The 288,358-nt window shown below is 42.1% G+C and overlaps 1 protein-coding gene across 1 annotated transcript; it reads right to left on the bottom strand.

Moving 5' to 3' along the window:
* Positions 1 to 102,863: 102,863 nt before the first annotated feature.
* On the bottom strand, positions 102,864 to 210,679 carry SLC5A7 (solute carrier family 5 member 7). Its single transcript, XM_073614797.1, has 9 exons — positions 210,262 to 210,679; positions 209,292 to 209,548; positions 206,918 to 207,031; positions 186,193 to 186,348; positions 163,220 to 163,368; positions 133,019 to 133,162; positions 128,839 to 128,992; positions 120,874 to 121,091; positions 102,864 to 112,132 (listed from the first exon to the last, which is right to left on the bottom strand). Exons 2-9 carry the CDS (start codon positions 209,467 to 209,469, stop codon positions 111,503 to 111,505), a joined length of 1,743 nt encoding a protein of 580 aa, XP_073470898.1. The 5' UTR covers positions 209,470 to 209,548; positions 210,262 to 210,679; the 3' UTR covers positions 102,864 to 111,502.
* Between the last annotated feature and the right edge of the window lie 77,679 nt (positions 210,680 to 288,358).

Raw genomic sequence — 288,358 nt, 5'->3', positions numbered from 1 at the left:
ACAGTTGGGAGCTATGCAGTAGTAAAGGAATCACCTTTATTTTAACTCTGACTCATGTAACTGGCTGCAACCTCTGTAAACAAGCTGGGTGACGTTTTTCAAAGTCTGTTGGTGGATACTGTTTGCAGCTTAGAGCTCCTGACTATGATTAACAATCTAGTTGTGAAAATAAAGTGTGTTGATCAAGGTTATTCATCAACGCTCATTTGTAGAGACATGGAATAAATTATGTGAATAAGGTTATTTGGAGCACTTAAAAACCAGTATTTATAAGGGAGTTCCCATTTCCAAAAACAAAATACATTTACCAATAAATATTGCTTGTAGCATGTGACCATGACCTGTTACTGAACATATATTCATATGTGATATTAAAGTGATATTAAAATTACAACTAATAAATCCCATTGATTGCTACAAATATGTATATACATAAAGCTTCTGCTTTTGGTTTAAAAAAAAAAAAACTCCCAAACAGCTTATATGCACTCTGTTGTGCTGTGGTAGTCATGTGATGCTTTTCTGCTTGTTCCCGTCTGCAGGGAAACATCTTAGGAGGAACATCTGGGCATCAAATGCCATATGCTATATACAGTACATCATATAAGGAAGTCTGAACTCACTTTCTATGGCCACACATTGCTGATTGGCGCTGCAGTGGTCACATGACACGGAGGAGGAGAGAGGGAGGGGCTTGGAACTGAACACTGAATATCCACCCATAGATATGATTTTATAAGTACATGGGCTGTCGAGACTGTAGCAAAGGAGAAATGGCTTCCTCCTGACTAATGCCTAAGTATGTGCCATACAGGTGGCAACATGTGATCAACAAGATCTGATGCTGTAGCAGGGACACAGAGAAGAAGGTAGTGCCAACAAATGGCAGAATAAACCTGCTTTTTAATACTCTACACACAACAGATGTAAATATGATTAATATGGTTCTAAAGTTAAAACGTTTTTTATTTTAATGCATTCCCTGCTTAAAGGTAAAAAATATTTTACTACTTGCTGTGACTCCCCCAAACACTTACCTAAGTCCTGTCTTGATCCAGCACTGTGCCTGTCTGCATCTCTTTTTTCCACTCATAGGAGACTCAGGCAGCAGTGAGAGCCATTGGCCCCTGCTGCTGTCAGTAAAATCCTGTTAGGAAGGAGCGGGGGGGCGGGACTAAGCTGTGCTGTATGTCTACAGCTCAGCTGGGGAGCGCACCTGCACATTTGGCCTACGGCTAAGCTGCACTGTGTGTGTCTACAGCTCGGCTGCGCACCCGCACATTTGCCCTATGGCACACAGCTTGCAATGGTGGCACATGCAGGAGAGCAGGAGCAAAGAATGCCAGTGGGGAATTCCAGAAGAGAGGGTAAGGGATCACTCTGTGCAATACAATTGCACAGAACAGGTAAGCATTACATGTTTATCATTTTAATTAAAAAATAGCTTTTACAACTGCTTTAGGGATCATGTTTATAATAAAATATTACATCCCACACCCACCTAACAACCCCATCAAATCATTCCCCGCATCTATTACCTTTTGTACCACCACCCCCTCCCTTTACGAGCAGGGCCCTCCTGTACCTTTTGTATTGTACTGTAATTGTGCTGTCGCCCCTCTACATTGTAAAGCGCTGCGTAAACTGTTGGCGCTATATAAATCGTGAATAATAATAATAATAATAATGTAAAGACATTTATAAAACTTTTGGGTTTAATGACACATAACCAATTTACTGTTCATTTTATGTTACTTACTTTAAAGCGGAACTGAACTCAAAAGAGAAGATTTGCTATGTTGTCAGGAAAATTTTAAAATATAAATCTTGCCTAAGCAGGATCCTGAAAATGTACATTTTGTCTGTTTTTTCTCCTGAATATAACAGTGCACTTCCTGCTATAGTATGTGCCAGGGGCAGCTGGTGGTATATTTTTTTTGGGGGGCGGCAAATCGTCGGGTCTCCTGCACCCCCCCTGGCTGTCTAGGTCGTGGGTTTCCTCCGGGCGGTGGCTTCACTCTGCATTTCCTCCTTTCTCGGCTTCATGGTGGTGCGGCTTCCCCTGCATCTCCTCCTCCTCGGCAGCCAATAGGATCACTTCTCCTGTCGGACAATTGGGTCTCAAGATCCGCTTCCTGAGCCGGGAGGAGAATTAGGAAGACAATAGCGAATATGAATTTGTTATTGTCAAAGTGGCTGGGCTCTGCGCCCCGGGCCCACCCTTTTTTGAAGCCTGTTAGAGCCGCTGGCTCTAATCACGTGCTTCTAAAGTAAAAACCTATTGAAATCCATGTGTCCGGTGCCCTGCATTTAAATTAGGGCCAGGCACATAGATTAGGGGGGCGGTGCTCCGTATGGATGGGCCACCGCTGATATGTGTCTAGGCACTCCTGTTCTGTAGCCTCTTAGTAGCATATCTGCTCAGTGAGATTTAAGATTGAGATTCTTGTTATAGGAGATTTGGAGTGAGATTTGGTGGTGTCAGTACTGTGCTGCTCACTGTTATTGATGGAGGATCTGATATGAGATGGCAAAAGCTTTGACCGCTGCGCAAATACGGTGCAAAAAAAAGTATTGCATTGACTGCCATTTTATTCTCTAGGGTGTTAGAAAAAAAATATATAATGTTTGGGGGTTCTAAGTAATTTTCTAGCAAAAAACCTGTTTTAAACATGTAAACACCTAAAATCCAAAACGAGGCTGACCTTAAGTGGTTAGCTGCTTTGACTAATGACAATTTTTATAGGATCTTTGTGTATTTCCACTTTTGCAGCCAAATTGGGATAATACCTACTTTATATTTGTTACATGTCCCCATTACATAGGATAATTTAGGAAAATAAAAATGCAGCTTAACTTTTTTTTTTAAATGCTCTATTCTAGACCTTCTAGCAAGAATAAAAATCCTACTAGTTCACTTTGTTTATGAGGGGGCTGGGCAGCTGTGTTTGCCATATTTAACCACTTCCCTACCCGGCTATTGTAATATGACGTCCACAGATGGGATCTCCCATCCTGGGTGGACGTCATATGATGGCCTGGGCTTCCCGGCCGCCTAGGGGGCACGCGCGCGCCCGCCGCTTTGCTCGGGACCCAGTGCGTGTGCCCGGCGGCCGCGATGTCCGCCGGGCACCCGCGATTGCCCGTTAACAGGGCCAGACCGTGGATCTGTGTGTGTAAAGTTGAGAGGAGACCGATCTGTGTTCCCAGTACAGCGGAACACTGATCGGTCTCCTCCCCTTGTACGTCCCCTCCCCCTACAGTTAGAATAATTCCCTAGGAAACATATTTAACCCCTTATGTCCCCCTAGTGGTTAACCCCTTCACTACCTGTCACATTTACACAGTAATCAATGCAATTTTATAGCATTGATCGCTGTATAAATGTGAATGGTCCCAAAAATGTGTCAAAAGTGTCCGATGTGTCCGCCATAATGTCGCAGTCATGAAAAAAATCGCGATCGCCGCTATTACTAGTAAAAAAAAAAAAAAAAAAATATTTTTTTTAAAAAATGCCATAAATCTATCCTGTATTTTGTAGATGCTATAACTTTTGTGCAAACCAATCAATATACGCTTATTGCGATTTTTTTTACCAAAAATATGTAGAAGAATACGTATCGGCCGAAACTGAGGAAAAAATCAGTTTTTAAAAAAAAAAAAATTGGGATATTTATTATAGTAAAAAGTAAAAAATATTGTGTTTTTTTTCAAAATTGTCACTCTTCTTTTGTTTATAGCGCAAAAAATAAAAAACGCAGAGGTGATCAAATACCACCAAAAGAAAGCTCTATTTGTGGGGAAAAAAGGACGTCAATTTTTTTTGGGTACAATGTCACACGACCGCACAATTGTCGTTTAAAGTGCGACAGCGCTGAAAACTAAAAATTGGCCTGGGATGGAAGGGGGTGAAAATGCCTTGTATTGAACCGGTTAATCCTGACTGGCAGATCTTCATTATCAATTGTAACTAGATTTGAACACTATCCCAACAAATGGTTAAAAGTTTAGAGGCTGGGCTTCTTGCATTGAATGTTAATGAGGACAGACTTGGGACAGACTCACTCTGACATTGTTCAAAAAAACCTCGCAGTCAGCCATGACACCTTCTCTTGAGAAATATCTAAAAGGTGGGAAATATTGAAAACAAATATTTGTAGCGGTGCTGTGTGAATGGTAACACAGAACAAACATATAGTGGGGTTTTCTCAAATTTGACTGAAAAAGTGGAAATATGCTCTAATTTGAATGGCTTGTGTCATGCAAATGAGAAGGTTGCTTAGATACTATATGATGTTAAATACTAAATTAATAAACAGTATCCAACCATTTCCCTAATCACTTTTGTTGTTACAACTTTCTGAAGGTGCTACATCTCACATGTTGCTTAGTTCCTTTTGTTATCTTAACCACTTGCCGACCGCTGCACTCCGTTATACATCGGCACAATGGCAGCGGTGGGCAAATGGGCATACCTTTACGGCCCCTTTAAGAGCCAGGGGATAGCCGTGTACAGCGTAACTGTGCCCGCGGGACCGGCGGACTCGATGTCTGCCGGTCTCCCGGAGCCTCAGAATGGGGAAGTGCCTATGTAAACAAGGTATTTCCCCGTTCTGGCTTGTTTCATAACAGAGATCACCGCTCCCTGTCATCGGGAGCGAAGATCGCTGTCATGTGACTTAAAGCCCTTCCCCCCACAGTTAGAATCAATCCCTAGTACACACTTAACCCCTTCATCGCCCCCTAGTGGTTAACTCCTTCACTACCAGTGTCATTTACACAGTAATCAGTGCATTTTTATAGCACTAATCACTGTATAAATGACAATGGTCTCAAAATAGTGTCAAAAGTGTCCGATGTGTCTGCCATAATGTCGCAGTCCCGATAAAAAAAAAAAAAATCGCTGATCACCGCCATTACTAATAAAAAAAAAATGCCATAAAACTATCCCCTATTTTGTAGACGCTATAACTTTTGCGCAAAACAATCAATATACGCTTATTGCAATTTTCTTAACAAAAATATGTAGAAGAATACATATCGGCCAAAACTGAGGAAAAAAAATGTTTTTTTTATATATTTTTGGGGGATATTTATTATAGCAAAAAGTAAAAAAATAATGTTTTTTTCAAAATTGTCACTCTTTTTTTGTTTATAGCGCAAAAAATAAAAAACGCAGAGGTGATCAAACACCACCAAAAGAAAGCTCTATTTGTGGGAAAAAAGGACGTCAATTTTGTTTGGGTGCAACGTCACACAACCGCGCAATTGTCAGTTAAAGCGACGCAGTGTCGAATCGCAAAAAGTGCTCTGGTCAGGAAGGGGGTAAAATCTTTTGGGGCTGAAGCAGTTAATTGAGGTCTATTGAGGCACTGCATTACATTAACTGACAATTGCGTGGTCGTGCAACGCTGTACCCCCAAAAAATTGATGTAGTTTTTTCCCACAAATAGAGCTTTCCTTTGGTGGTATTTGATCACTTCTGCTGTTTAAATTTTTTGCACTATAAACAAAAACATTACTGACAATTTTGAAAAAAAACAATATTCTTTTACTTTCTGCTATAAAACATATTAAATAAAAAAAAAAAAAAAATCAAATTTCCTCATCAATTTAGGCCAATATGTATTCTACATATTTTTGGTAAAACAAAATCACAATAAGCGTATATTGACTGGTTTGCACAAAATTTATACTGTCTACAAACTATGGGATAGATTTATCGACTTTTAATTTTTTTTATTGTTTTTACTGGTAATAGCAGCAATCAGTGATTTTTTGTGGAACTGCGACATTGTGGCGGACAAATCTGACACTAAGTGACACTTTCTGGGGACCAGTGACACCAATACAGTGATCAGTGCTAAAAAAAAATGCATTGTTACTGTATAAATAAAACTGGCAGGGAAGGGGTTAACATCAGGGTTAAGTGTGTTCCCTGGGAGGGTTTTCTAACTGTGTGGGGGATGGACTGACAGGAAGAACAGAGAGATTGATGTTCCTGCTTACAAGGGACAGAAGATCTCTGTGTACATCGCTGTCAGAACGGGGATCTGCCTTGTTTACATAGGCAGATCCCCGTTCTGCCTCTCTGTGGAGCGATCGCGGGTGGCCGGCAGGCATTGGGTCCGCTCGACCCCGCCTACAGTATCTATTGCAGGAAATGACATACAGGTAAGTTGTTTCGCTCTATATATCCTCCCTGCCGCAGTATATATGCGGTGGGTGGTCTTTAAGTGGTTGATGTAAACATTTTGTAGTTGTAAGTTAAGAATAGTTATTGCATACATTCTTGTAAATGTATGTTACCTTTTGTTTTTTAGCCATATTTTATTTCATTCATTTGCCATCTTGCAGAGGCTGTTCCATTATCCTCTGCATTATTACGAGCTGAAAAAGGCAGTGCTGCTGTCTGAGGGAAGTAATGTAATAAGCTCCTCTCAATAAGTCCTCTGTATTTTTGCCAGGAACTAGGCACTTAATAGGGCGATTCTATGGCTACCCTAATTTTCCCTCTTTACTGCTTTTATCAACCTCTTCTTACTTGTTTTACCTAATGGTCCAGCGGCTGAAGGGGTTTGAGATGTTTTAATAATCAATTTTCCAAATGTTATGGAGTTTATAACAGCAGTCCCCTTATGCTCTTATGAAGGGGGTAAAATGTGACCCATTAAAAGTATTGGCTTTCATGTTTGGAATAAAACCTCTTTTTTTGGATTTCAACTTTTCGGCATTGTTTCAACTACTGCAACTATTGTATATGCAATTTCTAATTTGCAATTTCAACATATTTGCATTAAAAAATATAAACTTTAGTTCTGTTTTTAGAAAAGTGTCATTTGGTGATTGATATAGTTTGTCTTTTGCACCCAATGGCCCGTACACACAGTCTGAAATTCGTACGAAAAATACCGCTTTCGAAGCGATTGTATGATATTCTGATCTTTGGTACACAGCTACCAAAAGCCGATCACAACAGTCGATCGGACAAGCACAAAAATTTTTCTTGTACGATACTAGATTGTACGGCTTTCATTTAATCAGTACAGCTGTCCTCCAAAAATACATTACAAATATACTACAACACATCACTTCCGAATTTTTATTTTGTCATACGAGAATTTTCAGAACTTTTGTAACCTATTCAATTTCTGCTTGCTACTAGCAAGCTAAAAAAGTCAGATGATCTGTTGTCTGATTTTTGGATCGTGTGTACGGGGCATAGGTGACTAATTCTTTGTCACTACACTCACAGTACATACTGCACTACATTCGCCAGCCACTTTATTAGGTACAACTGTTCAATTGCTTGGTAACACAAATTGCTAATCATCCAATCACATGGTAGCAACTCAATGCATTTAGGCATCTAGACGTGGTGAATACAGCTTGCTAAAGTTAAAACCAAGTATCAGAATGGGGAAGAAAGGGGATTTAGGTGACTTTGAATGTGGCATGGTTGTGGGTGCCAGATGGGCTGGTCTGAGTATTTCAAAAACTGCTGATCTACTGGAATTTTCACGCACAACCATCTCTAGAGTTTACAGAGAATGGCCTGAAAAAGAGAAAATATCCAGTGAGCGGCAGTTGTGTGGACGAAAATGTCTTATAGTCAGAGGTCAGAGGAAAATGGGCAGACTGGTTTGAGATGATAGAAAGGCAAAAGTAATTCCAATAACCACTCGTTACAACCAAGGTATGTGGAATACCATCTCTGAATGTACAACACATCGAACCTTGAAGCAGATAGGCTAAAGCAACAGAATGTATACATTGAAGGTAAATAAAATTTTATTTTTTTTGTTGTTAACCGCTTGCTTACCAGCCGCTGCCATTATACTGCAGCAGGTTGGCACAGCTGCACGAATCGCCGTAGGTGTACGTGGGCCGCCTTAAGAGCAATAGCACCCGCGGCGCGACGCTGGATCCGATGAACTTGGCCGGCGGCCGTGATGTCAATCGGCCATCCGCGATCGCTCCACAAAGAGCCAGAACAGGGATCTGTCAAATGTAAACAAACAGATCCCCGTTCTAACAGGGGAATAGAGTGAGATTTTCTGTTCCTAGTGATCAGGAACAGCGATCTCTCTCTACCCCCAGTCAGTTCACTTCCCCCACAGTTAGAAACACCTCCCTAGGGAACAATTAACACCTTGATCGCCCCCTAGTGTTAACCCCTTCCCTGTCAGTGTCATTTATACAATACTCAGTGGCTATTTTAGCACTGATCGCTGTATAAATGTCCCAAAAAAGCATCAAACGTGTCCGATCTGTCTGCCGCAATGTCGCAGTCCCGCTAAAAATGGCTGATCACCGCCACTACTAGTAAAAAAATAAAGTTAGAATAAAAATGCCATAAATATATCCCCTATTTTGTAGACGCTATAACTTTTGCGCAAACCAATCAATATACGCAATTTTTTTTACCAAAAACATGTAGAAGGATTTTGGCCTAAACTGTTGAAGAAATGTGTTCTTTTAAATTTTTATGGGGGGATTTATTATAGCAAAAATTAAAAAATATTGTTTTTTTTTTTAATTGACAGTCTTTTTTTGTTTTATAGCGCAAAAAAAAAAAAACGCAGGGGTGATCAAATACCTCCAAAAGAAAGCTCTATTTGTGTGAACACAACCGTGCACTTGTCAGTTAAAGCGAGGCAGTGCTGTATCGCAAAAGATGGCCTGGTCATTAAGGGGGTAAATCTTACCGGGGCTGAGGTGGTTAACAATGATACTGTTTATGCACTTGCATTAGTTTGGTTTTGGTTATGCCCATTTTCTTGTACTTGTTTTTCAGGAGCTATTCTTTTATGCAGGACCATCATATGATCAAATAGATGACAAATAAGTACGGTAGGACAAAAAGATGGAAACCTATTTTTCATCACATTACTTTAAACAATTTTCTCACCCCTTCATCTGTTCATATTGTAACCTAAAAGGATGTTTAATAATATGATAACAGATCTACTTGTCTATGACCAGCTTGCGGCATATCAGCCACTCTGTCATCAATCAAGGAGATGAGTGATTTTCCTTCTTTTCCAAAATTGGCATGTTACCGGACCCGCCATTACTCTTTTTTCCTGACTCTAGTGATTTGTTGATATGCTGAATCTTAAGTGAAAGAATCATTCTAGTTTTAACACGAAAAAGGATAATCATCTTATTAAACCTGAACCATGGAAAAAGTTAATATTATCCAAATACAAAAACCATGTGTATTTCTAATTGAGTCTTAAGCCTCATACACAGCGTACAAGGCCGTGTGTATACAAGGCGTGTGCCTGGATTTTGTCTTGCATACAAACGGCAAGGAATTGTCGGCCAACAGACATGAACGTAGTGGTGTACTACTTGGTTTTTCAGCTCTTTAGCGCCACCCTTTGGGCTCCTTCTGCTAATTTCGTGTTAGTAAAAGTTTGGTGAGTGTTGATTCGCGCTTTTCATTTTGCGCTTTTCATTTTGTGCTTTTCATTTTGTTTATGAATGGCCGTTCGCCAACCAGACATGTTGCGGAATCTGAAGAGATAACGTGTTATTTATTATTGGCCTTGGAGTTATTGCTTTGACCCAAGACCAGTCCAGGAACAGGAGGAGGAGGATTTCTTGGACCAAAAATTGTTTGCTTTATTAATTGTGACCAATTATGTCATATGCCTTTTCTGCGGGAGCTCCAGGAGAATAATCCAGATGATTTTCGGTATTATCTCCGGATGACGGACCTCTGCTTTCACCAACTCTTGGCATTGTTGACCCCCTATATTAAGAAGCAGGACATATGCATGAGGCTTTTATTTTATTTTTGGTTGAATAATAATGATTTGATTTGGCATATTTTCTATATTTTTGGATGCATAGAATGCACTTTTTGGTTAAGTTCTATTGGCATGTCTAATTTTATTTGTTTTCTTTTTTTAATGCACAATAAAAAAATTGTGTAGAATAATACTTGGCTAAGTGTTTTACTTCAAATGACAGTTTGGGAGTAGTTAAAAAAAAATACAATGTAAAATTGACAAGGGACACCAACATAATTGTACCTTTGATCTTAAAAACTACGGGTAATGGTTTTTGTGGTAACTTGCCCAATAAAAAAAAAAAAAACAACAACATAATATTATTCTTGATATCACTAGAAAATAAAAGCCTTTTAAAATACGTTTGCACTCCATCAGTATCACCAGCAAAGCAGCTTCATTTTTATCCCATTAAATAAAGAAGAAGAGAATGTGCGCTGCATTTCGAGATTTCATAATTTGCCACGTCACGAATGTTAATTCTCCATTATGAACGCTAGTTTACAAGACCGACCGCTTCTGGCTCGTCCTTGCTTCCGAGCATGCGTGTTTGTACTTTGGACTTTTGTCTGTCCAACTTGTGTACACACGATCGGAAAATCCGACAACAGATATTTGTCTGCTGAAAATCCGACAGCAATTGTCTGATGGAGCATACACACGGTTGGATTCTGCGCCAACAGCCTGTTATCACACATTTCCCGTTGGAAAATCCGATCGTGTGTACAAGGCTTTAGTATGTTTTGTGTATTTTTTCCAGATTTGTGCAGTGTTCTACTATGAAACTTGCCCTCTTTGCAGCAGCTTCCTGTAATAAAAACTGATCACTGCTGCTATCTCTCCTTCTGCAGGGTAACGGATGTTGTCTCCACCCCGTCCTGTCATTTTCTGAAGGAAGTCTATAGTGGGTGGGCTTTCTAGGCCCCTCCCACTGCTCTGCACAGACTATGCACAGCAGAGTGATGATGTCACTACCAATACTTTTACAAGGTAATAACTGGTTTTACAAAGGCTTTTAATGCACACAAAATGAGTTTTTTTAATCATTTGCTGCTATCAAAGAATATGTTTAAATAAGATTTTTTGTGCCCTGAGTTTAGCTTTAAATGTATCATGAATACTTTTTATATTTTACAGGAGAGATGTTGATTAGCATCCATTGAGTATCTCTAGTGATGCAGTGATTAGATGTAAAGAAAGCAAACAACAGAACTTTTGGGTAAGGCAAATGACCAAGATCATGATTAAATGTCTTCTAAATTTGAGATTTTGCTTTGTTATTGCACGATTGCTAATCCATTCAAAGACTTTTTTCATAATCGCAAATGTTCCCACACAAATGCAGTTTGTCACTTTAGCAACACTTCCACATTATCAAGATTGGCATTTGATAGAAGGACTTGCCTATCTGAAAATGTTGTGGGCTATTGAGTCAGAGCTAGTCATTCGAGCAGTAAAGTTTACTGTATATAGCTATGCACACCCCTTGAAAATGTATAAGCCTGAGTACTGCATCGCTATGATAGTGAGATGTGTAAACGAGTATACTCTCTAAGGCTCAACGCACAATGGCTTAAAAAAAACATTCCTTCTATAGGAGTTTTGTGTTCTGCCTGTAGAAGAAACTCAATGTTATCCTATGTGACCATGTACATTAGGACGATGACAGGCATATTTTGAGCTCAATGTTTAGAGGCAGGAAAAAAAAAACCCTTCTGGTTTACGTTTCTGATTGGAGCTCACTGGCAGAAAAAAACGTCAAACTCTTCTTAACTTAACTTAACTTAACTATGAGCAATTTTTACTCCCAATAGAAAAAAAGTTTTTTTTAAGCCCTGTGTGCATGGAGCCTAATAGACATGTGCAGAACGAAAAAAATTGTTTCGTTTTGATTCGTTATTTGCATAAATTAGTTAAGGTAAATTAATTTCATTCATTTTCTTTTTTTTTGGGATTTGTTTCGGGAATCAATTTCGAATAGTTTTGGAATTCGAAAAGTTTTCAAATCCGAAAAGTTTTCGAATCAATTTCGAAAAGTTTTCGAATGTGAAATGTTTTCGGATTCGAATAGTTTTCGAATTCAAATCATTTTCCAATTTCCAAAGAGAATAAAATAGAATAGAAAATAAAGGCATAGAATAGATAATTTTTTTCTATCTATTCTATGCCTTTATTTTCTATTCTATTTTATTCTCTTTGGAAATTGGAAAACCATTCGAATTCGAAAAGTTTTCGAATTTGAAAACTATTCGAATTCGAAAAGTATTCAAAAACTATTCAAATTCAAATTTCGTCCGAATTCGAAGTTCGTTTTTTTAGATTCGTTTAAATTCGGTACTATTCTAATTCGGACTTTCGGATACATCTGAATTTCCGAGTAATGAAAATTCGTCTGAATTTTAATTCGGGACAAAACGAACCGCACATGTCTAGAGCCTAAATCCACATACACGCGGTACCATTGTTGGCCACCCGAGCGTCTGATTTTTGTCTTTAGGGCGTGTGCCAGGATCTTGTCTTTCATACTAACGTTACACAATTGTCAAGCTACAAACACGAACGTATTGACGCACTATGAAGAATTTCAGCTCTTAAGGGGCCACCCTTTGGGCCCCTTCTGCTTATTTCGTGTTGTTGTGGAAAATTTTATATTAATGTATTGTCATAAGAGTCTCCCAGTGTCTGTCATCTCGCAGCCCGCTCTGAAGAGCTGACTGGGGCAGACTGACGCTGGTTGAGACCTGTTAGGTAGTGGAAAACTTTCTGGTGTTTTTAGAGAGGTGTTTGTGGAGAAAAGACATGTCCGCCAGCAAAGGGCCCCTGTGCAATGCACAGAACGATCGTCTGGTGGGGATGCGTTCGCTCTGCAAAGACATTATCGGTTTAGCGGTTGTTTCCTCTTGTCACCCCGGTATGCCTGATCAACATGTTTGGGGTGCCATGACGTACACCTGCAGATAATCTCCCATGCATGAGGAACTGTAGTCATCCTATTTAGTTATTGTATATTGTATCATGTCCTGTAGTAATTGGTGGTTGTTTTGTGTTCTGTTGTTAAATCCTTAAATGGTCTTTCACATCCTGTATTCATTTCTTGTGAGGTCACAAACTTTGTAAGAGGTGTTTGGCTGTTGGAAGCCCAACCCTCGAGCTTTGGGACTTCCTTTTGATATGCTAATAAAGGGATGCTCTCACGGCTGAGGGCCAGAGAGAGTCATTCTGAAGCTGAGGACGTAAGGTTGTGTCTATTTGTAAGCATAGGCACACACCAGAGGAGGGGCTACGGCAGAAGGAGAAAACATATGATCAAAAGGTGAGATGCATTCATATCATTAGACGAAATTGTTATTATTATTATTATTAGAAACAGGAGATTTGGTTGTGTGCTCTACCTGCAGCCAAATTTCCATAACAGTGTTTGGTGAGCGTTGATTCCCAGCATGCGTGTTTGTACTTTCAACTTTTGTGTGATGGATTTGTGTACTGACCATATGAAAATCTGAACTGTTGTCCGCCGAAAATTTACTAGCCTGTCATCCAACATTTGTTGACCGAAAGTTGGACAACAATTGTCAAAAGGAGTGTACTAACGGTAAGATTTTAGGACAACAGTCTGTCAACAGACAATCCCCTGCCAACAATCATACCGTGTGTACGAGGCTTTACCTTATCCAGGATATCAGTCTTACGGCGATTCTATGTACTACACAATGCTAGTGTGCTCTAGCATCTGTTTGGTAATTAAGGTAAAGCCCATTTCTGAGCAAAAATTAACCTCTGTCCCCTTTCACTCCCCCACCCTACAGCACTTTTTATCATATGAAAAACAGCATATAAAAAGTATAAAAACCATTAAAACAGTATAAAGTATCTTATACTCTTCTAAGTGTGCTGTCAATGACCCACACTGGCCCAGTTTTACAGGTGCTAGCGACTGATTATCCAGCTTTCCAGAATTGCTGAACCGGCCAGTCCCCTTTTGCTGATGTCATACTCTTCTGGATTCTGAATGTCAACCTCATTAGGGCAGTGATGTAGACACCTGAAGAAGGACGCCCACCCCCTTTTACGCAGAAGTGGGTGTGGCTTACTGTGCCCATACAGGCGATAGTGTTAAAGCGACAATCCTTTTTAGAAGTGACTCTACTCCATGTGCCTGTTTAACTCTTTAGTCTCCATACACTATTCCATTGGTCTCCCAATGCTCTTTCCTTTATTGGTGCAGCATTTCTGGGTCGGCATCACACCCCACCAGCACAGGTCCCAGTCACCTCACTTCCAGTGACTTTGGCCTGATATTCTGCTAGGACACTAGTTCTTATTCTTTAACTGAGTTTGTATTAACCCTGAGGACTCACTACTCATCTCCTGACATAAAGGCCAGGTCCAAAAATTGGACCCAGTATGTGGAGTAACGATTGCTAGGGAAGGAGCCACATAACCACAATTCCTACCTGGCTGGCTATCTATGCACCTGGTGCTGATCCAGTCATTACTGACGGTCTTGCAGCTTTCTACAGATAGCTTTCCCGCAGATTAGATATGGACATAGCTTCTTGATCAACCCTTCTTGTCCCATTTTCTAAGCCCTTGTTCTTTAATATGCCATGCATGCATTCCTTTTTTAAATTACTTCGAACCAGGCAAAACAAATAAAGCTTGCAAACTTTACTGCAAGTGCTTTAGCGTTACAAGTTGATTATTCTTACATTCTCCATACTTGAATCCCCTGGCTTGCCCCAGCTGACCTAGCTTAGGCTACCTCATCTACTACCTCCACAAATAGCTCAAGACCATTTGTTTAAGTCCATCTTTAAGATAAATATAAAATAAATTGTAGCGCTAAAAACACATGTATTAGTGGTAAATATAAAGTTCAAAGTGCATATATGCGTAGTGTCCCAAGAAATAAAAACAAATATGTAATCCAAAGGAACAAAAGTCAACAGTGGAAAAGAATAATCCGTGTGAATAACCTTGTCTGCTTCCCAACCGTCAGCTTGTATATCATCAACTTAAGCGAATAGATGAAATACGCTTACCAGAGAAGTTGGATTCTACTGCCATAAGCATAGAATCAATGGAGCTTAGTGCCACCCAGGGTGAAGTAGTGGAATGTTGGAGGCAAGGGTAGAGCCTCTGCAAGACTGGGACATCCCCTCTTTATCCGCCAAAGCAGAGCCAAAGATGAATTCCAGAAAACGAAGTGGTTCCTCAGTTCCCCAGTATATGTGGAAAAAAGAAGGGATGCTCCCACATAGTGTAATTCTGGGTATTTTTTTCATAAAAAACAACAATGCATATAAAAAATGTGATCACAAAATGAAATACAAAGCAGTGTATAGGGTCTGTAAAAAGCCGCCCTACGCGTTTCGGTCCAATGACCTTCAACAGGGGCATATGGGGACCCTCATGACACTGCTCCTTTTTATATCCCTTTATATCCTTTTTTGTATCTTTTTATATCCATTTCCTGTTTTATACAGTTCAACTACCTTTTCCCGCAGTTCCTTTGACAATTCTTTTGCTTTCCCCATGACTCAGAATCCAGAAACGTCAGTGCAGCACTGGATGAAAGATGCAAGTGTCTGTCAGGAGTCCAGAAACTCATTGACCTTTTATACACACACACTAATTACAAGCAAACAGATCACAGTTGAGGATGGTTACCTTTAATAGCCATTCAAACCCCTTTGTGTCAATTTGTGTGCATGTTATCAGGCCAAAATCACCAGGGTATGTAAAGTTTGGATCAGGGTAATTTCGGTAATTTCTGTTGTCATTATGATTTAAAAAGAGTAAACACATTTGAGTGATAATAAATAGCTTCAGCCAAACACTAACCATGAGTGAAAGAAAAGTTTTTGTGTTACCAGTCATATTCTCTGAAAAATGGCCAAGAAATCATAAATAATGCCAGGGTATGTAAACTTATGAGCACAACTGTAGACTCCCATACATAAAGATGCATCACTGTTGTTATTATTTTCTCTATTATTTTTTTACAATTTTGTTTATTATTTTCTTTAAATATATTTTTTAAATATTTTTTTCACAGTGCTTCTGAGGTGCTTCAGTGGATGGTGTTAGTAATTTTTATTTTTACATATTGTTTTTTTACATGCTTTTTGGGGGGAGGGGGTGGGGCAGTGGATAGTGTTGGTAAGGCAGGGGGGTGGTGTCAGTAGTTTTTTATAATTTAATTTTTTATAATTTTTGTTTACAATTTTTTTTTTATATTCTTTGATTTTTTTTTTAATCAACCCTGTTTGGGGGAGGGGGGGGGGCTTTGGTAAGATATCAGGGGTCAGACCCCTGACATCTCCCCTTTGAGACAGAGAAAGAGGCTGAGGACATTGATTCCCCAGTCCCTTTCTCAGCACTGAAGCTGAATGGACAGGAGACAGCGGCTCCTGTTCATTCATAAACTGAGCAGAGTAACAAACAGGTTACTCTGCTCAGTTTTCACAGGACACAGGAGCGATCTCGCTCACTGTGTCCAATTCAGAAGCCTACGCTCGCCATCCTGACAGATGCCCACAACTGGTGGGAGAAGAGATGAGGGAAGCCGGAGAAGAAGGGGGGTGAAGGACACAGAGGGGGGCTGGAGGAGGAGGATACACAGAACAGCCAGGGATGATCGGTGCAGCAGGATGGACAGCTGTGATCACCAATCTCCCTGTATAGCTTTTTAGCCAGCAGATGCGGGAGGGAGAGAAGGAAAAGCAGATGTCAGCTATACAGGGAGATCGGTGTTCACAGCTGTCCCTCCTGCTGCACCAATCATCCCCAGCTGTGAACCAGGGGACCATCCAGGATCAGCCCCGCAACTTGTGGGTGTCCGGGAGCCGCTCCTGCACCTCGCGGGAGACTTGAGATGTCTGAGCCAGCTCCCTCCTCCTCTCCTCCTCCCCTCCAGACTGAGGTCAGCAGAAGAATCTCAGCCCCGCCCGCTGCATCTCTCAGAGGAGGAAAGGAGAAAGCTGGCCAGTCATGTGATCGCAATCTTGGCAGTGAAATTCGGTATTTGCAGCATTTATTTTTTATAAATCGCACACAGAGGGGGATACTACAATAGGAGGCAGTGCTGATGGTGTATACAGTTTAGAGTGGCTTAACAACCACTTTAAGGCTTTAGAACCACTTTAATTCTATAGAATTAAGAGGTAAAGCAAAGGGAATGTATTGCTTAGAACTCATATGTATTAAAATGCCTTAATATCCTAATAATTGTCAGGGAGCACAAGGGTGGTGTCTTTTCCTTTAGCCCTTATATGTATAATGTGTAAGCTCTTTAATACATAATTCTGTGTTGTCAACATTTTTCACTGCACTCAGATAAAGGACAAAAGATAAAAATGCATGCAGTACAACTTTTACTCATCACAAACATATGATGCTGCATTACTGAAGCACACTGTATCTTAAATTAGACTGCCATTGTACTTATTCGGGGAAGCATTTTATTTAGTATTTGACCTTGACATTAGATGAGATGGCTGTTACACAATAAATTGTAATGACAAAAGAAGCCACATTTGTTATATTTGGTTAAGTGACATCAGCAGCCAATCTCAATTGAATTAAACAGACAGCAGTGGAATTGACCCTGTGCTCATTCATCAGATTGCCTGCCAGTATCTGAACTTAATATTTCAGCCAGACAACTTTCTTTAACTCCTTCAGTATGCCATTACATTACAAAGAGCAAATGTATCCATACAGGCATAAATAGGCATTATCACCATTCCTGGAAACCTATTATTGTAATGCTATGAATTGTCTACTTGAAGGGACCCAGTTACTGAAAAAAAAAAGATTTCAATTAAAAAAAATTATACTTCACACTTACCTGGGCATCGACCTGGGCTTGGGCTAAATTTAGCAGCATCAACACAGTATTATATTCTTAACATAACACGAGAAAAGCATTGCTGGACGAAGAGGAGATTTCAACAATGGTGGAGAAAACACCACCAATGTTTGCTTTGCTGATGACACTACGTTCATAGCTGAAAATGTAGAAGAACTCAAGAGCATCAACAAGTTAAAATGCAGAGTGAATAATAGCTAAATTAAAAAAAAACTAGGGTTGTTCATGATGGAGGTATAGAAATAGTAGATGGCTTCTGTCTCCTTGGATTAATCTGGGGTCCAGTAATCCAGAATTATGATAGAAACTTGCAAATTGAAAGAGCAAGAATGAAAGAAATGGAAAAGATTTTCAAAAGGTACTAATTTGTCCATAAGGACAAAAATCAGAATTGTCCAGGTCTATGGTAATTTCTGTAAATCTCTATAGATGTTTAAGATGAACAATAAAGAAGCAAGATGAACTTTGGTATTGGTAAAGAATTCTGAAAATATTGTAAACAGTAAGGAAAACAAATAAATGAATCCTTCAATAAATTATATCCAGCTTTTACTGAAGCTATATTATTTTAGACATATTATGAGAATAACCAACTCACTGGAAAAAGACAATCGAAATGGTAGAAAGTTTTTAGGGGCTTTTTCACACATTATTGTCCGTTTTCATGGAGTCCGCTTGCTCAGCAGGGATCGATCCGCTGATCCCCACTGAACCGGCGGATGACAAGTCCATCTCTGCTCACTGTGCAGGGACGGACCTGTCAAAGCCCTGCTCTCCTTTATGGGGGATCGAATGGAAACGGACCGCCTGTCCGTTTTTATCTGATCCAATCCGCCAGATGGATGGAAAATAGGGTTTCCATCCGTCTGTATTTGGCGGATCAGAGCGGATCGGATGTCAGCGGACATGTCACCGCGGACATCTGATGCTCCATAGAGGTACATGGAGCGTCCGTTCAGGTCCACCTGAATAACTGACAGGCGGACCTAAATGGTTCGTATGTGTGAAAGGGGCCCTAACCTTAATGCATTCTCTGCATTAAGGTCAAAAACTTTCTGTGTGCAGCCCCCCTTACAGTTACCTGAGCCCAAACTCAATTTAATGTGCCCGATGGGTTTCAGCGGGAGCCATTGACTCTTGGTACTGTCAATCATCACAGCCCCTGAGGAGAGAGCGAGGGGCAATGGACACACACAGAGCAGCTAGGGATCGAGCCTGCACTTGTGCCCCATAGCATAGCAGCTTGCTATTGGGGCATTCGGGGGGTAGGGGGGGTAAAATGGTTTTGCACAGAGCAGACCCAGTCGTCCTCCAGACAAGGAGGACTGGGGCTTGTCTGTGCAAAACCATTTTACATAGCAAGCGAGTATGATATGTTTATTATTTAAAAATGTTTAAAAAAAAAAATGTCCTATATGAATATTTTATATAATAAATAAGTACAGAAAACTAACTATATTTCTACATTAAACATTTATACACAAACAATATTACCACATAGGGATGAGCCGAACACGTCTTGCAACAGAACATGTGAACAGGCAAAAAATTAATGTGAACATCGTTAAAGTCTATGGGACATAAACGTGAAAAATCAAAAGTGCTAATTTTAAAGGCTTATATGGAAGTTATTGCCATAAAAAGTGTTTGGGGACCTGGGTCCTGCCCCAGGGGACATGTATCAATTCAAAAGAAAGTTTTAAAAACTGACATTTTTTTGGGAGCAGTGATTTTAATAATGCTTAAAGTGAAACAATAAAAATGAAATATTCCTTTAAATATCGTGCCTGGGGGTTTCCTTAGTATGCCTGTAAAGTAGCGCATTTTTCTTGTGTTTAGAACAATACCACAGCAAAATGAAATTTCTAAAAGGAAAAAATTTAATTCACAATGCTTGCGGCTGTAATGTATTGTCAGGTCCCAGCAATATAGATGAAAATCATTGAAAAAGACCACATGGGCCCCCCCCCCCCCAGTCTATTACCAGGCCCTTTGGGTCTGGTATGGATATAAAGGAAAACCCTGCACCCAAATAAAAAAAAATGGCGTGGGGGTCCCCCAGGCACTATATACTCTGAACAGCAGTATATATACTATATGGCTTGCCCTAAATACTCTGCAGAAAATTGGGCCTTAGGTGTTGGTGGCACCAGAACACTGTAAGCCCTCACAGGTGGGAGTAGGAACGGGCCCTGCTGTGAAATATTATATCAAGAATTGTAATTACATGCCCCTGTTAAACAGGGGCAGAAAAATTGGGTCTTTGGTGGTGATGTTGCCACAACACTGTAAGCCCTCACAGTTACTCTTGTTGGGCGCAGGAATGGATAAAGGGGGCCTTGAGAGGTAAGGAAATCCTCCTCTTCCTCCCACTGTTCTGCCTCAAGTGCCCTGTCCATGGTTCCACAAAGCGCGTGCTCCAACAGGAAGACTAGAGGGACAGTGTCACTGATGCATGCATTGTCGCTGCCCACCGTCCTTGTGGCCCCCTCAAATGGTGACAGAACAGTGCATGCATTCTTGATCAGTAGCCACTGACGTGGTGAAAAGCAGCCAAGCTCCCTGACCCTGTCCTGGTGCCATACTCGCACAGGTACTCATTGATGGCCCTTTGCTGTGTGTGCAGCATTGCCAACGTTGAGTTCTACCAGGTGGGCATGTCACAAATGAGGCAGTTGGTGGGCAGGTTGCATTCCCTTTGAATGTCAGCCAGCCAAGCACTGGCATTGTATGACTGGCGAAAATTACCCCAGACTTTTCTGGCCTGCCTCAGGAGATCATGTAAGCCTGGGTACCTGCTCAAGAACCGCTGCACCACCAAATTCAGGACGTGTGTCAAACATGGAACATGGGTCAAGTGTCCCTGTTGGAGGGCGGAGGGAAGGTTGGTGCCATTGTCGGATACAACCATTCCTGGCTGAAGCTGGCATAGCGTCGACCAGCTCTGAGCAAGCCCCTGCAGAGCTGACAGAATCTATACCCCAGTGTGGCTCCTGTCCCCTAGGCAGACCAACTCAAGCACCGCATGGCATCTTTTAGCCTGACTGCTTGCGTAGCTCCTTGAACGCTTACGGAGCACCACTGGTTCAGAGGACAAATCTGCAGAAGAGGTCATAGAGGAAGAAGAAGAGGAAGGGGTGGAGGAGAGAGCTGTGTCAGAATCACCACTAACATTTTGCCTGCTAAAATCAGATGGTGGTGTACTGCTAGCAGATTGGCTGCAAGTACTTGGGACACCTATTGCTATACCTTCATTCCTCTCAGTGCAGGTTTTTGAGAGGACTGGAGGTATAGTAGGGTTGGAGATTCCAGATAAGGAGCAAGGAGAAGTCTGACTTTTTCTTTGATGTGGGTCTTGACAGGGCTGGGCTCATCCTGCTCGTCAGTCTTGCCTACTTAAGCCGTCCAGCCTAGATGATCTCTGCCTTTGCCTTGGTCAACATCACAGAGACTATCTCCTGCGTTCCTGTTAAAGACTTGCTTGACTGACATTCCTTCTGGCTCCAGATCCTGCTTGCTGTTCCACTACGCTGATCTCTGGCTTTTTGGCTTTCTGGCTTGTCTGACTATTCGTTACGGTTACCGAACTTTGGCTATGTTTTGACTACGTTTGTTCTATTTACTTTTATTATTAAACAAGTGTGATTTAACTGTACTTGTGTCTCGGTCTGATTCATGGTTTCTGACAGTAGGCGAAGGCCATGAACTCAGAAGATGCAGTCAATCCACTTGTTGGTAATATTTTTTCCAGATTGGATGAGCAGGATCAGTTTGCCATGCCATTACAAATGCTCCTGAGTCACACGGCTCACCTGGAATCTCCCACTGTGGCTGCTCTGGTACAACCTGTGTTGCAGGCCGTCCCTGCTGTTGGTCCAGTCTCTGTGCAGGCACCCGCCTCAAGTATTACCTCTATAAGAGGTATGTCTGGTTCCGCTCCGCTTCCCCAGCTATTTGGGGGGGCGATCCAGTCCAATGCAGAGGGTTTCTCAACCAGGTTGAGATATACTTTGAGATGCTACCCCAGGCGTTTCCCACGGACAGAAGCAAAGTAGGTTTCGTGAAATCTTTGCTTTCTGAGAGAGCCTTGGCCTGGGCAAACCCTCTTTGGGAGACGCAAAAACCTGTTGTCTTGAGTTACCTTGAGTTTGTGGCTTCTTTTAAAAGGGTATTTGATGTTCCCGCACGCTCTGCTTCTGCTGTCAAGTGCCTCATGTCCATCAGAGTACGAGAACTGTTGCCAATTACGCCATTGTATTCTATACTCAGGCAGCAGAGGTTGCTTGGAACAATGAAGCCCTCGTGGCTGCTTTTTTTCATGGTCTCTCGGATACCATCAAAGATGAGATAGCAGCCTGAGATATACCCACTGAGCTGGAGAGGTTGATGACGTTTGCCACCCTCATTGACTCCAGACTCAGAAAGACTCTCTTAACTAGTGCTTTTTGAAGTCTCCTGTACATTTGTCTCTGAGCTTTGCAGTCCCACCCTTGCCTCTCTCACCTCCCATGCCTCCTGGTACCGAGTCGGTTAGTGAAGGTGAACCCATGCACTTGGGCTTCACGCATCTCTCTGCGGATGAGAGAACCCTTAGGAGGAGGAAGAGATTGTGCCTTTATTGTGGCCAGGCAGGTCACTTTTTGAAGTCTTGTCCTACCCGTCCAGGGAGAGCCCGAACCTTGAGGTCCTGTCATGGACAGACCTTGGGTGGCGTTGTTTCGTCCCCATTTATCCAGAAGGATAAGCCCCTGGTTTTGGTTACCCTTTCTTGGGCTGAGTCGTCCATCGAGATAAAGACTCTAATTGACTCTGGGGCTGCAGACCTGTTCACTGATGCTGCCTTTGTATTGAAGCACTCGATTCCGCTGCAGCTGCATAACACTCCACTTCACTAACACTTGCCATTGAGGCTCTTGATGGGAGACCTCTTCAGCCTGCCCATGTGACTCATGAGACTGTTCTGTTGTCCATCGCCGTAGGGGCTCTTCACCGTGAGATAATCCAATTCCAAGTTATTTCCTCACCTAAGTTTCCGCTGGTTATTGGTTATCCTTGGTTACAGAGGCACAACCCCTCTTTTGATTGGCTCCGTGCTGAGGTTCTCTCCTGGTCACCACAATGCTGTAAGACATGCTTCCAGAAGGTAGCCAAGGTCCTGTGCACCTCTTCACTCTGCTCCCTGCCAGAGGAGTACCGCGATTTTTTGTCTTTGCCAAAGGTCAAGCCGGTAGTTTGCCTCCACACCGGTAGTATGATTGTGCAATTGACCTTCAACCTGCTGCCATACCCCCTCATGGCCAGGTTTACCCTTTGTCGGTCTTGCATAAGGATAAGGCCATGGAGGAGTATGTTGCAGACGCACTTTCTCGAGGTTTCATCCGCAAATTCTTGTCTCCTGCTGGTTTCTTCTTTGTGAAGAAGAAGAGTGGTGAACTGAGACCTTGTATTGATTATAGGAGTCTCAGGTGTTTCACGATTAAGAATGCCTATCCGATTCCGTTGATTACGGAGTTATTTGACTGCCTCAAAGGAGCAACGGTTTTCACGAAGCTTGATTTGAGAGGGGCATACAATCTCCTGAGGATTAAGGAGGGCGACGAGTGGAAAACTGTGTTTAATACCAGAACAGGCCATTATGAGTACCTCGTAATGCCTTTTTGCCTTTGTAACGCCCCTGCAGTTTTCTAGGAATTTATTAACGATGTCCCCCGAGATTTGTTGCAGTTATGTGTGGTGGTTTATCTCGTCGATATCCTCATATTTTCCAAGTCCCCGGAGAGCCACCACGCAGATGTCTGTCATGTGCTTCAGAAACTAAGAGAGAACAATCTCTATTGTAAATTGGAGAAGTTCAAATTCCATTGTGAACAGGTTAAATTCCTGGGTTATGTCATTTCCACTGCTGGTTTTTCGATGGACCCAGAGAAACTTTCAGTAGTCCTACAGTGGCCCCCGACCCGTGGGCTTACATCCTCTGCAGCATTTTCTTGGCTTTGCCAACTATTATTGGAAGTTTATTGGTAACTTCTTGTCTCTGGTCAAGCCCATGTCTCATTCTTACCCGGTACTAAGAGTCTAAGGGCTGACGCTTTGTCACGACAATATTCCTCCACTTCCAAGATGGAGTCGGTTCCAGTCCCTGTGATTCCTCCTGATCGTATTCTGGCTACGGTTCGCACCAGTCTCACTTTTCCTTTGGGTGACCAAATTTTTGCTGCTCAGGTCCATGCTCCTCCTGAGAAACCTTGTTTCCGCTGCTTTGTCCTAGAGAGTCTCCATACTGCCTTGCTCCAGACTTACCATTCTCCCAAGGTTGCTGGCCACCCTGGGAAGAATAAACTCTTTTGGGCCATTTCCCAACAATTCTGGTGGCCTAGTCTACGTGTTGATGTAACCGCCTTTGTAGCTGCCTGTTCCGTGTGTGCTCAGAGTAAGACTCCACGACACCTTCCAGTGGGCCTCCTACAACCCATACCCAATGGAGAGAGGTCCTGGACCCACCTGTCTATGGATTTCATTGTGGTGTTACCCAACTCCCAGGGCAACACAGTTATCCTTATGGTGGTTGACCGGTTCTTGAAAAGGTCTCATTGTATTCCACTTAAGAAGTTGCCCACTTCTAAGGAACTAGCTTCCATTTTTGCTTGGAAGATCTTTCGCTTACATGGGCTACCCAAGGTGATTGTCTTGGACAGGGGTAGTCAGTTTGTGTCCCGGTTCTGGCGAGCCTTTTGTGCACAGTTGGGAATTCAGCTTACTTTCTCCTCTGCATATCACCCGCAGTCTAATGGGGTCGCAGAACAAGCCAATCAGTCCTTGGAGCAATTCCTACATTGCTATATTTCTCACCATTATAACAGCTGGTCAGACCTCTTACCGTGGGCGGAGTTTGCTCACAATAGTGCCTTGAATTCTGCTTTCTGATTGTCCAACCTTCCATGTTGCCTGACTCATTTGTTCCACAGAGTATTCCTGCGTTGGAGGAGCATTTCCGTGGTCTTTGTTCAATTTGGGCACAAGTTCAGGAGGCTTTGCGACATGCTAACGATAGGTACAGACTCAATGCTGACCGCAGACGCCTGCCTGTGCCTTCCTACCAGGTTGGGGACATGGTCTGGCTGTCATCTCACAAACTCTGACTTTGTGTACCCTCTGAAGTTCGCACCTCGTTTTATTGGGCCTTTCCGTATTCTTCGCAGGATTAACCCAGTGGCTTACGCATTAGACCTTCCTTTTAATATGTGTATCTCAAATGTATTTCATGTCTCCTTATTAAAACCTTTAGTCTGCAACTGCTTTACCACCTTGGTGCCACGCCCTCACCCTGTACAGGTTGAGAACCATAAGGAGCATGAAGTACAGTCCATTGTTGACTCCCATAGGTTCCGTGGGCGCATACAGTACCTGGTGCATTGGAAAAGGTACGGTCCGGAGGAACGCTCTTGGGTCTCATCCTCGGACGGACGTACATTGCCAGCTCCTATGTCTCCACAGTGACTCACCTGTTGATGATATCCTGTTCGTCAGTCCTGCCTACTTAAGCTGTTCAGCCCAGATGATCTCTGCCTTCGACTTGGTCAACATCACAGAGACTAACTCCTGCGTCAAAGACTTGCTTGGCTGACATTCCTTCTGGCTCCAGATCCTGCTTGCTGTTCCACTACGCTGATCTCTAGCTTCCTGACTTTCTGGCTTGTCTGACTATTTGTTCCGGTTACCGAACTTTGGCTATGTTTTGACTACGTTTGTTCTATTTACTTTTATTATTAAACAAGTGTGATTTAACTGTACTTGTAGTCTGATTCATGGTTTCTGACAGGTCTTTCAAGTGCTGTTGCCAACAGACTGCATGGCAGGTCGACATATGTCTAGTCAAGCATGTGGTGCCCAAGCGGCTGCTGTTCTGGCCACGCTTGATCTGCTTAAGACATAGGTTGCAAACAGTAACGGTGCGATCTGCCTTACACGTGTTGAAAAAGGCCCACACCAAGGAACTTTTAAAAGTCAGCGGGGAGTCAGCAGCACCCTGCACCTGCAGAGCTCTGCGTTGTGATGCAATAGGGTGGCTGACCTTAAACTGCCCCCTAGAGGACATCCTGCCTCATTGGAGTTGTGCCTCCTCCTCTCTTCTCTAAGGAACCCAAGTACAGTCAGTGACCTCATCACCCCCTCCCTCCTCATCACTGGAGCAAACTTGGCAGTATGCTGCAGCTGGGGGAATATGACTGCCAGTTTCTTTTCCTTCTTTCCCTCTCTAGGCTCACATTACTCCCTTCCTCAACCTGGGAACCAACCAACATCGGAGCCTTCAAATAGCTGCACATCCTCCAGCAGCATGTACCCAACACTGTGGTCGAATAATTCTGGGGACTCCCCCGTGCATGATGGTGGGGCTACGGAAAGAGTGACTGTGGACAAGGAGCCGGTGGAATAGGCCCCTTTGGCAGCTGCATTGGAAGGCAAACTACTCTGAGCATGGATGACAGAGGATGAGGAGGGTTTTGTTATCCACTCTACCAACTCTTCTGCATGTTCTGGCTCAATAACACAGCCAGCAGCAGAAAAAAAGGACAAGCATTCCCCACGGCCACCTGCAGAGGATCCACCATGTCCACGACCAGCACTGTTGACTGTAGACACAGAGGCTGCTTGCCCTCTTTTAGTGGCCTGTAAAAGCATCTGCCTCTCCTTTGTGGCCTTCTGGACATGATGTATATTTTGTTTTGAACACTACACTGTATTAGATACTGTGTACACCGCCAGAAGTGTAGTAGAAACTGTACACACTGTATTAGATATTGTGTACACCGCCCGCACTGTATTAACAACTGTTCTACGGCTGCACTGTATTGTGTACTGTGTACACCACCAGAAGTGTAGTAGAAACTGTACACACTGTATTAGATACTGTGTACACTGCCTGCACTGTATTAGCAACTGTACTATGGCTGCAATGTATTGTGTACACCACCAGAAGTGTAGTAGAAACTGTACACACTGTATTAGATACTGTGTACACCGCCTGCACTGTATTAGCAACTGTACTATGGCTGCACTGTATTGTGTACACCACCAGAAGTGTAGTAGAAACTATACACACTATTAGATACTGTGTACACTGCCTGCACTGTATTAGCAACTGTACTACCGTTGCTCTGTATTGTGTACTGTGTACCCCACTAGAAGTGTAGTAGAAACTGTACACACTGTATTAGATACTGTGTACACCGCCTGAAGTGTATTAGAAACAGTACACCACAGAATGCACTGTAGATATGTGCTGCACTAGATGCAGAGTATATAATATATATATATACACATATATATATACACACACACACACAAGACTGTATATACGGTATGTCACAAAAGTGAGTACACCCCTCACATTTTTGTAAATATTTTATCATATATTTTCATGTGACAATACAGAAGAAATGACACTTTGTTACAATGTAAAGTAGTGAGTGTACAGCTTGTAGAATAGTGTAAATTTGCTATCCCCTCAAAATAACTCAACACACAGCCATTGATGTCTAAACCACCATCAACAAAAGTGAGTACACCCCCAAGTCAAAATGTCCAAATTAGGACAATATTTTGTTTGGCCACCATTATTTTCCAGCACTGCCTTAACCCTCTTGGGCATGGAGTTCACCAGAGCTTCACAGGTTGCCACTGGAGTCTTCTTTCACTCTTCCATGACCACATCACAAAGCTGGTGGATGTTAGAGACCTTGCACTCCTCCACCTTTCACTTGAGGATGCCCCACAAATGCCTAATAGTGTTTAGGTCTGGAGACATGCTTGGCCAGGGCTGTCTTTAATATTGTTTGGACCCTGAGCAAAAATCATATAGGCAGGACTTTCAAGCGTGCCCCTTTATCTCCCCAGTGGGCAATATTCAGTATAGGTGATGTTGGATATGACCTCAGGGGGGTGTGATACATATCAATACCACCTCTATTTACATATGAATGCTGCCGTTCTGCTGCTATTTACATATGAATGTCGCCACTATTTACATATCAGTGCTGGCAATTACATTTAAACACAGGGTCTGCAGGTGAGTCATCTGTACACAACAATAGGGCAGAGCTGGGCAGCATTAGTAACAGAACTTCACACTTCAAGGGACAAGGGAATTTAAACAGGGAAAGTTGGCAAGTATGAGGCAGCTGCTTTGGGCCCCACAACAATGACAGGGCCCAGGGCAGCTGCCCCTTTTGCCCTGCCTTAAAGACAACCCTGTGCTTGGCCAGTCCATCACCTTTACCCTCAACTTCTTTAGCAAGGCATATTTTCCAAAGACAACCTCTGGATATGACCCTGAGCATGTGCACTCAACTTCTTTGGTCGACCATGGCAAGGCCTGTTCTGAGTAGAACATGTCCTGTTAAACCGCTGTATGGTCTTGGCCACCATGCTGCAGCTCAATTTCAGGGTCTTGGCAATCTTCTTATAGCCTAGGCCATCTTTTTGTAGAGCAACAATTCTTTTTTTCAGATCCTCAGAGAGTTCTTTGCCGTGGGGTGCCATGTTGAATGTCCAGTGACCAGTATGAGAGAGTGAGAGCGATAACACCAAATTTAACACACCTGCTCCCCATTTACACCTGAGACCTTGTAACACTAGCGAGTCACATGACACCAGGGAGGGAAAATAGACAATTGGGCCCAATTTGGATATTTTCACTTAGGGGTGTACTCACTTTTGTTGCCAGCAGTTTAGACATTAATGGCTGTGTGTTGAGTTATTTTGAGGGGACAGCAAATTTACACTGTTATACAAGCTGTACACTCTCTAATTTACATTGTAGCAAAGTGTAATTTCTTCAGTGTTGTCACATGAAAAGATATAATAAAATGTTTACAAAAATGTGAGGGGTGTACTCACTTTTGTGAGATGCTGTATATATCATCCCAACCTGCAAAAACTAATTTCAGGGAGGTTTCAAACTCATTTCAGGAAAGTGACGCTTCGCGCCGCCACCCCCCCCCCCCCCCCCAATAAAATGCAGCCTTACAAGTGCCAATTAAATGCAGCCTGATCATTGCCAATTAAATGCAGCTATACCAGTGGCCATGAAATGCGAAAGATGCCCATAAATACAAAGATGCTGTTTTTTAATTTGCATTCCAGAGTGGCTGTGCCATTCTAAAGAACAGATTCAGTAATGTAGAGAAAGGAATAGCAATCAAGTAAAAAAAAAAAAAAAAACAATAAGGGAAAATTTAGGCAGCATTCAGACCTGAGCAACGTGTCACGTTTTGTGTTGCCCATTTTTGGCACTCAAGTACAATTTTTTGGCACTGAGCCAAGTGCGTTTGGGAGTGCCATTAAGAAATAATAGCATTGCAAACAGGATGCCTGTTTCTGCCCACAATTTTGTGTGGTGTAGGTGTGAATGCAGCCATATGGACTGCCTGCTGTGAGACAAGGAAGCTGGAGTACAATTTTTGGGCACTGAGCCAAGTTCTTTTGGCAATGTTTTTGAGGGTTTTGTCACATGTGACTCAATGCGTGACTGCTACCCGCATTTAGGGTGGTTTTAGGAAACAATGGCACCAGAAGTTCGATCTGTGTTTTTGCATGTTTTTCTCGTGTTTCTGATGCTTCTGGCAAAAGTAATGCCCATTTCTGCCTGCGTTGCTATGTTGCTCAGGTATAAACACAGCCTTAAAAAGGAACTGCAGTCTGCTCACATAATTTGTAATAAAAACATCTTTGCCGTTCTGAAGCTTCCCTCCAATCACTTTGCTTTTTTTTTTACATATACTGTGATTCCGTACTTGCCAAATATGCTGCAGAAATCTCCCTCCACTAAGTCTGGCTGCATCCATTTTAACTGTGGGCAGCTGAAACTGCTGCCTGTTCACTTCCTGGATTTACACAGACACACATAGGCACAACTCCAGCTCTTATTGGCCCTCTTATGACTCATCCCCCCTCCCTTACTGGCAAACTCTCACGAGAGTGAGAGACAGAGAGCTGTGCATGATGTCATAAGCCTTAGCTAATGACCAGACAAGAAACAAGAAGTGGGCTGTATAAGGTATTTACTGGCAGAAAAAAATGTTTTAATATCCAAAGTTAAAACAACATGGGCAGAAGATTTATTAGATGGAAAGTTAAAAACATGACTGAAGGTCTGCATTAAGGTGCAGAAGCATTGGCACAACACCCATACATATGTTAATTAGCACATACTAATTAACTACCAGCGTAGTCAGTTTTCTAGCTGTGCTGAAAACACAGCATTTCTGTCCTTTTAACCAAGACTTGCATAGTTGCCAACATTGCAAAAAAGATATGTGGGACACTTTTTTGGCTGTAGGCGGACCCGTACAATAATTAGGGGGCGGGGCATTGGTTTGTAGGCGTGGCCAAGCAAAAAATTACAAGTGCGCCGCTGCAAAAATGGGCGTGGCTTAAGTGAAAAGTGGGCATGGCTTAAATGGGCGTGGCTCAAGAGGGTGTGGTTAGAGTCTGAGATGAATGAGGGATGGAGAGGGGGAGAGGGGAATGACGGGACAGCAGCCCCAGATTCCACACAATAGAAATATGTGTATTCTAGAAAGTTTAACAATCAGCAGATAAAGATACTCCAAACGCCTGGTGTTAACGCTTCAATCATCCCGGCACCATGGTTGTTATGGTGTCAGGATGATTGAAGCGCATTATTTCTATTATTACATTGTAATATAAAATTAAATCATTCAACTCACCATAATGCCGAATCAGCACCAGCAGAGTCTGTCCTTGCATCAGGTGCCCCCGGCAGAGTCTGTCCTTGCATCAGGTGCCCCCGGCAGAGTCTGTCCTTGCATCAGGTGCCCCCGGCAGAGTCTGTCCTTGCATCAGGTGCCCCCGGCAGAGTCTGTCCTTGCATCAGGTGCCCCCGGCAGAGTCTGTCCTTGCATCAGGTGCCACCGGCAGAGTCTGTCCTTGCATCAGGTGCCCCCGGCAGAGTCTGTCCTTGCATCAGGTGCCCCCCGGCAGAGTCTGTCCTTGCATCAGGTGCCCCCGGCAGAGTCTGTCCTTGCATCAGGTGCCCCCGGCAGAGTCTGTATAGACCCCCTCAGTGCAGCCCCCCTCCATCAGTGCAGACCCCCTCCATCAGTGCAGATCCCCTTCATCAGTGCAGACCCCCTCCATCAGTGCAGATCCCCTCCATCAGTGCAGATCCCCCCCATCAGTGCAGACACCCCCTCTATTAGTGCAGCCCCCCCCCTCGGTGCAGACCCCCCTCTATTAGTGCAGACCCCCCTCAGTGCAGCCCCCCTCTATTAGTGCAGACCCCCTCAGTGCAGCCCCCCCTCAATTAGTGCAGACTCCACTCTATTAGTGCAGACCCCCCTCAATTTAGTTTCAGTGGGAATATTATGAGCTGTTGAAGCTAGTTGCAGCCTGTCTAGAGCCGGATTTAAAGTGGCATTGAAGTCTCCCAGCCAGACCGCTGCTATATTTGGGTAACGGGTCATGAATGATATACCCTCTTTAATTATGGAGACATTAAATGGAGGTGGCACATAAAAAGCCATTATGAGCAAAGGTTCTCCATATACTTTAGCATGGATAAAAACATAACGGCCTTGTGGGTCAGTGGTTAACTCACACAATTCAAAATGTACTGATTTGGCTATTAATACAGAAACTCCCCTGGAGTGGGATGTGTGGGTAGAATGATACGCCCACCCAACCCAAGGCCTGCGAAGCGCCATCTGAACACTTCCCTCAATATGTGTTTCCACTAGTGCTACTATATCAGCATGTTGTTTCTTCAGGAATGTGAAGACTGCCGCTGCGCGCGCTTGAACATCTCACGCAGGCCCCTCACATTCCATGTAAGGAACTTTAAAGATGCCATAGGCACAACTTTCTAATCAATAATAAAGCATTTATATAAAACAATTTGCTCCCTATGTATAAGGCACACAGATTTCTAACTTTCAGGCATAGCTGCCTCAATCGTGTATCACATGTCACATACGTACACTTCCATAGATCTGGCACATGTAACATTACCTGTTTTCTGTAGTAAATATGCACTTCCAAGTTTAACTGAATCATAAACATTTGAACCCCCACCCCCCTCCCTGCCCTACACTGACCCCAACTTGTGTGGGCATAATCCCTTAACTGGTTGTGAGCTGGGAAACATTCTAATTTCTTAGTGATCAACGGAATGTAGAACAATTGGTTAAGTCCCCGGGTACTAAGTAGAATAGGTGATATCAGCCATATCACTTGCAAAAAGTGCAGTATAGTCTTACGCTCTTCTCGTTTCCATTTGGCTGCTACGACTATGTTCCGGAGAGTGTTCCAATGTTCATAATGCTGTTTCCCAGAGCTATGTGGGGCAAAGTCTCGCTGCACGATGCATGTTGGCTATAGGACTTTTTCCTTCTCTCCGGAGCCCCGGAAGGTTCTTGGACTCTTGTACTGTGGATATCCAAAATTTGTGCTTTAAACTTGTGCTGGTTAAGAACTGTTCTTGGTCGCAACCACATTAGTAGTGGGGCTTAATCAATCAGCTGGTTGAGGATTAGCTTGTCGTTCCAACCAAGAGATCACCTCCTCTGGATCCTCAAAGAAGACCGCACAGCCTTCATGCTCTACCCTAAGACGGGCTGGGAAAAGCATGGAATACTTGTATTGCAAATTTCTTAGCTTATGCTTGGCCTCCGTGAAGCTCTGTCGGCGACATTGCACTTCCGCCGAGAAATCCGGGAAAATGGCTACTTTAACGTTTCCTACTGGGATATTGCCTTTCTCCCTTGCCATTCTCAATGCAGTATCCTGGTCCTTATAATTCAGGAGTTTAGCTATGAACGTGCGAGGAGGAGCTCCCTGCGGGGGGGGGGGGGGGTCTTGCTGGCATACGATGTGCCCGCTCCACCGCAAACATAGGGGAGAAGGCTTCTCTCCCATAGGTAGTAATCAGGAGTTGTTCCAAAAATGTGGTAGTGTCCTTACCCTCAGACCCCTCTGGTAGGCCTATCAGGCGTATATTACATCTTCTCAGCCTATTCTCCATATCATCTTGTTTTATAAGGAGTTGTTGTATTTGTCTTTGTACACGGTCTGAGGATGTTTGTAGGGGTGGGATAGCATCTTCCACTTCGCTCAGTCTGGTCTCGGTTTCTTTCACTCTTTCTCTGAGCTTTTGAAAATCCTGTCTGATAAGGGAAATATCCATCTTGACTTCCTCTATTTGTGCTGTGAGAGAAGTTCTACAAAAGGTGATTGCTTCAAGGAGTTTGTCGGTATCACTCGCAGTGCGTTCTCCTCCCCCAGCCTTCTCAGTGGACCCATCTTCCTCCATGTCCTCCTTTTCTTGTCGGCGGTATTGATCAAGTTTTGCTGCCGCTGCTTTTTGTGCTTTAGTTGGTGACATATTGTGAAGGTCCTGAACGACACCCAAACAGTCCCCAAGCTTAAGCCAGCGAACTGACTTGGCTGCTGGTCAGAGGAAAGTACTGTCCAGGGTCCCGCAGTCACCAGAATGTCCAGGGACAGGGGCTGTCCTTACAGATCAGGTATGTGAGGTATCACCCCCCTTTCTATGGTGCTGATAATCTGAGGCTATATCATGTATGATAGAATGGTCCTAGTAAATGCTGTTTAGAGGGGGACACAGGGCCACAGTCCACTTAGTGCAAGCAGGAGAATCAGGTGTGTCAAAATGGCCGCCGGTCACCCCATGCAGGCCCAGGCCGCAATCTAGGCCGGGTATAGGCACCGTCTTTTCCGGGTCACTGATGGTCAGACAGGCTCAAAATAGGGAGATTAATACAGTCCCGCTCCCCTGATAGGTTGTCTAGTATCTGGGTACCTTTATTGTGCAGCCGTCTCAGGGCAGGGCCGGAGTACAGGAGGACCAAGATGGCCGCGGCCTCCGGTTGTAGGCCGAAGCCGCGGTCTTGCCTAGCCTCGGCCGCCGTGCGGGAGATCGCCGCTCCGTTTGGGCCTCCGTGCGTCCAAACTCTCCAGGAATCAGGCCAAGACGTTCCAGGTACCCCAGGGAGGCGATCCAGCCAGCGAAGCAGTACACAGAGTCAGGATTAATAAAGAAAAAGGAGTAATGGACGGAGCTCTGAATACCCACGTCCTACTCCATGCTGTTGCAGGCCACGTCCCCAGACCCACCTCAATTAGTGCAGATCCCCCTCTATTAGTGCAGACCCCCCCTCAGTGCAGCCCCCCCTCAATTAGTGCAGCCCCCCTCTATTAGTGCAGCCCCTCCTCAATGCAGCCCCCCTCAGTGCAGCCCCCCCGCTCAGTGCAGGAGCGGCCAGTGTTCTGCCGAGAAAGTTCCCCTCGGCAAGTAAGGACCCCCTGTACTGCGCAGGCGCAGCGCTTGCGCAGTACGGGGCTGGGGAACTTTTGACAAAACACGGCGATGGCGGCGCCGTGTCTTCTGCTTCAGTGGAGAGGGGAGGGGCCGTGCAGCTAAAGAAGCCGCTTCATTGGCTACACGGATCGAGCCCCCTTCCTCTCTCCATTTACTCAACACTGTCACTAGGGGGAAGATTGAGCGGCGGCACCGGCCGCCATTTTGCTGGAGCCAGCTGCCCCAAAAACAAAAAAAACAACATTCCTGATTTTCCTTATGGAAAATCCTGATTTGGGACAGCCTCCAATCGAGACGAGGGTCCCAAAATCGGGATTGTCCCGGAAAAATCGGGACTGTTGGCAACTATGGACTTGTGATGACATGCTTCCACCTACACAGCTCTTCACTGGAAAGATCAGTGCTCTTTCTTTGACTCCTGCTGAGACACCCTTTTGCAGTCTCCACCCCTTCCTCTTTTGCAGCTGAGAACAGAGATTATATGTTAAAATGTATTTATAATGTTTTTTTTTACATACATAGATACATGTTTTGCCTTGGATTTCTGTTTTAAACTGAATGTGTTGTTTTACAAGGTGAATGTGTTGTTTTACAAGGTGAGTATTCACATATACCTAAACCATTTAAGCTAGCATGCTTTGTTGTATTTGCTGATAGGAAAAAAGGTTTGCTGCTATTATAGAAAATCTCCTTATGGTAAGTTGATCTGCTACTGCTTAGAAATCTAATTTTCTTTCGTGTCTTCCTTGCGTATATTGATACAAATGGAGCTGTGCAACTCATCCAGACTTACCAGGGTTACATTTTTCATTCAGCTTTATTCTCAATTAAACAAGCTACAATTGCATTACAGATGACTGTGCTGCTGGAACACATAAATATTTCGACTCCCTGCTGTGTATCTTGAGCTTAACTGAGATAAAAAAAAACTATCTTGGCAATAAAAACTGCAAGAATTGCACTTTACAGGATAAAAAAAAAAACTTATGAATGTTAGTGTATTGGATACTGGCTTCTTTAATAGTCTTGGACTGAGTGGAAACAGAAAAAAAGAATTAGAAAAAACGCCTCTACCTAAGTGTAGCATTTATTAAAACATATTGGTAAAATAAAATACTACAAAGATGCACTCACATTTAAAAGACATTAAAAAATTTATCAATAGGTCCCCAGTAGGTGATCAATAGACAGTGCAACTGTGAGCACTGAGAAGACTCTCCATACTAAAGGAGAGCCAGGAACCTACCCGGCAGGTGGCGGCAGGGGCCAGCACGAAGGTGGGTGGAGACAAAGAGGTGCAGGCACTAGAAAATATTAGATGGGTGACAGTCAGGAAGGATAGAGGGGGAAGTGCCAGGGAGGCCGATCCTGGGCTGGAACATCCCAATTAGTGCGCTCCATTGAGTGACATTGGTGAAACCAGTCAGGGACCATCACTGCTGGAGCTGAGGGACTCTCCTAGCTGCCAGGAGAAGAACTCCTCCAGTGAGAGTGGGGGGGGGGGAAGCAGAGGGAAAGGATGGACAGATTCTGGTGGTAGGGGACTCAATTCTTTTAAGGACAGAGAGGGCAATCTGTGACAAAGATCTGAAGTGCTGAACTGTATGCTGTCTACCGGGCGCTTGGGTTCAGCACATCACGGATCTGGTGGACAGATTACTGGGAGGGGCTGGGGAAGACCCGGCTTTCATGGTGCACGTTGGCAACTTGGCACCAATGACAAAGTCAGAGGCAGATGGAGTGTCCTAAAGAACAATTTTAGGGACTTAGGAGCTAAATTGAGGAAAAGGACCTCCAAGGTAGTATTCTCAGGAATACTACCGGTACCTCGAGCCACACCAGAAAGGCAGAAGGAGATTAGGGAAGTAAACAAGTGGCTGAGGAGCTGGTGTAGTAAGGAGGGGTTTTGGTTCCTGAAGAAATGGGCTGACTTCTCAGTCGGTCACCGGTTCTATAAAAGGGACGGACTGCACCTAAATGAGGAGGGTACAGATTTGCTGGGAGTGAAGATGGCCAAAAAGTTAGAGGGGTCTTTAAACTAGGCAAAGGTGGGAGGATCCAGAGGTAGAGATAGTCAGCGCGGAACATATTCCAGAGGGTAGTATTGAGGGCACTAGTGGTAGGTTGACTAAAGCACATAAACACGAGGTAAGTATAGTAACAAGTCCTATTTGCAATCTCGGAACACCCGATAGGAGGACAGTATGTGACCAGTCTAAAGTATGTTGCATGTTCACCAATGCCAGTAGCTTGGCGGAGAAGATGGGTGAACTAGAGATACTGTTGTACGAGGAGGATTTAGATTTTGTGGGAATCTCAGAGGTCTGGTTCAACAGCTTTCATGTTTGTCTGGCAACCATTCAAGGGTATTCCCTTTATCGCAGGAATAGAGAGGGTAAAGAAAGGAGAGGGGTATGCCTATAAATCAGGAACAATGTACAAGTGAATGAGAGAGATGACATCAATAAGGGAGCTAGGGAGAAGGTGGAATCCTTATGGGTAGAGTTCCAAAGGGATGAAGCTGAGGGGAAAATAATACTGGGAGAATGCTATAGGCCCCCTAACCTGAGGGAGGAGGGGGAGACAAACCTCCTATCACAATTTGGATTAGCAGCAAGGATGGGAAGTGTTATCACAATGGGGGATTTTAATTATCCAGACAGACTGGGCGGAGGGCACCACGCATTAGTCTAAGGCTCGCCAGTTCCTAAATGTCTTGCAGGACAATTTCATGGGTCAGATGGTAGACACACCAACTAGAAACAAAGCGTTACTAGATCTACTGACAATACAGACCTGATCACGGATGTGGATATACGGGTCAATTTAGGAAACAGCGATCACAGGTCAATTGGCTTCAGTATAAATCACACAAATAGGAAACATAAGGGGAATACAAAGACTCGGAATTTCAAAAGAGCCATCTTCCCTAAACTACGAACCTTGCTAAAAGATATAAATTGGGATAAAATCTTAGGAACAAAGAACACGGAGGAGAGATGGGTTTGCTTTAAGAGCATATTAAATAAGGGCATTAGCCAGTGCATCCCATTGCAAAATAAATTTAAAAGAGCAAACAAAAGTCCTGGTTGGCTTAACTCCAATGTAAAAATGCATATAAAAGCAAAGGAGAAGGCCTTCAAAAAATACAAGGCTGAGGGATCATCAGCATTCAGATTTTACAAAGAATGCAACAAGAAATGTAGGGGTGCAATTAGGGCGGCTAAGATAGAACACGAAAGACACAGTGGAGGAGAGCAAAAAGAAATCAAGAAATTATTTTAAGTATATAATCAGTAAAAAAGGGAGGACAGACCATATTGGCCCCATAAAGAATGAGGAAGGACATCTGGTTACAAAGGACGGGGAGGTAGCGAAGGTATTGAATTTATTCTTCTCCTCAGTCTTCATGAGGGAATCGGGGGGCTTCAGTAACCAAAACTGCAGTGTTTATCCTCATGACATATCACAGGAAGCACCTTCATGGCTAACAGAGGACAGAATTAGAAATAAACTTGGGAAACTTAACATTAATAAATCACCGGGACCAGATGGCTTGCACCCGAGGGTACTTAGGGAACTCAGTCAAGTAATTGCCAGACCATTGTTCTTATTTTTTTCTGACAGTCTACTGACTGGAATGGTACCAGCTGATTGGAGAAAAGCCAATGTAGCACCAATATTTAAAAAAGGGCAAAAATACATCCCTGGGAATTACAGACCAGTTAGCCTTACATCAATAGCGTGCTAGTACTTTTGGGGGGTACTTATAGGGGACTATATACAGGATTTTAGTAATGAAAACTGTATCATTAGCATTAATCGGCATGGATTCACAAAGAATTGTTCTTGCCAAACCAATCTATTAACCTTCTATGAGGAGGTGAGCTGGCATCTAGATAAAGGAAGGCTCATAGACGTGGTGTATCTGGATTTTGCAAAAGCATTTGACACAGTTCCCCATAAACGTTTACTGTACAAAGTAAGGTCCGTTGGTGTGGACCATAGGGTGAGTACATGGATTGAAAACTGGCTACAGGGGCGAATTCAGAGGGTGGTGATAAATGGGGAGTACTCTGAATGGTCAGGGGTGGGAAGTGGGGTACCCCAGGGTTCAGTGCTGGGACCAATCCTATTTAATTTGATCATAAACAACCTGGAGGATTCAGGTTGAGCAGTTCAATCTCTGTATCTGCGCACGATACTAAGCTAAGCAGGGCAATAACTTCTCCGCAGGATGTGGAAACCTTGCAAAAAGATCTGAACAAATTAATGGGGTGGGCAACTACATGGCAAATTAGGTTTAATGTAGAAAAATGTAAAATAATGCATTTGGGTGGCAAAAATATGAATGCAATCTAATCACTAGGGGAGAACCTCTGGGGGAATCAAGGATGAAAAAGGACCTGGGGGTCCTAATAGATGATAGGCTCAGCAATGGCATGCAATGCCAAGCTGCTGCTAACAAAGCAAACAAAATATTGGCATGTATTAAAAAGGGGATTAATTCCAGAGATAAAGCGATCATTCTCCCACTCTACAAGACTCTGGTCCGGCCTCACCTGGAGTATGCTGTCCAGTTCTGGGCACCAGTCCTCAGGAAGGATGTACTGAAAATGGAGCACGTATAGAGAAGGGCAACAAAGCTAATAAAGGGTCTGGAGGATATTCTTTATGAAGAAAGGTTGCGAGCACTGAACTTATTCTCTCTGGAGTAGAGGTGCTTGAGAAGGGATATGATTTCAATTTACAAATACCATACTGGTGACCCCACAATAGGGATAAAACTTTTTCGCGGAAGGGGGTTTTGTAAGACACGTGGCCACTCATTAAAATTAGAAAAAAAAGAGGTTTAACCTTAAACCGTGTAGAGGGTTCTTTACTGTAAGAGTGGCAAGGATGTGGAATTTCCATCCACGGGTGGTGGTTTCAGTGGGGAAGCATCGATAGTTTAAAAAAACTATTAGATAAGCACCTGAACGACCGCAACATACAGGGATATACAATGTAATACTAACATATAATCACACACATAGGTTGGACTTGATGGACTTGTGTCTTTTTTCAACCTCACCTACTATGTAACTATGTAACTATGTAATGGTGAGCAAGCCCCTCCTCGTGGATGTAACCAAGATCCTGCTTGGAAGAGAGACCGCTGACGCTGCCAAAATGTGAACTTCATTTGTATGAACTTTGTTCGAACTTCCCTTCATTCATTTATCACTCCTTGCCCATTTTTTTTGTTTTGTTTTGTTTTGTCAGTCTAACCAGTGCCCCCTTTTTTGTGCTTGGGTCCGTTTAGTTTATTTGCCCTTTACATATCTCTTTCTAGTTACTGTTGGACTGAGTAGAGAAATATTAGACCTCGTGTCAAGTGTCTCCTTTGGGTTGGCTTTTACGTTCCTGTGTGGTACATCTTTTAGATTGGGATACACACTACAATGAAAAAGTGACACAATTCTAAGTCATTCCCCAATCTGTCCAAAAATATAAAGGTTTTGGCTGGAGTACCACTTTTCCATATGTAGCAAGTAACAGCTGGAGCATTTGCCAAATGTGTTTGGGTGCACAGAAAAAAAAAACAGGCTTCCCTTTCTAGCTACCACAACCATGATCCCTAGCTGATCATCTTGAGACATTTCTCCACCTGCCTACTGTGATCAAAAACTCTACTCAAGATATGTATATTCCCGCAGTTTTTCAGCTTGTTTCTCCAAAAGGGCAACTATTATCTTCTACAGAGGTTTTCAACCTGAAAAGGTTTTGTATACAAGTAACACACTGTATACCTGAACAACCTTGGTTCTAAACATTCTTTAGCCATCTGCTATCATATATGCTAAAAGTACTTGAGCATATTTTTTTTCAAAATGCAATATACAGTAAACAAGTGACAAGAGATAAAAAGACAGTCTAACAGGGGGACCAAGAAACATATTGTCTCTCCACAATATTTTAAACAGGCAAAGCAGTGCTTCATTTAGGTTTACTAAGTAGGATTTTTAGCACATGCTATAAGAATACATAGAGGAAGGAATTTACTAAAACTGGAGCGGACAGAATCTGGAGCAACTGTGCATAATAACCAATCAGCTATTAGCTTCAGCTTGTTCAGTTAACCTATTGCCTCCCATGTAATGCATATGTGTGGCGGCAAAGAGGGTGGGCTTTAATGCCCACCTGCTGCACATATATGTTCATAGATAACTGAAGTTTCTGTGCACTCACTGCATGCTTTGTGTACAGTGGCCAAACTATCATAGACAGCTCTGGGTCTCTCATAATGATTGGGAGCTGGTGGCACAGGGTCCCAATCATATGACCAATGTTCTAGCCAATCACAGTAGCCATGTGATCGGGATGTCAGTCCTGCCCCCTGGGCATATAATTTGGTTTGCCATGCACAGCTGCTCTAGATTTTGTCTGCTCCAGTGTTTTGTTAGCAAAGAGCACAGCAAAAGAAGATTTTTGATTGGCAATATGGGTTACTGCACTTACAGTGCCTTGAAAAAAATATTCATACCACTTGAAATGTTCCACATTTTGTCATGTTACAACCAAAAACCTAAATGTATTTTATTGGGATTGTACGTGATAGACCATCACAAAGTGGCACATAATTGTGAAGTGAAAGGAAAATGAAAAATGGTTTTCAAAATATTTTACAAATGTATATGTGAAAAGCATGGTGTGTACTTGTATTCAGCCCCCCTTTGTAGAACCACCTTTCTCTGCAATTACAGCTGCAAGTCTTTTTGAGGATGTCTCTACCAGCTTTGACATTTTTGCCCTTTCTGCTTTGCAAAATAGATCAAGCTCTGTCAGATTGGATGGAGAGCGTCTGTGAACAGCAATTTTCAAGTCTTGCCACAGATTCTCAATTGAATTTAGGTCTGGACTTTAACTGGGCCATTCTAACACATGAATATGCTTTGATCTAAACCATTCCATTGTAGCTCTGGCTGCATGTTTAGGGTCATTGTCCTGCTGGAAGGTGAACCTCCGCACCAGCCTCAAGTCTTTTGTGTACTCTTATGCCCCGTACACACGGTCGGATTTTCCGATGGAAAATGTCCAATCGGAGCGTGTTGTCGGAAATTCCGACCGTGTGTGGGCTCCATCGGACATTTTCCATCGGATTTTCCGACACACAAAGTTGGACAGCAGGAGATAAAATTTTCCGACAACAAAATCCGTTGACGGAAATTCCGATCGTGTGTACACAAATCCGACGGACAAAGTGCCATGCATGCTCAGAATAAATAAAGAGATGAAAGCTATTGGCCACTGCCCCGTTTATAGTCCCGACATACGTGTTTTACGTCACCGCGTTCAGAACGATCGGATTTTCCGACAACTTTGTGTGACCGTGTGTATGCAAAACAAGTTTGAGCCAACATCCGTCGGAAAAAATCCTAGGATTTTGTTGTCGGAATGTCCGAACAAAGTCCGACCGTGTGTACGCCCTATTACAGGTTTTCTTCTAAGATTGCCCTGTATTTGGCTCCATCCATCTTCCCATCAACTCTGACCAGCTTCCCTGTCCCTGCTATAGAAAAACATCCCCACGGGGGGGGGGGGGCAGGAGGCGGAGCCTAGCAGAGCAGACATGCATTGTTAGAGCTCCACACCGCTGAGGAGAGAAGAGAAGGACAAAGCGGAGCCTGCAGGCTCAAAAGGTATCCATTTGAACATTTTTGCCCCAGGGAACAAACTGTGAAAGTTTGGGCAGGAAATATGGTACTGGGAGGAAACCGTGGCAGAAATAAAAATCACCTCACAAAGAGCTCACAGGCACTCACTGCAGCTGAAGCAGCTCCAGTCACCTCACAAGATACAGCATCAGGGCGCTCTCACAGACAAAAAATGTCACAGCAAGACTCTCCATTTGAGTCAGATACAGAACAAATCCTCTCACAAAACTTCTCCACAAGCCTCCTCAGTATCCCCAGTAATATTATTACAATTTGAAAAGATGCTTCATAAGGCTTTAAAACAAACCTCAGACCAAATAACAAAAAGCCTAACCAAAGAAATAAGAGAGCTGGGAAACCGCACCGCAGCCCTAGAAATAAAAATGGATGAAATTGAAATTACAACCCAAGAAAATATAACAGAATTGGAACAATTAAAAAAAGAGAATTTAATACTTCAAACTAAGCTAGAAGATTACGAAAATAGAGCCAGATGTTCAAACTTGCGCATAAGGGGAATACCTGAAACTGTGACAGACCTGCAATCTACTATTACTGCTCTATTACAAGAACTAAAGCCAGATATCCCTGTTGAACGTTTAGAACTGGACAGAGTACACAGAGCCCTCACAGCCAAAAAGAAAGATGGACCCCCACGTGATATAATCACAAAATTTCATTATTACAGAACGAAAGAACAAATACTAATTGCTGCAAGAGAAAAAAAAGAACTTAATTTTCAAGGACACAATTATCAAATTTTTGCTGACCTATCCCAACTTACTATTACTAAAAGACGATCCATGAAACCCCAACTAATGGAACTGCAACGCCACAACATTATGTATCAATGGGGCTTCCCCTTTTCAGTCAGATTTAACTACCAAGGTACAATTTACAGAAGCAGATCAGCAGATGAACTACAACAAACCCTTTTAAAATTAAATCTGACAGAACCCACAAGCAGCAACTCTCCCACACGCAGAAGAATGGCATCATCTTCACCTTCAGGCAGCACCCAGAAAATTTCAGAACAAAATGGGAATCATCATTCTCACAAAAGAGGCCGTTATGCCACATCATCCATGGACCAAGAAGATTCAATGGACTGACATCCTAATTCCTGATATCTCTTCATTTATTATACTAAGAGATGGTTCTCTATAAAAAACCTATATTTATAACTGAATGTAACTGCATTCTGATAGTCACACACTGTATGGGATCATGTTACATTCCAGTTATATTTCTTATTACTTCTGATTCATATAGCCTTAGAATATATAAGTGAAATAAGGAAATTCTTGTTCAGTTATATATTATCAGGTAATAACAATAGATTTATTACTTTTTAGGACAAATATGTTCAATAATCCAGAAGTAATGGAAGCTTTTTCTTTCTTTTCTTAAAACAAATATATTATTACCTAACTAGTTCCTAGAATTATGTTTTTGTTTATTCTAATCTGAAGCAATACAACCTCAATTTTATGAGTTAACATATCTAAACAGTTACATATGAATAAAATATGTAATTGTTTACTCTAAAAGGGTTAAAATCCCAAAATAATTCAAACTATCTTCATCAATACCAAAGTTATTAACAGTACCTTTCTAACTGAATTATTTAGCCTAGGGCAAGACTAACCATATACAACCACCCTGGAATAAATAATTTCAACAAAAACTATATTCTGCACTCCAATTAATGAAACATCATTTTGATGTCTTTTGACATAGCACTTCTCTCCTGTAAGCGGAAGATCCGTGTACCCCCATTAGCCCTCCTCATTCTCCCAACCATATTATGTGGGAGTGTGACGAAGGCACTTATTCCCCTGAGAGAGATATTTATTCTCTTTCACAGGTAAATTGTGATTACTTGCAAAAAATAATTTATACAATGTATTATCTAATCTCATATGTTTTTTATTTACTCTTTACTCCAGAATTCACTGGTTTCTTTTCTATCTATTCATCTCTTCAGTCCACACAGGTTGATCTGCGCAGTCAGCTCTGCATAACAAAAAGTAAGTCAAAACTATTTGATCTGTTGCCATGGCACCACTGAATATACTTTCCCTGAATGTTCAGGGAATAAATGTCCCTCAAAAAAGGACCAAAGCCTTCCGTACTTTCCATAACAAGAAGGCTCACATAGTATGCCTCCAAGAAACACACTTCACCAAAGATTCTACTCCAAAATATATTTCTCCTTTTTATCAACAAATTTACACGGCTTCTGCCTGTACCAAGCAAAGGGGAAATCTAATTGCATTTCACCGATCCACACCATTCACCTTATCATCAGAAATTAAAGACCCAGAAGGTAGATACCTGATACTCATGGGTTATATAATGGATACAGCAATCACGGTGATTTCCTACTACGCTCCTAACAAACAACCTACACCATTCCTCTCACATATATTACAAGTGATTAATACACACAAAATAGGAACAGTGATAATGTGTGGGGATTCGAACCAGGTCCTCCTCCCATTTCTAGATAAATCACCTTTTACACCATCCAAAATAACCTCTAGATTACCTTTTTCTCAACTTCTTTCCAAATACAATCTAGTAGATTCATGGAGAGAAAGTAACCCAATGAAAAAGAAATTCACTTATTTCTCGCACCCTCATCAAACCTTCACCAGAATAGATCATATTTTTCTAACAATAGGAATGATACCAGAAATTATTGCATCAGATATAATTCCGATTCCGTGGTCTGACCATAATGCAGTATACACTACTATAGCCTCAGCCATACCAAAAGCGCATGACCCAACGTGGTACTTACCGGACATAATGCTCAAACACCCACTACATCAGATGGCCATTGAACAAGCTTTAAAGGAATACATATCAATTAATAATACAACAGACATCTCCCCAATAACACTGTGGGAAGCTCATAAGCCTGTCTTGCGTGGTACAATACAAAGACAAATGGCACTATTTAAACGGGAACGCAAAAATCTAGCAAAAAAACTAGAACTCAATTTTAACCACTTCAGCCCCGGAAGGATTTACCCCCTTCCTGACCAGAGCACTTTTTACAATTCGGCACTGCGTCGCTTTAACTGCTAATTGCGCGGTCATGCAATGCTGTACCCAAACGAAATTTGCGTCCTTTTCTTCCCACAAATAGAGCTTTCTTTTGATGGTATTTGATCACCTCTGCCGTTTTTATTTTTTGCGCTATAAACGGAAAAAGACTGAAAATTTTGAAAAAAAATGATATTTTCTACTTTTTGTTATAAAAAAAATCCAATAAACTAAATTTTAGTCATACATTTAGGCCAAAATGTATTCGGCCACATGTCTTTGGTAAAAAAAATGTCAATAAGCGTATATTTAATGGTTTGCGCAAAAGTTATAGCGTCTACAAACTAGGGTACATTTTCTGTAATTTACACAGCTTTTAGTTTATGACTGCCTATGTCATTTCTTGAGGTGCTAAAATGGCAGGGCAGTACAAAACCCCCACAAATCACCCCATTTTGGAAAGTAGACACCCCAAGGAATTTGCTGAGAGGCATGTTGAGCCCATTGAATATTTATTTTTTTTGTCCCAAGTGATTGAATAATGACAAAAAAAAAAAAAAAATTTACAAAAAGTTGTCACTAAATGATATATTGCTCACATAGGCCATGGGCATATGTGGAATTGCACCCCAAAATACATTCAGCTGCTTCTCCTGAGTACGGGGATACCACATGTGTGGCACTTTTTGGGAGCCTAGCCGCGTACGGGGCCCCGAAAACCCAGCACCACCTTCAGGATTTCTAAGGGCATACATTTTTGATTTCACTCCTCACTACCTATCACAGTTTTGAAGGCCATAAAATGCCAAGATGGCACAACCCCCCCCCAAATGACCCCATTTTGGAAAGTAGACACCCCAAGCTATTTGCTGAGAGGCATGGTGAGTATTTTGCAGCTCTCATTTGTTTTTGAAAATGAAGAAAGACCAGAAAAAAAAATTTTTTTTTTTCTTTTTTCAATTTTCAAAACCTTGTGACAAAAAGTGAGGTCTGCAAAATACTCACTATACCTCTCAGCAAATAGCTTGGGGTGTCTACTTTCCAAAATGGGGTCATTTGGGGGAGTTTTGTGCCACCTGGGCTTTCCATGGCCTCCGAAACTGTGATAGGCAGTGAAGAGTGAAATCAAAAATTTACGGCCTTAGAAAGCCTGAAGGCGGTTCTTGGTTTTCGGGGTCCCGTACGCGGCTAGGCTCCCAAAAAGTCCCACACATGTGGTATCCCCGTACTCAGGAGAAGCAACAGAATTTATTTTGGGGTGTAATTTCACAAATCCCCATGGCATGTTTGAGCAATATAACATTTAGTGACAACTTTGTGCAAAAAAAAAAAAAAAAAAAATTTGTCTCTTTCCCGCAACTTGTGTCACAATATAAAATATTCCATGGACTCGACATGCCTCTCAGCAAATAGCTTGGGGTGTCTACTTTCCAAAATGGGGTCATTTGGGGGGGTTTGAACTGTCCTGGCATTTTATGCACAACATTTAGAAGCTTACGTCACACATCACCCACTCTTCTAACCACTTGAAGACAAAGCCCTTTCTGACACTTTTTGATTACATGAAAAAATTATTTTTTTTTGCAAGAAAATTACTTTGAACCCCCAAACATTATATATTATTTTAAAGCAAATGCCCTACAGATTAAAATGGTGGGTGTTTCATTTTTTTTTTTCACACAGTAATTGCGCAGCGATTTTTCAAACGCATTTTTTGTGGAAAAAACACACTTTTTTAAATTTTAATGCACTAAAACACACTATATTGCCCAAATGTTTGATGAAATAAAAAAGATGATCTTAGGCCGAGTACATGGATACCAAACATGACATGCTTTACAATTGCGCACAAACGTGCAGTGGCAACAAAATTAATACATTTTTAAAAGCCTTTAAAAGCCTTTACAGGTTACCACTTTAGATTTACAGAGGAGGTCTACTGCTAAAATTACTGCCCTCGATCTGACCTTCGCGGTGATACCTCACATGCATGGTGCAATTGCTGTTTACATTTGACGCCAGACCGACGCTTGCGTTCGCCTTAGCGCGAGAGCAGGGGGGACAGGGGTGCTTTTTTTTTTTTTTTTTTTTTTTCTTTATTATTTTTTTGCTTTTTTATCTTATTTTTAAACTGTTCCTTTCATATTTTTTTTTAAATAATTTTTATTGTTATCTCAGGGAATGTAAATATCCCCTATGATAGCAATAGGTAGTGACAGGTACTCTTTTTTGAAAAAATTGGGGTCTATTAGACTCTAGATTTCTCCTCTGCCCTCAAAGCATCTGACCACACCAAGATCGGTGTGATAAAATGCTTTCCCAATTTCCCAATGGCGCTGTTTACATCCGGCGAAATCTAAGTCCTAAAATGCTCGTAGCTTCCGATTTCTTAGGCCATAGAGATGTTTGGAGCCACTCTGGTCTCTGATCAGCTCTATGGTCAGCTGGCTGAATCACCGGCTGCATTCTCAGGTTCCCTGTTGAGACAGGAGAGCCAGAGAAAAACACAGAAGACGGTGGGGGGGGGGGCATTCCCTCCCACTGCTTGTAAAAGCAGTCTAGAGGCTAATTAGCCGCTAGGATTGCTTTTACATGAAAGCCGACCGCTGGCTGAAAAGAATGATACCAAGATGATACCTAAACCTGCAGGCATCATTCTGGTATAACCACTCAAAGTCGTGAATGGCGTACCTGAAGACAAAAAAATGGTTAACAATAAAGCACAGTAAACGGTAAAGTATAAAAAATTGCATACCTGAAAAGCAAACATGATAAAACATAATAACAATAAAACATTGCAGAATAGAATACAGTAAAAAAGAGCAGAACACCAGAGAGAGAATAGAGAGAGAGAGAACAATAAAACGACAACTATTTTTTTTTATTTTTGTTTGTGTTTTTTTTTTTTTTTTTACACTTTTTTTTTGTAACTGTAACTTTTATAACTGTAACCGGTTCCAGGTTCGGGTCTCTCAAAATGTGATGGCATCTTGGGAGACCCTGTGAAAGTGTGCCTAGTCTGTGCAATGCTGTACCCTACGCTAATACTCAACTAGTGAATGGTAGCGTTCAAAACATTCACCAATGCAAAGACCAGGATTATCAGGACAGGAGGGACAATAATAGCGGGTGTCACGCCTATATCCGCGTTTGCTGCAGACACATCTTTTTTGGGGGGGTTCGTTGGGTAGGGGTACTCGGGAGGACATATAAATGCCTCTCATGCAGCCGACTGCATTTGGTTGGGGATGTGAATGGGGGAAGTACGGGCGCTGCAGAAGTGGTGGGTTCCCAATTAGGATTGGCGAATGCAGCAGGAAGGGCATTATGGGCACGACGGGCCTGTGTTTGTCTTCTTGGTGGCAGCGGGACACTACTTGTGCTTGCCACCTCACCAGCTTGAACTGCACTTATGGGACTCGCCACGTCACCAAGTGTTACTGCAGTGCTGGTTTGACTATGACCGGGGTGTACTAGGCCGCTGGCGCTTGCCAGTTAACCAAAACGCTACAAAAAAAGTGACAGTGATCGATCGATACTGCACTTGGGTGGGCTGGGCTGGGCCGGGCGGAGGGGCAAAACGCAGGTGCTAGCAGGTATCTGGGCTGATCCCACTAACACTGCGTTTTTGGGAACCCTAAACTGCTGGGGACGCTAGTATAGATCTGATCGGATCAGATATTGATCCGATCAGATACTATACCACTAAGGGAGGTGTACGGTGCGTGCGTGGGTGTTAGTGGTACTGGCGCTAATCTGACGCTGCTTGGGGCTGGTGCTTGCCAGTTCACCAAAATGCTACCAAGAAAACTGTTAGCGATCGCAGGGATCAGGCCTGACTCTGCGAACGCTGCAGTTATGCGTTTAGTGTTTTGTAAGTGACAGTGATCGATCGATACTGCACTTGGGTGGGCTGGGCGGAGGGGCAAAACGCAGGTGCTAGCAGGTATCTGGGCTGATCCCGCTAACACTGCGTTTTTGGGAACCCTAAACTGCTGGGGACGCTAGTATAGATCTGATCGGATCAGATATTGATGCGTTCAGATACTATACCACTAAGGGAGGTGTACGGTGCGTGTACGGTGCGTGCGTGGGTGTTCGCGGTACTGGCGCTAATCTGACGCTGCCTGGGGCGACGCATATCACCGCCGGGCGATCAGGGGGCTAAACCTTTATTCGGTAATAAACGGCGGGTGCCCTGACACTATAAAAAATAAACAAACTAACCAGCGTCACCCGTAACAGTTATACAGTGATCAGTGGTGAAAGGGTTAACTAGGGGGCAATCAAGGGGTTAAAACATTTATTAGGTAGTATATGGGGGTCCCTGTCGCTATAAAACGCTGACAGCGAACCTAAATATTTACGTTCCTAACTAGCGTCACCAGTGACACTAATACAGCGATCAGAAAAATGATCGCTTAGCGACACTGGTGACAGGGGGTGATCAAGGGGTTAAAACTTTATTAGGGGGGTTAGGGGGGTACCCTAGACCTACAGGGGGGTAATACTAACTGTCCTACCACTGCTAACTGTCACAAACTGACACTATGCAGTAATCAGGAAAAAAACAAAACAAAACAAAAAAACCTGCTTGGTGTCAGTTTGTGACAGGGGGGGGGGTGATTGGGGGGGGATCGGGGGGCGATTGGGGGGGGATCGGGGGTGTTTAGTGTGCCTGGCATGTTCTACTGTGTTGTGTGTGAGTGTTGGTGCACTTACATGTCTTCTCTCCTCGGTGCTGGAACGGAAACTGGCCAGCCGAGGAGAGATATCACATCCTCTGCCTCTGTGTACTATACAGAGGCAGGGGATGTTTCTCATTGGCTGGGAGCGATCGCGAGGGGGGGGCCACGATCGGATGGCCTCCCCCTCATCTCTGATCGCTCCTAGACAAATGCCGACCGCCGCTGGCACCGGGGGGGGTCCGATTGGACCCCCCGCCCGCGGGAAGGCAATCACATACCAGGTACGTGATTTTGCCTGCCCGTGCCGCTCTGCTCACGTATATATGCGTGAGGCGGTCGGCAAGTGGTTAATGCAGCCTACATATCATTTCAAGATAATCCATCTCAGAGTACAAAATCTCATCTGGAAAAATCTAGATTGGAATACGATCTATTTCTCACTGAGTCAGTTGATAAATCCCTCAAACGCTCCAAACACAATTTCTACATGAATACAAACAAACCAGGTACATATTTGGCTCGGGCATTAAATTCAACTAACAAATCTTTTAAACCAATATGTTTGAAATTATCAAAAAATGTTTACACTTGTAATCCAGTTAAAATAGTCCATAAATTTCACTCACATCTCGCAACTTTATACAAGACAAACAATGAATTTAATCCTACAGAAGCTGAATCCTTCTTCTCAAAAATAACCTTACCTGAGTTATCTCAGAATCAAAAAAGCAGTTTGGATGAGCCTATAACTATAGATGAAGTTGCTAACGCCATAAAAGACCTAAAACTTAACAAAAGACCAGGCCCAGACGGCTACTCGGCTTTATACTATAAAACATTCTCAGAAATAGTCTCTCCCATTCTCACTGAAACTTTTAACAAACTTCTAGATGGACATTCTTTTCGGCAAGAAACACTAATGGCAATTGTTTGTATGATCCCAAAACCCCTTTCTGATGATACTTCCTGTGTGAATTATCGGCCTATCTCTCTGTTAAACCTCGATATTAAATTATTAGCAAAAATAATAGCAAAACGCCTCAATAGCATTATAGGAAAATTAATACATAGAGATCAAGTAGGCTTCATGCCAAATAGACAGGCAGGCGATAATATACGCAGGGCAGTGTTATTGGCACATATTGCTAAAAAACGGAAAATCCCTTTATGTTTTCTATCTCTCGATATTAAGAGGGCATTTGACACAGTATCCTGGCAATATATGCAATATTCATTACAAAAATGGGGTTTTGGACCCCACTTTTTAACATGGATCAAAGCATTATATAATAAACCCAAAGCCTATATAAAATATGCTGGATACAAATCTGAAGCCTTTAATATCGAAAGAGGTACCCGACAGGGTTGCCCGTTATCTCCCTTATTATTTGCCCTTATACTCGAACCCATGGCCCAATACATCAGAACAAACCAAACTATAACTGGCATTGAAGTAGGAGGTATTACGCACAAATTATGTATATTTGCAGACGATATATTACTTTTTCTATCATCACCACAGGTCTCTGGTCCTAACTTAATACCAGCTCTTGATGGATTTGCAGCCCTATCCGGCCTTATGATTAATCCTAAGAAATGCCTAGTGCTTAATATTTCACTCACAAACATGGAATTGATCCCGGCTAGGGCTACACTCCCATTCACATGGGCAGAAAAATCAATCCCATATCTTGGAATTCATTTAACAGCATCTCATTCTGACTTATTCTCAACCAATTATCCTCCTGTATTAAGACAGATCACAAATCTAATAAAACAATGGTCGCAACTTCCTTTATCCTGGATAGGGAAGATTAATGCAATCAAAATGACTATTCTACCCAAATTGCTTTATCTATTTAGAGTCCTCCCTATTCCAATACCTTCCTATTTTTTGAGAATAGTACAAAAAAGAGCAACTTCGTTTATATGGGGCTCTTCTAAACCACGTATACCTATACACACACTACATCTTCCCAAAAATAAAGGAGGCCTGGGATACCCTAATTTTACTAACTACTACAGAGCAGCACATTTGGCCAGTCTGTCCAAATACCATGCAAAACAGGAAATCCCATTATGGGTATTTATAGAGGCTTCAGAAAATGACCCTCTATTAATATCAAATTTATTATGGCTTGATCCTAAAGACCGCTTTAAAATTCATAATCCCATAACTAAACACTTCTTATCTCTCTGGGATAAACTAAAAACCAAATATCAGTTACAATCTCCACACAATCCTCTCCTTTCTTTTATCAGAAATCCGGCCTTTTATCCGGCATGGATCTACCCAAATTCTTTTAAAGCTTGGACAACATCAGGCATTCAGACACTAAATGACTTCATAGCATCTAAATCATTCCTTTCATTCCCATCGCTTAGAGAAAAATATGATCTACCAAACTCTGAGATATTTAGATATCTCCAAATCAAAAATTTCTATACACCATTCCTAAAGGGGGATACACCATTATCCCAATTATCCATTTTTGAATCAATCTGTACAAAAGATCCATTTGCTAAAGGTACAATTTCATCACTTTATAATCAATTATATGGAGTAGCAAATCTTAATAGACCCTCTTACGTTCAGAGGTGGGAGGAGGACCTGGGACGAACTTTAGAAGACACGGACTGGTCTAACATATGGCTCACATCTAAGTCATCTTCACCCAACATCTTGGCACTAGAGACAAATTATAAAGTCCTAACTCGCTGGTACCTTGTACCCGCTAGAGTGGCAAAATATTCACCTAATACCTCAACTCTTTGTTTTCGAGGATGCCCAGAAATAGGCACATATTTACACATATGGTGGACGTGCCCAGTAATCCAAACCTTTTGGAAGGAAGTCTTCGTGATTGCATCTAAAATATTTAAAAAAATAATACAACCAGATCCATATTTAACTTTAATTAATCTAAAACCGGAATGGTTAACACTCTCTCAATTCAAACTTATGATCCAACTAATAACGGCTGCAAAACAAACAGTGGCCAAGGCATGGAAATCTCCTACATTGGTACTAGCAGAAACAATTCACAGAATGAATAATACAATGTCCCATGCTAAGATGGTAGCCATCGATCAAAATCAAATTCCAAAATTTGAAAAACTTTGGCATCCTTGGATAAAACAACAGTTCCTGTCAAATTTCAATGACTCTGTCCTGTTGCCATGGTAACAGATTAAATGACTTACAGAGACACCCATTCTAAGGCTTCAAAGAGAACTAAAAAGAATAATAAACTGACGAGCGGGACAACCTTGTGGACCATACCTCTACCTTTCAACCCTTTTTCTTCTTTCTCTTTCCTTTTCTCCACCTTACGATTAAAGCTCATTATCAGAACTTATTTGACCTATATACACTCTACTTGTAAACAATATATATAGTAGGTATAAATCATTTAAATACCTACAAAAGTAACTAAGGAAATGATATATATCTTTAATTTAGGTTTACGTGAACCCAATGTTTAATATTTGAAATTTCATGATATTTACCTATATAAACCCTACTGTAAAACAATGAGCTTACTTTATAGATCCTTGTAAACTTACTTTATGTATATTTATGTATCTTTATAACATTGTATACTCAATAAACTTCTTTTGACAAGAAAAACATCCCCACAACATGATGCTGCCACCACCATGTTTCACAGTGGGGATGGTGTGTTCAGGGTGATGTGCAGTGTTAGTTTTCTACCACACATAGCATTTTGCTTTTAGGCCATAAAGTTCAATTTTGGTCTCATCTGACCAGAGCACCTTCTTCCACATGTTTGCTGTGTCCCCCACATGGCTTCTCACAAACTGCAAACAGGAATTCTTATGGCTTTCGTACAACAATGGCTTTCTACTTGCTGTAAAGGCCAGATTTGTGGAGTGCACGACTAATAGTTGTCCTGTGCACAGATTCTCCCACCTGAGCTGTGGATCTCTGCAGCTCCTCCAGAGTTACCATGGGCCTCTTGGCTGCTTCTCTGATTAATGCTCTCCTTGCCTGGCCTGTCAGTTTTGGTGGACGGCCATGTCATGGTAGGTTTGCAGTTGTGCCATACTCTTTCCATTTTTGGATGATGGATTGAACAGTGCTCCATGAGATGTTCAAAGCTTGGGATAACCCTGCTTTAAACATCTCTACAACTTTATCCCTGACCTGGTGTGTTCCTTGGCCTTCATGATGCTGTTTGTTCACTAAGGTTCTCTAATAAACCTCTGAGGGCTTCAAAGAACAGCTGTATTTATACTGAGATTAAGTTACACACACAAGTGGACTCTCTTTACTAATTAGGTGACTTCTGAAGGCAATTAGTTCCATTTTAGTTAATGGTATCAGAGTAAAGAGGGCTGAATAAAAATGCACAGCACACTTTTTAGATATTTATTTGTAAAAAAAAAAATTGAAAATAATTTATCATTTTCCTTTCACTTCACAATTATGTGCCACTTTGTGTTGGTCTATCACATAAAATCCCAGTAATATACATTTACGTATTTCAATGTAACATGGCAAAATGTGGAAAATTTCAAGGGATATGAATAGTTTTTCAAGGCACTGTAGAACATTGTTAATTTCTTTACTAAAGGCTTGATTTTATTATATGCATTTCCTAACAGTATGTGACCATTATGGTATGGTTTCAGTATTGCGGCTTTCAAAGCATTAATTTATACCCCAGTAGTGTTGTACTGAGTCAATTTATCATAACTGATCAAAAATACTTGCTAAACACAGCTAGGACAGAACACAGTGTTACCGTTTTTCAAGCCTAGTCTATTTTTTACTGTGACAGCAGTGACAAGACAGTAAACATTACTGTATAATGGCATCCTAGTAAATTGATGGAACATTAGCTGACTGGATGACTGGACTCTAATATAGTCTGCTTTATTTTACAAAACCAAGGTGGCTCTCATTTGTCTCTATATTGTATTTGCTCACTCAGTAATTTAATTGACATCATTCTAAGTATTTATACATTTCAAGAGGTAATGTGCCCTTATTTAGCTTAATGGATTAGATCAGCTTGGAGCCTGGAGTACAGCAACTAACTGAGCTAGAAAAAAATGCTGTACTAACGTCACACACAATTGACTTGAATGAAAAGGCCCAATTATTCATTAGACCCTAATAGCACCAAATATGTCAAAAGCTGTGCAGTTTGCTTAGAGGAGCACAATGCTGGTGAATTTAAAAAAAATTCTAAACACCATTGCACTCAAGCTTTTATGTTCACGTTTGAAATGTATATGGTAATTATTACATAAATAAAAAGTGCAATACTTAAAATGTTGAAATTTCTGTTAGAATTTTGTTTTTGAGCTGAGATGTAATAAAAACACAAAATTAAGCAAATTACGTTCTTTTTTCAATTTTGTCACATACATAAATTTGGTATTCTGAAAATGTATATATACATATACCTAGTGCATTATAACAAAAGCAGAAAACTAGCGTTGCCCCGATACCAGTTTTTTATCGGTGAGTACGAGTACCGATACTTTCGATCAAGTACTTGAGTACGATACTTTGTGGTGTGATTTGCGTCAGTACGAAAAAAATTGGTGCAAATCGAACTGCAAAGAATCGCATGTCATTTGAACAGGAATGTGGTGCAGTTCCTGTCCGAATCGCATGAGATTTTCCCTATGTGTGTAGAAAGGGAAAAGTGGCATCTAGTGGGCAGTTTATTAAAAATGTTATAACTCACAGTACATATCTGGCCAAATGCAAAATCTGCATAGGTGTCCCGGTCCCGCTGATGATAGCAAATCATGGCCCCTGGAGGTGATCACAGGGCTGGAGGAGAAGTTCCGGGACCCCGTGGGTATAGGGCGGAAGTGATGTCAGCTTGGGGGTGGACCTCCTGCCCTAGGTGCACCTCCAGTAGCCATGATTTGCTATTATCGGCAGGACCAGGGCACCTATGCAGATTTTGCATGTACTGTATTTACCATTTATGCATTACTTTGTGTCTGAATGCCTGTATATGCTTAATTTTCTGTTCTGTTGGATTAAAATGCCTGTTTTGTTTAAGGGTTGTATGTTTGTTACCTCTATGTTGAATCTGAACCCCCAACAATATTTATGGACTGTAACCATATGTAATCATTATCTATGCAGGCCATCTTCATTGCACCTTACAGCGTACCACCCAACTTTTTAAGATGAGAATGAGGGACACCAATTAGCAAAAGTATGTAGGCATAGGGCACACTCCTGCCACATCCCCTTAAAGGAGAATTATACAAAAAAAATGATTAGTTAAACCCACAAGTGCTTTTTTTTACAACTATTATTCCTTTATATTTGCTTTTGAAATTTACAAATGCAGCCATTTAGAAATTGAGTGAAAGATTTAGCACTGGGAAACTCTTTTTGAAAGATAAAAAGTGCATTTTATGTACAACTATATAGATCAGACCAAAATGAGAGATCAATGAGGAGGAAAGAGGGACAGAGGGACTTAGTTCCAAATCAAGGACAGTCTCTTGAAAATCAGGGACAGTTGGGAGCTATGTTACAGTGATTGTATTTTACAGATACTCAGTTTCTCCTCACAAGCCTTTCACTCTGTAAAGACTGATTGTAGATGATAGATTCTTGGTGCTACTAATTTATTTATTCTTGGCAGTTGTCCATCAGTATTATATGTTGGGTATGCTTAATGGCACACAAAAAGCCACTACACAATTCTGTGTACGGAACTCTTTCACTGAAATATGTTACATAATAAAATGCATAAAAGCAGCCACATTCCTATCTAAAACACCACATTTTGGTAAAAATATACTTCAGCTGACTACAGTATAACTGTATCAGGTTTTAAGAAGCCACTTCAGGCTAACATTTCCATTATTGACATCACATTGCTACATCTGAAGCACAATTCTTTGTTCTCGTGTTCTATTAGAGGCACTTGAACTAAGCAACTGAAGGCTTTTTACATGAGCAGAGTAGCAGACATATGGTGTCCTTGCCATTTATTTGCTGGTCCCCAGGCAGGTCTGAAGCCTTTATAAATGATAGGCTTATCAAGGCTCTTGCTCTGTAAAAGCTCCCTAAGGAGACATTTCTCTGGCAGTTTGCCATTGTATATTTAAAGCTTGCAGAGGTGGAACTTGGAAATCACTGCTCTGAGCTTTAAGCTTACAATCAATAACTTGGGTGCGAGTAATATATATTTTTCTACGGGCCATTACATTTTATGGTTAACGAAAGCCAATTTATATGGTATAGAATAACACGGCTTTATATTAATGTGCTTCATTCTGTTATGAAACATATACATTATGTACATTTTATTAAGAAAGTGCATATCCAGAAAATTAGCAGAAATCTCATAGCTGAATTTGCTATGGTATGTTGACATTTACTTATTCTAACTGCTGCAATTCAAATCTCTTTAGTTGCTATATTATAACAATAAATTCGATAAATATGTCTGATTTCTTAGATGCTTTCCACATTGCACCTATGCATGCTGGGCAAAGCAACAGGTTCACTAAACTGCACTTCCCCAAACCCCTCTCCTCTTAAACAACAGCAGCAGCACATACTCACCTTCTCTTTGCTTCTCCACCACTCTGTTTGGCCATTGGGTGAGAAAAGAAATACTTGATGACTTGTTGGCAGCATGAAGGAACTATATGTCGTCCAACTAAAATTTATGTTTGCTTCGTTGATGTGTGAGCTAGTAAGGAGGGACTCTTGTTATTAACTTCATATGATTAGAAATGTTATTTAATAGCAAAATATATGTATAGTTTATACTAGAAAAACAAAATGCCGTGCGCTACTAAAGTGTTCGGGTTTGACTTGAAGAAAAGGTGGCAACCCTGGACAGAGCGCAAGCTCATGGCTGGATCACAAGGTGAGATACTTTGGTGAGTCTGTTTAGCGGTGCAATGCAGAGTGCGGGGGGTGCAGAGAGGGGCAAAGAGCAGAGCATTGTGTCTGTAAGGCTGCAGTCAATACAGACTGGGGGTTCAGCAGAGAGACGGAGCACATGGCAAAAGCAGGAGGTAACATTCAGTGTATGGCAGCAGTGATGCAGAGAGGAGGAACACACAGTTGGATGAGACTAAATGTAGCAGGAGGTGAGATCATAATAGCTTTATTTTATCCCATAATTGTACATAAAGCTATTATGATCTCACCTCCTGCTACATTCAGTCTCATCCAGCCAAGTGTCCCTGCAGTCTGCATTCAGTGTTGCCATACACTGGATGTCACCCACTGCTACATTCATCCATGTGTTCCCACTCTCTGCTTCCCCCAGTCTGCATTCACCACTGCCATACACAGGATGTCACCTCCTGATCCAGCCACATGTTCATACTCTCTGCACTCCTCTCAATGCCGTTCTCTGAGTTCACAGGAAAAACAACTACAGAGGAGGCATTAGGTATCAATATGCACCATCAGTGCATATTGAGAACAATATTGGGTGAACATACATCCACCATAATATAGATTTGCAGTGGAACCCCTTTTGAGAAACCCTGTGTTATAGATTTACTGAGCGGTACAGGAAAGCATACTCTTATTTATTGCACTGTTCCTCACAGGTCCTCCTCTTCTGTTTGCCCAGGCTCTTATGTGTGATATCACCTGGGATGGACAAGAGGAGGGCTAGCAGGGATCAAGAGGAAAAGGCATGTTAAAACAGCAGCTTCCCTGCGCTGCTCTGCATTTGTTTGTAACAAATCTACAGCTTGATGATCAGATATTGTACAATGTTCCCAAAAGTTTTTGGCAAGGGTTCCTCCACAGTAAAAAGGCTGGGAAACACTGCTATAGAGCAAGGAGGGGCACAAATGAACACTTTGCAAGACCTTGCCCACTCATGGTCCAGATCGGATTCTTGAGAAGCTCCGTTCCTACAGATACACTATATTACCAAACGTATTGGGGCGCATGCCTTTACAAGCACATGATCTTTAATGGCATCGAGTCTTAGTTTGTAGGGTTCAATATTGAGTTGGCTCACCCTTTGTAGCTATAACAACTTCAACTCTTCTGGGAAGGCTGTTTACAAGGTTTAGGAGTGTGTCTATGGGAATGTTTGACCATTCTTCCAGAAGCGCATTTGTGAGGTCAGGCACTAATGTGGATGAGAAGGCCTGTCTCGCAGTCTCCCGCTCTAATTCATCCCAAAGGTGTTCTGTCGGGTTGAGGTCAGGACTCTGTGCAGGCTAGTCAAGTTCCTACAACCCAAACTCGTTCATCCATGTCTTTCTGGACCTTGCTTTGTGCACTGGTCCAAAACATTTGGTGGAGGGGGGATTATGGTGTGGGGTTGTTTTTCAGGGGTTGGGCTTGGCCCCTTAGTTCCAGTGAAGGCGTCAGCATACCAAGACATTTTGGACAATTTCATGCTCCTAACTTTGTGGGAACAGCATGGGGATGGCCCCTTCCTGATCCAACATGACTGCGCACCAGTGCACAAACAAGGTCCATAAAGACATGGATGAGCGAATTTGGAGTGGAGGAACTTTACTGGGCAACACAGAGTCCTGACCTCAACCCAATAGAACACTCTAGGGATGAATTAGAGTGGAGACTGCGAGACAGGCCTTCTCATCCACATCAGTGCCTGACCTCACAAATGCGCTTCTGGAAGAATGGTCAAACATTCACACTTCTAAACCTTGTCGTGCACAACACTGGAAGGAATGAGGGCTCAGGTAAGTAAATGTTTAAAGCCACTTTATAGTGGTTGTTAACCCACTTTCGCAGTTTAATACTATCCATTTTATTTCCTAATACTGTGCCCCCTGTCTCTGTGTTTTATTTTAAAAAATCCTCCTTTATTGTATGTCACGGCGGCTCCCGGCTCTCATGTCACTGGCTGTGTCTTCTCTCTGCCCATCTTGCAGAAGCAGGGGGCTGGGCCGAGGTTTCCCCGCTGACGTCAGCAGGACGAGAGGAGGTGAGGAGAGAGGAGACACAGCTGGTTACCTGACCAAAGGGAGCCGCTGTGAGATATAGTAAAGGAGGATTTTTTAAAATAAAACACAGAGACAGCAGGGAACAGTATTTGGAAACAAAACAAATAGTATTAAAATATAATGTATATTCCTGCAGCAGGAGGGGATGGGGTGGTACTGCAAGCAGAGGAGGGGGGGGGGGAGAGGGGAGGAGGGGGGACAGAGGGGACAGACATAGGAGAGCAGGGTTGCGGGTGACGGAGGTACGCAAACAGACCACAATGTCAGGGGCTCAGCAGCCATGATTATTGTGGTCTGTTTGCACAGGGGAGGAGAGAAACTGGCAGGATCAGCCAGCTTTTTAGGTGTTACAGGGGTCCAAATTACACAGCACAAGCACTGTGCTGTATAAAATGCTTTAAAGGAGCAGGATCCATATTTTTTTTTTGGGTTAACAAACGCTTTAAGTACACTTGTTACTTTGCCCTAAATACATAAAAGGCAGCTGAATGTGCAGGTAAAATATACATATATTAACAGTTTTACCAGCCAGTGTCCTCCTAAAAGATTTATCATGTTAATGTAATGTAAATTCAAAAGTCATCATCCATTTTTCAGTTCACAGACATGACTAAAATAGCACCTTGTGATCTTGTCATGAAGGTTCTTGTGCAGGGACCTTCCGTTATAGGGATGACAACACTATGTGTCTGTTTCCCAACTATGCTCCTGCGTTGTCACACAGGCTTCTGATTAGGGTTGCCACCTCATCCCTTTAAACCCGAACACTTATTAATTACACAGGATCTGTGGCTGATTAAGGTGGTAATGAAACTAATTTAGGGCCTTAGCTGCATTAAATTAGCCTCAGAACCTGTGTAAATAATACGTGTTTGGGTTTAAAGGGATGAGGAAGCAATCCTACTTATGATGGCAACTACAAATTGTCCTTATTCACGCTGTCCACTGTTGTCACCATCAGGAAACCCGCCTTCAAAAAGCCACATGGAACCATCCCTGTAGTTTTTTCATGTAGACAGCAAGTGACGGCAAAAAAGGCTGCAGGAGATCAGAAGCACTGTGATGCAACAATAGATAAAAAAAGAATGAACGCAAGTATGTATTTAAAAAAAAAAATGTTGATTGTTTGAAACACTGGGGTTGATGTAGTAAAACCGGAGAGTGCAAAATCTGGTGCAGCTGTGCATGGTAGCCAATTACCTTCTAACTTCAGCTTGTTCAATTAAGCTTTAATTAAAAAACAAAACAAAACTGGAAGCTGATTGGTTTCTATGCAAAGCTGCACCAGATTTTTTTTTTTTTTTATATGTCTGTAACACATTAGAAATGTTAAAAAACGTGTGGAATAGATACCCAACTTGGTAATAATAGATAATGTGATTAACATCCTTCTGAAGCTAACTTAAATGTGACTTTCACTAAAGATTCAGTACTAGGACCTACCTAAAACATGGCACTGGTGCTGTACATTTCCATTGCAAGGTCCATGGTTTAGTCACATGGATAGGAAGAGCGCCTGCCCTTTTGATGTGGTAGGACCAGAGACTTTGCTGCCAACATACTTCTAAAAACACTCAAAAGTGTGTTTCTAATTGCTTATTGCAGTTCATTGAAAGCCTTCCTCTAATACCAGCCTTACATTGTACAGTTTATCATTTGGTTTGTGGGCTTTAGTCTCTAAACAGTGAACATTATTATATTCAATGCTGTTAGTGTAAATGCAAGAGCCATCGATATCTACAAATGGTTGAAAATGAATAATACATAAACTCTTGAAAGGTATTCCAATAAATGTATGATAACACTGATATGCACAACTCATGGGAATGCATGGTTCAAGTTTTTTTTTCAGCTGCCACTAATCCAAACTTCCATTGCCATGAGTCATGACAAATGCTTCTGCTTTACCCTCTGATGTTGTCAGTAATTTCCATTGACTTTACCTGAATTAAAGAAGAGTGTGTCTCTTTAGTGTGTATCTGTGGCTAGGAAGCAATGAGTATCTGCAACCTATTTAAAATGTAATTGAACTAAAGTCAAAAAGTCCACTCGATTTGCCTTTTGAGTTTTCTCTAAGCCAGTGAAAGACAGATTCCTGGAAGCACCTCACATATCCTTCTTGATGGTTGTTCTAATTAAGGACACATTATTTTTTGCAACAGCTCCTCTTTCTCTTCATGTGACACGTATAGTAAGGATTAAAAAAAAACGTAAAAATGATTTGCAATGATGCATGTGCATTTAGACTTCTATGCTCGCAAAAGTGTGCAAGCTTATGCATGCACGTATTATCCTGACAGCTGGTACAATGTCCATGACAGTATCAGTGATCCATATTAGTGCATTAAACATAATATTCTTAGTTTAAAAGTTTTACTTTTAAATAAATAAATCAGGTAAAAAAAAAAACTATACCAGCACCAGCTAATGTACCCAGTCCTTCTCCTCTCCTGGTCTCTGTGAGAGCGAGGAGTGTAATCTCCATACATGTAAACAAACCCTCAATCAGCGCAAACCAATAAATTGATCTAAAATAATATGTGAAAAATAAATAGTAATAAAGTTGCTGCTGTCACAAAAAGTGTTCTCACTCACTTCAACCTAAAAATAAACAATCATTAATGTGTAGTGCAACTAGCAATAATATAACAAATGAATAAAAGTGCAACAGTGTTACATCTGAAGTAACAACTACTAAATATCAATCCACGCAGTATATTAAGTCCAAAATGATAAATCCAAGAAGAGAAAGTCCCACAAAAGAACCAGATGTTCGAAGCGATTCACAATTCACTGTGCTCTTAATCTTCTACCTCTGTGTTGAATAAAAATTAATAGTGCTCAGATGTAATCCTCCACCAGTGACAGGATGGTAGCTCACCTTAACCTCCCTGGCGGTATGATTATTTCAGATTTTTGCATCTCAAAGCAGTACAATTATTTTGCATAGAAATTTGGCGTTTTATATTGTAGGCCTGTAATTCTTAGCAATAACACACTTATATCTGTCCACCAAGAGTCTAATAGATATCCCGGCTATGATGAAGTTTGAAACACAAAATCATAAATTATAATATAATAAATAAATATCAATAATTTAAAAAAAAATATATAATAATAATAAAATACATTTCCCCACGATTCACTATCGCTCAGTTCTGCAATTGTTCTAATTTACTATCGCTGTTTTCTAGCTGGTCTAAAGCCACTTTTGATGTAAAGGGACACTTTTTGGTTGCTATGGACAATCTCAAGTTTCCAGGCAGAAAGAACAGTATATATCATATAAAACTGCATGCAGGGCACTGGACAAAGCACTGGGGACAAAAGGGATGTGAAATGATTTCATACAGTACTGTAATCTGTAAGATTACAGTACTGTATGTGTTATGATTTTTACAGTTTTTTTAATTTGCCGCCAGGCTCCGCCCCTGTGCATCGCAACGCTTGCAGGGAACGGAGCACAGCACAGAGAGGCTTCGGGAGGAGGACAGAGCCCGCAGACACAGCGGGGGACATCTCAGGATCCTGGGGACAAGGTAAGTAATGCCGCATCAAGATCCTGCAATACAATCCTGAGTGTGGCTTGGGGTTACCGCTAATGGTGCTGAAATTTAACCCCGAGCCACACTCGGGAATACCGTCAGGGAGGCTACAGAGGAACTACAGTCTGCTCACATAATTTTTAATAAAAACATCTTTGCTATTCTGAAGCTTCCCTCCAACCACTTTGCATATTATTTTATACAGTATATACTGTTAATCTGTACTTGCCAAATATGCCGCAGAAATCTCCCTCCACTAAGTCTGGCTGCATCCATTTTAACTGTGGGCAGCTCAAGCTGCTGCCTGTTCACTTCCTGGATTTACACAGACACACAGAGGCACACCTCCAGCCCCTCAACCCTGCAGCTTTCATTGGCCCTCTTATGACTCATCCCCCCTCCCTTCCTGGCAAACTCTCACAAGAGTGAGAAAGAGAGAGCTGTGCATGATGTCATAGGCCTAGGCTAATGACCAGACAAGAAACAGGAAGTGGGCTGTATAAGGTATTTACTGGCAGAAAAAAAAATGTTTTACTATCCAAAGTCAAAACAACAAGGGCAGAAGATGTAATAGATGGAAAGTTGAAAAAAATTACTGAAGGTCCGCTTTAAGCTTAGACCCCTGTGTTACGAGTGGATCTCGTACGAGTGGAAGTAAGCAGTCCCCTGATTGGGCTAAAATAGGATGCATTCTTAGCTCCACTCAGGATCTCAAATCCCTCCTTTCAGCGGTGTGTACTCTCGATCAGCATCTTATGCAAACAAACAGAAGATATCTAGTGCTCTCTGCAAACACTTTAATTGAAAATGGCACACAAGAAATAAACTTACATAAATGGCACTCAGCCATGCCAGCGTATCAAATGGGTCACATAATCATAAGAGAGTACCAGTGTGCTTGAGCAAGGATTATAATGACCATGAAGTAACATCCGAGGGTTCAGCTGCCATCAGTGGGACCCACTGATGAAGTTCATGCCTAGAACGACACGCATTTGGGACTCAGAGCCGAACCCTTGGATGTTATTCCATGGTCATTATCATCCTTGTTGAAGCATGTTGGGACTCTCTCATGATTATGTCGCCCATTTAATGCGCTGGCACCGCTGAGTGCCTTTTATGTGAGTTTATTTCTTGTGTGCTATTTGCTATTAAATTGTTTGCAGAGAGCACTAGATATCTTCTGTTTGTTTGCATATGCCGCTGATCGAGAGTTTGAGATCCTGAGTGGAGCGGAGTATGCATCCTATTTTACCCTAATCAGGGGACTGCTTACTTAGACCCACTGGTTACACAGGGGTCTAAGCTTAAGGTGAGCTACCATCCTGTCACTGGTGGAGGATTGCGTCTGAGCACTATTATTTTTATTCAATTGTTAATCACTTCAATCATCCGGTTCTTTTGTGGGACTTTCTCTTCTTGGATTTAATACACTTAATATACTGTGTGGATTTATATTTAGTAGTTGTTACTTACATAGGATGTAACATTGCTGCACTTTTATTCACATATATTCATTTGTTATGTTATTGCTAGTTGCGCTACACATTTATGATTGTTTAATCTCCATACATGATGATTGGACTGACCCTGTGTAAAGTGATTGTAAAGTGCTTGTTTTTTTTTCAATAAAAATAACAAACGTCATACTAACCTCCTCTGTATAGTGGATTTGCACAGAGCAGCCCAGATAGTCCTCTACTAGGGTCCCCTTTCTGTGCTCCTGGCCCCTCCCTCCTGTTGCGTGCCCCCACAGCAAGCAGCTTGCTATGGGGGCACCAAAGCCGAGTCACAGCTCCGTGTGTCAATTCAGGCACAGAGCTGCGGCCCAGCCAGGCCCCCTCTCTCTCCTGATTGGCTGACTGACATTGACAGCAGTGGGGGCCAATGGCACCACTGCTGTGGCTCAGCCAATCAGGAGGGAGAGTCTTGGATGGCTCAGACACTCATGGACATCGCTGGATAGAGATGGGGCTCAGGTAAGTATTAGGGGGTGCTGGGGCGGCTGCTGCATAGAATGCATTAAGATAAAAAAACCTTCTGACTTTACAACTCCTTTAAAGGCTAAGTTCACCTTTGTTTAACGTTTTTTTCCTCTAAATTCCAGCTCCCCTATATGCCAATATACCATTAATGTACTTCATTTGCAAAAATAAAACTTTCCATTTATTCTACACACGTTTATCTCACTTTCTTCATGGCTTTTTGAAAACACTGCTCTATTACTTCTGCCTTACTTCCTGGACAGACTTTAGGTCATGACACAGGAAGGAGTTGACCAGTTGACCTCATTAGCACACACCCTGCATCATCTACCCTCAGCTGGTTAACTCCTTACTGCGCCATGACCTAAAGCCTGTCCTGGTAGTAAGGCAGAAGTAATGGAGCAGTGTTTTCAAACAGCCATGAGGACAGTGAGGTGAGTGTGTGTAGAATAAATGGAACTTTTTTTATGTTTGAAAAATAAGTAAATCAATGCTATATTGGTACATAGGGCAGCTGGAATTTAGAAAAAAAAGGTGAACTTAGTTTTTAATGCATTTTATCACAGCAGAACTCATTAGGACAGCAGACTTTATCAGAGGGAGAAAGATGGCTGTCTCACATGGTGGTCCTTTCAACAGGCTTATGAGGCACTGCAACTAAAGGGCACTCTTAAACAAGTTATTGCTACAATTTAAGCTACCAGAAACTGTGTCTTAAATATACCAAACTTTTACAGTGTTACACAAAAGAGTCACATGAATAATAGAAAGGTTTGATTAGCTTCATCTAGAGAGAGGCAGCTTAGTACTATAAAGGCAAAGGCAGAAGTGAGGTTGACAAAACTTCATGAATCATGAATCCAGAGCTCATACAAGTCTCTGCAGTCAAGATTTACCACTCTCAGCCAACAATTTATTAGTACTGTGCTGCCTCAGAAGTTGCTAAAATTCAGGCAGTCTTCATTCAAAAGAAAGCAGACATGGATATGAAAGCTGCATGCAAGAAGGCAGAGATAGAGACAAAGGCTACAAGCAGTAAATCAGAGATGAAAGCAGAAGCTGACGAGATGGAAGGAGATGTATGAAAGAAAACATAGGCAGAAGCTTTGAAAAAAAAGTGTGAGCATGCCACAGATGTGGCAAGGATGAAGGTTTTAGAACAAGCAGCTAGCAAGGGTGAGGGAGACAACAGTAGCAGACATTGTGTATTTTGTGCATCATATTCCTCTTCTCCCCGTTCCAGAACTTCAGTCTCAGTCACAGTAGCTGCATCACTCAAACAAGCTCTGTACACTGCACCTAACCGCCTCTCCAGTTTGTCTGTCTATGACCCAGTACACCAAGATTTAGTATCTCAATAAGCTATGAACACTGATATATATATGTAGCGCCCCCCCCTGAAGGAGCCGCTTGGTAAATTTGGGTCCTCTGATCTCCACCTCAATTCCAAGAATGACCTCAGCCCCTCTGGCACACCTGGTTAAATTAAATTACTGCAAACACATTTAAAGACATGTGGAAAATACTGTTATCCTGGCTGTGGATTATCACCAAAAACAGACACACATCTGGTAGTGATAAATAAATTGAATATATTATCACGGTTTAAAGCATATGGAAGCTTACAACACTGTTAAATCTTTCTGCAAATAATACATTAGAAAAGACAACCTTCAATACTTAGCAACTGTAAATTTAGAAAAAGGCAGAAATCTATATGCCTATAACACAGACACTGAGAGGGAGGAGAGAAGATCTATGAACTCCTCAGCTCCTTGTGGGCCAGCTGGCTATGTTGTAAGGCACTGGATGACCTCCTGTCGGCTGATCAGGATGGCTGGTAGCTGAACCCTGGCAGGGTGATGGGACAACGGCCAACAGGACACTTAGATGGGTCTTGTGATCCCTGAAGCGGTGTGTGGGTTGTCTCTGCTGGGCTATATGGTGCTGAGTTGCTGAGCAGGGTCCCTGGGCTGGACGGTGGAGGACCGTGTGGGTGACACTGTTCCTGGCTCCTTTTTCCTCAGTCTCCTGGCAGCAGTCTCGGGAAAAGCATGGCTCTCTCTCTCTCAGATGCTGGTAGACAGTGTGGCCCTCTGTTTCTTAGGTTGAGTTCCACCGCACAGTCCCGTCACCTCACCACTCCTGTCCTCTATCCGCTCTCCTCACGGTACCTCTCCCCAGTAGTCTCAAGAGAAACGTGGCTTTCTCTCCCTCTGTTGGGTCACACAATCCCTGGTGTCAGCGTGTGTCTCTCCCCTCAATCAGACAGCCCTCCTCATATCTTCTGTCAGCACTCTCTCTGTAGTGCTCTGTGGAAAACCTGTTTCTCTCTCTTTCAATCATCTCAGCACTTCCCTCTCTTCAGTCTTCTGTCAGCACTCTCTCTGTAGTGTTGTGTGGAAAACCTGTCTCTCTCTTTTCTCTCGCCTCAGATCTTCTCTCTCTCAGTCTCCTGTGAGCACTCTCTCTGTAGTGCTGTCTCTCTCTTTTTTCTCTTACCTCAGCCCTTCTCACCACTTCTCTCTCCTCATTTACTCAGCACTTCCTGAAACTCCCCTTTTTCCCAGTGTGCTTTGTGTCGAGTTTTCTGAAAAAGGAGAAATTACAACATGCCTGCTACACACACATATATATATATATATATATATATATATATATATATGTAGCACTAACTCTCGATGGAGCTCTGGTTTAAAGCGGGCTGTTACCTTCACTTCCGCCACCTCTATTTCACCGGCACTGGGTCTAGGGTCCCATTGAGTTTACCTCCGGACAATGTAGGCACCAAACACTTTGAGTATCTTTTCCAATGCTTTAATGAACAGGACAATAAAGGAAGTAGCAGGAAAGAGCAGAAGGAAAACTGCAGGGAAGCTCAAATACCTTTTCTTAGTATTCTTTAGTACATCATTAGGAATTGAACGCTTGTAGCTGAATATACTCTCCTTGTGGGATTTAATCTTTGCCCGCCTGGATAGGTTACTCTCACTCGCCTAGCAGCCAGTGCGCAGCACGAACAAAAGTCTCTGCCACAGACTTGTTTGAAGCAAAACCCGTACGATCCTCTGCCACAGGATGTAATGGTTTACGGTGAATATCAGACACAGCACTTGGACCTTTAAGCCAACCCGGCAGTACTATGCAGTAAGATTACTTCAGGATACGTCCTCCAACTGAGTCACCAGGTCCCTCTCCAGACCAGCACTCTGCATGATCCTTCCATGATGGGTCCTCCTCTGGGATCTCCTCAGTTGTCCAGCTTCTTCACTCGGGATAGACAGCCCAGGACCATTCCTCTGCCACTGTGGTAGGCCCCAGACAGGCTTCTGGGTCCACCCCCACGCCGCAGCGACGCGTGCCTCCGGATCGGAGGACCACGAGATGGTACTCTTAACGCATACCTGTCGGCCAGGAGGGCCAGCAGGTGGCTGAAAACGAACCCCTAAAGATGGCGTCAGTCCCATAAGTACCCTCTCCCAGAATGCAACTCGGAGGACCACCTCCACCGAGTTGTCTCCGGAACAGAGGAGCACTCATACGCTTCAGCACGTTGCCTTTCCAACACTGGCCCATGGTGACAACGACACCTACCGGCGCAGTGCGAAACTACACACAACTCAGCCAAGCTGGAACAGAGGCAAATCTAACTTCACCTAATAAGTAATCCACTAAATTTACCTATCAACGGTAGACTAGAAATCTACCAGCGCTACATATATATATATATATATATATATATATATATATATATATATATATATATATATCTGTTTTAATATAGGACTAGTTAGTTACCTCACATTGCTCCACTGCTACATACTTTTCATCATTGTATCTCCAAAAGTCACTCAGAGCACAAACTATTATACCTAACTCTGTTCTACCTGCAGCCATACATCCGAGGTCAGAAAATATAGTCATGCCACAGTTTGCTAAATATATGGTCTGCAGAAAGCTCACTAAAGCTGGCTCTATACTGGTAGAATTTCATTTGAAATATTGGGGGTTATTTATGAAAGGCAAATCCACTTTGCACTAAAAGTGCACTTGGAAGCTCAGTCGCTGTAGATTTAAGGGGGACATGCAACGAAAATTTAAAAAACAGCATTTTAGCTTGCACATGATTGGATGATAAAATCAGCAGAGCTTCCCCTCATTTCAGATCTTCCCCTCAGATCTACAGTGATTGCACTTCCAAGTGCACTTGTAGTGCAAAGTGGATTTGCCTTTTGTAAATAACCCCCATTTTGTTTTAAGAGCATTTGTTTGACATTCTTAATGGGGTGAAATTGAAGATCGTCTTCGACCACAGTGACAAGAAAAATCGAAATTAAATGTTAAAAGCATAAAAAAAAAGGAAAAATAATCAAAAGAAAAGCTTTTAGGAAGTAGTAAGGAAAGTAAGGAAGGAAATAACTTGTGTCTGAATCCATGTGCTGACTAACTGGCAGGTCACCTAGAGGCTGGGTGACAGATGCACACCGTTGGGATCAGGAGTGCACCGCAAGGTAGTGGACCCTACGGCTGACTGCTGCGGATTAAACCCTGGGAGGTTTCAGGAAGCGGGTCTACTGGATCACTGACACAGATCCCACTGGGAGCTAGAGCATAGATTCCCCAGGGCGCGGAGTCTAAGAGCCAGCAGGTGTTCACCAGAGCCTTTAATGGTAAGGATGGACTGCGCTGCAGTCTGGCTCCAGGTCGCGGCCCCCAGGGTCTCACAGCTCACGCTCACGGTAGACTACAGGAGAAGAGAAAGGAGGCAGCAGGCTGGAACAACAAGGAAAGTAAGGGACAAGCCAAGATCGGGGCCACAAGCAGACAAGGACAACAGAGTACACGCCAAGGTTCAGGGTCACAGGCAAACAGGGATGGTCGGGAACACGCCAAAGGTCAGGGTCATGAGCAGACAGGAATAGTTAAGAACAGGCCAAAGTCGGTAACAGGAATCAGATGTAGGAAACACAGCAAGTACACACAGAGGCTAACACACAATGGTTGATCAGCACTGCTGGCTTGCAGTGCACAGGTTAATATAGGGTTCCCTGATAGGGCCTGGGGTGGGGCCATGCTTAGAGGAGAGGTTACAAAAGCAGTCAGGTGAGGGTCAGCTGGTCTTTAGAGATGAACACATAGAGACAGGTATGCTGATCGACAAACTCTATTGCATAACCATGACACTAACTCACAAAGAGCAGGATATACTCATTTTTGTGAGAGCAACAAATCAATTGTGATGATGATGGGATGAACATCACCTAAGGCAGAGAAATATTGTTCACAAATATACGGTCAACACCAGAAAATGTTTTGTGGGGGTTAGAGTAGACTGTATAGTATTGTTTAGTAGGGTGCTTTAACCTCCATGAATCCAAACTATGATATTGAGTAAGCAAGGCGCGAAACATTTTGGCTGAGGCCATGTCAGTTGTTAACACACCTGGGTTTCAGGGTTTGTAATGCATCACATATAGGTGCAGCAGCATATTAAAATTCCTGGGAAGTAATAATGCACCCTTAGCAAGAGAGACAAGCACATGGGACATGCGTGTGAAGATGGCAATCTGACTTAATTTTGGGGCACAATATATAGCAATTATTATGGAATCAAGCCCTCCAGGACTGAGTAACTACCCTTAGAGTCTGTCTATTGCAGGAAAATTGAACCTGAGCTTCAGAGTGCTATCAGAATCCATCTCTGTTTTTTTCAGAAGCAGTATAAAATTGGGGATAGATAGTGCAAGAAGGTGGGAGTGGAGGTTTGAGAGAAATGGTTTTACATCCACGTGGTGGATGTTGCTTTCTACTTTCTACTGTTATAGTCTGGAGTGCTATGAGAGCTAACCTTCCGTGACATCAGAAAAACTCCCAAGTAGGGTTTCCAAACCACAAAACAGTCACCTGTTGTAGAGTGTACAAGGTGGGAATTAAACACAGGGAGGGAGAAAGGGCTCTAAGGCCAAAGAGGAGAAGGAGAAGTGAGGGAAGGCCAGGTGAAGGAAAAAGGGAAAGAAGCAAAACTTGTAAGTAAGTAAGACAGAAATGGGCAGGGAAGGGAGGAGAAGAAGCACAAGGTATAAAGCAAAGGTCTTAGTTCAGCCAAAAAGTGGAAGGGGGGCAACAGTTGGTGGGGTAGGGATATGCAGCAGAATGCTGTTTAATAGGCCACCAGTCAGGACCTAGCAAATAAAAGGACCAATGGGTTGATTCTGACCTCTGGTTGGAACTGTACCAAGTCCAATTTGAGACCCACGAGGGGATTTAAAGCCTAAGGGGTGCCAATGCTGTGACAAGGAAGGGCCCTCCTCTAGGGAAGAATGATATGCAGCAGTTGCTAAATCACCTAGCATTCCCTGGTCTCTACAAGTTTAGTAAGAGAGTGGGACCTCCCCTCGAAGTGAAACACTGGAAATCTCTATTAATAACAAATGCATCAAGACTGCAGAATTTGCGCAATAGGTTTAAATTACCTCTGCTTTTTATTGGTCACTGGAGATAGGTTCGTAAACAAATTGTAAGTATAGCCTTAATACTCCAGGGATGGGCAGTCTCTGGCAGCTTGAAGAAGACACTTCCTGGTGCGATAATAGTGTAGAAGGTCCTTTGGGGTCCTTCTAGAAACACTTCATTGGATTCCATTAAATTTGAGCTGATTGATGGGTACATCTAGCGCTAGCCCCTGGAATTGAGTGGGTATGGTTGATGGTAATTCCATCACCTATTCTGGCATAACCTAAGGTTGGGCCTGTGGTCACGTTTTTTTTAATCCTCTAGCTCAGTGTTTCTCAACTCCAGTCCTCAAGGCGCCCCAACGGGTCATGTTTTCAGGATTTCCCTCAGATTAAACAGCTGTGGTAATTACTAAGGCAGTGAAACTGATCAAATCACCTGTGCAAAATAATGGAAAGCCTGAAAACACGACCTGTTGGGGCGCCTTGAGGACTGGAGTTGAGAAACACTGCTCTAGCTACATGAACAGGGAGAGGCTGGCTGACTGTTAGTGCTTGATTTCTTCCTCGTGCCCATCGATGACAGTAGTAATATTGTTGCACCAAGGTATGCTTGCCAATGTCCTAGATTGCCTTAGTCAGTTGCAACGTAATCTGCTTCGAGATCTTATCCAAAGCCTTTTGCAGTGTATCCTCAAACTGCACCACCAACGCTTGCGGGTTAATCCGCTCTATTTTTTTAGGTGGAAGTTTCCTCCCCCAGAGGGTGTGAGGGCTCTGGAGGAGGTCTCTCAAAGAGTGTGTCTCCTTGTTCATGAGGACCACTATCTGCGTGATGCATGGCCTAAGCACTCCTGCAATGCAGTCTGTCCTGGTTTTTCTTTTCTTTCAGGCCGTGACCACTATATTGGTAGGGATAGAGACCCATGAAGATATCGGAGCAGCTAAGGTGGTAGTCTGAAAAAAATTGCAGCTGGATCAAGTCAGCAAATTTTTCCCTGAACTGTCATGCAGATGGTCAAGGCCATCTTAGGCATTCACATGACTGCACGCTTTGCAGCTGCAAGATTATATGTTGATGCTTACATTGTCTTTCATGTTCTTCCCTTCCTAAATGCTGTTCAGATGTTACAGGAGTCATTCTTTACATATGTTTAGGCTTGATTACTGCGTCCTGAGCCCACCCAGTTGTGTGACAATAGCAAATGAATATTGGCTATTATCACACTGATTCTCTTCCCGGCCAATCAGAAAGCGGGTCGTGTGACCCGTTTCCCAACTGGCCGAAATGAGAAGCATTCCAATTGGCCTAGGAGGAGGAAGGAGGAGACGCCGTGATGCAGAGGAGGAGACCCGTCGGCTGCACCATAAATGGGCTAAGTGCCGGCCTGCGGATGCCCCGACCGACCGACTAAGGGGGGTGACCTGACCAGGGGGGGTGCACTGTTTGCCGCCCCCCCCCCCCCCCAGGAATTTACCAGCAGCCACGACTACTTTTATTTATTAGAGTTTTTATGGTCTGCACCTTATGGTCTGCACCTTGTAACATGCGTATTTTGCTGCTCTATATGTTAGACCACTGGTGAGTGCAAATTTCTGCTTAAGGTGGAGGCGACACTGGGTGTTATGATCTCACTGGTGGGGGACCACTGTTGAATACGTTCTTCTACCACCATACACAGACTTCACTTTTGGACTTTTTATCAGTGGCAGCCCGTATTCAGAGCACACAAGCGCCGCCCCCCCCAATTCAGCCGGACGCATGGATTCCAATTGTTTTTTTTTTAACCACGTGATTAGAGCCTGAGGCTCTAATGGGCTTCAAAAAAGGGTGGGCTTGGGACGCAGAGCACTGAGCCCCGAGCTCACCCAGTTGTGTGACAATAGCGAATGAATATTGGCTATTATCACACTGATTCTCTTTCCGGACAATCAGGAAGCAGGTCGTGAAAAACGATTCCCGATTGGCTGAAAGGAGATGTATTCCAATTGGCCTAGGAGGAGGAGGGAGGAGACGCCGTGATGCTGAGGAGGAGACCCATCACCCGCGCCATAAATTGGGTAAGTGCCAGCCTGCGGGTGACCCGACCGGCGACTGGGGGGGTTGCAGGTGACCTGACTGAAGGGGGCTGGGGTGGTTGTGGCTGTGCCCCCCCGGCAGGTCACCCACACCCCCCCAGTCGTCGGTCGGGTCATCCGCAGGCTGGCACTTACCCAATTTATGGCGTGGGTGATGGGTCTCCTTCTCTGCATCATGGCGTCTCCCCCCTTCTCCTCCCTCCTCCTCCTAGGCCAATTGGAATACTTCTCCTTTCGGCCAATCGTCCAAAAGTCACTCTCTATATTGTGCGCTGCAATTTTTCAACACAGAAAAATACCTGTTAATCTTTCAGTGCCAATTTCTGTGAGCTGAAATTATATATCAAACAATATTATCAACCATCCTCTGTGATTTGAACAACTTCACCCTATATAATGGAGATGAGGAGAGAGGGAGATGTTTGTAGTCCAAATTAGGAGAGGAGGGTAAGTGGCACGCTGCTCCTCCATAGATACATGACAGCGAATGAGTGTTGTCATTCAAGGACAGTAAGTGTGTTACTGTCAGGATAATCAGGCAAAAAATAAAAAATAAAGGAAAAAAAGACTAAGAAAAGGAAACTAATGTAATCACCACATTAAAAGATTGATAAGCTGCTATATATTTAATTTTTATTTTTGGGCTTACACTTTATGCTTTTGGTAAAGAATCAATGCATCAAACAAACTCTAGGATATTCTACTCTGTCAAAGGCACTAAAGAGCAGCAGTAAAAGCAAAGGCTACAAGGCAGTGCTTTATATTGAAAAGTAATACAACAAAATCCCAGTAAGCTACCTCTAATTTACAGCTGAGGTCCTTGAATGTGAGTGAGGAATATAAGGACTGTGCAATCATAAATTATGTGAAGGCATACCAGTATAAAGAAAAATGAAGTATGAACTTTAATCAACCAAAACTATTGATTTCTTCTGTAGCAATTTGTTAATGTTAATAAGGTAGTCAAATATATTGACTGTCTATATTGATTTATGGGACAAGGTTCACAGTGCATTTACGGATTGGCTACATAAAAAATAACATACTGGAAAAGACCTGTATAATTTGATGTTATATTATGATTTTCAGTGTGTGAGCATAAGAACAGGGTTTTTTTTAAGAGGTCCAATCTAACCCCTTGAGTAAGAACAACTGGATAGAACTGTAATACACAAGCAAACAAATATTTAAAAATGTTAGAAAAAATGGTTAGACACTGTTAAAAATCTGATATTCTATTATGAAACCTATAGCAATAATTATTATCCAGTCAGGTTCTGTATATCTATCATTAATTCTTGAGCCGACTGATGAACATTACTACCAGCCTAAAGGTAAATGTACAGTATGCTGTGTAAAAGTAGCACCATGGGTAACACCATCCATCTGATGTGGATCTTACACAAAGTTTGGCTTCTGGTTCTGTAAAGAGCAACAGGGGAGTATGTGAAATCTGAGCATCAGTGGGTCAAGGACTGTTCTTACAAGAGAACAGTTCTTACAAGAGAACCTGTCACTTTGCTCATCTAAACTGTGTTGTCAGATAAAAACTTCAAGCTTCTTGTCTACCATATATTGATGGTTACAAGACCTAGCACTCAATTTGCATTTTCAGACTATCACCTACAAGAGTGAAGAGGTTAAAATTCATGAAAATGAACAAGGTCTGGCTAGGCTGTAGATTTTTCTGCCCATCCCCGATGCTACAAAAAAAAAACAAAAAAAAAAAAACGAAGACACTACGACACTTCAGACGTAATGGATATAGGTGTCCTTTTATGAAACTGAGATCAGCGGCGATCCCGAGTCTCACCGCTGATCTCAGCTCATTACCAGTTTATGAAACTGAGATAATCAGCGGAGAACATGTTCTCCGCTGATTATCTCAGCACAGTGAGAATTTGTAACTGACTTCACAGAAACGGACAGTTTATGAAGGTGCGATCTCAGCACCTCACTGGCGATCTGTGGCAGAATTCTCACTTTCTGATTCACCATTTCAGAAGTGGAGAATCAGAGTGAGAAGCACGAAACTGGCTAATATTCTGGAGAAAGCAAGAAGTCTTTTGACTTCTTTCTTTCACCAAACAGTTAGAGCACACCTTCCCCACCATTACACACCCCAAAACCAGCAGGATAGGAATTTATAGTGTGTATATATATATATATATATATATATATATATATATATATATATATACACATGTGTGTGTATATATATATATATATATATACACATGTGTATATATATATATATACATGTGTATATATATATATGTATATATATATATATACATGTGTATATATATATATATATGTATATATATACATATATATATATATATATATATACACATACATATATATATATATATATATATATATATATATATATATATATATATATATATATATATATATATATATGTGTATATATAGATATATACATATTTTTTTAGATGTTCACTCCTCTGGCTGGGTTCACACTTGTGCGATGCGTGAACCAGCGTGATTCCTGTGCGGGTTTTCACATCGCACCTACATTGACATCTGCGCACCACTGCGGGTGTCAATGTAAAGTTAATGACACCCCCAGATCATTTCACAGATCGCAGTGCGAACTATGTAATGGTGCAGGAATCGGATCGCATGGGTGTTCACACCCATGCGATCCGATTCCAGTACGGACCAAATAAAGGGTCCTGTACCATTTTGATGCAAATGCAATATGATTTAGGGCCAGTTCCCACTGCTGCGGTGTCCGAGATCGGATGTGATTCGCACCGCAGTGCAAAATCACATCCGATCTCTGTGCGATGCGATTTCGGTTATACAGATAGTATTGCTAAATTTGCATTGCCCTCGGACCATACTCTTACAGGACCCTTTTTTGGTCCACAGCAGAATCGGATCGCATGGGTGTTCACACCCATGCGATTCGATTACTGTCCGAGTTTGCAGATCGCACTGCGATATGCGAACTGATTTGGGGGTGTTGTTAACTTTTAGGCCCAGTTCACACTTGTGCGATGCCGGACATCGCACAGGCATTGCATGTTATTCGCAGCACACTGCCATTCACATTACATGCGATGTCTGTGCGGTGCGATATCAGCTGTACAGATAGTATGGCTGATATCGCACCGCATTCGGTGCAAACACGCACAGGACCCTTTTTTCTGTTCGGACCAGAATCGGATCGCATGTGTGTTCACACATATGCGATCCGATTCATGTCCGAACTGTCAGTTCGCAGTGCGATATGCAAGCTGATCTGGGGGTGTCGTTAACAATGTATTGACACTCCCCAGCGATTTGCATATGGCAGTGTGAACTGACATGCGAGTCGGTGCGATGCGGGAACCCGCAGTGGATTCGCAGTGTTCTCGCATCGCACCAGTTTATCAATTTTTATGTTTATCTATAATGAAATATATTTTATTTTAATTTATTAATAAATATTTATACTTGTATACTTTATTAAAATTATTTTTTTAATGATTATAAATGTATTTTGCATTTATATGAATGGTGTATAGCTGCATTACATATGTGCATTACATTCATTTACTATACACCATTCACATTTAAATAGGGACATGTATGATCTTTAAATATTGATAAAAACAATGTTTTTTTTATAATTAGGTTAATGTATATTGTGTAGGGGGAATTTATCTTTATTATTTTATTAATATTTTGGGGAATAATGTGTGTTGATTTGTGTTAAACTTTTGTATTTTATGGTTCCTCATACTGTAATCCCGCTACATCACACGAGATTACAGTGAGAGGAGCCATTCTCAGGAGTTCCTGGCGTTTGTAGATCGCTCCTCAACTCAACATGAGAAGCGATCTACACACTTTCATAAACAGGCACTCAGAGGAGAGCGATCTTCTCTGAGAATGCCTGAGAACTGAAAAGCGGTATTTTACCGCACTTTCATAAAAGGACACCATAAGCAGTTTCAGTATCCCTTTAGAGAAAAGAAGAATTGACTCACCACTCACCAGAAAATGAATGAATCTTTTTTATTATACAGCCTACTTATGGTCTATGTTTTCTAACATGGTGACAGGGCCACTTTAGATACTTTTCTAGTACTGCTGACAGGAAAAAGAAATTCCTTTTATATTATACATACCATATAATCTATTAAGAAATAATAACTAAAAATTATATATTAAGCTAAAGACAATAATTTAGTTCCAAACAACTTTACTCTAAACACAAAGCTTTTGCAGAAGTATCTCAAGTACAGTTACAGTATCTCACAAAAGTGAGTACACCCCTCACATTTATGTAAATATTTTATTATATCTTTTAACCACTTGAGCCCCGGACCATTATGCTGCCTAAGGACCAGAGGTCTTTTTCCAATTTGGCACTGCGTCGCTTTAACTGCTAATTGCGCGGTCATGCAATGCTGTACCCAAACGAAATTTGCGTCCTTTTCTTCCCACAAATAGAGCTTTCTTTTGATGGTATTTGATCACCTCTGCGGTTTTTATTTTTTGCGCTATAAACAGAAAAAAACCGAAAATTTTGAAAAAAAATGATATTTTCTACTTTTTGTTATAAAAAAAATCCAATAAACTAAATTTTAGTCATACATTTAGGCCAAAATGTATTCGGCCACATGTCTTTGGTAAAAAAAATGTCAATAAGCGTATATTTATTGGTTTACGCAAAAGTTATAGCGTCTACAAACTAGGGTACATTTTCTGTAATTTACACAGCTTTTAGTTTATGACTGCCTATGTCATTTCTTGAGGTGCTAAAATGGCAGGGCAGTACAAAACCCCCCCAAGTGACCCCATTTTGGAAAGTAGACACCCCAAGGAAATTGCTGAGAGGCATGTTGAACCCATTGAATATTTATTTTTTTTGTCCCAAGTGATTGAATAATGACAAAAAAAAAAAAAAAAATATTTACAAAAAGTTGTCACTGAATGATATATTGCTCACACAGGCCATGGGCCTATGTGGAATTGCACCCCAAAATACATTCAGCTGCTTCTCCTGAGTATGGGGATACCACATGTGTGGGACTTTTTGGGAGCCTAGCCGCGTACGGGGCCCCGAAAACCAATCACCACCTTCAGGATTTCTAAGGGTGTAAATTTTTGATTTTACTCCTCACTACCTATCACAGTTTCGGAGGCCATGGAATGCCCAGGTGGCACAAAACCCCCCAAAATGACCCCATTTTGGAAAGTAGACACCCCTAGCTATTTGCTGAGAGGCATATTGAGTCCATGGAATATTTTATATTTTGACACAAGTTGTGGGAAAGTGACACTTTTTTTTTTTTTTTTGCATAAAGTTGTCACTAAATGATATATTGCTCACACAGGCCATGGGCATATGTGGAATTGCACCCCAAAATACATTTAGCTGCTTCTCCTGAGTATGGGGATACCACATGTGTGGGACTTTTTGGGAGCCTAGCCGCGTACGGGACCCCGAAAACCAATCACCGCCTTCAGGATTTCTAAGGGTGAAAATTTTTGATTTCACTCTTCACTGCCTATCACAGTTTCGGAGGCCATGGAATGCCCAGGTGGCACAAAACCCCCCCAAATGACCCCATTTTGGAAAGTAGACACCCCAAGCTATTTGCTGAGAGGCATGGTGAGTATTTTGCAGCTCTCATTTGTTTTTGAAAATGAAGAAAGACAAGAAAAAACATTTTTTTTTTTTCTTTTTTCAATTTTCAAAACTTTGTGACAAAAAGTGAGGTCTGCAAAATACTCACTATACCTCTCAGCAAATAGCTTGGGGTGTCTACTTTCCAAAATGGGGTCATTTGGGGGGGGTTTGTGCCACCTGGGCTTTCCATGGCCTCCGAAACTGTGATAGGCAGTGAAGAGTGAAATCAAAAATTCACGCCCTTAGAAAGCCTGAAGGCGGTGCTTGGTTTTCGGGGTCCCGTACGTGGCTAGGCTCCCAAAAAGTCTCACACATGTGGTATCCCCGTACTCAGGAGAAGCAGCAGAATGTATTTTGGGGTGTAATTTCACATATTCCCATGGCATGTTTGAGCAATATAACATTTAGTGACAACTTTGTGCAAAAAAAAAAAAAAAATGTGTCTCTTTCCCGCAACTTGTGTCACAATATAAAATATTCCATGGACTCGACATGCCTCTCAGCAAATAGCTTGGGGTGTCTACTTTCCAAAATGGGGTCATTTGGGGGGGGTTTGTGCCACCTGGGCTTTCCATGGCCTCCGAAACTGTGATAGGCAGTGAAGAGTGAAATCAAAAATTCACGCCCTTAGAAAGCCTGAAGGCGGTGCTTGGTTTTCGGGGTCCCGTACGTGGCTAGGCTCCCAAAAAGTCTCACACATGTGGTATCCCCGTACTCAGGAGAAGCAGCAGAATGTATTTTGGGGTGTAATTTCACATATTCCCATGGCATGTTTGAGCAATATAACATTTAGTAGAAACTTTGTGCAAAAAAAAAAAAAAAAAATGTGTCTCTTTCCCGCAACTTGTGTCGCAATATAAAATATTCCATGGACTCGACATGCCTCTCAGCAAATAGCTTGGGGTGTCTACTTTCCAAAATTGGGTCATTTGGGGGGGGTTTTGAACTGTCCTGGCATTTTATGCACAACATTTAGAAGCTTATGTCACACATCACCCACTCTTCTAACCACTTGAAGACAAAGCCCTTTCTGACACTTATTGTTTACATGAAAAAGTTATTTTTTTTTTGCAAAAAAATTACTTTGAACCCCCAAACATTATATATTTTTTTAAAGCAAATGCCCTACAGATTAAAATGGTGGGTGTTTCATTTTTTTTTTTCACACAGTATTTGCGCAGCGATTTTTCAAACGCATTTTTTGGGGAAAAAACACACTTTTTTAAATTTTAATGCACTAAAACACACTATATTGCCCAAATGTTTGATGAAATAAAAAAGATGATCTTAGGCCGAGTACATGGATACCAAACATGACATGCTTTAAAATTGCGCACAAACGTGCAGTGGCAACAAAATAAATACTTTACAGGTTACCACTTTAGATCTACAGAGGAGGTCTACTGCAAAAATTACTGCCCTCGATCTTACCTTCGCGGTGATACCTCACATGCATGGTGCAATTGCTGTTTACGTTTGACGACAGACCGCCGATTGCGTTCGCCTTAGCGCGAGAGCAGGGGGCGACAGGGGTGCTTTTTTTTTTTTCTTTATTATTTTTCTGCTTTTTTTATCTTATTTTTAAACTGTTCCTTTCATATTTTTTTTTTTTAATCATTTTTATTGTTATCTCGGGGAATGTAAATATCCCCTATGATAGCAATAGGTAGTGACAGGTACTCTTTTTTGAAAAAATTGGGGTCTATTAGACCCTAGATCTCTCCTCTGCCCTCAAAGCATCTGACCACACCAAGATCGGTGTGATAAAATGCTTCCCCAATTTCCCAATGGCGCTATTTACATCCGGCGAAATCTAAGTCATAAAATGCTCGTAGCTTCCGGTTTCTTAGGCCATAGAGATGTTTGGAGCCACTCTGGTCTCTGATCAGCTCTATGGTCAGCTGGCTGAATCACCGGCTGCACTCTCAGGTTCCCTGTTGAGACAGGAGAGCCAGAGAAAAACACGGAAGACGGTGGGGGGGGGCATTCCCTCCCACGGCTTGTAAAAGCAGTCTAGAGGCTAATTAGCCGCTAGGATTGCTTTTACATGAAAGCCGACCGCTGGCTGAAAAGAATGATACCAAGATGATACCTAAACCTGCAGGCATCATTCTGGTATAACCACTCAAAGTCGTGAATGGCGTACCTGAAGACAAAAAAATGGTTAACAATAAAGCACAGTAAACGGTAAAGTATAAAAAATTGCATACCTGAAAAAGCAAACATGATAAAACATAATAACAATAAAACATTGCAGAATAGAATACAGTAAAAAAGAGCAGAACAATAGAGAGAGAATAGAGAGAGAGAACAATAAAACGACAACTATTTTTTTTTATTTTATATATATATTTTTTTTTTGACACTTTTTTTGTAACTAACTTTTGTAACTGTAACCGGTTCCAGGTTCGGGTCTCTCAAAATGCGATGGCATCTTGGGAGACCCTGTGAAAGTGTGCCTAGTCTGTGCAATGCTGTACCCTACGCTAATACTCAACTAGTGAATGGTAGCGTTCAAAACATTCACCAATGCAAAGACCAGGATTGTCAGGACAGGAGGGACAATAATAGCGGGTGTCACGCCTATATCCGCGCTTCCTGCAGACACAACATCTTTTTTGGGGGGGTTCGTTGGGTAGGGGTACTCGGGAGGACATAAAGAAAATGCCTCTCATGCAGCCGACTGCATTTGGTTGGGGATGTGAATGGGGGAAGTACGGGCGCTGCAGAAGTGGTGGGTTCCCAATTAGGATTGGCGAATGCAGCAGGAAGGGCACTATGGGCACGACGGGCCTGTGTTTGTCTTCTTGGTGGCAGCGGGACACTACTTGTGCTTGCCACCTCACCAGCTTGAACTGCACTTATGGGACTCGCCACGTCACCAAGTGTTACTGCAGTGCTGGTTTGACTACGACCGGGGTGTACTAGGCCGCTGGTGCTTGCCAGTTCACCAAAACGCTACCAAAAAAACTGTTAGCGATCGCAGGGATCAGGCCTGACTCTGCGAACGCTGCAGTTATGTGTTTAGTGTTTTGTAAGTGTCAGTGATCGATCGATACTGCACTTGGGTGGGCTGGGCTGGGCCGGGCGGAGGGGCAAAACACAGGTGCTAGCAGGTATCTGGGCTGATCCCGCTAACACTGCGTTTTTGGGAACCCTAAACTGCTGGGGACGCTAGTATAGATCTGATCGGATCAGATATTGATCAGTTCAGATACTATACCACTAAGGGAGGTGTACGGTGCGTGCGTGGGTGTTAGCGGTACTGGCGCTAACCTGACGCTGCCTGGGGCTGGTGCTTGCCAGTTCACCAAAACGCTACCAAAAAAACTGTTAGCGATCGCAGGGATCAGGCCTGACTCTGCGAACGCTGCAGTTATGCGTTTAGTGTTTTGTAAGGGACAGTGATCGATCGATACTGCACTTGGGTGGGCCGGGCCGGGCGGAGGGGCAAAACGCAGGTGCTAGCAGGTATCTGGGCTGATCCCGCTAACACTGCGTTTTTGGGAACCCTAAACTGCTGGGGACGCTAGTATAGATCTGATCGGATCAGATATTGATCCGATCAGATACTATACCACTAAGGGAGGTGTACGGTGCGTGCGTGGGTGTTAGCGCTACTGGCGCTAACCTGACGCTGCCTGGTGCTTGCTTGCCAGTTCACCAAAATGCTACCAAAAAAACTGTTAGCGATCGCAGGGATCAGGCCTGACTCTGCGAATGCTGCAGTTATGCGTTTAGTGTTTTGTAAGTGACAGCGATCGATCGATACTGCACTTGGGTGGGCCGGGCGGAGGGGCAAAACGCAGGTGCTAGCAGGTATCTGGGCTGATCCCACTAACACTGCGTTTTTGGGAACCCTAAACTGCTGGGGACGCTAGTATAGATCTGATTGGATCAGATATTGATCCGATCAGATACTATACCACTAAGGGAGGCGTATGCTGCGTGCGTGGGTGTTAGCGGTACTGGCGCTAATCTGACGCTGCCTGGGGCGACGCATATCACCGCCGGGCGATCAGGGGGCTAAACCTTTATTCGGTAATAAACGGCGGGTGCCCTGACACTATAAAAAATAAACGAACTAACCAGCGTCAACCGTAACGTTTATACGGTGATCAGTGGTGAAAGGGTTAACTAGGGGGCAATCAAGGGGTTAAAACATTTATTAGGTAGTATATGGGGGTCCCTGACACTATAAAACGCTGACGGCGAACCTAAATATTTACGTCCCTAACTAGCGTCACCAGTGACACTAATACAGCGATCAGAAAAATGATCGCTTAGCAACACTGGTGACAGGAGATGATCAAGGGGTTAAAACTTTATTAGGGGGGGTTAGGGGGGTATCCTAGACCTAAAGGGGGGTAATACTCACTGTCCCAACACTGTAACTGTCACAAACTGACACTATGCAGTAATCAGGAAAAAAAAAAAAAAACCTGCTGGTGTCAGTTTGTGACAGGGGGGGGGTGATTGGGGGGGGATCGGGGGGCGATTGGGGGGGGGATCGGGGTGTTTTGTATGCCTGGCATGTTCTACTGTGTGTGTAGTGTGTTGTGCACTTACATTGATGTCTTCTCCCCTCGGCGCTGGAACGGAATACCGAGCTGAGGGGAGATGACATCATTTCCTTTGCTGCTGTTTAGCATACAGCAGCAAAGGAATGTTCCCATTGGCCGGCGGCGATCGCGAGGGGGGGGCCACGAACGGATGGCCTCCCCCTCATCTCGGATCGCCGGGGAACAGAACGGGACCGCCTCGGGCGGCAGGGGGGGGTGCGATCGGACCTCCCACCCGCGGAAGGCAAATCACGTACATGTACGTGATTTTGCCTGCCCGTGCCGCTTTGCCGACGTAAATCGGTGTTAGGCGGTCCTTAAGTGGTTAATGTGACAACACTGAAGAAATGACACTTTGTTACAATGTAAAGTAGTGAATGTACAGCTTGTATAACAGTGTAAATTTGCTATCTCCTCAAAATAACTCAATCACAGCCATTAATGTCTAAACCGTTGGCAACATAAGTGAGTACACCCCTAAGTGAAAATGTCCAAATTGGGCCCAAGTAGCCAATTTCCCTCCCTGCTGTCATGTGATCGTTAGTGTTTCAAGGTCTCAGGTGTGAATGGGAAACAGGTGTGTTAAATTTGGTGTTATCACTCTCACTCTCTCATACTGGTCACTGGAAATTCAACATGGCACCTCATGGCAAAGGACTCTCTAAGGATCTGAAAAAAAGAATTGTTGCTGTACATAAAGATGGGCTAGGCTATAAGAAGATTGCCAAGACCCTGAAACTGAGCTGCAGCACGGAGACCATACAGCAGTTTAACAGGACAGGTTCTACTCAGAACAGGCCTTGCCATGGTCGACCAAAGAAGTTAAGTGCATGTGCTCAGAGTCATATCCAGAGGTCGTCTTTGATAAATAGACATATGAGTGCTGCCAGTATTGCTGCAGAGGTTGAAAGGGTGGGGGATCAGCCTATCAGTGCTCATACCATACGCCGCGCACTGCATCAAATTGGTCTGCATGGCTGACGTCCCAGAAGGAAGCCTTTTCTAATGATGATGCACAAGAAATCCTGCAAACATTTAGCTGAAGACAAGCAGACTAAGGTCATGGATTACTGGAACCATGTCCTGTGGTCTGATGAGACCAAGATAAACTTATTTGGTTCAGATGGGATCAAGCATGTGTAGCAGCAACCAGGTGAAGAGTACAAAGACAAGTGTGTCTTGCCTACAGTCAAGCATGTTGGTAGGAGTGTCATGGTCTGGGGCTGCAAAAGTGCTGCCGACACTGGGGAGCTACAGTTCATGGAGGGAACCATGAATGCCAACATGTACTGTGACATACAGAAGCAGAGCATGATCCCTCTCTTCTGAGACTGGGCCACAGGGCAGTATTCCAACATAAGGACCCCAAACACACCTCCAAGACAACCACTGCCTTGCTAAAGAAGCTGAGGGTAAAGGTGATAGACTGGCCAAGCATGTCTCCAGACCTAAACCCTATTGAGCATCTGTAAGGCATCCTCATACAGAAGGCAGAAGAGCGCAAGGTCTCTAACATCCACCAGCTCTGTGATTTCCTCATGGAGGAGTAGAAGAGGACTCCAGTGGCAACCTGTGAAGCTCTGGTGAACTCCATGCCCAAGAGAGTTAAGGCAGTGCTGGAAAATAAAGGTGGCCACACAAAATATTGACACTTTGGGCCCAATTTGGACATTTTCACTTAGGGGTGTACTCATTTTTGTTGCCAGCGGTTTAGACATTAATGGCTGTGTTGAGTTATTTTGAGGGGACAGCAAATTTTCACTGTTATACAAGCTGTACATTCACTACATTACATTGTAGCAAAGTATCATTTCTTCAGCGTTGTCACATGAAAAGATATAATAAAATATTTACAAAAATGTGAGGGGTGTACTCACTTTTGTGAGATAGTGTGTGTGTGTGTATGTGTGTGTGTGTGTATATATATATATATATATATATATATACCGTATGAAATATTAATAACAATAAAAATAATGTTACGGATAAATGTCAGCAGGATACTGACTGACCAAATAAATGTTTCTTCCAGTGAAATGTCCTAGTAAATACTGGAAATTTACATTAGCATTTAGATATTTTATGGCATGAACCAAACCACCTTGCCATGTCTAGCTGATATATTGCATCCAAATGTCGTACAGTTAACCTATCAATATAAGAACTATTTATAGTTCACATTCTAGAATTATATTAGATTTTAATAATCTAATATTATTTTTAGAATGCTTACAAAACATTAGTAACAAATACAAATATGGGAAGGCAATTCACCTAGTTAGGCTTAATATTTGCATATATATAACTTGACCTTTTCACCCTTTCTGGGATTTCACAATTAAATTAGAAATGTACTAATTTGCTTACAGTCCTAACATTTCATTATTCTTCCTACCTATTAAGTCCAGACTGAACAGTAATGCAAGATACCCGAGGGATTGTTAGGCATTTTCATAAGGAATTGCTTTTTATGAACAGCTTAGATTTTATTAGGGGTTTCAAGTTTGTTCAAATACACATTAGTAAAAATATGTATTTTTTTTCTAATACTGTTAAACATTTAATAGCTAACCTAAAATACAGCACTCATTTGGGTAATAATACATTCTAAAAGAAACCCAGTGGTGCAGCACTATCCATACGTCCAATACATAAATTAAAAAAGACCATTGTAAATATAATTAACGTGACTTCAGTGCTCAAATGTGCTGCACTATGTGCAGTCCTTAAACAATATGTTCTTCAAAAAATCTTCAGTGAATCAACCAAAATGATATGTGCTCCACAAACAAAATTCACACAATGTGACCTTCTGTGTGTGCCCCCTCAAGTGCACTCACTCTCCAGATATAAATGTGACCTCTTATGTATATACTGTAAGAAAAGTCACTAAAAAGTGTTCTAAACATTTATGCTGGGTTCACACCGCAGCACAGAGCGGCTCACAGCAGGGGTCCGGTGCATCTCCATTCACTGTTTTAGGTCTGGTTTCAGCTCAAATGTTTGGTTGAATTCGGACCTGAAGATGCACAGGACCCCTGTGCAATTTGCACCGGAGCCGCTCTGGAGATGTGTGAACCGGCTCCATTGAGAGGAAAACCTGCATACAATTTGCAATAGTGTGAACCCAGCTTAATACTCCACCTTCCTCTGTCCCAATCTTTCCCAAACTGTGGATCACAAGTCCCCAGGGATCACCAATGGTTCATCATATTACTCTCTAAAGTTACTTACAAACATATCGACAAATGGGCATCTTCATATTGTAGTAAGGTTTATTCATAATAAAAATACAGAGGTCAAAAACTCACATCATTAGGTGCCCTCCCTGGCATCCAGTACATTCACTTTTCAGTCTCTGCACAGGAAAGCAGTTCCACCCACCTCGCATGTGTTCCACTGAGCAGAAGTGATCAGACGTAGCTCTGCCCAACGTGTTTTGTCTACAGGACTTTGTCAAAAAGCTGTGCTGCCACCAAGTCCTCTACTCTCTAAATGCTAACTATAATGTTTTTGCTACATTCCTCCAATACCTTTTTATAAGTGTATAAGTATATACTTTTGCACTAAGGAGTAGCTGTCGGGTAGGGTAGCAATAAATTAGCGTGGTGTGTTCTACAGGTGAAAAAAAGATACATCTTGCAATTTGTTGTCTTTTAATGCAAGTGAAATGTGCAATATTTTGAACAAATTTGCCAAATCTGCAAAATTAAGTTTTATGAAGCAGTGCAATGCATTTGTCTGGAATTGTCAGCGTTGATACATTTCTTCTTTCAGTAAGGGGATAGTGTGTAGAGTATGTGTGACCATATGGCCTATCAAACCTCCTTTATGTCATAGAGCATGTCCTTTTAATTTGTATGAAAGCTTTTTTTGAAAGCCCAGGTTAATAGATGTGTATACCCACCTAATCTAAGGACGGTCTGTTTCTGTCATATGATCTTCCCACTGGCCGACTTCAGTGAAAAGGAGAGAGCAGCAACAATGGTTGAAATGCCTCAGCGGTGATGTCAACCATAAAGATGGGACATTCATTGTCCGCTGTCCCTCCTCTCCCCTGAAGCCAGCACTGAGAACATGTGACCAGACAAGAGTGCTCTTATATAGGTAAGTATACACATTTTTCCTTTACAGGATAGTTAGTATAGGGCTTAGAATAGGGTTGGGAACAGGTTTAAGCTTAGATAGTTTTGGCATGGACTTCCACTTTAAAGGTTTCATGTAAAGGGTTATCAGACCCAGAAGTAGATATACACAGTATAGCTTCAGATACTATCATGGGAAAGTTATTTGCTTTTTAAGTTTTTTTTTTTTTTTTGTCTTTTAGCTGCACAGGGACTTGCTTTAGCCACTTCTGAATTGTTTTGTGTGAATTCTGAGCTTCTTTAAGTTGCTTTAGCAATTTCCCTAAAGTGTACAGTATACAGAGCTGATTTACCTTATTCATTTGGATATTTGAATCTGACCAATAAATGTCCTCATTTCAATAGAAACAAGTAGAGCTGGAAATCAGCAGTTAGATTTTCCTGAGTTTCAGGTAGCCGCCCACATCAGGAAACCATGAACTTTTTGGATATTACAATTTTTGTGAATCAAGATGGCAGCCTTGGATGGACACTATTTCGTATGTCATCTGCTGGAAATTCTATCCTGCATGCAGATAGCTCTCACCCCACCTCGTTGGTGATGAGCATCCCCTATAGTCAATATCTGAGGATAAGGAGGAACTGCAGCAGAGATAAAGACTTCGAAAATGAGGCTAAGGCACTACAGCTGTGCCTTCAACAAAGAGGGTACAGCAACAAATGCCTCAAAAAAGCCTATAGCCGAGCTAAAAATCAAAACAGGATGCATCTGATCCATAGTAAAAAATCAAAGAAATCTGAGGTGGGGGTAAGATTGATTACCCGCTTCTCAGGTCAACATAAACAAATTTGTGAAGTAATGAAAAAATATTGGTATCTTTTAATGGCCGATGAGAAAGTATCGAAATATCTTAAAAGTTACCCTAAGATAACCTTTAGAAGATCTAGGTTAATAAGGGATGGTTTGGTCACAGCCATTATTAATCTAAAACAATAAAAAAGAACAAACTAAAGGGAACATTTCACTGTGGGAAATGTAACTTTTGCAGATTTATTTATGAAGCCCAAGAGCTTACATTACCCAATGGACATGTATTCAAACCCAAATTCTTGGCCAATTGTCAGTCAATAGGAGTGGTGTATATTATTTTATGTGACTGTGGAGCATTTTACTATATTTGGGAAAGACGAAAAGGCCATTTTTTCACCGTATACGTGATCATGTTTCCTTAGTTTCAAAGTCAAAGATGGAAACACCCATAAGTAGACATATGGGCCTATTCCACAAATTTAATCTGTCTAAAATGCATTTTTTGCTCTAGAATACTTACCATCAAATGAAAGAGGAGGGGATAATGACAGGCTGTTACTGCAGCGGGAAGCCCGCTGGATTCACAGCCTTTCAGCCTTAAAACCCCCTGGATTAAATGATGCCTTCAGTTACAAGCCATTTGTATAAGTGGCTTTGCACTCTGATTCCACATGACCTCCTTCGCTTGATTCATTCCATTAGACAAATTCAAATTTAGGGTAGATAGCTATAAAAACAATTGGTGTTAATTCAAGCATTTTTTCCTATTATATTGACTCTTGTACTGCTTTTGATTTGATTTTATGTACATTTCAGGACAAGACGAAAATGTCCCCCCTTTTTTCAATGAATCTATGATTGGACCCTGTATGGAGTTCTATGTAACTATTTAGAAGCGATATGTAAAGACAGATTTAAGCTGCTGGATCTTGGCATCAGCAACCATACGGACACCCCGGGCACTTGTTTGCAAGGTGTTTGACCAATCATCCTTGTTAAAACTCAAGCCCTATTAGTTGTTAGCTAACGCCTGTTTGTGGGGAAATCTTTCCATCTCGACAATCGGATTGCAAAGTGTTCTCCGCATTGTCTGTTTTTTTCCTATCCTGTCCTGTGACGCTGAGGGTCATATGGGCAGAGGACCTTCCAAGATGGTGGTGTACGTCTTCGTGTTGTGCGCATGACGTCACATCCGCCGTCTTGGATTCACGCATGCTCAGTGGCACGATCAATACGTCCGCACCCTGCTGATGACGTCAGATGCCGGTGGGACGGGGAGAGTTGAAATGTATGGCACCTTGCCACCATTTCTGATGGAGGATTTGTGAGAGAGGTTGTTAGCCTCTTCTCTCCCTCCTTATAATTTCTTGAAAACCCTTTTTTGCTTCCAGACTTGTAAGTATAAAACATTTAGGCATTTCATTGCTTTACTATGAGGACCGATATGGACAAACAGGCCACTGTTATCAGTAGGAGGGGGCTACAATTATCAGCACCGGACAGGCTTTTTGTCATTCCTGGGGGGAGGATGGATTGTCGGTGTGGCCCCTTATTGAATAATTTTTGGCTTGCTTGTGCCTCATAAAAGGATTATCTCTACGAGAATATTATACAATACACAGATTATATACAATCTTTTTTCTGCTTATCCTTTGTAGGACTGTTTGCTGGAAGGCTGTCTTTTGAGCCAGTAAATTTTTACAATAGTGGGATTACCCACTGCTGGCTACTTTTCCCTCTTTTGTGGGTGGCTACCTTAAAAAACTCCAGCTCTGACTTGTTTTTATTGAAATGAGGAAATGTATTTGTCAGATTCAAATATCCAAATGAATAAAGTAAATCCTAACATTTGGATAAATTGGATATGCGTATATCAGTATACTTGTGACATTTCATCTAATGATATTTAAAATACTTCCTTCATATAGTGTTAAATAAGTTCCCTATAGTTGCAATGTTATGCCTTGACCCTGGCTTTGGAAGATTTGTCTGATCGTCTCAAGAATTGATTTTAGATTAATTGGTAGCTTTTCCTCTCGGCCTGATAACAATTTGCATGTGATGATTTTTTTAAATGTATAAACAACAACTAATGTAACAAAATTGTAATAATATTTTAATGTTATCAGTGATGTTATTAACATGTATTCTCTTTGCAGTATTAAACTTCATAAAAGAAACAAAAGTGTGGCGCTATATATCACATCCACAGCCGTGTGTATTACAATAAAGACATATAAAAATGGTGAATACTACCAAAAAATGTATGACCATAAAATGGATAGTGTCAAATAATTAATCAGTGTTGATCACATATAAAGTAAATACACAATAATACTTAATTATCAGATGTGCCAGTGATTAATAGAAACCCGTGCTGGTTCCATGAGCCAGACACCAAACATAAAAAACATAAAACTTTAGAAGTCCATAAAAAATGTGTAGAATAATAGTGAAGAAAACATCAACAGAGTTCAAAGGGGGTGATGCATGGCCAGATGGTATTCACAGAATTTTAGTCGCACCAAATCTGGCGAGTGGGCAGAAGGGAAACCACAAGTGTGCATAGATTGTACATCAGTGCCGGGGCCAACACCAGGAGTAGAGGAGGCTTACCGGAAACAATTGACCTGAAATGGCGTACACCAGACAAGTCAAAAAAGCATAATAACCACTGGTTCTGGGAAATGCGTCTTGTCAGATGTCATCAACAGATGCTGGAAAGAAAAGGGGGGGGTCCGCACGGCTTCCTCTCCCATAGGTAATCCAGCATAAGCCAAACGTGTAGTTTCATATGCCATGCAACGAGCAAACAAAACTCACATAGCGTAAAAACGTTTTAAAACACTAGTTTATTAAAATAATAAAAAACAGACTCACATTTTGGAAGAACGAAACAGAGCTCAAATATCAAATAGCGGCAATCGTGAGGGGTCCACCCGACATGTTTCAGCTAAGGAGCCGTCATCTGGGGTATGGACCACCCTCACCTCACCGCTCTATAAACAGAAGATGACCCCCACTGGGAGTGTCTACAAACCGGAAGTGCAACAAGTAAGAATCACTTCCGGTTTTCAGGGTCATAGGATGACTAATTGAATAGTTATATTAAGAACAAATTAATGAAGCAGAGAACCATGTATCTCATGTTTCTAAATTAGAAGATTAAAAATGAAAAATAAGTACAAAAAAATGGTAAACTGTGCCCTGAATCAGTCAGGGTCACCAGAATGGGAAGGTCACCAGAATGGGAAACATTCGATAACAGTTTAATCACATCCTTAGTATCTTTTAAGTAGGACGGCATCTTAAGTACAGATGGCTGTTGGAAAAAGTCGATATATTTCCCATTTTTCCTACAGCCATATGTACTTAAGATGCCGTCCTACTTAAAAGATACTAAGGATGTGATTAAACTGTTATCGAATGTTTCCCATTCTGGTGACCTTATCATGGCCACTGCGGACGTTGCGTCCCTTTATATCTGCATTCCACGTTGTGAAGGTGTTGATGCGGTACAACACCTTTTCTAAACAGGGATGCCTCCCTTGCTTCACCCCAGATAGAATTCATTATTGATTTAATTGAGTTTGCAACACAACACAATTATTTCTGGTTTGGTGGTAAATTCTATCGCCAACATAAAGGGGTGGCTATGGGAGCAAAATTTGCTCCCAGCCTGGCCAACCTGTTCATGGCCAAGTGGGAGGAGGATGTCGTCTATGCCATGGAGAACCCACACCTTCTGTTGTGGGCCCGGTACATAGACGACATCCTCCTCCTGTGGACAGGGAGTCATGATGGTCTGGTTGATTTTTTCACAAATTTGAATAACAATGATAGGGGTATTGCTTTATACTTTGAAACTAGTACCACCTCAATCCACTTTTTAGACCTTGTCATTGAAAGAAGTGGGTCCTCATTTATATTTAGTACTTATTTTAAATCCACTGACAGGAACTCATACATATCGACTGATAGTTGCCACCACAGTTCCTGGATCAGATCATTTCCCAAAAGTCAGTTCCTACGATTACAAAGGAACTGTACTGATTCAGACATTTTTAGACTACAGGCCATGACCTTGAAAGATAGGTTCCTGGAGAAGGGTTATAACTCTGTGGATTTAGATAATGAGATCGAAAGTGCTTGTGCAACAGACCGTCAGTCATTATTAGAGGATAGACCTAGACAAACGAATGATGAATTCAAATGGTCCTTCTTGACATCTTTCTCCATGCAGCACAAGCATGTTAAGAAAATCTTTGAAAATCACTGGGATGTTTTAAAAACAGATAAAATCTTGGGACCTCGGTTGCCTAAGACTCCAAAGGTGGTGTTTAAGGGTGTTCCATCTAGGGTTGCCACATCATCCCTTTCATCCAGGACACACATCAATTACACAGGTTTTGTGGCTGATTAAGGTGCTAATTAAACTCACTTGGTGCCTTATCTGCATTAAATCAGCCTCAGAACCTGTGTAATTCATATGTGTCCTGGATTAAAGGGATGAGGTGGCAACCCTAGTTCCATCTCTCCGGAATAGGTTAGCACCTAATGTCATCAACCCACCAGAGAGACCATCCTTTTTCCACAACTTGATTGGATTTTATCCTTGTAAAAAATGCTTGGTCTGTAAATTCAATACCTGTGGCAGAAGGGCTAGTCATAGTTTTTCTTCCACTGTGACCGGCCGTACTTACAAAATTAAACATTTCTGCACGTGTGCCACTACAGGCATAGTTTATCTTTTAACTTGCCCTTGTGGCAAGCAATATGTCGGCCGGACCATCAGATCTTTTACTACACGGGTTTCGGAACACATCAATCTCATTAAAGCGGGCAGTACTAAACACACTGTCCCTAGACACTACAGGGAGGTTCACGATCGGAACCCTGTGGGTACTCAATTCCTCATTATAGATAGGTACGTGCCCCCTTGGCGGGGCGGGGCGATTCTTAGAGGTGTCTCGCGTTTAGAGACCTACTGGGTATATGAGTTGGGGTCCCATTTTCCACAGGGTATCAACGTGGAGTGGGACATCAACTCTTTTATTAACCAAGCTTGAATATAAATATGATCTCTCTTATTGTTTAAATGACAAAGAATATTGTTTTTTTACTATACAAGATGATTATATTATTGGTTGTCTTCATTTATGTCATGGAGTCCGGGATAATTACGGTTTAATTCAGAATTAAATTTTTGATATGTACGCTGTTGATGTCCCCCATTGGCAGTGTCCCTTTAATATTATGGTCCATGATTCTAATATTGATCACTAATTAACCTTATTAGAATGTCCTTGTATCACCTTTAATGTTATTGCAAGCATTAGCCTTGTGTAATAATTTTTATCCCCCTTTTTTTTTCTTTTTCAATCTGTTTTTATTTTAACACTGATGCCTTTTTTCAGTGCACTGATTCATTTCTCCTCTTTGCTGACACTTTGCCTCAGATTGAGGCTTGGTTTCCTCCTTATGGAGTGCAGTGGTATTACTTCCTCTCTGTGTGATGGGAAGTGCATTACATATGAAAGTGAGGCTTGAGGAGCAGGCTGGCTGAAAGGGAGGCTTGGCTAGCGCTCTGACCAGTTCCTGGTAGATGGACTGATTCAGGGCACAGTTTACCATTTTTTTGTACTTATTTTTCATTTTTAATCTTCTAATTTAGAAACATGAGATACATGGTTCTCTGCTTCATTAATTCGTTCTTAATATAACTATTCAATTAGTCATCCTATGACCCTGAAAACCAGAAGTGATTCTTACTTGTTGCACTTCCGGTTTGTAGACACTCCCAGTGGGGGTCATCTTCTGTTTATAGAGCGGTGAGGTGAGGGTGGTCCATACCCCAGATGACGGCTCCTTAGCTGAAACATGTCGGGTGGACCCCTCACGATCACCGCTATTTGATATTTGAGCTCTGTTTCGTTCTTCCAAAATGTGAGTCTGTTTTTTATTATTTTAATAAACTAGTGTTTTAAAACGTTTTTACGCTATGTGAGTTTTGTTTGCTCCTTGCATGGCATATGAAACTACACGTTTGGCTTATGCTGGATTACCTATGGGAGAGGAAGCCGTGCGGACCCCCCCCCCTTTTCTTTCCACCATCTGTTGATGACATCTGACAAGACGCATTTCCCAGAACCAGTGGTTATTATGCTTTTTTTACTTGTCTGGCGTACGCCATTTCAGGTCAATTCTTTCCGGTAAGCCTCCTCTACTCCTGGTGTTGGCCCCGGCACTGATGTACAATCTATGCACACTTGTGGTCTCCCTTCTGCCCACTCGCCAGATTTGGTGCGACTAAAATTCTGTGAATACCATCTGGCCATGCATCACCCCCTTTGAACTCTGTTGATGTTTTCTTCACTATTTTTCTACACATTTTTTATGGACTTCTAAAGTTTTATTTTTTTTATGTTTGGTGTCTGGCTCATGGAACCAGCACGGGTTTCTATTAATCACTGGCACATCCGATGATTAAGTATTATTGTGTATTTACTTTATATGTGATCAACACTGATTAATTATTTGACACTATCCATTTTATGGTCATACATTTTTTGGTAGTATTCACCATTTTTATATGTCTTTATTGTAATACACACGGCTGTGGATGTGATATATAGCGCCACACTTTTGTTTCTTTTGTTTTTTTTTCTGCCTTGAGTCTATAGGTGTGTTGGCTGCTTTTCACTTTCTTTCTAAACGTAGCGCTGTACTTAATTTTTATTTTTGCTTTCTATACAGTATTAAACTTCATGCAGCGTTATAAATCTCCTGAAGAAGCTCTTTCAGAGCAAAACATGTTGAGTACAAGTGGCTGCAATGTTGTATGAAATTTATACAATTGATTATTGAATGTAGTTTTTTTTTTTTAAAATATTGTTACTCTAATAACATTTTTTAAATACCGTATATTGTTTATTCAATTGGCACCTTAAAGTTCTCATTTCCTATATCCTTGGAATTCTTTATACCCACGGATGTAGTGCCTTTTTCGGTTTCTCACTACCCCAAACTTTCTCTTCTGATAACTATTAAATTGCTAATACAATCCTGATTTAAAAAAAAAGAAAGTGTATGCTGTGGCCATAAAACTTCATTAGCATTTCCTCTGATAGACGTACACGGGATTCAGTTATGTAAACCTCTGATAGCTCCTTTCTCTTACTTAGGATTCAGTTTAAACAAGTTGTTATTTAAATGTCATGTATGTGTATTCTATTAGATAAAATGGACTGAATAAATGCTGAGAATTTTTGAATAATCATTAAAACTAGTGGGGTTAGCATGAGTGGCATCTATGCATATTTTTAATTTTATTCAAATGCCATATACTGTCTTCCTTATCCGTAAGGGACTGATGCAAATAGTCTTTCAAAAAGTATGAACGTGCGGAAGGCAAATAAAGACAATATATATCAGAAATAAACAGTAATGGATCTATCTATCTATCTATCTATCTATCTATCTATCTATCTATCTCTCTATATATAGATATAGATAGATAAATATATATATGAGTGAATATACCATAAAAACATAAAATGTACCCTTGACATTACCCACTTAGCCATCATTTTAATAGTGCCCTATGGTAGAAAGCACACATCATTACCCTTTGGAAATCTTAAAAAACTCTTTGCCATATGTCCCACAATTCTGTCAAATTGGGAATAGAATTATACTTTATATGGTCACACTGACTCCAAGTCTCAGGGTCTGTTTACAGTGCAGTATCCAGGAGCATGCAAAATGTTGTTCAGTAAACAAATCTCTATTTATTACTCAGAAAATATCATCCGAAGACAGAGTTAAATAGTACTATAACTAAAGGACCTTGTTACCTTTACAAAGGAAATTCCTAGGCTTTAAAACATTTGTTCAAATTTGAGTGAACTGGATTTTTCTCACCAGCACCAAACTTCCAGATTATGCAAGAGACAATATCAGTGTTTCAATGAAAAGGCAAATATGTGAATATTCACTTAAAGCGGAACTTCTCCCAAAAGGGGCAATTTACTCTTTTTCTCCTCCTCTGCCCTCATCTCAAATATTTGAAATGTTTTTTTTTATTTTGGGGAGGGGGGGTGCCTGATTTTGACAGGTACCCGCTCCCACTTCCAGGCAGATCGCCGCGGCAATCTAAGTGGAGTTTTGGCCGCCATCTTTCCCCTCACAGGCTCCTGGGACACGTCACGGGTCCCAGGAGACTGCGGGACCATGCATGGGGTGCAGCCTGCCTCACGTATGCACAGTAGGCAGCCGGCTGTAAAGCCACAAGGAGTCACAGTCAGCTGCCCACAGTTAAGACGCCAGGAGCTGCACCTGAAGGCCAGCACAGAGCCGAGGTTGGTGAGTTGGCTGGATCCTGAGACAGGTAAGTGTGTTTTTTGAAAGTCATTAGCTACAGTATGTAGGGCTGGGGGGCTGCTGCACCCAGATTTTTTACCTTCATGCATAGAATGCATGAAGGTAAGGGTGGAAAGGGTGCATTGGACTGGAAGTCATGGCAGCACAAGTGGTGCACATGTCAGGGAAATTTTGGATCATTCTTTATGTCTCCCACAGGAGAACTCTTATGGCAGCTTGACGCTATTTAAACAAATGTGAGATGAAGACTTCAGCTCTGCAGACTTGTAGTTCTGTATTTTCAGCTCTGTTGATATGGATAATAAAATGATGATAATAAAATGATTTTGAACTTAAAATGTATTTGCTTTTTTGTGCTAGTACTTTTATTTGAGATAGACTTTTTTTCTGCTATCAGTACCTCTCAGCTAAAAAGAGTTTACTAAGCTTGCCATATGTCAAATGACAATGCTTTCTACTGGGCTCATGTGTCTGAGAACACAAGTGCATGCCTATGCAATGTTGCACAAACGTTCTAGCCTGATTAATAGAACTAGCATGAGGATGCACATGGTGGGAGAATACATGACATGGCTGGCACATGTCTGCAAAATTTACAGCTGCATTGTTGTACAAAAGTTACAGGCAGGCTTACAACTAGCAAAGCATGAGAATACACATTGTTGGAGAATACCCATGACTGGCACATGTCTGCCAAATCTACAGCTGCATTGTTGCACAAAGGTTACAGGCAGGCTTACAACTAGTAAAGCATGATGATACACATTGTTGGAGAATACCCACGGCTGTCTCAGATGTCTGCAATAAAAGCAGCTGCACAAGCAACACCAACTAAAGATAGCTGGTGTACAGAGAGATAATTTACCTTTTTCTTGTTTCTGGGAAGACCTATAGGTGGCCCACTTATGTTTCCTGTTTTCAGGCATTTCCAATAAAGTCTACGGGGGCAAAAATACTCTAATCTGGCCAGAAAGAAGCTCATGTATTTTTTTCAGTGCCAGGCATTTTGCTACAGGTGAGAAAATGCTCAAATGTGAACAGAGGCCATTGAAATAAATGGGATTTTGCTTGTTTAGCATCTTGAAGCTTGATGAATGCATCTCTCTTCTCCTATCAGCATGTTTCTTCCCCCTCTAATGGTCTTATGCCCCGTACACACGTTCGGACTTTGTTCGGACATTCCGACAACAAAATCCTAGGATTTTTTCCGACGGATGTTGGCTCAAACTTGTCTTGCATACACACGGTCACACAAAGTTGTCGGAAAATCCGATTGTTCTGAACGCGGTGACGTAAAACACGTACGCCGGGACTATAAACGGGGCAGTGGCCAATAGCTTTCATCTTTTTATTTATTCTGAGCATGCGTGGCACTTTGTCCGTCGGATTTGTGTACACACGATCGGAATTTCTGACAACGGATTTTGTTGTCGGAAAATTTTATATCCTGCTCTCAAACTTTGTGTTTCGGAAAATCCGATGGAAAATGTGTGATGGAGCCTACACACGGTCGGAATTTCCGACAACAAGGTCCTATCACACATTTTCCATCGGAAAATCTGACCGTGTGTACGGGGCATCAGTGCAGTACAAGGGATTTATAACACTGTACAAGAGGTTAATATCAAGTCCAAATCAGGACTTTGCACCGCTTGCATTTAAAAAATACATTTAAGAATGTATTAATGAATACAGGGTTGCATTGATGTGTGTTTTTTATATGTGCCTGGAGTTCGGGTTTGAAAGTTGAAAACACTTTGATGCTGTTATAAAAGAAAATCTTCTCTCAAAGACTGATAGCAACAATCCCTGAATGTGGCAAGATCCGAGTGTTATGTATTGACTTCCACACCAAGGTAATGCTGCAGTCGTCAGATGAGTAATGAATTTGCCATTTTCAAACAAAATTGCATACATAAACAGCCTTTGTACAACTTTAGCTTTAACACATAAATAATTAAACAATTTCTGAGTCACGATTGAATGTAAAAAAAGTTTATTTTCTATATTATTATACTAACACATAATATTTTGTTTAATCATAAAATAAATATGTATATCTGTTGGTGACATACATAAATATAAACTTTATATTACATAGTTATATTTTTAACCCATTGGCACTATTTAATACAGTACTAAAAGAGTTTATATATGTATTTTATCCTATCTCTTATTTCTTATATTTTCTTGAACAAACAAAAATATATATATTTTGTAACAACAAAATGAAATGTCTGTCGACTGACAGATATACAGTAAATTCACCTCTGCATGTACAGAAGATTTAAATCACCAAGAGGACAACATGAAAAGGTCTTCTTCTGCTTTAGAGCATACAGTACAAGAAAAAAAACACACTTTAATCACAGATGGAACAAGTATAGTAACCAGATAGAGATCTTACAGCACGTCAGAAAGAGACAAAAGTACACTGAAATGTAGAATATTATATTGTTATCTGTAAAGCTTGTTAATATTGCTTCCATTTTTACGTGTTATTGATTTTTGTAATTGTTTTTTTATCTTCCTGCATTAACTGGCAGAATAAATGGTCAGTCCACCCAAAATTTATATTTTTGAAGATGTAGAATTAAACACCTAGTGAACTCTCAGGGAATGCAGTAGTAAGTATGAATGTATTTTCTTTACCTGACCGTGGAATGGTGCCATAAGTGGCTGTTTGTGGGGGCAACACTGTCGTGAAATCTTTTCAATTTTTTTTTTCCTTTTAGCCTCTCTTTTCCTGCAGCTGCTGGATTTCTTTGTTTAATCCCATGCTTGAGCTAAGGGGAGGAGGAAGTAGGGTATGCAATACTGGCTCCACATTTGGGGATTCTGTATGTCCCCTTGCTGTCAAACAACTCTATGTCCTGTAGGAAGGTGCCCAAATGGATATTTTAATTGAGGAGTGTGTGTCCAAGCATGATATGGGCCAAGTAGATGTTGCTCATTGAGTGGCCTAGTGTAGCTGCAGAGGAAAACTAGAGGGAACAGCTAAGAACAGGAAGAAGCCCACGGACATCATTCATACTGTTGCTTTTGATGACTTGTTTCCTTGCACTTAAACTACAAACCTGTTATTTGCTAGTAAAAAAAGAGACACAATACAATACACATGTTTTGATCACAACTACAATCCAGTGCAGCTCACTTTGCGTTGCCATTTTGCCCCATCTTGCTGTTTTAGCATTCACAGTTAATCAATTCAATTTAAATATATGAAGTGGTGTCATCACTCTAAATAGAGCCCTGGTGATGAAGTCTCTGTTCTTGAGTTTTCAGGCCTATCATGAACATTATGAGGAAAACCCTCTTGTCCTCTTTGGGTTTTAGTTTATTTTTTTTTAATCCAATGGAATGCCACAAGTAATGAAAAGCGAGAACACCCAAAACACTAAGTTGAACAGTTACATGATTTAGGGATGCTTGCAGAGCTTATCACTAAAGTTCCCAACAGATATAAGAAGGTATTGGGTAATTCAGCCCACTATATTACAGCTACAACTGAAATATCACTTTTGGGTAGACATGTTCTGATAATGTGGAAATGTGTATGAACAGTTATATATCTCTCTAGTTATGTTTTTCTCTATTCATCTTTTTAATATGTGATTTGCAAGATTCATATTATTTTAAATAAATATTCTGAAGCACAAAATGAGAATTCATACTGTTCACTTGAAAATACATTTTGTACACTAATTTGTGTATAGCAAATATTATTTTATACAAATGTAATTTCTATTTTGAGGAACATAAGTCCTAGTTCTCTAATAGAAACAAGATTTATTTATTTTTTTTAAACATAGTCAAAGTGTTGATACACTTAGCTGAGAACCTGGTGCTGGTCATTTTTATCGTAGGCTTTTGGCACAAAAAACCCAAAACAAAACAAAACTAGCCTTAAACCTCTCCTTAACCTTCAGCTGACCCCGATGACCCGACACATCTACAAAATAGGGTTAAGGAGTCCTTTTTTTAACATTATGCTGACTATGTCACACAATTGCAGCTGTTTCTTTAAATTTATAATTTGAGATCAGATTTATTTCAAACTAATCCTGTTGTGTTAAAATGCAACCTTATCCAACATTAACCACTTGTCTACCACCTACCACATATTTACTGCGGTGGGTCGGCTCTATTGCGCGAAATCACGTACCTGTACGTCATTTTGTGCAATAGCCACTGGACACAGGGGATGCCAATCAGCGGGTCTGACAGACTCGATGTCCGCCGGCCACCCACGACCATTTCCAGAAGAAGCAGAACGGCAATCTCCCTATGTAAACAAGGCAGATCGCGGTTATGACAGGGGAGAAGATGGAGATCTTGTGTTCCTGCTAAGCAGGAACGCCGATCTCTGTCTTTACCCAGTCAGACCATCCCCCACACAGTTAGCAAGCACCAGCTAAGCACACATTTAATCCTTTGATCTCCCCTGATGTCAACCCCTTCTCTGCCAGTGTCATTAGTACTGTAACAGTGCATATTTTTTAGCACTGATCACTGTATAAGTGTCACTGGTCCGCAAAAAAGTGTCAAAAATGTCAGTTAGATGTCCGATTTGTCTGCCGCAATGTCACAGTCCCGTTAAAAATCGCTGAATGCTGCAAGTACTAGTAAAAAAATTAAAATATCCCATCATTTGTAGATGCTCTAAATTTTTTGCGCAAACCATTCAATATACGCTTCTTGGGATTTTTTTTTACCAAAAATAAGTAGCAGAATACATATTGGCCTAAATTGTTGAAGAATTTTTTTTTTTTAATTGGATATGTCTTATAGCAGATAAAAATATTGTTTTTCAAAATTGTCGCACTTTTTTTGTTTATAGTGCAAAAAATAAAAACCGCAGAGGTGATCAAATACCACCAAAAGAAAGCTTTGTGGAAAAAAGGATATGAATTTTATTTGGGTACAGCGTCGCATGACCGAGCAATTGTCAGTTAAAGTAATGCAGTGCTGTATCACAAAAAATGGCCTGGTCATTAAGGGGGTAAAACCTTCCGGGGCTGAAGTGGTTTAAAGATATCAGGGTACTAATACGTGCCCCCTTAATTGCCCAAATTCTGCGCCAGCTCTCTCAAGAAGCACAGTACTTGGATAATGGTATACGCCTAACATTCCACAGTATAATGCAGTTCCACAGTTTAATTGCAGCAACCTGCAATTAAAAGGCTATCCTGATGCATTCTTAGGTGTTGGGTGGGGTCTCTGAGCACTGATTTGCAGCAAAATCAGTTGTTTCATTCCTTATGTGTCTTGAGTTCCCTAAGTCAATGACAACCATTGGCCTAGAATAGATAACACTGGCTGATGGTGTTCAGGAGAAAAGTCTGTAAACTAGCTAGTAGTAGTTAGTCATATTTGCAGCTGGACCTGAATTAACATGGCTGAGTTTTTCTTGTGAATTTAAATGCTGGGGTATATTCCCAGTACTTATTTGAACTAAGGCAACCACTTGTATGAGCTGTAAAACATCTTAAATTGGTTGTAAAGCTTAAGTTTTTTTACCTTCATCCGTTCTATGCACAAAGATAAAAAAACCTTCAGTATGCAGCTCCCCCAGCTGCCCCCCTAATACTTACTTGAGCCTGATCTCGATCCAGCTCTCTGCCTCCTCATTGGCCCAAAGACAGCCAATGGCTCCCACTGCTGTCAATCACAGCCAGTGAGGAGGGTGTAGGGGCAGGTTGAGTCCCATTGTGTGTGTTATATGAACACACGGAGCAGAGCTGGGGAGCGGCTTGCCATGGGGGCACTCAATGGGATTGGGGGGAGCCTAGAGCATCGGCAGGGGACCCAAGAAGAAGAGGATCGGGCTGCTCTGTGCAAAACCCTTATATAAAGCAGGTAAGTATGACATGGTTTTTTTTTTTTTTTTTTTTTTTTTTTTTTTAATGAAGCCATTAGCATCATTTTAAAATATGTTGGAGTTTCAGTATTGATCTCTCTTGTTTCCCTGACAAAATTACTAAATACGCTGGCACCAGGTTGTAGGGGATGAGTGGAGGCAGGTGGGGATTTGCTCCTTGGGCCACAACTAGTAAGATATGTTGGGCATGTGGCAATCATTGGAGATACTTCAGCATTCAGAGATCAATAAGAGCAGAACTTGCAGTCAGTGGCACACACTGAGTATTTTATAGTTATCTGCTTCCTGTTCAGTCCTGATGTGATTTTAGCCGTATTAGTGCAAATAAAAAAAATATCACGGACAGTACTCAATTTTCTCTGTTCAGTCCTGCAAATACAGCGTCTGCTAGAGGGAATTCTTCTAGCACCAATTCCTTTGTGGCTCTGAGATAATATGCCACCAGTTGTTAAGAACAGCAAAGCAAGCAAGCTGATGCTTATGTTCAGATCATGCCTGCATGTCCAATTGCTGATGTTTGCCTAAATCAGGGATCTTCAAACTACGGCCCTCCAGCTGTTGCAGAATTACACATCCCATGAGGCATTGTAAAACTCTGGCATTCACAGACATGACTAGGCATGATGGGAATTGTAGTTCCTGAACAACTGGAGGGCCATAGTTTGAAGACCCATGGCCTAAATGAATGCCCTAGCATGTTAATTATGGATCTGTCACAAAAGTCCACATCTTACACCACTCTAGTGACCCCTTGTGCCACTTAGCTAATGCTCAGACTGTTTCACTGTTTCAGCTTATTGTTCCTGTTTATTCAGTGCCTCATTTATTTATCATAAGGCTCCGAATAGTTCACCAATTGTCGCTGCCAATGCTAAAACAGTGCAAGTTGAACGTTAATTAAATGGTGCTAATTTATTAAGGAAAGCCTACCTGTGTATTGTGGTAAATTACCAAGCTAAATTAGGAGTTAAACAAAAACTTAGCCAATCGCTAATATGAAAATATATCCCCTGTCACAATAGTCATGATCTTTGACCAAATCCATTGTCATTATTTTCTGTAAGCATCAACAAATGCTGACATCTTCTTTCTAGTCCTACATTTAATCCTACTTCTAATGTGGTCTACAGCAGACCGTTCCTTCAACTATGACTGTAGTATAGGAATAGCTAATGTCAGAAACTTTCTTCTATCAGCATTATCTTGCTGTCTCCTATATGTTTATGTGCCAGTGTTTCCTATGTAATGCAATGTGCTACTAGGAGACAACATGCTATTAGCTAAAGTTTCTATTGATAGGACCCCATTAATAAACAATCGGTGCATGCTGATTTTATACTATTATTTGCTTTTCAGTAATGTGTTGGTTTTGAATATGAAGTGTACAAAGTATTTTTTAGAATTATTATTTTTTTCTTACCCAAGCAAATGGAATCTGTCATCACTCTACATACTGGACTGAGTGCAAAGGAACTGGTCATTCTTTGACCCATCTGTGCTGCATATTCATATTGTGCAGGTGACAATAGGAGCAATAATACAAAATCTGTATACTATAACCATTGAGACCTCACATCAATTCTGGTGGCCTGATGACCCAACAAACATATGCTGTATGGGAACTTCAAGGGCAATCTATATCTAAGATCAGGAGTCTTCAAACTTTGTAACCAAAGGACCAGTTTACTGTACTTCAGGCTTTAGGAGGGCCAGAGTATGGCCAGTGGGAGTAAAAAATGCCCCAGAGTCACTGGCAGTAAACTATGCTACACCATTGGTTTTAGAGAAAGGAATAGTGTCCCATTGTTGGTATCATGGAGGGAATAGTGTCTCAACATCAGTATCCGTGGAAGGAATAGTGCCCCAAGGACCAGATAAAGGCAAGCAAATGGCCACATCTGGCCCCCAGACTACAGTTTGGATACCACTATGTAAAATCCTAAGTGTTGGAAAAGGTCTAAAAAAAAAATTGTAGATAATTGTCTTGTTTGTGGACACATTTAGTACTCTCTACAAAAATGTAATTTGTACCCAATCTGACATGTAAGCTAACAACAAATTATACTGTACCTTATGTTCTAAGAACAAAGCCCAATGCATGATCTAGAATGAATATTTTATTTGGTTATACTTTTTGTACTTATAATACAGTTTTTAACAAATACCTTTTTCTAAAACACCAAGAAGGTACTCTGCTAAAATTACTAAGCTCAATATGTGTTTTTTACTGTGTAACCTTGGCGGAAGAAGAACATGTAGCTTGTATCTAGGCCCATATATTGTAATCTGGGCACAATTCCTACCTGATTTAAATACAAACTATGGGATGGAATAACTAAAGGCAAATAGACTGTGCACTTTGGAAGTGCAGTTGCTCCAAATCTTGAGCCAAGTAAATTAAGTGAAGCTTTACTTTGTGAAGAATACCCAATCACATGCCCGCACATGATTGGCTGATGGAATTCAGCAGAGCTTCATCTCATTTACTAAGCTCTGGAGCAACTGCACTTGGAGAATGCACAGTCTATTTGCCTTTAGTAAATTCACTCCTATGTTTTCCTTATATTCTGCCAAAAATAGTAGAATGAAGCAATGGGATTGACTTACTAAAGGTAAATAGTCTTTGCATTACAAGTGCACCAGCAAGTGCACCCACAACTTTAAGTGCACTGCAGGTGCAATTGCTCTAGTTCTTGGGGGGCATGCAAGGAAAATAAAAACTGCATTTTTGGATGATAGAAATCAGCAGAGCTAGCACTCAGTATATTTGCCTTTAGTAAAAATATAAGGGGGATATAAGGAGTCCAAAACTCTCAGATCTGTACCACAGGCGCCTGTCCACTGTCATGGAGAACAGATCACAGACAAAAGGAAAGTAACACGGTGGCTGTGCAGCACTCACAGTGCTAAAGCTGCTGGTTAGCATTGAGGTTAGTCATGGGAAGGAATCTTTTGTGGAATAGCCAAAGTACATTTTACTTTTAAAAGTCCGCAAAATGTGGAAACTTGCTTGAAATAAAGTGCAAGTTTGACTAGTAAATTAATTTTACTGAACATTGTCATTGTATAGAAGTACATTAAACTGTACTGTATCTCTAAAAGGGTTAGACCCCCTGTCAAGTTTATATTGCAGTCTGTGTCCCTGTTGGGGAGATTCAACCCTCTATTTGTCCTAGTGACCCTTGTCACCAAGACAGAAATTGTGGGGAAATTCAAAAATTCTGCATTGTGCCCAGAAGAATTGGTGATGGGAAATCATCCAATGGAGGCACCTATTCCAGGGACAACTGTCTAAGAGGGAAATTCCTCTCAATTTGGAGATTTCCTGTAACTTCTGGTTGTGTCTCGGGGAAAGAAGGTTTAGGGAAATTTCTCCAATGATACACAGACAGCAAAAAAAAAAGAACAGGAGTTTCAACCCTTCCCTACTCTATCCAAAGCTAAAAAAAGAAAGTTTGGGCTATACATACACTTAAACCACTTGCCGACCTGCCACCATACATATATTGCAGCGGGGTGGCACGTGCAGGCACAATAACATACATGTACGTTTATTTGCCTACTCTGAGTTTAGGAGTGTGTTGCATGCTGCCTGGGGGAGGTATTCGCTATGCGACCACATGATCACAATGTCAATAAAGCTGTTATGAATTAATGAATTCATAACAGCTGTGTTTTCTATGCTGTGATTGGGCGACAGCTATCACATGGTACCTGGGTCAATCACAGCACCCTGTACCATGTGATTAGCTGTAGCCAATCACAGATCACTAGTGATCACAGCTGTCATGAATGTAACCCATTTGATCTTCATTGTAACAGCAAAGTGTTAAAAAAAAAAGAAAAATCCCTGATTACCTCCTCAGAGTAATACCGTGTTCCTATGGTGACACTGAACTACTCTGGAAAAAAAAGTATGTAAAAAAAAATAAAAAATAGTAAAATAAAAAAAGTAAAAAAATAGTTAAAAATTTAAAACATTTTTTAAAAAATTTAATAAAAAATGATTTATTTATTTATTTTTAACATACTGTCACCAGTCAGTGTCCCTGATCACTGCTACATCAGTCATATGATGACACTGTACTGCACTGATGACAGTATGTAAAAAAAAGTGAAAAAAAAAGTTTATTTGTTTTCTTAGTTTTCAAAAAAATTGTGACAAAAAATTACAACTTCAGCAAACTCACCATGCCTCTTATTATATGCTTCAGACTGTCTTCAAACTTAAATTTAAACTTAGTATCAGACTGTCTTCTTTCCAAAAAACGATCATTTGGTGGGAATCATACTGTTCTAGTATTTTAGGGCCTCAAGAAATGAGCTGTCAGTACAGTACATCAGAACTGATCAATTTTTAAAAATATATATCATAGTTTGTAAATGCTAAAACATTCACACAAACCAATTATTATACACTTATTGGGATTTTTTTTTTCCAAAGACATGTAGCAGAATAAATTTTGGCCTAAATTTATGACGAAATTAGATTTATATTGGATATGTTTTATAAAAGAAAGTAGAAAATATAGTTTTTTTTCCAAATTTTGGTCTTTTTTAGTTAATATCGCAAAAAATAAAAAAAACAGTGGTTATCAAATACCCCTAAAAGTAAGCTCTATTTGTGTGAAAAAAATGATAAAAATGTAATTTGCGTACAGTATTGCATGAACGCGCACTTGCAAGTTAAAGTGGAGCACTGCTGAATAGCAAAAAATGCCCTGGTCATGAAGGGGGTAAACTTTCTGGAGCTGAAGTGGTTAAATGAAACTTTGATTACATCATAAAGCCTTTTATTTATTTTTTTAGTACTGCACTAGCCTTATTAGTTTCTTCCTGTCTATGCACATTTTACTGAAAGCTATCAAGTTCCACAGAATTTTATTTGGCACTTAAAGATGATCTCCAGGTTTCCAGTTAATTCAAATAGTTAATTTGGACTAAGCTCGTTCAAACTAATTATTTTCTTCATTGAATGTTGCATTGGCTCTAAGTGCTGTATGAACTGTACAATACACAGTGCTGGCCTCTGGCTGTGAGACAGAGACTTCCCATCTCACACCCGGAACAAAACAGTCAGTCTGAGCAGCGCTCAGCCATTCAGAGGCAGCTTTGTATTCTGTGAATGAATACAAAGCTTCTACTGATTGGTTGAGGCAGGGAGGTGGGATGATGAGGTCCCGATCTCTGACTTGACTAATCAGAGAAAGCTTTGTATCGAAGTTGGCTGTGACTCCCTGTGACTTCACAGCGGGCTCACCACTGTGCATGCACGAGCCCTGCTGCACTTTCTGAATGGTCCTGCAGCCTCTTGGAAGCTGTGACCCAACCAGGAAGTTGCGGATAGTGGGGGGGGGCAACAACTTCTGCTTGGATCTCCTAGATGATATACAATACAGGCAAAGGAGGAGAGGGATGAGGTCATTCAGTGGAACTTCCTTATTCCACCAGTAAAGTTGCACTTTAAAGGGGTTGTAAACCCTCGTGTTTTTTCACCTTAATGCATCCTATGCATTAAGGTGAAAAAACACCTGGCAGTGACAGGCCCCCCAGCCCCCCCATTTTACTTACCTGAGCCCCGTATTTCTGTAGGTGGAGACGTGCTCTCCCTCTCTCCTCGCTCTCCCTCGCTCTTGATTGGATAGATTGATAGCAGCCATTGGCTCCCGCTGCTGTCAATCAAATCCAATGACACGGGCACCGGGGGGCAGGGCTGAGTCCGGCATTCATGTCTATGGACGCAAATGCTGGACTTGGGAGCGCGCCCACAAGGTAACCCCCTTAGAGAGACCTTCTCCTAGGGGGTTATACGATGTGGGGAGGAGCCACGAGAGCCGCCAGGGGACCCCAGAAGATGAGGTTTGGGGCCACTCTGTGCAAAACGAGCTGCACAATGGAGGTTACTTATGATATGTTTGTTATTTAAAAAAAAAATGAACCCTTACAATCACTTTAAAGATTTTACTAAACTATAATACACAACAAACTCTAATTTACAAAACAAACACACCAGGATATGAATCCTTCATTTTTGTTTTAAAAAAAACCCACAAATATTCTTTGCTGAGCCCAAGGTATTTTGAAAATAAAGCACCTTATCCTTGTGTTAAAGCTTTATACATTGAGCCTAATGTCTGAACATAGGGTTGTAAGGCTGGAGGTGTACAGTATTACTCTTCTACTAAAAAAAAATAATACATTGCTGATCTACTGTAAAAAACAATTATAAATACCGCTGGTGGAGCATTTAGACTATGCTGGTCATAAGGTGGTACTGATAACCATCAAGAAAAGTGATACTGGAAAATATAATGTCACATAAAATGAGGACACAAGAAAGTGATAGATTCCTTAGTGGGAATAAAGTAAATGCTAGGCTGCAAGACTTGGCCTTTCAAACCACAGAGCCTTCGTGATGAACCTATACATGGGAACTTTTGCACGAAGAATGTCACACTGTGTATGAATATGTGGGACATATCTAGAACAAGGTGCTTTGACCAACAAAATTTTGCTATATATCAATGTAGATTCTTGTTAGATTTCTCAATCTTGCAAGCAATCTTCAAACTATGGATACCAAAAGGTACTTGCTATTTTCAGGGATTTATGGTTTGCTACACTTCTAAGGGGTCCATTAATTATCATAATGATTGTAAAATAATTTGAATAATAATAAAAGTATAATAACTTTTGTAGGACATTAGAATAATACTGGATTATGTGAAAATAAAAACCTAATGTAATGTCAACAAAAATAAGTAAAACATATTTAAACGTGATAGTAATGAAATCATTAAGTTTAAAAATGCTAAAATCCAAAGTAAATTACATCATGTAAATACATACAATTTAGAACACATATTATTTAAACAATGTACCATATTTGCATAGTTTACAGGCTTTTATGAATCAACCTTGTGATTGTCACTAATTATTACCGTGATTTGCAGGTCATTTTCATTGGTGGTTTATTTCAGCTAACATTTAAATGATAAACAGAGAAATTCAGAAATGCAGCTGCATAGTTCGTGTATGTGTGAGTGTACGTGTGTGATTGAGGAACCCCTACTATACAACACAGTTCAAGTCCTAGAACTCAACTGCTGCAGTAGCAGAGTTTAGTCCAAACACAGCCGCAGCGTGCTAATTGGACACATATTGAGTTGTCCTTGAATGGCTGCCTTCAGTGCTGTCTCCTCCTGTGAGCAAGCTCCCAGGGTTAGTGTGACAGCACTGTGCAATGCTGTAGAGCATGTTTGGCTCCCTGGGCTGCCTCTTAGAGGAATTTAAAGGAAGCTTTTACGTAAAAGAGAACTATAGGTGCTCAGCAATGGTTGCATTTAAGAATATGTTTAATTATACATTTTTTAACTGAATAACTGTTGTAACGTTCTGAATCGCTTTTATTAGTACCTTATTCTACGAACTTCATTATAATGACAGTCTTTCTTGTATTTTTTTTTTTTCATATGCATTTCAATTCAAAAACTTTACTCAAAGAGTGAGATAGTAGACAACGACCATTTGTTGCCAGCATCCCTATATATATATCTACCACGTGTTCAAAAACTCCAATGGGACATTTCTAGTATAGACGCTATATACAAATATAATTTCTTTATGGTTACATCATACAATCCTGGCTGTTGGGACATAATATTGGAACATCAACAATTTTAATTTGGTCCCTCGCTGGGTTTATTTTGGGTAATGCTGTGATGTAAGATTATATATCACCAAGATGTAATATTTTATCAGCCATGAGGTGATTTTAAGTGTATTTATATTTTATGATGTAACAATAAAGAAATTATATTTTTATATATTGTCAACACATACAGGTTGATTTACTAAAATCTCCAGTAATACAACACCAGTTACCTGAAAAGTCCCATTGGATTTTTTGAATGTTTGGTTAATTCAACAACTTTAATTAACTCTATGCTCTGCCCAGAGGAGGCAAGCAGACACATGGTTTCCACAGCAGGCATCATAAGATTTTTTGGGCTTCAGAGTGACAGAGTACAAGGATGATTTAACAGAGCTTGCAGCCACATGGTTCTTCATCATTAACTTTCCACCATGCAACAAGTAACCCTCATTTTTGTGAATCATCACTTGCTGATGGGCAATTTAAACCATATATTTTGTGGACAAATGTTACTGTTAAAACAGTGCAAAATAATAAAGTTTTTACCTATTATAGTGTGGAAACTAAATTTAAAAAGCTATACCAACATGTTAAAAAATAAATGTGCACTTAATATGCTTAGGCATGTATCGATTTAGGTATCTTTGAATATCCCATTTGTTTGTGTTTTTTTATCCCTTTGAACATATCACTTATTGCTAGAATCTTTTAAAAATAAGATCAAAGCCTGCAAATACCAAGACATCACAAACACTTGGGTAATGGAGGTTTCACATAATATCCATCAATTTTGGAAGGACGGAGAAGACATAATACAAGTTTCTTCATTATGAGAAGATGTTATGATGCTTGCGGTGAAATGTGCAATGATCGCTTTATAAAACCATAACTCCTTAATAAATACTGCTTACCCTTTGTGTTACAGTGTACAATGTTCATTGCTTACTATGCAAGTGCAGCAGTGTTTCTATGGCTATATCACTGGTTCTTGTTTTCCATGTCGGGAGACTCTGGGCTTGAGTCCAAGTCACTGATGGCCTCCTTATTTACAAATGTCGTACCCAATGTCAGGCTTTGTCTTGGCTTTACTGGAGCTAACTCAGACAAATTAATATTGTCACTCTTCACTAAAGTTGTCTTGTCCATGTTCTCTTCACTGTGTTTAGCCACCACAGCATTAAAGAAATCTAATTTTGGTGGCAATGTTCCCGTTTCAAACAGATACTTTGCAAAGTAAGAGATAGATATATTTGCTAGAAATGAAACCAGCATGGAGAGAGTTTTGAAAGGGAATCTTTGCATAATGATGTTATTCTTGTCCAGGTAGCAGTCTCCATAACAGATAAGTGCCTGCAGGTGGAGATATGGCTCTCCCCCACTTATTCTGAGGAATAGCCCAAACACATATCCTGCAACAGACCCATAAGTGTTGGTTCCTTTGATAAACAGAACACAAAGAAGCTGTGGGAAGATGACAATATAGACCAGGTCTGAACTCAGGTACCAAAGTCCATAAACTGACTTTGCCAGTAACGCCATAGCTGTAGCAGCAGCTCCAAATATAAACACAGTAATCCGCATCACCCAGACAATTTCATTCTCTGATGCCTTTTAAAATAAAAAAGAAATACCGTGATGTGTTATAGTTTTAAGATATTACATTTTAAAAACACTTCATAATCTTGGACATGTCTAAATGGCAGTGAAATGTAAATCACAGAATTCTGTTTAATAAACAATCATAATGTACAAATATTCCAAAGCAAAGTCTTATAAATAGATGATAGATGATGGAGTACTGTATATCAAGATGACCATGATGCTGATGTGATCTGATCAACAACATCTATTGTAAGGCCCCTTTCACACTGGGGCAGTAGGGGGCGTCGGCGGTAAAACAGCGCTATTTTTAGCGCTGCCTTACAGCGGTATTCGGCCGCTAGAGGTGCGGTTTTAACCCCCCGCTGGCGGCCGAAAAAGGGTTAAAACCACTCGTATAGCGCGGCTATAGCCGCGGTATTGCCGCGGTATAGCTGCGCTGTCCCATTGATTTCAATGGGCAGGAGCGGTGAAGGAGCGGTGAATACACTGCTCCTTCACCGCTCCAAAGATGCGGCTTGCAGGAGTTTTTTTCTTCTCCTGCCAGCGCACCCCCCTCTATTAGTACAGACCCCCAGGACAAACCCCTCCTCCATTAGTACAGACCCCCAGGACAACCCCCCTCTATTAGTACAGACCCCCAGGACAAACCCCCCCATTAGTAGAGACCCCCAGAACAAACCCCCCTCCATTAGTACAGACCCCCCAGGACAAACTCCCCTCCATCAGTACAGACCCCCCAGGACAAACCACCCCCCTCAATTAGTACAGACCCCCCAGGACAAGCCCCCCTCCAGTAGTACAAACCCCCCCAAGACAAACCCCTCTCAATTAGTACAGACCCCCCCAGGACAAATCCCCCCTTCATTAGTACAGACCCCCAGGACAACCCACCTCCATTAGTACAGACTCCATCAGGACAAATCCCCCCTTCATTAGTACAGACCCCCCAGGACAAACCCCCCCTCCATTAGTACAGACTCCAGGACAAACCCCCCTCCATTAGTACAGACCCCCCAGGACAAACCCCCCTCCATTAGTACAGACCCCCCCACCAGGACAAACCCTCCTCCATTAGTACAGTCCCCCAGGACAACCCCCCTCTATTGGTACAGACACCCAGGACAAACCCCTCCTCCATTAGTACAGACCCCCAGGACAACCCCCCTCTATTAGTACAGACCCCCCTCTGTAACGACACCCCGAGTATGAAAGGGGTTAAAGTCGTTTAGAACATTTCATACCCAAACACAAAGGCAGCTACCGAACACTCCAATCAGCCGAACAAGGAACCCATACAAATAATCCACCCCAAAAACGAGACACGGCTCTGTCTTCAGGTTCCAAGCAGGAATCAACTCATTTATTATAACACATGGACACAACAGATAAAATAACTCAGAGACTCTTTCCCCCCCACACTGCAGACATGATACAAGAGATGGTCAGAGACTGCAGTCATGGTACAGAAGCTGGTCAGAGACTGCAGACATGATACAAGAGATGGTCAGAGACTGCAGACATGATACAAGAGATGGTCAGAGACTGCAGACATTATACAAGAGATGGTCAGAGACTGCAGACATTATACAAGAGATGGTCATAGACTGCAGGTATAATACAGGAGATGGTCAGAGACTGCAGAAATAATACAGGAGATGGTCAGAGACTTCAGTTCCTATGGACATTAGTAGATAATGGCCGATCGGCCCTCTCACCTGACCCAGCGATACAGCAATGATTCCTCTGATCAGGAGTCCGCTCACTTTGAATTGCCGGTGGCGACTCCGCTGGGTAGCACCCAGATCTGTATTCTGGCAATTACTCCATTCCTTTCTCCACCAGTAATGGTGCTAGGCTATGTGGCTTTCCCTCTGATGGTGCAGGGCAGCGGGGTTCTCTCTCTCATAGTGTTCTCTTAGCACTGCCCTCTCCCTCCTGGGTGTACTTCCCTGAAAGCTTTCCCGGGCTCCTGGCTCTCTCTCTCTCCCATTCAGCTGAGCATGCTGTGTGGGCTGCAGTTTCCGTTTTACAGTGGGGCTGCCAGTCCTCGGGACTACATGTTCCACAATCCTCTTCTCTGCTCCTTTTTCTATTCTATTTCTTCTCTGGCTGATATGAAGGCGGGGAAGAAACATAATGGGCAGCTGTGCTGGCCAGCGCCGCTCACTAGTACAGCAGTGCACATGAGGAGGAGAGGGAGGGGGAGGGGGGAAAGAAGGGCCTGCAGCTGCAGTGGCATAACTAGGGTTGGTGTCACCAGGTGCAGTATAACATGGTGTCACCCCCCTTCCACCAACTATAATCACCCCTCAGTGCATACCCCCCTCCACTAAGTATAGACCCCCTTCATCAGTGCAGACCCTCTACTAAGTATAAACCCCTCCAACAGTACAGACCCCCCTTCATCAGTATAGACCCCCAGGACAAACCACCCCCCTCCATTAGTACAGACCCTCACCAGGGCAAACCCCCTCCATTAGTACAGATCCTCCCAGGCCAAACCCCCCTCCATTAGTACAAACCCCCTCCATTAGTAAAGACCCCCCAGGACAAACCCCCCCTCCATTAGTACAAACCCCCCAGGAGAAACCCCCCTCCATTAGTACAGACCCTCCCAGGACAAATCCCCCCTTCATTAGTACAGACCCCCCGGGACAACCCCACTCCATTAGTATAGACCCCCCCAGGACAATCTCCCCTTCATTAGTACAGACCCCAGGACAAACCCCCCTCCATTAGTACAGACCCCCCAGGACAAACCTCCCCTCCATTAGTACAGACCCCTCCACCAGGACAAACCCCCCCTCCATTAGTACAGACCCCCCAGGACAAACCCCTCCATTAGTACAGACCCCCCAGGACAAACCCCCTCCATTAGTAAAGACCCCCCAGGACAAACCCCCCCTCCATTAGTACAGACCCCCCCAGGAGAAACCCCCCTCCATTAGTACAGACCCTCCCAGGACAAATCCCCCTTCATTAGTACATACCCCCCAGGACAACCCCACTCCATTAGTATAGACCCCCCCAGGGCAAATCCCCCCTTCATTAGTACAGACCCCCCAGGACAAACCCCCCCTCCATTAGTACAGACCCCAGGACAAACTCCCCTCCATTAGTACAGACCCCCCCACCAGGACAAACCCCCCTCCATTAGTACAGACCCCCCAGGACAAACCCTTCCATTAGTACAGACCCCCAGGACAAACCCCCCTCCATTAGTACAGACCCCCAGGACAAACCCCTCCTCCATTAGTACAGACCCCCAGGACAACCCCCCTCTATTAGTACAGACCCCCAGGACAAACCCCCCTCTATAAGTAGAGACCCCAGAACAAACCCCCTCCATTAGTACAGACCCCCTCTGGACAAATGCCCTCTCCATTAGTACAGACCCCCAGGACAAACCCCCCTCCATTAGTACAAACCCCCCTCCATCAGTACAGACCCCCCAGGACAAACCACCCCCCCTCCATTAGTACAGACTCCCCCAGGACAACCCCCCCTCCATTAGTACAAACCCCCCAAGACAAACCCCCCTCCATTAGTACAGACCCCCCAGGACAAACCACCCCCCCCTCCATTAGTACAGACCCCCCAGGACAAACCCCCCTACATTAGTACAAACCCCCTCCAGGACAAACCCCCCTCCATTAGTACAGATCCCCCAGGAAAAACCACCCCCTCCATTAGTACAGACCCCCCAGGACAAACCCCCCCCTCCATTAGTACAGACCCCCAGGACAAACCCCCCTCCATTAGTACAGACCCCCCAGGACAAACTCCCCTCCATTAGTACAGACCCCCAGGACAAACCCCTCCTCCATTAGTACAGACTCCCAGGATAACCCCCCTCTATAAGTACAGCCCCCCCAGGACAAACCCCCCTCTATTAGTAGAGACCCCCAGAACAAACCCCCTCCATTAGTACAGACCCCCTCAGGACAAACCCCCTCTCCATTAGTACAGACCCCCGCAGGACAAATCCCCCTCCATTAGTACAGACCCCCTCAGGACAAACCCCCCTCCATCAGTACAGACCCCCCAAGACAAACCACCCTCCCTCCATTAGTACAGACCCCTAGGACAAGCCCCACTCCATTAGTACAAACCCCCCAAGACAAACCCCCCTCCATTAGTACAGACCCCCCAGGACAAATCCCCCCTTCATTAGTACAGACCCCCCAGGACAACCCCCCTCCATTAGTACAGACTCGACCAGGAAAAAACCCCCCTTCATTAGTACAGACCCCCCAGGACAAACCCCCCCCTCCATTAGTACAGACCCCCAGGACAAACCCCTCTCCATTAGTACAGACCCCCCCACCAGGACAAACCCTCCTCCATTAGTACAGACCCCCCCAGGACAACCCCCCTCTATTAGTACAGACCCCCAGGACAAACCCCTCCTCCATTAGTACAGACCCCCAGGACAACCCCCCTCTATTAGTACAGACCCCCAGGACAAACCCCCCCATTAGTAGAGACCCCCAGAACAAACCCCCCCTCCATTAGTACAGACCCCCCAGGACAAACTCCCCTCCATCAGTACAGACCCCCCAGGACAAGCCCCCCTCCAGTAGTACAAACCCCCCCAAGACAAACCCCTCTCAATTAGTACAGACCCCCCCAGGACAAATCCCCCCTTCATTAGTACAGACCCCCAGGACAACCCACCTCCATTAGTACAGACTCCACCAGGACAAATCCCCCCTTCATTAGTACAGCCCCCCCAGGACAAACCCCCCCTCCATTAGTACAGACTCCAGGACAAACCCCCCTCCATTAGTACAGACCCCCCAGGACAAACCCCCCTCCATTAGTACAGACCCCCCCACCAGGACAAACCCTCCTCCATTAGTACAGTCCCCCAGGACAACCCCCCTCTATTGGTACAGACACCCAGGACAAACCCCTCCTCCATTAGTACAGACCCCCAGGACAACCCCCCTCTATTAGTACAGACCCCCCTCTGTAACGACACCCCGAGTATGAAAGGGGTTAAAGTCGTTTAGAACATTTCATACCCAAACACAAAGGCAGCTACAGAACACTCCAATCAGCCGAACAAGGAACCCATACAAATACAAAAAAGACACGGCTCTGTCTTCAGGTTCCAAGCAGGAATCAATTCATTTATTATAACACATGGACACAACAGATAAAATAACTCAGAGACTCTTTCCCCCCCACCCTTGGAAAAGAGGGCGGGTTAAACTGTCCAATGACAATGGACACACAGGTCAGGTGTGTTTAACGTCTCATCAGTACACCGTGTTAGCAGGGAGAGCTGTTGGAAGAATCCCCCCTCCCTCCAATGCAATACACATCCTGTGATCCAAGGCAGACAAACACAAACCCTCCAATGCAATACACATCCTGTGATCCAAGGCAGACAAACACAAACCCTCCAATGCAATACACATCCTGTGATCCAAGGCAGACAAACATAATAGAACATTGGTTTGCAGGAGGCTGGCATTCAGTCCCCTCCAAAGCCTCTTTTCCGGCTAGGTTTGTCACACCCTCTATTAGTAGAGACCCCCAGAACAAACCCCCCTCCATTAGTACAGACTCCCCCTCAGGACAAACCCCCTCTCCATTAGTACAGACCCCCCAGGACAAACTCCCCTACATTAGTATAGACCCTCTCAGGACAAACCCCCCTCCATCAATACAGACCCCCCAGGACAAACCACCCCCCTCCATTAGTACAGACCCCCCAGGACAAACCCCCCTCCAGTAGTACAAACTCCCCCAAGACAAACCCCCCTCCATTAGTACAGACCCCCAGGACAAACCCCCCTACATTAGTACAAACCCCCTCCAGGACAAACCCCCCTCCATTAGTACAGATCCCCCAGGAAAAACCACCCCCTCCATTAGTACAGACCCCCCAGGACAAACCCCCCCTCCATTAGTACAGACCCCCCAGGACAAACCCCCCCCTCCATTAGTACAGACCCCCAGGACAAACCCCCCTCTATTAGTAGAGACCCCCAGAACAACCCCCCTCCATTAGTACAGACCCCCCCAGGACAAACTCTCCTCCATTAGTACGGACCCCCCAGGAAAAACCACCCCCTCCATTAGTACAGACCCCCCAGGACAAACTCCTGGTCCATTAGTACAGACCCCCCAGGACAAACCCCCTCTCCATTAGTACAGACCCCCCCAGGACAAACCCCCCCCTCCATTAGTACAGACCCCCAGGACAAACCCCTCCTCCATTAGTACAGACCCCCAGGACAACCCCCTCTCTATTAGTACAGACCCCCAGGACAAACCCCCTCTATTAGTAGAGACCCCCAGAACAACCCCCCTCCATTACTACAGACCCCCCCAGATTAAACCCCCTCTCCATTAGTACAGACCCCCCAGGACAAACCCCCCTCCATTAGTACAGACCCCCTCAGGACAAACCCCCCTCCATCAGTACAGACCCCCCAGGACAAACCACCCCCCCATTAGTACAGACCCCCCAGGACAACCCCCCTCCATTAGTACAACCCCCCCAAGACAAACCCCCCTCCATTAGTACAGACCCCCAGGACAAACCCCCCTACATTAGCACGGAGAGAGCCGCCTCTGGACACAGAGAGGAGGAGGGAGGGGAGCACTCTGATGCTTCAGCGCCCCCACCTCTCTGGTGCCCGGGTGCACTGCACTCCGTGCACCCACCTGGGATCAGCCCTGTACAACAAGGTGTATAAAAAAAGTAGTGGTATGGAATAGGGAACATACAGCATGGCATATGAAATGAGGCAGTGTGGAATAGCGAAATGCATGGCGTAGTGTATGGATTGAGACACTGCGGACCAGGGAAAGTGCAGCATGGTATAGGGGATGAGGCAGTGTGGTACAGGGGACATACAGCATGGCATGCTTAATGAACTGGTTGAATAGATCATGTACATCATGACATAGAAATTGATCCAGTGTAAAATAGAGATCATACTGCGTGGCATGTGGAGTAAACATGTGTAATTCATTTTGTTATGAATTTAAATTTGGCCAACATTTTCGTTAAACGGACATTCGGCTGTATCTGAATCTCCGAATCACAATAATAATGAATTTCAATGAATCCGGAATTTTAACGAAAACATCAAATTCATTTGTTTCATTTGGATGACATGATGCAATAATTTGAGCCTTTTTTCAATGTTTGAAACATTCGAAATAAGGTAATGACATAACAAATTATCCAAAGTGATTTGAATCCACTCGTTTTTACTCTAGTGAGCGTAGCGTTAATATTCTAATAAGATTCTTTTTGTATTGGGAGACCATTCGTTTAGTTTGTATGTGTGCAGCCCAACAAAGTCAGTTGAGATAAAAGGAAATTAATTCAACTTAATAACACAATGAATGAATATTTATGTTTCGGATGAGAGCGCCATGGTAGTCTTTGACTGTTGGATAATCAGCCGATTCTTTTTGCATTAACATTTTTCATTATTATAAAAAATGCACTACCTATGAACTTGAATCACATTGCAATAAATATAGTAAGGAATAAAAGTGAAATAAGATGATTCCTACTTATTGTGTTTGGGTTGGATGGAGCTAGATCAGAATCTCCAAATCATAACATAACTAATCCAAAAACTAATTTTGTTCAATTTGTTACTTCCGGATACATGCGACTCCAGTCGATATTGTCCTATCAGCTCATTCCATTTCTCTTTGTGGGTTGGACTAGCAGGGATGACTCACATTGCATAAGTAATCTCACAAAATAACAAATTTAACACAATAAAACTAATATAGCCAATCTTCTGAAATATTTTCTGAAAATATGAATCAATTCAGAACAACGAATATACAAAAGAATCTGAATACACAAAACGAATTCCAAAAAGAAATCATTCTAACATAACGATTATGACTAAACAAAATGATTTACTTAACGAATGAATCCAAAACGAAACAAATTTTTCCATCGTGCACATCTCTAATATGGAGTAAGATGCATAATGTAGAATAGTGAATATTTAGTGTGGTATATGGAATGAGCTGGCGCGGAATAGGGAAAGTACATCATGTCATATAGAATGAGCTGATGCAGAAGAGTGAATGTAAAGCATGGCATATAGAGTGTACTAGCAGAGATATTTTTCTACCTTAATATAAATAACTTGTAGCTGCTGCTTAGGCATCTGAATATAAATGATCCCGACTCCATTCAGACTTCCATCAATGTGGACTTGCTATTGCTCGCAGTGACAGTTAGGCTGATCGCTGCTGCCTGCAGAGGAATTCCACTCCTCACACCCTCTGCCCCACTCCTCACACCCTCCTCACACCCTCTGCAGTGCTCTGCATTACATGATCAGATCAGTTAGAGCTACAGAGGAAGTGAGTAACAGAAGACTTCCTCTGCTGGCTGCTCTTTACAATTAAAAGCACCAATCATTTGAGCAGTCACCACAATAAATTGTAGGTGTGCACTGATAGGGGTCAGAATGGGGTGCAATTTAACTACAGATGTGCCCACCATTCCCCATCCCTGGGACCCAAGCCAGGCCCCATAGCTGCCATATGCAGGACATGCATGAGATGAGAAGGACACAGCTCCCCATGCAGCTCAATGGCTAAATAACATGAAAAGAATGAGCAGGGTGACAACACTAACACACTCAAAAAAGATAACTGAAGGCTGATAAAGTAACACCCTCACTCTCCCCTTTCCCTTCCTATAAAGCTACCCATTTAACAGGTGAGATTAAATGAAAAAAACTTACATTTTGCCTAAATGAAAGTTGGTAAATATTCCTGGCAAACATTGAACTGGCTGATAGGATGGAAGAGTCAGCTGATGACATTACTGCAGCAGATACTGCACCAAGTCCAAAGAAGGATATGTAAGGTGGGCACAAATATTGAAGTACAATGGGTAGAATCATGTCTGTTTCTTCTCTGGACTCCGGATCAGGTAAGCCATATGAGGTTTGATTCCAGTCTGAAAAATAAATAACTTTAATAGGTCAGGCAAAAGTGCTGTCATCTTATTTCTGTTTTAATTGCTGGATGTAACTAGTGCATCGGGACCCCAGGATTACTAAATCCTGGAATTTAAATCAAAGTAGACAAATCATATACATTTGTATATAGTAACTCGGAACAAATAAATAAATAATAATGCGCCACCTAAAACGAGAGGAAGCTGCCAACACAACAATCAGACTAATTGTGAAGAGAAAATGGGTACATAAGTGTGGCGCTAAATAATCATGTACATTAGTGGACAAAGCCTGACAGAATGGAAATCCGTGAGGAAAATAGTCCAATAAAGTGTATTAATGAAACACCAAAACAACTTGTGTGTTAGACTAGTGAAAATAATAAATAAGTACGTAGGTTAATCAGAAGGGACCAACCAACATTAAAGGCAGTACTGGTACGAACCCCTGACTATACCCAATGTGAGAAAGGGATCAAGAGATACTCACTCACTAATCCTCATTCAAAAAAGTGATAACCTTAAAAGTGATGTGGTGACACATATGCAAATAATAAATAGTGAAATACAATAACAGCCAATGTAGCTGTCATAAAAACGTCCTGTCAATAGTTAAATAAAAAAACTTCAATGACCGACATTCAAAAAAAAGAAGAAAAAGAATCAAAAGTCTGTAGTTGTCAAGATGATTGGTAGAAGACCTTCAGTCCAGGGATGGCATCCACAGGACAAGGGACTCAGCATATATCAAGATGGAGTAGGTAAAACATACTCTTACCGGAAATGGTGGACCCCTCGGCCAGCGGCCTAGGGGTCTAACAGGCTTAAGGATATGGGAGAAGACTTCCACGACAGTTGGAGGGGTTGGAGGGGACCCTCAACACTCACCAACCGACCTCTCAAGTAATGATGACTCACGGTCTGCAAGGGTTCAATCGGAGGATGTTCACAAGCAAGCCGCTTCAAAAGGCCAGGTATGGGTCCTCAAAATGGGGTTTTAAAAGAAGAAAACCACCCCATAGTGTAAATCCGCTTACTCAGAAGCATTTATTTAGTAAAACGAAGGTTAAACAACACGCCTTAACCCGGACACTCACAGTCAGGTATAGACAATAAAAAGCGCTATAAGATAAAAGTGGCAAGACAGGCATAACCACCCGACGCGTTTCGTCCTACGGGACTTCAACTGGGGTATATGACTGTCCGCCACCAATGCCTGTATATATATATAAAACTCATAATTACCTAATGGTAGCAGCTGTTTGTGCCATGTGTGCCGTTACTTCCGGGTTATCCGGAAGGGGGCGTCTAAATAGAGAAACCGCCAATCACGAAGAGACAAGACCTGGCTCCAAACCAAGCCTCTCTATGGACGGTCCCATCAAGGTGTAGCGTGGGCGGCGTCTACCTCCCTGATGGAAGGCAACGTCCATACGTGTCACTTCCCAGGGCCAATCACAGCCCAAATGCTAGAGGCGTCATACGTCCATGAAGGGGCGGAACTGACGAACCGTCCATGGTGTCAGTTCCGTAGCCGTCGGAAGTGACGAAAGATCGGACGCAGAAGCGTCACGTGGGAGCGCTCACTGAGAAGAAGTGTGCGACGTCAGTTCCGTGATCTCCGGAAGTGACGAGGGATGGAACGCACATGTGAACCAAGCCTCCCTGAACCTGGGACGCAAACATAATAGTCCATCACTAAAAATACATATAACGTACTGTGAAGGCTGGCACGCATATGTGGTCCAGCCTCTAAAGGGGAAAGAAGAAAGAAATTTAGTATAACATGGCTCAAACGTCGCTAGATACAATAACCTAATACTGGCTAATAATACGATGTGTTACCATACTATAGAAATGTATAAAATTCACGAAATTCATGGAGGGTATCTAAATAAACTATACCAATATAATGTATAGCTCCAAACGGCTAATCAAAATCAACCAAAATAGGGGTTATAGAGAACAGTAAAATAGGTACATATTATTAGCAACAAATAATGTGTAAAAGGGGGGGAGAAAATATATTCAGCTAATTATAATCCCAAATCCCCATCTTAACACAAATACGCAAAGTAAAAATAACATAAAATTGCAAAAAGGATTAAAATCAGAGAGAGAGGACTACTGATGTAACTATCACGACTGGTTAATAAAAGCATTTATATCCCAGTCGACATTGAGGCCAAAAGGTAGGTAACATTTTAGTTGGTGTATCCAGAAAGTTTCCAATCTGGACACGCCCCTTTTCATCGACGCACCCCTCCAATGTGGAATAAATTTATCAATAACTTGGAATTGAATACCATTCGGATTTTGGTTGTGACATTGCAAAAAGTGTTTAGGGACACTATGATTCGTAAGGCCTTTTTTAATATTAGCTATGTGTTCATTACCTCTCACTGACAATGTACGTATGGTCCGGCCTACATACTGTTTTTTACAGGGACATGTGATCAAATAGACCATATATCTGGTCTCACATGTCAAGAAATGTTTTATCTGGTATTCCTTCCCCACAAAAAAAATATACCAGGGATGTTAATGACTACAAAAATGGGAATGTTTTTTCCTGGCAGAATAAGGATGGTGAACTGGTTGCCCCTGAGAACGGCCCCTGCCAGATGGAAGTCTCGGAGCAACAACTTCCCCACCCCCAACCACTGTTGAAAAATACAGGGGTGACAGACCGTAGGGCCGTTGACCATTATCGGTTGGCCCCCCCCATACACCCAATCCACACCGGAGGGGACCCCCGACACACCCTAGAGGTAGGGAGAGAGTGGGGAGAGGGAGGGGGAGAGGTCAGAGAGATAGGTCCTCTCATTATGAGGGCCAGAGATTGACACCGAAAAGAGATAACCACCACGACAGATATAATGAACAATATGAATATTCTTATCCACAAAGGACACCTATACGTACGTTTAATAGGTATTCCCCTCTGAGAGAGGACAGATCACGTGAGAATCTTAACTCTTATCATCCATATAGAGAGACGGACTACAGTTATTATAATAAATCTCCTTTTAATTATAACCAATCACAACCAGGCCCCTCCTACCAAGGGGATTTTCCCAAAGAACAAGTAAGATTCAAGCGAGCCATAGACGGAAACACGGGACCAGAGGGGGGAGGCGCTCCCGACAAAAGAAAAAGGGTCTGACAGAAAGTGGGATATTTAATTTGAGTAAAACTTCTCTTTCGGAAGCAGAACTTTTGGTCTTGGAGAAAGGCCTCAAGTTTGCTCCCCCGAATAAATTAAATAAATTTAATACTTTTATAGACATCCAGAAATATGTACGAAAACTAAATGTACAGAGATATATTATCTCTAACCCCACGAGACCGAAAATAGAGACCAATTCACATATAGTCCATTCAGGACTCTCAAACCCTTCTCTCTTCAACCCCCCTGGCCCTACTGCCCCTTCCATTAAAGTGTTTCGGGACTTAGTTCTACAGGACCTGGACAAATTACCATCTAAAAGAGTATATAGTAACCCCACTATAAGAATCGGACTTAAGGAACTATGCGAACGTAAGGACTTAGTTATCCGTCCCGCTGATAAGGGGGGGGGAATAGTTGTATTAGATAAAAATGATTACCACTTAGAAATAACTAGAATACTGGGGGATACAGACACATACTCTAGGATCTATACCAACCCCACAGTATCCTTTAAGAGGTCACTCACGGACTTGGTGGATACTGGTTTTCAACTTGGTATCCTAAATAATAAAGAAAAAAGTTTTCTTATTCCGACTGCCCCGAGAATCCCGGTAATCTATTATTGACCAAAGGTACATAAAAGTGTTACTCAACCACCTGGCCGCCCCATTATTAGCGGTATTGAGTCCATTACTTCCCGCATAGGGAAATATATAGATTTTTTCTTACAGCCCATTGTACGATCTACACCATCCTATCTCAGAGATACTAAAGATACTATCTCCAAACTCAATAATATAACTTATAGTAAAGACCTACTTCTCGTTACCGCTGATGTAACGTCGTTATATACTTCCATACCTCATGATGAGGGATTGGCTGCAGTTGAACTCTTTCTATCTAGAGAGGATTCTATCCCAAGAACCCAGCAGAGATTCATTATGGACCTGCTGAGGTTCGCGACTACACATAATTATTTCTGGTATAACGGAAATTTTTATATACAACGAAAGGGAGTGGCTATGGGCGCTAAATTCGCCCCTAGCCTGGCCAACATTTTTATGGCCCGGTGGGAGGAGGATGTCGTCTATGCCCTCGACCCCCCGGAGTTAGCTCTCTGGGCGAGGTACATAGACGACATCCTCCTCCTCTGGAGAGGGAGCGTAGATACCTTACATGCCTTTTTGAAGAAACTCAATGATAATAAGATTGGGATTGAACTAAAATATGAGATCAGTGCTTCATCTATCCATTTTTTGGATCTAGAAATAATGGTAGTTAATGATCATCTAGAGACTAAAACATTTTTTAAACCAACCGACCGGAATGGTTACATTCCGGTCGATAGTTGCCACCACGCTACGTGGCTGAAATCGGTGCCACGTAGCCAATTCACACGGATTAGACGCAACTGTAGCAACCTTACCGAGTACTTCCAACAGACACAAATTTTAAGGTCCAGGTTCATCGATAAGGGCTACGACCCCGGAGATGTGGACAGTGAAATTATGAACATCGCTCAGATCAATAGGGAATCTTTATTGATGGGACACCCCAAAAACAACTCTGATAATAAACACAAATGGTCCTTGCTGACTAATTTTTCGATACAACATAAACAGATCAAAGCAATCCTTGCTAGACACTGGAAAGTTCTTAAGAATGACCCGATATTGGGTCCGGTCCTTCCTGAACGAAGTAGTATTATTTTTAAAGGGGCTCCTTCCATAAGAGGCCAAATTGCCGCTAATGTTATCGATCCCCCTCCGATTCGTTCATTTTTCCACAATATGAAGGGCTTTTTCCCTTGTAAACGTTGTAACGTATGTCTGCACAACATCAATGGACGCAGACGAACGGAGACATTCATCTCCACCTTTACGGGGAAGGAATACCAGATAAAACATTTCTTGACATGTGAGACCAGATATGTGGTCTATTTGATCACATGTCCCTGTAAAAAACAGTATGTAGGCCGGACCATACGTACATTGTCAGTGAGAGGTAATGAACACATAGCTAATATTAAAAAAGGCCTTACGAATCATAGTGTCCCTAAACACTTTTTGCAATGTCACAACCAAAATCCGAATGGTATTCAATTCCAAGTTATTGATAAATTTATTCCACATTGGAGGGGTGCGTCGATGAAAAGGGGCGTGTCCAGATTGGAAACTTTCTGGATACACCAACTAAAATGTTACCTACCTTTTGGCCTCAATGTCGACTGGGATATAAATGCTTTTATTAACCAGTCGTGATAGTTACATCAGTAGTCCTCTCTCTCTGATTTTAATCCTTTTTGCAATTTTATGTTATTTTTACTTTGCGTATTTGTGTTAAGATGGGGATTTGGGATTATAATTAGCTGAATATATTTTCTCCCCCCCTTTTACACATTATTTGTTGCTAATAATATGTACCTATTTTACTGTTCTCTATAACCCCTATTTTGGTTGATTTTGATTAGCCGTTTGGAGCTATACATTATATTGGTATAGTTTATTTAGATACCCTCCATGAATTTCGTGAATTTTATACATTTCTATAGTATGGTAACACATCGTATTATTAGCCAGTATTAGGTTATTGTATCTAGCGACGTTTGAGCCATGTTATACTAAATTTCTTTCTTCTTTCCCCTTTAGAGGCTGGACCACATATGCGTGCCAGCCTTCACAGTACGTTATATGTATTTTTAGTGATGGACTATTATGTTTGCGTCCCAGGTTCAGGGAGGCTTGGTTCACATGTGCGTTCCATCCCTCGTCACTTCCGGAGATCACGGAACTGACGTCGCACACGTCTTCTCAGTGAGCGCTCCCACGTGACGCTTCTGCGTCCGATCTTTCGTCACTTCCGACGGCTACGGAACTGACACCATGGACGGTTCGTCAGTTCCGCCCCTTCATGGACGTATGACGCCTCTAGCATTTGGGCCGTGATTGGCCCTGGGAAGTGACACGTATGGACGTTGCCTTCCATCAGGGAGGTAGACGCCGCCCACGCTACACCTTGATGGGACCGTCCATAGAGAGGCTTGGTTTGGAGCCAGGTCTTGTCTCTTCGTGATTGGCGGTTTCTCTATTTAGACGCCCCCTTCCGGATAACCCGGAAGTAACGGCACACATGGCACAAACAGCTGCTACCATTAGGTAATTATGAGTTTTATATATATATACAGGCATTGGTGGCGGACAGTCATATACCCCAGTTGAAGTCCCGTAGGACGAAACGCGTCGGGTGGTTATGCCTGTCTTGCCACTTTTATCTTATAGCGCTTTTTATTGTCTATACCTGACTGTGAGTGTCCGGGTTAAGGCGTGTTGTTTAACCTTCGTTTTACTAAATAAATGCTTCTGAGTAAGCGGATTTACACTATGGGGTGGTTTTCTTCTTTTAAAACCCCATTTTGAGGACCCATACCTGGCCTTTTGAAGCGGCTTGCTTGTGAACATCCTCCGATTGAACCCTTGCAGACCGTGAGTCATCATTACTTGAGAGGTCGGTTGGTGAGTGTTGAGGGTCCCCTCCAACCCCTCCAACTGTCGTGGAAGTCTTCTCCCATATCCTTAAGCCTGTTAGACCCCTAGGCCGCTGGCCGAGGGGTCCACCATTTCCGGTAAGAGTATGTTTTACCTACTCCATCTTGATATATGCTGAGTCCCTTGTCCTGTGGATGCCATCCCTGGACTGAAGGTCTTCTACCAATCATCTTGACAACTACAGACTTTTGATTCTTTTTCTTCTTTTTTTTGAATGTCGGTCATTGAAGTTTTTTTATTTAACTATTGACAGGACGTTTTTATGACAGCTACATTGGCTGTTATTGTATTTCACTATTTATTATTTGCATATGTGTCACCACATCACTTTTAAGGTTATCACTTTTTTGAATGAGGATTAGTGAGTGAGTATCTCTTGATCCCTTTCTCACATTGGGTATAGTCAGGGGTTCGTACCAGTACTGCCTTTAATGTTGGTTGGTCCCTTCTGATTAACCTACGTACTTATTTATTATTTTCACTAGTCTAACACACAAGTTGTTTTGGTGTTTCATTAATACACTTTATTGGACTATTTTCCTCACGGATTTCCATTCTGTCAGGCTTTGTCCACTAATGTGTCACACAGATCCACAGTCCTGCTCTGTAACAAGCAAACGTGAGAGCCCGGCGGACATCGCGTCCGCCAGGCATGCACATCAGCTATACCGCAGAGAAGCTGAGGACGTCATATGATGCCTGCCCAGGATGGGAGATCCCATCTGTGGACGTCATATAACAATGGGCGGGTAGGGAAGTGGTTAACTAGACTAGGTAAATGGGATACTCTATACTAATTCATAACAGTCTGGTTTAGAGGACAGTATTGTTCTGCCAGTGCCATTGTGCAGAGTAATTCTGAAACTACTATATGCCCTGGCCCCAGATGAAACTGTGGGTATAGGATTGGGTATATGGGATTGTATGATATTATTTTTTATTTATTTATTTTTATGGTTGAACTAGATGGACTTGTGTCTTTTTTTAACCTGACTAACTATGTAACTATGTAACTATGTAATCAAGTTACCTGCGGAGGCGCCAATGGCTCCAATTAGAATCGAAGGAATTGCCATTATCAAACAACCAAAAGCAGCTAAGAAAGAGAGTACTTGAGCATATGTTGCAGACGAAACAGATAAGACCCTCTGAAAATAGGCCTGCCAGGGAATTCCTCCTAGCATCTGTAAATAGGAAAGAATGAGGGTTTATTACTATATTCAGGCATGTTTAATGAATGTTAGACACAGACACTGTCATTTAAATTATTGCAGAGATAATTTACCAGGGTGAAGATAATTTGATGGTTTGGCAACTTGTGGCCTCAAGCCTCAAGCTAGTGGCCTCAAGTTAGCTCATAAGCATCATCAGTTCTTGTTACCTATTCCTATTTGTAGGAAGACTAATAAATTTTTTTTTTTATAACATAAAATTTATTAGGATTTTTTTTTTTTTTTTCCAGCAAAAGAGCGGGAACAGACATACAGAGAATGTTTAGACATAAAAGTCAGTCCTTGAGGTCTGCAAAAGAACCGAGTAACTAATAGGTCACATGCAGGTGAAACAGTAACAGTAAATAACATAAATGACAAAGCTGGGGCCCTGTATGTAGGGTTTCCACATTAGGTGTAACTGAAACTTGGATCAGACTATAAGTAATCCTCTCATTCCCCTCCCGCACTACCCTGCTGCGGCCCTGGAGTGGGCAGCAAAAGAAAGAGGGGGAGGCAGCTGGGAGGGGGGGACGGGGACGAAAGAGGTCTGGTAAGGTAAGGAGAGTAATCTCCAATAAGCATGTCCATCTCTGTTAATATGACAGCGTTGAGTGTTGTAGGAATGCCCTGAGAATGGAGACAAATGGATAGATTAATTAGGGTCTGACTTGGGTGGCATATACAGTCAGGTCCATAAATATTAGGACACCGACACAATTCTAATCTTTTTGGCTTTATACACCACCACAATGGATTTGAAATGAAATGAGCAAGATGTGCTTTAACTGCAGACTTTCAGCTTTAATTTGAAGGTATTTACATCCAAATCAGGTGAACGGTGTAGGAATTACAACAGTTTGTATATGTGCCTCCCACTTTTTAAGGGACCAAAAGTAATGGGACAATTGTGTGTTATTCCCTCATTATCCCATTTACAAGGAGCAGATAAAAGGTCCAGAGTTCATTTCAAGTTTGCTATTTGCATTTGGAATCTGTTGCTGTCAACTCTCAATATGAGATCCAAAGAGCTGTCATTATCAATGAAGCAAGCCATCATTAGGCTGAAAAAACAAAACAAACCCATCAGAGAGATAGCAAAAACATTAGATGTGGCTAAATCAACTGTTTGGAACATCCTTAAAAAGAAAGAATGCACCGGTGAGCTCAGCGACACCAAAAGACCCGGAAGACCACGGAAAACAACTGTGGTGGATGACCGAAGAATTCTTTCCCTGGTGAAGAAAACACCCTTCACAACAGTTGGTAAGATCAAGAACAATCTCCAGGAGGTAGGTGTATGTGTGTCAAAGTCAACAATCAAAAAAAGTCTTCACCAGAGTGAATACAGAGGGTTCACCACAAGATGTAAACCATTGGTGAGCCTCAAAAACAGGAAGGCCAGATTAGAGTTTACCAAACAACATCTAAAAAACCCTTCACAGTTCTGGAACAACATCCTATGGACAGATGAGACCAAGATCAACTTGTACCAGAGTGATGGGAAAAAAGAGTATGGAGAAGGAAAGGAACTGCTCATGATCCAAAGCATACCACCTCATCAGTGAAGCATGGTGGTGGTAGTGTCATGGCGTGGGCATGTATGGCTGCCAATTGAACAGGTTCTATTGTATTTATTGATGATGTGACTGCTGACAAAAGCAGCAGGATGAATTCTGAAGTGTTTTGGGCATTATTATCTGCTCATATTCAGCAAAATGCTTCAGAACTCATTGGACGGCGCTTCACGGTGCAGATGGACAATGACCCGAAGCATACTGCGAAAGCAACCAAAGAGTTTTTTTAAGGGAAAGAAGTGGAATGTTATGCAATGGCCAAGTCAATCACCTGACTTGAATCCAATTGAGCATGCATTTCACTTGCTGTAGACAAAAAAGCAGGAACTGAAGACAGTTGCAGTAGAGGGCCTGGCAGAGCAGCACCAGGGATGAAACCCAGCGTCTGGTGATGTCTATGCATTCCAGACTTCAGGCTGTAATTGACATCTTAAATAGTGGGTGGGATGGCAGAAGACCATTTTTTGAGAATGGCGTGAGACTATTACATTTTAACAATTCAATACTCTAATTAGGTGATATTAAACCAATTTTTGTTATTAAAATAATAAACATGCTAAACTTACCTGCTCTGTGAGGGTGAATGGTATTGCACAGAGCAGCCTCGATCCTCCTCTTCTCGGGTCCCCCCGCCGGTGCTCCTGGCTTCTTCTCTTTGGCTAGTGCCCCCATAGAAAGCCGCTCCCTGCCTCAATCTGTCCAGTGAGGAGGGAGAGCAGAGAGAATCGCTGCTCTTGTGCACATCTCTGGATCTAGATCAGGCTCAGGTAAGTATGGGGAGGCTTGGGGATCCTCTGGCACAGAAAGTTTTTTTACCTTAATGCAAAGAACGCATTAACGTAAAAAAAAACCCTAAACCTTTACAACCACTTTAAGTAACTCCACTTTTGTTGAGAAAAAAACATTAACCTCTGGGTGATCTATGTACATTTCAAGGATTATAACAACCTTTGTTGCAGTATCATACCTTTTGTTATTCTGAAGATGTGTGTTTGTATGTGCCTCTGTACTGAGTGAGTCTAAGAGGAGTGGTTTCATAATTATAAGTCAGCTGTGGCAGCTGCAGGGCACTGAGGAAAGCTGCTGGGCCCCTTATCCCTTTAGATGTGTCCCTACTGGAAGTATCTCACCAAAAATTAAATTTCTGTTGCAGGGAATGCCTGAAATCTAACTTGTATCTTAGGCAGACTTCTGGGAAAATTGGTGAGCCACTCACACAAACAGGAAATGATGTTTCTGGGGAGTGGTCAGTATACACTCGATGTACAGAACACCTCCAGGTAGCCATATTGTATTGAATTTATAGAAAATTACAGTGGCTGTAGAATAACATTGTTATTGTACATGCTATATTATTTTTTCTTTATTTGCTATTTTTTTCCCCCACGAAAGTGGAGTTACCCTTTAAACTTTTATTTTAAAAAAATTTAAAAAACTGGCTATACAGTATAGTGCTAGTCATAACACAAGGACGATTTGAAGAGCTACCACGCTGGAAGAGATGTGTTTCTTTCCTAAAATTAGAATGTATTTGTGATGCGAATAGATAGATAGGCATGCATGTAACTCAAAACTCAAGCTGCTTGTCCCTCTGGGGAATAGTGACAAGCTTGTAGGTGAGGTGCAGCATAGTGCGGCAGAATAACACACTCAATGCAATGGAAGAACTTGTATTGAAATAACGCAGAATAAGTTTACAAATAACCCAGTGGGAAGGCAGTCAAACCAGGAACACTCACAGTTCCAGCAGTGTGTAGAGAATAGAGTTTAGCCAAACTGTCAGCGTCTGTAGAGAGGGGAAGAATTCAGAATCCAGAGAAGTTGCAAGCCCTATGCTTTCCCCCCTCATTGGGAACCTTTCCCTGCCGCTAGTACTGTCCCTACCAGATGGGGTAACTGTCCGTACTCTGCCAACTCGCAAAATGTGCACCAAAACTGGGAGCAAGGGCCTTTAATAGGCTCTACCTTACCCAAGATGGCAGCCAAGGTCACATGGGGTGGCAGCATGGCTACCAGAGTCACATGGGATGGCAGAATCCAATCTGATACTTTACCAGTGACCCAGGAAATCATAGAGGAACTGTGCTCCTCCTGACTTCCTCTCCAACTGCAGTGCCGCTTCGGAAGAACACCACCTGCAGTAGAAAAAGTAGACTGCACCTGCCTACACGCTAGATGGATTGATGCATGGAGATAGGGGAATCAATCAGCCATGACACTATAAACTGCAGCCACAACATGTGAGGCCATCATTACAAGTTAAGGCAAATACAACAAAAAAACACATGGATTATAACTATACTAACACTTAGTTAAAACGACAAAAACATTTGAAAGTGCACAATGCCTTTAACAGTGTCACCCAGTCTCACAGTTACAGAAGTGAGTGGAGAAAGGTTAAAAGATAAGATGTATTGTTTACCAGAAGCATGAAACTGTCAATCCAAGACCAGATATCTCCTCTCTTAATGCTGCCCAGCCAAGGCTCCTTGTAGACTTCTTCCACAGCTGTCACTGTGATGTCTGTAACTGAGGGATGAATCATTGCAAACGGTACACTGATCCACTGCAATATAAAGAGCCATATTATTTGATATTGCACAGATCTTGAAACATTATGAGCATATATTAAAAGTACATGAATGTCATATTCTATGGTAAATATGGGCTGTATTTTATGACCCTTGGAGAGCTACTATATATTCTTTCAAAAAAAAAAAAAAAAATACTAAGCCAAAATATACAGTAAACAGATATCCTATATAAAGCCAAGCATATGCAGCACTATCTCTCCCCCTATCCTCGCAATGGCTGAACTCAACATTGTTAGGATAGGTGAAGAGAGCGATCTGCACATGCGTGGCTTTTGAATGAGGAAGCATATTAATTCCTGGGGGAATGTACCCAACATCTGCCATGTCCTGAATATAAGTCAAAATATAGTAATGTAAAGATTGGGAGCATTTCAGCCAGGCTTTCTGAGTGACAGAAAAGGCCTACAGGAGCATTCAACAATATTTTTACAATTGGCACAGTGCAGTTTAAACCAGTAGGCCTCCTTGTCTGCATGGGCCAATATATTTAAAGGATGACCTTAGTCTTTAATCAGTTCCCGACCGCCGCACGCCGATATACGTTGGCAGAATGTCACAGGTGGGAAAATAAACGTACCTGTACGCCGCCCCCCCCAGGCCCGCGACGGTCGGATTCATTAGAGGACCGATCAGTCCCCAGGGCAAGACCAAATGATTTATGGTCTGGACCTGGTGATCGCTCCTAATGAATGGAAACCTTCCCCTGTATGTGTAAATGTAAACACAGACAGGAGAAAGTGATGTCATCTCTCCTCGTGGAGTCTTTTCGATTCCAGTGAGAGGCGAGATAACATCTAACCGTGCACCAACACTACACTATCACCAGTACACACAGGTACACTTACCACCCCCCGATCACCCCCCGACCCCCCCCCCCCCCCAGTTAACCCCTTCACTTCCTGTCCCTGTCACCAATTGCAGTTTTCAGATTTTTCACTGATCACTGCATTGGTGTCATTTGTGACTGTAATAAGTGTTAGGGCAGTTAGTAGTAGCCCCCGTTAGGTCTAGGTTACCCCCCTAAACCCCCCTAATAAAGGTTTAACCCCTTGATTACCCCCCAGTTAACCCTTTCACCCCCTGTTGCCAGTGTCACTAATCGATCGCCGTATTTGTGTCATGGGTGATGCTAGTTAGCCAGTTAGGCCCCTTTCACACTGGGGCGTCATCAGTGGTAAAGCGCCGCTATTGTAAGTGGCACTTTACCGTCGGTATTCGGCCGCTAGCGGGGCAGTTTTACCCCCTGCTAGCGGCCATGAAAGGGTTAAAAACCACCACAAAGCGCCTCTGCAGAGGCGCATTGCTGGTGGTATAGCCGCGCATTGATTTCAATGGGCAGGAGCGGTAAAGGAGCGGTGTATACACCGCTCCTTCACCGCTCCGAAGATGCTGCTAGCAGGATTTTTTTTCCCGTCCTGCTAGCGCACCGCTAGGGGCTAGCCTCCCTCGGGGCTAGCCTCCCTCGGGGCTTTCACACTGGAGAGACAGCAGTGGCTGTTTCGGGTCGGTTTGCAGGCGCTATTATTAGCGCAATATCGCCTGCAAACTGCCCCAGTGTGAAAGGGGCCTTAGTTGATTAGTTTCATCGTCAGGTTTTTATAGCGTCAGATGTCCCCATATACTACCTAATAAAGGTTTTAACCCCCTGATTGCCCCCTAGTTAACCCTTTCATCCCCTGCCACCAGCGATCACCATATTAGTGTTACAGGTGACGCTGGTTAGTTAGTTTGTTTTTTATAGCATCAGGGCACCCGCCGTATATTACCCAATAAAGGCCGGAGAACTGCCCAGATTACATAGGGAGCGCTGGTAAGATTGTGTGGGACTTGGTGTCACCCTTATTCTGAAAGGTGTACCAATTGTATGTGGACAATTATTAAACGAGCGTGCCACTTTTTAGTCACTTGTTTGATCACGGAATTGGCGCATGTGGCACCGTGCGATTTAATCACCAGGGCTTACCCCAGTGGCTTGTAGATTCCCATCTTAGGTTGGGGGAGAGAGCCTGCTTGAAGTGTAATAATTTGCTCACTGTGAAGTGGAGGGATAATCGGAATGTTTTCGTTCTGTCCTCCCTTCACGCAGACACGACGGTCCAAATTCCTACGGCGACTGGTGTTGTGGAGAAACCCCTCTGTGTCCACGAAAATTTAACCTTAATATGGGAGGGGTGGACCTCAATGACCAGTTGTTGGCACCGTACCTAATTGCCCGTAAGGCCAGACGCTGGTACTGTATACTTATTTCAATTGGCTATGCTGAATGCTTATGTGCTATACAAAACTTCAGGACGAACTGGATCCTTCCTTAAATTCCAGGAAGAGATTATCACAGCCCTTCTGTTTCCAGACGGTGCTGTGGCCCAACTTCGCAATCCAAATGCAGTAAGCTGGTTGCATGAGAGACATTTTCCATATGTCCTCCCTCGTACCCCTACCCAACGAGCCCCCCAAAGAAAATGTTGTGTCTGTAGAAAGCGCGGATATAGGCGTGAAACCCGCTATTATTGTCCCTCCTGTCCTGACCATCTTGGTCTTTGCATTGGTGAATGTTTTGAATGCTACCACACACTAGTGGAGTATTAGCGCGGGATACAGCACTGCACAGACTAAGATACACTTTCACAGGGTCTCCAAAGATGCCATCGCATTTTGGGAGAGCCGAACCTGGAACCGAATCATTACAATTGTTACAGTTACAAATAAAAGTGTAAAAAAAACAAAAAAAAGTCAAAAAAGCAAAACAAAAAAAATAAAATAAAAAAAAACACAAAAATAGTTGTTTTATTGTTCTCTCTCTCTCTCTATTCTCTCTCTCTATTGTTCTGCTCTTTTTTTACTGTATTCTACAATGCAATGTTTTATTGTTACTATGTTTTATCATGTTTGCCTTTAAGGTATGTCATTCTTTTATACTTTACTGACTACTGTGTTTTATTGTTAACCTTTTTTTTGTTTTCAGGTATGCCATTCAGCTGCAGCACTGATTTATTTATCTTTTTTTTCCAATTCTTTATTTAATTTTATAATAAAAAAAAAATATATATCATTTTACAGAGTCCACCACATATATACTTGCATCTTTCAAGATTGCATGACATTTTTCATAGTTCCGCATTTCGACACCCTTTCCCGGGACTTAACTACCAGTCTAGCTTACATTTCCTTTCACTCATAGGGATGAGCTTCGTGTTCGAGTCGAACTCATGTTCGACTCGAACATCGTCTGTTCGCCCGTTCACCGAATTGCGAGCGATATGGGCCATTCGCGCCAAATTCGTGTGGCGCGTCACGGCCCATAATTCACTGCGGCATCGCAGTGCATTGCTGGCTGATGATTGGCCAAGCATGCACTATGACCCGCATGCTTGGCCAATCACAGCGCCATCTGAACAGAGAGCCATAATTGGCCAAAGCCAAGGAGGCTTTGGCCAATTATGGCTCAGGGAATTTAGTACACGCCCCACACTATATAAGGCTGCCTACACGGCGGCCCTGTGTAGTGTGTGTTACGGCGTTGAGAAAGAGATAGATAGACAGAGAGACAGTGTCATTTGATTTAAGTTAGATAGATTAGGCAGGCCAGTCAGTGAGTTAGCTGCACTTACAGTGTATTGTGTATATATATGCATCCCAGGTGTTGTATATATATATATATATATATATATATATATATATATATATATATATATATATATATATTTTTATATATATTTACACTGTATTCAGTTTAGCTAGATCCGTTCCTGTTATCTTGCTACTGACAGGCAGGCTTGTGTTGTTACAGTATTTACAGCTACCTGAAGAAAATTGCTGGTGTTCTTTTGATCCTATTAGTACCACAGTCAGGCAGCTAGACTATTTACAGTTAGTGTAGTGCGTCCTCCTCACAGTGTTCAGTTAAAGCTGCAAGTTAGTTTAGTGAGACCTCTGCACAGTGTTCAGCTAAAGCTACAAGTTAGTGTAGTGCGTCCTCCTCACAGTGTTCAGCTAAAACTACAGGTTAGTGTAGTGCGACCTCTGCACAGTGTTCAACTAAATAAGCTACAAGTTAGTGTAGTGCGTCCTCCTCACAGTGTTCAGCTAAAACTACAAGTTAGTGTAGTGCACAGTGTTCAGGTAAAGCTACACGTTAGTGTAGTGCGTCCTCTGAACAGTGTTCAGCTAAAGCTACAAGTTAGTGTAGTGTGTCCTCCTCACAGTGTTCAGATAAAACTACAGGTTAGTGTAGTGCGACCTCTGCAGTGTTCAGCTAAATAAGCTACAAGTTAGTGTAGTGCGTCCTCCTCACAGTGTTCAGCTAAAACTACAAGTTAGTGTAGTGCACAGTGTTCAGCTAAAGCTACACATTAGTGTAGTGCGTCCTCTGAACAGTGTTCAGCTAAAGCTACAAGTTAGTGTAGTGTGTCCTCCTCACAGTGTTCAGCTAAAACTACAAGTTAGTTTTTTGCGACCTCTGCACAGTGTTCAGCTAAAGCTACCTGTAGAAGGTTGGTGGTGTTTTCCTGATCCTATCACTACCGCAGGCAGCTAAATAAGATACAAGTTAGTTTTTTGCGAGCTCTGCACAGTGTTCAGCTAAAGCTACCTGTAGAAGGTTGGTGGTGTTTTCCTGATCCTATCACTACCACAGGCAGCTAAATAAGCTACAAGTTAGTTTTTTGCAAGCTCTGCACAATGTTCAGCTAAAGCTACCTGTAGAAGGTTGGTGGTGTTTTCCTGATCCTATCACTACCGCAGGCAGCTAAATAAGCTACAAGTTAGTGTAGTGCGTCCTCCTCAGTGTTCAGCTAAAACTACAAGTTAGTGTAGTGCGACCTCTGCACAGTGTTCAGCTAAAGCTACCTGTAGAAGGTTGGTGGTGTTTTCCTGATCCTATCACTACCGCAGGCAGCTAAATAAGCTACAAGTTAGTTTTTTGTGAGCTCTGCACAGTGTTCAGCTAAAGCTACCTGTAGAAGGTTAGTGGTGTTTTCCTGATCCTATCACTACCGCAGGCAGCTAAATAAGCTACAAGTTAGTTTTTTGCGAGCTCTGCACAGTGTTCAGCTAAAGCTACCTGTAGAAGGTTGGTGGTGTTTTCCTGATCCTATCACTACCGCAGGCAGCTAAATAAGCTACAAGTTAGTTTTTTGCGAGCTCTGCACAGTGTTCAGCTAAAGCTACCTGTAGAAGGTTGGTGGTGTTTTCCTGATCCTATCACTACCGCAGGCAGCTAAATAAGCTACAAGTTAGTTTTTTGCAAGCTCTGCACAGGGTTCAGCTAAAGCTACCTGTAGAAGGTTGGTGGTGTTTTCCTGATCCTATCACTACCGCAGGCAGCTAAATAAGCTACAAGTTAGTTTTTTGCAAGCTCTGCACAGTGTTCAGCTAATGCTACCTGTAGAAGGTTGGTGGTGTTTTCCTGATTCTATCACTACTGCAGGCTGCTAAATAAGCTACAAGTTAGTTTTTTGCGAGCTCTGCACAGTGTTCAGCTAAAGCTACCTGTAGAAGGTTTGTGGTGTTTTCCTGATCCTATCACTACTGCAGGCAGCTAAATAAGCTACAAGTTAGTTTTTTGGGAGCTCTGCACAGTGTTCAGCTAAAGCTACCTGTAGAAGGTTGGTGGTGTTTTCCTGATCCTATCACTACCGCAGGCAGCTAAATAAGCTACAAGTTAGTTTTTTGCGAGCTCTGCACAGTGTTCAGCTAAAGCTACCTGTAGAAGGCTGGTGGTGTTCTCATACTACAGGCAGTTGATTTTGCTAGCTGCAGTATCAGTATATATATATATATATATATATATATATATATATATATCCCAGCTTAGTGCAGCTACAGGCCATTAGTATGTCTGGAAGGCCAACAAGGAGAGGCAGACAGTCACAAGCCAATAAAAGAGGGCAAGCAGGCTCTGTGTCTAGAGGCAACAGTGCTGGTCGTGGAGACGGTGCATCCTCATCAACACGTGGCCGTGGGACACGCTTGGCATTTTTTTCGGCAGCTGGCCGTGTTGAGCCGCAACATGTGGAAGACTTGGTCGAGTAAATGACCAAGTCGTCCTCATCCTCCTCATCCTCTCTCACTAATGCTCAGGGTAGTTTGTCTGGCAAAGCAGCTGCCAACGCGGCCTCTTCCCTTGGCTCAATGGCATCAGTGACTCCTTCCCTAGCCCCACCATGTCCTCCTGAGGAGTCCCTCGAACTGTTTGACCACAGTGTTGGGTACATGCTCCAGGAGGATGCCCAGTGTTTAGAAGGCTCTGATGATAATACTGAGCTAGATGAAGGCAGTAACGTGAGCATGGACAGAGGGGGTGCCCAAGAAGGACAGCAATCTGGCAGTCATGCTCCCCCTGCTGCAGCATACTGCCAGGTTTGCTCCAGTGATGAGGAGGGAGGGGATGATGAGGTCACTGACTCAACATGGGTGCCTGATAGGAGAGAGGAGGAGGAGGCAGATCACCAACGAGGCAGGATGCCCTCCAGGGGCCAGCCTAAGGGCAGCACACTAACTACATCACACCGCAAAGCTCCGCATGTGCAGGGTGCTGCTGTCTCTGCGCGTTATTCTAAAAGTTCTTTGGTGTGGGCCTTTTTTGAGACGAGTGCATCAGATTGCACCTCTGCTATTTGCAACATATGTCTCAAGCGTATCTCGCGTGGCCAAAACATCTCCCGCTTGGGCACCACATGCTTGACCAGACATATGTTGACCTGCCATGCAGTTCATTGGCAAGCGTATCTAAAAGACTCACACCAAAGAACAAAGAGGACCTCGCCTTGCTCCTCATCAGTTGAGATCTCCAACCCCACTATACCTTCCGTCCTCTCTGAGACCTGCACTGAGATGAATGAAGGTGTAGAATTAGGTGTGTCACAGCCAAGTACTTGTGGGCAATCTGCTTTCGGTACACCAACGTCAGATTGTACCAGGCAAATTTCCCTGCCCCAGCTGCTGCACCGCAGAAAGAAGTTCGCTCCCAGCCATCCACATGCCCAGCGGTTGAATGCTAGCTTGGCAAAACTGCTAGCACTTCAACTGCTAACTTTTCAGTTGGTAGACTCTGCCCCCTTCCCTGACTTTGTGGAATGTGCGGTTCCTCAGTGGCAGGTACCCAAACGCCACTTTTTCTCACGGAAGGCGATTCCGGCTCTCTACCGGCATGTGGAAGGCAATGTCTTGGCCTTGCTGGACAGGGCGGTCAGCGGTAAGATGCATATTACCGCTGACTCATGGTCCAGCAGGCATGGACAGGGACGTTACCTAAGTTTCACCGCGCATTGGGTCACTCTGCTGGCAGCTGGGAAAGATGCAGGACAAGGTGCAGTAGTGTTGGAGGTTGTTCCGCCACCACGCCTCCAAAATGCCACTACTAATGATTGTGACACACCTCTCTCCTCCACCCCCTCCTCTTCTTCTTCCTCCATGGCCTCTTCCTGTGCTTTGTCCTTGGAACCAGCGGTGCTCCATAGGCATTCAAGGGGCTACGCAAGTATGCAGGCCAAAAGATGCCATGCGGTGCTTGAGCTGGTGTGCTTAGGGCACAGGAGCCACACTGGGGCTGAGGTTCTGTCAGTTCTGCAGGGGCAGGTTCAGAGGTGGTTGACGCCACACCAACTTAAGGCAGGAATGGTGGTTTGCGACAATGGCACCAACCTCCTCTCCATCCTCCGACAGGGACAACTGACCCATGTGCCCTGTTTGGCTCACGTCCTTAACTTGGTGGTGCAGCAGTTCTTGGGCAGGTACCCGGGCTTACAGGATGTCCTGAGGCAGGCCAGGAAAGTCTGTGTGCATTTCCGCCGGTCATATAATGCCACTGCTCAGCTGGCAGACCTCCAAAAGGAGTTTAACCTGCCCAAGAACCGCTTAATCTGTGACATGCCCACCAGGTGGAACTCAGCGTTGGCCATGCTGCAGCAGCTGCACACGCAGCAGAGAGCCATCAATGAGTACCTGTGCGACTATGGCACCAGGACAGGGTCAGGGGAGCTTGTTTTTTTTCCCCACGTCAGTGGGCCATGATCAGGGATGCATGCACTGTCCTGTCACCATTTGAGGAGGCCACGAGGATGGTGAGCAGTGACAGTGCATGCATCAGTGACACTGTCCACCTTGTCTACATGTTGGAGCACACGCTGCATGGAATAATGGACAGGGCACTTGAGGCAGAACAGAGGCAGGAAGAGGAGGACTTCCTTAGCTCTCAAGGCCCCCTTTATCCAGACAGTGTTCCTGCGTGCCTGCCGATCACACAGGAAGAGGGGGAGGAGGAGGATTATGTCAGTATGGAGGTGGAGCCTGGCACTCAGCATCAGCAGCAGTCTTTAAGGGATCAGTCCCAAGAAACACATGGACTTGTACGTGACTGGGAGGAGGTGGCTGCGGACCATGTCGTCCTTAGTGACCCAGAGGACTCCGGACCGAATGCCTCAGCAAACCTACGCTACATGGCCTCCCTGATCCTGCAAAGCCTGCATAAGGATACTCGTATTCGGGGTATGAAGGAGAAGGATCAATACTGGCTGGCATCCTCCTTGATCCACGTTACAAGGGTAAGGTTGCGGACCTTATCTTGCCGTCACAGAGGGAGCAGAGGATGAAACATCTTCGGGAGGCCTTGCAGAAAGGTCTGTGCAACGCGTTCCCAGAGACTGGGAGGTTACAAACTCCTGTTTCTGGACAACGTGTTGCTAAAGGCTTCAGTCAGTCAAAGAAGGAGCGGTGGAGATGGTGGCCATCTGACCGATGTGTTCAGACAATTTTTTAGTCCGCAGCCCCAAGGTATGATCGGTTCCAGCAACCATCGCCAGCGTCTGTTTTACATGGTGCAGGAATACCTAGGGGCAAGATCTGACTTAGACACCTTTCCCACCAAAAATCCTCTTTGTTACTGGGTCTTGAGGATGGATCACTGGCCAGAGATTGCACAGTATGCAATTGAGCTACTGGCCTGTCCTGCATCCAGTGTTCTTTCGGAACGCACATTCAATGCTGTTGGAGGCTTTGTAACCGATCACAGGGTGCGTCTGTCCACTGACTCGGTCGATCGACTGACCTTCATAAAAATGAATCAGTCTTGGATCACCACCAGCTACCAAGCACCTGATGCTGATGTAACTGAATAATTTTTTTTTGAAATGTCAGATCCCTTCAAAGACTGCCTATGCTGATGCTGAGTGACTATCCTGTAATGCTGAGTAATTATCCTCTTCCTCCTCAATGATCATGCTGATAGCTTGTAAGAACATTTTTGGTTCTGGGCGCCGCCACCAGTGCCTAAGGCCAACTAGAGTATCTGTGAGGGGTTGCAGTGTTGTGGCACCAGCACCAGTGACTAAGGCCCAAATTTTCAGCCCCTGTTTAACAGGGGCGTGTAATTACAATTTTTGATGCAATACTTTGCAGCAGGGCTCGTTCCTGCGTTCCAACTAGAGTATCTGTGAGGGGTTACAGTGTTGTGGCACCAGCACCAGTGCCTAAGGCCCAATTTTTCAGCCCCTGTTTAACAGGGGCGTGTAATTACAATTTTTGATGCAATACTTTGCAGCAGGGTTCGTTCCTGCGTCCCAACTAGAGTATCTGTGAGGGGTTGCAGTGTTGTGGCACCAGCACCAGTGCCTAAGGCCCAATTTTCCAGCCCCTGTTCAACAGGGACATGTAATTAGAATTCTTGATCTAATATTTCACAGCAGGGCTCGTTTCTGCGCCCACCAAGATTAACTGTGAGGACTTACAGTGTTGTGGCACCAACACCACCACCACCACCAAAGGCCCAACTGTGTCAAGAGGGGCATGTAATTGCAATTCTTGATTGAATATTTCACAGCAGGGCACATTTCTGCGCCCACCAAGATTAACTGTGAGGACTTACAGTGTTGTGGCGCCAGCACCACCACCACCACCAAAGGCCCAATTTCTCAGCCCCTGTTCAACAGGGGCATGTAATTACAATTCTTGATCTAATATTTCACAGCAGGGCCCATTCCAGCGTCCACCAAGAGTAACTGTGGGGACTTACAGTGTTGTGGCACTAGCACCACCACCACCATCACCAAAGGCCCAATTTTTCTGGCCCTGTTCAACAGGGGCATGTAATTACAATTCTTGATCTAATATTTCACAGCAGAGTCCTGTGAGGGCTTACAGTGTTGAGGCCACAACAACACCTAAGGCCCAAATTTCTGCTGAGTATATAGGGCAGGCCCCTACTTTCAAACATCCAACTTACAAACGACTCCTACTTGCAAATGGAGACAACAGGAAGTGAGATGAAATCTACCCCTAGGAAGGGAAATTCTCTCCTGTAAGAGTTAATATGGGAAAAACTTTTCTCCTTTCCACTGATGCTTTATCACCAATCCTTGTTTCACTAAAAACCCCACATTTTCAAAAACATTTGTCACTGGGACAAAAAGTGAGGTGAAACCTTCTGAAGAGGAGCACAGACAGCAAAACAAATGTCACAGGGGTGATAACCCTTCCCTATGTTTTCCAAAAAGCTTAAAAACTGATTTTTTGGCTGGGGCTACACTTTATAAATGTACCAGTTCAAAATTACAAACAGATTCTACTTAACAACAAACCAACAGTCCCTGTCTTGTTTGCACCGCCTGTATACTGCTGTTCAGAGTATATAGGGCCTGGTGGCCCCACACCTTTCCTTTTTTTAATTTGGGTGCGGGGTTCCCCTTAATATCAATACAGGACCCAAAGGGCCTGGTAATGGACTGGAGGGTACCCATGCCGTTTGTCTCACTGATTTTCATCCATATTGCCAGGACCCGACATTACAATAAAGCCGCAAGCAGTTTTAAATGACTTTTTTTCCTTTAAAAATGTCAATTTGTGCAGGGACTGTTCTAAGCATGGGAAACACACGCCACTTTACAGGAATACTATAGACACCCCCCGGGAACGATATTTAAAGGAATATTTCACTTTTTTTTTTTTACTTTAAGCATCATTAAAATCACTGCTCCCGAAAAAACGGCTGTTTTTTAAAAGTTTTTTTGCATTGATACACGTCCCCTGGGGCAGGACCCGGGTCTCCAAACCCTTTTTAGGGCAATACCATGAAAATTAGCCGTTCGTGCAAATTTTCGGTCCGTTCTGGTGCGAACCGAACTGAGGGGGGTGTTTGGCTCATCCCTATTCACTCATTTCGATCCTTGCCCCCCTCTACTATTGGCATACTACCTCAACGTATCTCCACGTCTTTTTAAATGATTTCCAACTTTCCCATTTGTCCTTTCGATCTCTCCCCTCTACTTCTTCCCTACTTGGATTTAAACTCTCCAAGTTATAAATGTAATTTATACCGAGTATCCAGTCTCGCATTTTTGGGCTATCGGGTTCCTGACATTTTTTGGGTATAAGGCTTTTCGCTACATTGATCAGAGTGGGAATTACAGATGCTCTGTATTGCTTGACAGAGCCCTCTACCCTATGGTACAAGCATATCCAGGGATCTTCCGGGATTACTTTATTAGTGATTTCCTTGATTAATTGTAAGACCTCTTTCCAGTATTGTTTAATTATGGGTCAATCCCACCATAAGTGGGCCATTGTTCCGACTGCCTTACACCCTCTCCAGCAATCCGAGGATTTCCCCGGTTGATATTTACTTGTTTTTTCCAGGGTCGCATACCATCTTGCTAAGCACTTGTAATTCATCTCAGCCGTCTTTATGTCTGCAACGGAATTATGTGTTAATTTCATAATTTTATCAATAGTGTATTTATTATTTTGTGACCCTAGTTCATGTTCCCATTTTTTGATGTATGGCGGGACCTCTGATCCCTTCCAGTAAATATTATTTTTTTATATCCGAACTATATTGTTTCTTGATTTTTCCCTCATGCATAGCCGCTCCAGTGGCCTAAGATCTCCCTCATCTCTTATTGGGTGGGGTAGTTTCTCTACGAAGTGTCCTAACTGGAGATACCGCCGTCCGTCAATAACCATTAATTCCGTGTCTACTCTTAATTCCTGATAAGTGCTTATTTTGCCCTTCTTCAATATATCTTTCAACTGTGCATTGTCTTGTTTTATCCAATTCCCCCCAATTGACCTTTTCCCTGGTGCAAAATAATCAAGGGTGAATTATGTGCCCATTTATTTTGTTTGTGAGTTGTGTCCCATATTTTTAATGCATTACGTGTTATTTCATGTGTGTTCCCACCCAACGCCCTGTATTGTGGAGGGTTCCAAATTACCCTTCTTAAATGTGTACTGATTTATTTATCTTGACAGCAACAGCGTTTGCTCCCATAATACGTAAATCAGCGACTCCAGTGCTGTAGAAGGTGATTTCACCATCACAATAAAGAAAAAAAAAAAAAGAGCATATATGCCGAAGCATGGGGGCAGGGGTGGAGGGGCGATTTGCCCCTAACATTAGAGGCGGATTGCCCCCATGCTTCGGCATATATTTTTTAAGCACAAATTGCTTTAAAAAATTTTTTTTATTTTTACTATGTTTTATTGTATTGGCTTTGCAGGTATGGTAAGTCTTATTGTTATACTGTAATGTTACTTTGCTTTAATGTTAACCATCATTTGCTTAGCAGGTACGCCATTCAGCTGTAGCACGGGTTTATTTATCTTGACAGCAACAGCGTTTGCTCCCGCGATATGTAAAGCCGTGACTCCAGCGCTGTCGGAGGTGATTTCACCACCACAGTTAAAAAAAAAATTGTGTATGTATGCCTATCATTAGAAATGGGTGGATGAAGGGCGGTATTCTAATGGTGGGCATACCCACCAATCAATCTCTTTTGTTCGTTCAGCCCACAGGCTGCATGAAAAAAAGAATATTACAATGTATCCCCAACAAGGACCAGGAACGTACTGGTATGTTGCTGGACTTTGAGTGGTTAAACCAGAATGATGCCTGCAGGTTTAGGTATCATCTTGGTATCCATCTTTTCAGCCAGTGGTCAGTTTTCATGTAAAAGTAATCCTAGCGGATAATTAGCCTCTAGACTGCTTTTACACCCCCTTCCACCATCTTCCATGGTTTTCTCAGGCTCTCCTGTCCCAACAGGGAACCCGAGAATGCAGCCGGTGGTTCCACCAGCTGACCATAGAGCTGATCAGAGACAAGAATGGCTCAAATCATCTCTATGGCCTAGGAACTGGAAGCTACGAGCATTTCATGACTTAGGCTTCACCGGATATAAACAGCACCATTGGGAAATTGGCAAAGCGTTTTATCACACCTATATTGGTGTGTTCAGATGCTTTGAGGGCAGAGGAGAGATCTAGGGTCTAATAGATCCCATTTTTTTCAAAAAAGAGTACCTGTCACTACCTATTGTTCTCATAGGGGATATTTACATTCCCTGAGATAACAATAAAAATGATAAAAAAATTAAAGGAACAGTTTAAAAATATAATAAAAAAGCAAAATAAATTTAAAAAAAAAAAGCACCCCTGTCCCCCCGTGCTCACGCGCAAAGGCGAACGCAAGCGTCGGTCTGGTGTCATATCTAAACAGCAATTGCACCATGCATGTGAGGTATGTATATAGTATAATGAACCACAGAGGGGGATTACATCACCCTCAATGTCATGTTGCCAACATCCCAAATTAATGCAGAAAGATAAGGGCCCTAAAAATTCATATAAACCTATTTTTTTAGGGCTGTATTGCGGACCTGGCAGGGTCGTCCTCTCTCTGGGGCCTTTGCGGAGCCTTTTCTCGACCCAAGTGGAAGCCGCCATGCCCACCATCGGCTAATTGGCAGTTATATATTTTCATTTAATCAAATTATCCTTCTCTCTCGACATGAGAGTTTGTTTTTTGCATATTCCTTGCACAGCATTTTTTCTTAAAGGACTGGATACTGGTATGTATGCTGGACACTGTCGGATGCCATAATGTGAATTTTTGTCCTGGATAACATTTTGATGTGTAAATTGATTTCACTTGTTTTTCAGAATACATCTATATATATTCTCTCTCCTCAATACGCCTCTGAAGAAGGGACACCGTCCTGAAACATGTCAGGCTTATAGAGAAATATGTATTAACAATTGAAAGTGTAAAGAAATTATCATGAGAAAAAATCTTGTTGCACTTTGCATAAGCACTTTTGTATAAATCTATGTTTAGTTTGTCTTGTTTTTATGCTTTTTCAAGCAATCTTTAATAAATAAATATTTTTATCATAACTTAATTGTTTTGTTTGCCTGTAAAGTCCCGCTGTACCGGGGGGTACAAAGGTTTCCCTTTTTAGGGTCCTTATCTTTATGCATGTGAGGTATTACTGCAAAGGTCAGATCAAGGGCAGTAATTTTAGCAGTAGACCTCCTCTGTTAAAAATGTATGTAGTTTGTCGCCGCTGCACGTTTGTGCGCAATTTTAAAGCATGTCGTGTTTAGTATCCATGTACTCGACATAAGATCATCTTTTTTATTTCATCAAACATTTGAGCAATATAGTGTGTTTTAGTGCATTAAAATGAAAAAAAGTGTGTTTTTTCCAAAAAAATTGCATTTGAAAAATCACTGCGCAAATACTGTGTGAAAAAAAAATTGCAACACCCACCATTTTAATCTGTAGGGCCTTTGCTTTAAAAAAATATATAATGTTTGGGGGTTCAAAGTAATTTTCTTGCAAAAAAATAATATTTTTTCATGTAAACAAAAGGTGTCAGAAAGGGCTTTGTCTTCAAGTGGTTAGAAGAATGGGTGATGTGTGACATAAGCTTATAAAGGTTAGAATAAATTTCGCGCAATATTAGCAATTGACATATGTGAAATAATGTGTAAACAAAAAATAGTGACTATATGAAGTGATAATTGCTGCGATAATGGTCGCTAGCTCCTGCGATCTGACTCGACAATCTCCAGGGTCAGTAATCTCTATGTAGCAGCCTATAATAAATATCACTGACTGTGATAAAGTGCTGGTGTTATATTAAAAGAGTGAAAAAACATATATATGACTAATATATTATTGTGAGAAAAAATCCGTGGATAAAAAACATGCTAAAATTGAACACATTCAGGTGAATAGAGCTAAAACTAAAAAATCTTCTTGTGAAATGAATAATATACATACATAGCCGTGAGGGAAATAAATAAATAAATAAATAAATAAGAATAAAAATATATATCTGTGGAATAAATATGTAGCTGTTATGAATAAAAATCCTTCTGTGAAATCAATATGCAACCAATCTAGAATGGTACCCAACCAATAGAGGGTGACAGCAAAACTCTCTTTTTTTTTTTAAAAGAAATGCGATCACAGTTCACTAGAAAATATCTCTTTAAAAAACAAGTGGTAAGTATAAAAAGTCCTTGGGGATACTTATACTTACCACTTGTTTTTTAAAGAGATATTTTCTAGTGAACTGTGATCGCATTTCTTTTTAAAAAAAAAAAAAAGAGAGTTTTGCTGTCACCCTCTATTGGTTGGGTACCATTCTAGATTGGTTGCATATTGATTTCACAGAAGGATTTTTATTCATAACAGCTACATATTTATTCCACAGATATATATTTTTATTCTTATTTTTTTTTTTTCTTTCCCTCACGGCTATGTATGTATATTATTCATTTCACAGGAAGATTTTTTAGTTTTAGGTCTATTCACCTGAATGTGTTCAATTTTAGCATGTTTTTTATCCACGGATGTTTTCTCACAATAATATATTAGTCATATATATGTTTTTTCACTCTTTAATATAACACCAGCACTTTATCACAGTCAGTGATATTTATTATAGGCTGCTACATAGAGATTACTGACCCTGGAGATTGTCGAGTCAGATCGCAGGAGCTAGCGACCATTATCGCAGCAATTATCACTTCATATAGTCACTATTTTTTGTTTACACATTATTTCACATATGTCAATTGCTAATATTGCGCGAAATTTATTCTAACATTTATTCATTTAGTGTTTATGTGAACACCTTCATTTTGCTGCAATATTCTCTAACTACCCAACAAGAATCACTTAATTATATATGTCCTAGTCACAATTATATTTATTTATCCACCAGCGCGAAGGAAATTTTTTGATAAGCTTATAAATGTTGTACATAAAATGCCAAAACAGTTCAAACTCCCCCCCAAATGACCCCTATTTGCTGATGGGCATGTTGAGTCCATGGAATATTTTATATTTTGCCACAAGTTGCAGGAAAATTACACATTTTTTTTTTTTTTGCACAAAGTTGTCACTAAATGATCTATTGCTCAAACATGTCATGGGCATATGTGAAATTACATCCCAAAATACATTCTATTGCTTCTCCTGAATATGGGGATACCACATATGTGAGACTTTTTGGGAGCCTAGCCGTATACAGGACCCCGAAAACCAATCACCGCCTTCAGGCTTTCTAATTGCGTAAAGTGGTGATTTCTCTTCCTCACTACCTATGACAGTTTCGGAGGCCCTGAAATGTCAAGATAGCACAAAACCCCCACAAATTACCCCCTTTTGGAAAGAAGACACTTCAAGCCTTTTGCTGAGAGGCATGTTGTGTCCATGGAATATTTTATATTTTGCCACAAGTTTCGGGAAAATTACAATTTTTTTTTTTATACAAAGTTGTCACTAAATGATATATTGTTCAAACATGGCATTGTTATATGTGGAATTACACCCCAAAATACATTCTGCTGCTTCTCCTGTGTACGGGGATACCACATGTGTGAGACTTTTTGGGAGCCTCACCTCGTACAGGACCCCAAAAACCAAGCACCGCCTTCAAGCTTTCTAAAGGCGTAAGATTGTGATTTTACTCCTCACTACCTATCACAGTTACGGAGGTCCTGAAATATATAGATAGCAAAAACCCTCCCCAAATGACCCCATTTTGGAAAGTAGACACCCCGAGGTATTTGCTAAGAGGCATGGTGAGTATTTTGCAGATCTCATTTATTTTTGAAAATTAAGAAAGAAAAGAAAAATGTATTTTTTTTTTTTTCAATTTTCAAAACTTTGTGACAAAAAGCGAGATCTGCAAAATACTCAACATGCCTCTCAGCAAATAGCTTGGGGTGTATACTTTCCAAAATGGGGTCATTTGGGGGGGTGGGTTTGTGCTATCTGGGCATTTCATGGCCTCCAAAGCTGTGATAGGCAGTGAGGAGTGAAATAAAAAATGTACGCCCTTAGAAAGCCTGAAGGCGGTGATTGGATTTCGGGGTCCTGTACGCGGTTAGACTGCCAATAAGTCCCACACATGTGGTATCCCCATATTCAGGAGAAGAAACAGAATGTATTTTGGGGTGTAATTCCACATATAACTATGCCATGTTTGAACAATATATAATTTAGTGACAACTTTGTGTAAAAAAAAAAAAAAAAAATTTTCACGAAACTTGTGGCAAAATATAAAATATTCCATGGACTCAACATGCCTCTCAGCAAATAGCTTGAAGTGTCTTCTTTCCAAAATGGAATAATTTGGAAGGGTTTTGTGCTATCTTGTCATTTCATGGCCTCCGAAACTGTGATAGGTAGTGAGGAAGTGAAATCACCATTTTATGCCCTTAGAAAGCCTGAAAGCGGTGCTTTGTTTTCAGGGTCCTGTACAAGGCTAGGCTCCCAAAAAGTCTCACACATGTGGTATATCTGTACTCAGGAGAAGCAGCAGAATGTATTTTGGGGTGTAATTTCACATATGCCCATGGCATGTTTGAGCAATAGATGATTTAGTGACAACTTTGTGCAAAAAAAATAAATTGTCATTTTCCCGCAACTTGCTATCTTGGCATATTATGGCTTAGAAAACTGTGATAGGTAGTGAGGAGTGAAATCAAAAATTTACACCCTTAGTAATCCTGAAGGCGGTGCTTGGTTTTTGGGGTCCTGTACACGGCTAGGCTCCCAAGTCTCACACATGAGGTATCCCCATACTCAGGAGAAGCAGCAGAATGTGTTTTGGGGTGTAATTCCACATACAGTGGGGCAAAAAAGTATTTAGTCAGCCACCAATTGTGCAAGTTTTCCCACTTAAAAAGATGAGAGAGGCCTGTAATTGTCATCATAGGTATACCTCAACTATGAGAGACAAAATGTGGAAACAAATCCAGACATTCACATTGTCTGATTTTTGAAAGAATTTATTTGCAAATTATGGTGGAAAATAAGTATTTGGTCACCTACAAACAAGCAAGATTTCTGGCTCTCACAGACCTGTATTTTCTTCTTTAAGAGGCTCCTCTGTCCTCCACTCATTACCTGTATTAATGGCACCTGTTTGAACTTGTTATCAGTATAAAAGACACCTGTCCACAACCTCAAACAGTCACACTCCAAACTCCACTATGGTGAAGACCAAAAAACTGTTGCAGGACACCAGAAACAAAATTGTAGACCTGCACCAGGCTGGGAAGACTGAATCTGCAATAGGCAAGCAGCTTGGTGTGAAGAAATCAACTGCAGGAGCAATAATTAGAAAATGGAAGACATACAAGACCACTAATAATCTCCCTCGGTCTGGGGCTCCACGCAAGATCTCACCCCCTGGGGTCAAAATGATCACAAGAACGGTGAGCAAAAATCCCAGAACCACACGGGGGGACCTAGTGAATGACCTGCAGAGAGCTGGGACCAACGTAACAAAGGCTACCATCAGTAACACACTACGCCGCCAGAGTCTCAGATCCTGCAGTGCCAGACGTGTCCCCCTGCTTAAGCCAGTACATGTCCAGGCCCCTCTGAGGTTTGCTAGAGAGCATTTGGATGATCCAGAAGAGGATTGGAAGAATGTCATATGGTCAGATGAAACCAAAGTAGAACTGTTTTGTAGAACTTGTCGTGTTTGGAGGAGAGAGAATGCTGAGTTGCAACCAAAGAACACCATACCTACTGTGAAGCATGGGGGTGGCAACATCATGCTTTGGGGCTGTTTCTCGGCAAAGGGAACAGGACGACTGATCCGTGTACATGAAAGAATGAATGGGGCCATGTATAGAGAGATTTTGAGTGCAAACCTTCTCCCAGCAGCAAGGTATTGAAGATAAAACGTGGCTGGGTCTTTCAGCATGACAATGATCCCAAACACACCACCCGGGCAACGAAGGAGTGACTTCGTAAGAAGCATTTCAAGGTCCTGGAGTGGCCTAGATCTCAACCCCATAGAAAACCTTTGGAGGGAGTTGAAAGTCCGTGTTGCCCAGCGACAGCCCCAAAACATCACTGCTCTAGAGGAGATCTGCATGGAGGAATAGGCCAACATACCAGCAACAGTGTGTGACAACCTTGTGAAGTCTTACAGAAAACGTTTGACCTCGATCATTGCCAACAAAGGATATATAACAAAGTATTGAGATGAACTTTTGATATTGACCAATATAATTTTGATATTGACCACCATAATTTGCAAATAAATTCTTTGCAAATAAATTCTTTCAAAAATCAGACAATGTGATTGTCTGGATTTGTTTGCACATTTTGTCTCTCATAGTTGAGGTATACCTATGATGACAATTACAGGCCTCTCTCATCTTTTTAAGTGGGAGAACTTGCACAATTGGTGGCTGACTAAATACTTTTTTGCCCCACTGTATAACCATGGCATGTGTGAGCAATATATCATTTAGTGACAACTTTGTGTAATTTATTTATTTTTTGTCATTTTCAATCACTTGTGACAAAAAAATAAAACATTCAATGGGCTCAACATGCCTCTCAGCAATTTCCTTGGGGGGTCTACTTTCCAAAATGGGGTCATTTGGGAGGTGTGTACTTCCCTGCCATTCTAAGAAATTAGATAGGTAGTCATAAACTAAAAGCTGCGTAAATTCCAGAAAATATACCCTAGTTTTTAGACGCTATAACTTTTGAGTAAACCAATAAATGTACACTTATAGACATTTTTTTTACCAAAGACATGTGGCTGAATACGTTTTGGCCTAAATGTATGACTAAAATTAAGTTTATAAAAAAATTTTTATAACAAAAATTAGAAAATATATATTTTTTTTCAAAATTTTTGGTCTTTTTCCGTTTATATCACAAAAATAAAAATTGCAGAGGCAATAAAATACCATCAAAAGAAAGCTCTATTTGAGGGAAAAAAGGATGCAAATTTCGTTTGGGTACAGCATTGCATGACCGTGCAATTGCCAGTTAAAACAGCGCAGTGCCAAATTGTAAAAAGTGCTCTGGTCATTGAGCAGCCAAATCCTCTGGGGCTGAAGTGGTTAACTACGCTGAGCATACCTCCCAACTTTCTGAGATGGGAATGAGGGACACCTATTAGCAAGAGTATGTAGGCATAGGACATGCCCCCTGCTACACCCCTCAAAGGAGAATTGTACAAAAAAAATGTTTTGTTCAAACCCACAAGTACTATTCCTTTACATTTGCTTTTGGAATATACAAATGCAGCCATTTAGAAAATGGATGAAAGATTTAACACTGGGAAACACTTTTTTGATAGATAAGTAGTGCTTTTTTGTACAAAACATATATATACAGAACAAAATGAAGGACAAATGAGGAGGAAAGGGTGACAGAGGGATTTTGTTGAGGGACAGTCCCTTGAAATCAGGTACGGTCTTTGTTATGTGCAAAATAAAGTGTGTTTGACCACACTATTGTTGTTTGGAAATAAGGAATATCGCTGTTCTAGGTGCTACAGTACCATATAGACAGGAACAACATATATTATAAAACATACATTTGCAGTGAAGGTACATCTATTATGCTTAGGAAGGGAGGGAAAAGTACAAGTATTGCAGCAAAAAAATCACTAAACGACACAGGAAAAATGAATATTGCATTTTGCTAGGAAAAGCCCATGCCTGTCATTCAGAACTTGATAAGGTCAAGAACTCAGACTGGGTTTTTGAAGCAGCCTAATAGAGGCAGAAGCAAATATAAGTGACAGTGACATAAATATTTAAAAATAAAAAATACTAGAAGAAAGCCTGATGCAAATGTCATGGATGGCACTAAATTAAGTGTATGGAAGCAATTAAAAGACATTTGTTCATGTAATGCTGTATGCCTAATATAATAAAAATTTAGCAAAAAGCCAAATATAAAAAATGTTAATTTGAGGTACATGCAATATGTAAAGCTAATGATATTAATCTTGCGGTTTGTTGAGTTATCAGTCCAGCTAGTCAGTGCAAATATCTGGATGTTATTTGCATATTTTGTTTCCCTTATGTGAATTTTTAAATATGCCTGTGCAAGGGTATAACCAACAGCTGGAGCACTGTAATGTCTTTAGCTGTAAGATCAGGTTTTTTTCTCTAATTATTCCTAGGTGGAACCCATTAAATAGGTCTACATAATTAGAAAAAAATAAATAGATAAAACAGTCCATGAATAGCTGACCACCATCCTCTGCTCTTGGCTTCTCTTACCCATATCTGTGCTGTTTTACCTGTTTTCTCTGTATCTATGCCCTGCCTCTTTCCTGAGCATCTAGTTATCTTCTTACAGGAATGTTGCTTATTAAAGGAAGACTACACTTTCATTTAAAAATGCTATACAACTTACATAACACAAGTGTGTAAGTGTAACATTTATAGGGTTTGAATTACTTATCATGGGGATTACAATACTCATCCTGACTTTCATCCACTCGTCTCTCCAGAAGGACACTGCTGTCTTTGCTCAGGCACTATTTAGTGTAAGCATTTACCTTTTGGACTGAGGTGCTGTTTCAGATATAACACAGTTTAAATTCGGATACCTATGCAGTTCTTGGATATGTTCACAAATCTCTGATATAGATCATATCCCTACTGTAGCCTTCCGTCTTCTGACCTGCTCCAACTTTGCAGTCTGGTCATTGGGGGGTGGGGGGCTGATAAAATACCTCATAGTGTCTGTAGCAGACTGATGACATCATCTCTGCCTAGGGAAAGTCACTTGATTGAAGCTCAAGGAGTGCATTTTAATCATATAAGGTAGAATTCCAGTCTATAGACAGTTACATTGAAAAAATTCTCTTCCTCACCAGCATGGTAAAAATACTGTACACTGTACTGTATTACTCAAATATTTGATTTTCCTGGTCATATAATTGGCTCACTGCTATTCTTTGTCCTTAGGTTTACTGTATAGAGCCTTTTATCTTTTGCCAGATGATTTTGAAGGATCGAGGTGATTTCATTTCAATTATCCTGGAAGCAAATTTTCTGACTTCACGTCCTTTCAGTTTTTCAAATAATTTTATTGTTTTTTTTTTTGTTCAAATTATTGTTGACCTTTTGGCTATCATATTGTTTTTTTTGTTCAAATTATTGTTGACCTTTTGGCTATATAAACTGTACAATACATGGGGGGTTATTTACGAAAGGCAAGTGCACTTTCAAGTGCAGCACTGTAGATCTGAGGGAGACATGCAAGGAAAATAAAAAAGAGCATTTTTGCTTGCACATGATTGGATTATTAAAATCAGCAGAGCTTCCCCGAATTTCAGAGCTTCCCCTCAGATCTATCACAATCTACAGAGACTGCACTTACAAGTGCACTTTCAAGTGCACTTGCAGTGCACTTGTAGTGCAGAGTGGATTTGCCATTAGTAAATCAACCCCATAGTAAAAAAAACACATAAAAACAGCTCAATAAAAAGAGTGATTCTCTTTTTTTACGTATTTCTGACAGCATAATAATTGTTATAGCAGCCTATATAACTGCCCTGGAGACCTGTTTCAGGTAGGGCCAGTTAGTGAGCAGGATAGGGGGTAGTTAGTGACATCTGGCGGTGGGTGAAGCTGTGCTGCTCTGTGTGGGAAAGTGTGAGGTTGGTGGAGAGCTGGCCATAGGGCTATGGTGATCAGATTGGAAGACTGCATCTTTTATTACCTGGACACATACATGCAGAATCTACAGTGCATCTGGAAAGTATTCACAGCGCTTCATTTTTTTCCACATTTTGTTATGTTACAGTCTTTTTTTTTCCAAAATGGATTAAATTAATTATTTTCTTCAAAATTTTACAAACAATACCCAATAATGACAACTTGAAAGTAGTTTGTTTGAAATCTTTGCAAATTTATAAAAAAAAAAAAAAAAATCACATGTACATAAGCATTCACAGCCTTTGCCATGACACTCAAAATTGAACTCAGGTGCATCCTGTTTCCACTGATAATCCATGAGATGTTTCTACAGCTTGACTGGAGTCCACCTGTGGTAAATTCAGTTGAGTGGACATGATTTGGAAAGGCACACATCTGTCTATATAAGGTCCCACAGTTAACAGTGCATGTCAGAGCTCAAACCAAGCCATGAAGTCCAAGGAATTGTTTGTAGACCTCTGAGACAGGATTGAATCGAATCATAGATCTGGGGAAGGGTACAGAACATTTTCCAGAAGGTCCCAATAAGAACAGAGGTCATGTAGGTCTGCGAATGCACGTGGGTCTGCTAGTGCACGTGGGTCTGCTAGTGCATGTGGGTCTGCTAGTGCACGTGGGTCTGCGAGTGCACGTGGTTCCTCGAGTGCACATAGGTCTGCGAGTGCACGTAGGTCTGCGAGTACCTATGTATTGTCTTGTTGAGTGCCTGTGTATTGTCTTGTTGAGTATTAGTGTCAGGAAGCTAGTTGTTAGGTAATGTGGACAGGGTATAATCCCCAATCCTCATTAAATTAATAGGTACAATACCCGGTGGCTGTGGAGATGTGACTTGGTGTACATCTTGCGGCATGTATGCGTTCATTGATCATCCAATTGAGGATGGATACTGCTGTGCAAAATGTAAGCAGATTGTTTCTCTGGAAGCCCAGGTTCTGAATCTGGAGAAACAAATGTCAGCACTGAGAAGTCCCTCCATACTAAAGGAGTGCCAGGAACGTACACGGCAGGTGCCGGCAGGGGCCAGCACAGAGGCGGGTGGAGACAAAGAGGTGCAGGCACTAGGAAAGAGTAGATGGGTGACAGTCAGGAAGGGGAAAGTGCCAGGGAGGCCGATCCAGGGCTGGAGCACCCCAATAAGTACGCTCCATTGAGTGACATTGGTGAAACCAGTCAGGGACCAGCACTGCTGGAGCTGAGGGACTCTCCTAGCTGCCAGGGGAAGAACTCCTCCAGTGAGAGTGGGGGGGGGGGCGAAGGGGTAAAAAAAGCCAGATTTTGGTGGTAGGGGACTTAAATCTTAGAAGGACAGAGAGGGAAATCTGTAACAAAGACCTGAAGTGCTGAACTGTATGTTGTCTACCGGGCGCTCGGGTTCTGCACATCTCGGATCTGGTGGACAGGTTACTGGGAGGGGCCGGGAAAGACCCAGCTGTCATGGTGCACGTTGGCACCAATTACAAAGTCAGAGGCAGATGGAGTATCCTAAAGAACGATTTTAGGGACTTGGGAGCTAAATTGAGGAAAAGGACCTCCAAGGTAGTATTCTCAGGAATACTACCGGTACATCAAGCCACACCAGAAAGGCAGAGGGGGATTAGGCTGAGGAGCTGGTGTAATAAGAAGGAGTTTGGGTTCCTGGAGGATTGGGCAGACTTTTCAGTCAATAACTAGTACTATAGAAGGGATGGACTGCACCTAAATGAGGAGGGTACAGATCAGCTGGGAATGGAGATGGCCAAAAAGTTAGAGGGGTTTTTAAACTAGTTGATGGGGGGAGGGTCCAGAGGTAGAGATAGTAAGCGCGGAGCATATTCCAGAGGGTAGTATTGGGGGTGTTAGTGGTAGGTTGACCAAAACACATAAACCCAAGGTAAGTATATTAGCAAGTCCTAGTTGCAATCTCAGAACACCCAATAAGAGGATAATATGCGACCGGTCTAAACTACGTGGCATGTTCATCAATGCCAGGAGCCTGGAGGACAAGATGGGTGAACTAGAGATACTGTTGTACGAGGAGGATTTGGATTTTGTGGGAATTTCAGAGACCTGGTTCAACAACTCTCATGAGGGAACCACGCATGTATCTAAGGCTCGCCAGTTCCTAAATGTCTTGCAGGACAATTTTATGGGTCAGATGGTAGACGCACCAACTAGAAATAAAGTGTTACTAAATCTACTGATTATCAACAATACAAACCTGCATCACGGATGTGGAAATACGGGGCAATTTAGGTAACAGCGATCACAGGTCAATTGGCTTCAGTATAAATCACACAAATAGGAAACATAAAGGGAATTTAAAAGAGCCAACTTCCCTAAACTACACACCTTGCTAGAAGGCATAAATTGGAATAAAATCCTAGAAACAAAGAACACGGAGGTGAGATAGGTTTGCTTTAAGAGCATATTAAATAAGGGCATTAACCAATACATCCCATTGAGTAATACATTTAAAAGAGCGAACTAAAGTTCTGGATGGCTTAACTCCAATGTAAAAAATGCATATAAAAGCAAACGAGAAGGCATTCAAAAAATACAGGGTTGAGGAATCATCATCAGCATTCAGAGTTTATAAAGAATGCAACAAGAAATGTAAGGGTGCAATAAGGACGGCTAAGATAGAACATGAAACACACACATAGCGGAGGAGAGCAAAAAAAATCCCAAGAAATTCTTTAAGTATGTAAACAGTAAAAAAGGGAGGACAGACCATATTGGCCCCATAAAGAATGAGGAAGGACATCTGGTTACAAAGGATGGGGAGATGGCGAAAGTATTGAATTTATTCTTCTCCTCAGTCTTCACAAGGGAATCGGGGGGCTTCATTAACCAAAACTGCAGGGTTTATCCTCATGACACATCTCAGGAAGCACCCCCATGGTTAACAGAGGACAGAATTAAAATTAGACGTGGGAAACTTAACATTAATAAATCACCGGGACAAGATGGCTTGCACCCAAGAGTACTTAGGGAACTCAGTAAAGTAATTGCCAGACCATTGTTCCTAATTTTTACTGACAGTCTACTGACTGGAATGGTACCAGCTGATTGGAGAAAAGCCAATGTAGCACCAATATTTAAAAAGGGCCCAAAATACATCCCTGGGAATTACAGACCAGTTAGCCTAACATCAATAGTGTGTAAACTCTTGGAGGGGATGATAAGGGACCATATACAAGATTTTAGCAATGAGAACGGTATCATTAGCAGTAATCACCATGGATTCATGAAGAATCGTTCTTGCCAACCAATCCATTAACCTTCTATGAGGAGGTGAGTTGCCATCTAGAAAAGGGAAGGCCCGTAGACGTGGTGTATCTGGATTTTGCAAAAGCATTTGACACAGTTCCCCATAAACGTTTACTGTACAAAATAAGGTCAGTTGGCATGGACCATAAGGTGAGTACATGGATTGAAAACTGACTACAAGGGCGAGTTCAGAGGGTGGTGATAATTGGGGAGTACTCGGAATGGTCAAGGGTGGGTAGTGGGGTCCCCCAGGGTTCTGTGCTGGGACCAATCCTGTTTAATTTGTTCATAAACTACCTGGAGGATGGGGTAAACAGTTCAATCTCTGTATTTGCAGACTATACTAAGCTAAGCAGGGCAATAACTTCTCCACAGGATGTGGAAACCTTGCAAAAAGATCTGAACAAATATATGGGGTGGGCAACTACATGGCAAATGAGGTTCAATCTAGAAAAATGTAAAATAATAGATCTGAGTGGCAAAAAATATGATTGCAATTTATACACTGGGGGGAGAACCTCTGGGGGAATCTGGGATGGAAAAGGACCTGGGGTCCTAGTAGATGATAGGCTCAGCAATGGCATGCAATTCCATGCTGCTGCTAACAAAGCAAACAGAATATTGGCATGCATTAAAAAGGGGATTAATTCCAGAGATAAAATGATAATTCTCCTGCTCTACAAGACTCTGGTCCAGCTGCACCTAGAGTATGTTGTCCAGTTCTGGGCACCAGTCCTCAGGAAGGATGTACTGGAAATGGAGCGAGTACAAAGAAGGGCAACAAAGCTAATAAAGGGTCTGGAGGATATTAGTTATGAGGAAGGGTTGCGGGCACTGAACTTATTCTCTCTGGAGAAGACACTTGAGAGGGGATATGATTTCAATATACAAATACCATACTGGTGACCCCACAATAGGGATAAAACTTTTTATCGAGAAAGGGAGTTTAACAAGACTGGTCACTCATTAAAATGAGAAGAAAAAGAGGTTTAAACTTAACCACTTGCTTACTGGGTACTTAAACCCCCCTCCTGCCCAGACCAATTTTCAGCTTTCAGCGCTGTCACACTTTGAATGACAATTGCGCGGTCATACAGCACTGTACCCAAATGAAATTTTTATCATTTTTTTCCCACAAATAGAGCTTTATTTTGGTGGTATTTAATCACAGCTGGGATTTTTATTTTTTGCTACACAAACAAAAAAAGATGGAAAATTTTGAAAAAAAAAATCATGTTTAATAGTTTGTTATAAAATTTTGCAAACAGGTAATTTTTCTCCTTCATTGATATGCGCTGATGAGGTGGCACTGGTGGGCACTAATAGGCTGCACTGATGAGCACTGATAGGCTGCACTGATGGGCACTGATAGGTACAGTTAAGGCGGCTTTGATAGGCACAGATAAGGTGGAAATGATGGGGACAGATAAGGCGGCACTCATGGGCACAGATAAGGCAGCACTGATAGCCACTGATAAGATGGCACTGATGGGCCCTGATGGGTGGCACTGATGGGTGGCACTCATGGGTGGCACGGATGGGTGGCACTGATGGGCACTGATAGGTACCACTGATAGATGGCACTGATGGGCACTGATAGACGGCAAAGGCTGCTTGGGCACGGGACGACGTCAACAGACGTCGTCCTGGCAAAGCACATCCGCGCTGTAGCCGCCATTCGGCTATAGCGCAGATCTCAAGTGGTTAAACTACGTAGAGGGTTCTTTACTGTAAAAGCGGAAAGGATGTGGAATTCCCTTCCACAGGCGGTGGTCTCAGCAGGGGGCATCGATAGTTTCGAGAAACTATTAGATAAGCACCTGAATGCCCGCAACATACAGGGATATACAATGTAATACTGACATAAAATCACACACATAGGTTGGACTTGATGTCTTTTTTCAACCTCACCTACTATATATCTATGTATATATATCTATGTAACTATGTAACAGTGGCCTCCATCATCCGTAAATGGAAATTTTGGAACCACCAGGACTCTCCCTAGAGCATGCCATCTGGCCAAACTGAGCGATCGGGGGAGAAGTGCCTTAGTCAGGGAGGTGACCAAGAATCCGATGATCACTCTGACAGAGCTCCAGAATTTCTCTGTGGAGAGAGGAGAACCTTCCAGAAGAACAACCACCTTTGCAGCACTCCACCAATCAGGCCTATATGGTAGAGTGGCCAGGCGGAAGCCACTCCCCAGTAAAAGGCACATGACAGCCCAACTGGAGTTTGCCGAAAGGCACCTTAAGGACTCTAAGACCATGAAAAACTAAGTTTTCTGATGAAACAGAGATTGAACTCTTTGGCCTGAATAGCAAGCGTCATGTCTGGAGTAAACTAGGCACTGCTCATCACCTGGCCAATACCATCCCTACAGTGAAGTATGGTGGTGGCAGGTGGGGATGTTTTTTCAGTGGCAGGAACTGGGAGACTAGTTAGGACCAAGAGAAAGATGGATGCAGCAATGTACAGAGACATCCCTAATGAAAACCTACTCCAGAGAGCTCTTGACTTCAGACTGGGGCGAAGGTTCATCTCCCAACAGGACAACGACCTTAAGCACACAGCTAAGATCACAAAGGAGTGGCTATGGGACAACTTTATAAATGTCCTTGAGTGGCCCAGCCAGAGCCACGACTTGAACCTGATTGAACATCTCTGGGAAGATCTGAAAATGGCTGTGCACCGATGCTCCCCATCCAACCTGATGGAGCTTCAGAGGTCTTGCAAAGAAGAATGGCAGAAACTGCCCAAAAATAGGTGTGCCAAGCTTGTAGCATTATACTCATAAAGTTGCTTCAAAGTATTGAGCAAGGCTGTGAATACTTCTGTACATTTGATTTTTTTCATTTTCTATTTTTAATAAATTTGCAAAGATTGCAAACAAACTTTTTCACATTGTCATTATGGGGTATTGTTTGTAGAATTTTAAAGAAAATAATGAATTTAATACATTTTGGAATAAGACTGTAACAAAACAAAATGTGGAAAAGGAGAAGCGATTTGAATACTTTCCGGATGCACTGTAGGTGATATACAATATACTGACTGGTTTGTACCCTCAGACCGAGCATGTTTGCTTCCCCGATAACCAGCTGTAGAATCTTATGTGCCACAAAGGAAGGCTTGTGATGAGATTAGTACTTGAGCCAGCATGAGGGTGTTGAAAATCTTTGTTGAGTAATTAGCACTTCTGATGCTCTATCCAAAACTGTACAAAGAATCACATCACTTGTAATGAGCCCCTCTTCCCATGATATTCTTTTTCCCATTCAGTTTCTTGTCCAACAAACCTATACCCTGTAATTCCTCTCAGCAGCACCCACACTTTAGTGTACTGAGCAACCAGTCATTGACTGGAGCACCCTTTCAATAAAGATCAATGACGTATTGTTTTCAATGGAACAGTGAGTAAAACTATTGGGTAGTAGGTGGGTGGTGAGATGGGTGGTGAAATGAGTGGCATACCATCAACATTTTGCAATGTGGTCAAGGACTCCCGCTGCAGGCACAGTCTGCATACAGTGTTTGTATTGGATTCCTTTTACAATGCAGAAACACACAGGCATGTGAACTGATTTAACACAGAATATGTGTGTCTAGTATAGAATTAAATTGTGATGGATTTTTCCAGATATCCTTGCTACAGCTTGCTGAATACAGTAGAGTTGCTGGTTAGCCATAGTGTTTTTGTACCAATGTAAATGCAAACATTTTTTCAAATGTTCTGTAGAAATTGCTTAGTTATGTAAGTTATAAAATATTAAAATACACTCATCAATCATTTGCTTGTATTACAGTCCAACAGTGCAACAAAAAAATTATAATACAAACAGGCCTACATACTATGGCTTTTTACACCACTCTCTGACAACTATTCGCTGATAGGCAGTACTCAAGCTATCCTTTAAAAGCATATCATAGCATAGGCATTATGAAAATACATTTGTGAAAATAATATTAAATAGTAATAAAACTATTTTACTTACCAATCCCACAAAGATGCAGAATAGTTGAACAACATCAGTATAAGCAACAGAGTATAGTCCACCAACAAGGGTATAGAAGATGGCAATCACGGCAGACACTACTACAGAAATGTTGATGTCAATGTCCACTATAACACTTATGGTGGCACCTAATTTGAAAGCATAATAAAAACGAATGAATGTGCGATTTGTTAAACACAAGAAAAGAAACATTACGTTTACAAATCTATGCTGAGAAGGATTAGGTATCATATTTATACATCCTGAAGTTAACCATAATGGTTTAAACTTGATATGCTCCAGAAACAGACAAAATAGGGTGAATAAAAAAAAAAACAGGATCAAATGGCTTATACTCACATATCCTTAAAAATTTGAGCTCTGTTATCACAAAAACATTGCTTCTAATTTTTTGGGACTCTACAAGCTCTGGAGCTCTGGAGCTCTAGGCTGGGGAGGGTGTGGGAATGGCTGACTCAGGCTCTAAGTGGTGTGGTGTGCTGGTCAGGCATCTAGGTGGATCCTGACATTACTATTATTATAGAAATGTTAGTGCACTCCTCAGACCCAGAAGAGAAGTATGATCAAAAAAACTTTGGTCATACTACTCTTTTAAGGACCATGTGCATTTTTACGATGCTTTAATGTGCATTGCGTTAGAGCAGCCTATTGAAATGGATGTTCTGCCAACGCACCCTAATGTGGTGAAAATTTGACATACACCATTTTTGGCAACAAACTACTATGAAAAGTGTTGTTTTACAATGCAGGTGCATTGCTTTAGTTCGTTGGAGTGCCATCCAAAATGAATGGCATCACAAAGCAGCCATTTATGTTACTGCATCACAATAGTATAAATTGGTTCTAGCTAAAATGAATTTATTCAGCTTTAAAAAAAAGGCATTTATGGGTTAACTAGATCATTTTGTAAAAATACATAAATGGTCTATATAGTAAACTTACTGCAAAGTTTTTCAATTCAATGTCATTGTAGATGACAAGAGGGCACTCTATGTGACTGGAGGAAAAAAGGTTTAAAGCTGATCACTCCAGGAATTAACACAAACTGTATCCATGCAGTCCCCCCCCCCCCCCCCACACACACACACTGTAATACCGTGTACACATGATCAGACATTCCGTCAACAAAATCCTGGATTTATTTCCGATGAATGTTGGCTCAAACTTGTCTTGCATACACACGGTCGCACAAATGTTGTCGGAAATTCCGAACGTCAAGGACACGGTGACATACAACACGTATGACAAGCCAAGAAAAATGAAGTTCAATAGCCAGTGTGGCTCTTCTGCATGATTCCGAGCATGCGTGGAATTTTGTGCATTGGAATTGTGTACACACAATTGGAATTTCCAACAACGGATTTTGTTGTCGGAAAATTTGAGAACCAGCTCTCAAATTTTGTTGTTCCGACAACAAGTGTCCGATGGAGCCTACACACGGTCGGAATTTCCGACAACTAGCTCACATGAAACATTTGCTGTTGGAAATTCCGACCGTGTGTATGCAGCATTAGAGTTAAGTGCTCATTATTTCTATGAGGGGGAGATGAAAAGGATGTATTACTTACCCTAAACCCACTCTGGATGGCTCCGACATTCTCCTTCTTTCCTCTGTGCTCCAGGCTGTGAGTGGTCTTTTGGCATTATCATGTACAATGCAAGGCTTTTAACCCTGCATTGTACATGGAAGAGTCAAGAGCTAATGAGAACTTCTAAAAAAATTCTGAATGTATTTCAAAATGCACAGAAAATAACTGTCTATTAATCTTTATAAGTAATAACACTGTAGATTGTTGATCCGTTGAATAACCAATTGCTTTTGGGGATCAGGAGGGGACATTTTTCCCTGCTGGAGCAGATCAGACCACATTTATAAAGGTTTTTTTTGTCTTCCTCCAGGTTATCTGTGGCCAACTTTTTGGCCCATTGATTAAGGTAAAAAATAAATGTGCCTGTTTATTATTCAATGTGTTTCCTTTTCAGATATGATTAAAAATATTTGTATTTGCACATCATTGCGACCTATCAGAAAAAAGTTATGTTTTTACTATTTGTTACAAAATTCATTCCTTTGGTTTGACTGGGTTAACAAATAGAAATTCTCAAACCCTATTTAGAAACCCCCAAATCTAGTAACCTAATATTAGTGTGATTACTGTCATCATAAATAGAAAGAACGTAAATAAGTACCTTACTGTTTGGTGTCTAATCAGGACACAGCTGGAAATTAGACTAGATGATGTTTATTGCAACAAATTAAGCTTGGTCTGAAGGAAAAGGAAAAGACCAGGCCACCCGGGGCAATAACACTTGAATCAAATACAAGTGGCTGCTTACATAGACAAACGAGCTCAAATTAGTTTTATTTTTTTCTACATTAATGATTCACAGTATGGAACAAATTGTTGGAAATTAAAAAAAAAACAAACAATTTATTTTTATAAAGTCTTAGCCACAAACTTACTCCACATTATATCTGTAACCATAAGGTGAAAGCTTATTTTAATGACCCAGGCAGTTAAACCTGGTAAATCTCACTTTCACCCTAGGATGTAAAGGCTCTTATTTGCCTCCACTAAATTTCCATTCCTAATTTATAGCCACATGAAAGAGTTGTCATGTAATGATTATTAATGTCTCCACATGATGCCTACCTTTAATGTCATACGTGATTGAAGCTAACATGACTTGCTGTACTAAAAAAAATTATTCAGTATAAAGTATATGTATGCTGATCTGTGATTAAACACTTATATATACATTTACAATATATATATATATATATATATATATATATATATATATATATATATATATATATATATATAAAAGTTCCCAAAAAAACTACACTATCCACAATACAATAAACCACTGGTGTTACATTCAATGCGTAGAGGGCCAACTGCCTTGGGCCTTTTTTTTGTCTAAAAGCAGACATAAAAATAATGGATGTGTTTACTTTGCTTGACTAAACCTCTGCAGCATGTTGTCTATTCTCTTCATTTGAGAAAACAGGCATTGAAGAGGTAGGTGGTACTTTCTATCTGACCTCCTTTTGCAACCATCTGCTGGAATCAAAATGATTGTGTAGTATCAGTAAGCATCACTAGTTTTAGTTAATGTATTTAGCTTTATTTCACATTGTGCCTGTAACTCGTTTTATTTGTGAACTAGATCTTTTCCATCAAACTATGTAGAGATATCACCTATTAGAGAGAATTTACATTTTAAGGGTATATTTGAGTTTAGGTCAAGAGTTAAGAGTTAATTATAGAAAATGAGAAGAAATCTCCCCCAAATGAAGAGCATTCCATTATTAGACAGGTGTCTCCAGAACATTTGTTCTCATTGATGATTTAACCTTAGCTCTTGCTCTGATTACAATTCAAAAATTTTGGATTTCCCTTTGCTTTTTGTTTTGGAGACAATGGTCACTAGGACAAACAGAGGGGTGAATTTTTTTCCATTGGAGAAACAGAGAGAAATAGAAACTTTACAGAGGGAAATTCATAGCTAGTCACACACACACATGCGCATGCACGCAAGCAAGCACGCAAGCAAGCAGGCACACAAATCTATGCTATTACATGAATTAGAATTAATTAGAATGAATAGAATATTAATAGGTTATATAATCTAAAAGGGAATGGTGTGCTAATGCAGTGTATATAAATGAATTTAAGCAATTTTGTGCGATATAAGTTTTCTTTTTACTCTGAGTAAATTTTGAAGAAGCTGTTCTGAGCACACTTGAGGTGACACAGCAGTATTACCTGTCAGGAGTATTAAAGGCCATGATTCCAGAAGCGTGATTGGACCCAAGGGGTCTTCCCCTAAGGTGAGCGGGCAAATCACCTGGAGGTGGCGGTGGTGGCTTTTATCATTGAATTTTGGCGATAAGTCGCGCTTATTGGAGCAAGGTGTCTAAGGAAGGATCCTAGATTCAGCAATACTACATGGGAGTTTTTTCACCTGCATAATATATTCGCTATTATGTGTGTTTTATCACTATTGTTTAAGGTTTACTTAATTTTTGTATATGTTGTTTAAGTTTATCATTTTTGGTAAAGTATATAGTGTTTTGGATATATACACTGATTGAATTAGCGCACCGTTCCCTTTTAGATTATATAACATAAGTCAAGAGATCACTATTTAAATGGTACAGCTGTTCTAGTTTCATATTATATCATTTTGACATGGCAGCACTCTAGTACTTTATACCTATAGAATATTAATATATGGTCTTTTTCACCTCCTAGGATTTATTCCAAAATTCTGGTCAAATTATTCTCACAGGATTTTTTTTTTAAATACATGGTACCTGTAATAGAAGAGAGTAAATACTTTATATAAATATATATATATATATATATATATATATATATATATACACACACGAATGTAACAGGCATTCTGTCATAGGCCCATTCAGGACATGTGCATAGATTATAATGTAAGACTATTTGTTATGCAGTTTTTCCTTTTGGCCACAAGATGGAGATAGGGAGATGCTGACCTTTCCAACCTGAACATGAGGAGACGCAGAAGACACTGGGAAAAAGGGGAGCTTCAGAAAGTACTGAGGAGGCTAACAAACCTCCAAGAAAACTCCCCAGAGAGTGTCAAGATGAACCCTGCTGCTGCAACCCAGTGGTGTGAGGAGGAAAATGGCCAATGGGAGTGTTGTAATCGATATCCCTGGTGTGACCTGGACTGAGAACTCCAACACTTATGCCCTAGTAGATTGGAAGAAAGGGGTCCCCACTTGTTTCCAAAGGGAGAGCTTATGGTTGACCGGCGATGTCGAAGCTCATCTAATCCAGCTAAATGTGCCTGACATGAGTCCAGAAAGCTCATGCTAAGCAGCCCCAGCAGAGTAAACTCGGAGTTCATTTCAGCCTAAGGAGATTTCGTGGTGAAATGGCAGAAGGACATACATTAGGACTGGGTATCATAAGCTGAGAACATTTTCAGGGAAACAGCCAGTGCCCGCTTGGGAAGAGGCGTATGAAACCTGGATGGAGCAAGCCAAGCCCTGGAAGAATGATATGTGCCAGAAGCCCAAAAGAAACAGCGCATCAGTGAGAGCATGATAGAAGCTGCTGCAGAAGGTATCAGAAATATCAAGTTAAGTTGAACGCACTGCACAGCCTATGACTACCTCGCCATGTTGCAGGAGGAGTTTGGATGAACAGAGAAGGCTGCAGACTTGATTTACCAATTTGAGCATGCTATCCAATGCCAGGGTGAGCGCCTGTCCAAGTATATTCGGGAATAAACAAAATGCTAAACTAAAATTGCTAAACCAAATTTTATTAAAGAAGGGAATGGAACCTTCAGCCATAGATCAAGCTAGAATGTAGGAGATCCTGAGAGGTGCTGTATGCTCCGATCCAGTCTGGATCCAGCTAAAGACTTCAGCCAATGTCATGTCATTAAATTATCCTGAACTCGTGAGGGAGGAAGAGGCTATGTTTGAGGGCAGGAAAACTGCAACCAGGCCAGCACCTGCGTCTCTAGCTGATGTCAGGTCAGTGGGGGCAGCAGAGCTCAATTCGGAGATAGCGACTCTGAAATCCCAGATGTCACAGATGATGGAAATGATGAATCTGTTAGCAGCCAAAATCAACACATTGTCTGCTGGGTGCCCATCCTCAGCAGTTAGCTCCAAAATTAAAGACCCAAAGAAACCACAGTGGAAGGCCAAACCCTTTCAGAAACTTCAGAAAGTCAGCGCACACCAGCCATCCGGGGCCACACTGAGACACAAGCAAAACCGGAAGAGCCTCAAGAAAGGGGTCACAAACAACAGGACAGACTAGCTCCACTACTCCTGGTAAATTCCCTGACAAACTAGTGGGACCTTCTCCCATCACGTTGATCCAAGTGGAAGGCATCTACACAAAGGACATGGGGGCACATGTGGCCCTGCTATATCGAGAGTTTTATGACAGGCACCTCAAACACTTGCCCCTGCAGAAATTGGAGGAATTAGAAATAGGCATGGGCGAATGACTCGGCCTGAGCATGAGTTCGGGCCGAACATTGGCTGTTTGCACGGCCTGCCAATTGACCATAATGCACTGCGCCACCGCACAAAGCCCTGATTGGCTGAATTAATGAAAGCTTTGCCCAATCAGGGCACAGAGCACTGTCAGAGCCATGATTGGATGCTGTCATGATGACTCTATCTAATCATGGCTCATTGCTCTTAGTCCCACCCCACACTATAAAAGTATTCTTTCCATAGCTGCCATTTGTAGTGTGATATTGGTGTGGAGAGAGATAGAACAGGGCTCTGTTCAGTGCTATTAGACAGTGTGCTATAGCGTGCTATTCTGATTCTATTGTCAGTGTAGAATATCAGTTTAGTGTGAATCTAGTGATAGTTCAGTGTGAGTGTAGTGTGACCATTCATCTTTACATTAGTGCAAATGTAGGGATAGTTCAGTCATTGTGAGTGTAGTGTGACCATGCATCTTTACATTAGTGTGAATGTAGGGATAGTTTAGTCAGTGTGAGTGTAGTGCACCACCATTCATCTTCACATTAGTGTGAATGTAGGGATAGTTCAGTCAGTGTGAGTGTAGTGCGATCACCATTCATCTTTACATTAGTGTGAAGTAGGGATAGTTCAGACAGTGTGAGTGTAGTGACCATTTAACACAGTATATTTAATTGCGTTACCGCAAGTTTAACGTCGTATATTTCAGTGCGTTATGTGGCATTTATTTCAGTGCGTTACTGCAAGTTTAACGCCGTATATTTCAGTGTGTTACGCACCGTTTAACGCAGTACATTTCTGTGCGTTACTGCATGCTTAACGCAGTATATTTTAGTGCATTACTGCAAGTTTAATGCCGTATATTTCAGTGCGTTACTGAAAGTTTAACGCCATATATTTTAGTGTGCTATCTTCCGTTTAGCGCACTATATTTCAGTGCGTTACTGCAAGTTTAACTCTGTATATTTCAGTGCGTTATCTTCTGTTTAATGCCGTATATTTCAGTGCGTTACGTGCCGTTTAATGCAGTACATTTTTGTGCGTTACTGCATGCTTAACACAGTATATTTCAGTGCGTTTGTGCGTGCTTAATACAGTATATTTCAGTGCGTTACGTGCCGTTTAATGTCGTACATTTATGTGCGTTATTGCGCACTTAACATTGGATATTTCAGTGCGTTACTGCAAGTTTAACGTCGTATATTTCAGTGCCTTATTTTCTGTTTAACGCAGAGAAGTTCAGTGCATTACTGCAAGTTTAAGGCCGTATAGTTCAGTGCGTTTTGTGCCGTTTAAAGCAGTACATTTCTGTGTGTTAGTGCACGCTTAACGCAGTATATTTCAGTGCATTACTTGAAGTTTAACGCCGTATATTTCAGTTTGTTATCTTCCATTTACCGTAGTATAGTTCAGTGCGTTACTGCAAGTTTAACACTGTATATTTCAGTGAGTTATCTTCCGTTTAACACAGTATAGTTCAGTGCATTACTGCAAGATTAACGCCGTATATTGCAGTGTATTGCCTTCTGTTTAACGCAGTACAGTTAAGTGCGTTCCTGTAAGTTTAATGCCATATATTTCAGTGCGTTATCTTCCATTTAACGCAGTATATTTCTGTGCGTTACTGCACGTTTGACGCAGTATATTGCAATGCGTCAGTGCAGTTTTACTGCAGTATCTGCACCAAACACCACTTTCCATTATTTAAAGTGCATCCACGTAAACATTTCCACATCTATATTACATTTAGTTAATAAGCACCCCCCCAGCATGTCTGGGAGGACAACAAGGAGAGGCAGACGTTCTCATGGCACTGTGAGGGGGCCATCAGCATATGTGTCCACAGGCAAAGGTGGACGTGGTCAGTCCTCAGGTAGGGCATCATTTCCCTTATTTAGTGATGTTGCCTGTGCTATCCAGCCACAGCATGCAGGGGAGGTGGTGGACTGGCTTACTAAACCATCCTCATCCTCCTCATCCTCTGTCACACAAGCAGAGACTGGTGCACAGTCCACTGCAGCTGCCAGAGTGGCTAAACCTGCCTCCTTGTCCACAGCTACCATAGCCCCAGCATCAGGCATGGAGGAGTCAGCTGAGTTATTTGAACACAGCGTCAGCCACTTGCCCCTTGACGATGCACAGCCATTACTTGATTCAGATATTCTGAGGTTGAGGTTGAGAAAGGCAGGAACATGAGCCTACAGAGAGGGGAGAACACTGGTACACAAATTGGCAGTCATGTTCCTCCAGCCGCAACGTATTGCCAAGTTGTCTCCAGTGGTAATGAGGATGGAGAAGATGATGATGATGAGGTCACTGGCGCGACTTGGTGCCAGATAAAGCAGGGGGGGAAGTGAGGTGAGCACAACCCCAATGAGGCCGGCATCATGGAAGAGTAGAGAGCAGCCACCCTATTCCATCACATTATGGACCTGTTTTCTCATGGCTCACTTCCCACAGCTCAGTTGTCTGGACTTTTTTTAGCACATGTGCAGCTGATCGCACTGTTGCAATTTGCAAACTTTGTCTCAAGCACATCAATTGTTGCAAAAACACCAGCCATTTGGGTACCACATGCTTGACAAGGCATTTAACCTCCCATCACTCAGCCCATTGGCAAGAGCACCTGAAAGCCACACAAAAGGGGTGCAAATCTGTTCCTCCTCCTTACTCCTTAGTCTGCCCCCTCATGACTTCTCAACAGCCTCCACTGACAAGGATGATGGTATAGCGCAGGGTGTGCCAGGTCCTTGCAGCACATCTGCCAGCAGCACACCACCAACTGTAGACTATAGCCGGCAATTTTCTCTGCCCATCTGATGCAGCGAAAAAAAAAATACAGCCACTGTCACCTACATGCCCAGCGTCTAAAGGCAAGCTTGTCAAAGCTGCTGGCTCTACAATTTCTGCCTTTCCATCTGCTGGATTCTGCCCCCTTCTGTGAATTTTCAGAATACGCTATTTATTTTCATGTAAAGGCAATTCCAACTCTCTACCATCACATGGGAGGCAATGTTGTGGCATTGTTGAGCAAGGCAGTTAGCCGCAAAGTCCATGTTACTGCTGACACGTGGTCCAGCAAGCATGGTCAGGGACAATATATTTTTTTCACAGCACACTGGGTAACTCTGCTTGCAACTTGGAAGGATGCAGGACATGGCTCAGTGCTGCAGCTTGTTGTGACCCTACATCTCCATACAGCTTGTGGTAATGATGCAAGATTTGTCAGCTCCACCCCCTCCTCCTCCTCCATGCCCTCCTCTGCTGAATTGCCCTATGAACCACAAGTACCCCCTAAGCGTTTAAGGGTCTATTCAATGAGTCAGGCTAAAAGGTGCCATTCAGTGCTTCAGCTGGTGTGTCTAGGGGACAGGAACCACACCAGAGCAGAGATTCTTGCAGCTCTGCAGGGGCAGGCCCTGAGGTGGTTCACGCCACACCAGCTGGAGCCAGGAATGGTGGTGTGTGATAATGGTACAAACCTCCTGTCTGCCCTTAGACAGGGAAAGTTGACACATGTGCCATGCCGGGCACATGTCCTCAATTTAGTAGTGCAGCATTTCCTAAATAGGTACCCAGGGTTAGAAGATCTACTAAAGCAGGCCAGAAGAGTATGTAGCCACTTCAGGTGGTCATACACAGCCAGTGCTCGGTTGGCTGAAATTCAGCGAAATTCCACCTGCCCATAAACCGCCTGATTTGTGACGTCAACGAGCACCTGTGTGAGTATGGCACAACAACAGGCTCAGGCCGGCTCTGCTTTTTTCCCCACGCCAATGGCTGCTCATAAAGGATGCATGCACTGTACTGTCACCATTTGAGGAGGCCACAAGGATAGTGAGCTGTGACGATGCATGCATCCCCAGAACCCTTGGGAGTAGTACGTGGCTGGGAGGAGGCAGTTCCACATACTATAATCCTCAGTGACCCTGAGGAGTCTGCTTCCCATGCCTCCACAAATTTGCGGTGCATGGGCTCCCTCATGCTTTAAAGCCTATGAAAGGACCCAAGAATATGTGGAGAAGGATCACTATTGGTTGGCAACCCTCCTTCACCACCATTACAAGAGGAAAGTCTCAGAACTCATCCTGTCCCCACAGAGAGTTCAGAAGATGAAATCTCTAGAGGACACCTTAAAAAGGAGTTTATCTAATGCCTTTCCTGACTCTGGTAGGTTACAGTATCATGGAAAACTTAGTTTTGAGGCTTCTGTTGGTCAAGAGAGGAGCGTTGGAGAAGGCCTAAGTGATGCATTTCACAATTTTTTTAGTCCTCGCCGCCTAGGAATGTCAGCTTCCACATCCCATTGGCAGCATCTGCATCACATGGTGGATGATTATCTAGGGGCAAAGATAGAGATGGAGAGCTTTCCAGTCGACGATCCACTGGCTTACTGGGTCATGAGAAAAGACCACTGGCCAGAACTTGCCCAGTATGCAATTGAGCTGCTGGGCTGCCCTGCATCCAGCATACTTTCTGAATGGGCATTCAGTGCTGCTGGAGGTTTTGTTACTTATAAAAGAATGCGTCTGTCTACAGACTCGTGGACCATCTAACATTTATCAAAATTAATCAGTCCTTGATTACCAGCAGCTAAGATGCCCCTGATGCTGATGTCGCTGATTAAGTGTTTTTGGGATTTGGAATCTCTGCAGGACTTCTAGGCTGCCTAGCGTTGTGGGTGTTGATTTCATCTGGAAGAAATTTTTTGGTGTAGCTTTTTTCCGCACCTGTTTGACAAGTGAATATCATTGTAATTTTTGACAGCAAGGCAAATTCTTGCTTTTATCAGGAGCACCTCTATAGGGTTATGGTGCCAACGACACCCAAAGACCAATTTTTCCTCATATGTTTGATAGGTGCATATCATTAAAAATTTTGAGAGCAAGGCCAGTTCTTGCTTTCATCAAGAGCACCTCTATAGGGTTACGGTGTGAAGGTGCCAGCGAAACCCAAAGACCAGTTTTTCCTCACATATTTGACAGGTGCATATCATTTTAATTTCTTGATAGCAAGGCCAATTCTTGATTTCATCAAGAGTACCTCAATAGGGTTACAGTGTGAAGGTGCCACCGACAACCAAAGACCAAATTTTCCACACCTGTTTGACAAGTGCAAATCATTGCAATTTTTGACAGCAAGGCCAATTCTTCCTTTCATCAAGAGTACCTCTATAAGGTTACGGTGTGAAGACACCACCAGCACTCAAAGACCAATTTTCTGCACCTGTTACTTCTATCCAAAGTCTGTGGAAGTGACACCAGAATTTATCATTTTTTTGGCTTTATAAATGCAATTATTGCTGCAGCAGCTTCTATACACGGTACAGATGTTCCACTTTACAGGTAGACTAAGGGGACCCCCTGGCACTATATTGAAATGATTTTTTTGTTTTTATGCTTTTACTTTAAGCATCAATAAATCACTGCTCATTTGAAAAAATTATGTTTTTTTACAAACTTTTTTTCAATGTCCCCCAGGGCAGTACCCGGACCCCCATAACCATTGTATGCCAAATTACTTGCATATATGCCTTCAAAATGGGCACTTTTGATTTTTCATGTTCGTGTCCCATAGACTTCAATGGGGTTCGTTATTCGGTTCCGAACTTTCGCGATGTTCGAAAGTTCTGGTGCGAACCGAACAGGGGGTCGTTCAGCCCATCCCTAAGCCTTGGAACCCAGAATGTCCTGTATGATGGATATTTACCAGTTGTGGAGCTGACAAATCTTGCATCATTACCACGAGCTGTATGGAGATGTGGGGGCACAACAAGCTGCAGCACTGAGCCATGTCCTGCATTCTTCCAAGTTGCAAGCAGAGTTACCCAGTGTGCTGTGAACAAAATATATTGTCCCTGACCATGCTTGCTGGACCACGTGTCAGCAGTAACATGGACTTTGCGGCTAACTGCCTTGCCCAACGACGCCACAACATTGCCTTCCATGTGATGGTAGAGAGTTGGAATGGCCTTTACATGAAAATAAATAGCGACTGGGAACCTGCCATTGTGGTACAGCATATTCTGAAAATTAACAGACGGGGCAGAATCCAGCAGACGGAAAGGCAGAAATTGTAGAGCCAGCAGCTTTGACAAGCTTGCCTTTAGGTGGGCATATAGGTGGCAGTGACTGTATTTTTTTTTCGCTGCATCAGATGGGCAGAGAAAATTGCCGGCTATAGTCTACAGTTGGTGGTGTGCTGCTGGCAGATGTGCTGCAAGGACCTGCGACACCCTGCGCTTTACCATCATCCCTGTCAGTGGAGGCTGTTGAGAAGTCATGAGATATAGTGGGGGCAAACTGACATGAGTAAGGAGCAGGAACAGATTTGCACCCCTTTTGTGTGGCTTTCAGGTGCTCTTGCCAATGGGCTGAGTGATGGGAGGTTAAATGCCTTGTCAAGCATGTGGTACCCAAATGGCTGGTGTTTTTGCAACACTTGATGTGCTTGAGACAAAGTGTAGAAGAAGAATTGATCCCTGAGGCTCTTCATCGAATATTGGACGCTCAACGGGAGGCCCATCCCTGATCAGTACACCACTCCAAGGATAGAAGATGCCCTGCAGAGCCTTTTAGGGGCAAAGTGGTTTAGCATGCTGAATCTGAAGAGTGGGTACTATCAAATTCCCATGCACCCTGAAGATAAGGAGAAAACAGTGTTTATCACCCCAGTACGGTTCTTCCAGTTCAACAGGATGCCTCAGGATCTGTCTGGCAACATTTCAGAGACTGATGAAAAAGACAGGATCGAAGTGCTGGTATACCTAGACTATATCATCGACTTCTGCAAAACCTTTGAAGAGCATGAAGAGTGTCTGGAGAAGGTCCTGAAGAGACTCCATGATGTGGGATTGAAGCTGTCCTGGTAAATTGTCAATTTTACCAGCCTTCAGTTAATTACCTCGGCCATGTTGTCTCCGCTGAAGGAATAGCTACTGACCCTCAGAATCTGGAAGCTGTCCCCTCTTGGCCAAGACCTACCAAAGTAATGGAGCTGAGGTCATTCTTGGGGTTTTGCTCATAATATAGAAGGTTCGTTGAGGGATTTGCTAAAATAGCCCCTTAATGAATTATTGAAGAATGAGGATGATGATGAGGATCCAAACCCAACAAGGCCTGTTAGACAACCCAGAGGGCCCAAGAAGCCTCGGCAGTCAACCCATGACCAGTGGACCGACTAGTGTGAGCAACCCTTTATGCAGCTGAAATGGAGTCTAACTACTGCTCCTGTTCTGGCCTATGCTGATCCAACCAAGCCGTATGAGCTGCATGTTGATGCCAGTTGAGACAGGCTAGGCAGGGTACTGTATCAGGAACACGATGGACACCTGCAGCCTGTTGCTTATGTGAGCTGAAGTTTTGCACCTGCTGAGAAGAACTACCCTACTCACAAGTTGGAATTCTTGGCTCTGAAGTGGGCAGTGGTGAACAAGTTGAAAGACTACCTGTATGGTGCAGACTTCAAGACCGATAACAACCCGCTCACATATATTCTTACCACAGCAAAGCTGGATGCCACTGGGCACAGGTGGTTGGCCGCCTTATCAGGATTCCGTTTCAGTTTAAAGTACCATCCGGGGTAAGGAACTGGGATGCTGATGCCCTATCGAGCAGACCCTATGACACAGGGGTTTCCTCTGAAAAGTACACTCAACTGACACCACAAGGGATGCAAGCCTTGTGTCATGGAGTGGAAAATCAGGCAAGAGGAAAAACTGGGGCCAAAGCCATCGGAGTCTCAGTGGCAGGTGTCCCCAAATATTTCTGTGATCCGTCCCAAGTCAGGGATGACGGCCTACCTAAGCTTTTAGACAGGGACTTAAGAAAGGGCCAAATGGAAGATCCCTTCTGTAGTTTAACACTGAAAGCCCTGAAGGACCAATGCCCAGATCTACTGCTAACAGACTTTCCAAAAGATGCATGACTAGTACACAAGAAATGGGCTCAACTGCAGTTACGCAACAGGGTGGCCTAACGAAGGGGCCCCTCGAATGATCCTGAAGAAAAGTGGCAGTTGTTCCTGCCAAGAAAGCATAGCGAGACTGTACTGACTGCCTTACATGACAACCATGGTCACTTAGAGCCTGAAAGAAAGTTTAAACTGGTGCAAGACCGTTTCTCTTGGCCCTGTATGCGGGCTAAAGTTGAGGAATACTGCCACTCCTGCATACGGTGTATACAGAGGAAGACTTTACCTCACAAAGCTGCCCCAGTGGGCCATCTTCAAAGTCAAGGACCAATAGAATTGGTGTGCATTGACTTTCTGTGTCTGGAGCCTGACTTGAGTGGACAGGGAAATGTCCTGGTGGTAACCGACCACTTCACCCAGTATGCACAGGCATTCCCAACTAAAGACCAGCAAGCATCTACGGTGGCCTAAATTCTGGTAGAGAAGTACTTTGTCCATTACGGCCTACCTCAACGTATTCACTCTGACCAGGGGAGTAGACACATTAAGAGACTTTTAGACCTTTTGGGTATTCATAAATCAAGAACAATTCCCTACCACCCTCAAGAGGACCCTCAGCCTGAAAGGTTTCATTGCACCCTCTTAGATATGCTTGAGGCTCTTACTTCAGAGCAGAAGCAGCATTGGAGTAGGCATATTGCAGCCATCGTACATGCCTATATTAGCACCGAAAATGGTGCCACAGGCTACTCACTTTACAGGCTGATGTTTGGAAGAGAAGCTCTACTGCTAGTTGACTTAGCATTCGGCACATCCCTGGACCATACTTCAATGATGTCCCACAGAGAATATGTTAACCGCTTGAGGGAGAGTCTAAAAGCAGCATATAAGAAAGCTCAGGCTGCCTCAGATGCCCGAGGGCAGCGAAACAAAAGAAATTTTGACTTGAAAGTGAGGGTACATGATCTGCAGCCTGGTGACAGTGTCACTGAGGAACTTAGGTGCCCCTGGGAAACACAAGCTGGCTGATCGCTGGAAGTCAAAGCCTTATATTATCTGTAAGCAGCTGCCAGGACTACCAGTATACCAGATCCGCCCAGAAGGAAGTAAAGACCTGGCACCATAATCACCTACTGCCCTATCAGAAGCAATTCATGTGCCTCAACAACTAGATCCACAGCCTACTCAAACTACCTCTCAGGGATCATGTCCAATAACCAGGTCTCAGTCTGTGCCAATGAACACAGATGAAGAGGACAGTGAGGATGAAGAAATGGGAAGGACTGGCTGTGGCAGTCTACACTATCAGAAACTGCCACTCTTCTTCCTTCTAGAAAGGCGGATACTGAAACAACCTCACCTCTTATGACAAATGGTGGGAGGTTCCCTTGCCAGGTTCATAAGTGCATGCCAATTGCTTGTTTCCATACATGTACTAACCTGTTTTTGCCTCCCAATGTAATTTGAAAGCATGTAACAGGTTGCAGACATTATATGTTGATGGACTCTGTCCCTCCTTTGGGGACCAAAGGTTCCTTTGTGGGGGGTGTGTAAACGGCATTCTGTCATTGGCCCATTCAGGACATGCATAGATTATAATGTAAGACTGTATGTCTTGGAGTTTCTCCTTTTTGGCCACAAGATGGAGATAAGGAGATGCTGACCTTTCCTTCCTGAACATGAGGAGACACAGAGGACACTAGGAAAAAGGGGGAGCTTCAGGAAGTGCTGAAGAGGCTGAGGTGATTTTGAAGGGAAAGAGAGAAAGAGGAGCCATTACTGCCAGAGAGTGAGAGAGAGAGAGACCGGAGCCCCACGCTGAGACCTGTGAGCCAGGGGACAGAGTGGCTGCGAGGATATCACCCCTGCAGTGCCAGTTGCGGGTGTCGCCATAGGCAACCGAGGGAGAGAGAACATCTCTTCGGAGGAACCATTGTTGCTGTGTTGCTTGGATTGGTGAGAGGCCCTTGCAGTCATTATCTGTGACTCTCACTATTTGCTGCTGTCATCAGAAACTGAGTCACTGGGATCTACACAGTCACATATTATCTCTAACTCCTTAATGACTGCTTCAAAGAGCTCCAATGTCTTAGCCGGCCGAAGAGTCAGGACCAACGAATGCCCCTAACCCTTTTCCTGTTTACTTTGTGTTAAAGAAGTACCACATTTTTCCTTAGCGTGCACTCTAAGACAGTGTAGTTACCGTATTTATACAAAATAGCTTATTCCCAAAAAACGACAATAGGTGAAACCTCATAATGGGAGAATAATTATCCGGGAGAAAATCTTCTAACATAAAAATAAATCAAAATTACCTCAATACATGGATCCAAAATAGACTACTTCCAAAAACAACCATTAATGGAGCCTCACAGAGGGAGGATGATTAATCGGGAGAAAACCCTTTGAAAAAGTGACGTGACAGTCACGCAACACGTCAGGGAAGAGAGGCGGGTCACGTGGTAACTTCCCGATCTTGGCCGGGTTCGGGAAGCAGCTGTGCCTTTGACAGATGATATGCTCGTTTTGATCAACCTAATGTAAGTGGTTATGTTTGAATAAATGTGTTGTTCTTAATACTACACTATGGAGTGTGTCCTCCATTTTCTTACATGATCTATATTGCCTAACTGGGGCGTCCTGTGAGCAGAGCACTTTATAAACAGGAGACCCCTATGGGAACCATCGGTAAGGAAATCGGATCATTACTATTTGCTTATAAGGCTGTTATCGTTCAGCCCTGAGGTGAGAGGCTGGGGGAACTACGTCTGTATCTACATTTAAGATTGATTGCTGGCACTGTGAATCTTTGATAAACTATCTTTTCACTTTCATTGATTGAGATTTCTCACAATCTGGATTGCACTGTCTATGGGATCCTTTTTATGACACTTTAATTTTCATTTATATAAGCACTCATATCAGATCCTATATATTTTTTGTTCATTTAATTTGCACATTTGTGAAGTATTTATACAAAAAAGTGCAGCGCTGGATGACTACTGTACAGTAGACAATAAACTATAATAAAAAGCAAATGAGACCATAAAAAACTAACAAATTGTGCACATGATTATACTACTAAGGATTAGTGAATATTATCCATAGGTGAAAAATAACAAACACCAATTCAAATTTTCATAAATGACGTGCTTAATTATATTATAGTGTCCACATATGTATAAGTGAGGATTCTGCTGAGTAAATCCGTGACTTCCACCGCTGATAAAGACCGTCACCACAGAAAGATTAAAGGCTTACCAGACAGCCATTGAAAAACAGCATGAAATATCCTCCACTTTGGATGTTATCCTCCCTGTGGATGGCTCCTAATTGAGAGCGCTGGAAAGGTGGTTTGCAGACTGGTTCTCAATTGCTTCATTAACAATGGTTGATGAACTCTTTCTCTATTTTGATGTCCCCTCACACATTCCTGGTAAATAAGGGTGCCTATCTTGGTCTTGTTTTTCATTAGGAAGTCTTTTTTGGGCCTTGTATAACTTTAGGAAATCTTGAAAAAAATCCTCCAAATAAAATGTCTTGTGAGGTTTAAAAGGGTGATTATTATAATTTTATCCATTTTTCATTTATTTTTACCATAGAAGGCTGATTATCCCTTTTTCGAATTTATTTGGATTTCTTCTGTTTGATTTGTCATTTAAAAATATTTGAAAATATTTAAAAATATTTTTGTGCTATACTATATGATTTTAGAATCTTGTGGGATGCGATTCTCCCGATTGGAGGATTATTGCATTATAAATGTTCCTACTTTGAAGGGTGTTGCGAACTGTCCTTCAGCCATTTGCACATTTTTATTTACAAATTTTTAAAGTTTTTTTGTGTTCAAACTGATAATTGTCTTCTTGTGGTAATATGCTAATTGTCCACAAGATGGGAGTAGAAAAGTTTAGGTAGCCTTAGGTGTTTTAACCAGGCTAATTACCATCTGAACCAATTAGTGTTTCTCCTTTGCCGCTCATTTCAGCTGTTTTTGTGAGCTCCGGTGACCAATGGCTGAACCTTTTCGTTCCCGCCGTTCGGGTATTTAATGCGCATGCGCAGACGTGTGGGCGTGCCCCTGATGATGTCATTTCTGACGAAACGGCCGTAGGGTAGACACGCACGCACGGACTGTGCATGCGCGGACTTTCTGTTTGTATCGGAGCCGGTTTTTAAACTCCTTGCAAGGAACTTTTACTGATGCCTATATGGCAATTTAAATAAAAAGAAGCTGAAACTTTTTTACACTATTGGAGTGTTTTCTCTTCCTTCTTTTTGGATATTTATCATCGTCCTTCTACCATTGAGAACCAGTCTGCAAACCACCTTTCCAGCGCTCTCAATTAGGAGCCATCCACAGGGAGGATAACATCCAAAGTGGAGGATATTTCATGCTGTTTTTCAATGGCTGTCTGGTAAGCCTTTAATCTTTCTGTGGTGACGGTCTTTATCAGCGGTGGAAGTCACGGATTTACTCAGCAGAATCCTCACTTATACATATGTGGACACTATAATATAATTAAGCACGTCATTTATGAAAATTTGAATTGGTGTTTGTTATTTTTCACCTATGGATAATATTCACTCATCCTTAGTAGTATAATCATGTGCACAATTTGTTAGTTTTTTATGGTCTCATTTGCTTTTTATTATAGTTTATTGTCTACTGTACAGTAGTCATCCAGCGCTGCACTTTTTTGTATATATATTTGTTTTGTGCCCCCTATCAGGGTTACAGTGTTCAGCTGCAGGTCACTTCATTTTTCTGAATTCACAGTTTTTTAATTTTTTGTACACCTAGCGCAAATTTTTCTTTTAGATAATTTGTGAAGTATTGCATGATATTATAATTGATTGTTCATTATTATATATTGATGTTGCACAATCTGCGAAAATTTTTTTTGCTGCACTTTACTTTTTATATTTACATATTCCGGGGTACTCCTTACTTCGGTTTATGTTACACATTTATTTATCCACAATATTGTGTTATGAATTATGGGTAGGCACTGTATTAATTTGATGGATTTTTAGTATACATTTTTTATATCAGAAGATTTTCTCCCGATTAATCATCCTCCCTCTATGAGGCTCCATTAATGGTTGTTTTTGGAAGTAGGCTATTTTGGATCCATGTATTGAGGTAATTTTGATTTATTTTTATGTTAAAAGATTTTTTCCCGGATAATTATTCTCCCGTTGTGTGGTTTCACCTATTGTTGTTTTTTGGGAATAGCCTATTTTGAATCCATTTATTGAAGTAACTCTGATTTTGCCTTCATTTTTATGCCGTGTACACACGATTGGACTTTCCAGCAGACTTGGTCCGTCGGACTTTCCGTCGGACTACCCGAACGGACGGACTTGCCTACACACGACCGGACTTTCTGGCAGGCTAGGTCCGCCTGTCTTTCCGATGGACTTTCGATGGAGTTACGGCGGACTTTCATAATGAACGGACTTGCCCACACGTGGACAAGTCCGTTCATTTTGAACGTGACTCGGGTACGACGGGACTAGAAAAGGAAGTGAATCTCGCCGCTTCTATCAGCGAGATTGACACCTTGCGAGCCCCGTCGCGGGGCATACCAGGCCCTTAAGTCTGGTATGGATTTTAAAGGGAACCCCCTATGCCGAAAAAACGGCGTGGGGTCCCCCCTAGAATCCATACCAGACCCCGATCTGAGCACGCAGCCCGGCCGGTCAGGAAAGGGGGTGGGGACGAGCGAGCCCCCCCCTCCTGAACCGTACCAGGCCGCATGCCCTCAACATGGGGGTGGGTGCTTTGGGGGAGGGAGCGCCCTGCGGGGCCCCCCACCACAAAGCACCTTGTCCCCGTGTTGATGAGGACAAGGGCCTCTTCCCGACAACCCTGGCCGTTGGTTGTCGGGGTCTGCGGGTGGGGGGCTTATCAGGATCTGGGAGCCCCCTTTAATAAGAGGGCCCCCAGATCCCGGCCCCCCACCTTATGTGAATGAGTATGGGGTACATGGTACCCCTACCCATTTACCTAGGGAAAAAGTGTCAATAATAAAAACATACTACACAAGTTTTCAAAGTAATTTATTAGACAGCTCTGGGGGGGTCTTCTTCTGGCTTCGGGGGTCTTCTTCCAACTTCGGGGGTCCCTCCGGTTCCTCTTCTCCCGGCATCCGGTTGGTTCTTCTCCGCTCTCTCTGGCCTCTTCTCCAGGTGTTCCAGTTCTTCTGCCGGCTCCTCTGCTATCTTCATGCTGCTCTTTTGCCAGCGGAGGCCCGGACTTCTCTTCTTCCCATGTTGACACGACGGTCTCTCCGGCTGGAATGCTCTCTGAGAGCTCCGATGTGACTTATATAGGTGGAGACCCCGCCCCCTTATGCCATCACAGTCCCTAGGCATGCTGGGACTGTGACGGTTCAGGGGGGCGTGGTCAACATCACCCGGTGATCAACATGGGAACAAGGTACTTTGTGGCAGGGGGGCCACGCAGGTCGCCCCTCCCCCAAAGCACACCCCCCCCATGTTGAGGGCATGTGGCCTGGTACGGTTCAGGAGGGGGGGGCGCTCGCTCGTCCCCACCCCCTTTCCTGACCGGCCGGGCTGCGTGCTCGGATCGTGGTCTGGTATGGATTCTAGGGGGGACCCCACGTCGTTTTTTCGGCGTAGGGGGTCCCCTTTAAAATCCATACCAGACTTAAGGGCCTGGTATGCCCCGTGCTCGCCGCAATAGGAAAATGTGTTTTTCCTATTGCAGCGAGCACGAGATACAATACCCTGCCCTTGCGTCGTATCTGGTCCGTCGGACCAGCATACAGACGACCGAGATGAACGGCCTTTCTGCCAGGAACTGAGTCCGGCGGACCAAGATTTGAAACATGCTTCAAATCTAGGTACGGCGGACTTTTGGGAAAAAAAAGTCCGCCGGAGCCTACATACGATCGGATTATGCGGCGGACTCTGGTCCGCTTGTGTACGCAGCATTAGTTACCCAATGTGATGGAAGATTAATGGTTATAGACATAAGTATCTATTGATCTTTCCGTTATTGAATTTCCATCTATACTTAGTTGTTGTACATCCTTAATTGATTTGATTGAGCGCCACTTAATTCATTATTTTGTTAGATCCTTTTTTTGGTGTGGGAACACCCTTTTGGTGGTATCAATTATCCTTTTAGTTCTAAATTTTTGCTCTGAATATTCATCTGAAGTTTGTGGTTTGTGCATTGGTTACTCGTTATTACCAGTTATTTATACGTTGTACTGTTCATAAGGGTTATTCACGTTACTTATTGCCATTTCACTCATTGACTCTATTTAAAGTCAAAGAACCGATTACTCTTTACTGGGGTATAGTGAAATTCTGTATAGCTGTTTAATTTACTTGGGTGAGCCTATGTTAGATATCATTATATGTAGATGCACATATTTTGTATTTATACACGTATTTAGGAGCAGCCATATTTACTTTGGACATCTTCAAATTTGTTCATCCTAATCTGATTGTTTAAATGCTAAGTTTTTTAACCGCTTCTGGACCACTCGCTGCAGTTATACTGCGGCAAGTTGGCTCCCCTGCGCAAAACCATGTAGCTATACATTGGTTTGCGGGGTCCAGGTGCGCGCCCGCTGCACAGCGGGGGTGCCGATGCTCGTGGCCGACCGTCGCGATGACCGACAGCCACGAGCGATCGTGAGCAGGAGACACAGAACAGGGACAAGTGTGTGTAAACACACAGTTTCCTGTTCTGTTCTGACAGGAGTGACAGATCGTGTGTTCCTATTAGCTAGGAACCACGATCCGTCACTTCCTCTAGTTAGTCCCCTCCCCCTTCAGTTAGAATCACCTCCCAGGGAACACAGTTAACCCCTTCACAGCCCCCTAGTGTTAACCCCTTCACTGCCAGTGACATTTTTACAGTAATCAATGTATTTTTAATCGCACTGAACGCTGTATTAATGCCAATGGTTCCAAAAATGTGTCATAATTGTCCGATGTGTCCGCCATAATGTCGCAGTCACTATAAAAATCACAGATCGCCGCCATTACTAGTGAAAATAAAAAAAATAATAGTAAAAATGCTATAAATCTATCCCCTATTTTGTAGACGCTATAACTTTTGCTCAAACCAATTAATATACGCTTATTGCGATTTTTTTTACCAAAAATGTGTAGAAGAATACATATAGGCCTAAACTGAGAAAAAAATAGCTTTTTTAAAAAAAAAAAAATGGGGATATTTATTGTAGCAAAAAGTACAAAATATTGTGTTTTTTTCAAAATTGTTGCTCTTTTTTTATTTATAGTGCAGAAAATAAAAACCGCAGAGGCGATCAAATACCACCAAAAGAAAGCTCTATTTGTGGGAAAAAAAGGACGTCAATTTTGTTTGGGTACAACGTCGCACGACTGCGCAATTGTCAGTTAAAGCGATGCAGTGCCCGAATTGCAAAAAACGTTCTGGTCAGGAAGGTGGTAAATTCTTCTGGGGCTGAAGTGGTTAAGGTGACATGTACACTGGGTATTTACCTGATGTGTATCCAATCCTGATGTTTTCATGTCCCGGGGAGGCACAGGTGCAGTGTCCAGCCCTACGGGTTGCAGCCTGTCAAAGTCTATGACAGGCTTAAATATGCTGCGACTTGATGCTGTACAAAGCGGTACTACTGTTATGGGCCATATGTGTTCGGGGATGTATGCCTGAAATGCAGATATTCTACATTCCAGGCATCCCTAAATGGATATGGCCCCAAACATGAGTACCACTTGGTAGAATGCCCAGGCGCAGCATACTTCAGCCTGTCATAGACTTTGACAGGGTGTAGGCAGTGGGGTTGGACACTGCATCTGTGTCTCCCAGATGCAAGAAAACATTGGGATTTGATGCACAGGATCCAAACGTTTAGTGTGCATGTAGCCTTAAAACACAGTGTTAATTTTAATGATTTAAAATCTAGCATACAGTATATGCACATGTCAACAAATTTTGTAAAAATGCCTACTGATAAAAAGCCTTTGTAAGAGATGTGTAGAATCTGTGTATTATTCTTACCTAAAGCAGAGAGTATGGCAGCAGCCCAGAACATCTCTCCCATCAGTGCAGGTATGAAAAGCAAACCTCCCATTCGTTTTCCATATATCTGCTGGAAAGGATCCAGCATGGTCACATATCCTTTGGACCGCATAGGCTTTGCAAAGAACAGACCACCTAAAGAAATACAATAGCTTAGCCATTTTGGAAACAAAACTATCTAACAAGATTTTGCCTTATTAATAAAGTCTTGTAAATGAACCACACACATAAAAAAAGCAGTACATGGTACATGTACTGTATGTAGCATTTCCAATAATAAATTACTTTGTCAAATTAAAATTAGTTTAATTTAATACGGAATTGTAGAACATACATATACAGTGCTGTGAGAAAGTATTTGCCCCCTTCCAATGTTTTTTTTTTTTTTTTTTGCATATTTGTCACACTTAAATGAGTCAGATCATTAAACAAATTTTCCTATTATACAAAGATAACCTGAGTAAATATAAAATGCAGTTTTTAAATGATGATTTCATTTATTAAGGGAAAAAAGCTGTCCAAACCTGCCTGTCCCTATGTGAAAAGGTAATTGCCCCCTAAACCTTATAACTGGTTGTGCCACCCTTGGTGTCAAAAACTGCAATCAAGTCTTTCACATCACTGAGGAGGAATTTGGCCCACTCTTGTTTGCAGAATTGTTCTAATTTAGCCACCATGTTTGACTGTTGGTATGATGTTCTTTTTATGAAATGCTATGTTCGTTTTATGCCAGATGTAACAAGACACACACCTTCCATAAAGTTCAACTTTTGTCTCATCAGTTCACAGAATATTTTCCCAAAAGTCTTAGGGATAATCAAGTTGTTTTTGGCAAATGTGAGATGAGGCTTTGTGTTCTTTTTGGTTAGCAGTGGCTTTCGCCTTGGAACTCTCCCATTGATGCCACTTTTGCCCAATCTTTTTCTTATTGTTGAGTCATGAATGAACACTGACCTTACCTGAGGTACACGAGGCCTGCATTCTTTAGATTTTTTTTTTCATACATTTTTTGAAGTGAAAAGAAAATATATACAGTATCTCACAAAAGTGAGTACACCCCTCACATTTTTTTAAATATTTTATTAGATCTTTTCATGTGACAACAATGAAGAAATTACACTTTGCTACAATGTAAAGTAGTGAGTATACAGCTTGTATAATAGTGTATATTTGCTGTCCCCTCAAAATAACTCAGCACACAGCCATTAATGTCTAAACCGCTGGCAACAAAAGTGTGTACACCCCTAAGTGAAAATGCCCAAATTGGGGCCAAAGTGTCAATATTTTGTGTGGCCACCATTATTTTCCAGCACTGTCTTAGCCCTCTTGGGCATAGAGTTCACCAGAGCTTCACAGGTTGCCACTGGAGTCCTCTTCCACTCCTCCATGATGACATAACGGAGCTGGTGGATGTTAGAGACCTTGCGCTCCTCCACCTTCTATTTGAGGATACCCCACAGATGCTCAATAGGGTTTAAGTCTGAAGACATGCTTGGCCAGTCCATCACCTTTACCCTCAGCTTCTTTAGCAAGGCAGTGGTTGTCTTGGAGGTGTGCTTGGGGTCATTATCATGCTGGAATACTGCCCTGCGGCCCAGTCTCCGAAGAGAGGGGATCATGCTCTGCTTCTTATGTCACAGTATGTTGGCATTTATGGTTCCCTCAATGAACTGTAGCTCCCCAGTGCTGGCAGAACTTATGTAACCCCAGACCATGACACTCCCACCACCAAGTATGATTGTAGGCAAGATACACTTGTCTTTGTACTCCTCTCCTAGTTGCCGCCACACACGCTTGACACCATCTGAACCAAATACGTTTATCTTGGTCTCATCAGACCACAGGACATGGTTCCAGTAATCTATGTCCTTAGTCTGCTTGTCTTCAGCAAATTCTTTGCGGGCTTTCTTGTGCCTCATCTTTAGAGGAGGCTTCCTTCTGGGACGACAGCCATGCAGACCAATTTGATGCATTGTGCAGCGTATAGGCCTGAGCACTGACAGGCTGATCCCCCACCCCTTCAACCTCTGCAGCAATGCTGGCAGCACTCATACGTCTATTTCCCAAAGGCAACCTCTGGTTATGACGCTGAGCACCTGCACTCAACTCCTTTGGTCGACCATGGCGAAGCCTGTTCTATGTGGAACCTGTTCTGTTAAACCGCTGTATGGTCTTGGCCACTGTGCTGCAGCTCAGTTTCAGGGTCTTGGAAATCTTCTTATAGCTTAGGCCATCTTTATGTGGAGCAACAATTTTTTTTTCAGATCCTCAGAAAGTTCTTTGCCATGAGGTGCCATGTTGAACTTACAGTGACCAGTATGAGAGAGTGAGAGCGATAACACCAAATTTAACACACCTGCTCCCCATTGATACCTGAGACCTTGTAACACTAACGAGTCACATGACACTGGAGAGGGAAAATGGCTACTGGGGCCCAATTTGGACATTTTCACTTAGGGGTGTACTCACTTTTGTTGCCAGCGGTTAAGACATTAATGGCTGTGCGTTGAGTTATTTTGAGGGGACAGCAAATTTACACTGTTATACAAGTTGTACACTCACTACTTTACATTGTAGCAAAGTGTCATTTCTTCAGTGTTGTCACATAAAAAGCTATAATAAAATATTTAAAAAAGTGTGAGGGGTGTACTCACTTTTGTGAGATACTGTATATATATATAAAACATATCTCACACTTTTGACAGTTATAGAATGAGAAATGACAATTTGTTTTTTGAAACATGCAAGTTCCAAAGGAAAAGAATGTGCATATGAGTGGACATTTTTTTATACAGGAATCAGAATGAATTTTACTACATAATAAAGAAATCCATCGACCAAATTTAGCATATTAAGGCAATCATAAAGTTAGAGTCTTAGCCAACTATTTGGAAAGATATTGGTAACTGCAGTAACGTTGTGTATTTTGTAGGAAAAGGAAGGGAGGATGTATACAGCGCTCCCAAAACGCCCCTGCCCATTGCAATGAATGAAAAGCACTTCAGAAGCACAGCAACACGGGTGGTTTTAATCCCTTCTTCGGCCGCTAGCGGGGGTTAAAAGCGCTCCGCTATCGGCCGAAAAGCACCCCTTGAACAGTGCTAAAGCGCCGCTAAAACAAGCGGCGCTTTAGTGCTAATGCACGGGCGGCCCCTGTGTGAAAGGGGTCTATGTCAGCCTGTGTCTATTAGGGGCACAGGGCGACACTGAGAATTTGGTTTGGATTACTTCAAAAGGAACAGTAATATTTATCCACAACATCTCCCAGGAAATATATAAAGATTCTTCCTGGTTTGTTTGATTCTGAACTATACACGTTAATTGAAAAAGTTGGCCTCTGTCCCATCTGCAGGGACACAGGCACTGCACCAAATCTGACATCCGTGTCCCCGAATCCAAACTGTCTGTGTTTGGGGATCCGCACCCACCTGAATGTCAAATTGGGAGCAGTGGCTCTATCTGGGCAGCCACTGCATCCCAATTGACATGAATGGGACTGCCTACATGGGGATGCATGCAACATCTGTACATCCCCATGCCCGCATGGGCAACCATGGCCCTTGCACTGACGTATACTTAAAGTGGATTGTAACGGAATGTCCCACACTCCTTGAGTGCTTTTGTCATATACCACTTCCTCCCAGTCTGAATACAGATATCAGATATTCCAACTGCTCACAAGCACAAAACAAGACGATACTTGTTTAGCTGCTGAACATGGATGATACACAAATATATACATCAGGCTTACAGTAACAACTGTAACCAGAAACCTAATTAACATGAGCTAATTAACTAATCCCTTAAAGCAGCCGATGTGACTCCGTGCCTTCCGGAGCATTGTTATGATTAATCAGGATTTCACTACAGGTCAGACTTGTTATCACCGAGCTTCACACATTAGTATAAACACAGGACACCTTCTCACAATAGCAGGAGCTAATTACAATTAACAATACAAACAGTGATTCCCCCCCTCCTCAGCCTAGTAGGCAACAACCTATAGTAGGAGTAGATTGTCTGGCTCCTACCCAGTTCTAGAGGCCAATGTAATCAGCTCTCTCAACTAACATGTTGAGTTCAGAATCAAACAAACCAAGAATAGTATTTACATATATCCTGGGTGATATTGTGGATAAATATTACTGTCCCATTTTAAGCAATCCAAGACATACCCTTCCAGTCACCATTTCCAATATGTATAAGTAACACCACCTCAAGGGTCCCCAGGCATACAGCTCACAAAGCGCACTGTTCCCCCAAATGCCAGGGCCCATAATCGGTAGGCAAGAGGCTAGCATTCAGTCCCCTCCAAAAGCCTCTGTCACATGGATATAAACACCCCAAAAAAATTTAAATTAAGTCTCATATCTGTTACAGCAGAGGATGTCATTTCATCTGTGCCCAGTCTTGCCACGAAGAGTTGATCCAGCTCTCAGCAACCCTCTTATCTTTCTTCAGTAAGATAAAAACAGACACACAGAGAAATAGGAGTCTGTTCTTCCCCCTTGCTGTGGCTGACAGATGACTTTCTTATCTCATGCACCAGAGTGAGAGAGGCATTCTTTGTACTTCACATCCCCTCTCCTTTCTTCTCCAGCTCTCCCAGGATTGGCTGCTCCACACCTCAGCATGATTGGGCATGCTGAAGTCATGTAGTGACATTCCTGGGTTTTGACTGGATGATAGTGATCATGGGGCATAATCCATGAAATCAACAGAAGTTCAGTGTAAGAAATATTGATGCCTGGCCAAGGGGAGTGTAGAGGTGAGCGGGGAGTCTACTGACATCAAGACTCCACGCACCGAGCACTGGACAACAGACCTGCCCACAGAATCCGGAGTATTGCAGGCTCCAAACAGCTAAAGGGGAGATATTTGACAGGTAAGGATACATGCAGGAGGCATGTATATCCTTATAGATCAGCATTATGGAAGTAATTTAGAAATGATGAGAGTGGGTTTACATTCACTTTAAGTTTGCCTTAAAAAGCATACAGCCCCCACATGCCCATAGAGTGACAGACAGCTTCAGCCGCATGAACAAACTGCTCATTCACACTGTATGGGCCAGAGAACCCATGTGAACAAATCCGTAGTTGAACTGTTAAAAAAAAAAAAAAAATTGAAAAAAATTTTTTACTTTAATTTTGCAAATATTTTTATATCTTTTCACACTGCTGTTTTGGCTGGTTTGGAAGAAATGCCACTTTTGAGACACGGAAAGAAATTGAGGACGTAGACCCTCAGTCCTTTCTCTGTAGCCTCAGCTACACTCTGGATGGGTGAACAGGATGTAATCTGTGAAGAAGCTCCTGTTCATTCATTAACTGAACCATAGTAAACAGAGTTTACTATACTTCAGTTATGAATGAACACAGTGAGTGATCAGTACCACACTTGCATGGGTGAAATGCCTAAACCTCTATGTGCTGCCCATACGTTAGTCCTTGAACTAATATATAGGCAGCCCATAAAAGTCTACGCAGCTCATTGAGTGCAGTACTGGTTTCAGCAGCCTCAGAGCTCTTAAAAGCAAAGTTGCCACCATGGTCTTCTAGAAGATGAACCAAGCACCTATCAGATCTGTGGTCTGCATTGTTATTCATTGTAATCATTGGTAAGGGTAATGAAGGGAAATGTAAATGTTCCTGAAATCCCATTTTAGCCTTACTTTAAAGGAGAAGTATGGGTTTGGGGTTTTTTCCCCCATTATACTTACCTAGGTGGATGCAGCATCAGTCCGATGTTGCATCTGTACCCTGCCAATGGCTTTGTTCTCTCGGCTCCCCTAACAGAGAGCTGCTGACTGTCAGTCAGCATCTCTCCTGCTCTGCTCCTCCACGCTCATTTGAGCGCTGAGCTGTGGAGTGGTGTCGAGCGGCCGTCTCAGCGGCTCGCTGAGAGGCTGAGACAACCATCAGTCCAGGTACCTGGCGGATCCAGATTTCCAGAGTCGGGATGATGCGGTGCCTGGACTGATCTGTGTGACGTCAGCAAAGAGCAGACTTCAGACCGCTCTCTGCTGAAAAATGGGTCACAGGAGTGCAAAACGAATTGCACTCCTGTGACCCATAGGAGAAGCCCAGCCGAATGAGTTCAGGCTGGACTTCTCCTTTAAGGTAGTCATGACTAATATTTTTTGTTCTGCTCTCTTAAAGCCCACTGTTGGCTGACATTGCAGATCCGGTTCAGGCTCTGAAAAGATCCCGACCATGTGATTGGAATCCGTCGAGAAGCCTGGACTTCGAGCGGCTGAGAGGCAGAGCCAGCTACTCCTGCCCCCTCCACAGCCCAGTGCTCCAGTAAGTGCTGGAGGGTCAGAGTACAGAGCCGGTGACTGATACCGAGAACTGAGTAATCAGTGGTCTTTGGTCGTTCAGTTCTTGGTCTTAGAGGCGGCAGTGGACAGCTGCAGCTGGGATCGGTGCTGCAGCCATCTAGGTGAGTATGATTTAAATTTTTTTTAAAAAGCCATACTTCTCTTTTAAACAACCAAAAATATTTTTTTTAGTGTAGGTTCACTCTATACTGTTGAGAGCAATGAATTATTGCAGTGTGTTGTAGGTAAATACAGTGGGGGGCATTTATCAGGTAAATTAGTGAAAAATAAGCAGTTCAGGCTCACGCAATTAAGAAGTGGTCAGGTTTTATTTTGACATATAAAGACATTGTTTATTCTTTAAGATAGCAGATCTTCACTTTTTGAGATCAGGTCTGCTTTAAGGCCCCTCTCCCATGATGCCTTCTCTGCCAGTGGGGAAGGCAGGAACCTCACCTTTCTGACTCCCAGTGATTTTAAAGCTCAGTTAATTTACATCTTATCACCTTCCTCAGAAAGTGCATCAAATTTGCTAACAGATGTTCCTTAAATTACCCAATAGAAATTAAACTATGGTTAGATTGGAGTCCTTCATTAACCACCCGTCTTTTAAGTTTTCCTTGGTTCCCGGGAAATAGTATACACATTTCTATTGTACTGTAGACTAGTGAGACACTGATAATTATTTGTTTCCTCCTAAAACAGTCTGGTTTCCAAATATCTGAAAATTCTGATCATCACTAACCTATAACAAATCTCTTTTGAAGCATTTGTTTCAACTAGGCAAGACTTGCTATTGACTGCTATTCCCTCCTTGATTGTAACATCTCAGCCAGATGATACAACAATATGTTCTCAAATGCCATGAAATATAGTTTTCACGCCTGAACATTTTAATGATTTAACTATTTCAGTCAATCTTTTTAACCACATACAGCTAGCTATATTGTCCATTATTACAAAATTAGTTGGGACAGCTTGTTGGACACCTTTGATAATGTCTATGGGGTAGATTTAGTAAAGACAAATAGGCTGTTCAATTTGCAAGGCAAAGCTGAAAGTGAAGCTGACTTCCATTATCCGAACGCGTGCAAACAAAAGTGCTATTTATTTTATTTTTTTATACTTTGTCAGGAAAATGTTTACTAACCACTTCCGAAAGATGACTACAGCATGGCTCTGTTGTTCAGGGAGGGCATCCATAGGCGCCCCTGGGGGCGTGCATACAGCGTGCTCTGTGATCGCTGTGTCCCTTCGACACAGTTTATCCCAGATTGCAGTGTGTCTAATCACAGCTGATCACAATGTAAACAGACTTGCCAGTTATCAGCAGTACTTTCCTCACACGCTGTCACAGCGCAAGGAAAGGAGAGCCGGTAACCAGCAAGTGTGACAGGAGACATGTACACAGATAATCAGAGCACTAATCATCAGTGCCCTGATGATCAGTGCAGCCTCATCAGTGCCGCCTATCAGTGCCCATCAGTGCTTCCTCATCAGTGCCCATCAGTGCAGCATATCAGTGCCCACTAGTGCAGCCTCATCAGTGCACATCCGCGAAGAAGAAAAATTACTTATTTACAAAATGATATAACAGAAAGTAATAAAAAGTTCTGGTGTTTTTCATTTGTTTAGCAAACAATAAAAAACTCAGTGGCGAATAAATACCACCAAAAGAAAGGTCTAATGCCCCGTACACACGGTCGGATTTTCCGATGGAAAATGTTTGATCGGAACGTGTTGTCGGAAATTCCGACCGTGTGTGGGCTCCATCGGACATTTTCCATCGGATTTTCCAACACACAAAGTTGGAGAGCAGGAGATAAAATTTTCCGACAACAAAATCCGTTGTCGGAAATTCCGATCGTGTGTACACAAATCCGACGGACAAAGTGCCACGCATGCTCAGAATAAATAAAGAGATGAAAGCTATTGGCCACTGCCCCGTTTATAGTCCCGACGTATGTGTTTTACGTCACCGCGTTTAGAACGATCGGATTTTCCGACAACTTTGTGTGACCGTGTGTATGCAAGACAAGTTTGAGCCAACATCCGTCGGAAAAAATCCTAGGATTTTGTTGTCGGAATGTCCGAACAAAGTCCGACCGTGTGTACGCCCTATAATTGTTTAAAAAAAAATGATAAAAATGTCATATGGGTACAGTGCTGCATGACTGTGCATGAGAAAAAGAGAGTTTGGATTTGAATAGGATAAATCTGCAAGGGGCTACAAATGTTCTACTGGAGACTACATTTACCTAATTAAAAAAGTACAATTTGAGGTCAACAGATTCATTCTAAATTCTATGTAAAATAAACATGTGAGGAAAGAAATAAGGGAGCTTCCATTGCTAACTGCTGCTTTCAGAGCTGTAGTGTTAATGCTGACTTAACTGCCTATTGGACACTGACCTGAAACAATCATGCAGCTGGTAAAATCTAAAAATTCTGAACTTCCATCCTGCATCCTGCATACTGTAACCTTTGTGATCCTGGTAGTTCAGCCACTGTTATCAGTAGTTTTTTATTTTTGTTTTTTTTTTATTATTTTTTACCATGCTTTAATTTTTTTTCTAAAAATATGTTTTTAAATTATTTTTTACATTTTTGTTTAGGAGCCTCATTGGGGGTCTTTGGTGAGATATCAGGGATCTAAACAGACCTCTGATGTTTCAATTTTGAGACAGAGAATGGAGATTCAATCAAGCCCTCAATCTCCATCTCTGCAGTCTCAGCTTCACTAAATGAATGGACAGGAAGAGCTCTGTACAGAGCTTCCCATTCATTCACAAACTGAAGCATAGGAAACACAGTTTACTATGCCTCAATCATGAATGGACAGAGTCAGTGATCAGTACGGATCACAGACGCTCCATTCAGAAAATGAAGGGGCCAGTAAATTACACATTTATCGGCTCCTTCCCCACTCTTCATCTTGACAGATCCCCTGCAGCAGCTGGAGGGAGTGGGGGAACCCAGCAAAGCTGCAGGGGGGATGAGGGGGTAGGAGAGATCACCAGGGCCAGAAAAGAGCACATGGGGACAGCAGAAAGAAGCTGGTAAGGAGGAGCGTCAAGGGCGGCTGCATATGGAGGTATTGATGTCTCCATTTTTCTCCTGCTGCTAATTGCCTGCAGGAGGGAGAGGAGGAGAACCGGGCATTTCACGGCAGGAGAAAAATAGAGAGATCGGTTCCTCTATATGCAGCCACCCCCACTGCTCCTCCTACCCAGGTGTACAGGGGAGCCACATGGGCCCCCTGCGCTATGGGGCCCGGTCACAATTTTGACCCCTGTAGGTAAACCCTGCCATAGGCTCTATTAAAACCCTACATAAAATATATTAAGCCCAAATATTTTTCTTTTAGATTTGACCAGAGTGGAAAATAGTACAGTTTTTGCCAAGTTTTTATTTCTGATTGTGACAGTGCAGTTATCTTTGAAGGTGAAAGACACATAAAGCAATAAAAACTTTGTCCAAGGTTCTATCCCTTCCTCAATTTATTAAAAAAATAATTTGCTAGTGCATTCAGGTGCTAACATGCCTCTCTCCCAGCTAAAGAGCCCAGTCTGTCCTACTGCTAGGAATATACTGTAAGAGAATTGCCAGAAAGCCAGACCAAGGTATAGAAAATCCTCTTTCAGACTGCAAACCCCAGCACTATGGCCAGAAGTGTGTCAAGACTGATTTAAAGAGCTGCAGGCAGTTCACAGCTTTGCTGTTGTCATTACATCAAGAGCATTTGTTGCCTATCCCACAAGGGTATTGCTTTAACCAGCCTTACATTAAGTATTCCCTCAATACATTCAGATCGAAGATAGCACACTTGCAAACAAAAGTCATTTAGGTAGCCAGAACAGCTATACCTAGTTACTTAGAAACCAAAAAGGTAGAAGACACCAGTGCACAATTGCCTTGTGATTAGTTCAAAGAATCCACTATACAACTGGGCTTTAGCCACCGGAAATAATTGCTGCACATTCGACCAGCAGCATTTGAACATTATGGGTACCTTACGCAGAGATTTCAACTGACACAATAGGCAGGACAGGCAAACTGGTCCTTTTATGGTGCGTTCCTTCAGCATTACTAATGGGCTCAGTAGTGCTCACTACAGCTGACTTTGGTGGGAAAGTGGTAGCTTACTCACTTTCTTATAAAATAGGATTTGCTTAAGCTTTCCCCACTGGTATCTAGTTATTGGCCTACCACATGTATGCTGCCATTTTGATGTCAGAAGTAGGCAGGGCTACTACTACATGTATGCTACCACAAGTATGCTGCCACGGATTGCAACCAGAAAAGGAAAATTATGGTAAGTATTTGATGCAATTTTCTGTTTTTGTCAGTGTCTATGTTGGAGAGAAGCCACCTTACTTCCTATCTAGACAGGATGTGAAGGGAAATGTCCCCAACAGGGAGAAAAACACAAAAAAAACCTGACTCTAACATCTCCTTACTCTATTCAAAACATAAGAAAATGTTGGAGATGGCTTTAACCCCTTGCTGATGGGCACATACACGTACAGTATGCAACCTCACTTAAACGGGTCTTCTGCTGTGGGGCAGAATACTGTATGTGCATTCCGGTGTTTGCGCCGGGAGTGCGCTGCATATTGAGCTACCAGCATAGAGTTTCAGCTGTCACTGACAGTCCTGGGTCTCATACTAATATTCAGGAGCCAGGAGGACTGACTCTCTATCGCATGATTGCTGTGACAGACTATGATTGGCTATCAGTAATTGTACTGCCTGCCCCGTATACTTTATCCTCTTGAATGGAGAAAAAGATACATAGATTTTTTTCCTTGCTGGAAGAGTTAATGTAAACAAAAAAGTCTGTGTAAAAATTGATCTAGGTCAGCGTTAGGATCAAAGGTCGTGGTCATTGAGTTCAGCCTGCTGAGTTGAATGAAAAAAAACTACTAGTGTGTACCAGGCTTTAGGGGTTAAATATGTTCATGTGATACACAACCTCAGTCAGTCAGTAGGGTCACTGTTACTTCTAGGTATAGCATTACAGATTTCGGCATTTGCTTTACTGTTTACCGGCTTAGCTTTATTGTATACTAGGTCAGCACCATGCTAACTGGATAGGGGTAATGATGCTGATTCACTGACCAATTAGGGAGCTGACAGGTGACAACGTAGGGTGAAATGGAATTAGGAACTAAGGGGGTTATTTACGAAAGGCAAATCCACTTTGCACTACAAGTGCAAACTACAAGTGCAAAGTGCACTTGAAATTGCACGGAAAGTACACTTGGAAGTGCAGTCGCTGTAGATCCGAGGGGGACATGCAAGTAAAATAAAAAACAGCATTTTAGCTTGCACATGATTGGATGATAAAATCAGCAGAGCTTCCCCTCATTTCAGATCTACTCAGATTTACAGCAACTGCACTTCCAAGTGCACTTTCAGTGGAATTTCAAGTGCACTTTGGACTTGTAGTTTGCACTTGTAGTGCAAAGTGAATTTTCTTTTCGTAAATAACCCCCACTGTGTCACCTTTCTGTCTGTGCAATGTGTAAATCAGTGTATATCACAAGACTGGCAGAACATTTCAACTGTCTATATATGTGTTTGCTTTAATAGCCAATAGGATAGAATATGGTTTCATTCAATGTGTATTATTACAATGGTTGATGGATGTAAAAATGGAACACAAAGAGCTGAAAGCAGGTAAAAAAACTCGTAGATCACTCACACTTTGTGAGCAGGACCCCTTTATATTTCCACTTCAATATCCTTTCATAGTCCATGATGATCAGTTTGACAATGGCCTTGACAATGACCATGAAAACCATCTAAAGACAGATCCTGTCTTTAGATGGTGAGTTGACCATTGGCCAATACTTTTTGCAACTGAGGACCAGGCTTACTGAAACTTTAGGGAAAGGTGACTGCTGTTGCCAAATACATCAGATAGAAGGGTTACACTATCTAAGCTAGACCCATACCTCATAACATACCAACTCCTAAGCTCCACCCTCACTGCTTTTAAGTATTGTAAAATGTAATAACCGCTTATAGTGTAGTAATTCATGGAGACCATTCAGTTCACTGTAGTTTTGGTGATCACCACTTTTATCTGCAAAGAGTAAAATAAATCCTAATTGCATTGAGTCACTTCACTCTGCAATTCATCTGTGAGCATTTGTGTCCTTACAACTTCCTCCACTTATTTTTCTCATGGTCTTTTTCTACAGCAACAGTTCAGTTACAGAACACAGTGTTGATTGAAGTAGTATTAAAATTATTAACAAAACATTTGTTATGCTAAAAACTTAAAGTATTGCTGCGCTATTAAACATTAACCTATATAATATATTTATACAAATAACATATCTCTTATCCTGTAGATCAAATAAAACATGTGCCAATAATAGTTAATTTAATTTGAATTCTTCTTATAGTAGTCCAGATAAACACATCCAGTGCTTCAGTACAATCAAGTGAAATGCCCCGTACACACGATCGGACTTTCCGACAACAAAACCAGAATTTTGTTTGAAGGGTGTTGGCTCAAACTTGTCTTGCATACGCACGGTCACACAAATGTTGGCCAACAATTACGAACGTAGTGATGTACTAGACATACTACGTGGTTTTTCAGCTCTTTAGCACCACCCTTTGGGCTCCTTCTAATTTTGTGTTAGTAGAAGTTTGGTGAGTGTTGATTCGCGCTTTTTTTTTGCGTTTTTCAGTTTGTGCTTTTCAGTTAGTTTCTGAACGGCTGTTCGTCAACCAGAAATGTTTTGTGGAATCGGAGGAGATAACATGTTATTTATTATTAGCCTTGGAGTTAGTGCTTTGACATTATTTTTTTGGTTGAATAATGATTTGATTTGGTATATTTTCTTTATTTTTGGATGCATAGAATGTACATTTTGGTTAAGTTCTATTGGCAGATAGCATGCCTTTTTTTTTTTTTTTTTTTTTATGCACAAGTAAAAAAAAAAACTTAATAATATTATTCTTGATATCACTAGAAATAAAAGCCTTTGAAAATTTGTTTGCAATAACTCCATCAGTATCACCAGCAAAGCAGCTTCATTATTATTCCATTAAAGAAGAAGAGAACTGTGCGCTGCATTTGGAGATTTCATAATTTGCCACGTCACGAATGTTAATTCTCCATTACAAACGCTAGTTTACAAAACCGACCGCTTCTGCTCCCAAGCATGCATGTTTGTACTTTGGACTTTTGTCCGACGGACTTGTGTACACACGATCAGAAAGCCCAACAACACACATTTGTTGATGGAAAATTTGAGAACATGCTAGCCAACATTTGTTGGCAGAAAGTCCGACAACAATTGTCCGATGGAGCATACACGCGGTCGGACTTTTCCGCCAACAAGCTCACATCCAACATTTCCCATCTAAAAATTTGATCGTGTGTACGGGGCATAAGTTTAACTGAAACTTAAAAATAAAGATGTGGCTTGCTGAATCTTCACAAGACCTCAATCGTATTTTATATTAACTCCCCCATTAGGTACGCACTCACCTCATGAAGTGTGACCTCACAGTTAAGTTTGGTCAAAAACAGCTTTTTAGTCACCCTGAACTAATAAATCGTGTTTTCCTCCTTCCCGCCCTGTCAGTTTTTCTCCACCATTGCTCGATATTTATGAAAAGAAAAGGAGCTCCAAATAGTGCTTAAATCTTTTAAAACCAGTAACGTTTATTAAAATGATGGTATCAAACTCACATTTATAAGGTGCTCCAGTGCACCAACTTTATACAGCATGTAAACGTGTAGAGTCCATGATACTGCAACAAATTTGTGCCGATCCAAGGGAATACAAAGCGTCTCATCAGAACATCTGATGGACTAGGTTGGACTTGATGGACTTGTGTCTTTTTTCAACCTCACCTACTATGTAACTATCTGCCCGTCCCCTACGAGTTACGCCACAGGGTCACGTGACTCATCAGGGGGATTCCTATTATTAGACAAGACGCTCACTTCTTTTATCCTATTCCCGCTCCACCAATTCAATTTTTTGTCTGTGTTGCGGCAATGTGTTAATACTACAGCCTGCTTCTCACATAGAGCAGACCCACACCCAGGACTAATGAGGTCAATCAACCCAATTTCAATCTGTTTGTGTATAAAAATATGCAGAAAAAGGACTGAATAAAAAGGAAGAAAAATATCTAGTTCCATCTGTATGTAGGTTACCAATCATTTATTATGTCCCCAAAATACATAAAGACAAAAGTAACACACCGAGCAGACCTATTATTAATGGGATAGATTCCCTTTCTGCTCGATTAGGGGAATACATAGATCTGCACCTACAAACATTGATATTGACAAGAGCTTTTTTAAAAGACGCTAAACATGTGTTGCAATTATTACAGGAATTAGAGGAGGGTGAGGACACAGTGATGGGGACAGCAGATGTGTCATCGCTTTATACTAATATAGACCATGAAGGGGCCATTAAACCAGTAAGATGGGCACTCAAAAAATATGGGGAATGCAATAAAAAACAAAGGAAGTTTATCCTAAAGAGTTTAAAATTTTGGTATGAGGGCACATATTATTCACAAATTAAGGGGGTTGCGATGGGCGCAAAGTTTGCACCAAGCGTAGCCAACCTGTATATGGCAAAATGGGAGGAGAAGAGCCTATTATTGAAATATAATAATAATTTAACTCTTTATAAACATTATATAGGCAATATAATTATCATATGGAAAGGTGATATGGTAGAGCTCAGATTCCTTTTTAGAGAACCTCAATATCAATGACAGAAATATCACATTAACCTGGGAAATTAGCAATAAAAAAATATACACTTTTTAGACTTAGTAATAGAAAATAACAATAACATTTTGATTGCAAAAATGTTCTTTAAGGATGATTCATATATACCCAAAACCTGTTGTCCCCATAGAAGTTGGCTAAGTAATATCCCTAGAGGTCAATACATGAGGATCAAGGGAAATTCTACTAGGGAAATTGATTTCCATGACCAGACAGCCAAATTAACTGATGTGTTTCTGGAAAAGGGGTATGATAAAGATTTCCTATACAAAGAATGGGCTAAGGTTAAAAATATATCGAGACTGAAATTAATAGAAAATAAAGAAACACCTGAGAAGGAAAAAATGGAATACACTGTTGTGATGGATTATAATATCCAACACAAGGCAGCAGAGAAAATTATAAATAGACATTGGGATATTTTAAAACAAGACACTCATATAGGTTCCTCCCTTCCAAACATACCTAGCTACATTTACAAAAAAGCCCCTAACCTTAGAGACATGGTTGTAAATAATATAGCACATCCGCCCATGAATGGCAAACCCATGTTTTGGGATATGAAAGGTTTTTATGGATGTGGTAGGTGTCACTGCTGCACAAAGATCCCAAAAATTAAAAAGAAAGGAATTCATTAACCCCATTAATCAAAGAACATATGTTATAAGGGATTTTATATCATGTGACACTAAGGGGGTAGTTCATGCCCTAAAATGCCCATGCGATCTCATCTACATAGGTAGAACAAAAAGACATTTAAAAGACTGAATAAAAGAGCACATCTGTAATGTGGGTATAGCTTATGAAAAACATAATCTTTTCCTACAGTTAAAGAAAGTTCATAATAGAGACTATAGGGGGCTACAATTTTGGGGTATAGAAGCCCTAAAAAAAACATTGGAGGGGACAAAATGGGGTTAGGGAGATAAGTAAAAGGGAATCATGGTGGATCCATGAATTATCTGCTATGGCACCACAGGGATTAAACAAGTAATTTGTTTTAGGCTGTTTTCTGAGTAATTATTAATAACCAGGTTAAATGATCAGTAGGGGGTTTATTTTAAACTCAAAATATTGTATATTATAAGTATTGTGATATAATAATTTTAATTAGTATTATATTGTATGTTTTTTCGCTATAACATATTGAAATGGTGAAATATTGTATTATGTTAACCTACTGCACAACAACAACATTGGGGCACCATCTTTATTAATTTCCACATACACCAGCAGATTGAAATTGGGTTCATTGACCTCATTAGTCCTGGGTTTGGGTCTGCTTTATGTGAGAAGCAGGCTGTAGTATTAACACATTGACGCAACACGGACCAAAAATCAAATTGCTGGAGCGCAAATAGAATAAAAGGAGAGAGTGTCTAACAATAGGAATCCCCCTGATGAGTCACGTGACCCTGTGACGTAACGCGCAAGGGACGGGCAGATGTTCTGATGAGACACTTTGTATTCCCTCGGATCAGCACAAATTTGTTTTGTGGACTCTACACTTTTACATGCTGTATAAAGTTGGGGCAGCTTATAAATGTGAGTTTGATATCATCATTTTAATAAACGTTACTGGTTTTAAAAGAGTTAAGCACTATTTGGAGCTCCTTTTCTTTTCATATGTATGGAGCAATGGTGGAGAAAAACTGACAGGACAGGAAGGAGGAGAACACGATTTGTTAGTTCAGGGTGACTAAAAAGCTGTTTTTGACCAAACTTAAATGTGAGGTCACACTTCATGAGGTGAGCGCATACTTAATGTGGGAGCACTGTGGTGAATTAATATAAAGCACGATTGAGGATTTGTGAAGATTCAGCAAGCCACATCTTTATTTTTGAGTTTCATTTAAACTTTCACTTGCCCTTAAGCACTGGATGTGTTTATTTGGACTACTATAAGAAGAATTCTAATTAAGATAACTTGTTCTGATCTACACAATAAGAGATATGGTACTTGTATAAATATATTATATAAGTTTATGTTTAATAGCACAGCAATACTTTAAGTTATGTTTTGCACATTTATATTGGGTGCGTGTTCCTTGCTGCCCACTTAATATAGTGAAACAGACATTTTAGTTGCTTGCAAGGTTTTATTTGATTTGTTATGCCAATGAAGCTGTGCAACATGAGGACAGAGGACTCCTCTGTGCTTCAGACTTTATAACAGGGATGGATTACGGCAGAACTGGGCTGAAAGGTAGCAGCTTTGCTCCCACAACCCCTTGGATTGACACTGATAGGGATTGCAATAGACACAGAGAACCCACCCCATTTGCATTGTCTGTACTAGTATGGCCTGCAAGTGCATCCTACTTTATAAAGTCAAGGCAGGTGCATAGCTTTGACCAATTGTGCTATTTCCTGGTTTATTGTGGCGCTTGAAACATGTAACTTGTTGCCTTGTTGATGATCCTACTCTGGTTTAGAAGTAAAACTTTGTAGTAAAGATCTCACACACCAATGATTAGGCTGCTTGCTGGTAATTTGGTCATTTCAGTGTGGCAGAACTCACATTTCATAATAAAGATGAATTTCTACAAGCTATTAGATGATTTTTCATACAATACTTTTGTGTTATTTACTGTTGTCTATAAATTCAACATATTCCTTTTGGATACAAAAATTCAATTAAGGGTTATGAAATAAGTTGAACAAAAAGTTTCGTATATCATGGTTTAGCACTTTATTACAGATGGTAACCCAGTCGTATACCAACTAACAAAATGTTTAGACTCTGCCATTAAAGAAGATAAAAAAAATCTAGAAACCTACCTGCAGCGGCCTCTAAAATTGTTGGGTTACAGCCAAATCCCTGCCAGTTCTAACAGGCAAAGCTCCAACATTTCTGAACAGACAAGTCCCCCACATCCCTTCTGCCCATCACTATAATGGGTAGCTATTCTGGCTAATACAAATGTGCAGGAGGGGCAAGTTTTGGCGCTGAGAGATCTGCCTGTGATAATGAGTGTTTGGAAAGCTGCTGCAGGCATGTGCAAGCACCTCTACATGACTGTTACATTGGAAAAAGACCTATATTATTATTTCTTACATGTTCCCATTCACATAGCATAACCTAAAGATATTTTAAAAATGCTGCTTACCTTTTCACTGGATGAAAACTCGTACCTAGGCCTTTTACTTCTAGTAATGTTAAGGAGGGGGCTGAGGAGTTATGTCTACCCTAATTAACCCTGTCTGTACTGTGCTTGCAGATGTTCATATTTAGGGATGGGCTCAGTGTTTGTTTGGAACATAAGTAATGTTTACGATGTTCAGCATGAATGAACGTGACAGTTTCTGGCTGTCAATGGTTGCTAAGGAGCCAGAAGGTTATTGCACCTGCTGCATCTTTACCAATCACTGACATCACCCAGCCCATTCACTCAAATGGCTGGGAATTCCCGGCCACGTCAGCAAATGAGCGGGGATCAGAGGGGGCTCAAAAATGCCCATGGCGATATCCACCACTATCCCCGCCCCTTCCCTTATATAGCTGATGACAGCTTGGGGAGAAGTCATTTGGCTAGTGGTGCTGTTTAGATTAGTCATATGCACTGGGTCCTAATTTTTTTTTTTTTTAGTAAGTCAGAGGGTAGTGGGCAACATTATTGATGATGAACTTACAACAAGGGACTTTTTTAAGATTTTTTTTTTAAATAAAAGGCTTTCCAAACGTTTTGGTTTCTTTATTTGTAGGGTGATTTTTTTTTTGTGAATGAGTAGGAGGACTATGTAAATGAGGCTTCCAGATTCTGATAAGCCCCTAGTAAGCAGACTCCGTTACAACCACTGACCAGGGTTGTGTGAAAGAGGCCCTTTTTTTCATCAATATGGCACCCCTTCCCCCCATGTTGGAAGCATGTTAAAGGTTATATGGGCTGGCATAGTTTGGAAATGGGGGGGGGGGGGGGGGGGCAGCCAGGGTCTGGCATTTTTAGGACCTCACTCATTTTTTTTTTTTGCATGAAGTAACCCCTTAAAATTTATACCTGTCTCAAAAGGTTTTCTTACTGTAGGACATGTTAAAGTAAAAATTACATTTACAAAAAAAAAAAAACAGCACACAGATCCCCTTCCAAAATACATGGTAGACCCATGAATGAGTCTGTGTGCTGTTTTTTTTTACAAAAAAGGAGCTGGCGATGAAATGTAATTTTCCAAAAAAATCAAACACATTTTTTCTTTGTAAATGTCAGTGCTGCTGCAGCATTTTCTGCACATCACATTTGCAACCCTTGACAGGCAGGATTAGGGCACTTCCTAGAATTATTATTTAAAAGAATTGAGAATGTTTAATGTTTCACTTTAAGCATTTAAAAAATTACTGCTCATGGCAAATTAGAATTTTTAATTATTTTTTGCAATGGTACACGTTCCTCAGGGCAGTGCCCCCCCCCCCCCACCCCATGCTATTTGTTGACACACACACATCTATTAAGCCAATTAAATTGGCATTTTTAAATTGGTAGTTTGGTTCCAACTGATTTCAATGGGGTTTGGGTTCAACATCCAAATCTTTTTGAAGTTTGCCAAACCTGATTGAACTGAACCCAGGGCAGTTCAGCTCATTCACGTTCATGATCAGTTGTACATTAGATGTGCATACTGTCTGTCCTAGCAAAAGGTGTTAGGGCTTGAATGGTGCATTTTATATTAATGCATGTTTATACAAATCTGTCCATAAAATATATCCCCTAATTGCACATTGCAAGTTAGTCTAAACAATAACAGTGGTCTCTAGAGTGCTATGTCTAAACCTGTTCCAAAAAACAACTGGAAAGGTAAAAAAAAATGTTTTAATTATTTTTAGGTCCACTGCATGAATGGGAACACATAACAAAAATACAGTATAATAGGGGTTTTTCACATTTGACTGCAAAGGAGTAAATACACTTTAAGGGTACATCTAGCCCAAGAACTGAAGAGGAAGAGCATGCTTGGGCTGCTTAGAGGAGTCATTAGACTCCTGTATTTCAAGTAACATTTGGAAATGTCTTCTTTCTCTGCAGGATTTGCAGTGGAGTGACAGCATACAAGGTTTTTTACATCAAATAATGGAGCACATTCTGGCTTAATTGGAATAGTAATGATTTATTATGGACAAGAATGGGTGAAGTCTACAGGATATTATTACAATATGCCTAAGCAGCATTATCTTTACATATAGTGCGGCATGCTTCATCATACTGCAGTGTGCCCATTCTCTATGACATAGTTTAACACTTTTATTGTGGGTGCATTTATGTCTCTTGCTTTTCAGTCAAGATAAGCCAATCGTCAAAGTTCAAAGTCCATCTTAAATAATTGTTTATTAAACATTAAGCTTCTAATGGAATGGCACTGCATTATCTTACATATAACATACTAGAGCTGAAATACTGTGGGACACAGCCTTAGATGTTTAAAGAGATTATTTAATGCAATGTCTTAGTGGAACATATATTAGATATGTCTCCTTATTAAATTATCCATGCATTAACCTTCCCATCTCCCTGGTATTTGTATTCCTGAGCTTTTATCTAATTTGAGGATAACCACTGCAAGTTTTGACTGAAACAAATATAAATACATGTAATTTGATTGCAACTTACCTACAATGAGGCTGAGGGCATAGCCAATTGGTGCTTGAGCCCAAGCCAGCCCATAGCCTGACACATATACGGCTTCTGCTGTTCCATTGATATAGCCTCCACCAACCCATGTTGCTAATGAAAGAGATTAGATATAACAATTTGAATCAAATATCATTTCACAATTATGCACTCATATGAAATGTGATAGCATAGTTAGTAACAGACAATTACAACTTTTTTTTAAAGGAAATCTTTTCTTTTTTTGAATGTTTAGGACTAATATTTATGCAACATGATAACATATAGTTGATCATTGAATATAGTCATACATTTCTAAAAAGAGCAATACTTTAACATCACTAACTTAAAATCAACAGGTATGTAATATATTTTAATAGATTACTTGCACTGTAAATATGTAACTAGCTATTAAAACTTAAGCCAGACTTAACACTGGCACAACAAACACAGTCACAGTTAGCTTATTTTTACTTATGTCACTGTTGTCACTTGATCAAATATTCTGAGGATAATAAATTATTTAAATTTTTAATGATAATTGACAAAAGATATTTTTGCTGTAAATGCAAACATACACACAAAGTACCACATATTAACACAGAAAAACACACAAAGATTCACATCAATCCTTGGAGACACACATAAGCACAGTAACCTACAAGTTCAGTGATACACTAAAACACAAATAGGGAAATTTACTGAAACCAGAGCCCTCAGAATTTGGTGCAGCTGTGTATGGTAGCCAATCAGCTTCTAACTTCAGCTTGTTTAACCACTTAGAGACCAGCCGCCGCAGTTGTACTGCGGCAGGTTGGCTCTCCTGCGTGAACCGCTGTCATTGTATGCCTGCTCGCGCAGGCACAGTGGCGGGCACACGCCGACAGCTTGCCTTTGCGCCCGCTGCACACTGGGGGAGCATGCCCACGATCCCCTAGTACAGAGGCAGAATGGGGATCTGCCTTTGTAAACAAGGCGGATCCCCATTCTGACAGGAGACATGACAGAGATCTTCTGGGAACAGTGATCTCTGTCATGTGCCAGGCAGCCCTTCCCCCTACAGTTAGAACACACCTAGGGAACACAGTTAACCCCTTGATTGCCCCCTAGTGTTAACCCCTTCCCTGCCAGTGTCATTTTTACATTGTCAGTGCATTTTTTTAGCACTGATCAATGTAATAATGTCACTGGTCCCCAAAGTGTAATTTGGGGTCAGATCACCGGCAAATTACCAGTAAAAACAATAAAAAGTCTCTAAATCTATCCCATAGTTTGTAGACACGGTAACTTTGTAACCAATCAATATACACCTATTGCGATTTTTTTTGTTTACCAAAAATATGTAGAAGAATATATATATCTGCCTAAATTGATGAATACAATTGTTTTTTTTTTTTTATATATTTTTTATGGATATGTTTTTTTTAGCAAAAAGTTCAAGAAAATGTTTTTTTTTCAAAATTGTCACTCTGTTTGTTTATAGCACAAACAATAAAAACTGCAGAGGTGTTCAAGTACCACCAAAAGAAAGCTCTATTTGTGGGAAAAAAAAGGACATCAATTTTTTTTTTATACAACGTCACATGACCGTGCAGTTGTCAGTTAAAGCAACGCAGTGCCATATCACAAAAAATGGCCCTGTGATTAAGGGGCCAAATCTTTCCGGTCCTTAAGTGGTTAATTAAGCTTTGACAATAAAACCTGGGAGCTGATTGGTTTCCAAAGGCACACACAAGGATTTAAAGTGCAAGACACTGACACACACAGGCAAACACATACAGTGACAAACAATCATACACACACTAAACCATATTAAAATATGTCTTTACTCAGTAGTCATCTTGTCCTTATGATGCATACTCCACTTTAGGAAGCCATTTATTAGGGGCCAAATCTTTCCGGTCCTTAAGTGGTTAATTAAGCTTTGACAATAAAACCTGGGAGCTGATTGATTTCCAAAGGCACACACAAGGATTTAAAGTGCAAGACACTGACACACACAGGCAAACACATACAGTGACAAACAATCATACACACACTAAACCATATTAAAATATGTCTTTACTCAGTAGTCATCTTGTCCTTATGATGCATACTCCACTTTAGGAAGCCATTTATTTAGTTTTTATACTAGCACAGCACTCTCTTCCCTTCAACAAACCAATCAATTAATAAAGTATTTCTATTTTGTTATATGTCTTTAATTGATGTCTCCATTGAGCAAAAGAAAAAAAAGGCTCTTTAGTAAATTGTGTCTTTAATAATCAGACATAAAAATGTGTATTTCTAAGAGCCAAATTTAGTAAATGACTCACCTGACAGTAAGTAATGTACAGAGCATGTAACAAGTTTAAGCCAAGGAATGTTTCCTTACCAGTCATAGTAAAAGCACCAACTAGCAATCCAATGTCTCTGCCACCCACAAAAATTCCTTCTCTAGGATCTCCATCCCCACGAGAGTTCTTAGTTCTCCAGGCGGCCCATATACCGACAAACAGAATAGCCAAATAAAACAAGATTATAGCAATTAGCCCCTCCACGTGGAAAGCCATCTTCTTCCAGAGCCTTGTCTGGCTATTTCATTAATAACTCTGAGAAGGTGCAGTACATTCGTCCTCCGTGCATGTAGAACTGCCAACAAAAAAAAAAACAGATATCATCCACTTAAAAGAAATTTGTTCCTTTCTTTGCTTTTCTAAAATGTCACTGATGAATATCAACAAGTCAGTCACCTGTAGCCGCAGACCTGTAGATAAATGCCCTGCTTGACTGATATGATTTTTCTTTATCATTCATTCACAAGCAAAAGAAATCCTATCCCCTTTAATAGTGTGTATCAGCAGGGACCAATATTTTAACTGTGATTTACGTATCACTTCATTCAAATTAATAGGACAAGCTGTTTTATGTATTTTAAATTCCATAGAAATACATACGTGTAACTATACGATTTTTCTATTTTCACTCAGTACTAATTTATCTCTGTCTTTATGTATTTTAAATTCCATAGAAATACATACGTGCAACTATACGATTTTTCTATTTTCACTCAGTACTAATTTATCTCTGTCTATTCCTTCGAAGAAGGATTTTGTTTTATTAAAGATTAGAATTTACAATGATCATTTTGTAAGATCAATTTCTAACATTATAAGGCTAATTAAAAATCTAGACATATATAACATTTCAAGAGCATCATTATTCGTATCCTGGAATAGCTAACTATTTTGCTTTTGTATTTAGATTGATGTAGATGCCCCTATAAAAGTTTAACCTATCATCTTAATTTAAAGATGACAGAAATTAATAAAAAACAGTAGATAATGCATTAATAGAGTACTTACATCACACATAGGTTTTCTCATACAGTTGGTTAAAGGGCTCTTGAAAGCAGCATCATCCACCTGCAGCCTCAGAGTCACAAGGCTGTGCTATTTCCCTGCTCTCCCTCTCATTGTACACACCCTGCTTCACAGGCAAGCACACAATCCCCCTGCTGCTTCTCTGCTCCACAATCCACTTCTCAGTGAAGTAAAACAAGAAATCCACCCCCTATGAGCTGCAGACAGCTTCACTCTGTCAACTCATGCTGTCAAGGGCCCAGAGCAAAAATGCAATCCTTTCTGTTTTTATCTTATAAATGCAGAAGTGAACATGCACAAATGCAGAATGAAATGGTTTTAAAATCTTATGGGAATGCTTAAAGTCAGCATTGTTGTTATGCTGATTGGGTTTGGGCATTGGAACTGTCCTGGGTGCTGTTCTCTTAAGTGGAAGTCACTTAAACAAAGCATCTAGTTCATTAAGGGGGTGGGAGCTAGAATAATGATATTCTATCCTTTTCATAGTAGAAACAGGCAAAGTCATATGACCTAGGGTATCCCATGCTTTACAAGAATATATAGATACCTTTAGTTGGTTACCGCTTACTGCCAAAATGTTGTATGAACCGAGTCACTCCCACTATTTAAGAATTGTCCAAGTCTGCTTTCTTACCTGAAGATCTTTGACATACAACTGTTCCTCAAGCAAAATGATTCTTGGTCTTGGGTATCTTCTTGAACTTCCTCATAGTCCTTAGTTCACCTTTTGGTGAATATTAGAGAGCACTTAGATAAAGATTACCATCTGTGTTTTTGCTTACTGGACATGCTACTGATAACTGGAACTCGCTTGCAAGGGTCTTGGTTTTATTAAAAGAAATTTCTTTTAAAGCTGGACCTTAGTTCGTCAGAGCATCCATTTTGGACGTCAGAAGGTGCTATATGGAATTGCAGTGGAATAAATTAATAGTTATGGGGGAAGGGGTGCATATAGGACAGGGGCAGTAAAATTAAAAAAACAATGTGATGAAAATAGAGAAGAGTATCGTCATAAGCTTAAAATAGCTCTGGCACACCTCAGGAAATATACGTCCACTCCTGCATGACTTTTAATGAATCTTCTTTAGATGACGCACTGCAGAATCTCCCCACCTCTTGAGTCATTTAACTGATTGATAAGCGGACGGTCTTCTCTGAATGGTTCTTCTGTGGATGCACTTTTGAGACTCAGCTGCTTTATACAAGTGACTGATTGATTGCATGCTGTAATAAAATGAACTAGAGGAAGAGATCAACACATCTTGTAGCCAGAATTGCCATGTACAAACTGGGAGATGTCACTTATTAACTTAGCAATGGAAAAGTGTTAACAAGCCCAGGCCATTAGAAAATTTCTCTATTTGGAGTCAAATTTTTTTTTACTTTCAGTTCATCCAGGACATGTTTAATGCATTCATTTGTCTATGGGTAAATGAAAAATGGGACATTAGTGGATTGATGGTACATGCCAGCCCTTGATAGAAAATAAGCTTAAGGCATGACTAAACTCATACAATCTAGTGAAATGTAATTTGTACATAAATTTCATTAATCTATAAAAACCTCTCTGAATTTATTGCATCAAACATTTTCCACACTAATTTCACCCTAAATGTGTATAATTGCACTGCAGTTTTTATGCAGATATTCAGACTTTTCCATGACAATATTTTATCAGCAGCTAAATATGTGTATAAAATTTTGTAGCAAAACATATTAAAAATAAATAAGGTATTATACCACAAAAACTGGTCCAAAAAGATTTGTACACCCAATCTTCAAGTACCACCACTGCGCCAAAAGTAATCTAAATGTGTAACAGCTGCTACTTTAAATAAAATAAAGATAAACAAGCATTTACAGTATAAACTAAAGTAAATAGGAGCGTTAAGCAGTATAAATAAATAAACCCACTGACAGGTGATGATCAACACTAATACATAAATAAACAATTAATAGTAAAGTTTGTGCAAAAATAGTCCATACATGAGACTGCATTGTCTCAAACAAGGAAGGCTGAATATATCCTGATGTGAAATCTTCAAAACTTTCACCACACCGCGTGCACTCAGTGTTTCCACCCCCTTTTGGTTAAACTCTCACCGAATGGCGATGCCTTGCACTCTCATGCTCGGCAAAACAGCTTCAACCCTTACAGGGTTAAATATCCACCGATATCCAGACGTGACACCCAATATCATGGACTCTCCATATATAATGAAACAAAGTGCTCTAATAGTGCAGTATCGTTGTAAAAGGTTTATTCTATTAAAACAGCTTCAAACATTGCACTCATATAAGCTTAAATCAATGAAGCCTTGAGTCATCCACTTGCAGCAGCAAGTACTGGTGTAATGTGGTCTCAGTGGACACAGCATAGGTGAACTGAATCTCACCAGCGAACGATCATGATCCTCTGCGCGTCACTTCCGGTATAGCATCAAGCGTAAAAAACTGGTTGCCGTACAGCCACGTCCCGACGTTTCGTCATAACGACTTACTCATGAGATTGCTTTTTTAATAGAATAAACTTTATACAACGATACTGCACTATTGGAGCACTTTGTTTCATTATATATGGAGAGTCCATGATATCGGGTGTCACGTCTGGATATCGTTGGATATTTAACCCTGTAAAGGTTGATGCTGTTTTGCCGAGCATGAGAGTGCAAGGCATCGCCATTCGGTAAGCGGTTATCCAAAGGGGAGTGGAAACACAGAGTTCCCCCCCGGGGTGGGGGGGTGGGTGGGGGGATGTTTAAAGTTTTGAAGATTTCACATCAGGAAATATTCAGCTTTCCTTGTTTGAGACAATCCAGTCTCATGTATGGACTATTTTTGCACAAACTTTATTATTTATTTATGTATTAGTGTTGATCATTAGCACCTGTCGCTGGGTTTATTAATTTATACTGTTTAACGCTACTATTTCGTTTATACTGTAAATGCTTATATTCAGCTTTCCTTGTTTGAGACAATCCAGTCTTATGTATGGACTATATTTGCTAAAAACTTTATTATTAATTGTTTATTTATGTATAAGTGTTGATCACTATCACCTGTCACTGGGTTTATTTATTTATACTGTTTAGCGCTACTATTTCGTTTATATTGTAAATGCTTATTTAAAGGTATTATACCAACTTACATAAACAGGCCCCATAATGTAGAAATAAGAGCTTCTAATAAAGCACTAAATTGTTTTTGAACTATTTATTGCCCCTTTACATATCATATTCTACCAACATATTTTTTCTACAAACTGTGCAGTTATCTGTTATCTGTGTCTCTTAATTGTAGTCAGAGTCTTCAAGTGAGAAAGTGATACTCCTAAGCACCAAGGCCTGAGGTGTGCCTTGGCCTGGCTGGTCAGTATGCCTGAAAAGAGGGCATACCCTGAATGTAAGAATAAGAAAAAGTATTATGAGTATGTATGAAGACGGGGAAACGGGTGGATGGGAACCTAGAAATGCCGACGAGCCCTGGCCTGACAAAGGAGGAGGCTTAAATAGCCCTCTCAGGCTCCTCCCACAAATACAGGCTAGCCTCCGGCTAGCCTTTACACTTGTAGTCAGAGTCTTCGAGTGAGAAAGTGATACTCCTAAGCACCAAGGCCTGAGGTGTGCCTTGGCCTGGCTGGTCAGTATGCCTGAAAAGAGGGCAAAAAGACACAAATTTAGGTGAAGAAGGGAAGGTAACAATCCATCAAGTGGAGTAGCGCGCACCCAGATGGCAACAGTATATATCTGATAAGTGTCCGCTATGACAGGAGAAACCCCCCCGACTCCTGACTTGGTGATGAGACAGAACCCCCTATAGAACTTACGAAACTACCCAGAACCCAACTAAACATCCTGTGAACGATTGGATAGAGCCTGATTCCCGAGACGACCCAGACATGAGAATGAACTGCTTGTGAATGAGAGGATGCATGGGGGAAGGGGAGCAATGGCTGTCCCGAGGAGCCCCTGCAAAATGATAGCCGAGAAGATCGAAACTTCAACCGGACACCAGTGAAGTGCTCAGTGAAACCCCGCCCAACCCCTGGCCTAGTGAGTGCCAAAGGACAACTGGCAGGAGTTCAAAATGCTGAATACCTGAAGGATGTGATGGAGTAGGTGGATGAGGCCCATGCACTATGGCAATAAGCATTGTCAACATGGAGAAATCATGCCAGACCCAGAATACTGGTCCCACCTAATTCGATCGGGTCGTGCTTTAGCCTGTGACCTGGCAACCGAGTCTGAATCCTGAACTGAGGAAGGAGGGCCAGACTTCACCCCGGGGAAATAAATCCCATGGCATGAAAACAGTCATACCCAAAGTGACTGAAACCCCCCTACCTGGAACCGGCTGGGGAACGGAAAAGATGACTGGACTGATGTCCCTGAGCAGTTTTCCAGGCCACATCCTAGACAAGAGATCAGAGCCGAGAGTGGAATCCAGAATCATGATGACGCTTGCCCAAACCTACCACTTAAGAACCAACAAGGGGATGGTGGATGCCAATACAGCCCAACCTGAGAACACGAACAAGAACGCCCCTCTGTGCCTACCTAAGTATGAGAACATGAGCAGAAATGTCAAGACCACTGCGCGTGAATGAACCTGATGACGGATCCCCCCCCCTCGTGTATATGTTAAGTGAGCCCGAGTAACCTGCAGCGCAGAGACAGGTAATTAAACTGAAAACTCAGGGCTGGTGTACCCACAGACCGTGGTGGGTGATTGTACAGGTGTGGTGAATGAACGTGCATCGTATGACGTATGGTATACGGGCGAGAAGATTGTGGACAACAATCATTAACAAACAAAACCTCAGCCCATATGGATCTGTAGACATGAGAGATCCTGACATGTGAGCCCTAGCTAACTGACCCAGGTACAAACACCACCATCCTGGGCAGAAATGCAACAACAGAACGCTGAGGCGGAAATGCAATGACAGAAATCCTGGGGCAGAAGCGCTATGAAAGAAATGCTGAGACTACACACCGAGATAGAAATGCTGGGGCAGAACACTATGACAGAACAACGCCATGACAGAAAAACAACATGACAGAAATCCTGAGGCAGACACGCTGAGGCAGAAAAGCCAATACAGATATCCTGGGGCAGAAACCGAACGACAGAACGCTGAGGCAGAAATGCAATGACAGAAATCTTGGGGCAGAAGCGCTATGAAAGAAATGCTGAGACTACACGCCGAGACAGAAATGCTGGGGCAGAACACTATGACAGAACAACGCCATGACAGAAATCCTGGGGCAGAGACGCCATGACAGAAAAACGCCATGATAGAAATCCTGAGGCAGAGACGCCATGACAGAAAATGCCATGACAGAAATCCTGAGGCAGAGACGCCATGGCAGAAAAATGCCATGACAGAAATCCTGAGGCAGACACACCATGACAGAAATCCTGAGGCAAAGACGCCATGACAGAAATCCTGAGGCAGAGATGCCTTGACAGAAAAACACCATGACAGAAATCCTGAGGCAGAGATGCCATGACAGAAAAACGCCATGACAGAAATCCTGAGGCAGAGACGCCATGACAGAAAAAACGCCATGACAGAAATCCTGAGGCAGAGACACCATGACAGAAAAAATGCCATGACAGAAATCCTGAGGCAGAGACGCCATGACAGAAAAAATGCCATGACAGAAATCCTGGGGCAGAGACGCCATGACAGAAATCCTGGGGCAGAAAACACCATGACAGAAATCCTGGGGCAGAAAACCATATGACACAAATCCTGGGGCAGAAAACGCTATGACAGAAAGCTGTGACAGAAATTCTGGGCCAGAACACTGTGACAGAAATGCTGGGCCAGAACGCTGTGACAGAAATGCTGGGCCAGAACGCTATGACCGAAATGCTGGGGCAGAAAAGCTATGACAGAAATGCCAAGACTGAACACTGAGACAGAAATGCCGGGGCAGAACACGAGACAGAAATGCCGGGGCAGAACGCTTTGACAGAAATGCTGTGGCAGAACGCTATGACCGAAATGCTGGGCCAGAATGCTATGACCGAAATGCCGAGACTGAACACAGACAGAAATACCAGGACAGAATGCTACGACAGAAATGCTGGGGCAGAAACACCATGACAGGAACTTTATGACAGGAACGCTGGGGCAGAACATTATGACAAAAATGCCGGGGCAGAACGCTATGACAAAAATGCCGGGGCAGAACGATATGACCAAAACGCTGGGGCAGAACGCTATGACAAAAACGCCGGGGCAGAATGCTATGACAAACGCCGGGGCAGAACGCTATGACAAATGCTGGGGCAGAACACTATGACAAAAAAAGCAGGGGCAGAATGCTAAGACAAAAAAACTCCAGGGGCAGAAACGCTATGATGGAAACTCTGACCAAAGAAAACAAAAATGGCAAAGTAAAAGCAGCAATGTATGTGGTTTACATCCTCCCTGTCCTGCCAGCCTCCCAGGGTTGCGAAACCCTGCTGACAATGAATGTGACCTTATGTGTTTGAGAATAACATGCGGGTGGTAGTACTGGAAGATGTAGGATAGTGCTTACCTGGATGACCAAACAAGATGTGGTGACTGTATAGTAAAACATATTGTCCCTATTGCGTATCTGACTGCAGCGATGTAGGGAGAAAGGAGCTGATGGGTGGCCGAATCCCCCCCGGAACACTGGGCGGCCCCCTCGTGGAGCCAACTCTAAGCAGGAGAGGGGAGCTGACAGGCGGCCGAATCACCCACAACCCCCCTCCCCCCCGAACACTGGGAGAAGCGGGCGGCCCCCTCGTGAAGCCAGCTCTGTGCAGGAGAGAGGAGCTGTCAGGTGGCCGAATCCCCCACACCCCCCCAACACCGGGCTGCCCCCACGTGGAGCCAGATCTGCACATTAAAGGAGCTGTCAGGCTGCAGAAACACCCCTCCCCCCCGCGGGAACACCAGGCGGCCTCCACGTGGAGCCAGATCTGCCCAGAAAATAAACTGGCAGTTGGCCGATGCAGCCCTCCCCCCCGGCGGGAACACCGGGAGGAGCGGGCGGCCCCCACGTGGAGCCAGATCTGCCCAGGAAAAGGAGCTGGCAGGCGGCCGATGCACCCCCCTGGCGGGAACACCGGGAGGAGCGGGCGGCCCCCACATGGAGCCAGATCTGCCCGGGAAAAGGAGCTGGCAGGGGGCCGATACACCCCCCTCCCCGGCGGGAACACTGGGAGGAGCAGGAGGGCGGGCTGTATGATGGAAGTAACAAAGGTGGCCATGTGGATGGGTGGGTGGGCGGGTAGACTCCCCGGTGGTGCCTGGCATGAGCACCGAGAGAAGTCCAGCAAGAACCCGAAGTGACGAGTGCCGCCGTAAAACCCAGAAACGCAGACGAGCTAGCCTTTACACTTATATCTTGTTCTTATGTATAGGTAACCATGCCAACTTTGTACCTTAGTTTACCTATTGATATTGAAGATAGTGAATATTCTTGAAAATACGAGCCGTATAAAATCTTCAATTTCTATTAGCACCAAATGCAAAGATTCTCTTCTGTTGTGGCTTGTTATTTCTTACTTCTGTCATGGCCTGTGTCTTGTAATATTTATGAAGTGGCAACAGAATGAAAAAGCCAGGACAAATAAAAACTTAAGGATACAAAATTGCTAAATTTCATCTATAAATTGCATATGATGAACAATTAACGTGCATATCCAGTCAAAACATTTTAGAGTAGACAAAAGTAAAAATGTTCTGCCAGTTTATTTATTCATTTTTTTGTTTATTTTGGGAAGATTTACCCTTACCTCCAGTGAAAAGAACACAACAGGAAACAAGAGGAAATTTCCAAAAAGTAAGGGGAATTCCTATGTAATGATAGGTACAGGTGCTTACATTTGAAGGTTTACCCTCACCTCTTGTGTTGGGGACAACTCTAAGTAATGTCCCATCACTTTCTGTGTCAATAAAAATGGTCAACGAAACAAAGAGAAAGGATGAATCTACATAGTGGGGGCACGAAAAGCAAAAAAAAATTGATAGAGGTTCTAATAATTCTCTATTATCCTATTGCTTTCTGTATTAATGAAAATGGTCAAGAGAAAAAACAGAGCGGATGAATCTACATAGCGAGAGGCATACATGTCCCCTAGGTCAGTATCTGGGTCCCCAAACACTTTTTATGGCAATAACTTGCATATAAGCCTTTAAAATTATCACTTTTGATTTTTCACGTTCGTGTCCCATAGACTTTAACAGTGTTTGCATGTTTGCACAAATTTTTTATCTGTTCGCAAGTTCTGGTGCGAACTGGGGGGTGTTCGGCTCCCCCCTATTTGCTACTAGTGAGTTAGTGTGTTCACTTATTGTGACTCTGAGTGTAGAGTGTAAGTGTAGTGTAAGTATAGTTTTTGTGAGCACAGTGTGTCAGTATAGTGTAGTGTGTTAGTGTAGTGCAGTGTTTAACACAGCATTACATAACATTTAGTGCTGTATACAGTGCTGTGTGCTTTTTTTGTCCCCTAAAGTTAAAGAAATAGAAATTGCGCTAGGTGCATAAAAAATTGTGAAAAGATGAAAAAGATTCCTGCTGCTGTGCACTATAACCCCGATATAAGGGCACAAAAAACAAAATAAAATATAGAGAGTGCAGCGCTGGACATGTGAAGTGAATAGTGAAATTTGATAAACCAATTATTTAAATGGTGAAAAAGGTGATTTAGAGTCCATATATCAAAATAGTGACAAAATAGTGACATATATATATATATATATATATATATATATATATATATATATATATATATATATTGTAAATATTTTTTAGAATGTAAACATATGAATTAAAATGAGTGAAAAAAACTCCTGTAAATAAAAATTATGACAACACATAAAAGTCCAAAACAGTGTATTTGATGAGATGTAGATTTCAGGGATACAACTTCAATATTCAATGTTGCCCACCACCGAATAGATGAATAAAAGGCTTACCAGAAAGCCTGTGACCGCCCTTATTTAGGGGGTCTAAACAAGCTTAGCAGATATGGGGGAACCGCCACAGGATTACTCCAAGGGACACCGACAGACCGATGTGTTAGGGCTCCTTGCCAGATAACGAACCAGCCGACAACCGCTATAGATGCTCTCTCAGATCCTGTCCTCTCATGGGGAAAACTCCCAGATGAGTCAAAACTCATTTGTGGATCTCCCCACAAGCTCTTTGCTCTCACTTCCTCTTCCCAATCCCTCTTCCCAATCCTTTTGAAGAGGATTGGGAAGAGGAAGTGAGAGCAAAGAGCTTGTGGGGAGATACACAAATGAGTTTTGACTCATCTGGGAGTTTGCCCCATGAGAGGACAGGATCTGAGAGAGCATCTATAGCGGTTGTCGGCTGGTTCGTTTTCTGGCAAGGAGCCCTAACACATCGGTCTGTCGGTGTCCCTTGGAGTAATCCTGTGGCGGTTCCCCCATGTCTGCTAAGCTTGTTTTGACCCCCCTGAATAAGGGCGGTCACAGGCTTTCTGGTAAGTCTTTTATTCATCTATTCGGTGGTGGGCAACATTGAATATTGAAGATGTATCCCTGAAATCTACATCGCATCAAATACACTGTTTTGGACTTTTATGTGTTGTCATAATTTTTATTTACAGGAGTTTTTTTCACTCATTTTAATTCATATGTTTACATTCTAAAAAATATTTACAATATATATATATATACTGTATATATATATATATATATATATATATATATATATATATATATATATGTCACTATTTTGTCACTATTTTGATATATGGACTCTAAATCACCTTTTTCACCATTTAAATAATTGGTTTATCAAATTTCACTATTCACTTCACATGTCCAGCGCTGCACTCTCTATATTTTATTTATTTTTTTTTTGTCCCCTGCCTGCCCCCCTTTTTTTTAAATGTCAGCCACAGTTTTTCTGACACTGGTGTTCCCCCTTTTTTATTCTTACATTTTTCTTATAGTTTTTACATTTCTGTCAGTGTCAATTTAAAATACACCAAACACCACTTTTAATTTAATTTAATTTAAAGTGCATCCAATCACACATTTCCCAGTTTTTATTAAATTTGGGTAATAAGCCCCCCCATCCTGTCTGGAAGGGAAACAAGGAGTGGCAGATGTTACCATGCCACTATGAGGGGGCCAGCAGTGTCTGTGTCCACAGGCAAAGGTGGACACGGTCCGTCCTCAGGCAGGGCATATTTGTCTCTGTTTTGTGATGTTGCCCGTGCTATCCAGCCACAGCATGTAAAGGAGGTGGTGGACTGGCTTACTAAACCTTCCTCATCCTCCTCATCCTCTATGACCCAAGCTGACACTATTGCGCAGGCCACCACAGCTGCCAGAGCGACTTATTCTCCCTCCTTGTCCACAGCTACTCCTGCAATAGACCCAGCATCATGCATGAAGGAGTCAGCTGAATTATTTGAACACAGCGTCAGACACTTACTTCTTGAGGATGCACAGACATTACTTGATTTTGATGAGTGTTATGAGGTAGAGGAAGGGAGTAACATGAACCTACAGAGAGAGGGAAACACTGATAAACAGCAAATTGGCAGTCATGTCCCCCCAACCACAGCTGGCTCCAGTGATGATGAGGATGGAGGGGATGATGATGAGGTCACTGATGCGACTTGGGTTCCAAATAGAGCAGAGGAGGAAAGTGAGGGTGGAGAAACAACCCCAACGAGGCAGGATGTCCTTCAGAGGCAGCCATCATGGAAGAGTAGAGAGCAGCCACCCTATTCCATCAGATAGTGGTGCTGTTATCTCCCAGTCCACTTCCCACAGCTCAGCACAGCTCAGCTGTGTGGACCTTTTTTAGCACATGTGCAGCTGATCACACTGTTGCAATTTGCAATCTCTGCCACAAGCAGATCAAGCGCGGCAAAAACACCAGACATTTGGGTACCATATGCTTGACAAGGAATTTGACTTCCTACCACCCAGCCCATTGGCAAGAGCACCTGAAAGCCACACACAAGGGGCACATTTCTTCTCCTCCTCACTCCTCACCTTTCATGTTTACCCCCGCTATACCTCATGACCTCTCAGCAGCTTCCACTGGCAGGGATTATGGTATAGCTATGCTATATAGGGTGTCACAGGTTCTTGCAACTTGAATGCCAGCAGCACACCACCAGCTGTAGAGTATAGCAGGCAAATTTCTCTGGCCCAGCTGCTGCATCAAAAAAAAAAAAAATTTCCTGCCACTCAGCTCAGCGTCTAAATTCCAGCTTGTCCAGATTGATGGATTTAGAACTCCTGCCTTTCTGTCTGGGGAATGCTGTCCCCTTCTGTGAATTTGCAGAATGTGCTGTACCACAATGGCAGGTTCCCAGTCACTATTTCTTTACAATGTTTTGGCATCATTGGGCAAGGCAGTCAGCTGCAAGGTCCACATTACTGCTGACATGTGGTCCAGCAAGCATGGTCAGGGACGATATATTTAGTTCACAGCACACTGGGTAACTCTGCTTGCAACTAGGAAGAATTCAGGACAGGGATCAGTTCTAGAGCTTGTTTTGCCATCACATCTCCATATAGCTGATGGTGATGATGCGAGATCTGTCAGCTCCACCCCCTCCTCCTCCATGTCCTCCTCTGCTGGATTCTCCTATGAACCACCAGTACCCCCTAGGCATTCAAGGGGCCATTCAACGAGTCAGGCTAAAAGATGTCATGCAGTGATTCAGCTGGTCTGTCTAGGGGACACCCGGAGTCACAGAGTCACACCGGAGCAGGAGACTATTCAGGTTTGCAGGGGCAGGCCAAGAGGTGGTTCACACCACATAAGCTTGAGCCAGAAATGGTGGCGTGCGATAATGGCACTTCTGTCTGCCCTTCGACAAGGAAAGTTGACACATATGCCATACCTGGCACATGTCCTCAGTTTTGTGGTACAGCATTTCTTAAGCAGTGGTGATAAACAGCCAGTGTTCAGTTTACTAAAATTCAGCGGGAATTCCACCTGCCCTTAAACCGCTTGATTTGTGACAAGCCCACCAGGTGGAACTCAACTTTATCAATGCTGCAATGGCTGCGTATCCAGCAGAGGGCCGTCAATGAGTACCTGTGTGAGTATGGCACAAGAAAAAGCCTAGGGCAGCTTGGCTTTTTTTCCCCATGCCAATGGCTGCTCATAAAGGTTGCATGCACTGTACTGTCACCATTTGAGGATGCGACAAGGACGGTGAGCTGTGACAATGCATGCATCAGTGACACAACTCCTCTTGTGTTCCTGCTGGAGCAGACTCTGTGTGATATTATCGACAGGGCTCTCGAGGCAGAGCAGCGGGAGGAAGAGGAGGACTTTCTTTCCTCTCAAGGCCCACTTTATGCAGACACAATTCTTGCAACGCCACAAAACACACAAAAAGAGAGGGATGAAGAAGAGGAGGATTCTGGCAGTTTTGGAGGCATAGAAGCAGAGGAAGACATACTTCAAACCTTAGGAAATGGTTTTCCGTCTCCCCAGAAACCTTGGGAATAGTACGTGGCTGGGAGGAGGCAGTTCTAGATACTGTAATCCTCAGTGACCCCAAGGACTCTGATTGTTTGTTAAGTATTACTGCCCTGATTAAACAAACACTGTCCTTTATATTGAATAAGGTCAATTATCTTCAGTTTCTTTCCGCAACATACTTCATATTTACATTAAGTGTCTCTCTCTCTCATACTTACATCTTGGTGTCTTAGATGTACAATACTCATTTTTATGTGGCTTGCAGTATTTTGCACATTTGTTACATCTCATCTCCGAGAAGAATTAAATATTCTATCACTCAAAATTCTATGGGGTCACACAGTGAATCATTTTGTATAAAATAATAATGCATTCTATAGATCATTTTCTCTCCTTTGACCCTGGGAGGAGCTATAAAAATTTAAATATTAAGATACCAAAATGCAATGGCTTTCAATACAGTTATTATTTATATATTATATATATATATATATATATATATATATATATATATATATATATATATATATATATATATATATATATATATGTGAATAAGGCTACATAGATGTATCTATGTGTTAAATCATTCTTTTTCGGTTCATCGGTTGTTAAGGCTTCCCGGTCTGCTCCTTAGCAACCAGCTATATACAGTGTGTTTAAAGGGAAAAATTGCATGCAAAAAAGCATCAAAAACACAGGTTTAAAACGCAACGCAAAACATGCCTGAAATCCTGCCATTGCCTTGTGTTTATTCCTAGGACACATGGGTCCTGTAGTTAGGCTACATAGATGTCTCTACAGGATCTCACAAAAGTGAGTACACCCCTCACATTTTTGTAAATATTTTATTCTATCTTTTCATCTGACAACACCGAAGAAATGACACTTTGCTACAATGTAAAGTAGTGATGTACAGCTTGTATAACAGTGTAAATTTGCTGTCCCCTCAAAATTACTCAACACACGGCCATTAAATGTCTAAAACGCTGGCAACAAAAGTGAGTACACCCCTAAGTGAAAATGTCCAAATTGGGCCCAATTAGCCATTTTCCCTCCCCGGTGTCATGTGACTCGTTAGTGTTACAAGGTCTCATGTGTGAATGGGGAGCAGGTGTGTTAAATTTGGAGTTATCGCTCTCATACTGGTCACTGGAAGTTCTACATGGTACCTCATGGCAAAGAACTTTCTGAGGATCTGAAAAAAAGAACTGTTGCTCTACATAAAGATGGTCTAGGCTATAAGAAGATTGCCAAGACCCTGAAACTGAGCTGCAGCACGGTGGCCAAGACCATACATAGGTTTAACAGGACAGGTTCCACTCAGAACAGAAATAATATGTGGTGGGACCTCTGCGCTACTAAATGAACGTGTTAAAATCAAAGGTGTGTAAAATCATAAAAGTGGTGCTGCAAAATCAAATAGTGCTCACTGAATCACCACTCCACTCAGAACAGGCCTCGCCATGGTCAACCAAAGAAGCGTCATATCCAGAGGTTGTCTTTGGGAAATAGACATATGAGTGCTGCCAGCATTGCTGCAGAAGTTGAAGAGGTGGGGGGGGGGGTCAGCCTGTCAGTGCTCAGATCATATGCTGCACACTGCATCAAATTGATCTGCATGGCTTCTGTCCCAGAAGGATGCCTCTTCTAAAGATGATGCACAAGAAAGCCCGCAAACAGTTTGCTGAAGACAAGCAGACTAAGGACATGGATTACTGGAACCATGTACTGTGGTTTGTTGAGACCAAGATAAACGTATTTGGTTCAGATGGTGTCAAGCGTGTGTGGCAGCAACCAGGTGAGGAGTACAAAGACAAGTATGTCTTGCCTACAGTCAAGCATGGTGGTGGGGGTGTCATGGTCTGGGGCTGCATGAGTGCTGCCGGCACTGGGGAGCTACAGTTCATTGAGGGAACCATGAATGCCAACATGTACTGTGACATACTGAAGCAGAGCATGATTCCCTCCCTTCAGAGACTGGGCCGCAGGGCAGTATTCCAACATGATAACAACCCCGAACACACCTCCAAGACGACCACTGCCTTGCTAAAGAAGCTGAGGGTAAAGGTGATGGACTGGCCAAGCATGTCTCCAGACCTAAACCCTATTGAGCATCTGTGGGGCATCCTCAAATGGAAGGTGAAGGAGCGCAAGGTCTCTAACATCCACAGAGGGCTCCAGTGGCAACCTGTGAAGCTCTGGTGAACTCCATGCCCAAGAGGGTTAAGGCAGTGTTGGAAAATAATGGTGGCCACACAAAATATTGACACTTTGGAGATTTTGGAGATTTTCACTTAGGGGTGTACTCACTTTTGTTGCCAGCGGTTTAGACATTAATGGCTGTGTGTTGAGTTATTTTGAGGGGACAGAAAATTTACACTGTTATACAAGCTGTGTACTCACTACTTTACATTGTAGCAAAGTGCCATTTCTTCAGTGTTGTCACATGAAAAGATATAATAAAATATTTACAAAAATGTGAGGGGTGTACTCAGTTCTGTGAGATACTGTATATGTTAAGTCATCCTTTTTCAACCAGGGTGCCCAGGCACCCTGGGGTGCCTTGAGGTCTCTTCAGGGGTGCCTTGGCAAAATTTCTAAAAATCTATCAAAAATTGTATACAAGTCAGCAGGTGCATCAAGCCTGCCTTTTAGTTACACAAAGCCTTTCTAGACACTGGCATCCTAACAACCAATGACATGAGTTAATAAGGACAATGTCTGTTGCCTTCACAGCATTCTTGTTTGACCCTCCTGTGTCCCTCTCCCTCAGCACGGGGGTGACATTAGCTGACTGATGAAGAGAAATTGAGGGAGAAGAGAAACATTGGAATACTAGTCAGTACGTGTGCAAAAGTGTATTTGCTTTGGAAAAATAAATCACCTCTAACATTGGGTGTCCTACATGTGGATGTTGCTGCATTATGTAAAGCTATTAGAATAGTTTTTTACATTTTAGAATGGTGTGCCTCGAGACTATCCGTAATTTTATAGAGTGCCTTGAGATTTTCTATAATTTTAAAGGGTGCCTCGACTAAAAAAAGGTTAAGAAACACTGTGTTAAGTAGTATGCTAGTGTTAGTTTGAGAGAACTAAGGTCAAAGAATCTGTATGATAGCACTTCTTAATATTCAGTGACTGTTAAGCTTTATTTTGAAATATGAAAGTAAGCTGACATAGAAAATCAGTGTTATGTTTAAGAGAGAAAGATCCCATCACCAGGATTCATAGAACCATTCATTACATTAGAAACATTGATTACCTAATGCGTGTCTGCATATATTCATGTTGAAATAAGACTTCAAATGGACTAAAGAATTCAGAGTATGAGAGATGTAACCTGTAGACATCCTAAATGTTACCATGTATTGAAAGAAATTGGCTCCATCAGTCCATTCACCAGTTTTCATTTTCTATACTAACTGTCATATTGATGAGCCAGGAAGATCATTCTGCTACTTTCTGGTTCAGCTTTGAAGCTGAACTCAAGAGGCATATGTGTTCTTACTTGAATCTTGCTTTGTTTATGTTTCTGTAAAAAAAGACTAGTCACTGCTGTTCTCTATCCTTGTGCAAAGCGACTGGTCTTGTATCTGCCTCTTCCTCTAGTTGGCTTTTTTTCAACTTGTAGTGTGTGGGCCTGCTGGGTCACTCCCACAGCCCTGCTCTCTACAAAGACTATTGCGCAGCCCAGTATTGGTGTCATTACTTTATCCACGTAATAACTGGATAATTAAAGGCATTTGGTGCACACAACATGTATTTATGTTCTTTGTGGCTATTGAAGAATATACACTGCTCAAAAAAATGAAAGGAACACTTAAAAAAAAAACACATAGGATCTCAATGGGGAAAAATATCATGCTGAATATCTATACTGATATGGACTGGGTAGTGTGTTAGGAAAGAAAGGATGCCAAATCGTTATATGGAAATGAAAATTATCAACCTACAGAGGGCTCAATTCAACCCCGACACTCCGAAAAACAAAGTGAAAAAAATAATGCAGCAGGCTGGTCCATTTTGCTAAAATTTCATTGTAGCAACTCAAAATGGTACTCAGTAGTTTATATGGCCCCCACGTGCTTGTATGCATGCCTGACAATGTCGGGGCATGCTCCTAATGAGATGACGGATGGTGTCCTGGGGTATTTCCTCCCAGATCTGGACCAGGGCATCACTGAGCTCCTGCAACCTGGTGGCGTCGGATGGAGCGAAACATAATGTCCCAGGGGTGTGTTGGATTTAGGTCAGGCAAGCGTGGGGGCCATTAAGTGGTATCAATTCCTTCATTTTCCAGGAACTGGGTGCATACTCTCACCACCTGAGGCCTGACATTGTCATGCACCAGGAGGAGCCCATGACCCACTGCACCAGTGTCGGATCTGACAACGAGTCCAAGGATTTCTTCAAGATACCTAATGGCAGGCAAGGCACCATTGTCTAGCCTGTAGAGGTCTGTGCGTCCCTCCATGGATATGCCTCCCCAGACCATCACTGACCCACCACCAAACCGGTCATGCTGAATGATGTTACAGGCAGCATAACATTCTCCATGGCTTCTTCAGACCCTTTCATGTCTGCCACATGTGTTCAGGGTGAACCTACTCCCATCTGTAAAAAAAGCACAGGGCGCCAGTGGCGGACCTGACAATTCTTGTGTTCAATGCAAATGCCAATCAAGCTTCAGGGTTCCAGGCAGTGAGCACAGGCTCCAATAGAGGATGTCGGGCCCTCAGGCCACCCTCATGAAGTCTGTTTCTGATTATTTGGTCAGAGACAGTCACACCAGTGGCCTGCTGCCATTTTGTAGGGCTCTGGAAGTGCTCACCCTGTTCCTCCTTGCACAAAGGAGCAGATACAGGTCCTGCTGATGGGTTAAGGACCTTCTACGGCCCTGTCCAGCTCTCCTAGAGTAACTGCTTGTCCTCTGGAATCTCCTCCATGCTGTTGAGACTTTGCTGGGAGACACAGCAAATCTTCTGGCAATGGCATGTATTGATGTGCCATCTTGGAAAAGTTGGACTGCCTGTGCAATCTCTATAGGGTCCAGGTATCGCCTCATGCTACCAGTAGTTACATTATAGAGATTGCACATCTCTATAATGCACAATGACATGTATTGATGTGCCATCTTGGACGAGTTGGACTGCCTGTGCAATCTCTATAGGGTCCAGGTAACGCCTCATGCTACCAGTAGTTACATTAACCCTAGCCAAATGGAAAACTAGTGAAAAACAGTCAGAAAAGTTGAGTAGGGAAAAAAATGTCAGTGGCCTCCACCTGTAAAACCATTGCCATTTTGGAAGTTTTCTCATTGTTGTCCATCTAGTGCACCTGTTGTTAATTTCATCAATACCAAAGCAGCTGAAACTGATTAACTGCTTCCATACCGCATGAATTCTCCTGCATGTAAAAATCATATTTTCTTTGCTAGAAAATTACTCAGAACTCCCAAACATTTTATATATTCTTTAGCAGAGACCCTGGGGAATAAAATGGTGGTCATTACAACTTTTTACGTCACACGGTATTTGCGCAGCAATTTTTCAAACACAATTTTTTTGGAAAAAAAACACTTTCATGAATAAAAAAAAAAAATTAGCTTAATTTTTTTGTATAATGTGATAGATGATATTACGCCGAGTAAATAGATAACTCACATGTCACGCGTTAAAATTGCACACACTCATGCAATGGCGCCAAACTTTGGTACTTAAAAATCTCCATAGGCGACGATTTCAAATTCTTTACAGGTTACATATTTAGAGTTACAGAGGAGGTCTTGGGCTAGAATTATTGCTCTTGCTCTAACATTAACAGTGATCCCTCACATGTATGGTTTGAACGTCGTTTACATATGCGGACGTGACCTACGTATGAGTCCGCTTCTGCGTATGAGCACGCAGGGACGGGGGTGCTTTCATTTTTTTTTTATTGTTTGATCACTTTTATTCCTATTAAAAGGAATGTAAACATCCCTTGCAATAGGAATAGTGCGTGACAGGTCCTCTTTTTGGAGAGATATGGGGTCTATAAGACCCCACATCTCTCCTCCAGGCTGGAAAGCTTGAGATCAAAAAAATAAATAAACAATCTCAGGCTTTCCAACCAAGTCCCCGACATTGTTTACTTCCACTGACCCGTTACCTCCCTTTCCTGACCTGCCGGGCTGCATGCTCGGATAAGGGTCTAGTATGGATTTTGGGGGGACCCCATGCCGTTTTTTTACTGATTTTTTTTTTTTTTACATTCGGCTGTCAGTGGGGAACCCCACTGACAGCTGATGACTCATTGGTTGTTAAGGACGCAACGGCCGGCTTCCCGGCCTGCTCCTTAGCAACTAGCTATATACAGTGTGTTTAAAAGGAAAAAATGCATGAAAACTGCATGCAAAAATGCATCAAAAACACAGGTTTAAAACGCAACCCAAAACACGCCTGAAAACTGCATCAACCGCAACCGCATAGATGTGAACCTAGACAAAGGACAATCTAACTTCTTTTTTCTTGGTCTGAATATGTTATACTGTGCAAAAGTTGAAATTTTGTTTGTAATTGGAAGTAACTATGAACGATCCAGTTTTAAAAGCAACTTACTAATCAAAGTAACTTTAGCACCAACAATATACTATTCTAGTTTTTGGCCTTTAAAAATATATATATATATATATATATATATATATATATATATATATATATACTGTATATATATATATATATATATATATAATTTTTTTTTTTTTTAACTCAGCCACATGTTTTAAACACTTATCTCAGACCAAAAAAATGAAATGATCACTCCAGAAAAGTTAAAATCCAATAATTGAATCTTACCCCTAAATCTAACCTTAAATGCTAATCTCAAAGGCCCACTATTGAGAAATACTGTATTTCGTTAATTTTTTTCATTAGAATCTGTAATGCTAGATTTCAGTATAAGATTTTTTTTTATTTCACATACCTTCATTTATATTTTCTCTGTATTCACATATAGATCATACAGAAAAGTGACAGTTACAGGATTGGCATAAACCATAACTATAATTGACAGGAGTCATTTTCTTCTTATGGTTTCCACATCTTTTTACAAAATAAGATAAAAAAGTTGCTGTAACTGGTTAAGAAGTGTTGGCTGGAGTTACACTTTAATTTGTTTGTTGCTTACTTACAGGTCATCAAAAACTTTGTGTCCACAGCATTGAATTCACTGCAGAATGAACAGTGTTTTCATCTTGTTAAAGAAAGTGGAAAACTGTTTTACTGGCAGGATCAACAGGTAGCAAAACTATGTTAAGGGGGAACAACAAAACTATGTCCCAAATTGATGGGGTCTAGAATGGAGTTGTTTTTTAAAACAAACGTGTACATTCCAACTTAATCACAATGAAAAAACATTGAGCATGGCTTTCTTTCAAACCTTTCGTTTTGCTCCTTCTACACAGGCATATTTTTGTCTGTCACTCCCTGGAAAAAATACCAACAACTTTTTTTTGGCATCCATCATGATGCCATGCCTGTCAATTAAAGTTGTTTAAGCTCCCAAGTAATGTGGATGAGTCTCGACCTTACAGAAGCTAACATCTCTCATATCATTGGGGTTTTCTAATGCCCTGTACACACGGTCGGATTTTCCGATGGAAAATGTTCGACGGGAGCTTGTTGTCGAAGATTCTGACCGTGTGTAGGCTCCATCAGACATTTTCCACTGGAATTTCCATCACACAAAATTTGCCCATTTGCCAAGAAAAAAAACCCCCAACGTTGACGTTGGTGGGCGTTTCCGGTGGTGGCGCTCATATGGGCGCAGCCTCGGCGGGTTTGGCTCTCGAGGCTGCCTACTTCACTGGGTGTCATGTTTGTTTGGCAACACACACCGTCTTTCTTCCTCCATGATGCCTACCCTGCACACCAGGTATCTCCATCCATGCTTTAGTCTCTGGCTTTTTCCCCTTTCTCTTGCATTTTTTTCTGTGGTGTCGGGTTTTCTTTTGATGGTTTTGCTTGGATGCTTCCATCCAGTTTCCTTTCCTTGTCCTTCACTTGGTCACTCATGCTTCTTCCATTTCACTTCCGCATTCTCCTTTCACACCCAGCTGTTCACCTTCACGGTTGGGTTGCTAATTTGATCTTTCATCTGTACCTCTCACTCCAGGTTTGCCTCGGGGGTCCTGGCCTACCTTGGATGGTGCCCTGTGGGGCTGCCCCCATTGGTCCGTCCACCTCAGCTCCCGGGGGGGTGGTGTCTCCGATTGCCGAGCGATGTATGGCCTCCGCCACCATCTCACGAACCACAATATGTAAGCATGCACTCTGTGTGGGGGTTTTTAATTACCCCACCTCCGTTTCATGTTTATAATTACCAGTTCATTTTTTTATATCCTTTATTTTAGATCAAGATACGCGCTTGCTCCTGACGAGTGGCACAAGAAGCCACGAAACGCGTAGAGCTATCATTGTCGCGTTTTTCACCAGCGTCATACCATTCCTAATTTTTTGAGTTTTTTGGAGGCTTATTTTGCAGGCAATATTTCTTATTATATGGTTGTGTATTAATACCCTACTGATGTACCATGGAGAATTGTTTTATTCATTGAATCATGTATATTTGCTGCTATTATTGCTGATATTTCTCTCTATTTGTGATTGATATATAATTTTATATGCATGTTTTACTTTCATGAATTCAATAAAATTTCCCTAGTAGTCCATCGGTTTTGTTTTTTGGACATTTCACGCTATTCATTTAAAGTCCCATTTTTGTTGCTTTTTTCTTAGACTAGTAAAGGGATGGAAACGCATGACCTCATCCGGTCATGGTTTCATTTAAAGTCCCACGGGATTGACAATCCCAAACCCTTCTCTAACATAAATGTACAGGGATGGATAGGCGTGAAATGGTTCCATTTTTCAATCCCATCACATTCATTGTGATTTATTTAAAATTTCATTTGCCTCTTCTTTCAATTGCTCGATTATATTTTTAGTATCATTATTTTTGAACTATTTTTGGATAATTATTTATGATGTAGATCTTGACACCAGCTTTTTATAGAGGGTTCGTTTGTTTCAGTGGTGGCCCCCTTGGCCTCAATGCGTCGCTTGTCCTCTTGGTTTTTTCCCCCCTTCCGGGAGCTGTGACGCGCCTGTCGGCCCCTCCCCCTTCCCCGTAGGGAGGGGTGGATCCGCCGCCACTGCGCGTCAGCGTCACGCACTCCCCATCGAGCGTGCGCACCCCTCTGGATGCCGACGCGCTCGATTGGATGGTTTCCTTCACGCACACTACTGGGAAGGGGCGTGGGCGTCGGCTGGCCGGGCGCCGTTGCCCGATTGGTGATGCCGTACGCAATCCCTCCCATGTGTGTGCGGCGTGACGTTGGTGGGCGTTTCCGGTGGTGGCGCTCATATGGGCGCAGCCTCGGCGGGTTTGGCTCTCGAGGCTGCCTACTTCACTGGGTGTCATGTTTGTTTGGCAACACACACCGTCTTTCTTCCTCCATGATGCCTACCCTGCACACCAGGTATCTCCATCCATGCTTTAGTCTCTGGCTTTTTCCCCTTTCTCTTGCATTTTTTTCTGTGGTGTCGGGTTTTCTTTTGATGGTTTTGCTTGGATGCTTCCATCCAGTTTCCTTTCCTTGTCCTTCACTTGGTCACTCATGCTTCTTCCATTTCACTTCCGCATTCTCCTTTCACACCCAGCTGTTCACCTTCACGGTTGGGTTGCTAATTTGATCTTTCATCTGTACCTCTCACTCCAGGTTTGCCTCGGGGGTCCTGGCCTACCTTGGATGGTGCCCTGTGGGGCTGCCCCCATTGGTCCGTCCACCTCAGCTCCCGGGGGGGTGGTGTCTCCGATTGCCGAGCGATGTATGGCCTCCGCCACCATCTCACGAACCACAATATGTAAGCATGCACTCTGTGTGGGGGTTTTTAATTACCCCACCTCCGTTTCATGTTTATAATTACCAGTTCATTTTTTTATATCCTTTATTTTAGATCAAGATACGTGCTTGCTCCTGACGAGTGGCACAAGAAGCCACGAAACGCGTAGAGCTATCATTGTCGCGTTTTTCACCAGCGTCATACCATTCCTAATTTTTTGAGTTTTTTGGAGGCTTATTTTGCAGGCAATATTTCTTATTATATGGTTGTGTATTAATACCCTACTGATGTACCATGGAGAATTGTTTTATTCATTGAATCATGTATATTTGCTGCTATTATTGCTGATATTTCTCTCTATTTGTGATTGATATATAATTTTATATGCATGTTTTACTTTCATGAATTCAATAAAATTTCCCTAGTAGTCCATCGGTTTTGTTTTTTGGACATTTCACGCTATTCATTTAAAGTCCCATTTTTGTTGCTTTTTTCTTAAAAAACCCCCAAAAAAACCCAAAAATGGTCGACTTCGAGGGTCGTGGCTCGGAGACCAGAGGTAAAGGAGAACCCAAATTTGGGGGGTAGGTAGCTAAAGACCTACCCCATCACTGGCTCCTATCATCTATGGTTCCAGAGATATGGGGCTCCTTGCGCAGCCTGTCAGAAGCTACATACAGAGCAGCCAGTTTAAATACAAGCTGGCACACTCTGTTTGCAGCAGACTGAGAGGATGGGCTCACAGTGTCTCTCACTTCTTGTAGAATTAACTGAGCTCAATGGACAGCTTGGAGCCTGCACAGTTTAACAGGCAGCACCGCCTGTCAAACTCACCTATTGATTTCAATGGGGCCACTCTGTAACTGAAAGCCAAACTCGCTAGCAGCATAATCCAACAAATGCAAAAATATCATTCAGCAATGTAAAAAAAAAAGGAGGCAGCAGTAGCACCTCATGAACGCCTGTTAGCTGCTGCTATAACACTCGTTGAAAAGCAATCCACCACAGATCACTTTTCAGAGGGCAATAAGCATTACTGCAAATGTGAAAGAAATTTGAAACACATCATCCATTTCACATTCACCACCAACCAGGTCACTCCCCAGCCACTTCCCGTTTTAACCACCTCCCTTCAACTTATATCACAGGTGACCATTTCCCAACCTGAAGATGACAGACCCTACTCCAAAAGATATCACTACTAGTTACTCCCTCCCACCCGCTGATTGATATCCTTCCATGACCACCTCACACCCTCCTGCTGACAGATATCTCTCCCCAGCCTGTCCCCAAATACCCTCTAACCGGCTGACCTGTGGATGGGGGAATCACTCTCGCAGTGTTATTGTGTTCTGATAGTGGGGAGCCTTCCCTACCCACAGAATACAATGATCAATGTTGCTAACTATAGCTGGCAGCACTGATTTTTTTTGGGAAAAACCTGACAAGCTGGTTGTACTCAAGTCGATTAATAAATTGACTTGTGTACAACCAGCTAACCCATACATAGATGGACTATGGCTGGTCTCTGCTTAATTGGCCTCATTTCAATCCATGAATGACCCGCTTAACCACTACGCAGTCCCTAAACATCCTTCCACAAACCTTTACATTTTTCCTTCCCAGATTCCTTCATCCTCCTAACCAGTACATAGTGCCCACTGTCATACCCTCCACACTCCTCTCCTATACATACTGCTCACTGTCATACCGTCCAAATTCCTCTCCTATACATAGTGCCCAATGTCATACCCTCCACACTTCTTTCCTATACATAGTGTCCACTGTCATACCCTCCACACTTCTCCCCTATACATAGTGCCCCCTGTCATACCTCCCACATCCCTCTCCTGTACATACTGCTCATTGTCATACCCTCCACATTTCTCTCCTGTACATACTGCCCACTGTCATACCCTCCACACTCCTATCCTGTACATACTGCTCACTGTCCTACCCTCCACATTCCTCTCCTGTACATACTGCCCACTGTCATACCCTCCACACTCCTCTCCTCTATGTACTGCCCACTGTCATACTCTCCACACTCCTCTCTTGTGCATACTGCCCACTATCATATCGTCCAAACCCCTCTCCTGTAAATACCGCCCTCTGTTATATCCCCCACACTCCTCTCCTGTACATACTTCCCCATCATACCCTCCACACTCCTCTCCTGTGCATACTGCCCACTGTCATACCCTCCACATCCCTCTTCTGTACATACTGCCCACTGTCATACCCTCCACAATCTTCTCCTGTACATACTGCTCACTGTCATTCCCTCCACATTCCTCTCCAGTACATAATGCCCACTGTCATACCCTCCACAGTCTTCTCCTGTACATACTGCCCATTGTCATACCCTCCACACTGTTCTCCTGTACATACTGCTTACTGTCATACCCTCCACAATCTTCTCCTGTACATACTACCCACTGTCATACCCTCCACACTCTTCTGCTGTACATACTGCTTACTGTCATACCCTCCACATTCCTCTCCTGTACATACTGCTCACTGTCATATCATCCACACTCAACTCCTGTACATACTGCTTACTGTCATACCCTCCACATTTCTCTCCTGTACATACTGCTCACTGTCACACCCTCCATACTCAACTCCTGTACATACTGCTCACTGTCATAATCTCCACACTCTTCTCCTGTACATACTGCTCACTGTCATACCCTATACATTCCTCTCCTGTACATACTGACCACTGTCATACCCTCCACACTCCTCTCCTGTACATACTGACCACTGTCATACCCTCCACACTCCTCTCCTGTACGTACTGCCCACTGTCATACCCTCCACACTCTTCTCCTGTACATACTGCTTACTGTCATACCCTCCACATTCTTCTCCTGTACATAGTGCCCACTGTCATACCCTCCACATTACTCTCCTGTACATACTGCTCACTGTCATACCCTCCACACTCCTCTCCTGTATACACTGCTCACTGTCATATCCTCCACATTCCTCTCCTGTACATACTGCTCACTGTCATAGCCTCCACACTCCTCTCATGTACATACTGTACACTGTCATACCCTCCACATTCCTCTCCTGTACATACTGCTCACTGTCATACCCTCCACATCCCTCTCTTGTACATACTGTACACTGTCATACCCTCCACATCCCTCTCCTGTACATACTGCCCACTGTCATAAACTCCACACTCTTCTCCTGTACATACTGCTCACTGTCATACCCTCCACATTCCTCTACTGTACATACTGCCCACTGTCATACCCTCCACACTTCTCTCCTGTACATACTGCTCACTGTCATACCCTTCACACTCCTCTCCTGCACTTACTGCCCACTTTCATAAACTCATCTACTGTACATAGTGCTGGCTGTCATACCCTCCACACTCCTCTCCTCTGCATACTGCCCACTATCATACCGTCCACACTCCTCTCCTGTAAATACCGCCCGTGTTATACCCTCCACACTCCTCTCCTGCACATACTGCCCACTGTCACACTCTCCACACTCCCCTCCTGTACATACAGCCCCATCATACCCTCCACACTCCTCTTATGTACATACTGCCAATTGTCATACCCTCCATACTCTTCTCTTGTACATACTGCCCACTGTCATACCCTCCTTATTACTTTCCTGTACATACTGCTCACTGTCATACCCTCCACATTCCTATCCTGTACATACTGCTCACTGTCATACCCTCCACATCCCTCTCCTGTACATACTGCCCACTGTCATACCCTCCACATTCCTCTTCTGTACATACTGCCCACTGTCATACCCTCCACACTCTTCCCCTGTACATACTGCTCACTGTCATACCCTCCACATTCCTCTCCTGTACATACTACCCACTGTCATACACTCCACACTCCTCTCCTGTACGTACTGCCCACTGTCATATCCTCCTCACTCTTCCCCTGTACATACTGCTTACTGTCATACCCTCCACATTCCTCTCCTGTACATGCTGCCCACTGTCATACCCTCCACACTCAACTCCTGTACATACTGCTTACTGTCATACCCTCCACATTCCTCTCCTGTACATACTACCCACTGTCATATCCTCCACACTCTTCTCCTGTACATACTGCTTACTGTCATACCCTCCATATTCCTCTCCTGTACATACTGCCCACTGTCATACCCTCCATACTCAACTCCTGTACATACTGCTCACTGTCATAGCTCAACTTACCAACCAGTCTGCCAACCAACCAAATTAACCTGTCCAACAGTCTGCGTTAAAAACAGGGGTTTAGTTAGCACGCATTTGCAAACGCATGCATAAGCTGCAAGGCCTCTTCCTGGCACCCTGTGTATGCTTGCAGTCCTAACACTACTGAATTTATAAGTGTCTCCACAATGGAAGCACATGCATTAAATGGATAGATGAGAGCAGGTGGGCCTGGAGGCAGCCCAATCCCCCTCAAAGGAACAGGAGCATAATGGACACCCAGCAAGAGCACAATGGCAGCAAAGGTGTACAGTGTGTCCTTGGACCAATATATATCAAAAACAAACAAATGGCCCCTGCCCCCACCTATAACTGGCCTTCACATGCTTGCAGTCCTGACACTGCTGAATTTATAAGTTTTTGTCTTTCATGTGATAGCCCTTCCATGTGCTCCTTGCTGTGAAGGCCAGTTATAGGTGGGGGCAGGGGCCATTTGTTTGCTCACTGTCATACCCTGTACATTCCTCTCCTGTACATACTGACCACTTTCATACCCTCCACATTCCTCTCCTGTACATACTGCCCACTGTCATACCCTCCACACTCTTCTCCTGTACATACTGCTTACTGTCATACCCTCCACACTCTTCTCCTGTACATACTCAACTCCTGTACATACTGCCCACTGTCATACACTCCACACTCTTCTCCTGTACATACTGCTCACTGTCATACCCTGTACATTCCTCTCCTGTACATATTGACCACTTTCATACCCTCCACACTCCTCTCCTGTACATACTGCCCGTTGTCATACCCTCCATATTCCTCTCCTGTACATACTGCCCACTGTCATACCCTCCACATTCTTCTCCTGTACATACTGCTCACTGTCATACCTTCCACATTCCTCTCCTCTACATACTGCTTACTGTCATACCCCCCACATTCCTCTCCTGTACATACTGCCCACTGTCATACCCTCCACACTCCTCTCCTCTACGTACTGCCCACTGTCATACCCTCCACACTCCTCTCCTGTACATACTGTCCACTATCATACCGTCCAAACCCCTCTCCTGTAAATACCGCCCTCTGTTATATCCCCCACACTCCCTTATTTTACATACTGCCCACTGTCACACTCTCCACACTCCCCTCCTTTACATACAGCCCCATCATACACTCCACATTTTTCTCCTGTACATACTGACAACTGTCATACCCTCCATACTCCTCTCCTGTACATACTGCCCCATAATACCTTCCACACTCCTCTCCTGTACATACTGCCCATATCATACCCTCCACACTCCTCTCCTGTACATACTTCCCCATCATACCCTCCACACTCCTCTCCTGTGCATACTGCCCACTGTCAACCCTCCAAACTCCTCTTCTGCGCATACTGCTCACTGTCATCCCCCCCACACTCCTCTCCTGTACATAGTGCCCACTGTCATACCCTCCACACTCAACTCCTGCACATACTGCTTACTGTCATACCCTCCACAATCCTCTCCTGTACATACTGCCCACTGTCATACCCTCCACACTCTTCTCCTGTACATACTGCTTACTGTCATACCCTCCACATTCCTCTCCTGTACATACTGCCCACTGTCATACCCTCCACACTCAACTCCTGTACATACTGCCCACTGTCATACCCTCCACACTCTTCTCCTGTACATACTGCTCACTGTCATACCCTATACATTCCTCTCCTGTACATGCTGCCCACTGTCATACCCTCCACACTCAACTCCTGTACATACTGCTTACTGTCATACCCTCCACATTCCTCTCCTGTACATACTGCCCACTGTCATACCCTCCACACTCTTCTGCTGTACATACTGCTTACTGTCATACCCTCCACATTCCTCTCCTGTACATACTGCCCACTGTCATACCCTCCACACTCAACTCTTGTACATACTGCCCACTGTCATACCCTCCACACTCTTCTCCTGTACATACTGCTCACTGTCATACCCTATATATTCCTCTCCTGTACATATTGACCACTTTCATAACCTCCACACTCCTCTCCTGTACATACTGCCCATTGTCATACCCTCCATATTCCTCTCCTGTACATACTGCCCACTGTCATACCCTCCACATTCTTCTCCTGTACATACTGCTCACTGTCATACCTTCTACATTCCTCTCCTCTACATACTGCTCACTGTCATACCCTCCACATTCCTCTCCTGTACATACTGCCCACTGTCATACCCTCCACACTCCTCTCATCTACGTACTGCCCACTGTCATACCCTCCACACTCCTCTCCTGTACATACTGCCCGTTGTCATACCCTCCATATTCCTCTCCTGTACATACTGCCCACTGTCATACCCTCCACATTCTTCTGCTGTACATACTGCTCACTATCATACTTTCCACATTCCTCTCCTCTACATACTGCTCACTGTCATACCCTCCACATTCCTCTCCTGTACATACTGCCCACTGTCATACCCTCCACACTCCTCTCCTCTACGTACTGCCCACTGTCATATCCCCTCCACACTCCTCTCCTGTACATACTGCCCACTATCATACCGTCCAAACCCCTCTCCTGTAAATACCGCCCTCTGTTATATCCCCCACACTCCTCTCCTTTACATACTGCCCACTGTCACACTCTCCACACTCCCCTCCTTTACATACAGCCCCATCATACCCTCCACATTCTTCTCCTGTACATACTGACAACTGTCATACTCTCCATACTCCTCTCCTGTACATACTGCCCCAAAATACCTTCCACACTCCTCTCCTGTACATACTGCCCATATCATACCCTCCACACTCCTCTCCTGTGCATACTGCCCACTGTCAACCCTCCAAACTCCTCTTCTGAGCCTACTGCTCACTGTCATCCCCCCCACACTCCTCTCCTGTACATAGTGCCCACTGTCATACCCTCCACACTCAACTCCTGTACATACTGCTTACTGTCATACCCTCCACATTCCTCTCCTCTACATACTGCTCACTGTTATACCCTCCACATTCCTCTCCTGTACATACTGCCCACTGTCATACCTTCCACATTCCTCTCCTGTACATACTGCTCACTGTCATACCCTCCACATTCCTCTCCTGTACATACTGCCCACTGTCATACCCTCCACACTCCTCTCCTTTATGTACTGCCCACTGTCATACCCTCCACACTCCTCTCCTGTGCATACTGCCCACTATCGTATCGTCCAAACCCCTCTCCTGTAAATACCGCCCTCTGTTATATCCCCCACACTCCTCTCCTGTACATACTGCACATATCATACCCTCCACACTCCTCTCCTGTACATACTTCCCCATCATACCCTCCACACTCCTCTCCTGTGCATACTGCCCACTGTCAACCCTCCAAACTCCTCTTCTGCGCATACTGCTCACTGTCATCCCCCCCACACTCCTCTCCTCTACATAGTGCCCATTGTCATACCCTCCACACTCCTCTCCTGTACATAGTGCCCACTGTTATACCCTCCACATTCCTCTCCCTCACCTGCACATACTTCCCATTTTTATACCATCCATACTCCTCCCCTATGCTTCTTACCCACAAAAACAGTTCTTTAAAATTATATTGAATATCCTCAATGTTACCATCTCTAGAATGGGCACACTTTTGTTAGTTCAACTAAAGGAATTCTTCTCAGTCCTCATATTTTTTCTGCCCATTTTTAGTACTCATTTAGTTTTGTGATTACTACTGTGATGTATAGAGGAACATAGGGAATGTCAGCTACTCTAAATATACCACTGGTTAAAAAAGTGTCCCTGAAAATATTTTTGAAATGATGGCAACTATGCATGCACTTGGGCTCTGCACAGGGGCCACTGGGTCAGTAGGGAGCCCCATGAGAGGCTCCTGGGATCCTTTGATATTAAAGCGGTAGTAAACTTCGCTAACATTACTACTTTTTAGAGGCCCTGAGGTAGGTTATGCTATAATGTTCTAGTATGCACAGCATATTAGCACATTAAGGTACGCTTACCTGTCAGACTGAGCTCTCCAGGGCTGCAGTGTGATCAATCTGGCCGGTCCTGGGCGCTTCCATCTTCATCCGGTTCTGTGTCTTTGGTCACTTGCCTTGGCCGGGCTGCGTTGCTATCACTCCCAAGTATGCTCATGTGCATCTTCTCTCTCTCTCTCTTGCCCCCTCACTTTCTCACCCTCCCTCCCTTACCCCTCACCCCTCTTTCATCCCTTTTCTCTCTCTCTCATCCTCCCTCTCTCTATTTCATTTAATTTGTTATAACAAAAAATTGTTTGCATTTTTATTTTTTTATTTTTTTTAAAAAAAGCCCCACCAAAATCCTTAGCACCAGGCCCATGATGTTCTTAATCCGGCCCTGTGCACAGGGAGCCTTCACCTCAGGCTAAGAGGATCAGCTGGGGTTTGTAGAGCATCACAAACTGTTGACTTTAATAGAAAGTCAATACTTGCATAGGAAATGAGCACCAATATCTACAGTAGGTATCAGGGGATGCAGGAACCTGCTGTCCTATCTGTTAGGCACTACTTATAGACTGTGTACATACATGTTAGAATTGAATGAGGTGTCCACAGGTACATTTTAATTTGTACAGCTAACTTTAATGCCAGTAGCATCTCAGCAGTCATGAATTTATATGACAAAAAATATACTGCTTAATTTTCCTCTGGCAGCACAATAATAATTGTTAACAAACTGTAAAGACCTACCTTTCCTTGGTTTTAGTATATGATCTATTCTGGATCATAACTCCTAGTCAGTAATGAAACTTTATTTTAATAAACTAAAAAATGTAAATAGGCATATTGCCATAAATAATTATAGAGGGTTATGTGCCTGCAGGAACTATTCAATCTTGCTACAGTTCAATAAACACAAGGCTGTGGTTTACATTATTTCAATAAATGAAAACCCCGTGGAAAAAATGTCCAGAAGGGTGGGATATACTAAATTGTTAGAATCTAAAATCTTGTGTTTGTGACAGTTGAATACACTGTGTGTGTGTCCATACTTATAACAGCACAAGGCATGAGATTAAAGGATTCTCCACCTATTTTCTGATGTTCAGGAGAGAGCCTTGATTGCTCATTGACCTCCTACAGTTTCAAGCAATGGTATTAATCATTAAAGTCATTATCAATATGTAGCTCCCCTGAAAGATACTCTCAAGTCTTATCACTGATTGGCTGAAGAAAACACAGCTAACATAAATGAAGGAAACAAAAGAAGGTTTCTAGGTGTGAGATATAGAGATATGAAACCAGGTGACCGAGTCTTGCTATGGAACTTGGGATCATCTAGAAAACATAAGCTGGCTGAGAGATGGTGGATGGAGATTTTTACAGGAATGAAAAAATTGCCCAGGATCTCCATATGCAAGATAAAAGGACCAGAAGGCAAGATCAAAGTCTGGCATAAAAATCATTTGGTGCCCATTCCTCAGTGACAAAGATGGCTCAGATGATACTTCAGAGTGTTACTCACCCCAGCTTCAAGTCAACCTCTCATTTGATCGTCCTGATACCAATGAGAGTGACTGGATTGTAGTTTCTGAGGACTCTAGCTTCACAGCACTCTCTCCTCCAAGAGAGTCACTGAATCCTGAATCTCCAGAGTTTGTGCCTCAATTACTGAGCACATCTATTCAGGAACCCAGTCCTTCTACACAGACAGTGCCATCCCTTCCCATGGCTCATAGTTCTAGTTCAGTGCCTGAAACACAGGACTACCTCAGAGGAATGTGTGGATAGGGCAAAGAGTCAGACCTTTAGTTCACTGGAACAAGCAATTATTTGTGGATAATTCCAGATTGCATTATAATTGTTTTACAAAACTCCCTCCTATCTCCATGCATCTGCCCTGGGGACAGCCCACTTGAACCCCTGTGTCTGCCCCCCAGACTGGTATACCAGGGACTGAATAAACACTGCCATATATTTTTGTCTGTACCCTCACAATCAAACGTTCCAGAAGAAGCTACTGTTTAGCGAAACACGTTAAACCGCCCTTGGGACAAGAGCATTTGAATGTTATGTATCATATTTACTATAATGATTATCACTCTTGTTCTTGATTGAGTTGAGTGTACATGCACATTTCCCATAGGGGTTACTTTCCCCCACAGGCTGGCTTTGCTTCAAAGCCTATTTTTATTCATATGTTTTTTAATGACATTAAATAAAATTGAAATTGTAAAGAAATGATTGCGTATATATCTCATGTTGTGCCTTAAAAGTTCACCTTATGCTCACAGGGATTGTCCGTATGAGGTAATTTTGTTCTTGGTTTAATTAGCATGCTCTAGAAAGCTGATTTTTGTCCCTCCCTATTCATAGAGACTCTGTCCTGAGTGCAGTGCACTGCCAGCTTTATTATTAAACCCACTCTTCCACTTAGGGAAGGCTTTGGTTTGGCTTTCCTGTTTGGAGAAGGGTGTTTCTCATAATCTCCTCCAAAAGAGGGCTACACCAGCTATAAACAATTTCTTGTGAAGCTGTAATATTAGAATTCCACACTTTTGTTTGTCACACAGTTCAGACATCCCCTACGTGCCCTTCTTTAGTCCAAGTTACGCCCAATGCTCACATCAACACAGTTAGCATAATTAGCTCCATAAATAGTTTGGATATACAGTACATCAGGGAATTTTGATCAAAGCAACACCTCCTGTGATCAGGAACTCAATCAAAGCACATGGCCTTGGGGGCATGTCTGAGCAGTGGATGAAGCCGGATGCTTCCTGTAGAATCTATGCCAAGAATCCGTTACATTATCCTGCGGGCAATATTCTCTCTGCACTGATTGTCTCTCTGACAGCACCAGAGGCTTCCCACCACCCTGGCTGACCTGCCAAGGCTCATCCGTGGACCTCGTGGGGCAAGATGGCACCAGTTCACAGTGTACCCATAAGGAACAGTATAAGGCAGCAGCTCAAAAACATTTCTCTAAAACACTACCCAAAGACACTCTACCTCCTCCTGTGACACCTGAGGATTCATCTGGCGGAGCATCAGAGGCGGATGATACAGTCCCACTTGAGGATGTCACTGGATCCGAAATAGACTGGGACACAGTGATGTCAGGACTATTGGGGTTAAAAATAATTAATTCCTGAGGCCTTTATATTGTATATTTTTTATATATATGCTATGAACAAAACCAGAAGACATCTTGTTTAACCACTTCCCACCCAAGGATGTCATATGACGTCCTGGACTTTAGTGGGAATATCTGAATGATGCCTGTAGCTACAGGCATCATTCAGATATCCTTGTTTTCAGCTGGCGATTCTGTGCACCATAGGAATGATCATAGTGGCAGTTCTGCCGCTTGATCGTTCATCCGGTGCTTCTCCGGGCTCTCCTGTGCCATCGAGGACCCGGAGAAAGAACCGGCCACCGCCGGATGATGAGCATAAAGATTTCTGGTGACCAGATGGTCACCGGTCATCTCTATGACCATCGGAGGCCCGGGCGCGATGCTATGACGTCGCGTCCAGGCCGCGGATATAAACATAGCCACGATCGCGGCTGGTAAGCATGAGATCATGGATTTTTTTCCGATCTCATGCTTTCCAGCCTGGAGGAGAGATGTGGGGTCTTATTGACCCCACATCTCTCCATAAAGAGGACCTGTCACAAATGATTTCTATTACAAGGGATGTTTACATTCCTTGTAATAGGAATAAAAGTAATAAAAAAAAATGTTGCAAAAGAAAGTAAAAATAAAAAAAAAAGTAAAATAAAAAATAAAATAAAAAATAATTTAAAATGCCCCTGTCCCCGGTACCTCGTGTGCAGAAGCAAACGCACACGTTAGTCCCGCCCACATATGTAAACGCAGTTCAAACTACACATGAGAGGTATAAAAATAAAAAAATTCCAAAGAGGTTAACTTTAGTTCTAAGTCTTTGAAACTAAGGAACCCCCACAAGAAGGTTTTAAGTGCCTTCTTTTAAGTTCTCTTAAGATGGTAAATTCTCTTTCTGTCAGCCTGTAAAGATAAGAGGGTCTACGGGCAATGTTTAGACTAAGAGACTCATATTTCAAATGTGCTCAAAGACCTAATTTTTGTTTTCAGGAAAGAGAGACGGGGCTTATTCAAATACGACCATATCAAACATATTGTATTATATACTGCAAAAGCAATCATATAATCCCAAATATATGGTATTGTTATCACATGACATTAGAGTAATTATATGCATGATTAAGTGAATCATTTTACATATATATTAGTTTATGTATTTTATTAATAATTTTCTTTCATAATATTTTCATAATGTATTGTTTGGATATTCATAAAACCCATTAATGCATATATATTATTATGATAAGGGTTACAAATAAGGGATTCCTATAGAAACTTTAGGAGTTCTATTATTGAGAATATTCATGAATAGCTGTTATACTTCTAGTCAGAACAATAACTTCATTTTCAGGGTATTTAGAACACAAGTTAAGTGTGTGGGTTAAATCTCACTTAGAAGGCATAAATCTGAGTTTTAGCCAAGAAGTCTACCAAATTTGACACCTAAGTGTCAGCTATAGATAATTCATAGTTTTCTGCTAAGCCAAAGTCAAAAAGTTATTTAAGTATTAGAATAAAGTCAATTCTAATTCAATACTGCCCCCTTTGAATTGGTTAATATAGGGAACTACAATTTTTCTATAAGGGTTATACAGGAAGTGATGTGTGTTTTTACATCACTCATGATGTGATAGGCATTTCCACACCCACATTCTAAGGGCAATATAGACACATAGTTGGAAGGGGGTCCGTTAGAATTTTTGGGACGGAAAGAATCTTGGAAGCTGAGAGGAGAAGGAGAGAGTGCAGAGATGTAGGAATGTTGGAGAAGTCCTGTGGGAAACCTAACTTGATGCTTCTCAAAACAAAAGTTTCTTAGACCACCGGTAAGGTATTAATTTTATCTTTTGATATTTTAATTATTTGGCATATACATTACTAAAACCATTTAAACTTGGTAACATATTTGGAATTGTTTTGTTTCTAACTGCAGTACGAAGTAATTCTTTTTCCAAATATAGAGAAATACACATGGTTGTATATCTTAACAAAAACTGACTTTAATAGTCTTATCAATGGTTTGGTCATGATATATATTTAAACATAAAATTCATTAGAGAATTATTTTTACCGTAAATAAGTCTTGATGAAATTATCAAGCCCTGTGCACAGTATAACATTTTGTCTGTGCATTTTTAAAGTTTAAGCTAGAAGGTCTGTTTTGAGAAGGAATCACAAGTGTTAAGGTCAACACCTCTGTTTACAGATGTCCCTAGAGCCACGGAAAGCTATTTACTAAGTGTTACTAGGTATAAGTTTGCTAAGTGTTCAAACATGACATTTTGTAATAAGAGCTTGTGGTAAAATGTTTTTATCTGTATTTCCAACATATATTTGATATTTGAAAGTACATGTTATCTTTTTGTATTATCACCAAGTGTATCTGATATTATTTTACACTGAATTTTTAGTTAATAAATATATATTTTTAGCAAATGGTTGTTATCACTTGTCTTAAAAATAGCATGGATAAACAAACTTGAATTAATTGGTTGCATTTGTGGAAAAATGTGAAAATCTCCTAAACCACAGATGTTTGCATACTTCCATAAATATAATACTGTTTTAATATTTCAGTATAAACATTCTAACAGTGAGTACCCTGGCAGACATATTTGCCATGCCATCAGGGCCTGCAGGGAACATTGAGGACTCAGAACCAACCCAGTATGATATATTCTCTGCGGTGACAGCTGGAAATGGGTCCATAGCTGCCCTTACAGATGAGCAGGATATGCAAAAGCTCTGGGAGAGAACATCAGCTTTGGAGGGGTGAGTTAGCTCTATGAAGGATGACATTGCTCCTCTGCAAAGAGATCTCAGTTACAATGTTCATCTTACAGCTCAACATTTTGCTTGCCTTGATGATCTCGAAAACAGGCTGAGACGCAACAACATCCAAGCCATTGGTATCCCTGAATGGGCGGAGGGAAAGAATTCATTGACATTTATTGAAAAATTGTTGCTTTCTACATTTGGTGAGGATGCCTTCTCTCCAATGTTCTTGGTGGAACGTGCTCACAGGGTCCCTGAGCGCCCTCCTCCACCAGGGGCGAATCCACATCCTTTTCTCTTTAAGCTCCCTAATTTTAAGCACCGTGATACCATATTATCTAAAGCTTGCACCATGCTAGGCGCTATGGCTATTGATAACTCAAAAATTTAATTAGTTACGGATTTCTCTGCAGAACCAGAGAGCACAGTTTAATGAGGTAAAGTATGCAATGCTCTATCCAGCCAGACTGTGGGTTGAGGCAAAAGGCAAGGTACATTTCTTCTTCAGGGATAAACCTTGCCATCATCTGGAAGGCATAAAGGTAACATGAGTATATGTATATACATATTTACAGTACCAAAAAACAATAATGTGAAAAAAAAAAAAAAAAAGAAAAAAGAGAGTGCTTACAGTAATCATGATCGACCCAACGAATTCTCAGTATAGCGACCCCAAGCATCCCCCCATCCGGTTAGTGAAACGTCTTTAATCGTGCAAAAGAGCCCCCAGATATAAAGATCCAAGGAGAGACGCCAAATTCCCCCAAGTGAAAAAACACCTGGGGGGGAGGAGAGTATATGTGCAATCTGGAAAATATATATAAATACGTGTAAATTTATGTATCCTCTATGCAAAACAATCATATCTGCGGAGATCAAAACCAACCTTCTATAAAAAATGATTTGAAATATCTTCAAGTATAAGGAGTTTATTTTCCATGTGTAAACAAAAAGGAAAGTTTTCCTTCCTAGAAAAGAAAATAATAAAATGTATCAATTAGTATAGAAAGATCTCTCCTTCTCCAAATTGTATCCACAGTGTAATATGGGTCATTGATGACTTCCGGGAGGGGCAGGGCGGAGGATCGGCTTGTCTCTCTCTATGAATCAACTAATGGAGCGGGGGAAGTGGCGCCGCTTCCGCTCTGACGGAGTGACGTCACTGTCCCGCGTTTGTTAAACGTCACAGGCGCACTGACTCTTAAGGAGAAGGCCGGGAGCCCCTGAGCCGCCAGCGTCATTTCTCTGTTACCTTTTGAGGAGAACGGACAGTCTGTGGGTTGGTGCTGCAATCTGGAACTGATCTCTGTCCTTTTTGGACCTGCGTGTGGACTCTATACTCAGTAAGCTTTAATTCTTACCATCTTGTCTTCCTCTTTGAATGACATACTCTACCCATATTACACTGTGGATACAATTTGGAGAAGGAGAGATCTTTCTATACTAATTGATACATTTTATTATTTTCTTTTCTAGGAAGGAAAACTTTCCTTCTTGTTTACACATGGAAAATAAACTCCTTATACTTGAAGATATTTCAAATCATTTTTTATAGAAGGTTGGTTTTGATCTCCGCAGATATGATTGTTTTGCATAGAGGATACATAAATTTACACGTATTTATATATATTTTCCAGATTGCACATATACTCTCCTCCCCCCCAGGTGTTTTTTCACTTGGGGGAATTTGGCGTCTCTCCTTGGATCTTTATATCTGGGGGCTCTTTTGCACGATTAAAGACGTTTCACTAACCGGATGGGGGGATGCTTGGGGTCGCTATACTGAGAATTCGTTGGGTCGATCATGATTACTGTAAGCACTCTCTTTTTTCTTTTTTTTTTTTTTTTTTTTTCACATTATTGTTTTTTGGTACTGTAAATATGTATATACATATACTCATGTTACCTTTATGCCTTCCAGATGATGGCAAGGTTTATCCCTGAAGAAGAAATTTAATTATTTTGAAACGCGTTGGAATTTCTTTGCCACATTTGTAATATATCTTATTGTCCTTTTTTCAATGTATTTGTTCATGTGATTTATTTACTTTTTATTTTAATACCAATTTTGTATCAATAAATTTATCTAAATTTTAAATATTTTCGCTTTTTGTTGCCTTAAAAATCCCCGTTTTTGAGGTTCCTATTTTATGCTGTATAGGGATGATGGCAACTTTTTCATAACTATCCTTGAGGAGTCTATATTATTTCTAAAGGCAAGGTACATTTCTTTGAGAAGTCCATTCTGGCAATGGAGTGGCTGGATAGGAAAGAAAGATCCCTGCGAGCTGCCTTGGGCCAACGACCAGCCCCTATTTGAGATGTACTGGTACCTTTGCAAGCACATGTTGGCTCTTTCAACTGCTGGCTTTCATTTTGGTGAAGGCGGAGGCTTCCTACTGCTAGTGTTGGATATTCCAAAATACATTTTTCTGTCCTGGTTACTACTGACGTGCTTGTTGCAGAGAAGCTCAATAGTACATCTGGGAAAGCTTCCACTGTTGCCCCCCATATGGTCCCATGTGGACTACATGTTCTCTTACCTCTAAGTTTGAGAGCCCGCTTGGCTCAATACAGATCTCCTTGTGTGGTTCTATGGTTTATAAGAGTACCTAACTGGTTTCTATTATCACAAATATTGCAGGTAATCTGCTTGCATAATTCTCCCTTGCTCTCTAACTGGATATACTACCAATACCCTGGATGGCCCTTGATCAGTGGAATGTCCTGGCAGTAGTTGTTCAACCTTCTCTACTCTAATGCCACGTACACAAGGTCGTAATTTCTGACAACAAATGTTCAATGGGATTGTTGTCGGAAATTCTGACCGTGTGTAGGCTCCATCGGACATTTTCTGTCAGAATTTACGACAAACAAAATTTAAGATCTGGATCTCAAATTTTGCAACAACAAAATTTGTTGTCGGAAATTCCGATCGTGTGTACACAGTTCCGACGCAAAAAATTCCATGCATGATCGGGATCAAGCAGAAGAGCCGCACTGGCTATTGAACTTCAATTTTCTCGGCTCGTCATACGTCACCGCGTTCTTGACGTTTGGAATTTCTGACAAGATTTGTGTGATTGCGTGTATGCAAGACAAGTTTGAGCCAACATCCGTCGGAAAAAAAACATGGATTTTGTTGTCAGAATGTGCGATCGTGTGTACGCGGCATTAGAGTCAATACTCTATAATTATAATGGGTGTAAACTTTCCCAAAAGGTCGAATGGCTAGGAATATCAGAATACTGTCTTGGAATGTCAGGGGACTAGGCAACGCAATCAAAAGATTGGCAGTTTTACACACCAGTAAAAGATTGAACTCCTCAATAATATGCTTACAAGAAACTCACTTCTCACAAGGCGATATGCCCCAATTCTCAGAATGTCAATTTAGCCACCAATTCCACTCCATTTTTTTTTCCAGGAGAGTCAGTGTCCTGGTGCACCAGGGTACCCAGCTCTCATCCACAAAAGTGCTGATTGACCCGGATGGTCATTTTGTTTTGTTATTATGCTCATTATATGGTTTCAAATGTATTATTGCTGGTATGTTCCTCCACCATTCTCGGATGAGACTCTAAGGACTGTAGCATATTATATGTCTCGATTCTCTGGCCTGCCGCTGTTGGCAATGGGGGACTTTAATAATTATTTAGACCCGGCTAAAGATAAGCTGGTGGGACATGCCAACACTAGGCTATCAGTGTCACCAGGCCTTACTGCATTTGCAAGGTTACTGGAGGAACTTGGTCTTAATTTGTTGATTACATAATTCTCAATATTGTAACATGCTGTGAATGTCCTCTTTGTCCTCATGCATGCTGTACGATTTTCCCGCTCCTTTTTTGGCCTACATGCATATTTTCCTTCACTAACCTCCCCAGCATGCTATCCTGGGCCCATACACACCTAGCCTAGTAACTTAACAATGTTTTTTGTCAGCTACATTTTGGGTCTTACCCTAAACAACCACTAAAATGTGTACAAATGTTACTGTCCTCAAATTCAAGCAGGGTACAAGAGACCATTTTTTGTGGCCCAAACTCATTTGGAACCCTCCCTCCCCCCCAAAAATTCTAAGTCAACAGATCCAAATACTCTATCTGCTGACTTTGCAAAACACATACACACTATCCCTCTTTTGTGTTCATATTTCTGTATAAATTCCCCAAACCATGTAGTGCAAGGGCCTGCCTGATTATCTACAAATTGAAACTTCTTCATTTTTTGGCCCCTATTATATTAATAGGTTAAATCTTAATGTCAAAATGTCCTGCAATTTGGACAGTGAGTATCCAGCTTTTTCGATTATGACACTTCCTACCGGTCCACTGGGTTGCTAATAGTGTAAGTAAGGAGGGGCTGGTCAAAGTATCACTTATTATTTATGTAAACAGGTCATGGAAGTGGAGATGGTTACCTGTCCAAAACATCTTCCCATTACCCCCCCTAAATTTGTCTAATGGCCACCAGAGGGGGGAGGAATCAGATAAGCTGACCTTACATTTTTGTCTTTAAATACTCATTTAAGTGTATCCTTATGTTGGCTAAGCATGTTTGTGTCAAATCTGCTTGCACCTTTGTGACTTTTTTGATGTCACACTTTGTGGCTGCATACAACACGTTGAAAGGGGGAAGCCCCATACCAGAGGACTCACTGAGAGCATATATATCTCTGATACCCAAAGAGGGGAAGGACCTATCCCAGTGTGGAAATTACCGCCCAATTGCAATCCTGTCAAACCGACTCATAACACATATCCCACATTTAATACACTTAGACCAGGTAGGCTTCGTACCTATTAGAGAGGCAAGAGACAATACCACTAGGGTTTTTAATCTTATCCACACGATTCGCCCAACTAGAAGGCCCTTTCTCCTGCTCTCAACAGACGCAGAAAAGGCCTTTGACAGGGTGGCCTGGCATTTTATGCGGGCCACCCTGGCACACATTGGTCTTGGCCCCAATATGCTTAGTTTGATTCTGTCCCTCTATTCCAAACCGTCGGCGGCAGTACAGGTAAACGACTGGCGAGTTTTTTACAATAGCAAACAGGACGAGACAGGGATGCCCCCTGTCCCCCCTTATATTCATTTTGACCCTAGAACCGTTTATGTGCCACATAAGGGATGACTCAAATATCACAGGCGTGCGGAAGCCCTCGGGACATCACAAAATTGCGGCCTACGCCGACGACCTTATTTTCTTCATCTCAAATCCACGGGTATCGCTTCCCAATATCTTAGCAGCTTTACGGAAATATGGGGAGCTGTCAAATTTTAAGGTCAACTGTTCCAAGTCCGCAGTGTTAAATATTAGGATTCCCGAATCAGAGGCCCACAGTATGCGTATATCCTTTGCGTTCCATTGGGCGGATAAATCTATTCGATATCTGGGTATTGACATCACACCGGACTTGGCACACTTGTATACCTTTAATTATATACCCCTACTACATAGACTGAAAGCTAACCTCCGCAACTGGCATACCCTGACCTTGATGTGGTTCGGACGGTGCAACGCCCTGAAGATGACAGTTCTACCAAGGATTTTGTACATACTTCAAACCATTCCAATCCAGATTTTGCTGTATTTTTTCAAACAGCTCCGGACGATAGTTAGAGACTTCATTTGGGCACATAAGTCACCCAGGATGAAAATGCAAATTCTGACTAGACCAAAGGAGAAAAGGGGCATTGGCCTCCCAGACTTCCTCAACTATTATAGAGCAGTGCATCTATCGAGGATCGTGGACTGGCATTGCAATGAGGAATTCAAACAGTGGGTGGGGATGGAAATTGAAGATGCATCTATTCCCCTCTTGACCGCTCCATGGCTTACCTCCCTACCACCAGAAGACATGAGGAATCACCCTTTGATAGGTGCCACTCTTAGGGTAGCTAGGTCAACCATCCACACCACTGGTCTCTCACCACTGCCCTCCCCTATGACGCCAGTAATAGGCAACCATGACTTTGTACCGGGGCTCACTAAAAGAAGGTTGAGACAATTGACTGCGACAGAGAAATTTCGTTTGATGGATGTCTGGCCGTGGGGGGAGCTCTCCTCACCATTTCCAACCTCACAGACCCACCGCTAGACGCTTTCAGTGCTTACCAACTCTGACATTTCTTACAGTCTCTGCAGAAGAAGTTATACACTCCACGAGACCTTACCCCCTTCGAATCTCTTTATAAGGCAGGGGAACCCTCACGGCATACGCTCTGTTTGCTGTACAACTACCTGACTACCCAGACCGAAGAGCCGACCCTGACATTTATTCAAAAATGGGAAAAGTATTTAGAGGCTCAGTTTTCACCACAACAGATAGATAAAATGTCACATAAGTCTTCCATTGCGAACCAATATCAGGAAATAGAATACAAAATTATGTCCCAATGGTACAGAGTCCCCTACATACTCCATAAGATGATTAAAACCATCTCAGATAAGTGCTGGCGATGCGAAATGGAAGTGGGTACCATTATCCATATTTTCTGGGCCTGTCCAGTATTGAAACTGTTCGGGGAGGAGGTGGCAACGACTATTAAAAGCTTAACTTGCAGTGCACTTGTAGTGCAAAGTGGATTTGCCTTTTCGTAAATAACCCTCCAGTGTGTCAACATGTGCTATCTCCCATCATGGAGTATCAATGGGCGCGTTTCGGGGGTGCAACCCTTTCCTTTGTGCTACTTTAGTTATGAGGAAGGGGTTGCACCCCCAAAACGCATCCATTGATACCCTGTGATGGGAGATAACACATGTTGACACACTATGTGTTTTGGGGTTTTTGAAAAATAGATGTATGAAACTACACAAATTTTAGGCATGGGATCATGGGAGAAATATGAATGTTAAGGCCCAATTTGGGAGCACCTTCAAATTTGGGGTATTAGATTCTAAAAAACACATAAACATTACAATTCACATTAGTTAGGGCAGTGTTTCCCAACTTTTCTCCTCAAGATGCAAACCCAGGTCATGTTTTCCAGATTTCTTGAATTTGGCACAGGTAATGTTGTCATTTTCACTGTTAGTAATTCGCACAGTCATTTTTAGACTGAGGAAAATATAGAAAAGAGGACCTGTTGGTGCATCTAGAGGAGTGGAGTGTAGAAACACAGCCAACAAGTGGAACAATAAACTTCAGACCAGGCAAGAGGAAATTCAAATTTGGCAAGCATGTCCACAAAATCTCTTATTCTTCGCTGTAAAGCAGTGGCAGCCTCCTTGATTTGCTCCAGGTCCTTCAAACAATGCAACATATCTGCACTTATTCTGGCAATAGTACATCGTGGAAGATCGTGACCTAGTAAGAAGAGTAAAAAGTATTAATGGAATGATTGTCAATTGGCTGGGGCACTACAGAGTTATGGTCAAGTTACTAGTCAAATTCAGGAAATACCTACCCAGTCTATTGTTGCTTGCAACCTGCTTGCCCTTCAGATACCTACACTACTAGGATGTACATACTGCAACTACTCTATAATCTTGGCCCTGGTGCTTGGGTCTCCCAAACTCGGGTACCTAGCAACACTGCCAGCTCCTTCCTCCTCTTCCTTCTCCATGCTAATGTTAAGGCACTGCATATTTTGGTAATGTGTGGAGTGGGTGTTTGGTTTGGACATCTAAACACTCGAGGTATACACATTTGAAGCAAGATTCCAAGAATACTTACTTGCGCAAACAAGAGGCTCCTGAATACTTTCTTCCTCTTCTGGTTCGCTTTGGCCCTCACTGTGACTCGTGTCAGGGGATTTGACGACCACAATGGCAATGTCTGTGCTGGGTCAAGGAGTCAGATCCCATGGCTCCAAAGAAACATCCTGGGTGAGCTGACCACACTCACTTTCCTCTAAAAAGAAACAATACACCATTCATTAAGCCACCCCAAGTCACATCTGTTTCTAACATCCATTTTGCTACATTTGTTGACCAACCTTGCACTTGGTCTGATGTCAATTTTTGCTCCTGACTAGTGAACTCCACCATGCTGCACTCTGGATTTTTTACTGTGAAAAAATGCATAGAAAAGGGAAGGTGATGGCATTTTCCAGAGGGCAAACACTTGACAAGTGCCAACATTGAAAAAGTCCTGCAGTTGCCCCCCATCCCTCTTGTCTTCTATGGGATATGGGATATATGATGACCATCCTAGCAGGCGTGACTCTTTGTGACAGGGAACCCTGGGGCCTCTCCTCTACCCATGTCTACAATGGCAAGGCTGCATTTATGGGCACTGATGAGCCAGGCAGCAACCAGAAAGTGTTCTTTACCCCTTAAGTTCTGCCCTAAGCCCATGGCCTTTGGTGCACCTAGAAACACCCTGTCGGTGGCTAAATGAGTGTGTCTGAAGTTGGCACTTACGTTTTTGGGGGAAGATGACCTTGTCATCTCCCTTGTTGGGGCCCAAGCGAGGGTATCCTTCGTCCGTCCCTTGTGGTGGCTTGGCTGGAGCTTCCTTTTTTGGTGCCTCCCTGTTGAAAGTAGAAAAAACAACAAGTTCCAAAAAAAATGGAATGTCCAAAAACATGACCGAATAAGAAAGTTCATATATGCTTTATATTTACCTTCATCTTTGGAATCCCAAGTCATACAAAGATTTTAGAAAAGCTTATAAAGAATTCTCTAGAGCTACTTGTTTAAAGAACTTATACAGACAGCTAATTTATACATATGCATTTAGTTTAGATACAAATATTGCTTACTTTTTTTTATGATGATCTGATGTATGTACTCCATCTGGTCTTGTTCACAGTGTTTGAGATCAGACAATCGTTTTCCGATTTGGTCCTTTGATCGTTCCACCGAAAATTTGCACTGCAAAACGGCGATGACCTTCTCCACAATTAGGTCCTTTCGGCTGTTGGGCATTTCGTAATTGCGCAGCTTGCAGTTGTAATTGTGCTTCTCTAGGGTGCATACCATCTCCACCATCTTACCCTTGCTCATGGGGATTGCTTTGTGCCTCCTATGAGCTTCACCACCGCGGAGCTGGCTGTAATCCACCGAATCCGCCATGTTGTCCCTCCCGAATGTTCCGCCGTCTGTGTCGCATGCAGGAGAGATATGGTCACGCCCCAGCGTCATGACGCCCTGAGAGTGGAGTTTGATGCATGCACAGTGTATATAAAGCCAGAATGCACGGTCGATTGAACGCACATAGGAACGTTCTTGGAGTGGAGGACGAACGATCGCCAACGCAGGAAAAGAGGCATAAAACGAAGGTACAATTGGAAATTGGGGCATAGGTGGGTAGTGGCCTATACTGCTTAGATTAAGGCCTATATTGGGACCAGCTTATTGGTCAAGCCAGACATTATGGTTTGTCTTGTTTTTTGTCTTGCAGGCATCATATCATTTATCATGACGGATAAATTTACTTCCCCTGAATTTCTCCCCCAATTCATTGACCTGAAGTGAGGGTGAGGGGTCAAATTTCTGAAAGCACACACATTTCGGATTTTGTGGCCCCACCTCCACAGCCACCCCACCCACCACAGCAGCATGGCGGTCAGTGGCAATTCCAGCCACAAGACCCCCAACAAGGCCGCTGGTCTGGAGATTTTCACCCCTTCACCACTTACTGATTTATTAATGTATTTATTTATTTTAATAATGATTTTATTTGTTATATTTTCTAAATTTTTGTATGCATAGAATGCACTTTTTGGTTAAGTTTGGTTAAGTTGTATTTGGATGGCAGATGGCATCTCTAATTTAATTTGTTTTATTTTTTTTCTGCACAATAAAACAATTGTGTAGAATAATACTTGGCTATGTATTTTAGTTCAAATGACAGTTTGGGAGTAGGCAGTTACATTTTAAAAAATACAATGTAAAATTAACAAGGGACACCAACATAGTTGTATCTTTGATCTTAAAAACTATGAGATAATAGGGCTGTGGTAACTTGTCCAAAAAAACAAACAACAAGCATTATAATAGTATTCTTCATATCACTAGAAAACAAAAGCCTTTTAAAATATGTTTGCCATAACTCCAATAGTATCACCAGTAAAGCAGCTTCATTATTATCCCATTATCCACTTTAATAACAGGCACTCAGCGCAAACCAAGGAATGCCATTGGTTTACGCAATGATCAGCTGTGATTGGTCACAGCTGATCACGTGGTAAGAAGCCTCTGTCAGAGGCTTCTTATCATGATCGGAGATGCAGCATGTCAGACTGACACGCCGCACTCACGATCATCGCGCCGCGCTTCCCCGGGGGCGTGCGCCAGCATGTTATCCTGCTGGACGTCATATGACGCCTAGTCAGGATAACAGAACCACTTCCCGGATGTCAATCTGTTATAGGCTGGGTGGAAAGTGGTTAAAGAAGAAGAGAATGTGCGTTGCATTTCAACATCTCATAATTTGCCACGTCACAAATGTTAATTCTCCATTACGAACGCTAGTTTAAAAGACTGACCACTTCTGACTTGTTCCTTGCTTCCGATCATGCGTGTTTGTACTTTTGACTTTTGTGTGATGGACTTGTGTACTGACCATATGAAAATCAGACAAAAGACCGTTGTCAGCCGAAAATTTACTAGCCTGCCATCCAATATTTGTTGGCCAAAAATTGTCAAAAGGAGCGTACTAACGGTAAAATTTTAGGACAACAGTCTGTCAACAGACAATCCCCTGCCAACAATCGCATTGTGTGTACGAGGCTTTATGCTCAATTTTTATTTGGTCATTTTCCAAAAACTTGTGACAAAAAATAAAATCTTCCTTGGACTCAACATGCCTCTCAGCAAATTTCTTGGGCTGTCTACTTACAGAAAGGGTGTCACTTGGGGGGGTTGTGCTATCCTGGCATTTCAGGACCTCTGAAAATGTGATAGGTATTGAGGAAGTGAAATAAAGGAAATGATGCCCTTTGAAAGCTCGAAGGTGGTCATTGATTTTTGGGCTCGTACATGGCTAGGTTCCCAAATGGCAAAAGGGAAACTTTTTTTGTCAGTTTTTAAAAACTTGTCTCAAAAAATAAAATCTTCCATGGGCACAACATGCCTCTCTGCAAACTTCAAGGTGTCTACTTTCCAAAAAGGGGTAATTTGGGGCTTTTTTTGTACTGCCCTGGGATTTTAGCACCTCAAGAAATCTGATAGGCAGGCAGAAAATAAAAGCTGCATAAATTTCAATATATATACCATAGTTTGTAGAAGCTATAATTTCCACACAAACCAATTAATATACACTTATTGGGATATTTCTTTACTAAAGACATGTAGCAAAATACATATAGGTCTACATTTATGATGATATTTGAGTTTATTGGATATTTTTTAAAAAAGAAAGTAGAAAATATTGTTTTTTTTTTCAAAATTTTTAGTCTTTTTTCATTTAAATAATAAAAAATAAAAAACCCAGTGGTGATAAAATACCACCAAAAGACAGCTGTATTTATGTGGAAAAAAGATAAAGTCGTGCAGTGCTAAATAGCCAAAAAGGAATACAACCTTTCAGAGCTGAGGTGGTTAAAATAAGAAGCCAGGAGGGAGATATAATTTACCAGCAATTTTTTTAGTAAATGTCAGTAAATTGTTTTTGAATTGTTACATTTTCCTATTTTTTGACACCCCCTTGCCTATCAATCCAAGAAATTGTGCGTTTTTAATTTGACAGATTCAGCTCCCGTTGTTTTCATTGGGGTTCAGATTCCACATCCAAACTCTTTGAAGTTTGCCAAGTCCCATTAAAACTGAACCCAGGGTAGTTCAGTTCATCTCTAAGTGCCAACTGAACTGAACTGTTGGCTTACCAACAGGCAACTTTTGCAGGGTCACCATTTCTTGTTGTTTACTCACTGCTCCCTATTAGCTACTGCTGATTGTTTCTTTAACAAGATATTTGGTTTAGTTCTGTTATTTCCCTGTTTTGTTTCTTTGTACACTAGTATCCTTTGTATTTATATCTGAGCTACTGCCTTTGCACTTGTATTGTACAATTTTCATTTATATCATACACTGAAATTTCCTTTTCCATGATATTTACTGGACACAGTGACTTTTTGTCTCTGTATCTTAGCCACTCCCTTTGTACTGTACAATTTCCATATTAAACGCTTTTTGTGAATGAAAAAAAAAATATCATACAGTAAATTTGTACTTATTTATATTTTATGTAAATCTGCTTTTCCATTAATACTTAACTGGGCACAGTGACTTTTTTTTTTTACAGAGCACTTGCCTAAAATGGCTACATGTTCTTCTTAATTGAAATTCTGATTGCTTTCACTAGCCTGTCATTGGCTGTCATCTGGGCTCTCTGACATGTCATGTTTTGGCTTGTATTTTATAGTTACTTGTAAAAAAGTGGTAAATGAGCAATTACAGGGCCTTACATTGCAAGATTTCACCATTACACTGTAGATTTTGTTCAGCATATATATACTGTATGTTTTTTCAAGAAAGAATAAATTAAAGAACACATAAAAATGTTCTACTAGGAAACACAATGTTATTGGCTGACATTACAAACTTGTTAGAGTTAAACTGATAGTCATACTACACTATGCTGGATATTTTTATATTAAACATTAATTGGAAAGGAGGGTATAGCAGAGCTGTGAAATGATAAGATATGTTTTCTAGCAAAACACATTTACAGTTGTAAAATTTCTTTGGCGATGATAGCCTGGTTCATTGTTAGCAAGAAGGAAAGAACTAGGTGAATACAAAGACTGATCTATCCCCACCATGAAGTGTTTCACATGTAGCGCCCACCGACTTAGGTGTGTGCTAACTAGTTAGTGAAGGTTAGTGTTAGGTGAAATTTCCAGTGCATTACCCTGTTGGTTTAAGCCGGGTTGGGTTTGATTTGGTTGGGAGAAGTGACAGAGTAGAACTGGGGGTGTGACCACCTGTATTCTGTTAAGAGTGATGCCCTGTTCTTCCAGTGAGAGGTGCTGGAGGGAAGGTGGTTTGGAAACAGGATGCAGTTAGTCTGTATGGGCTACCCTGAACCAATCATTAATTTGAGTGGGCAGGGGCTATCAAGCCCATATAAACTGTGGGTCACATGCTCAAAGTGTGGATGGGAAAAGATTTGCAGAAGAAGACAGCATTTAAGAGTTGGTGCAGCTCATGAGCTCTTCCCCTCTTGGGGGGGGACGGGGGGGACGTGCCATACGGGAAAGAAGGTGATTGGAGATGGGAATGTATTCCAGAGAAGCAGCCAGAATGTGACCCTTAGGGGTTCAGGCTTGGAGGCCTGGGGGTGTAATGCTCTCAGCGCTGGATAGCACCAGATCATGAACCTGAAGGCCTGAGGGTTCAGAGACCTCAGCGCTGAATGGTTCATTTGCTAAAGACACTTAAAGAATCTCCAGGAGTCATGGATCAGACATTACCTTATGGGATGGTTCTGAACATGTGGAGCAGGAAGTGACTGTCAAGAGGATGCAGTAGATCCGGGCTATCTCTGACTTTTCCTGAATTGACCAGGGAGGATTGCGGAAGTCAAGATGGGCAGGTGAGGCCTAGCTCTTCCCAAGGTGTCTTTCAGAGGGGCGCTGTCGGTTCATCAAGGGAAAAGGTTATAACTACCATTACAGGAGCTAAAGATTATAGAGGCAGCTCATACTTCCTGAGGATACAGATTGTACATATCGCACATTCTTTTCTGCTATGCACCAATGGAAAAGAATAAAGTTTCACGTTTAACTGTTTTAGACTGTCTGCTGTGGCATTAGTTCAAGGAAGGGGGGTAACAGAACCACACTGGTGAAAAAGAATGAACAACCCAGCAGCTCCTATGCGGGTAGTGCTCTACACACATTTGAATCCATCTTTAAGCATTTAAAAGACTGAGGAAGGGGGGCTATTCAGGCATGCTTTTAGAAGTCTTCGTAGGATTGCGGATGTGTACATGTGTCACCTAGATTTCTCACATACACAGGATGAGGAGCTCCAGGATTTGTGTCTGTTTTTGTTTTCTCTGACCTTAATAAGTTCCAGTCTGGGTCCTGGAGCCTGGAATCTTTGTAGAACTTTGGGTAGGATATGCCTCCAACCCTAGGTCCTCAAATGACCAATAAGGCAGGCCATAGATGATTAATTTTCTTTCATTAAACCAGTGGGTTGAGCAAAAGAAAATGAATCAAATCCCCCATCCACACACTTGATGTGGATGGGATAATCCTTCCCATGGAGCTATTGTATTCTGATGGCGGAGAGGCTTCCCCACCATCAGAATACACTTATCAGCATAGCACTGATTGAGTGAAAACTCTCCAACAGGCTGGTTGTGCATAAATCGATCAAGAGATCGGCTTCTGTACAACCAGCCTGTCCATAGATGGATCAAAATTCCGCCAGTGAACTGGGCCTTTTATGCATGAATGATGCTGAGGGTTCTCTATGGGACAGAATATTTAAAAGGTATAGGTTGCCTGTTCGTTTTGGGGAACCAATTAAGAGACATCATATTAGACAGAAACTAACATGAGTTTAGTGTGGTGGTTTAGACAAGCAAATATTTTGCTTTGTTTTAGGCTGGGTTCACACTATTGCGAATTGGATGCAGGTTTCCCCACATCCAAGTCGAATGTCAGGAGATAGTGACTTGCTCTCTATGGAGCCGGTTCATACATCTCCGCATGGTTTATTGTTGCTACCACCAGTTGAGCCTGTCCTCCATTAAAAAAATGATATGTGGATAACCACATTTAACATATATGACACGCTTGTTATTTTTCTTTCATATTTCCATTTTTTAAACTTAGAAAATATGCATGTCTTTTTACTTGGAATATAAGAAATGTGAGCATGTAAGACTTGTGAGTGATGTAGCTCCTCCATTGCATTGCATATTTAAAAACTGATGAAGCAAGTGGATCAAATGTAAGCAAACTATGTTTGTAGTCCTTACCATATTCCAGAGACATTGGTTAATCAGTAAGCCATGCCAGAAACTAGGGCTATAGAAAATATAGAAGAAAAAGTAAAACATACACTGGCAGTTAGTAGAAATGTTTTACAGAGTCATATACTACAAAGCATTTCATTTGGGTTAATTCACTAAAGCAGCTGAGAATTTTACACAATAAATTTTAGTAGGTAAATAATTTGCAACTATACTTTGGTTAGAGAATTTAAATGAGAACATTTTCAATCTGCATTTGCATTCTTTGTCATGGGTCATGCTGAAACCACTTATCTTTCTAAATCAAAATGGAGAAACACTTTGAAAGGTATTGAAAAGTGTTAAAGGTGATTTACAGAGCGATTTTATAAATGTTTTATTTTTGTGAGGACTAAAAAAATTTAATATTTTTTAATCATAAAATACGACTAAAGATATGCAATATGAAATATTGCAAATTAATATTAGGTTATCTATCCAGTCATCATGTGGAATTCTAGTCTCATTTTAACACAGCTGGCTATTTTAGGTTTCCTGAAAGAAGCCCATTTTCATTTACCAGTAGCTCTGTAGCTCAAGCTGAAGGAGTAAGGCTGGCCATAGAATGAATTCCCCTGTCCAATCAAGGTGGATAGAGAAATCCTCCCCGTGCTATTGTTTTCTGGCAATGGAGACTCCTCCTCTGTCAGAATACACTGATCATACACTGATCAAGTGAAACTGTTCTGTTGGGAAAAGCTGAGAAGCTGAACGTTAGAACATTAGATTGACATCTCTGGAGCAGTAATGGCCATAGATGGATCACAATTTAGCTGATCCCTGCTGAACCAGTCAAATTTCAATCTATCTATGGCCAGCTTAAGAGATATACTGTAACTAATCTATTATCTAATGGTTCAGTACAAGGTTTTAATTAAGCAATTCTAGCCTCAAAGCAGGCTGTTTCCACTGAGCTGTCTGGTAAGGTATTTTTCTTTCATTTTTAAACATAAGTTAATAAATGACCCTGAAAATCTGACACTGATGGCTTATTTGCTGATGATATATATGTTCATAAAAGTTGTTATTTTTCTTCTACAATGCTCCTGCAAACTATTTAGGCTGCAGGAAACCTGGAGATTGTGCTCTGGTACATGCATTAATCATTTCTCAGAATGCAGTCTGTAATTAAATATATGAAAGTAACTTTTAAAATACAACTGTATTTTTTATGTACTATGCTGAGATTGTAGCTTTGAGCAATAGAGGTAGATTTTTTTCTAGACATATTTACTGAATGAAACAAGTGAAGTGAAATCTAGGGATGAGCAAATGTGTCTAGGTCTGCGGGGCATTCATTGAACCCATCATAAGGTCAGAAAACTGTGAACTTAAATCCAGAGTCCACTGAAAATTATGGTAGGGCATACTTTAAACATCTTTTCTGAACATTTTTAAGGTTAATAAGCAGGAAATTAACAAAAAAAGAACACAGAAAGCTGGACATTGGCATGAGGTACCAATGAAACAAATAAAAAAAATACCATACAGCTTTGCTCGGGTCCTCCTTTTCATGCAACTTTTAGGGTAGCAGCAAAAACACCAATCCTATAATTTGATGCCCTTAGACTTTATGTGGTGTTAAAGAAGAACTTTAGTCGTTTTTAAGAAAATGAAAAGTCAGCAGCTACAGACACTGTAGCTGCTGACCTTTAGGAAAAAAACACTCACCAGCCCAGAAGTCCAGTGCTGTCTTCACCCAGGCCAATTCTTCACTGGTCTTTGGATCCACAGTGCTACCATCTTGGCTGTGAGAGCTGGCTGTGACTTCTGCTGTTTCACAATCAACTCCCATGTGACATGTCCCAAGAGGTTGCGGGTGGGGAGGGGGGATATCCAAACCAAACCCCATAGGTGAAAATTGTGGAAGTTGGAGCCACAAGTACCACTAGTACCACAAATACTTGTCAGAAAAAGGTACCTGTTGCCCCCCCCAATAAAAACTTTCAAATACGTTAGGGGGGTAAATTATTTTCACTTTCTAGGCGGAGCCCCACTTTATGGGCAGCATCAGCGACAATGTATTATGGCATTGTGTATTTTGCATGTGTAATAGATTTTTTTTTAACATTAATGCATGACTTAAATATAGCAAAAACAGTCTTAACTAATTAATTACAGTTTGAATTAAAAAGCTTTTCTTTAGGTAGATTTGGCTGCAACACTTGTTTTTTTAATTCCATGGTACAGAATGTATTATTTCAGAGACAATAGTTAGAAATACTGTACAGTCACTGCACAGTATGTAAGCAGCTTCATTATGCCACAATGCAAGTAGGAGAGACAAGGCAAGATTTATCATGAAATAAAAATCATAATGTAATATTTCAGCCACAAATATTGTACATTCGCTAGAGAGTATGTAAGCAGCTTGATTATGCATAAATATAATAGGGAAAGAAGGGGAAGGTTTTATAATTAAATTAAATTAAAATGTATTATTTTATAGACAATAACCAGAAGTATTGTGCAGTTGCTGCAAAGCAAGTAAGCAGCTTGATTGGGTTACAGTGTAATGGTAGCAGGCCAGGAGAGGTGGCAGGAGTTAGTGATGGTAGCAGTTCAGCAGAGGTGGCAGGTTCTGGTTAAAGTAGTAAACCAGCAGTGGTGGCAGGAACTAGTATTATTGGCAGTCCAGCAGAGAAGGCAAGTGCTGGTAATGGCTGCAGTCAAGGAGAGATGGCAGCAAGTGGTAATGGTGTAAGGTACCATTTTTTTTTTTCGGGCTGGATTACAAGTTAAAAATAATCAATTGTGGGAATTTCTTAATCATTGCAGTCCACGGCGTCTTTGTCACAAAACTGTCTGCTGCACTGGATGGAAAGTTTCAGCCAGCGGTCCATACTGGACATACATTAGTCTATGGGCTCTTCACTTATGAAAAGTATTCACATCAGCCCTGGACCCCAAGTAGTTTGCATTCATATGGTTTAGGTGCTGCCTGTGACTGGCCTACAGCCAGACCTGCTGTGATTGGAAAAACAACTTAAGAGCAACTTAAAAGTTTTCCTGAGGCACCTAGGCTCTTTCTTTCAGCTATCTGAAGGACTGGAGTACTTTGGATATGAGAGGAAAAACTGTCACGATCTACAAATACAGCCAAGCGGTTCTTCCACATCAGCTTTTCTAAGTAGCACACTTTTTGCTCCTTTTAGGATGATAGCATGAGATCTGACCATTTGCCTTGTGTCCGGTATCCAAAATGTTGACTATACAGTAATGATCCGTAATATACACAGATATATTGAAAATGGTATTAGTATAAGCACACACACCCACATGGGTTGAACTGGATGGCATGCTGTCTTTACTCCACCTTACCAACCACGTAACTACATAACTATGTGATTTGGTGCACTATTTTGTACCGCACACGTATGCATTGATATACTGCAAATAAAGTGCAGGTTTGCATGTGCCAGGCACAAGTTCACAGTGCTAACTCTGAAATAAAAAAGACTCTACCAAAATGATACATCAAAATAAAAATATACTTCCTCCAAAAAAAAAAAAGCCTGAATGCTAAACCACAACTCTAAAACACTAACTCCAACCCTGTATTTTTTGTTTTTTGTGTTTTTTTTTGCTTAGCTGAAAGTAAAATAAAAGTAAGAAAGTGTGATACTGGGATGTGAGAGAAAATGGATTTCCTGGAAGAAGAAACCCTTCTAACTGGATTGAATGACAGAGTTCCAGAGGAGGAACCAATTGGAAAAATAAAAAGAGCAAGGGGGCTCAAGGTGAACAAAGTGTGTGCGCTGCTGATCAGCTTAACATCTTGCTGTCTATTAGGGATGTATGAATGGTTCGACCCGAGCATGAGTTCGGGACGAACTTTGGCTGTTCGGATGTTCTCCGAACAACTGAATTATAGGGTCATTTGACCATTTGTTCAGCCCGCTGAACGACCACAATGCACTGTGCCAACGCACAGTGCATTGAAAGCCCTGATTGGCTGAAGCAATGAAAGCTTCGCTCAATCAGGGCACAAAGCACTGTCAGAGCCATGATTGGACACTGTCATGAAGGCTGTATCCAATCATGGCTCATTGCTCTTAATCCTGACACACGCTATAAAAGTATTCTTTCCATAGCTGCCATTTGTAGTGTGATAGCTGCGTGGAGAGAGATAGAACAGGGCTCTGTTCAGTGCTATTAGACAGTGTGCTATAATGTGCCATTCTGATTCTATTGTCAGTGTAGAATATCAGTTTAGTGTGCATCTAGGGATAGTTCAGTGTGAGTGTAGTGCGACCATTCATCTTTACATTAGTGTGAATGTAGGGATAGTTCAGTCATTGTGAGTGTAGTGCGACCATTCATCTTTACATTAGTGTGAATGTAGGGATGGTTCAGTCATTGTGACTGTAGTGTGACCATTCATCTTTACATTAGTGTGAATGTAGGGATAGTTCAGTCATTGTGAGTGTAGTGCGACCATTCATCTTTACATTAGTGTGAATGTAGGGATGGTTCAGTCATTGTGACTGTAGTGTGACCATTCATCTTTACATTAGTGTGAATGTAGGGATAGTTTAGTCAGTGTGAGTGTAGTGACCGTTTAACACAGTATATTTTATTGCGTTACTGCAAGTTTAATGCCATATAGTTCTGTGCAATACTGCAAGTTTAGCGCTGTATAGTTCTGTGCGTTACTGCAAGTTTAACGCCGTATATTTCATTGCGTTACTGCAAGTTTAACACTGTATAGTTCTGTGCGTTACTGCAAGTTTAACTCTGTATATTTCATTGCGTTACTGCAAGTTTAACGCCATGTATTTCATTGCGTTACTGCAAGTTTAACGCCATATAGTTCTGTGCATTATTGCAAGTTTAACGCCATATAGTTCTATGCATTACTGCAAGTTTAACGTTGTATAGTTCTGCGAGTTACTGCAAGTTTAACGCCATATATATTTCATTGCGTTACTGAAAGTTTAACGCATATAGTTCTATGCGTTACTGCAAGTTTAACGCTGTATATTTCATTGCGTCATTGCAAGTTTAACGCTGTATATTTCATTGCTTTACTGCAAGTTTAATGCGATATAGTTCTGTGCGTTGCTGCACATTTGACTCAGTATATTGCAATATATTATAGTGTACCCGTGGATTGTGTCTGTGTAGTGAATACTCAGATTAAAGTGCTCTAAACACCCCTTTCCATTGATTAAAGTGCATCCACGTACACATTTACACATCTGTATTACATTTTGTTAATATGCACCCCCCCACTCCCCCCCCATCATGTCTGGGAGGACAACAAGGAGAGGCAGACATTCCCATAGCACTGTAAGGGAGCCAGCAGCGTATGTGTCCACAGGCAAAGGTGGGCATGGTCAGTCCTCAGGAGGGGCATAACTTCCTCTGTTTAGTGATGTTGCCCGTGCTATCCAGCCACAGCATGCAGAGGAGGTCCTCATCCTCCTCATCCTCTGTCACCCAAGCAGAGACTAGTGTGCAGTCCCCTGCAGCTGCCAAAGTGGCAAAACCTGCCTCCTTGTCCACAGTTATTCCTGCCATAGCCCCAGCATCAGGCATGGAGGAGTCAGCGGAGTTATTTCAACACAGCGTCAGCCACTTGCTCCTTGACTATGCACAGCCATTACTTGATTCAGATATTGGTCCTGAGGTTGAAGAAGGCAGGAACATGAGCCTACAGAGAGGGAAGAACACTGGTACACAAATTGCCATTCATTTTGCCCAGCCGCAGCGTATTGCCAAGTTGTCTCCAGTGGTAATGAGGATGGAGGAAATTATGATGATGAGGTCACTGACTCAACTTGGGTGCCGGATAGAGTAGAGGAGGAAAGTGAGGGCGAGGCACAACCTCTAGACTCCTCGGGGTCACTGAGGATTACAGTATCTGGAACTGCCTCCTCCCAGCCACGTACTACTCCTAAGGGTTCTGGGGATGGAAAACCATATCTTACTGTTTGACGTACATCTGCTTCAATGCCTCCAAAACTGCCAGAATCCTCCTCCCTCTCCTCTTGTGTGTTCTGTGGCATAGGAACAATGGTGTCTGCATAACCACTTAAGGACCAAGCCTCTTTTTGAGATTTGTTGTTTAAAAACAGTTTTTTCTGCTAGAAAATCAATTAGAACCCCCAAACATTATACATTTTTTCTAACACCCTAAAGAATAAAATGGCGGTCGTGGCAATACTTTCTGTCACACCGTATTTGCGCAGTGGTCTTACAAGCTCACTTTTTTGGAAAAAATACACTTTTTTGAATTAAAAAATAAGACAACAGTAAAGTTAGCCCATTTTTTTATATTGTGAAAGATAATGTTACGCTGAGTAAATTGATACCCAACATGTCACGCTTCAAAATTGCACCCGCTCGTGGAATAGCGACAAACTTTTACCCTTAAAAATCTCTATAGGAGATGTTTAAAAAATTCTACAGGTTGCATGTTTTGAGTTACAGAGGAGGTCTAGGGCTAGAATTATTGCCCTCGATCTACGGATCGCAGCAATACCTCACATGTGTTGTTTGAACATTGTTTTCATATGCGGGTGCTGCTCATGTATGCGTTCGATTCTGTACGTGAGCTCAGTGGGACGGGGCACGTTTAAAAAACTTTTTTTTTTCTTATTTATTTTACCTTTTATTTTTTATTTTTACAGTGTTCTTTTAAAAAAATGTGTCACTTTTATTCCTATTACAAGGAATGTAAACATCCCTTGTAATAGAAAAAAAGCATGGCAGAACCTCTTAAATATGAGATCTGGGGTCAAAAAGACCTCAGATCTTATATTTACACTAAAATGCAATAATAAAAAAAAAATGTTCATTTTTGGTCATTTAAAAATTTTTTTTAAAATTGGCCCTTTAAGAGCTATGGGCGGAAGGGATGTTTTGACATCGCTTCCGCCCTGCAATGGTATGGAGACAGGTGGGGGCCATCTTCCCCTCACTCGTCTCTATACCCAGCTAGGAAGATGATCCGATCGCCTCTGCCGAAGGCTCAGGTAAGCGGCAGAGGGCACTGAAGCACGGCGGGAGGGGGGGCCCCTCTCCCGCTGCCGATAAAAGTGATCTCATGGCGAATCCGCCGCAAAGACCACCATTTACCGGAAACCGGGCTGCCGACCGAAGAAGAGGATACTGGGGATTATGGCAGCTAGCTGCTGCCATAACAACGATATTCATCTTAAAAGTTAGGACGTATATCGACAAGCGGCAGTCCGGAAGTGGTCAAAGTGGGCCTTGAGAGGAAAGGAAGTCCTCCTCTTCGTTCCGCTGCTCTGCCCCGAGTGCCCTGTCTATAATGCCACGTAGAGTCTGCTCTAGCAGGAACACAACAGGGATTTTGTCACTGATGCATGCATTGTCACAGCTCACTATCCTTGTGGTCTCCTCTAATGGTGACAGTACAGTGCATGCATCCTTTATGAGCAGCCATTGGCATGGGGAAAAAAAGCTGAGCTGGACTGAGCCTGTCATTGTGCCATACTCACACAGGTACTCGTTGACTGCCCTCTGCTGCATGTGCAGCCGCTGCAGCATTGCCAAAGTCGAGTTCCACCTGGTGGGGATGTCACAAATCAGGCAGTTTATGGGCAGGTGGAATTCCCACTGAATTTCAGCCAACGGCTGTGTATGATCACTTACAATGGCTACAGACTCTTCTGGCCTGCTTTAGTAGATCTTCCAACCTTGGGTACCTATTTAGGAAATGCTGCACCACCAAATTGAGGACATGTGCCAGGCATGGCACATGTGTCAACTTTCCCTGTCTAAGGGCGGACAGAGGGTTTGTGCCATTATCACACATCACCATTCCTCTGGACTGTCCTTGCAGAGCTGCAAAAATCTCTGCTCCGGTGTGGTTTCTGTCCCCTAGACACACCAGCTGAAGTAATGCATGGCACCTTTTAGCTTGACTCATTGAATAGCCCTTTGAACGCTTAGGGGGTACTTGAGGTTCATAGGACAATTCAGCAGAGGAGGGCATGGAGGAGGAGCAGGAGGAAGAGAAGGAGGGGGTAGAGCTGACAAATCACCAGCTGTATGGAGACATGGGGGCACAACAAGCTGCAGCAACAAGCTGCAGCACTGAGTCCTGTCCTGCATCCTTTCGAGTTGCAAGCAGAGTTACCCAGTGTGCTGTGAACAAAATATATTGTCCCTGCCCATGCTTCCTGGACCACATGTCAGCAGTAACGTGGACTTTGCGGCTGACTGCCTTGCCCAACAATGCCGCAACATTGCCTTCCACAAAATGGTAGAGAGCTGGAATGGCCGTACGTGAAAAGAAATAGCGACTGGAAACCTGCCATTGTGGTACAGCACATTCTGCAAATTCACGGTAGGGGCAGAATCCACTAGGCGGAAAGGCAGAAATTGTAGAGCCAGCAGCTTTGGCAAGCTTGCATTTAGATGCTGGGCATGTGCTGTCAAACACTTTCTACGCAAATTTTTGGCAGGTGCATATTATTGCAATTTTTGACAGCATGGCCAATTCTTGCTTTCATCAAGAGTACCTCTATGGGTTACGGCAAGAAGGTGCCACTGACACCCAAAGAACAATTTTTCCACACCCGTTACAGAAGTAGAAATCCAAAGTCTGTGGTAGAGACACAAGAATTTATCCTAAAAATCTCTATTCTTGTTTCCAGTGCACTACATTGTGGCCTCATCACACAGACTGGCTCCCCAAGCCGTTGCTTACAAAATAAATAAAGCTTTCAGGGAAAGTGTCATTTTTTGGGCTTTATAAATGCAATTATTGCTGCAGCAGCTTCTATACACAGTCCAGATGTGCCACTTTACAGGTGGACTAAGGGGGTCCCCCAGGCACTATATTGAAAGGAATTTTTCATTTTTATACTTTCACTTTAAGCATAAATAAATCACTGCTCATTTAAAACTTACACTTTTTTTAAAAAATTTTATTGATACATGTCCCCCAGGGCAGTACCCAGATCTTCATAACCATTGTTTGCCCAATTACTTGCTTATAAGCCTTAAAAATAGGCATTTAGATTTTTCACGTTTGGGTCCCATAGACTTCAATGGGGTTCATTATTCGGTTCCGAACTTTGCGATGTTCGAAAGTTCTGGTGTGAACCAAACAGGGGGTCATTCAGCTCATCCCTACTGTGTATTACTGGGTTTGCCAATATGACAGAGACACTCCTAAAAAGAGAGAGTTTGGAACTAGGTCCAGAAGAAGCCTAAAAGCAGGACTTGTAAATACTAATTCCCCATATCAGTAGAAAAAACTGAAAGACGTAAGGCGCTCCATAAATTGTCAGTGCTATATAACTACCTGCAATAGATAAAAATAATTAAAATCATCCAGATATTTAAAAGATCTGAAGCCAGTCAGTTAAGCATATTAAACTCCAAAACAAAAATTTAATGAATTGCAGCTTACCAAACTCGGCGTGAGAAGCCTGCATTTTGCTAGTTAGTTATCCCTTTATTTTTATCTGGTAATTCTGTGACTAAGAGACTTCTGGCTCTTTCACATTGGTGCCTGGGGGTGGTTAAAAACAGGTGGCTGAGCTGTTGTTATACCACCCCCCGGAATTCTATGTTGTAACATTACAGTGTGACAGGGCTGTATACTGTATATGTTGTGGCAGCGGCAGTTTTACCTTATATAATAAAAAAATCCCGCGCTGGACAACCAAAAAATAAAGCAGCAGTAAACAGTGCGACAACACAAAATAGCAATATAAAAGTAATAAACTGCGCTAAATACTCATTATGTTATTTAAAACGTTATTTAGATAAAAAAATTGAATTGAATGTCAAACATTAAAGTCCAAAACTCCGGATCACCCCAATGCTTCAACATAAACGAAATTGATTTACAGTCCAAGCATCATAAGAGTAAGTTGCCCTTACCAGAACACCAATAAATTGAACGGATGGCTTAAACCCAGCCAGGGCCTTTGTGATGGAAACCGGTCCGTTCTGTCCAGGTTCAGATTGTAATTCCCTCAGTTTATTACCGGAGGAGAAAGATAACAAAAAAGCTGGCCATAGTGTAGTATGGTTATATACGTATGTGGACATACAAACGTACCAACACACTGGTGTGTACACAAAAACAAAGGGTGATATCCCACCACCGTGGCTGTAGAGTGTGCTTACCGACTCACAATGGTCACTAGGCTCTATATCCCACTAGGAGTCAATTGATAGGTGACAGGAAATGAAAAGTTCGCCCTCTATAGCCAGGAAATCCAATCCTCAGTACATGACCCAAAAAGGAGATAAACTGACCATAGTGTAATATATTCAGAGAACGATTTAATAAATAAAGTAATACACTTACAAACAGAAGGTTGAATTTACATGGATAGTATAAAAGACGCCGGCCGGCATAAAAACACAAAGCGGAGCTCGTCCTCCTTCCTGGTCACGTGGTAGCGTCACTACATGTGTACCCAGACGCGTTTCGTCATCAAGCGGACGTTCTCAATGGGGACAAGCAGCGCAGTGAGCCACCACCTTATATAAGCGGCCAAGCCTCGTTCTGAGATACAAGCACAAGGACGCCATCTTAAATATGGGCAAATGCCCTGACTTCCACCAGGATATGTGGATGGTTAAAAATACATAGCCCAGAAGCGCAACTAGCAACCCCATATTAGATATGGGCAAATGCCCAAACTACAGCTGGGATGTGTAGATGTTATATCCCAGTGGCGTAAATAGCAACGTGGTTGCCAATTTAAAATCTAACATATAAATAACAAAAATCTCACCTATTGAGGGAAACTAATGTAATTAAAAACTAACTAATGCAAAAATTGTGAATAATATTATATGTGTCTAAATAGATAGATTAGGTGTAAACAAGATCCATAAATAAATTGGCCTTAGCAAAATGTGAATGGTGTATCCTTAGTGAATGTGTCTAATTGAATCAAGTGAAAAAAATATAATTAAATTGGGTAAATACCCTAATCCATAAATAATATATATATATATATATATATATATATATATATATATATATAATTATATGTGCATAAACCCATATATATATAAATAAAGATAAAATAAAAATAAAAAGATTGATGAAAAGAATTATATAAATTTATACAAATTCATAGATAACTTATATATAAAATATTTTTATTATGTATTTTGGTTAAATGTATTAAATTCATTATAACCTATAGGAATAGTACAGTGAAAAAATGTGAAAAAAATGTGAAAAAAATGTAAAAATAAAATTGAATTTAGATTAAAAATTGATTAAAAATAGTTATGCAAATTTCCACACCCTATTAACCTCTAGCTGGTAGCTCAGAGCGAGGTCACATTATTCAAATGAAGTTATGTACAAACTCAAATAATAATAATAATTAAGAATTATCGATAAAAGCATTTACATCTGTATCAATGTTCAACCCATAGGGGGCATAGGTCTTCAACCTATGGATCCAGCTCATCTCTAATTGGGATATTCCCCTAATCAGTGAACTTCCCCTCCAATGGGGTCTAAACCTATCTATCCCCAAAAAAATAGTTTTGGAGGGATTCCTATCATGCACCAATAAATAGTGTTTTGACACTGAATGATTTCTGAAGCCAGTTAGAATATTAGTAATGTGTTCGTTAAGCCTCACCTGAAGAGGTCACTTAGTTCTGCCCACATATTGCAGGCCACATGGGCACTGCAATAGATAGACAACTTTCTCGGTGGCACAAGTGATAAATGGTTTAATAGTATGTCTCTCATGTGTGCTAGTAGAAGTAAAGGTGGTAGTACGTCTGTGGGTACATGCACTCAGGGTGCAGACTCTACATTTTCTACATTGGTAAAAACCTGTTAGTTGGTCAAAAAAGGTTGGTTTTATGACCGGAGGGTTTAGGATATTGGGGGCCAACTGATTTATTAACGAGGGTGCTCCCCTAAAAACCACACGAGGCTTGTCTGGTAGGACCCCACTAAGAATCGTATCACTCTTAATGACATGCCAATGTTTATATACTAAACTCTTAATGTTATTGTGTTGTACAGAAAAGGACGTCACAAAAGGGACACCCGACGTAAAATTATCTCCAACATTGGGGCCTCTTTCTACTAACAGGTCATCCCTGTTAACCTGTTGCACAATTTTTAATGTTTTTTTTCGAGGGAATCTTTTGAATACCCCTTTTGAGAGAACCTATCCGTGAGAACCTCTGCCTGTGTGAGGGATTCAAGATTGCTGGAACAGTTCCTCTTAATTCGAAGATATTGACTTTTCGGAACCGATTCCAGCCATGGGCGGTAATGACAACTATCCACTGGTATAAAAGAGTTCCTATCTGTTTCTTTAAAAAACGTGGATGTGACCAACTTGTCCCCACTCACAGAAATTCTCAAATCAAGAAAACTAATAGTAGTCTGACTAGTTTCATAATTCAATTTGATCCCGATTCGATTGGCATTGAGGGCAGACAGGAACTCCTGCAAAGCCAGGTACTCACCCTCCCATAGGAGGAGGATGTCATCTATGTACCTAGCCCACAGGACCACCTGAGGGGTGTCCCGGGCATAGATGACATCCTCCTCCCATTTCCCCATGAAAAGGTTCGCCAGGCTAGGGGCATATTTAGCCCCCATAGCCACTCCCATGTCTTGTCTATAAAAATTGTTGTTGAACCAAAAATAATTGTGGGAGGCGGCATACCTTAATAGATCCATCAAAAATGATATTTGGGCCTGAACAAGACCAGAATCCCTATTCAAAAAATATTCAACGGCCTCAAAACCCAACACATGTGAAATAATAGTGTATAGGGATGTCACGTCTGCAGTGACAAGCCACATTCCAGTACGATACTGAACACCAGAGAGTAGTTGAATAACATGCCTAGAGTCTTTAACATATGAAGGTAACTTTTGTACCAAGGGTTGTAATAAGAAATCAATATATCTGCCCACCCAGGACATCAGTGAATCAATACCACTGACAATAGGGTGTCCCAGGGGGCAGACAAGACTCTTATGTATTTTTGGTAGATAATAGATGGTGGGTGTGCGCGGGGCCGTAGGTATTAGATATAGGCCCTCTTTCTCAGTGAGGATCCCCATCTGTCGACCCCTCATCACAATCACCTTAAGTGCCTTCAAGTATTTAGCTTTGGGATCCGAGGGGAGAAGTGTATAAGTGGAATTGTCGTTGAGAATCCTATGCATTTCTTGCATATAGTCTACTCGGTCCAAAACGACAATCCCACCCCCTTTATCAGATGGCCTAATCACCCAATTCCCTATTTTTTCATAGGGAGTCCAGACCCTCTTGCAGAGTTTTATTCAGTCTAGTCCTTTTAACCTCCAATTGATCCAAATCTCTAAGCATACCGTCTCTAAAGACCCGTAATGCTGGTGCCAATGTGCCTGGGGAGTTAAAAAGGGAAGCATTTCTCAGCCCTGAGTGGATGATCCCCGTCTCACTAGTTCTTACATCACTGGCGGGGTGATTCATCATATATCTTTTGATATTTAACTTCCTGACAAATTTATGGATATCCATAAATGTTTGGAACTTGTTTAATCTAGTAGGTGGGACAAACTTAAGCCCCTTATCCAGTATGGCTTTTTCAGAATTGTTTAATATTTTAGAACTAAGGTTAAAAATCCCTGTGCCAACTATACTTTTGGTCTTTTGAGCGGCTCGTACCCGCCTCCCCCCTCTGATTCCTCTCCTCTTTCTCCTTGTCTTTTGATGCCCTGGTTTGGTTTGTGAAAACACCAAATGGTGGAATCAGTGGGGGCAAGGGCTCCCATGGGGGGCAAATGCCCATTAGGAGTCTGATATGGCAAAGTGGGGGTATTCCCTCCAATTTGTCCAAAGTTCCCATCAGGACCCTCTCTATCTGCAAGAGGAAAGAAAAAATTGGAAGTAGGTATATTGGCCTCCCATTCTGTCTCTACTGTTGGATACTTTGGTTCCACTGGTTGATAATCAGAGTATCCCCCACCTCGAGCTTTCCAAGCTTCCTGTTGATTAACAATTCGCCCTCTACCTCGTTGATTATAATAGGGACCCCAGCCCCTTCCCCTCGGTGGTGGGGGGGCCCTAAAATGGGGCGCATACCCTGGCTGATACACCATGAGGCTGTAATCTGGGGGTTGGGTGGATGGTCAGTTTATCTCCTTTTTGGGTCATGTACTGAGGATTGGATTTCCTGGCTATAGAGGGCGAACTTTTCATTTCCTGTCACCTATCAATTGACTCCTAGTGAGATATAGAGCCTAGTGACCATTGTGAGTCGGTAAGCACAGTCTACAGCCACGGTGGTGGGATATCACCCTTTGTTTTTGTGTGCACACCAGGGTGTTGGTACGTTTGTATGTCCACCTACGTATATAACCATACTACACTATGGCCAGCTTTATTGTTATCTTTCTCCTCCAGTAATAAACTGAGGGAATTACAACCTGAACTTGGACAGAACGGACTAGTTTCCATCACAAAGGCCCCGGCTGGGTTTAAGCCATCTGTTCAATTTATTGTTATTTAGTGTTCTGGTAAGGGCAACTTACTCTTATGATTCTTGGAGTGTGAATCAATTTTGTTTATGTTGAAGCACTGGGGTGATCCGGAGTTTTGGACTTTAGTGTTTGACATTCAATTCAATTTTTTTATCTAAATAACGTTTTAAATAACATAATGAGTATTTAGCACAGTTTATTACTTTTATATGGCAGTTTTACCTTAGGCTGTAGAGTTTGGCAAATGGCACCTCCTGTCAAACTTGCCCACTGAGATCAAAGGGGCTGCACTGCAACCATGAGCCAAACGCTTGGCTTTTAGTCGCGGTGTGGTCACCCAATGCCCGACTGCCTACTAGCCACTGAAAGCATTACTACCTGTCTGTAAGAGCCACTACTATCCCTGGGTGGGTATACTTGTAGGCAGGTTCAGTCTAGTGGCACTATTGCACAGCAGCACTGAAGCTGGAAAGGAAATCATAAAGAATATGGTTCCTCTATGGTTTCCTGGGTCACTGGAGAAGAGATCCAACTGGATGCTGCCACCCCATGTGACTCAAGCAGCCATCTTGGGTTAGGCAGAGATTATGTAGGGCCCTGGCTCCTAGGCTTGGTGCAAATTTTGTGAGTTAGCAGAGTAGGGAAAGATACCCTGTTTGTTAGGGATAGTAGTAGCGTTTGGGAGAGGTTCCTGATAAGGAGGGGAAGCGTAGGGTTGTAGCACTTCTGGACACCTGACGGCCAGGCCACATTCTGCCCCCCCTCAACAGATACCCTTAGTCTGGCTGGAATCTGTTCCTTCCACGTGGTTGGGTAGCCTGGGTAGCATGAGTGCACCTGGCTGGGTAGCCTTCCCACCGGGTATGTTCTGAACCGTTACCGCATTACTTCAATACAAGTCTTCTATTGTGCCTGCCTGTGTGAATTATTGCCTCCGCACCATGCTGCACCCCACCTACCTACCCACTTACTCCTCTGTAACTGAGGAGGGAGCCATTGTTGTCACCCAGACTGATCTACTGATGTAGATTACAAACATGTCCTCCTCTCTTCATCTCTATCACATGCAGAAGGGCAATTGGATAAGAGAAAGGAAGCTTGGAAGGAAGACAATCTTCAGTGTCGCTCACAGGATGCAACAAGGACATTGCATTTCTGGCAAGATTAACAGGTATTTTCTGTACTTTCTGAAAATGTTCTTATGCCGCGTACACACGAGCAGTTTTGCCGTTGGAATAAACTCTGATGGGTTTACTTACTCTTTGTTTCCCTAGAAAGGTAAAGCATAATGGGCTACTATGCATCGCATAGTAACCCATTATGTGTCACTTACCTGACACGGGAGCCTGCAATGCCACCGCTGTCCCTTCCTCCAAGAAGCGTCCATCTTCTTTCTGGGTATCGCGGCTCCGGCACTGTGATTGGCTGGAGCAGTGATGACGTCACTCCAGCGCATGTGCGCTGGTGCCGCCACTAATGGCATGATCGCCGTTAGAAACGGCACGCTCAGTGCGCCTGCGCCGTAGACATCAGTGTCTGTCTTTTGGAAATTTCTCCTAAACCATGTAGGTTTAGGAGATATTTCTTGCACCTACAGGTAAGCCTTAATCTAGGTTTACCTGTAGGTAAAAGTAGTCTGTAAGGGTTTACAACCACTTTAACATCACATTCTATGTATTTCATGTTTGCTAATGTAGTGCATTTCTTTCATCATTCCATAATTACCATGATTGAAATCTGCTGTGAATGTCCCCTTTGTCCTCATGCATGCTGTAATCTTTTAATGCTCCTTTTTTGGACTGCATGCATATTTGCCTTCACTAACCTCCCCAGCATGCTATCCTGGGCCCATATACACCTAGCCTAGTCACTTAACAATGTATTTTGTCAGCTCCATTGTAGTGCTTTACCCAAAGCACCCCCTAAAATGTGTACAAATGGTATTGTTGTCCTTAAATTCAGGCAGAGTGCCATAGGCTTTTTTTTGGGTCCCAAATTTAGCTCGAACCATCCGCCCCCCTAAAATTTTTACAATGGGCCATCAGTGGGGGTGAGGAATCTGATAAGTGGACCTCATATTTTTGTCTTTAAATACTCCTTAAAATAAATGTTATACTGATGTTGGCCAAGAATGTTTGTGTCTAATCTGCTTGCAATGTTATGTGCAAAAGTACTAATATTTTTTTTCTGTTTTGACTCCACAGTTTCCTTCAACACCACAGGAATGGCAGGCTGTGGCATCCCATTTTGCCGACCGTTGGGACTTTCCCAACTGTGGAGGGGCTATAGAAGGGAAGCACGTCCACATCATGCCACCACCCCATTCGGGGTCTTACTATTATAACATAAGGGGTTTAATAGTATAGTGCTAATGGTGGTGGTGTCGGCACAATATGGGTTCCTCTATGTGGACGTGGGAAGGAATGGTCGGATGTCGGATGGAGGAGTCTTCGCACAGACGGAGTTTTACCAACGTCTCCAGACTGGTGGCCTGGTATTGCCACCTGATGCGGACAACATTGAAGGACTCCCGTTTGTCTTTATTGCTGATGAAGCATTTGTGTCATGAGAGGGTTTACCCATTGGTGGCGCTATCGGTCTCTTGGATCGCAGTACCAGTGTCCACCAGCGGGTGTCTTCCAACACCTAGGACCTGTAGTAAGAGGACTCTCCTGCTGGTGGCACTATTGCATCCTTGGGTCCACCAGCGGGTGCACTCCAGCAGTGTGGAGCAAACAGCACCCTCTGCGCTCAGCTGTAACATGAGGTCAATTACTACAGCCTTATAAATACCCGGCAAGCCCCCACATGCTTGCCTTGGTATCTTTCTCCTTGCGCCCTGACCTTGATACTGTCCATCCTGGCCTGGCACCCCAAACACATGTTAAGTTCGCCAGAAATATGTAAATTATTTTACGGGTAGGGGGGCCATTACTATGCCAGACAATGTGTAAATATATTTTTAATAAAAAAAAAAATATCTGATAAAATCTTGAATTTTTTTTATTGCTTGTGTTTCTTTTTGGCTGTCTCCTAGGTTCTCCTAGTGCACTTGTAGTACCAAATGGATTTTCCTTTAGTAAATAAGCCCCATTGTCACTGTAAACACAAAATTACTTCAAAAACTGGTATTGAGCATTGAAAGAAGAAGGCACACATTGTTGATTAGCAAACTTTTTACTCTGTGCACATTCACATGTGCGTCATAAAATTTTGATGTAAAATATTTTTTTTTCTCAATTTTTTCACAATTTTTTTTTGCACATGCACTGTGAGCTGTAAGGTCTTAGGTCTTATATAGACAGGTGTGTGGCTTTCCTAATCAAGTCCAATCAGTATAATCAAACACAGCTGAACTCAAATGAAGGTGTAGAACCATCTCAAGAATGATCAGAAGAAATGGACAGCACCTGAGTTAAATATATGAGTGTCACAGCAAAGGGTCTGAATACTTAGGACCATGTGATATTTCAGTTTTTCTTTTTTTAATAAATCTGCAGAAATGTCAACAATTCTGTGTTTTTCTGTCAATATGGGGTGCTGTGTGCTATGTGTTAATGAAGAAAAAAATAAACTTAAATGATTTTAGCAAATGGCTGCAATATAACAAAAAGTGAAAAATTTAAGGGGGTCTGAATACTTTCCGTCCCTACTGTACTTACTTTTTAGAAGCACTTTCTTGATCCTTCTATACTGATCCTGCTCCCTCAGTTTCAGGTCTGACCAGCTTTTCCTCAATTGCTCCTTGGATCGTCATACCCCAAAATTCCCGTGCAGACTCTTCACAACTTTAGTCATGATCTTGGCCTTTCTCATATTTGGGTTTAGGTACAGTCCATGCTTCCCATCATAGTTGGTCCTCCTCAAGATGTCCACCATCTCCACCATCTCTATAAAGGCCATATTTGAGGCCTTAAATCTTCTCCTCTGGGATCGGGAGGTTTCTGGCTACAGGCTTTCCTCCGTCTTGTTACTTGAATTAACGCACACCTGCTGTGTCTCCGCCATGTCGCTCCTACTGCATGACCAAAGAGACGGGGTGGGGAATATTCGAGAAAGAATGTCAGAGACGGGCGACGCGGGCGGAGTTTCACGAATGCGCAGTGTATATCAAGCTAACACGCATGTGTCGTACATACGTTCTGTGTGCAGAGGAAGGAGGAATGGAAGTGGCGAGCGTCCTAAACGAAGGTAAAATTTTAACTTGGGCCATCAGTGGCCTATACTGCTTCAAGATTGAGGCCTATATTGGGATAAGATTATGAGAGTTTAGGCTGACATTAGTGTTTTTGTCTTGTGTATTGTCTTACAGCAAATGAATCACTTTATGGACCCAGAATTCATGGCCAGTTTCATAGACAGGTACAGGGAGATGAGGAATTTGTGGGAGGTGAAACACAGCTTATATTATAATAAACAAGCTAGGAGAAAAGGAGGAAAACTTCTGGAATTTGTGAAGATTCGGGTCCCCGATGCAACCATTGTGTTCTTGGAAAAGAAAATTGGGATCTTGAGGAACATGTATATGAAGGAGCATAATAAGATCCAGAAATCACTCAGATCCGGAGCAGCAGCAGCGCAAGTGTATGTACCCAGGCTGTGGTACTTCAACAAACTGCGGTTTCTGGACAACCAGACTGAAGCCAGGGAATCACTTTCTACCCTTCCCTGCAGCCTTCCCTCCACCATTCCCTCAACCCCAGCAGGAGCTGACGAGGAACAACCTGGGCCTTCCATCCTGGAAGAAGTGGATGCGCCCAGCTGGAACCAGGTATATTATTTTCATACATATTTATTTTCCTAATATTATTGATGTTAATTGATAACAAATTAATGATTAAAAAAAAAGAGATTTACATATCAATAGACAGTAGTGGCCAAAAATGTTTGGGACAAGAATGAAAAATGCTGGGGTCAGAATGATAGTCTTTTCTATTTATTACCATTCAATTTGTAAGTCATGAGCTAAAAATTGTGTGTGATTGATGAACCGAAAACTAAAACTATGTCCCTTTTTTATACACAGGATGAGCTCAGCCAGGAGGAGGGTCTGGAATGTGGCAGGCAGGAGGAGGCCGTGCCCAGTGTCAGCCAGGAGGTGGCCGTGCCCAGTGTCAGTCAGGAGGTGGCCATGCCCAGTGTCAGCCAGGAGGTGGCCATGCCCAGTGTCAGCCAGGAGGTGGCCAGGCCCAGTGTCAGCCAGGAGGTGGCTGGGCCCAGCAGGAGCCTCACCTAATCCCAGGTGCCTTCCCTCCGCCTTACAACAAAAAGGCCCAGGAAGGGGACGATCACGGAGGAGGCAGCACTGGGCCTCATTAGGGGAGCAAGTGATGTCCTCAGAAGCCCCCCGATGCTGAACAGGCCTATGGCTGCTATCTAGCCACTATATTGCTGAAATTGGAGGAGGGCCAATGCCTTCTTTGTGAGGGAATTTTTGCTATGGCCCTTCAGAAGGGGCTGAGGGGCCAGCTAACTGAGAACAGCCACGTATATGAGCTCGCCCATCCTCCTCCTCCTCCTCCTGCCACAAGTCCACCACCAGAGCCACAACCTCCAAGGAAGGCTGCAGGAAAGGCTACAGGGAAGGGTGCAGGGAAGTGTGGAGGGAAGGCTGCAGTGAAGAGAAGAAAGTGATGGCCTGGGTTCAGTCTGGTCTGACAGAAGACAGGTAGTAGTACCACAGCCTGGGAACATATATGTCATCTGCTGTTGGTCCTGATCTCTGGGAGTCCTGGACCAGATTGGGCTCCAAATTATATGGACTCCTCAAGCTAACAATTTTATTTTCCACAGACTTGATGTGTGCCCTGGGGGCCAAAAGGCTTTGCAAATTCCAAAAGTTTCTCCAGTGTTGCCTTCCTCTTTATTTTGTTACCCAGAATAAATGGTATATTATTTTCTGAAAATACTTGCTTATGTGTTTTTCTAAAAATAGGACAGTTTGTTTGTGAGTAGGCAGGTACATTTCAAAAATACAATTTTAAATTAACAAGGGACACCAACCAGCCTCGAGGTTAAAAAATACAAGATAATAATGTTATTGTGGTAACTTGACACACACACACACACAAAAAAAATATGGAGATCACTAGAAAATAATTTTTCAATAATCCAAAAAAAAGGAGATCTTGATGAAATAAAAAATAATAAAAAAAGATGACTATAAAAAATAATTCAAAACATTATCATGGAGATCTGGCTTTAAAAAAGTAAAAGATTATTCATGAGATCACGAGAAATAATAAAGAAATACGTTTGTGAGAACTCTGTGTGAATATCAGCAGCAAAACAACTTCATTATTCTAGCATTATGAAAGCACAAAAGAATGTGCTGCATTAAAAGATCACAGAATTTGCAGCGTGAGAAATGTGCTATCTCCATTACGAACGCTAGTTTTACCAGACAGTTTTACTGTCTCGTACTTGCTTCAGAGCATGCGTCGTTTTTCGTGCGTTGGAACAGCATACAAACGAGCGTTTTTTCCGATAGTAATTAGTTCCATCAGAAATATATAGAACATGTTCTCTATCTAAGTCCGTCTGAATTTTCGGCAGAAAAAGTCACATGGGGCATACACACGGTCGAAATATACGATGAAAAGCTCCCATCAGACTTTTTCTGACAGATGTTCCGCTGGTGTGTACGCGGCATAAGCCTGAAAAAATATAACTAACACATATACCACATTTATAAACTGATAAGATGCAATATTTTACAATGTTGTTCTTCGGTTTAGATAACCTATAAGGTAAGAGAGTTTGAGTTGAGTCTGCATCTCAAGACACTGTAAAGAATTTTACTTCTGTGAAAAGCCTTTTGCATCTTTAGCTATGGTGTAACTGTAATACTGTTTTTGTCTCAAAAAATTTCACTATAACTGTTATTCTTTATCTTCGTGCCCATCCTTGGACAAATAAAGGTATTTGTATGGGAAGCCATGGAAGCTGGCTGTTACTGCATTCCTTTTACATTCAATTCAATAAATACTTCCTCCACAGTGCCAGTAATACACTGAAATATTACAAAACAGTAAAAAAGGGATATTCATTCGACCATGGCTCCACTGCATGGTATTTTATAGTGACTCTAAATAGCAGATACAATCGTCAAACATTGTTTATTGCTCTTGACCTAACCCCTTTGAAAAACGAACAATACCAGCAACTAAAGCTTCAGGCTTATTGATGCATAGTCATATGGGATATTATCTATATATACCATATGTCTTAATGGGTGAATGTTGAGGTCAGTTAATTAAGGATTCTAGATTTGGCACAAAGTGCTGAGCTATTGTGAATGCAAGTTTATAACTAATGCATATGAGATTTGGGTAACTAAAAAAAAAAAAATTACAAACCAAAATGTCTGAGCCAATGTAGCACCAATATTTAAAAAGGGCCCAAAATACATCCTTGGGAATTACAGACCAGTTAGCCTAACATATAGTATAGTAATAGTATGCAAGCTCTTGGAGGGGATGATAAGGGACTACAGTATATACAAGATTTTAGTAATGAGAACGGTATCATTAGTAGTAATCAGCATGGATTCATGAAGAATTGTTCTTGCCAAACCAATCTATTAACATTCTATGAGGAGGTGAGTTGCCATCTAGATAAAGGAAGGCTCGTAGACGTGGTGTATCTGGATTTTGCAAAGGCATTTGACAAAGTTCCCTCAAAAATGTTTACTGTACAAAATAAGGTCTGTTGGCAGGGACCATAGGGTGAGTACATGGATTGAAAACTGGCTACAAGGGCGAGTTCAGAGGGTGGTGATAAATGGGGAGTACTCAGAAAGGTCAGGGGTGGGTAGTGAGGTCCCCCAAGATTCTGTGCTGGGACAAATCCTATTTTAATTTGTTCATAAACGATCTGGAGGATGGGGTAAACAGTTCAATCTCTGTATTTGCGGACAATACTAAGCTAAGCAGGGCAATAACTTCTCCGCAGTACCTTGCAAAAAGATCTGAACAAATTAATGGGGTGGGCAGCTACATGGCAAATGAGGTTTAATGTAGAAAAATGTAAAATAATGCATTTGGGTGGCAAAAATATGAATGCAATCTATACACTGGGGGGAGAACCTCTGGGGGAATCTAAGATGGAAAAGGACCTGGGGGTCCTAGTAGATGATAGGCTCAGCAATGGCATGCAATGCCAAGCTGCTGCTAACAAAGCAAACAGAATATTGGCATGCATTAAAAAGGGGATCAACTCCAGTGATAAAACGATAATTCTCCCGCTCTACAAGACTCTGGTCCAGCTGCACCTAGAGTATGCTGCCCAGTTCTGGGCACCAGTCCTCAGGAAGGATGTACTGGAAATGAAGCAAGTACAAAAAAGGACAACAAAGCTAAAAAAGGGTCTGGAGGATATTAGTTATGAGGAAAGGTTGCAAGCAGTGAACTTATTCTATCTGGAGAAGAGACACTTGAGAGGGGATATGATTTCAATTTACAAATACCGTACTGGTGACCCCACAATGGGGATAAAACTTTTTATCGTGGAAGGGAGTTTAGCAAGACCCGTGGACACTCATTAAAATTAGAAGAAAAGAGGTTTAACCTTAAACTACATAGAGGGTTCTTTACTGTAAGAGTGGCAAGGATGTGGAATTCCCTTCCAGAGGCAGTAGTCTCAGTGGGGAGCATCGATAGTTTCAAAAAACTACCTGAACGACTGCAACATACACGGATATATAATGTAATACTGACATATAATCACACACATAGGTTGGACTTGCTCGACTTGTGTCTTTTTTCAACCTCATCTACTATGTAACTATGTAAAATAGCTGCGCTTAAAGGGACCCTGTCAGGTTAAAAAAAATTCTGGCTCAAGGGTCCCTACAAGAGAAGAGCTTTTAAACTACATCCGATCAACCGTATTTGGCCCAATGCATCTATGATATTAGGGGGAGGAATAGTGCCCTATCGCTGTTGTCAGTGGGAGAAATAGTGCCCCATCTCTGGTGTCAGTGGGAGAAATAGTGCCCCATCATTGGTCTCAGTGGGAGGAATAGAGCTCCATTGTTGGTGTCAGTTTGAGGAATAGTGCCCCATCATTGTCATCAATAAGAGAAATAGTGCCCCATTGTTAATGTCAGTAGCAGGAATATTCCCCCATTGTTGATGTCAGTGGGAGGAATAGTGTCTTGTATCAGTGGGAGGAGAAGTGCCCCAAGGGCTGGATAAAGGGAAGTTTTATTATAGGCTTACCTATAGGTACAAGTCAGAGATGGGAGTTTACTCCCACTTTAAATGTACCCTGGCCTAGTGACTCAGAAAGGACTGAAGTTCTTGAAACTATATAACAGCCAGGCAATTAGAATTTTCAGTAAGAAAACTCAACAATGGCAACCAGTAGAGGTTTCCCTAAGGGCCCCTTCACGCCATACGTGCATGAAAACTGATGGGAAAACCACCCAGATTTCACGTGCAGAGACATCAGTTTACATCAATTTTTGTGCACGTTTCAGTGAATTTTCGTGCACGTTGACATCAGCTTCACGCACGTCAGTTATGTGCCCTGTTCACACCAATATTGATTTCACATCGTTTTTTTTCTGTGCAAAAAACTGCATATGCATTGCAGATTTCTGTGTAGAAAAAAACTACACTATGTGGTTTGAACAGGGCACATAGAGAACCATTGTTTTCTTTGAGCCCTTGCAGAAAGAGTGCAGAAAAAACTGACGTCTCTGCACATGGTGTGAACAAGGCCTTAAGCTCAGATGTAGTTTTGTGTTTTATTACTCTGATGCAATCAGGCTGCCTAAAAAGTAGTGTATGTGTAGGTCTTTTTTCTTTTCTTTTAATGCTAGTGTTGCAGCCCTACTGTATATCAGACTGTTCTAGACCATTGCTCTGACACAGAGAGCAGTTGTCCACATTCCTAGTGGGCCAGCACATTCTCTGAATAGGGCTCCAATAAACAATGTTCATGCTCCTTGTCCAGCATTGTGAATTGGAGTACATTGCAGGGTGGTGTTGAACAGCAGGAGTTTGTTAGAAATTCTGTAGCCCTACAGAACAAACAGTACACAGGCCACACGTGTTATTCTACTGCTTAACTACAAACAGGAACTTTACAGGGAAAAGACATAAAGTTAAACCATAGATGCAGCTACAAACTTTTAAACACTGCCATCTACTGGCTGAAGAATACATCTCTACTGAATACTGATATTGATGTAGTTGCATAAAATATAAATGAACATTGTATTCCAACAGATCTGGACCACTCTGCTGTGTGTGAGAGCAGTGATTCAAATCTTCAGTGTGCTGACACCAGAGGACAGTTTATTATAAGACCTCTTTCACATTAATGGGGTTTGACAGCACCACGGGTGTAGCGCAGTGAACCTGTGGGCTTGATGTGGATTAGCTGTGCTTTCCCATCGAGTTCTATTATGTTTTGCAGTTTTCATGTGCTTCCTGAAAGGGCATGAAAAATCCTGTATGCAGGATTTTTGGTGCACTTTCAGAAAGTGCACCAAAACTACGAGACATAATAGAAGCTATCAGGGGAAAGCAAAGCTAACCTGCGCTAAACCCATGGTACTGTCGAACTGCACTGCATCCATGAGAAAGGGATCTTAGGCTGCAGCACGACCCCTTAAAAAAAGACCTACACATACTTTGCTTTTAAGGGAACCTGACTGCATCAGAGTGATTAAACAAGGATTCAAAGGGACTTTAAAGAATAGAAAATGTATAGGCATCCTATCATTAGGGGGTTGTCCCCTCAAAGTTGGCAGTTCATACCGTCCAAAGTTTTTTTCACATATTTCAGGAATTGCGGTGTTGAAATTGATGTACTTTTCTCCCATGTCCCCCACTATATATTATCAGGATGTATCACTGTCCCTGTTTGATATACCATTAATGTTTGAGAGAGTCTGTTAGGGCCACAACAATTATGAAGTGGCCCCATGGGATTGTGAACCCCTGGCACTCCACCTTTTAGCTAACCTATGTTAATTAAAGCGGTTCCCCCCAAAAAATAAATCTTGTAGCTTCTGACTTATAATAAAGGGACACTTTCCTGTCCAGGGATCCAGTGTTCTCCTCACCCGGGCTAGATCTTCACAACCCTTCAGGTTCCCGGCGCCGGCATCTTTAGTGTGGGAAGCTGACTGTAAAAGCTTGCAGCTTTACAGCTAGCTTCCTACTGCATGAGCCACACTGCACTTTGTGGATGGTCCCGCAGCCTTCTGGGCCCCATGACATGTCCCAAAAGACTGGGGGTTAAGAGGGGCGATCCGAGAAAAGGTAAAAGGTAACATTCCAAATTAGGTAGAGGATGGGGCGAAGGATGACTTAAAGTGGAACTTCCCCTTTTGGGTGAAGTTCCGCTTGAAGGTTGCTGCTAGGGATTTTTGTGTCTAGCAATTTTCTGGTTCTTCCTTTTGTGTGCTTCAGGTTCCCCATATTAGCTATCTCCAGGAAGACTTTTTTTTACTATCAGCTGTCACCAGGCAGATCTGCTAGTTTCCAATTAACCCGTGATTGGCCATGGATTTTTAGAGGGCAAACTTGGCTACCAATCATGTATCTGGCTCACCTTTAAATATTTTTACCTCTGGAACTTGTGTCAGCATGGATGTTCAATTAACTGCTTGCCGACCAGCCGCTGCAGTTTTACTGCGGCAGAATGGCACGCTGGGCAAAACGACGTTACCTTACATCGCTTCACCTTTTGGCCAGTAGGCATGTGCCCGGAGCCGATGCGAGTGCCCGGCGGGCAGGATGACTGCCGGGCACACGTGATCGCTCGTGTGTAAACGCACAAATCCCGGTTCTTTCAGGGGAGTAGAGACAGATCGTATGTTCATACTAAGTATGAACACCGATCTGTCTCTCCTCCTAGACAGGCCCATCCCCCTACAGTTAGAACACACCTAGGGAACACACCCCTTGATCGCCCCTAGTGTTAACCCCTTCCCTGCCAGTGACATTTATACAGTAATCAGTGCATTTTTATAGCACTGATCACTGTATAAATGTCAATGGTCCCAAAAAGGTGTCAAAAGTGTCCAATTTGTCCGCCGTAATATCTCAGTCCCGATAAAAATCGCAGATCGCCGCCATTACTTGTAAAAAATATAATAATAAAAATGCCATCTATCTCTTATTTTGTAGACGCTATAACTTTTGCGCAAACCAATCAATATACGCTTATTGCAATTTTTATTACCAAAAATATGTAGAAGAATATATATCAGCCTAAGCTGAGGAAAAACTTTGCTT

The sequence above is a fragment of the Aquarana catesbeiana genome, linkage group LG02, assembly GCF_042186555.1.
Source record: "Aquarana catesbeiana isolate 2022-GZ linkage group LG02, ASM4218655v1, whole genome shotgun sequence".
Taxonomy (NCBI): Eukaryota; Metazoa; Chordata; class Amphibia; order Anura; family Ranidae; genus Aquarana; species Aquarana catesbeiana.
This window is presented reverse-complemented; position numbering and strand designations above follow the sequence as displayed.

Excerpts from the sequence above, each read along its gene's own strand:
- SLC5A7 (XM_073614797.1), bottom strand. The coding sequence starts at position 209,469 with ATGGCTTTCCACGTGGAGGGGCTAATTGCTATAATCTTGTTTTATTTG. Across the intron at positions 186,349-206,917 it reads TGCCCTCAGCCTCATTGTAG|GTGGTCTGTTCTTTGCAAAG; the intron begins GTAAGTTGCAAT and ends GTATTTCTTTAG. Across the intron at positions 128,993-133,018 it reads TTGACAGTTTCATGCTTCTG|ATGCTAGGAGGAATTCCCTG; the intron begins GTAAACAATACA and ends TCCTATTTACAG.